At 46.6% G+C, this 277,597-nt stretch overlaps 3 protein-coding genes across 8 annotated transcripts; 1 reads left to right on the forward strand and 2 right to left on the reverse strand.

The window, feature by feature from the left end:
- Nucleotides 1-75,608: 75,608 nt before the first annotated feature.
- On the forward strand, nt 75,609-213,654 carry PAM16 (presequence translocase associated motor 16). Of its 3 annotated transcripts, XM_073648246.1 has the most exons (31): nt 75,610-76,047; nt 81,525-81,621; nt 84,397-84,471; nt 89,775-89,845; nt 90,291-90,468; nt 95,291-95,367; nt 102,911-102,961; nt 113,813-113,899; nt 118,469-118,551; nt 166,333-166,387; nt 166,713-166,770; nt 166,863-167,008; nt 169,925-170,023; nt 170,408-170,518; nt 172,416-172,512; nt 172,781-172,956; nt 173,516-173,621; nt 173,822-173,908; nt 177,003-177,145; nt 186,479-186,583; nt 186,683-186,768; nt 186,843-186,984; nt 187,576-187,665; nt 187,766-187,882; nt 187,964-188,099; nt 190,957-191,048; nt 191,510-191,596; nt 211,465-211,549; nt 211,635-211,774; nt 212,004-212,069; nt 213,403-213,654. In XM_073648246.1, exons 1-31 carry the CDS (start codon nt 75,988-75,990, stop codon nt 213,487-213,489), a joined length of 3,090 nt encoding a protein of 1,029 aa, XP_073504347.1. In that variant the 5' UTR covers nt 75,610-75,987; the 3' UTR covers nt 213,490-213,654. The 3 variants fall into 3 exon arrangements, with proteins under 3 accessions (XP_073504345.1, XP_073504347.1, XP_073504346.1); XM_073648244.1 differs by lacking the exons at nt 211,465-211,549; nt 211,635-211,774; nt 212,004-212,069; nt 213,403-213,654 and adding an exon at nt 192,753-193,508 and having other exon boundaries at nt 75,609-76,047; XM_073648245.1 differs by lacking the exons at nt 75,610-76,047; nt 81,525-81,621; nt 84,397-84,471; ... (22 more) ...; nt 190,957-191,048; nt 191,510-191,596 and adding an exon at nt 208,398-208,552.
- Nucleotides 134,674-151,603, reverse strand: VASN (vasorin). Of its 2 annotated transcripts, none has more exons than XM_073648247.1 (2): nt 151,308-151,603; nt 134,674-137,212 (listed from the first exon to the last, which is right to left on the reverse strand). In XM_073648247.1, exons 1-2 carry the CDS (start codon nt 151,343-151,345, stop codon nt 135,229-135,231), a joined length of 2,022 nt encoding a protein of 673 aa, XP_073504348.1. In that variant the 5' UTR covers nt 151,346-151,603; the 3' UTR covers nt 134,674-135,228. The 2 variants fall into 2 exon arrangements, with proteins under 2 accessions (XP_073504348.1, XP_073504349.1); XM_073648248.1 differs by having other exon boundaries at nt 134,675-137,212; nt 151,303-151,601.
- A 7,751-nt stretch (nt 213,655-221,405) lies between the features above and the next one.
- Nucleotides 221,406-260,365, reverse strand: GLIS2 (GLIS family zinc finger 2). Of its 3 annotated transcripts, none has more exons than XM_073648250.1 (7): nt 259,718-260,365; nt 233,617-233,831; nt 233,341-233,489; nt 232,894-233,067; nt 226,966-227,099; nt 226,388-226,506; nt 221,406-225,485 (listed from the first exon to the last, which is right to left on the reverse strand). In XM_073648250.1, exons 2-7 carry the CDS (start codon nt 233,792-233,794, stop codon nt 224,752-224,754), a joined length of 1,488 nt encoding a protein of 495 aa, XP_073504351.1. In that variant the 5' UTR covers nt 233,795-233,831; nt 259,718-260,365; the 3' UTR covers nt 221,406-224,751. The 3 variants fall into 3 exon arrangements, with proteins under 3 accessions (XP_073504351.1, XP_073504352.1, XP_073504350.1); XM_073648251.1 differs by lacking the exon at nt 259,718-260,365 and adding an exon at nt 234,071-234,238; XM_073648249.1 differs by lacking the exon at nt 259,718-260,365 and adding an exon at nt 233,915-233,932.
- Between the last annotated feature and the right edge of the window lie 17,232 nt (nt 260,366-277,597).

Below are 277,597 nucleotides of genomic sequence, written 5' to 3' on the forward strand. Positions count from 1 at the left end.
TCTAAGATGGCTTCCTATTTATACTCTCCCTGTCATGTGCTCCCCTAAGCTGCTCCCCTAAGCACCCACTACATAGGATCCTCCCACCAGCTAGGGACCTGGGACTGTGCTCTCCCTTAGGAGCAATCTCGCCCTAACCCCACTGCGGGTATGTGTTGGATGCAGGTGTTAGGGTCCCGAGCCATACGCCTTCCTTACCTGAGGGTGAGATACCACACCTCTGGGTGAGATGCAGTAACTCTGTGGTGACTGCACCCTCAGGGGCGCCACACACCTTTCTGCACAGTTTTGAAATGGCGACGAAGATGTTTAGTGCTGACGACGATGCCATTATCAGCATAACTATTCCGGTGATTTACATGCTGGAGCACACATTAAACAGAATTCAGAGTCAGGTGGTCGGACAAGAGGAGGTGGAGGAAGTAGAGGAGGAGTCGTATGCGGAAGGGATAACATCTCCAAGGTCCAGACGGTTGGCAGCACCAAGGAGGCAGGCATGGGAGGGTGGGGGAGAGGGATTAAACAGGGCGCATGGTAGCAGCCAAACTGTTGAGGAAGGTGCAGGAGCCGAGGAAGAAGTGGAGGATGAACTGGCGATGGGCATGGAAGACTCATCAGATGAGGGAGACCTTGATCACATTTCTGTTGTGCGAGGTTGGGGGGAGAGAGCAGAGGAAAGAAGCATGATTCTTACCTCGCTACCAACACAACAAGGACTTGGTCCTCCTGGATGCGCAAGACACATGAGTGCCTTCTTGCTGCACTACCTGCAACATGACCCTCAGATTGCAGAATTCGAAGTAATCTCGACTACTGGGTTGCCACACTCTTAGATCCCCGGTACAAAAGTAAATTTGCTGAAATAATTCCTGCCATAAAAAGGGATTGACGCATGCAGGAGTATCTGCAGACGCTGTTGCAGAATCTTACATGTGCTTTTCCACAAAACACCAGTGGTGCACGAAGTGAATCTCACAGTTCTAACTTGCCAACCGCGGGACTGTCGAGTCTTCATCACTCAAACCGTAACAGTAACACAGTATCTGCTGGTAACAGCAATTTTGTGAAATCGTTTCACCACTTTTTTAGACCATCCTTTGCAAGGCCACAGGAGACAAGAAGTCTGACACATAGTCAATGCCTAGAGAGGATGGTGCAGGAGTATCTCCAAGTGAACATCGAAGCCATGACTGTGTCACTGGACCCTTGCTCATTTTGGTATTCCAATCTGGAAAAATGGCCGGAGCTCGCCACTCACGCCTTGGAGATCTTGTCATGCCCTGCAGCCAGCGTTCTATCTGAACGTGTGTTCAGCGCTGCTGATGGTGTGCTGACAGATAAGCGCACGCGGCTGTCCACTGAGAATGTAGACAGACTCACGTTCATAAAGATGAACAAATCATGGATTCGCAAGGACTTTTCTAATCCTGTGTTATCCTTGGGAGGCTAAAAGCTTGAGGATTTGGTAATATCACCTCACCAACCGTTTTAAGCAACTGTGGGGCAATTGATGCCACTTAACCCTAGAACGCATGACCATAAAAATCTACACTTTCATATACCTGGGGCCTTTTAGGCCCGTGTGCAAATAACATTGAATAACTCAAACTCAAATGACAAACAACTATATACATGAAGAATACCTAGAGTTTCAAAATTCTAACTAAAGTAATCTTGCAGAAAATAGAAAACAATTAACAGGGCGGGACTGCGAGGCCCCAGGTATGCGTTCTAGGGTTAAGTGGTGTCTGTGCCACAATTTTGGGAAAAAATGGAAACTCTTTTTGGAGTCCCCTTGCTGTGTCTTACGTGACGTTGGCATCGTCAATTCCAGGTGGGTTGGGTCGCTCCCCCCCCCCTTTTAACTGTAAGAAACTACATACACTATGGCTTGGGGTAACACAGATGATTGAGTCTGAAGAGCTGTTTACTCAGAGGTCTGCTCCAAATCTTCAGTGTCTGCTAGTCAGCGTAGAATTTTTAACTGCATCTAGCCTAGGCAATACTTTGGGCGTAGTAGCCCAGCTGCGAAGCAAGCTGCACCGCCTGTGTATCTAATAAGAATTTTTAAATGCATCTAGCCTAGGCAGACTGTGGGGACCCCCAACCAAACTCAGACGCTCAGCCCCCCTACCGCCCCCCTTTCCTTGACAATACAATAATGTAACTCTTACAACTGGATGGGTGAGGATCGGTCACAGCTTTATTAACTCTTTATACTCATTCCATTAGAAAGACATTTTATTTCTAAAATAATTCAGCTTGTTGCAGCATGCCCTGGGTCTCCACTCCGGCAACTTGGCCAACAAGTGTAACTCTCCAACATGTCCTTTCTATTTCCAGGCCACAGAGGATCCTGCGTACTCGTATGCAGGACTCTGACCCCCACCCATCACTCTTAACGCTTGTTCCACTCCGTCCTGGAGTCCTGACAGGAATATGTCCAGTCCAATATCCATTAAGTGAACACCGTCGGGCCGTATGAGGCCTGCTTTATCTCCTTCCAGTTGTCGGTGTCGTACCACTACACTGCCTCTGTCTCTTCTAAATTTTGCCATCCGAATATTTATTACCCGCCTTGTCCGTTCGATGGCCGTGATGTCTCGCGCACCTTGCCATACCGCTATCGGCACAATCTCTGACCATACTATAGCTAGTTTTGTGAAAAATTCTCTGAAGCGCTCAGTGTCTAGTTTCATTATTGCCATTAGTTATGCGCTCTTGTGATGACCTAGGTTGTTTCCCCCGGCCTGTATAACTAAGATGACCAGACATCTTGCCTCTCTCCCTACCTTGATTACCTCTATTAGTACCTGTGGCCATAGCAGGCCTCTAATACCTCTCCAGTTGAAATATGTGTTATGAAACTCTAATTTCCTCCTGCCTGGGCGGACTTTCGCCCTTTAATCTGCCCAATATATATACGAGTGGCCTATCACCCACACTGTTGGCTTAGCGTCACCTGTAAAAGAAACAAACCACGTTAGGATAACAAGTCCGGTCTTATGTATCTTGCCAAACACGTGGATCACCATCTCTCTATCCTCTGAACTTCCGTTTCTGACAGTCCTGCTCTTGCTGCTTCTGTGGCCGCGCCTATGCGGAATGAGTGTGTCCCGTAATCTTTGGGGTGGTTCCCAGCCGATGTTATGCATTTATTAAATATAGCTTGGAACTGGTATCTTGATAATGGCGTCCCATCAATGTGTGATAGGAACAAATTACTTTGTGATCTGATGGTTAGATATGGTTTTACTATTGTTACCCGACTCAGTGTACCGTTTGTGGGTTGTAGAAGTACCCAAGTGCCCCTGCCCGCTGGAACCATTTTCGATTTGTGTATGCGTAGACGTATTGCATTATTGCCTATGACTACGTCCTGGTGTAATAAGCCTCCACTGGTGCTAATTTTGGATTGAGGGACTAATTCGCTTATGCATAGCGCCCCGAAGAAGGCGATCACAAATGCAGTAGACAGTAGTGTTGCTTCAAATTGTGAGTGTCATGTTAATGGTGTTAGGGATATGATGTGAGAAATCAGTTTTAGTGACACGGGACGGGACGTCTACACTCCTGACTTGGCTGACCCCTTTTCCACCCTTTTATGGATTGTCTGATGATGAATCTTTGTCACATCTCCCCAATTCAGTAGTTGGAAGTGAAATGCTACTCCGGTCAGACACCGCTGCGCTGACGCCCCTGATATGCCCCTCACCATTAGCTGGTGGAGAAATTCTATGGTGACTTGTGATCTGGCTTGTTCACATTGGTCAACCCGTCTGCCTGCTACTAGTCGTGTCCACTCTTCCCATGCCTTACCGTATGCTTGCCACGTCGACGGGGCAACTGACGCTCTGATTAATGGCATCAACTATTCGCCACTAGATCCCATAGGGAAGGTGGGCAACTGTTGTCCCGATGGGTGGGCATTGTGGAAGAGCTCTGTGAAAATCTGCCAATTGAATTGTTATAAAGCGTTAGCAGCAGCTTTAGACCCCTCAGCATAGTGGCTAGCGCGGACCCATACATTGTGTTTTAGGCACAGGAATGCTAGCCTGGGTAGTAGGCCTAGCACTGGGAGAGACGATGATGCCATCTTATTAATGCAGTGCGCTAAGCTGGTGTTTTTTGTTATGAAGCGTATATTTTTGTAAGCCAGGAGCGCGCCCCATATTTCTATTGCTACCACTATTGGGAAGAAAAATTATTTTCAGGGCTAGATGCAGCGAAAAATTATTATTAATTGAAAAGCTGGTGGAGCCTAATACAATGAGACCCACACACTGCTAGAAGGCCAAATATTTTTTCAGAGGTAGATGCAGAAAAAAATATATTCAGTTTGCAACCTGATGGAGGTCTGTATAGATGGATTAATAGAACAAGTCCCACACACAGCTAGAAGCCCAATATTTTTTCAGAGCTAGATGCAGAAAAAAATTATATTCAATTTGCAACCTGATGGAGGTCAGTATAGATGGACTAATAGAATAATGCTATGCCCAAAAGATTTTACTTCACTAGGTGCAGTAAAAAAATTGGTATTCTATACACAGGTGGTATATCTTGCAACACAGATAGGCTACTCCACTGACTAACACACTCTGCAATAGGCCAAAAAGGATTAGTTTTGCTAGATTCAGCCAAATGCTGTGAAAAAAACTTGCACAGCACTGGCACAGACCTGCCTGGCAAAAACTGATAGGAACTGATGTAACCTAGTCCTGAAAAGGACTCCAATTACAATTAGTCTTTACTCCCACAATCTATCTATTTAAGAGCACAGACCTGCCTGATAAAAGTCGTAGGAAATGCTGTAACCTAGTCCTTAAAAGGACTGCAATCACAACTATTCCCTACTCCCAAGCTATCTGTAGATTTGTGCGAAAATTGGCTTGAAATTAACAAGGTATAGCGCACACAGCAACAGCGGTGCCGTCTAACACGCAGCTGCAGCAGTGAGAAAATGGTGGCGACGGGGAAAATGGCTTGGTCTTATAGGGCAAGGACATGTGACATACACTGCCAATGACACATGCCCTTGCTTGTGTGAAAAAAAGCACTTCGCTCCGTGTGTGCGCTGCTGATAGGCTGACAGATTGCACCTCCCCACTGCAAATGTGGGAAAGAGAAAAAAAAATGGAGATCTTCATTGTTCCTGCAGAGATCCATCCCCTGCCCCTCCCCCCACCACGCTGTACACTCAAACTGCGTATTAACATTAATTTTCATCATTACTGAGAAAAAATCCAGTTATGATTTTGGTGCACGAACAGTTATCGAACATAACCTCGAACAGCCGAATTTTTCTCAAATTGTTCGTGTTCGCCGAACGGCTCGAACACCGCCCAAAACAGCTCGAATTTGAGATTGGCGAACAGTTCGAGTAGAACAACGCTCATCTCTACTCACCACCAGACAGTTCTACCTGCTGCCGTCTCATCAAGGCTTTTATCTCCTGGTTGAGGACTCTCTGTTGGCTGGAACTAGGATTCACCGCCACCTGTTGTAGAATTACATTTACCTCTGAAAGACAATTTTCAATCATGTTAGTACCCACAGTTATTTTAGGGTGACTTTCACGACGGTCAATGTCCACAATAATTACTCCCTGTGCCGGTAGTTCAACTTTACCAATTTTAATGGTCATCTCCTTGAACCCCATCTGCGGCACGGGCAAGCCATTACTGGCGATGATGCTCAAGTCACTGTCTGGATACCGTGTTATATCAGCATCAGTCCAATACTGCTTAAAAAGTACATAAGGGATAGTGGTTACTTGCGACCCAGTATCCAGCATGGCGCTCATGGGGATACCGTCCAGCACCACGGGTAAAACCGGGCGCCCCCCCAACGTACTTATTACGCAAATTGTAAGGTGATCTTATGCCTGGGGGTTGGCCCTCTGTCCCAGGTTGGACCCGTTTAAATTACAGTACCTGGAAATGTGTCCGAGCTGGTTGCATCGACGGCAAATGGGCTGTCCATCCTCTGTGTAGCGGTCTGTGGGCCTCCCTCGGAACGACGGGATCCTCCTCTGTCGACGCCACGGGACATCCTCCGGACTTGAAGACAGCTCGATGGGTCTTGACGGGTCCACTTGTAATGCCTGGACGGTCTTGGTCAACGCCGCGACGTTCCTGGTCAGCTCCTGGACTTGGTGATGCAGATCTTTCGACGGGGCTTGGTTCAGGGCCTGTGCGTCAGCCCCCACGGAGTCCATAGAGGAGGGCGCCGCCTCCTGGTGGTAGGTGAGAGCAGGGCGCCGGAGGTTTATAACGCCACTTGTTGCGGGTTCACGGAGCACCCTTATGGCCCTGTCCTTGAATTGGTCAAAGGTCAGGTCAGGGTTCTGGAAGAACATGAGGTGCAGCTGGGTCCTGTGGGCGCTAGACAGCAGACCTTCTATGAACTGTTCTGTTAGTAGCTTATCCGTATCCTGCACGCTGCCAGGGTCAGCTTGCTTGATGGCTCTCAAGGCTTCCTGCAAATTTAGGGCATAGTCTCTGATGCTGTCCTGTGCCCGCTGCTTACATCCATAGAACCTCATTTTAATTTCAGCGGAGGTACGGGTGTCAAAGGTACCCCGCAGCCGGGCCAGAATACCCTTCACAGTTCTTTTCTCCTCAGCGGGCCATGACTTTACCTCCCTTTGGGCTGCGCCAGTTAACTGCCCTGTCAGTATGCTAACCTTCTGCTCCTCTGTCAGGGGGTAAACTTGGAATAAACTGTACAGCCTTTCTTTAAAGTCAGTTAGGGCATGGGGCTCCCCTGAATACTTAGGCAGCCAGGCCGCTCCTGGGATGTAAGGCAGGGAAAATGGCATCACCGCTGCTGCAGCTGCGCTGGTGGTAGTGGGCGCCTCCGTGTCCGACATCTTCCTCCCCCCTAGTTAAGCGTGGCCTACCTTCCGACGATCCTCTTCTGTAGGCCGCGGCTCTGCTGGTGCTGCTCCGGACGAGGACCTTGCGTTGCGTCCTGATGACGTCAGCTTCGCTCTCTCTCCCTTCCAGGACCTTGCGCAGCGTCGGTGCGTGGGGCGGAGCTTCGGGTCTCGCGCGGTTTGGACGTCCACGCCCCTCTTCTTCCCGCGCGGCGTCCTGAAGATGGAAGATGGCGTCCGATGGCGGGAAAACAGCTGAAGATGGCGGGAACCGACAGAAGATGGCGGGAGATGGCTGAAAATGGCGGGAAAAGGCTCCGGATGGCGGGAAACCTCTTCTTCAGGTACGTGTACAGTCTTTTTCAGGCACGCAATACCCGTTTGTGGCAGGTTGGTTACAATCCTGCCGACTACGCCAAAGCTGACTCGCCCCCTTGGCCGTGGGGCACTCGGATCCGGGCAATAGGGGAACGATGGGGGTAGTAGTGGCGACCCGGTCCGTGGCTCAGGGTGGTCAGACCAGTGGTAGTCCCTTTATAAGTTTTAAGTGATGTCCGACTACGCCACCCGTGGATTGCGGTTATTAGGAACCGCCGCTGCAAGGCAGACCGCTGGGGCTGATGATGTATGCAGCTGGGATAGTGTGACTCCCCACCGGAAGAGTGCGGCCCCAGGGCAGTATAATGGAAGATGGGGGTGATGGTGTAGGGCGTCCCAGTACCTTTAGTGCTGGAGGAGCAAGGAGCACGCAGACAACAGGTTGCAGTCCAGGGTCTTTACTAGAACAGGTGAACTGACCCACAAACAGTCCCGGCTAGGAGGGGACCTGGATGTCTGAGAGCAATTGGGAAATTGGCCCTGGTCAGGGTGAGGGTGTAGGCCTACCGTGCTCTCTGCGCTCCTTCTGGCTATCTCCTCCTGATAGGGTAACAGCCCACGGTCCGAGCTCACCGTGTTTGCTCACCTGTATGCCTGCAACGTGGGTCCCTTTCTACTCCCGGCCTGGTACGGCTTTGCTGGTCCCTTCTGTTGTGGCAGAGCCTCCGGGCTTCTTAGGCCAAGGAACATACAGTCCCCTGCGGACTGGTTATCTGCTGCAGGACAAGGAATCCTCACAGCCTCAGACACCAAAGTGTGGTAAAATGGAGTTCTTTGTCTGCCAAGACAGGCTCACTTCGCCTCTTGTCTCTGGCTTGTGGCTCTTCTACTGCCACACTTCCTCTTAGGGTGCAATAAAACTGTCCCTCTCTGCTCTGGGACACGTCTCAGTCCAGAGACAGGTCGTCCAGTTCTCTCTAACCCTGCCCCCAGTTCCAGCTTTTATAGGGGCAGCCTGCTCCCCCCTACTGGCCTGAGACAGGAGGTATTGCATACTAATGTTCCCCTGACTAGAGAACCTCCCCCTTGCTCTCAGACACAGTTTTATTATATTTGTGGCATCCAGGCCAGGGTGACACAATTCCGACCGCGTTAGCCAGGAAACGGAGGCATCTTAAACAGTTCAGGGTCTTTATTAGAAAAGGTAAAACGACCCAGAAACAGGCCCGGCTAGGAGGGGGCCTGGATGTCTGAGAGCAAGTGGGAAGCTGGCCCTGGTCAAGGTGAGGGTGTCGGCCTACCGTGCTCTCTGTGCTCCTTCTGGCTATTTCCCTTCTGGTAATGTAACAGCCCACATTCCTGGGCTCACCGTGTCCTCTCGCCCGTATGGCTTGCAACTCGGGTCCCTTGCTATCGTTAGGGTTAGAGCTACCAGCTTGGTGTACAGGTAGGGTAGGCAGCCGTCTACGGGTCCTTTGGCTCACCACAGGCATGGCAGGCTCACTGTCAGCAGAGGGTTGATTCTCCTGGGCTACTGGTACCGGCTCTTCTGCCTCTGGAACTGCTTGCTCTTCTTCACCTTCCGGCTCTGGTGTAGGTTGTTGCTGAACCGGTTGCAGGAAATGCAGGACGGGTACCACTATGGCATCGTTTATTCGAGTCCAGGACTGAGGGAACTCTCCAAGAGCGGTGCTGATCATTTCTTCCTTGTCCTCTGCGGGTTCAAGGTCACTTTGATCCTCTTCTGCACTACGGAGTTGCTCGGGGCATCTTTTTAGGTCGTCTCTGGAGACGGTACTAGTGGTTTCTCCTCCATCCTTGGTGATCACGCACACCTTCGAGTTGTCGTGATCAGACTGCAGTGCGGTGTAGGGTTCCCTTTCCCACTGGTCGTCCAACTTATGTAGCCTTCTCTTTCGCTTCAGGACCTGCTCACCAGGTTCTAGGGGACCAGAAGGGGCGTGTCGGTTGAAGAGTCTTTCTTGCCTTTCTCTCACCTGGGCCAGGCTCTTCTCCACACTCTCCTGTACCTTCTTGTACTGCAGTCGCCTCTCCGTATCCCAGTCCGCATCCGGGGAGGTGTCCTCAGGTGTTAGTACTCCCATCTCCAGATCTAGGGGCAGCTTACCTGGTCAGGCTCGCATCAGGCAAGCCGGGGTGCAGTTTGTGGCGTTCACCGGGATATGGTTGTATAAGTCTATCAGGTCCGGCAGTTTTTCTGGCCACAGGCTGCGCTCCTCCAGGGGCAACGTCTTCAGGAGATCAATGACTATATTGTTCATTTTCTCACACATCCCGTTGGTTTGTGGATGGTAAGGCGTTGTCCGAATCTTCTTACAGCCATAGAGGTTGCAGAACTCTTGGAAGATTTCAGCCTCGAACGCTGGACCCTGGTCTGTCAGGACCTGTTCCGGATACCCGTGTGGACGGCAGAAGTATTGCTGGAAGGCTCTGGCCGCCGTTTGGGCTGTCAAGTCTTTTACCGGGACCACCACTAGAAAACGGGAATAGTGGTCCACGATTGTCAGGGCATAGATGTATCCTGACCGGCTTGGAGCCAATTTGATGTGGTCCAGAGCTACCAGCTCAAGAGGCTGGTGGGTGACGATGGGCTTCAAGGGTATCTTCTGGCTGGTGCGGTCTTTTCTCCTTAAGTTGCAAGGGCCACAGTGCCTGCACCACTTCTCTACAGCCCCTCTCATGCCGACACAAAAGAACCGTCCTCTTAGCAGGAACTCCAGCTTCTTCCAACCGAAGTGCCCCGCTCTGTCATTGTAAGCCCCCAGGACCATAGCTGCATCCCGCCTTGGGACCCCGACTTGCCAGGTCAGCTCGTGTGTCCGGTGGTTGACAAGTCTTCTGCACAGCTTGCCTTCATAGAGGAACAGCTTGCTCTTCTCTTTCCATAGCTGCTTGGCTTCCTCTGGAACATCCGAATCTAAGCGGGCGTCTTCCTGGGTCAGCAGATCTTTCACCAGGCGGATCGCAGGATCCCTATCTTGGGTCTCGGCCCAGCTGTGGTGAGGTAGGGGATTGATCATAACGGTTGTTAAATCTTCCTCCTTCACGCGGTGGGATTATTGAGCGGCCCTATACCGGTGAAACGTGGGGAGTTCTACCTCCTCCAGCTCTTCTGGGTCTTCGTCACCTTCAGGTAAGTGAGGCATTCTCGATAGGGCGTCAGCGTTGGCATTGGTTTTGCCTGCCTGGTACTTGATCACAAAGTCATAATTGGAGAGACGGGCCATCCACCGCTGTTCCAGGGCACCAAGTCTTGCACTGTCTAGGTGTGTTAACGGGTTGTTGTCCGTGTACACAGTGAACTTTGCGGAGGCCAGGTAATCCTTGAAGCGTTCCGTTACGGCCCACACCACCGCCAAGAATTCTAGCTTGAAGGAGCTGTAATTCTCCGGGTTCCTCTCGGTGGGCCTCAGCTTCCGGCTGGCGTACGGGATCACCCTTTCTCTGCCCTGTTGGTTTTGTGACAGTACGGCTCCCAGTCCCACATTACTGGTGTCTGTGTGGAGAATAAAAGGCTGGCCATAATCAGGGTAGGCCAGGATCTCATCCCCTGTGAGGGCCATCTTCAACTGGCGGAAGGACTCCTCTTCCGGTTTATCCCACTTGAAGGGTGGCTTTTGGCTTCTGGACTTAGACTGTCCTATCAGGAGGTCCTGCATAGGAGCTGCCATCTTAGTGAACCCGGGGATGAACCTTCGGTAGTAGCTTACCAACCCGAGGAATTGCCTCACTTCCTTGATGTTCGAAGGGCTTGGCCAGCTCTTGATTGCCGTAACCTTGTCAGGGTCGGGGGCTACTCCTTCCGCACTTACCACGTGCCCTAGGTACTGGACCTTCGGTTTCAACAGGTGACACTTTGATGGTTTCACCTTCAGGCCATAGCCTGCCAGGGCTTCGAACACCTCAGCCAGGTGCTTTAGATGGTCCTCGTAAGTCTTCGAATAGACGATCACGTCGTCCAGGTAAAGGAGGACCGTCTCGAAGTTTCGGTGCCCTAGACAGCATTCCATCAGCCTCTGGAAGGTCCCTGGTGCGTTGCAGAGCCCGAAGGGCATACAGTTGAACTCGCTCAGTCCCATCGGGGTGGTGAAGGCGGTCTTCTCCTTGTCAGCCTCTGCCACAGGAACCTGCCAGTACCCGCTAGTAAGGTCCAAAGTAGAAAAGAAGTTAGCTGATTTTAGTGCGGCTAAAGACTCTTCTATTCTAGGCAGAGGATATGCGTCTTTGTGGGTGATACGGTTGATTTGTCTATAGTCCACGCACATTCTCATGCTGCCGTCTTTTTTTTTTTACCAGAACCAGGGGGACTGCCCAGGGGCTACAGCTATCTCTAATGACCCCGGCTTCTTTCATTTCCCGCAGCATACCCTTGGCGTTCTGATAATGTGCAGGGGGTACAGGCCTGTGTCTCTCTTTTATTGGTAGGTGGCTCCCTGTGGGGATGTGGTGTTCTATCCCTTTTACTCTGCCGAAGTCCAGCAGGTGCTTACTAGAGATGAGCGTTGTTCTACTCGAACTGTTCGCCAATCTCAAATTCGAGCTGTTTTGGGCGGTGTTCGAGCCGTTCGGCGAACACGAACAATTTGAGAAAAATTCGGCTGTTCGAGGTTATGTTCGATAACTGTTCGTGCACCAAAATCATAACTGGATTTTTTCTCAGTAATGATGAAAATTAATGTTAATACGCAGTTTGAGTGTACAGCGTGGTGGGGGGAGGGGCAGGGGATGGATCTCTGCAGGAACAATGAAGATCTCCATTTTTTTTTCTCTTTCCCACATTTGCAGTGGGGAGGTGCAATCTGTCAGCCTATCAGCAGCGCACACACGGAGCGAAGTGCTTTTTTTCACACAAGCAAGGGCATGTGTCATTGGCAGTGTATGTCACATGTCCTTGCCCTATAAGACCAAGCCATTTTCCCCGTCGCCACCATTTTCTCACTGCTGCAGCTGCGTGTTAGACGGCACCGCTGTTGCTGTGTGCGCTATACCTTGTTAATTTCAAGCCAATTTTCGCACAAATCTACAGATAGCTTGGGAGTAGGGAATAGTTGTGATTGCAGTCCTTTTAAGGACTAGGTTACAGCATTTCCTACGACTTTTATCAGGCAGGTCTGTGCTCTTAAATAGATAGATTGTGGGAGTAAAGACTAATTGTAATTGGAGTCCTTTTCAGGACTAGGTTACATCAGTTCCTATCAGTTTTTGCCAGGCAGGTCTGTGCCAGTGCTGTGCAAGTTTTTTTCACAGCATTTGGCTGAATCTAGCAAAGCTAATTCTTTTTGGCCTATTGCAGAGTGTGTTAGTCAGTGGAGTAGCCTATCTGTGTTGCAAGATATACCACCTGTGTATAGAATACCAATTTTTTTACTGCACCTAGTGAAGTAAAATCTTTTGGGCATAGCATCATTCTATTAGTCCATCTATACTGACCTCCATCAGGTTGCAAATTGAATATAATTTTTTTCTGCATCTAGCTCTGAAAAAATATTGGGCTTCTAGCTGTGTGTGGGACTTGTTCTATTAATCCATCTATACAGACCTCCATCAGGTTGCAAACTGAATATATTTTTTTCTGCATCTACCTCTGAAAAAATATTGGGCTTCTAGCTGTGTGTGGGACTTGTTCTATTAATCCATCTATACAGACCTCCATCAGGTTGCAAACTGAATATATTTTTTTCTGCATCTACCTCTGAAAAAATATTTGGGCTTCTAGCTGTGTGTGGGACTTGTTCTATTAGTCCATCTATACTGACCTCCATAAGGTTGCAAACTGAATATAATTTTTTTCTGCATCTACCTCTGAAAAAATATTTGGCCTTCTAGCTGTGTGTGGGACTTGTTCTATTAGTCCATCTATACTGACCTCCATCAGGTTGCAAATTGAATATAATATTTTTCTGCATCTAGCTCTGAAAAAATGTTTGGCCTTCTAGCAGTGTGTGGGACTTGTTCTATTAGTCCATCTATACTGACCTCCATCAGGTTGCAAACTGAATATATTTTTTTCTGCATCTACCTCTGAAAAAATATTGGGCTTCTAGCTGTGTGTGGGACTTGTTCTATTAATCCATCTATACAGACCTCCATCAGGTTGCAAACTGAATATATTTTTTTCTGCATCTACCTCTGAAAAAATATTGGGCTTCTAGCTGTGTGTGGGACTTGTTCTATTAATCCATCTATACAGACCTCCATCAGGTTGCAAACTGAATATAATTTTTTTCTGCATCTACCTCTGAAAAAATATTTGGCCTTCTAGCAGTGTGTGGGTCTCATTGTATTAGGCCATCTATACCAAGCTCCACCAGCTTTTCAATTAATAATAATTTTTCGCTGCATCTAGCCCTGAAAATAATTTTTCTTCCCAATAGTGGTAGCAATAGAAATATGGGGCGCGCTCCTGGCTTACAAAAATATACGCTTCATAACAAAAAACACCAGCTTAGCGCACTGCATTAATAAGATGGCATCATCGTCTCTCCCAGTGCTAGGCCTACTACCCAGGCTAGCATTCCTGTGCCTAAAACACAATGTATGGGTCCGCGCTAGCCACTATGCTGAGGGGTCTAAAGCTGCTGCTAACGCTTTATAACAATTCAATTGGCAGATTTTCACAGAACTCTTCCACAATGCCCACCCATCGGGACAACAGTTGCCCACCTTCCCTATGGGATCTAGTGGCGAATAGTTGATGCCATTAATCAGAGCGTCAGTTGCCCCGTCGACGTGACAAGCATACGGTAAGGCATGGAAAGAGTGGACACGACTAGTAGCAGGCAGACGGGTTGACCAATGTGAACAAGCCAGATCACAAGTCACCATAGAATTTCTCCACCAGCTAATGATGAGGGGCATATCAGGGGCGTCAGCGCAGCGGTGTCTGACCGGAGTAGCATTTCACTTCCAACTACTGAATTGGGGAGATGTGACAAAGATTCATCATCAGACAATCCATAAAAGGGTGGAAAAGGGGTCAGCCAAGTCAGGAGTGTAGACGTCCCGTCCCGTGTCACTAAAACTGATTTCTCACATCATATCCCTAACACCATTAACATGACACTCACAATTTGAAGCAACACTACTGTCTACTGCATTTGTGATCGCCTTCTTCGGGGCGCTATGCATAAGCGAATTAGTCCCTCAATCCAAAATTAGCACCAGTGGAGGCTTATTACACCAGGACGTAGTCATAGGCAATAATGCAATACGTCTACGCATACACAAATCGAAAATGGTTCCAGCGGGCAGGGGCACTTGGGTACTTCTACAACCCACAAACGGTACACTGAGTCGGGTAACAATAGTAAAACCATATCTAACCATCAGATCACAAAGTAATTTGTTCCTATCACACATTGATGGGACGCCATTATCAAGATACCAGTTCCAAGCTATATTTAATAAATGCATAACATCGGCAGGGAACCACCCCAAAGATTACGGGACACACTCATTCCGCATAGGCGCGGCCACAGAAGCAGCAAGAGCAGGACTGTCAGAAACGGAAGTTCAGAGGATAGAGAGATGGTGATCCACGTGTTTGGCAAGATACATAAGACCGGACTTGTTATCCTAACGTGGTTTGTTTCTTTTACAGGTGACGCTAAGCCAACAGTGTGGGTGATAGGCCACTCGTATATATATTGGGCAGATTAAAGGGCGAAAGTCCGCCCAGGCAGGAGGAAATTAGAGTTTCATAACACATATTTCAACTGGAGAGGTATTAGAGGCCTGCTATGGCCACAGGTACTAATGGAGGTAATCAAGGTAGGGAGAGAGGCAAGATGTCTGGTCATCTTAGTTATACAGGCCGGGGGAAACAACCTAGGTCATCACAAGAGCGCATAACTAATGGCAATAATGAAACTAGACACTGAGCGCTTCAGAGAATTTTTCACAAAACTAGCTATAGTATGGTCAGAGATTGTGCCGATAGCGGTATGGCAAGGTGCGCGAGACATCACGGCCATCGAATGGACAAGGCGGGTAATAAATATTCGGATGGCAAAATTTAGAAGAGACAGAGGCAGTGTAGTGGTACGACACCGACAACTGGAAGGAGATAAAGCAGGCCTCATACGGCCCGACGGTGTTCACTTAATGGATATTGGACTGGACATATTCCTGTCAGGACTCCAGGACGGAGTGGAACAAGCGTTAAGAGTGATGGGTGGGGGTCAGAGTCCTGCATACGAGTACGCAGGATCCTCCGTGGCCTGGAAATAGAAAGGACATGTTGGAGAGTTACACTTGTTGGCCAAGTTGCCGGAGTGGAGACCCAGGGCATGCTGCAACAAGCTGAATTATTTTAGAAATAAAATGTCTTTCTAATGGAATGAGTATAAAGAGTTAATAAAGCTGTGACCGATCCTCACCCATCCAGTTGTAAGAGTTACATTATTGTATTGTCAAGGAAAGGGGGGCGGTAGGGGGGCTGAGCGTCTGGGTTTGGTTGGGGGTCCCCATAGTCTGCCTAGGCTAGATGCATTTAAAAATTCTTATTAGATACACAGGCGGTGCAGCTTGCTTCGCAGCTGGGCTACTACGCCCAAAGTATTGCCTAGGCTAGATGCAGTTAAAAATTCTACGCTGACTAGCAGACACTGAAGATTTGGAGCAGACCTCTGAGTAAACAGCTCTTCAGACTCAATCATCTGTGTTACCCCAAGCCATAGTGTATGTAGTTTCTTACAGTTAAAAGGGGGGGGGGAGCGACCCAACCAACCTGGAATTGACGATGCCAACGTCACGTAAGACACAGCAAGGGGACTCCAAAAAGAGTTTCCATTTTTTCCCAAAATTGTGGCACAGACACCACTTAACCCTAGAACGCATACCTGGGGCCTCGCAGTCCCGCCCTGTTAATTGTTTTCTATTTTCTGCAAGATTACTTTAGTTAGAATTTTGAAACTCTAGGTATTCTTCATGTATATAGTTGTTTGTCATTTGAGTTTGAGTTATTCAATGTTATTTGCACACGGGCCTAAAAGGCCCCAGGTATATGAAAGTGTAGATTTTTATGGTCATGCGTTCTAGGGTTAAGTGGCATCAATTGCCCCACAGTTGCTTAAAACGGTTGGTGAGGTGATATTACCAAATCCTCAAGCTTTTAGCCTCCCAAGGATAACACAGGATTAGAAAAGTCCTTGCGAATCCATGATTTGTTCATCTTTATGAACGTGAGTCTGTCTACATTCTCAGTGGACAGCCGCGTGCGCTTATCTGTCAGCACACCATCAGCAGCGCTGAACACACGTTCAGAGAGAACACTGGCTGCAGGGCATGACAAGATCTCCAAGGCGTGAGTGGCGAGCTCCGGCCATTTTTCCAGATTGGAATACCAAAATGAGCAAGGGTCCAGTGACACAGTCATGGCTTCGATGTTCACTTGGAGATACTCCTGCACCATCCTCTCTAGGCATTGACTATGTGTCAGACTTCTTGTCTCCTGTGGCCTTGCAAAGGATGGTCTAAAAAAGTGGTGAAACGATTTCACAAAATTGCTGTTACCAGCAGATACTGTGTTACTGTTACGGTTTGAGTGATGAAGACTCGACAGTCCCGCGGTTGGTAAGTTAGAACTGTGAGATTCACTTCGTGCACCACTGGTGTTTTGTGGAAAAGCACATGTAAGATTCTGCAACAGCGTCTGCAGATACTCCTGCATGCGTCAATCCCTTTTTATGGCAGGAATTATTTCAGCAAATTTACTTTTGTACCGGGGATCTAAGAGTGTGGCAACCCAGTAGTCGAGATTACTTCGAATTCTGCAATCTGAGGGTCATGTTGCAGGTAGTGCAGCAAGAAGGCACTCATGTGTCTTGCGCATCCAGGAGCACCAAGTCCCTGTTGTGTTGGTAGCGAGGTAAGAATCATGCTTCTTTCCTCTGCCCTCTCCCCCCAACCTCGCACAACAGAAATGTGATCAAGGTCTCCCTCATCTGATGAGTCTTCCATGCCCATCGCCAGTTCATCCTCCACTTCTTCCTCGGCTCCTGCACCTTCCTCAACAGTTTGGCTGCTACCATGCGCCCTGTTTAATCCCTCTCCCCCACCCTCCCATGCCTGCCTCCTTGGTGCTGCCAACCGTCTGGACCTTGGAGATGTTATCCCTTCCGCATACGACTCCTCCTCTACTTCCTCCACCTCCTCTTGTCCGACCACCTGACTCTGAATTCTGTTTAATGTGTGCTCCAGCATGTAAATCACCGGAATAGTTATGCTGATAATGGCATCGTCGTCAGCACTAAACATCTTCGTCGCCATTTCAAAACTGTGCAGAAAGGTGTGTGGCGCCCCTGAGGGTGCAGTCACCACAGAGTTACTGCATCTCACCCAGAGGTGTGGTATCTCACCCTCAGGTAAGGAAGGCGTATGGCTCGGGACCCTAACACCTGCATCCAACACATACCCGCAGTGGGGTTAGGGCGAGATTGCTCCTAAGGGAGAGCACAGTCCCAGGTCCCTAGCTGGTGGGAGGATCCTATGTAGTGGGTGCTTAGGGGAGCAGCTTAGGGGAGCACATGACAGGGAGAGTATAAATAGGAAGCCATCTTAGAAAGAGCAAGCCAGTCAGAGGAGGAAAAGTGACAGGAGCAGAGGCTCGGCATGAGCTCTGCTCCGGAGGCGGGCCTAGCCTGGGAGGCCCAGGACTGAAGGAGAGAAGAGAGGAGTGGGAGCAGGAAGGGTCCAGGAACCGAAGGGACCCTAGGGCTACGGGCCGTGCAGAAGGCCACCTGTACTCCCGCTGCTACCAGGATGTAGAGGGGTCAGGCCAGATAAGGGGAACCGGTCCCTCAACTAGAGGAGAAACAGCAAGGCTCAACTAGAAACCGGAGGCTGCAGCATTTCATGTACTGCAGGCAAAAGTCCACACCAGTCTCACTAAGAAGGTAGCCACATAGGACCCAGGGGACGGAACACAAGTCGCCCGCCAAGGCCCGAGGATACCGGATAGAAGTGTCACTGGGTGTGAGGTGCAGGGAGAAGGCCAGAGAAAGGACACACAGAAGGGGGTCCTGCTAAGTACTCCGGAGCTATCTGGGGGTGGACTGAGCCCCTCACTGAGTACGCACAGCACGACGGGTGAGATAGCTCTGGTACCTGTAATCTGGACTGCAACAACTGTGAGTAAAGATCTTGGGACTGCATCACACGGACTCTGTGTTCATTACTGACTCCCTGCACTACAACCACCATCATCCACCCACACTGCCCTGAAGCTACACTCTTCCTGTGGTGAGTAATAATACCATTGCAGCAAAACCACCAGCTTCAGAGGACTGTTCCGCAGCGGCGGCCCCTTTGGCCGCACTCCACAGGTGGCGTAGTCGGACATTATAAAATCCATATATACAAATTACCGTTGGATTGACCGCCCTGGGTCACGGACCGGGTCACCGCCACAGTGACTACAACCCCCATCGTCTACTGGCCCGGCTCCGGGTACCCCACGGCCCAGAGGGCGCGTCAACTTCATAGGTCCCTGATCTGAGACCACTCCTGCTGTGTGATTTGCCCCACCTCTGGATCTCGTTGGCCCAGGCTATATGTCAGAAACTATTGCACCAGGGCTTGTCGGTGCTGCCACAGTCGCTGCAACATGTGCAGAGTTGAATTCCACCGTGTCGGCACATCGCATTTCAGCCGGTGAACTGGCAGGCCCAACGACTTCTGTAGAGATGTAAGTCGCTGAGCTGCGGGATGCGAACGGCGGAAGTGAGCACACAGCGACCGTGCCCTCTGCAGAAGGCCATCTAGTCCGGGATAGTGGGCTAAAAATTTATGGACAACCAGGTTCAACACGTGAGCCATACAAGGCACGTGTGTAACATTGCCCCGGCGAAGGGCCGCACCCAGGTTTGCAGCATTGTCGCACACGGCCTTCCCTGGTTGCAGGTCCAGTGGAGACAACCATTCATGAAACTGGGTCTCCAGAGCTGACCACAAGTCCTCAGCTGTGTGACTCACATTTCCCAGACATTTCAAAGTAAACACTGATGCCGTTGAGCCCTGCTGCCAGCATAGTAAGGAGGTGCGCAGTTAGAAAGCAGGTGGCATTACCAGACAGGCTTTGGGTGCAGGTGGAGGACCGAGAGGAGGTTGAGGAGGCAGAAGCAGTGGAGAAACTTCTAGATAAAGAGGATTGACGTACAACTCGCGGGGACGGCAAGACTTGGACAGCAGCCCCTTGTCCTGCTGTCACCATAGTTACCCAGTGCCCTGTCAGCGACATGTAACGCCCCTGTCCATGCCTACTCGTCCAAGTGTCTGTGGTGAAATGCACCCTGTCACACACAGAGTTTCTCAAAGAAGCGGTGATGTTGTGTGCGACATGCTGGTGGAGCGCAGGCACACCTTTCTTTGAGAAGTAGTGCCGACTGGGCATCTGGTACTGGGGCACTGCGACGGACATAAGGTCTCAAAAATCCACTGTGTCCTCCAGGCGGAAAGGCAGCATTTCTGTAGCCAACAGCTTGCAGATGGTGAAATTCAACCTCTTAGCTTTCTCATGGCTAGGAGGAAATGGTCTTTTACTTGTCCACATCTGAGGGACCGAGGGCTGGCTGTTGTGCTTTGACGGGGTTGAGTAGGGTGTCCCTGGCAAACTGCCGGTCTGTGAGGAAGATGCAGGCGGACATGTTAGGTTGCCTTGATCCAAAGGTGGTGCTCTCGATGTCAGAGAGCTCTCAACACCAGCAGGTGTTTCCACTTCCCAATGAACTGACGACCTGCCAATCACACTGGCTGTTGCAGGTAAAGAGGTGGCAGGTCTGCGTCCAAAAACATGTGTGACTGCTGTCCCCCCAGTCACAGAGGATGAAGAGGCCGCGGATGCACAAGATGGGGCAGACGGTGGTTGGCCCAGCCTGCTAGGCCGCATTGTAGCACAGTGAGCTTCCCACTGCAACTTATGCTTCATATCCATGTGACGGTACATGCATGAAGTACTCAAACTATGGATTTTTTGGCCTCTACTTAGCTTTTGGTGACAAATATTACAGATAACACGAGTTGGGTCATCCTTATCGATCTGAATAAATGCCCAGGCTATGCAAGGCTTAGAGCCCATGCGACCTGAAGAGCCACTACGACTTGTGGTCAGAGGCGGAGTTGTGGTTGAGGATGCAGTTGTTGACGTGCTTCCAGTACTCCGTCTCTGTCCAGGAAGGCGCAACCTAACCTCGTCGTCAATAGCATCTGTGACGCCCCGCTGCGCTTGGTATCACAGATCCTAGAAGAGTGTATTGATGGAATCCTCCACAAGAGGCCCCCATAAACATTCACACATCTCCACCTTCCACCTCAGACCAGCAGAGGGAGCCCGTTAGGGATATAAATAGGGAAGGTGGAGCTAGGCAGTTCAGTTCCTCTGAAGAGTTCCTGCAGTAGAGAAGCCTAAGAGAGGTCAGTCTGCAGTGGAGCTCAGTCTAGTCTAGAGAACTCAGTTAATAGTTCAGCAGTGGAGCACGAGGCTCCTGCTAGCTAGATTCAGGGAGCCCAGATAGAGCTTAAGGTGTGCCGGCGTCATAAGATCGGTGAAGCGCGGCAAGCTGCCGTTAGTGTGTATAGCCTATTGAGGGCCCGAGTAGGCCGAAGGCGAGTGGCGAGTTAGTACATAAGGGGCAGAGGAGCTTAACCAGCTCACCCCGAAGCATTTACCGGACACCGGATCCGAGCTTACCGGGATCTCTATGACCCAGTAAGGCATAACCGGAATCCCTGGAGAACTACAAGTCCCAGGATCGCTAAGGTGCTGATACGTAACAGAGCCAGGAGACGCTTAGGCCCCGCATACTGGGAGCGTGAACTTCAAGAGAAGGCCATACCACAAGGTCAGCCAGCGCAGGACAGAGACAAAGTTAGGCCTAGCTCCAGGCAGGTCAGAAACTTACTGCGCAGAGGCAAGAAACAGGAGGCCCTACACCCGCTCATTGGGGAGGATCCTGATATGCACCCTTCACCCTACAGTGCTCCAGGATGTGCCTGAATTTCCTCCAGTAAAAGGTACTGAAGTGACTACCGTGTCCGTTTCCGTTCTTGCTCTGACCCAGCTGGGTCTCGCCTGTCCTGCATTCCCCCTGCATACGCTGCCCTGAGACCTAGCTCCACCTGTGGGGAGCTATACCATCGAGCTGCCTTATCACGGGCCTCAGTGGACTGCTGCAGCGCTGGTGCTTCTCACCAGATACCACAGGTGGTGTCACAAACTCTTATAAAATTAACAATTATCCACCCTTTTAAAGAGTGACCCCAGGGTACGGGCCAGGGAGCCGACCACCGCGACATCCCAAAGGCCAGGCAAAGGCCCGGGTGACCTCATCGACTGGCTGACTGTGGGTTGACAGTAAGTGGTATCTCCAACCTTGTCATCATCACCCTGTGTGTTATCACACCCGTCGTCCTCAAAGCCAACCTCTTCCTGCCCTGACCGAAAAGTCAAGTTGTCGCTCCAATCAGGTATTTGAGTCTCATCATCGTCTTCATCATTGTGTAGCACCCCGAGGACTCGGCTGCTACAGGGGTATTGCACCTCGAACCAGAGGTGTGGTATTCCACTCCCGGGTAAGGATGGAGTGTGGAACAGAGCTCAGATAGCTGCATGCACTACACTCATCCCATTTCCGGGGGACAGAACAACGGTACTCCCACCAGATAGATGTACAGGTACGACAGCGTCTGTCCCTGGCTGGAGTGGGAGGGGGGGAGGAACATCCCTGTAGTGTAGGAGCAGATAGGGGAGGGACTCTGGGCATAGGAAGGAGCCCATTGGTGGCTAGTCACCTGGGCTCGGGTGTCAGAGGGAGTATAAAAGGTGGGCACCATCTTAGGAGTTGAGTTCAGTCAGACAGAAAAAGAGGAGAAGAGTAGTGACAGGGAGCAGCAGCCCTGTCTGGGTGCTGCTCCTGAAGGGAGCAAGAGAGAGAAAGACAAGAGGAAAGGAACAAGGAACAAGGAAGGAATGGAACCTGGAGAAAGGCCCAGAGACATGAAGGAAGAGGGAACCCGAACACGCTAGGAGTCAGCGGGTGAAGGGTTGGCAGATCAGGGTACCGGATCCCGAACTGGTGGAGGCCACTTATCCTCAGCCAGGAACCGGAGGTCGTGGCCACGTCTTGGCGCGACCACTCACTACACTCACCACGAAGGCACGCCACATAGGGTCAGGGAAACCGGAGATAGGTTTCGCCACCAGAAGGCAAGCTGGACATGGGTGGGTCCCTAGTGGGGACGGCCAGAGAAAGGAACGGAGAAAGGAGTTCAAGGTCACACTCTGGAACTGCCTGGGGGTTGGTCGAGCCCCGTACCTGGTGGACGCAGCACGGCTCGGGTCGTCATCACCTGCAGGACTGACACTGATAACATCTGTGAGTAAAGCATTGAAAACTGCAATCAGTCTCTGTGTTCCATCGCACTACCAGCACTAAAGGTACCGGGACGCCCTTTCTATCACTCCCTTCACCCGCACCAGCTGCCCTGAGGCCATACCTCTCCCGTTGGGGGTTATACCACCATTGCTGCACACATACCACCGGCCTCAGCGGACTGTTCTGCAGCGGCGGCCTTGCGACCGCAAATCAACGGGTGGCGTAGTCGACACTTAAACAACATCTACAAAGACTGCCACACACTTAGTTTGACCACCCTGGGCACGGACCGGGTCCCCGCCACTCGGAGACTACTACCCCCATCGGATCCGGCTCCGGGTATTCCCCCGCGCACACGTGCGCCGCACTACAGCACTGGCCCAGGGGGCGCGTCAACTTTGGCGTAGTCGGCAGGATCTCGTGCCCGTAACCACCGGGTACTGCGTGCCTGAAAAAGAGACTTTTTACTTACCTGTGGTGAAGTTTCCCGCCGTCCAGAGTCGTTTCCCGCCATCCGGAGCCGATTCCCGCCATCCGACGCCATCTTCTGCCTTCTTCCCGCCATCCGTGGAGTTTTCCCGCCATTGGGCGCCATCTTGAGGACGCCGCGCGGGAAGAAGAGGGGTGTGGACTCCGAAAGCCCGCGAGAACTGAAGCCCCGCCTCACGTCCGGACGTTGCGTAAGGTCCTGGAAGGAGCCCAGTGACGCCGACGTCACAGGAGCGCGACGGAAGGTCCTCAACCCTGACGATCCACTGCGGAGCCGCGGCCTACGGAAGAGAATCATCGCAAGGTAGGCCACGGTCCACTAGGGGGGAGGAGGATGTCGGATACGGAAGAGAGCTTCACCGCCACAGCCGCCATACCAGATTGCAGAGCTGCTAGCGGTGCTCCAGAAGGAAGAACCGGAGTACGCGCAGGCCGTGCTGGAAGAGCTGAACAGGAGGATGATCTGGGCGAAACGAGACGTGCTCGCCGGGTGGAAGGAGGAGTTGACCTGGCGCACGCTGACCTGCCAACCGGAGGTGCAGCCACCATCCAGCACCGCGTCGATCCCGAGAGGCAGCAGAAGCGGACCGCAGGCCGGGGACGACGCCGCGGGGAGGCCGCAACGACAAGTAAGGGGAACGCCGTTACTCCGGGCCCTGAGGCCGCGGACCTGCCCCTACCTCCCGCCGCGGGACCCGAAGCTCTGGGTGCCGCACCGCCCACCGTACCTCCACCACCAGTAGTCAGCCCTCCAGCAGCAAGCTCTGCAGCGGAGCCTCGCCCTGAACCGTGCTCCCCAACACCGGGCACGATCAGAAAGTCACCGGCCTGGTTAAAAGGCCGAGTGCCCGCGGGCGCTGCACCCCAGCCGGGGCCCCCAGTCGTGCCATCATTGGGGAAAGACCTGTATGAGCAGCACACCTGCCCGGATGGGATACCATTCGTCTGGCCGCCTGAGTACACCAACCCCCGCTCCAGGAAGAGTCATCCCGTAGGAGCAAGGGCCCCAGATGAACCGCTAATCCCAGCTCCGGAGCCCGTGGACCTCTCTTCACCCCGCTGGAGGACGCCCAATTCGAGGGGGACCCCACTGGAGAAGACCTGATGGGGTTCACTCAGGAGACCCGGGCGGGCGCCGCCCGGCGCTATGAGACCTGCCGCCAACAACTGGCAACGTTTGAGCAGGAGCGGAGAGAGAGGAAAGTGAAGGAGGAGTGGCTCCACATTAAAAACGTGGAGCAGAAGACAAGGACCCGCCAGGACCCCCCCGTACAGCTCACGGTCCCCGAGTCACTGGGACTGTTGTTAAGTTTCACATGGCATGTGGCTGGGGCATCATCTAAGACCCGAAGACCATAAGCCAGGTGTTTGTAAACAGGAGCGACGTAGAGTCCCACCTACCGGAGGGGCACAGTGGACGGGACCTGGTGCCTGGAGATACCGTCACCTATACCAGGCATAAGGGAGTGAAGGGGTGGTACGCCCTTCATGTCCACCGGGTCAAGGAAGAAGAGGAGCAATCGTACCAGGAGGAGGAGGAGAAAGAGGGCCCGGATGGGTCTGAACCTGAGGAAGAGAAAGGAGCGTGTGGAGCACACCGTTAATCGTAAACGGTAAAAGAGGAGATGTAAATAGTTACCCGACCGGGTATAAGGACTGTTGTGGGACTGTTTCCACTAAGAGTGTGGTCCCCGTTGGGACAGAAAGAGAACTGTTGCCTATTTTTGCCCTAATCCCTAACCTGACCGAGGACTGAGAGCGGTCATCCCTTCCCTCTACCTGGCCGAAGACTGAGAGCGGCCAGATCCCAAGATCCCAAGAACCCGAGAATTCAAGAATGTTTTATTTGAGAATGCCTTAATGTGAAATTTGATATGATGCCAAAGTTTTACATAGTGGTTTTGTAAAAGAGTTCCGGTGGCATTAGCCAGCTGTTGAGAAAACCTCCCATAAAGGGATGGATGAAAGTTGATGTGTTTTATGTGTACGTACACTTTAAAAATTGTTTTTACTCTATTTCAGCCCGAGGACGTGCTGTGGTTTACCAGGGGGGAATGTAGCACCCCGAGGACTCGGCTGCTACAGGGGTATTGCACCTCGAACCAGAGGTGTGGTATTCCACTCCCGGGTAAGGATGGAGTGTGGAACAGAGCTCAGATAGCTGCATGCACTACACTCATCCCATTTCCGGGGGACAGAACAACGGTACTCCCACCAGATAGATGTGCAGGTACGACAGCGTCTGTCCCTGGCTGGAGTGGGAGGGGGGGAGGAACATCCCTGTAGTGTAGGAGCAGATAGGGGAGGGACTCTGGGCATAGGAAGGAGCCCATTGGTGGCTAGTCACCTGGGCTCGGGTGTCAGAGGGAGTATAAAAGGTGGGCACCATCTTAGGAGTTGAGTTCAGTCAGACAGAAAAAGAGGAGAAGAGTAGTGACAGGGAGCAGCAGCCCTGTCTGGGTGCTGCTCCTGAAGGGAGCAAGAGAGAGAAAGACAAGAGGAAAGGAACAAGGAACAAGGAAGGAATGGAACCTGGAGAAAGGCCCAGAGACATGAAGGAAGAGGGAACCCGAACACGCTAGGAGTCAGCGGGTGAAGGGTTGGCAGATCAGGGTACCGGATCCCGAACTGGTGGAGGCCACTTATCCTCAGCCAGGAACCGGAGGTCGTGGCCACGTCTTGGCGCGACCACTCACTACACTCACCACGAAGGCACGCCACATAGGGTCAGGGAAACCGGAGATAGGTTTCGCCACCAGAAGGCCCGAGGAAGCTGGACATGGGTGGGTCCCTAGTGGGGACGGCCAGAGAAAGGAACGGAGAAAGGAGTTCAAGGTCACACTCTGGAACTGCCTGGGGGTTGGTCGAGCCCCGTACCTGGTGGACGCAGCACGGCTCGGGTCGTCATCACCTGCAGGACTGACACTGATAACATCTGTGAGTAAAGCATTGAAAACTGCAATCAGTCTCTGTGTTCCATCGCACTACCAGCACTAAAGGTACCGGGACGCCCTTTCTATCACTCCCTTCACCCGCACCAGCTGCCCTGAGGCCATACCTCTCCCGTTGGGGGTTATACCACCATTGCTGCACACATACCACCGGCCTCAGCGGACTGTTCTGCAGCGGCGGCCTTGCGACCGCAAATCAACGGGTGGCGTAGTCGACACTTAAACAACATCTACAAAGACTGCCACACACTTAGTTTGACCACCCTGGGCACGGACCGGGTCCCCGCCACTCGGAGACTACTACCCCCATCGGATCCGGCTCCGGGTATTCCCCCGCGCACACGTGCGCCGCACTACAGCACTGGCCCAGGGGGCGCGTCAATTGTCTCCACCAACAGGAGTTACAGTTTGGGAACGAGGGTCTACATTATGCTCAGAACCTTCTTCATCTGGTCCTGGATCCGACTTATAAAGATTCTGGGCATCAGTGCAGATCATTTCCTCGTCTGGATTAACAGAAGCTCTGGAGCAGACCTCCGTTTCCCAGGCTATAGTATGAGTAAACAGCTGTGCAGACTCAACCATCTGTGTTACCCCATACTCAGACGGGAAGCTGGAGACTTGGGAGCTGTGAGGAAGCAAGTGCGATTGGGGTGACACCTCTGAGGACTGGAGTATTTGTGATGTTGAAGTTGAGGTGGAGGAGAGCCCACTTGAAGGAGCACTTGATATCCGCTGAAGCACCTGCTGTTTTTGTGCCTCATCTGGAATTTGTAGCGATGGGCGTGTCCGTAACAAAGGGATCGTATCACATTGTCCACGAAAAGAAGTCGACATGTTAGTTTGGCTGGAAGATGGTCTTTCTTCTGCAGATGTTACTCCCCCCCCACCGCGGGGGGCTCGACCCACCAGCGGACAGGCACCAGTATTAGGAGAGGGGGGCTGGCCGTCAGGGTCCACCGCGGCTCTGGCACAAACCCGGCGACACGGAGGTGGCACGCGCAGGAACGGACTGGCCGTGTCGGCTTCTCACTTTTTGGATTTTAGAAGGGCATGACATGCCTATATCTGTGTCTCCCCCTCCTTTTACTCCTCCACCTCTTTTATTTTCGCATGGCTATATGTACTTGTCACTTTTCCATGTGTTAGCTATGTCTTCTGAGCAGTTTGTCAGCTTTTGGACACCTTTGAAGGTGTTTTCTATGTGTTTCTATGTGTTTTTGTTTGCCTGCCATTGGTTTTAACGGTGTTCGAAGGTGTTCGACGAACAGTTCGACGAACAGTTCGGCGAACACACGGGTGTTCGACGAACCGAACCGAACTCGAACACTACGGGGGTGGCTCAACACTAGTGGTGAGATCGGTAGCGTAAGACTGGGTGACCCATTCCCCATTTCCATGCCTCCCAAAAGTGAAATGATGATCTGGTGTCGGACTGCAATCGGGTTGAGAGGTAGAGACTACCAAGCCATGGTAGAACCCGTGTACTCGGACAGCAGGCCCACCATTTTGACAGCCCGGGGGGTGGTTGATGTCCGTCATGGGAGGGTGCCTGTTCGCATCCTCAACATTGGGGAGAGAGAGGTACACTTACCCAGGTACGCTACACTTGCCAAACTGTTTGTTGTCGAACACAAAGCTATCAGGGTCGTGGAACCTTTGCCTTCATCTCCACAGGCAGAGGGTAATGGCTCCCAGAAACAAAAGGAGGACTGGTGCCAGAAACTCCATGTGGGTGTTGACTCCACTCCCCTGCACCAAAAACAAGGAGTGTACCGGGTGGTACAGGAGTACGAGAGAGTCTTTAGTAAGCACCCGCTAGACTTCGGCAGAGTAAAAGGGATAGAACACCATATCCCCACGGGGAGCCACCCACCAATAAAAGAGAGTCACAGGCCTGTACCCCCTGCACATTATCAGAACGCCAAGGGTATGCTGCGGTAAATGAAAGAAGCCGGGGTCATTAGAGATAGCTGTAGCCCCTGGGCAGCCCCCCTGGTTCTGGTAAAAAAGAAAGACGGCACCATGAGAATGTGCGTGGACTATAGGCAAATCAACCGTATCACCCACAAAGACGCATATCCGCTGCCTAGAATAGAGGAGTCTTTAGCCGCATTAAAATCAGCTAACTTCTTTTCTACTTTGGACCTTACTAGCGGGTACTAGCAGGTTCCTGTGGCAGAGGCTGACAAGGAGAAGACCGCCTTCACCAATTCCAATGGGACTGAGCGAGTTCAACTGTTTGCCCTTCGGGCTCTGCAGCGCACCAGGGACCTTCCAGAGGCTGATGGAATGCTGTCTAGGGCACCGAAACTTCGAGACTGTCCTCCTTTACCTGGACGACGTGATCGTCTATTCGAAGACCTACGAGGACCATCTAAAGCACCTGGCTGAGGTGTTCGAAGCCCTGGCAGGCTATGGCCTGAAGGTGAAACCATCGAAGTGTCACCTGCTGAAACCAAAGGTCCAGTACCTAGGGCACGTGGTAAGTGCGGAAGGAGTAGCCCCCGACCCTGACAAGGTCATGGCAATCAAGAGCTGGCCAAGCCCTTCGAACATCAAGGAAGTGAGGCAGTTCCTCGGGTTGGTAGGCTACTACCGAAGTTTCATCCCCAGGTTCACTAAGATGGCAGCTCCTATGCAGGACCTCCTGATAGGACAGTCTAAGTCCAGAAGCCAAAAGCCACACTTCAAGTGGGATAAACCGGAAGAGTCCTTCCGCCAGTTGAAGATGGCCCTCACAGGGGATGAGATCCTGGCCTACCCTGATTATGGCCAGCCTTTTATTCTCCACACAGACGCCAGTAATGTGGGACTGGGAGCCGTACTGTCACAAAACTAACAGGGCAGAGAAAGGGTGATCGCGTACGCAAAGCCGGAAGCTGAGGCCCACCGAGAGGAACCCGGAGAATTACAGCTCCTTCAAGCTAGAATTCTTGGCAGTGGTGTGGGCCGTAACGGAACACTTCAAGCATTACCTGGCCTCCGCAAAGTTCACCGTGTACACGGACAACAACCCGTTGACACACCTGGACAATGCAAGACTGGGTGCCCTGGAACAGCGGTGGATGGCCCGTCTCTCCAATTATGACTTCGTGATCAAGTACCGGGCAGGCAAAACCAATGCCAATGCTGACGCGCTGTCGAGAATGCCTCACTTACCTGAATGTGACGAAGACCCAGAAGAGCTGGAGGAGGTAGAACTCCCCGCGTTTCACCGGTATGGAGCCGCTCAATACTCCCACCGTGTGAAGCAGGAGGATTTAACAACCGTTATGATCAATCCCCTACCACACCACAGCTGGGCCGAGACCCAAGATAGTGACCCTGCAATCCGCCTGGTGAAAGATCTGCTGACCCAGGAAGACGCCCGCTTAGGTCCGGATGCTCCAGAGGAAGCCAAGCAGCTATGGAAAGAGAAGAGCAAGCTGTTCCTCTACGAAGGCAAGCTGTGTAGAAGGATTGTCAACCACCGGACACATGAGCTGAACTGGCAGGCGTGGTCCCAACGCGGGAAGCAGCTATGGTCCTGGGGGCTTAAAATGACAGAGCGGGGCACTTCGGTTGGAAGAAACTGGAGTTCCTGCTAAGAGGACGGTTCTTTTGGGTCGGCATGAGAGGGGCTGTAGAGAAGTGGTGCAGAGACTGTGGCCCTTGTAACCTAAGGAGGAAGGACCGCGCCAGCCAGAAGACACCCTCGAGGCCCATTGTCACCCCGCAGCCTCTTGAGCTGGTAGCTCTGGACCACGTCAAATTGGCTCCAAGCCGGTCAGGATACATCTATGCCCTGACAATCGTGGACCACTATTCCCGTTTTCTATTGGTGGTCCCGGTAAAAGACTTGACAGCCCAAACAGCGGCCAGAGCCTTCCAGCAATACTTCTGTCGTCCACACGGGTATCCAGAACAGGTCCTGACAGACCAGGGTCCAGCGTTCGAGGCTGAAATCTTCCAAGAGTTCTGCAACCTCTATGGCTGTAAGAAGATTCGGACAACGCCTTACCATCCACAAACCAACGGGATGTGTGAGAAAATGAACAATATAGTCATTGATCTCCTGAAGACGTTGCCCCTGGAGGAACGCAGTCTGTGGCCAGAAAAACTGCCGGACCTGATAGACTTATACAATCATATCCCGGTGAATGCTACAAACTGCACCCCGGCTTACCTGATGCGAGCTAGACCAGGTAAGCTGCCTGTAGACCTGGAGATGGGAGTCCTAACACCTGAGGACACCTCCCCGGATGCGGACTGGGATATGGAAAGGCAACTGCAGTACAAGAAGGTACAGGAGAGTGTGGAGAAGAGCCTGGCCCAGGTGAGAGAGAGGCAAGAAAGACTCTTCAACCAACACGCCCCTGATGATCCCCTAGAACCTGGTGAGCAGGTCCTGAAGCGGAAAAGAAGGCTACATAAGTTGGACGACCAGTGGGAAAGGGAACCCTACACCGTACTGCAGTCTGACCACGACAACCAGAAGGTGTAGGGTTCCCACTAGTACCGTCTCCAGAGACCACTTAAAAAGGTGCCCCGAGCAACTCCGTAGTGCAGAAGAGGATCAAAGTGACCTTGAACCCGCAGAGGACAAGCAAGAAATGATCAGCACCGTTCTCGGGGAGTTCCCTCAGTCCTGGTCTCGAATAAACGATGCAATAGTGGTACCCGTCCTGCATTTCCTGCAACCGGTTCCGCAACAACCTACACCGGAGCCGGAAGGCAAAGAGGAGCAAGCAGTTTCAGAGGCAGAAGAGCCTGTACCAGCAGCCCAGGAGAGTCAACCCTCTGTTGACAGTGAGCCTGCCATGCCTGCGGTAAGCCAAAGGACCCGCAGACAGCTGCCTGCCCTGCCTGTAAGTCCAGCTGGTAGCTGTACCCCTAACGCTAGTGGGGAAAGCCAGGTCGGTCCACCACCAGACAGTGGGTTAAGGAGGTCAACCAGGAGCACAAAGGGGCAGATACCCGCTCGCTGGAGAATATAGGGTGCACTAAAATTGTAAATAACCATGTTGCCAAATGTTGAAATGTTTGCCAAGTTACCTGCATGATTATTAATAGTGTATTTCAGTTTCTTGCAGTTACCGTACGGACTCAAAGGTTATGGACTTTTAATAACCGGGACTTTGTATGGACTGCGTTCGGAGGCTGACCAAGGAATGAACTAAGACTGTAAAGGACTTGGGGTAGGACAGACCCCCACCTGGTTAAGGCTCCCCGTTGTGTTGGTGATATGGACACCCAGTCACAGACCACACTGTGACCTTAAGAACTCAATCTGTGCGTCACTTTCCTGATAATGTTTTATGGTCATGCATATTGTCTTTGTTTATTGTTTAGTCCCGGAGTACTAAATTTTACTAGGGGGGAATATGTCACCCTGGCCTGGATGCCACAAATATAATAAAGCTGTGTCTGAGAGCAAGGGGGAGGTTCTCTAGTCAGGGGAACATTAGCATACAATACCTCCTGTCTCAGGCCAGTAGGGGGAGCAGGCTGCCCCTATAAAAGCTGGAACTGGGGGCAGGGTTAGAGAGAACTGGACGACCTGTCTCTGGACTGAGACGTGTCCCAGAGCAGAGAGGGACAGTTGTATTGCACCCTAAGAGGAAGTGTGGCAGTAGAAGAGCCACAAGCCAGAGACAAGAGGCGAAGTGAGCCTGTCTTGGCAGACAAAGAACTCCATTTTACCAGACTTTGGTGTCTGAGGCTGTGAGGATTCCTTGTCCTGCAGCAGATAACCAGTCCGCAGGGGACTGTATGTTCCTTGGCCTAAGAAGCCCGGAGGCTCTGCCACAACAGAAGGGACCAGCAAAGCCGTACCAGGCCGGGAGTAGAAAGGGACCCACGTTGCAGGCCATACAGGCGAGAATACACGGTGAGCTCGGACCGTGGGCTGTTACCCTATCAGGAGGAGATAGCCAGAAGGAGCGCAGAGAGCACGGTAGGCCTACACCCTCACCCTGACCAGGGCCAATTTCCCAATTGCTCTCAGACATCCAGGTCCCCTCCTAGCCGGGACTGTTTGTGGGTCAGTTCACCTGTTCTAGTAAAGACCCTGGACTGCAACCTGTTGTCTGCGTGCTCCTTGCTCCTCCAGCACTAACGGTGCTGGGACGCCCTACACCATCACCCCCATCTTCCATTATACTGCCCTGGGGCCGCACTCTTCCGGTGGGGAGTCACACTATCCCAGCTGCATACATCATCAGCCCCAGCGGTCTGCCTTGCAGCGGCGGTTCCTAATAACCGCAATCCACGGGTGGCGTAATCGGACATCACTTAAAACTTATAAAGTGACTACCACTGGTCTGACCACCCTGAGCCACGGACCGGGTCGCCACTACTACCCCCATCGCTCCCCTATTGCCCGGATCCGAGTGCCCCATGGCCCAGGGGGCGAGTCAGAATCATCCCCTCCATCATCCATCATACACTGCCCTGGGGCCCTACTCTTCCCGTGGGGAGTTGTACTATTCGGAGCTGCACATTTACATCTGCCCCAGAGGTCTGCACTGCAGCGGCGGTTAGCACTGACCGCAATCCACGGGTGGCGTAGTCGGACATTACTTAACACTTATAAAGGGCGGCCACTGGTCTGACCACCCTGAGCCACGGAGCGGGTTGCCACTACTACCCCCATCGTCTCCCTATTGCCCGGCTCCGAGTGCCCCACGGCCCAGGGGGCGAGTCAGGTGCATGGACGGATTCCTCCACAAGAGGCCCTCGTAGCATTCACACACCTCCACCTTCCACCTCAGACCAGCAGAGGGAGCCCGTTAGGGATATAAAAAGGGAAGGTGGAGCTAGGCAGCCAGTCTGGAGTCCACAGAGAGTGAAGTCTGTGTGAGGTCTGCTGCAGCCAGAGAGGTCAGTCTGCAGTGGAGCTCAGTCTAGAGAACAGTTTCCTCAGGGGACAGAGGTAGTTCCAGTCCCTCTAGAGAGAGTTCAGACTCATAGAGCTCAGACTAGTGAGCCAACGGCGTGCCGACGCCATAAGAGCGGTGAAGAGTAGCGAGGCCTACTGCCCGTGTGAAGCCTAGTAAGGGCCCCGAGCGCGGCCGAAGGCACGTGGAGTAAGCGAGCTACATAGGGGGCAGAGGAGCTTAGTCAGCTCACCCCAAGGCCATATACCGGACACCAGGTCCGCGTCTGCAGGGATCTCTACGACCAGCAGAAACAACCGGAACCCCTGGCGAACTACATGTCCCAGGAACACCAGAAGTTGACCGTTATCCCAGGGTCAGGAATCACAGAGGCCCAAGAGACCAGGAAGTGTGAACTCCAACAGAAGGCCCTACCACCAGGTCAGCAGGTGCAAGACAGAGACTAAGTTAGGCCTAGCTCCAGGCAGGTCAGAAACTTAACCAAGAAAGGCAAGAAACAGGAGGCCCCACACCCGCTCACTGGGGAGAGTCCTGATATGCACCCTTCACCCTACAGTGCCCTGGATCGTGCCTGAAACACCACCAGTAAAGGTACTGAAGTGAACTCCTGTGTGCATGCCTATTCTTCTATCCTTCCTCTGACCCGGCTGGGTCCCCTCTGTCTTGCATCCCTACACTTACGCTGCCCTGAGGCCCCGCTCCACCTGTGGGGAGTCGTACCAACTAAGCTGCCTAAACACCGGTCTCAGAGGACTGTCGCAGCGCTGGTGATCCTCACCAGACACCACGGGTGGCGTCACGAACATTCCCCTATCCCATACAACTTTCCCCCTTCCTTTTTAAGAGTGACCCCAGGGTACGGGCCCGGGAGCCGACCACCACGACATCCCCCAAGGTCTGGCAACAACAAGGCCCGGGCGCCGAGTTGTCCCCCATCCCCTGGGCGCGTCATCTCTTCCCAAGCGATTTTAGCATCACTTGGAAAGTGCTTGTCAACTTGGTTACACTATATAAATCCATGCAAACAGCATGGATTTATATAGTGTGACCCCAAAGAATGTCAAAAAATAAAAAAATAAATATTATACTTACCTTCTGATGGCCCCCGGAGTCTTGCTTCGCTCCGTCCTGGCTGCCGGCAGATCGCGGTACACTGAAGGACCTGCCGACATCAGCATTGCGTGACCCGTCACATGACTATGACGTCAGCGCAGGTCCTTCAGTCCATTGCGATCTTCCGGCATGGGAGGACGAGCACAGCAGGGGCCATCAGAAGGTAAATACAACATTTATTTTTTACTAGATGGTGGCCCGATTCTAACGCATCGGGTAATCTAGAATATGTATGCGGCAGACCGGGCGCAATCAGCAAAGCGGTGTTTAAATTTTGTGCCAAAATCGCTGATTGGTCGCGGCCGGCAACCGCGACCAATCAGCAAAGCGGTCTTGAAATTTGGCGATTATATCGCTGATTGGTCACGGCCGGCGGTCGCGACTAATCAGCAGAGCGGGGTTTAAATTTTGCGCCAATAATGCTGATTGGTCACGTTCGCTGGCCGCGACCAATCAGCATTATTGGCGCAAAATTTAAACCCCGCTCTGCTGATTAGTCGCGACCGCCGGCCGTGACCAATCAGCAGAGCGGGGTTTAAATTTTGCGCCAATAATGGTGATTGGTCACGGCCGCGACCATTCAGCAGAGCGGTGTTTAAATTTGGCGGCAATAATGCTGATTAGTCGCGGCCGGCAATTTGGCGCCAACAATGCTGATTAGTCGCGGCCGGCAACCGCGACCAATCAGCAGAGCGGGGTTTAAATTTGGCCCCAAAATCGCTGATTGGTCGCTGCTGGCCACCGCGACCAATCAGCAGAGCGGTGTTTAAATTTGGCGCAAATACTGCTGATTGGTCGCGGCCGGCAACCACGACCAATCAGCAGAGCGGGGTTTAAATTTTACGCCGATATTGCTGATTGGTCGCGGACGGCAACCGCGACCAATCAGCAGAGCGGGGTTTAAATTTGGCGCCAATACCGCTGATTGGTCGCGGACGGCGACCGCGACCAATCAGCAGAGCGGGGTTTAAATTTGGCGCCAATACTGCTGATTGGTCGCGGACGGCGACCGCGACTAATCAGCAGAGCGGTGCTTAAATTTGGCACCAATACTGCTGATTGATCTCGGTCAGCGACCGTGATCAATCAGCAGAGCGTTGTTTAAATTTGGCGCCAATCTTGCTGATTGGTCGCGTCTGGCGTCTGCGACCAATCAGCACAGCAGTGTTTAAATGTGGTGGCAAGATCGGTGATTGGTCGCGGCCGCTATTTAAATGTGGCGCCCAAATCGGTGATTGGTCGCGGCCAGCGGCCGCGACCAATCAGCAGAGCGATGTTTAACTTTAGCGCCAAGATCACTGATTGGTCGCGTGCGGAGAGCGCAACCAATCAGCGAATCGTATTGGTGAGGACCGGGGAGCGGAATCGTATTAGTGAGGACCGGGGAGTGCCGCTTCCTGTGCGGCTACTTCCGCTGCGAGAAGCCGGGAGATGAGCGACTGCTAGCAGCAGAAGTATCCCGACCCGCAGCGCCGCTCCCCGGTCCTCCCTTCACACCCTAGCCGCTGATGTCCCCACAGTATCCGCATGGTGTTACAAAGGTCCGGACATTTGTGTTAAAAATCGCTGATTGGTCGCCGACGCTGGGCGCGACCAATCACCGATTTTGGCGCCACATTTAAATAGCGTCGGTGACCAATCAGCGATTTTTAACACAAATGTCCGGACCTTTGTAACACCATGCGGATACTGTGGGGACATCAGTGGCTAGGGTGTGAAGGGAGGACTGGGAAGCGGCGCTGCGGGTCAGGATACTTCTGCTGTGAGCTCCCGCTCATGTCCCGGGTTCTCGCAGCGGAAGTAGCCGCACAGGCAGCGCCGCTGACATCCATGCGGCTAGGGTGTGGCCCGCGACCAATCACTGATCTTGCCGAAAAAGTTAAACACTACTGTGCTGATTGGTCACCGATTTGGGCGCCAAATTTAAATATCGGCCGTGACCAATCACCGATCTTGGCTCCACATTTAAACACCGCTGTGCTGATTGGTCGCGGACGCTATTTAAATGTGGCGCAGCGCTTACGCAAAATAATTGGTAGTGCTGTGTTTTTTTCTGCAGCGGAAATTTCCGCAGCATGTGCAAAGCACATGCGGATTATCATTGGGGAACATGGCAGGCCTTCTACCATGCCCTTTTTAAGCGTTTCTGCAGCGTTTTTGCTGCTGCGGAGACGCTTAAAAAACGCATCGTGGGCACACAGCTTAAACCTTCTTTCCTCCAGACGTAGAAGATGCCCCCTTGTCCCCGTCTCAGGCCTCAGAGTAAAAAGATCAGTAGAAAGGTCTTTGTACTGTCCCCTCATATACTTGTACATAGTAATAAGATCACCCCTAAGCCTTCGTTTTTCCATAGTAAATAACCCCAAGTGTAATAACCTGTCTTGGTATTGCAGACCCCCAGTCCTCTAATAACCTTGGTCGCTCTTCTCTGCACCCGCTCTAGTTCAGCTATGTCTTTCTTATACACCGGAGACCAGAACTGTACACAGTATTCTAAGTGTGGCTGCACTAGTGACTTGTATAGAGGTAAATTATGTTCTCCTCATGAGTATCTGTGCCTCTTTTAATGCATCCCATTATTTTATTTGCCTTTGCAGCAGCTGCCTGACACTGGCCACCAAACGTGAGCTTGTCGTCCACCAATACACCCAGGTCTTTTTCAGTGACCGTTTTGCCCAGTGTTTTACAATTAAGCATATAACTGCACATTTTATTTCCTCTGCCCAAGTGCATTACCTTACATTTATCCCCATTAAAGCTCATTTGCCATTTATCAGCCCAAGCTTCTAGTTTACATAGATCCTCCTGTAATATAAAATTGTCCTCCTCTGTATTGATTACCCTGCAGAGTTTAGTGTCATCTGCAAATATTGAAATACTACTCTGTATGCCCCCTACAAGGTCATTAATAAATATGTTAAAAAGAAGTGGGCCCAATACTGACCCCTGTGGTACCCCACTGTTAACTGAGACCCAGTCTGAGTGTTTTCCATTAATAACCACCTTTTGTCTCCTATCACTGAGCCAGTTCTTAACCCACTTACATATATTTTCCCCTATCCCCATTGTTCTCATTTTATGTATCAACCTTTTGTGTGGAACCGTATCAAAAGCTTTTGAAAAGTCCATATACACAACATCCACTGCATTTCCTTGGTCCAGTCCGGAACTTGCCTCCTCATAAAAACTGATCAGATTAGTCTGACAGGAACGGTCCCTCGTAAACCCATGTTGATATTGAGTCATGAGGTTATTCTTCTTCAGATACTCTAGTATAGCATCTCTTAGGAAACCCTCCAGGATTTTACCCACAGTAGAGGTTAAGCTTACTGGCCTATAATTTCCAGGTTTGGTGTTTGTCCCCTTTTTGAATATTGGCACCACATTTGCTATACGCCAGTCCTGTGGTACAGACCCTGTTATTATGGAATCTTTAAAGATTAAAAATAATGGTCTATCTATGACGTTACTTAATTCCAGCAGTACTCGCGGGTGTATCCCATCCGGAACCGGGGATTTGTCAGTTTTAGAGATTTTTAGACGTGTATTATATCGTGTAGCTTATCACACACATGCTGATACATGCTACTTCTTTCTGGATCACTTTTGGCTGCAGATTCTTTGCAAATGCATTTTATTCATTATTTAAAATTTACAGTCGGTCAAAATATGGTTCTTATGCATGATGGCGACATAATTTGGTATATGATTGCAAATATAGTGTGTGTCGCCACTATGTGATCTAGCTTGATGAATCAATTGAACAAGTGGCCTGTGTTGCCATGTGTGTAGACATACAGGTATATATCACCTTTTCAATCACTTTTAGGCTACACAGCCCCCTCGCCTGTTATACTATGGTGGTCCAGCAGCTTTAAACACTTGTGCCTTTGCTCTTTTTTGAGGTGTCCTAGTGGTTATTCCACTATAGCCTTTTGGTTTGGTGCAGACACTGCAGAAAACAAAAGATACAGTATTTAAGTGTTATTGATCCGGGTGGTGGAACCTGTGTGCTGCGGTGCAAGGAGGGACCAGAGGGGCGTGACTAAGTATGTAGTCGGCCTGACCAAGATCACACGGCGGCTCAATCGACTCCGTGAACCAGGGAGGGACCGAGCAGAGGGACCAGGTGCCACTCTGGGACCGACCTTATATGAGAGCAGGTGACTCCCACGGGTCAGATGGCAGGAACTGACCGGTACAGCAGATGAGCACGGCAGGCAGGCTGACGGGTGGTCCGGATAGACAAGCAGGCTGATTCGGCTGATAGCCAGACGGGTGCTCCGGGTAGGCAAGCTGGCGGGCACAACGGGAAACTGGCAGGTGCTTCCAGGTAAGCAGGTAAGCAGGCACGGCAGGTAACAGGCAGGTGCTTCCAGGTAAGCAGACTGGCGGGCACGGCAGGTAACAGGCAGGTGCTTCCAGGTAAGCAGGCTGGCGGGCACGGCAGGTAACAGGCAGGTGCTTCCAGGTAAGCAGGCTGGTGGGCACGGCAGGTAACAGGCAGGTGCTTCCAGGTAAGCAGGCTGCTGGGCACGGCAGGTAACAGGCAGGTGCTTCCAGGTAAGCAGGCTGGTGGGCACGGCAGGTAACAGGCAGGTGCTTCCAGGTAAGCAGGCTGGCGGGCACGCCAGGTAACAGGCAGGTGCTTCCAGGAAAGCGGGAGGGCAAAGCCCATAGACAGACTGGTGGCTGGACTGTAGGCAGACTGTCGGGCAGGATAGTAGTCAGACTGATGGACTGGACTGAAGAACAGACTGGCGGACAGAATTGACTTGCAGATTGACCTGAGCGTTGAAGGAAAGTAAAAAACACAGCGCAACAACATTGCACGGGCACCTCCATATTGGAGGAGGTGCTTTTTATAGAGAAAGTCCTCCGGCCATTGGCCGGGGACTTTTTATAACGGCGCGCACGGCCCCTTCAAGATGGAGGGAGCTCGCGCGCGTGCGCCCTAAACACAGTGGCCGGGAAGCTGCGCGCACCAGCAGCAGCAGCAGGGAGGCCGGAAGACGCCGGAGCGGGACCACGGCGGTAAGGGGGACAGCGTCTCTACCTGGCAGGGGGCAGAGACGCCAGTGCTACAGTACCTCCCCCCCTTTATGCCCCCTCTTTTTTAGGCCTGCAAGAAATTCTTTAAGAAGAAGAGGGGCATGGATATTCTCCCTGGGTTCCCAAGAACTCTCCTCCGGGCCAAACCCCTTCCAATCCACCAGAAAAAAGGTTTTTCCTCTTACCCTTTTGGTGGCCAAAATGTTCTCGACCTCATAGACGTCCTCAGAGGAGACCGGAGCTGGGGTGGTACCTGGATCGTCAGAAAAAGAATTAAGAACAACTGGTTTGAGGAGAGATACGTAGAAGTGACGCGCCCCCTGGGCCGTGGGGTACCCGGTGCTGGGCCGGTAGATGCTGGGGGATGTCACAGTGAAGGTGACCCGGTCCGTGACCCAGGGCGGTCAATGAAAAGGGCTTATTGATAGGGGGTTTATAGTGATTGTATAAAGTTCATGACGCCACCTGTGGTGTGCGGCAAAGGGAGCCGCCGCTGCGGAGCAGGTCCTCTGAAGCTGTTGTGAGTGCAGCAGGGATGGTGTGGCTCTCCACAGGTAGAGCTTAGCTCCAGGGCAGTGTAGATGTTATAGGTTATGCTGGGCGTTGTAGCGCAGGAATAATCAGTCCACAACTTAATGGCGGTTTCCTCTTATCTTTACTGGTGGTGATTAGACAAGCCGGGACTAGGGTACTGGCTAGAAGTGGAAGTCCGGGCAGCCTGGAAGCAAGTAAAGAATCCTCCTTGCCAGGTGAAGTTGGAGGCCTTCCCTTTCCACTAATCTCTTTGGCCCTGCTGCTTGTAGCTGAGCGGTGGCCCTCGTCCCTGAGTACAACGTTTCTGTGCTCACCCGTATGGCAGGCAGCTCGGGCCTTGCTGCTGCGTCGCTCCCACGTGGCGGTGCTGGGCCCTGCGGTGCTGCTGAGCCTCCGGGCGTCTGATGGGGCCAGGAGACCTGCAGTCTCCTGCCCTCCGGTTTCTGCTGCTGGGCCTTCAGTGCCCCACAGCCTCGGACTCCCGTGTCCGGTTCTTCTGTGCTGGTTCTTCTGGGGTGAACTGCCACGCAGCTCCACTCCCCAGCTCCTCTCTCTTCAGCATCCTCACTTCAACTCCTCACACTAAGACTAACTAACCCCGCCCCCAGATCCCAGTTGCCAAGGGGAGGGACTTCCCTTGCTGGTCTGGAGCCAGGACAGTGTTGCATGCTTAGTAAAACCTGATTAGGGGACCCCTGCTTGCTTCCAGGCATGGCATCACCTCTTGTGAGGGAGGCAATGCCTCTGTGGCAACCGGACCCCTGGGGTGCTGACGCGCCCCCTGTGCAGTGGGGATGCCCGGAGCCGGGCCTTGTAGATGCTGGGAGTAGTAGTCACCGTGGCGGCGACCCGGTCCGTGACCCAGGGCGGTCAAACCAGGGTAGTCTATGTGTGCTAATATCAATGTCCGACTACGCCACCTGTGGAATGCGGTTATTGGGAACCACCGCTGCAGAGCAGTCCACTGAAGCTGGTGATATGTGCAGCAAGGTAGAATAACTTCCCACAGGAAGAGTGTAGCTTCAGGGCAGCATGAGTGGATGATAGTGGTGGTAGTGCAGGGTGTCGCGGTGCAAGAAGAATCACAGAGTCCAGATGATGCAGTCCCAGATCTTTTACTGGTGGCAATTATATAGGCCTCAACGGGAGTACTTGCTAGGGATGAGGGCCTGGTCAGTCTGGGAGCAATCCTAGAATTCCCCTTGTCAGGTGGAGTTGTAGACCTGCCGTTCTAACTGTTCTCTTTGGCTATCCCGCTTATAGTCGTGTTGTAGCCCACATCCCTGAGTGCAACGTGCTGTGCTCACCCGTATGACTGGCGACTCGGATCCCGTGTATTCCTCGCTCCTCTGTGGCGGTACTGGTCCTCTCGTGTGGCTGAGCCTCCGGGCTTCTGTTGGCCAGTAGACGTACAATCTCCTGCCGTGCGGTTTCTGCTGCTGGGCTTGAAGGATCCCACAGCCTCGGACTCCGGTGTCCGGTTCTCTGAAAGTACTCCAGCTAGGACGAGCTCTGCACAGCTCCAGTCCTCAGCTCCTTGCTCCTTAGTGTCCTATCTCACTCCTGACACTAGACTGAACTCACTAACCCCGCCTCCAGACCCAGTTATAAAGGGCAGGATCCTCCCCTTTCTGGTCTGGAGCAGGAGGTGTTGCCTGTAATGTGTTCCTGACCAGGAAACTCCTGTTTTGCTCCCAGACATGGTATTACTACCCCTTGGCAACCAGACCCCCTGGGGTGCCACATTCCCCCCTAGTAAATTTCAGTACTCCGGGACTGAACATATTTTGCAAAAATACAACAGGTAACAACAATACAATAACATATTTACAATAATTAGAGTCTCTATAGGTCACGGTATCATCCGTAACCAGGTGTCCATTCCACCGAAGATGTAGCTTGAGGGACCCGTCCCAAACCCTCCACGTAGGCCCTGGGGTGGCTACAGGGCATTGATGATCCGGATGCTGGACCACGTCTTTAGCCACCTCCACGGGGTTTTGTTCTGTGGTCTGGCACAAAGGGGCACTTTCCAGGTGCAACTATTTACAGGCAAAGTTTTTGGTTATCCATTGTCCATAACCTAAAAAGTCTCTGAAACCTGTCGGTAACTGGGAAAACATGGTTAACACACACATAAACCATTTGCAGTAATTCAGTTATAGTTACATTTAGATTTTCCAGCGAGCAGGAATTTGACCTCTGGTGATCCTGGTAGACCTGCGTAACACACTGTCTAACTGTGTTCCACTCTGGTCCCCTCTTCCTACCCCTGGTGTGGTGGGCACTGTGTGACCTGCACTACTGGTATTTTGAGGTGTCACTGGTAGGTTGGGCAGCTTCCTACGGATCCTTTGGCTTACCGTGGGTACGACAGGCTTGCTACTAGCAGAGGGTAGATTCTCCTGGTCTGCTGATGAGGAATCTTCTGTCTCCGGGGCCAATGGTTCTTCCAACTCTTCCAGGACTTCTGCAGCTTCTTGAGGGGCTGGTTGGAGAAATGTAAGGACTGGCACAACTATGGCGTTATTCACTTGTGTCCATGACCGGGGAAATTCTCCAAGTACTGTGCTGACCATTTCTTCAACTTCCTCTGCGGGTTGAGGGATATCTTGGCCTTCTTCAGCGTGCTGTAGCTGCTCGGGACATTTCTTCAGGTGGTCTCTGGAAACTGTAGCTGCTGTTTCACCTCCGTCCTTACTTATGAGGCACACCTTGGCATTATCATGGTTTGATGGTAGAATGGTGTACGGCTCTTCCTCCCACTGGTCATCCAACTTGTGGAGTCGCCTCTTCCTCTTTAGGACTTGCTCTCCAGGTGACAGGGGAACAGCAGGTGCATGTTGATTGTAAGTCCTCTCTTGCCTTTCTCTTGCTTGAGACAGACTTCTTTCAACACTTTTCTGTACCTTACGGTATTGCTGTTGCCGCTCAATGTCCCAATCCGCATCCGGTGAGGCGTCCTCTGGTTTCAGGACTCCCATATCCAGATCGATGGGCAGCTTACCAGGTCTCGCTCGCATCAGGTACGCTGGTGTGCAGTTGGTGGAATTCACTGGGATATGATTGTAGAGATCAACCAGGTCTGGCAACTTTTCTGGCCACAGACTGCGTTCCTCCAGGGGCAATGTCTTCAGTAGGTCTATCACCACCTGGTTCATCTTTTCACACATCTCGTTGGTCTGGGGGTGATAAGGCGTTGTCCTGATCCTCTTGCAGCCGTACAGGTTGCAGAACTCCTGGAATACCTCCGCTTCAAAGGCTGGACCTTGGTCAGTTAGCACACGTTCTGGGTAACCATGTGGGCGGCAGAAGTGCTGCTGGAAAGCTCTGGCCGCTGTCTGAGCCGTTTGGTCCTTGACTGGCACTACTACCAGGAACAGTGGGACAGTCCCAGATGTGGATCTAAGCTCTGCAGTCAGGGCTGCCACCAGGAATTTCAGGGCCCCATACTGGCAAAATTTTCGGACTCCCTTGAGACTCCGCCCAGGCTCCTCCCCAGCTCCACCTCCTCCCCTTGAACTTTCCACTGTTAGAACTCTCCTGTTAAGTTTTTTCTATCTTGCTGGTCACATGACCTTTTTTGCCTATTTAATCCTGCTCCGCCCTCCTGGCCTTGCTGGACTTCATTGTAATTTCTACTCTTAAGTTAGCCTGGTGCTTAGTTACCTTTCTCAGTCAGTTTAGCTAGGTCTTCGGACCTTTATGTTCTATGTTGTGTGTTTGTCTTTTACTGCTACAATTTCTGCTAGGAGGTGTCCAACTTTATCCCAGTCCCTAGTTCTTGTAGGGATCCCTCCCTTGCATCTATAGGTCTTCGTACAGACTAGCCGAGGACTTTAGCGGGTCTGATCGCAGGATCAGGTTCCCCGTTACATCGTAGGGATCTAGCTTAGTTCTATTGTAGGGACAGATCTCCTATCTTTCCTTAGTGCTTGTAGCAGATCATAACAGTAAGTCCAGCCCAAAAATATCTCTAAGGAAAGACTTCCAGTTTCCATCATGGTGTCGGTTCAGGATTTGGCTCAATGCCTGCAGGGACTCTCTCTGGAGGTGGCCGAGCTCCAACAACACGTGAGTAGCTGTTCTGGAGCACATTTTGTGGAGCCAAAGGTACGTTTGCCTGATTTATTTTTTGGTGATCAAGAAGAATTTTTTTCCTTTAAAAATGCTTGTTTGTTGTATTTTCGTTTGAGACCCAGATCCTCTGGTGATGAATCACAGCGCATAGGGTTCATAGTGTCACTTTTGCGCAAAGAACCTCAAGGATGTGCCTTTTCTCTCCAACCTAGTGATCCATGCTTTAGATCAGTGGATAGTTTTTTTTCTGCTTTGGGTTTGTTGTATGATGATCCTGATCGTGTCTCATCAGCTGAGACTGAATTGAGACGTTTGAGGCAGGGATCAGGTAATGTGGAAAAATATTGTTCTCACTTCCGTCGGTGGTCTGCCCAGGTGGGGTGGAACGATTCAGCTTTGAAAAGTTTGTTTCTTGCGGGGCTAGGTGAAAGGGTTAAGGATTTGCTGATCGCTTATCCCACACCTGGAAACTTGCAGGAGGCAATGCAATTAGCTATACGGGTGGACAGGAGACTGCTTGCAAGGGTTAATGAGAGTAAATCCTCTGCCATGTCAGCTCCGAGTCTTGAGAGGGTCTGTACTGACTTTGGAGAGCCGATGGAGATTGGGGCGATGGCACCCCGCTCTCAGGAAAAAGACCGCAGATCTTCTGAAGGTTTGTGCTTTTATTGCGGGAAATCTGACCATTTTATTAAGAACTGTGTGCTTCGTATGAACAAAGAAAAAAAAAAGGTCAGTTACGCCCGTATTGCCTGTTTAAATACTAAGGGGGTATTTCTTTCTGCTACTACTGCTGCTCAGGAAGAATTAATTGAATTTCGGATATTTGTGGATTGTGGTTCTACTCTGAATGTGATTGATGGGGGATTCTTGGAAAAACTTAAATTAAAACCCAAACCTTTGTCATCCCCTATTGCTGTGGTTTCTGTCGATGGCTCCCCCTTGAAGAGTGTTACTCACAAGGTCTGTGAATTTCCCCTCACTATTAATGGTATTCACCAAGAAAATTTGGATTTGGTGGTATTAAATAATTTGCCTTCTCCAGTAATTTTGGGGTTACCCTGGTTAAAATTGCACAATCCTGTACTGGATTGGTCTACCAATGAAATTAAGTCCTGGAGCCCTAAGTGTTATGACAAGTGTTGTAACGGACGTATTGCTGCGGTGGAAAAAGGGGAATTACCTGTACCTATTCAGGATTTTTGGAGAGTTTTTTCTGAGGAGGAGTCACAAATTTTGCCTCCCCATAGAGACTATGATTGTACCATTGAATTTGTCCCTGGAGCGACTCTTCCTAAAAGTCGTTTATTTAATCTTACTATTCCTGAGAGAAAGGCTTTGGAGGAATACATACAGACAAGCTTGGCCGCCGGTCACATTAGGCCTTCCAAGTCTCCTGTGGCTGTTAGATTTTTTTTTGTTAAAAAAAAGGACGGCGGTTTACGTCCTTGTCTGGATTTTCGTGAGATTAATAAAATTACTGTACGCAATCCTTACCCACTGCCATTGATTCCTGATTTGTTTAACCAGTTAGTGGAGGCCAAGTGGTTCTCTAAAATTGATCTCCGGGGGGCATACAATTTGTTGCGCATGAAGGAGGGTGATGAATGGAAGACTGCTTTTAACACTCCTGTGGGTCATTTTGAGAACCTGGTTATGCCTTTTGGTCTTACCAATGCTCCAGCATTTTTTCAGAATCTTATTAATGACATCCTTAGACCTTTGATCGGCAAAAATGTGGTTGTGTATTTGGATGACATTTTGATTTATTCACCGGATCTGGAGTCTCATTGGCGGAGCGTACGTGAGGTATTACAGTTATTAATTGACAATTTGCTTTTTGCTAAGCTGGAAAAATGTGAGTTCGCTGTACAGAGAATTAGTTTTTTGGGCTACATTATCTCCAGCGAGGGCTTTGAGATGGACCCGGTGAAAGTTCAAGCAGTTCAGGAATGGCCTAGGCCTATTGGTTTGAAATCGATACAGAGGTTTTTGGGTTTCGCCAATTATTACAGAAAATTCATTAAAAAATTTTCTATTATTGTCAAACCACTGACCGATCTCACCAGGAAAGGTGCTAATGTTGTTCAGTGGACTACTGAGGCCATTGAAGCTTTTGTGTTTCTAAAGGAGAGGTTCAGCTCTGCTCCCATCCTTATGCAGCCTGATGTGACTAAGCTGTTTTTGGTTGAAGATGATGCTTCTTCGGTGGGGGTCGATGCGGTGTTGTCTCAGAAAAACAAGGATGGAGTACATCCCTGTGCTTTTTTTTCAAAAAAATTTTCTGAGACTGAACTTAATTACGATATTGGTAATCGGGAATTGCTGGCTATTAAACTCGCATTTGAACACTGGTGTCATCTCTTGGAAGGTGCTGAATTTCCCATTCAGGTTTTCACTGATCATAAAAATCTGATCTATCTTGATGCTGCCAAGCGCTTGAATGCCCGTCAGGCTAGGTGGGCACTTTTTTTCTCGCGGTTTAATTTTTCCGTTACTTACATCCCGGGTACCAAGAATGTTAAAGCTGATGCTTTGTCTCGCAGCTTTTCTCCCATGGTCGGTGCTGAGGAGGAGGGGAGCATTTTACAAGAAGGTGTTGTGATTGCTGCATTGGACTCCGTTTTGGAAGATGAGATTCTTAAAGAACAGGAGAATGCCCCATCTAAAACTCCTCATGGGAGGTTGTTTGTGCCTAGAACCATTAGGAGAGATTTGTTTGTTGAGTGTCATGAGTCTCGGTTGGCAGGTCATCCAGGAATTTCTGAGACCAAGAGACTTGTGGGTCGCAATTTTTGGTGGCCTGGATGGCAGAAGGAAGTCATTAAGTGGGTGCGTCAATGTACTGTGTGTGCTAGATCCAAGTCTTCGCATGCTCCTGCTGCGGGGCTGCTTTGCCCTCTGGAGGTTCCTAGTGCACCTTGGACACATCTGGCTATGGACTTTATTACTGACCTTCCTCCCTCTGAAGGTTTCACGGTCATCTGGGTGGTCGTGGACCGTTTTAGAAAGATGTGTCACTTGGTTCCTTTCATCAAACTGCCCTGCGCTAAGACACTCGCTAAGGCCTTTGTCAAGGAAATTGTCAGACTACATGGCGTTCCTACTGACATTGTTTCGGATAGGGGACCTCAGTTCGTGGCTCGTTTTTGGCGTGCTTTTTGTGACAGGTTGGGAGTTCATTTGTTGTTTTCATCCGGATATCATCCTGAGTCTAATGGCCAGACAGAAAGGAAGAATCAGGATGTTGAGCAGTTCTTGCGTTGTTTTGTGGCAGACAATCAGAAGGGGTGGTCTGAGTTTCTGCCACTTGCTGAGTTTGCTCTTAACAACCATACATCCTCTTCTGCTGGTTGTTCGCCTTTTTTTTGTTGTTCTGGGAGACATCCGTCTTTTGGGTCATTCTCCAAATTGGTATCGGCTGTGCCTGAGGAGGAGAGATTTTCCGGTGATTTGGAGAGAGTTTGGACGGATGTGCGTGGTAATCTTCAGGAGGCTAACAAAAAATCTAAGAGGTACTTTGATAGGAAACGGCAAGAGGTTTTGTTTGCTATTGGTGACATGGTTTGGTTGTCCTCTAAGAATCTGCGGTTGAGGATTCCTTCTAAAAAATTGGGTTTGTAGGGCCCTTTAAGGTGCTTCAGGTAGTTAACCAATCTGCTGTTAGGTTGGAGGTTCCTACCTCTTGGAAGATTAATCCGGTGTTTCATGTTTCTCTGTTGAAAAGAGCTTATGTGTCGGATGGAGACACCTCTGCCACTGTTCCTCCAGTGGTGGAGGACGGGGAATACGAAATTTCCCGCATCCTAAATTCTAGACGGTATAGAGGGAGTTTGCAGTATCTGGTCGCTTGGAAGGGTTTCGGACCCGAGGATAACTCATGGGTGAGGGCGGATGATGTTTCTGCTTCCTGACTTGTCAGAACGTTTCACAAGAGGTTTCCTGATAAGCCTGGGCCAAGGGTATCCGGAGGATCCTCATAGAAGAGGGGGTACTGTTAGAACTCTCCTGCGTGAGTGGATGATAGTGGTAGTAGTGCAGGGTGTCGCGGTGCAAGAAGAATCACAGAGTCCAGATGATGCAGTCCCAGATCTTTTACTGGTGGCAATTATATAGGTCTCAACGGGAGTACTTGCTAGGGATGAGGGCCTGGTCAGTCTGGGAGCAATCCTAGAATTCCCCTGGTCAGGTGGAGTTGTAGACCTGCCGTTCTGACTGTTCTCTTTGGCTATCCCGCTTATAGTCGTGTTGTAGCCCACGTCCCTGAGTGCAACGTGCTGTGCTCACCCGTATGACTGGCGACTCGGATTCCGTGTATTCCTTGCTCCTCTGTGGCGGTACTGGTCCTCTTGTGTGGCTGAGCCTCCGGGCTTCTGTTGGCCAGGAGACGTACAATCTCCTGCCGTGCGGTTTCTGCTGCTGGGCTTGAAGGATCCCACAGCCTCGGACTCCGGTGTCCGGTTCTCTGAAAGTACTCCAGCTAGGACGAGCTCTGCAGAGCTCCAGTCCTCAGCTCCTTGCTCCTTAGTGTCCTATCTCACTCCTGACACTAGACTGAACTCACTAACCCCGCCTCCAGACCCAGTTATAAAGGGCAGGATCCTCCCCTTTCTGGTCTGGAGCAGGAGGTGTTGCCTGTAATGTGTTCCTGACCAGGAAACTCCTGTTTTGCTCCCAGACATGGTATTACTACCCCTTGGCAACCAGACCCCCTGGGGTGCCACATTCCCCCCTAGTAAATTTCAGTACTCCGGGACTGAACATATTTTGCAAAAATACAACAGGTAACAACAATACAATAACATATTTACAATAATTAGAGTCTCTATAGGTCACGGTATCATCCGTAACCAGGTGTCCATTCCACCGAAGATGTAGCTTGAGGGACCCGTCCCAAACCCTCCACGTAGGCCCTGGGGTGGCTACAGGGCATTGATGATCCGGATGCTGGACCACGTCTTTAGCCACCTCCACGGGGTTTTGTTCTGTGGTCTGGCACAAAGGGGCATTTTCCAGGTGCAACTATTTACAGGCAAAGTTTTTGGTTATCCATTGTCCATAACCTAAAAAGTCTCTGAAACCTGTCGGTAACTGGGAAAACATGGTTAACACACACATAAACCATTTGCAGTAATTCAGTTATAGTTACATTTAGATTTTCCAGCGAGCAGGAATTTGACCTCTGGTGATCCTGGTAGACCTGCGTAACACACTGTCTAACTGTGTTCCACTCTGGTCCCCTCTTCCTACCCCTGGTGTGGTGGGCACTGTGTGACCTGCACTACTGGTATTTTGAGGTGTCACTGGTAGGTTGGGCAGCTTCCTACGGATCCTTTGGCTTACCATGGGTACGACAGGCTTGCTACTAGCAGAGGGTAGATTCTCCTGGTCTGCTGATGAGGAATCTTCTGTCTCCGGGGCCAATGGTTCTTCCAACTCTCCCGGGACTTCTGCAGCTTCTTGAGGGGCTGGTTGGAGAAATGTAAGGACTGGCACAACTATGGCGTTATTCACTTGTGTCCATGACCGGGGAAATTCTCCGAGTACCGTGCTGACCATTTCTTCCACTTCCTCTGCGGGTTGAGGGATATCTTGGCCTTCTTCAGCGTGCTGTAGCTGCTCGGGACATTTCTTCAGGTGGTCTCTGGAAACTGTAGCTGTTGTTTCACCTCCGTCCTTACTTATGAGGCACACCTTGGCATTATCATGGTTTGATGGTAGAATGGTGTACGGCTCTTCCTCCCGCTGGTCATCCAACTTGTGGAGTCGCCTCTTCCTCTTTAGGACTTGCTCTCCAGGTGACAGGGGAACAGCAGGTGCATGTTGATTGTAAGTCCTCTCTTGCCTTTCTCTTGCTTGAGACAGACTTCTTTCAACACTTTTCTGTACCTTACGGTATTGCTGTTGCCACTCAATGTCCCAATCCGCATCCGGTGAGGCGTCCTCTGGTTTCAGGACTCCCATATCCAGATCGATGGGCAGCTTACCAGGTCTCGCTCGCATCAGGTACGCTGGTGTGCAGTTGGTGGAATTCACTGGGATATGATTGTAGAGATCAACCAGGTCTGGCAACTTTTCTGGCCACAGACTGCGTTCCTCCAGGGGCAATGTCTTCAGTAGGTCTATCACCACCTGGTTCATCTTTTCACACATCTCGTTGGTCTGGGGGTGATAAGGCGTTGTCCTGATCCTCTTGCCGCCGTACAGGTTGCAGAACTCCTGGAATACCTCCGCTTCAAAGGCTGGACCTTGGTCAGTTAGCACACGTTCTGGGTAACCATGTGGGTGGCAGAAGTGCTGCTGGAAAGCTCTGGCCGCTGTCTGAGCCGTTTGGTCCTTGACTGGCACTACTACCAGGAACACTGGGACAGACCCAGATTTGGGTCTAAGCTCTGCAGTCAGGGCTGCCACCAGGAATTTCAGGGCCCCATACTGGCAAAATTTTCGGACCCCCTTGAGACTCCGCCCAGGCTCCTCCCCAGCTCCGCCTCCTCCCCTTGAACCTTCCACTGTTAGAACTCTCCTGTTAAGTTTTTTCTATCTTGCTGGTCACATGACCTTTTTTGCCTATTTAATCCTGCTCCGCCCTCCTGGCCTTGCTGGACTTCATTGTAATTTCTACTCTTAAGTTAGCCTGGTGCTTAGTTACCTTTCTCAGTCAGTTTAGCTAGGTCTTCGGACCTTTATGTTCTATGTTGTGTGTTTGTCTTTTACTGCTACAATTTCTGCTAGGAGGTGTCCAACTTTATCCCAGTCCCTAGTTCTTGTAGGGATCCCTCCCTTGCATCTATAGGTCTTCGTACAGACTAGCCGAGGACTTTAGCGGGTCTGATCGCAGGATCAGGTTCCCCGTTACATCGTATGGATCTAGCTTAGTTCTATTGTAGGGACAGATCTCCTGTCTTTCCTTAGTGCTTGTAGCAGATCATAACATCCACAGTCCCACCGCCCACACTTGGAAAAATTAAACTTTAGCACCACGCCCTCACCAATCACACATTAACAGTTCTCATCGAACACCATATCACACGCATAGCCATCAGCCTTTGTTTTGGCCACCACGACAAGGTAGACTCTTCTGGCCGGACCCTACTCTACTCTAACCTATTAAACATTTCTTAAAATATCCAATACTCTTTTTAGGCATATTTTTTGTTAAGGTAATGTGTCACATACATTTTTTAAAAGGACCAATAATACTACACACAAGGGACAAATACCATCACACCATTGCAGGACCACATATTATCACCACATAGAGACCGAATAATACCAGATACAAGGAACAAATACTGCTACACCATGACCAGATCACATATTACCACCACATAGTGACCGAATAATACCACATACATGGAACAAATACTGCTAAACCATGACCAGACCAAATATTACCACCATATAGTGACCGAATAATACCACATACAAGGAACAAATACTGCTACATCATGACCAGACCATATATTACTACCGAATACTACAAAACGGATCATTAATAAAAAAAACCCACAATACTAATATTACCATAAGTGCCATTATACACAGGAGCTCTGCACATAATATACAGTGTATAGTGTACAGGTAATACAGTGATCACCAGTGACATTATACACAGGAGCTCTGTATATAGTATCAGTGTACAGGTAATACAGTGATCACCAGTGTCATTATAAACAGGAGCTCTGTATATAGCATATAATGTTCAGGTAATACAGGGATCACCAGTGACATTAAACACAGGAGATCTGTATATAGTGTCAGTGTACAAGTAATAAAGGGATCACCAGTGACATTATACACAGGACCTCTGTATATAGTGTATAGTGTAAGTGTACAGGTAACACACTGACTCACCAGTGATGTCTCTAGTTGAAGTCCTTCATCTTTGTTTTTCTTCTTCATCCAGCGTAGACCACCATCACCTCTTCCAGCCAGGACTAGTCTCTGCTGAAAATAACACACAGTTATCTAGAGTACCGCTTCCAGAGCACATTCCCCAATTTTTCTCCAACTTCTACACTACGGCAGATGAAGAAAAAAGCCTCAGTGTCGCTCTGCACAGTAACAGGACCCACCCCACTGAAAACAGTATCCTCAAAAATAAAATACATCACAGCAATACTAATATCCCTTAGCCTCTACAGTAATAATTTCCCCCATCCTGGTCCCTTCCTGTAATAACGTCCGCCATCCTGGCCCCATGTGTCTCATTCCTGGTCCCCAGTGTCTCCATTTCTGGCCCCCAGTGTCTCCATTCCTGGTACCATATGGTCTCCCATCGTGACCCCAGTGCCGTCATTGCTGGCATCCAGTGTCTCCATTCCTGGCCCCCAGTGTCTCCATTCCTGGCCCCCAGTGTCTCCATTCCTGACCCCAAATGGTCTCCCATTCTGGCCCCCAGTATCTTCAATCCTGGCGTCTAGTGTCTTCATTCCTTACCCCCAGTGTCTTCAATCCTGGCCCCCCGTGCAGGGCTGCTCCAGGTTTTCGTGGGCCCTGAGTGAAAGGGTCTCAGTGGGCCCCTTTAACACATACCATGATTCATGATGCACATATACGGTGGAGAAATATAGGTTTACAACACAGAGCCCAGGCTGTCCCCTCATCCTTCACAAATGCAGACATGCACACAAGCACACACACACAGTACGCAGACATGCACACATGCACACACTCAATACGCAGACATGCACACACAGTACGCAGACATGCGCACACACACAGTATGCAGACATGCGGACAGTACGTACACATGCACGCGCACACAGTACGCAGATATGCTCGCACACAGTATGCAGACATGCACACGCACACAGTATGCAGACATGCACATGAAGAAAAAAGCCTCAGTGTCGCCCTGCACAGTAACAGGAACCACCACACTGAAAACAGTATCCTCAAAATAAAATACATCACAGAAATACTAATATCCCTTAGCCTCTACAGTAATAATTTCCCCCATCCTGGTCCCTTCCTGTAATAACGTCCTCCATCCTGGCCCCATGTGTCTCATTCCTGGCCCCCAGGAAGGGAGTTACAAATATATTGTGAGTCAGGAGTCTGTGTTAGACTTTAGTCTGTGTCCATCACCTTAAGTGTCCATTGCTTAAGTGTGAGAAATATTAATTAATTCTGAATTGAATCTGAAGTGAACTGAAGGTAACTGGATACTAAGTCACAGTAAACAATGTTTGTGTTTGTTTTCACTCTCACCCCCTTAATCCTTCACTTCTTACAACCACCCCTAATCCCTGCACAAAGTAAGGAACTCTTCATCTCTCCCTCCATTCTCCCCACCCATCTCACCTCCTCCTCAGAGCTATTCCTCAACATACAATCCTTTGCCTCCAAACACAGACAGCCACCTCATGCCCTCTCCTGCTCCCACCTACTAACGCTTTCTCTGCTCCTCCTTACTGCCGGCGACATCTCTCCAAATCCTGGCCCTCCTCCCCACATCCCCACAGTCACTTCCACCTCCTACCCACGATCTATCCCAAACTCTCGTAACCCTTCTAACCTTATACCCATCCGCCCAGCCCCCGCTTCCCCAATCCCCCTAACAGGAGCTCTATGGAACGCTCGCTCCGTCTGCAACAAACTTTCCTACATTCACGACCTCTTCATCACCAACAAGCTTTCCTTCCTCGGCATCACTGAAACCTGGCTCACCCCCTCTGACACGGCCTCTCCTGCTGCACTTTCGTATGGCGGATTCCACCTCTCCCATACCCCCCGCCCCACTGGCAAGCACGGTGGAGGAATAGGTTTCCTCCTCTCAGATAACTGCTCCTTCACCCATATCCCACTGCCACCCTCAATTACTCTCCCCTCTTTTGAAGTGCACTTCGTGCGCACCTACTTCCCCTCCAACCTCCAACTGGCTGCCATCTACCGCCCCCCAGGATCAGCCACCACTTTCTTTGACCACTTCACCACTTGGCTACTTCATTTCCTCTCCGTTGACATCCCCACTATCCTCATGGGCGACTTCAACATCCCCATTGACACTTCCCTCTCAGCCGCCTCTAAGCTTCTATCCCTCACTTCCTCCTTTGGTCTTACCCAGTGGTCTTCCACACCCACCCACAAAGATGGCCACACGCTGGACCTCATCTTCACCCGCCTCTGTTCCCTATCTAACCTCTCTAACTCACCTCTCCCTCTCTCTGACCAAAACCTACTTGCATTCTCTACCCTCTCCTCTCCAGGGCAACAATCCCCACTTCACAAACTTGCATACCCTCGCAGAAATCTCAAACACCTTGACCTACACTCACTCTCTGAATCCCTTCTCCCTCTTACAGACATTAGTTCCTTACATGATGCAGATGTTGCTGCCACTTTATACAACACCACAACAGCTGCAGCTCTCGATTCGGTCGCCCCCCCTCACACATACCAAAACTCGCACAATCAACAGACATCCCTGGCACACCAGCCTAACTAAAGAACTGCGACGGGCCTCCAGGATTGCTGAGCGTAGATGGAAAAGGTCCCACTCCAATGAGCACTTCATCGCATTCAAACAGTCCCTCACTCCCTTCAAGTCCACACTCACTGCAGCAAAACAAACATACTTCTCATCTCTCATATCCTCCCTGTCTCACAACCCCAAACAACTATTTAACACCTTCAATTCTCTCCTCCATCCCCCAGTGCCTCCTTCCTCTCCTCTTATTTCAGCCAAAGACTTTGCCTCATTCTTCAAAAAGAAGATTGACACCACAAAGCTTTTGCCTAAAGCCCCCACAGCCCCTCCCCACACCTACTCAACCCTCCTCCTCCAAAACCACATTCTCCACCATTACGGAAGATCAACTTTCCTCTTTACTCTCCAAATCACACCTCACCACCTGTAAACTTGACCCAATCCCGTCCCACCTCATCCCAAACCTTACCACTATCTTCATCCCAGCCCTAGCCCACCTCTTCAACTTGTCACTAACAACTGGTGTCTCCCCTCATGCTTCAAACATGCCTCAATCACACCCATCCTCAAAAAGCCCTCCCTTGACCCATCCTCTCTGTCTAGCTATCGCCCCATATCACTTCTCCCCTATGCCTCAAAACTACTGGAACAACACGTCCCTTCTGAGTTGTCCTCCCACCTCTCCTCCTGCTCCCTCTTCGACCGCCTACAATCTGGTTTCCGACCGCACCATTCTACTGAAACTGCACTGACCAAAGTTACCAACGGCCTACTAACCGTCAAATCTAAGCGACACTATTCTGTCCTCTTCCTCCTAGACCTGTCATCTGCCTTCGACACAGTGGACCATTCCCTCTTACTAAAAACTCGCTCATCTCTCAGCATCACAGACTTGGCCCTATTCTGGATCTCCTCATATCTAACAGACAGGACATTCAGTGTCTCTCACTCACAGACCACCTCCTCATCTCACCCCCTATCTGTCGGTGTCCCACAAGGTTCAGTTCTAGGACCCCTGCTCTTCTCCATCTACACCTTAGGCCTGGGACAGCTCATAGATTCTCATGGTTTTCATTATCACCTCTATGCTGACGACACACATATCTACCTCTCTGGACCTGATATCACCTCCTTACTAACCAAAATCCCACAATGTGTCTGCTATTTCATCCTTCTTCTCTGCTAGATTTCTAAAACTTAACATGGACAAAACAGAATTCATCATCTTTCCGCCATCTCATTCAACCCCCCCAACTGACCTATCCATCATAGTCAATGGCTGCCCACTCTCCCCAGTCCATCAAGCTCGCTGCCTTGGGGTAACCCTGGACTCTGAACTCTCCTTCAAACCACATATCCAAGCCCTTTCCACTTCATGCCGACTCCAACTCAAAAATATCTCCCGGATCCGCACATTCCTCAACCATGAATCTGCAAAAACACTAGTGCATGCCCTCATCATCTCCCGCCTTGACTACTGCAACCTCCTGCTCTGTGGCCTCCCTTCCAACACTCTCGCACCCCTCCAATCCATCCTAAACTCTGCTGCCCGACTAATCCATCTGTCCCCCCGCTATTCCCCGGCCTCTCCTCTCTGTCAATCTCTTCACTGGCTCCCCATTGCCCAGAGACTCCAGTTCAAAACCCTAACCATGACATAGAAAAGCCATTCACAACCTGTCTCCTCCATATATCTCTGACCTAGTCTCCCGCTACATACCCGCACGCAACCTCCGATCCTCACAAAATCTCCTTCTCTACTCCCCTCTAATCTCCTCCTCCCACAATCGTATACAAGATTTCTCCCGTGTTTCCCCCCTACTCTGGAACTCTGTACCCCAACACATCAGACTCTCGTCGACCGTGGAAACCTTCAAAAAGAGCCTGAAGACCCACCTCTTCTGACAAGTCTACAACCTGCAGTAACCACCACTCCACAAATAATGCTGCACGACCAGCTCTACCCTCACCTACTGTATCCTCACCCATCCCTTGTAGACTGTGCGCCCTCGCGGGCAGGGTCCTCGCTCCTCCTGTACCAGTCGCCGTCACATTGTGTTCAAGATTATTGTAATTGTTCTTGTATGTATACCCCTTCTTCACATGTAAAGTGCCATGGAATAAATGGCGCTATAATAATAAATAATAATAATAATGCACACGCACACAGTATGCAGACATGCACATGCACACAGTACGCAGATATGGACGCACACAGTATGCAGACATGCAAACAGTACGCCAACATGCATGTACACACGGTACGCAGACACGCACATGCACACAGTATGCAGACATGCACACACATACACACATGCACATGGTACACAGATATGCACGCATACAATACACAGACACGCACATACACAAGCATATACATAGATATGTACAGTACAGACCAAAAGTTTGGACACACCTTCTCAGTCAAAGATTTTTCTGTATTTTCATGACTATGAAAATTGTAAATTCACACTGAAGGCATCAAAACTATGAATTAACACATATGGTATTATATACTTAACAAAAAAGTGTGAAACAACTGAAAATATGTCTTATATTCTAGGTTCTTCAAAGTAGCCACCTTTTGCTTTGATGACTGCTTTGCACACTCTTGGCATTCTATTGATGAGCTTCAAGAGGTAGTCACCGGAAATGGTTTTCACTTCACAGGTGTGCCCTGTCAGGTTTAATAAGTGGGATTTCTTGCCTTATAAATGGGGTTGGGACCATCAGTTGTGTTGTGCAGAAGTCTGGTGGATACACAGCTGATAGTCCTACTGAATAGACTGTTAGAATTTGTATTATGGCAAGAAAAAAGCAGCTAAGTAAAGAAAAACGAGTGGTCATCATTACTTTAAGAAATGAAGGTCAGTCAGTGCGAAAAATTGGGAAAACTTTGAAAGTGTCCCCAAGTGCATTTGCAAAAACCATCAAGTGCTACAAAGAAACTGGCTCACATGAGGACCGCCCCAGGAAAGGAAGACCAAGAGTCACCTCTGCTTCTGAGGATAAGTTTATCCGAGTCACCAGCCTCAGAAATCGCAGGTTAACAGCAGCTCAGATTAGAGACCAGGTCAATGCCACACAGAGTTCTAGCAGCAGACACATTTCTTCAACAATTGTTAAGAGGAGACTTTGTGCAGCAGGCCGTCATGGTAAAATAGCTGCTAGGAAACCACTGCTAAGGACAGGCAACAAGCTGAAGGGACTTTTTTGGGGCTAAAGAACACAAGGAGTGGACATTATATCAGTGGAAATCTGTGCTTTGGTCTGATGAGTCCAAATTTGAGATCTTTGGTTCCAACCACCGTGTCTTTGTGCGACGCAGAAAAGGTGAACGGATGGACTCTACATGCCTGGTTCCCACCGTGAAGCATGGAGGAGGAGGTGTGGTGGTGTGGGGGTGCTTTGCTGGTGACACTGTTGGGGATTTATTCAAAATTGAAGGCATACTGAACCAGCGTGGCTACCACAGCATCTTGCAGCGGCATGCCATTCCATCCGGTTTGCTTTTAGTTGGACCATCATTTATTTTTCAACAGGACAATGACCCCAAACATAACTCCAGGCTGTGTAAGGGCTATTTGACCAAGAAGGAGAGTGATGGGGTGCTACGCCAGATGACCTGGCCTCCACAGTCACCAGACCTGAACCCAATCGAGATGGTTTGGGGTGAGCTGGACCGCAGAGTGAAGGCAAAAGGGCCAACAAGTACTAAGCATCTCTGGGAACTCCTTCAAGATTGTTGGAAGACCATTTCCGGTGACTACCTCTTGAAGCTCATCAAGAGAATGCCAAGAGTGTGCAAAGCAGTCATCAAAGCAAAGGGTGGCTACTTTGAAGAACCTAGAATCTAAGACATATTTTCAGTTGTTTCACACTTTTTTGTTAAGTATATAATTCCACATGTGTTAATTCATAGTTTTGATGCCTTCAGTGTGAATGTACAATTTTCATAGTCATGAAAATACAGAAAAATCTATAACTGAGAAGGTGTGTCCAAACTTTTGGTCTGTACTGTATATATATATATACATACATATACAGACATACGTACATATTTGAACACAAATTCTTAAAAACACATATAAAACATACATAAATAAATATACACAGTCATATACACTGACATACACAGATATTCACATCATACACACACACACACATTAGAAATATATTTAATATGGGGATTGGTGAAGCTCGCTCTCCTGCCCCCGGCCTGTATCCCATCCAGCTCCTCATGTGGCAGTGCAGGGCCGCCGGCGTGTGTTTGATGGCTGTCACAGACATGGCCCTGGACCATCAGGGGGGCCCACTCGCCGTCGGGGCCCAGCTGCTCCCCCAGCATCTGTGCAGGACCTCTGGCGCTGTTTGATGGGCTTCACTTTACCTGACATGGCCGCGTTCAGTGCGCTGTGCGGTTGTGTCTGCTAGTAATGATGCGGCAGGGGCGACACACGAGCAAAATTAAAGGCGCAGTGCCGACCCTGCCGTGTCATTACTGCTGGTGATACGCGGTTATGGCCTGTGATATATTGTGTAGTATTGATGGTAATATTGATAAAAATTGGAAAAGTGATTACTCGGGAAATGAATATAGGATTGAAAAAACAAGGTACGGAATTAATCTGCATTACAGCGACCTAACACAGATTAGATCAGTACTTGGGAGTAAGAAAACATCTGATTCCTGAGGAATAATTGGCACAAGCACATTAACCTTCATTCTGCAGATGCATGTGGTGGATCCGAGGCGTCACATCACTTTTTTTTTTTTTTTTTTAATATCATTTCTTGATATTATTATTCTTTTTTTTTTTGTGCAGACTACCCCTCACCTCCAATATACTACTGCACCTATACTGTATTTATAGTCCATAAAATGAGAATTTTTGAACTTAGGGAGAGAAACCTTTTTTTTAGCCATCACAAGAGAATGGACCGGCCCCTGCTAATATAATGATCCGCCCCTGCTGAACACCCTCCAGCTATAGAAAACCCAAATACAGCGAAGATTTAGGAGATTTACCCTGAAAAGACCTTGCTTCTGTCCCTTTTTCCCAGAAGCTCATTTGCATATGTCACTGATGGAACGCTGTGATTGGCTGACACAGCAGCTTAGTAGTTAGTGCAGCCCTGCCCACACAGAGCCTTATTATAGTCTTCCTCCTGCCGCCATAGGCCCGGGCTGCAGACAAGCGGTTTATAGAGTGACAGTTATTGTAACACTTTTTATTCATGATGGACGCGCTCTGCTCTAGAAATGCCCCAGACATTATCCAGCAGGGGCAGTTTAATGCCTTCATCAGGCTTCTTTCCCAACAGTAAGTGATGGATATCTGCTCAGTCCTAATAGAAAGGGGTTATCTAATAACTGATGCAAATGGAAGCAGAGCGATGCCATTGCTTAATTCCTGCATCTTGTGATTTTTTTCTGAGAGCGGTGTACGGCCCCATAGACTTACTATTAAGGCCTTACACATGTTTTGGTGCACTGCAGAGTGGTCTCGTGACCGATAGGTGTTGGAATCAGGACCTGGACCTCATTGATTGCAGCATAAACAGCCCCTATAATATATTAAAATGTTTGTAAATGATTGGGACCTTTTAAATATTTGTATTTTTGGAGTGGGAAGGATTGATATCTTTATAGTCTCCAGGAACAGCTATGAGACTATTATGAGTAAGGTGTTCTCCCTATATGATTGTTCTCTCTATTATATCGTGTAGCTTATCACACACATGCTGATACATGCTACTTCTTTCTGGATCACTTTTGGCTGCAGATTCTTTGCAAATGCATTTTATTCATTAAATTCACAGTCGGACAAAATATGGTTCTTATGCATGATGGCGACATAATTTGATATATGATTGCAAACATAGTGTGTGTCGCCACTATGTGATCTAGTTTGATTAATCAATTGAACAAGTGGCCTGTGTTGCCATGTGTGTAGACATACAGGTATATATCACCTTTTCAATCACTTTTAGGCTACACCCCCCCTCGCCTGTTATACTATGGTGGTCCAGCAGTTTTAAACACTTGTGCCTTTGCTCTTTTTTGAGGTGTCCTAGTGGTTATTCAGTATTTATGCAGTATTTATGCAATGTGTGAACACCGCCTTACAAATACAAAGAAAAGCCACATGTCATATACTGAAGCTTACATAAAAATGAACAGTTATATGCAATCTGTATAGACATATATAGACAAGCGTTTGCGTGTCTATGACTAGAAAAACCTACATGTATGACACACAAACTAAATTGCTATAAAATATAACATTTATTAATCAATAGATAATAAAAGACACATAAAGATAATAAAAATAGGGAAAGGTGACACAACAAGAAGGTCACAAGGGTAAGCAACAGCTATCACATAGTTCACATACAAGGGATAAATTCATTATAGACCAACCACAACATAGATATACTGCATGTATTTAAATAGAGTCAACAATAAAGTGCAGAGTGCTAGTTGTAAGTTCTTACAGAAGTAAATATATAATAACGCAGCATAAATAGGTAGATATGGTGTGCAACAATAGAACATGTATGATAATGACAGAGCTTATACTGACCCGAGTGACCAGATCCGACGCGCGTTTCGCCAGGGGCTTTGACGAGGATGTGACATTATGTGTCAGTATAAGCTCTGTCATTATCATACATGTTCTATTGTTGCACACCATATCTACCTATTTATGCTGCGTTATTATATATTTACTTCTGTAAGAACTTACAACTAGCACTCTGCACTTTATTGTTGACTCTATTTAAATACATGCAGTATATCTATGTTGTGGTTGGTCTATAATGAATTTATCCCTTGTATGTGAACTATGTGATAGCTGTTGCTTACCCTTGTGACCTTCTTGTTGTGTCACCTTTCCCTATTTTTATTATCTTTATGTGTCTTTTATTATCTATTGATTAATAAATGTTATATTTTATAGCAATTTAGTTTGTGTGTCATACATGTAGGTTTTTATAAAAATGAACAGGTCTGAATGCTACGACTTTCAATGAATGCACAAAAAACAAATCCATAGGTCCCAACTAGAAATGAGCAGGACCACAGAAGATGTAGCTCCAGCCCTGGCTAATCAAAAACTGTGTCGGGGTCGAAAGTAAGAGATTTGTGGCCTCCCGTTTAGCAGCCAGGTATAACTGACCTGGACCAGAATCCTGTGAATCGATCCGCTCATCTCTAGTCCCAAAATGTTCTGGATACACCGGGACAGTCCCAGATTTGGGTCTAAGCTCTACAGTCAGGGCTGCCACCAGGAATTTCAGGGCCTCATTCTGGCAAAATTTTCGGACCCCCTTGAGACTCCGCCCAGGCTCCACCCCAGCTCTGCCTCCTCCCCTTGAACCTTCCACAGTCCCACCGCCCACACTAGGAAAAATTCCACTTTAGCACCACACCCTCACCAATCACACATTAACAGTTCCCATCAAACACCACATCACACACATAGCCATCAGCCTTTGTTTTGGCCAAAAGATTTTTTTAAGTCTGCCACCACGACAACGTAGACTCTTTTGGCTGGACCCTACTCTACTCTAACCTATTAAACATTTCTTAAAATATCCAATACTCTTTTAAGGCATATTTTTTTTAAGGTAATATGTCACATACATTTTTTAAAAGGACCAATAATACCACACACAAGAGACAAATACCATCACACCATGGCAGGACCACATATTATCACCACATAGTGACCGAATAATACCACATACAAGGAACAAATACTGCTACACCATGACCAGATCACATATTACCACCACATAGTGACGAACAATACAAAACGGATCATTAATAAAAAAAAAAAACACAACACTAATATTACCATAAGTGCCATTATACACAGGAGATCTGCACATAATATACAGTGTATAGTGTAAGTGTAGAGGTAATACAGAGAACATCAGTGACATTATACACAGGAGCTCTGTATATAGTATATAATGTTCAGGTAATACTGGAATCACCAGTGACATTAAACACAGGAGCTCTGTATATAGTGTCAGTGTGCGTGTATAGGTAATACACATACTCACCAGTGACATTATACACAGGAGCTCTGTATATAGTGTACAGGTTATACAGTCATCACCAGTGACATTAAACACAGGAGCTCTGTATATAGTGTCAGTGTACAGGTAATACAGTAATCACCAGTGACATTATACACAGGACTTCTGTATATAGTGTATAGTGTAAGTGTACAGGTAACACACTGACTCACCAGTGACGTCTCTAGTTGAAGTCCTTCATCTTTGTTTTTCTTCTTCAACCAGCGTAGACCACCATCACCTCTTCCAGCCAGGACTAGTCTCTGCAGAAAATAACACACAGTTATCTAGAGTACAGCTTCCAGAGCAGATTCCCCAATTTTTCTCCAACTTCTACACTACAGCAGATGAAGAAAAAAGCCTCAGTGTCGTCCTGCACAGTAACAGGAACCACCCCACTGAAAACAGTATCCTCAAAAATAAAATACATCACAGCAATACTAATATTCCTTAGCCTCTACAGTAATAATGTCCCCCATCCTGGCCCCTTCCTGTAATAACGTTCCCCCTCCTGGCCACATGTGTCTCATTTCTGGCCCCCAGTGTCTCCATTCCTGGCCCCCAGAGTCTCCATTTCTGGCCCCCAGTGTCTCCATTTCTGGCCCCCAGTGTCTCCATTCCTGGTTCCATATGGTTTCCCTTCCTTGTCCCCAGTGCCTTCATTCCTGGCCTCCATTGTTGCCATTCCTGGCCCCCAGTGTCTCCCTTCCTGGCCCCCAGTGTCTTCATTGCTGGCTACCAGTGTCTCCATTCCTGGTCCCATATGGTTTCCCTTCCTGGCCCACAGTGTCTTCGTTCCTGGCCTCCAGTGTCTCCATTCCTGGCCCCATGTGGTTTCCTATACTGGTCCTCAGTCTCTTTATTCCTGGCCCCCAGTGCAGGGCCGGCTCCAGGTTTTCGTGGGCCCCGAGCGAAAGAGTCTCAGTGGACCCCTTTAACACATACCATGATTCATGATGTACAGATACGACGGAGAAATATAGGTATACAACACAGCGACCAGGCTATCTCTTCATCCTTCACCAATGCAGACATGTTCACACAGATACACAGTATGCAGACATTCACACAAGCCCATACAGTTAGGTCCATATATATTTGGACAGAGACAACATTTTTCTAATTTTGGTTCTAGACATTACCACAATGAATTTTAAACAAAACAATTCAGATGCAGATGAAGTTCAGACTTTCAGCTTTCATTTGAGGGTATCCACATTAAAATTGGATGAAGGGTATAGGAGTTTCAGCTCCTTAACATGTGCCACCCTGGTTTTAAAGGGACCAAAAGTAATTGGACAGATTAAATAATTGTAAATAAAATGTTCATTTCTAGTACTTGGTTGAAAACCTTTTGTTGGCAATGACTGCCTGAAGTCATGAACTCATGGACATCCCCAGACGCTGTGTTTCCTCCTTTTTGATGCTCGGCCAGGCCTTCACTGCGGTGGTTTTCAGTTGCTGTTTGTTTGTGGGCCTTTTTGTCTGAAGTTTAGTCTTTAACAAGTGAAATGCATGCTCAATTGGGTTGAGATCAGGTGACTGACTTGGCCATTCAAGAATATTCCACGTCTTTGCTTTAATAAACTCCTGGGTTGCTTTGGCTTTATGTTTTGGGTCATTGTCCATCTGTAGTATGAAACGACAACCAATCAGTTTGGCTGCATTTGGCTGGATCTGAGCACACAGTATGGCTCTGAATACATCAGAATTAATTCGGCTGCTTCTGTCCTGTGTCACATCATCAATAAACACTAGTGAGCCAGTGCCACTGGCAGCCATGCATGCCCAAGCCATCACACTGCCTCCGCCGTGTTTTACAGATGATGTGGTATGCTTTGGATCATGAGCTGTACCACGCCTTCGCCATACTTTTCTCTTTCCATCATTCTGGTAGAGGTTGATATTGGTTTCATCTGTCCAAAGAATGTTCTTCCAGAACTGTGCTGGCTTTTTTAGATGTTTTTTTAGCGAAGTCCAGTCTAGGCTTTTTATTCTTCTCTTTATGGTAGATTTGGATATTGATACGCCTACCTCCTGGAGAGTGTTGTTCACTTGGTTGGCTGTTGTGAAGGGGTTTCTCTTCACCATGGAGATTATTCTGCGATCATCCACCACTGTTGTCTTCCGTGGGCGCCCAGGTCTTTTTGCATTGATGAGCTCACCAGTGCTTTCTTTCTTTCTTTGTCAGGATGTACCAAACTGTAGATTTTGCCACTCCTAATATTGTAGCAATTTCTCGGATGGGTTTTTTCTGTTTTTGCAGCTTAAGGATGGCTTGTTTCACCTGCATGGAGAGCTCCTTTGACCGCATGTTTACTTCACAGCAAAACCTTCCAAATGCAAGCACCACAGCTCAAATCAACTCCAGGCCTTTTATCTGCTTAATTGAGAATGACATAGCGAAGGGATTGCCCACACCTGCCCATGAAATAGCCTTGTAGTCAATTGTCCAATTACTTTTGGTCCCTTTAAAAACAGGGTGGCACATGTTATGGAGCTGAATCTCCTAAACCCTTCATCCAATTTTAATGTGGATACCCTCAAATGAAAGCTGAAAGTCTGAACTTCAACTGCATCTGAATTGTTTTGTTTAAAGTTCATTGTGGTAATGTCTAGAACCAAAATTAGAAAAATGTTGTCTCTGTCCAAATATATATGGACCTAACTGTACATACAGTACGCAGACATGCACACGCACACAGTACACAGACATGCGCACACATACACACATGCACATGGTATACAGATATGCACGCATACAATACGCAGACATGCACATACACAAACATATACTTAGATACGTACATATACAGACATACATACATATTTGAACACAAATTCTTAAAAACACATATAAAACAGACATAAATATATATACACAGTCATATACACTGACATACACAGATATTCACATCATACATGCACGCGCACACACACATTAGAAATATATTTAATATGGGGATTGGTGAAGCTCGCTCTCCTGCCCCCGGCTTGTATCCCATCCAGCTCCTCATGTGGCAGTGCAGGGCCGCCGGCGTGTGTTTGATGGCTGTCACAGACATGGCCCTGGACCATCAGGGGGGCCCACTCGCCGTCGGGGCCCAGCTGCTCCCCCAGCATCTGTGCAGGACCTCTGGCGCTGTTTGATGGGCTTCACTTTACCTGACATGGCCGCGTTCTGTGCGCTGTGCGGTTGTGTCTGCTAGTAATGACGTGGCAGGGGCAACACACGAGCAAAATTAAAGGCGCAGTGCCGACCCTGCCGTGTCATTACTGCTGGTGAGATGCAGTTATGGCCTGTGATATATTGTGTAGTATTGATGGTAATATCGATAAAAATTTAAAAAGTGATTACTCGGGAAAAGATTATAAGATTGAAAAAACAAGGTACGGAATTAATCTGCATTACAGCGACCTAACACAGATTAGATCAGTACTTGGGAGTAAGAAAACATCTGATTCCTGAGGAATAATTGGCACAAGCACATTAACCTTCATTCTGCAGATGCATGTGGTGGATCCGAGGCGTCACATCACTTCTTTTTTTTTTTAATATCATTTTTAGATTTTTTTTTTTTTTTTTTTGTGCAGACTACCCCTCACCTCCAATATACTACTGCACATATACTGTATTTATAGTCCATAAAATGAGAATTTTCGCCTTAGGGAGAGAAACTTTTTTTTTAGCCATCACAAGAGAATGGAGCGGCCCCTGCTAATATAATGATCCGCCCCTGCTGAACACCCTCCAGCTATAGAAAACCCAACTACAGCGAAGATTTAGGAGATTTACCCTGAAAAGACCTTGCTTCTGTCACTTTTTCCCAGAAGTTAATTTGCATATGTCACTGATGGAGCGCTGTGATTGGCTGACACAGCAGCTTAGTAGTTAGTGCAGCCCTGCCCACACAGAGCCTTATTATAGTCTTCCTCCTGCCACCATAGGCCCGGGCTGCAGACAAGCGGTTTATAGGGCGACAGTTATTGTAACACTTGTTATTCATGATGGACGTGCTCTGCTCCAGAAATGCCCCAGACATTAAGCAGCAGGGGCAGTTTTAAGGCCTTCACAGAGGACTAAGTAAGGAAGGAGAGAATGTGTATGAAGATGTTCCATGTGTTAAGAGAAACTTTCATGACGTTATGCTCCCTTAATCTGCTGTATACAATTCCCACCAACTTATTGTTCAGTAGAAGACAGTTCCTTTTTGAGTGCTGGTCTCCCTCATTGAATTTTATAAGACCTGGTCCTGGCCTGTCGAAATCACCGGCATCATGTGGCTCCCATAGACACAGTCCACACATCCAGCCATGACCCACATTTTTATGTAGCGAGTCGGGGCGTGGAAGACGAGTACTTATCCCACGGCTACCGCCATGTCACAGTGGCGTTCATGACATGGCCAAGAGCGCAGGTACCGCTCTGTTTTTCAAATTGCCTATTAAGGATGGATTGCCCTAATGTGTTAATTTTAAGATTATTCCGGAATTAATTATTTATTATCGCGCCATTTATTCCATGGCGCTTTACTTGTGAAAGGGGGTATACATAGAAGAACAATTACAATAATCTTGAACAAAATGTGACGGCGACTGGTACAGGAGGAGCGAGGACCCTGCCCGCGAGGGCTCACAATCTACAAGGGATGGGTGAGGATACAGTAGGTGAGGGTAGAGCTGGTCCTGCCGCGATGTTGTGGACTGAGGGTTACTGCAGGTTGTAGGCTTGTCGGAAAAGGTGGGTTTTCTGGTGCCTTTTGAAGGTTTCCATGGTAGACGAGAGTCTGATGTGTTGGGGTACAGAGTTCCAGAGTAGGGGGTAAGCACGGGAGAAATCTTGTATACGATTGTGGGAAGAGGAGATAAGAGGAGAGTAGACAAGGAGATCTTGTGAGGATCGGAGGTTGCGTGCAGGTAAATACCGGGAGACTAGGTCACAGATGTATGGAGGAGACAGGCTGTGGATGGCTTTGTATGCCATGGTTAGGGTTTTGAAATGGAGTCTCTGCGCAATGGGGAGCCAGTGAAGGGATTGACAGAGAGGCGAGGCCGGGGAATAGTGGGGGGACAGGTGCATTAGTCGGGCAGCAGCGTTTAGGATACATTGGAGGGGTGCGAAAGCGTTGGGAGGCCACAGAGCAGGAGGTTGCAGTAGTCGAGGCGGGAGATGATGAGGGCGTGTGTAGCGTCGGCGTCCCTGCTTCCTGCTAGGCAGGGACGCTGTTCCCCTCACCTCTCCGCTCCGTGCCCGGCGTCTTCCTCCCGCTCTGCTGGCAGCGCGCGCTCCTTCCCGGCCACTGTGCTTAGGGCGCGCGCGCGCTCCCCCTCTCTTAAAGGGGATGCGCGCGCCGTCCTAAGGAGTCCCCGGCCAATGGCCGGAGGATCTCTCCATATATAAGGCACCTCCTCCAAAATGGAGGTGCCCGAGCAATGTTGTAGCATAGTTCATCACTCTGCTTCAGCCCTCAGGTCCCGTTTCCAGTTACCTGCCAGTTTCCTGTCTGATACCTGCCTGACTCGTGTCTATCTGCTGTTATTCCTGCAGTCCGAGAGTCTGCCTACCAGCCCTGCCAGTCTGTCTATGGATCCGGCTGCCCGCTCACCTGGGAGCGCTCACCTGCTACCTGCCTGCTAGCCTACCTGGAGGCTCTGCCGTCACGTGCTGTGACCACCTGCCTGTCCAGAGAATCTTACCCGCTCACCTGGGAGCGCTCACCTGCTACCTGCCCGCTAGCCTACCTGGAGGCTCAGCCGTCACGTGCTGTGACCACCTGCCCGTCCAGAGACTCTAGCCCGCTCACCTGGGAGCGTCCACCTGTTACCTGCCTGTTTGCCTACCTGGAGGCTCTGCCGTCACTTGCTGTGACCACCTGCTTGTCCAGAGACTCTCGCCCGCTCACCTGGGAGCGTCCAGCCGCTACCTGCCTGCTTGCCTACCTGGAGGCTCAGCCGTCACTTGCTGTGACCACCCGCTTGTCCAGAGACTCTCGCCCGCTCACCTGGGAGCGTCCACCCGCTACCTGCCTGCTTGCCTACCTGGAGGCTCAGCCGTCACTTGCTGTGACCACCCGCTTGTCCAGAGACTCTCGCCCGCTCACCTGGGAGCATCCACCCGCTACCTGCCTGCTAGCCTACCTGGAGGCTTAGCCATCACTTGCCGTGACCACCCGCCTGTCAAGATACTGCCCCCGTCACTTGCCGTGACCTCCTACCCTCTTACCCAGAGACTGTCCCCGTCACTGGCCGTGATCTCCTGCCCTCTTACCCAGAGACTGTCCCAGTCACTTGCCGTGATCTCCTGCCCTCTTACCCAGAGACTGTCCCCGTCACTAGCCGTGACTGCCTGTCCGCCTTCCCTGGGTGTCACCCGCTTCCTTACAAGGACTGCCCCTTTGTATAGTTGCTCTGTGGTTCCACCTCCCAGACCCGTTACAGTTTGCTCGGGCCATGGAACCCGGTGGCACCCAAGCTCCCTCGCTCTCGGACCTATGTCATGAACTGTCCCGTCAGAGGTCCCAACAGGAGTCCATCCTGAGTCACCTGCGGAATGTCAACTCTCGCCTGGACACTCTGACTGCTCCACCAGCAACCACAGCTAGCGTCATGACTCGCAACCCGGCAGCGCCGCTGCCCACCAATACCATGGTATCCTGCCCCGGACCCCGGCTTTCTGCACCTCCTCGCTTCGGAGGCGACCCCGCTCAAGCTCGGGGCTTCATAAACCAGTGCACCCTGCACTTTGAACTCTTGTCCCACCAGTTTATCTCCGACCGGGCCAAAGTAGCCTTCATCATGTCCCATCTCACGGGGGAGGCACTGGCGTGGCTAAATCCTCTATGGGAGAGAGGAGACCCCCTGGTGACCGACCTGCCAGCCTTTCTCACGGCTTTCCGGAAAGTCTTCGACGAACCCGGACGGAAGACCTCATCCGCATCATCTCTGCTACGCCTCCATCAAGGAAATCTCACCGTGGGACAATATGCCATACGGTTCCGTACCCTTGCTTCGGAGCTGGCCTGGGATAACAACGCCCTGGTGTCTGTCTTTTGGGAGGGTCTGTCCGGCCGTATTAAAGATGAACTCGCCGGTCGGGACATTCCTACCACTCTCGACGACTTAATAACTCTTGCCACCCGGATTGACATCCGGTTCCAGGAGCGCGCCAAAGAGGTCACCCGTGAGAGGAGGTTTCCACGTCTAGCCCCTACCTTTCAGAAACCCGTCCCTTCTCCCGCTACTCCCCAGGCGCACTCATCCGAACCTATGCAGGTCGACCAGACCAAGATGGTCAAAACCCGTCAAGAGTTACGCCGAGCTGAGGGGAGCTGCTTCTACTGTGGCAGTAAGGAGTACCGGATCCGTACCTGCCCGGAGAGGTCGGGAACCGCCTGTGTCTAGGATCACTCAGAGAGGTCGTCCTAGACAAGAATAAACCCTCTCCATCTCTGTTGCTGTCGGTCTCTATCATCTGCGGGGAGAACCGTTATTTTGAACTAGCCCAACTTGACTCTGGAGCTGCCGGAAATCTAATTTCCCAGTCCCTGGTAGAAAAATACCGCATTCCCACCAAACCTCTGGCTGTACCCTTATCTGTCGCTGCCGTGGATGGGGGCCTCTTACCACGTCCCATCCAACTCATCACCGAATCCATTACTCTGCAGGTGGGAATGCTGCACTCTGAGAGCATCTTCTTTCATGTTCTGCCTGGACTCTCTCACGCCCTCTTGCTAGGCCTACCTTGGCTTCAGAGACATGCACCCGTGCTTGATTGGAAGTCCTTCGCTGGGGACAGGACTGCCATAAGACTTGTTTAGTTCCCGTCCATCCTGTCCGTCCTTCTCCTACCCCTGCTAATCTACCTGGACTTCCGATTCCCTATTGGTCTTATGCGGACGTCTTTAATAAAAAGGAGGCAGAGACATTACCCCCTCATAGACCATACGACTGCCCAATCGACCTGTTACCCGGCGCTACTCCTCCCCGTGGGCGTATTTACCCTTTGTCCGCTGCTGAGATCAGGTCCATGTCTGAATATATTGAGGAGAATCTGGCCTGGGGATTTATCCGGAAATCTACCTCCCCGGCGGGAGCAGGCTTCTTCTTCGTTAAAAAGAAGGACGGCTCACTCCATCCCTGTATAGACTATAGAGGCCTTAACCAGATCACGGTGAAGAATAAATACCCCCTTCCGCTCATTCCGGAATTATTTGACCGTCTGAGGGGGGCTAGAATCTTCACCAAGCTGGACCTCCGTGGGGCCTATAACCTGGTCCGTATCCGTCAGGGGGATGAATAGAAGACGGCATTCAACACCCGGGACGGCCACTATGAATACCTGGTAATGCCCTTTGGTCTCTGTAACGCTCCCGCCGTCTTTCAAGAGTTGGTCAATGACATCTTCCGGGACCTTCTCTACTCCTGCGTAGTGGTGTACCTGGACGACATCTTGGTCTTCTCTCCGGATCTTCTCACTCACCGGAGGGATGTTCGTCAGGTCCTGCTCAGGCTCAGGCAGAACCACCTCTACGCTAAATATGAGAAGTGCCTCTTTGAGCAGACCTCGCTTCCATTTTTGGGCTACATAATTTCTCAGACCGGCCTACGAATGGATCCTGAGAAACTGTCTGCCATCGAGAAGTGGCCTCGACCAGAGGGGTTGAAGGCTATTCAGCGGTTCCTGGGCTTCGCCAACTACTACCGCCTCTTCATACCGCACTTCTCTTCCCGGACTGCCCCAATCTCTGCGCTCACCCGTAAGGGCACTAATCCCAGAGAATGGCCGCCCGAAGCAGAGGAAGCCTTTCTTTCCTTAAAACAGGCTTTCTCTTCCGCCCCAGTGCTGCATCGCCCGGACGGCAACAAGCAATGCTTCCTGGAAGTTGACGCCTCCTCCTCTGGAGCCGGAGCAGTACTTACCCAAAAATCGTCTTCCGGAAGAATGGTAACTTGCGGCTTCTTCTCCAAACTCTTCTCCTCTTCTGAGCGCAACTATTCTATAGGAGACCGAGAGTTATTGGCCATTAAGCTGGCATTGGAGGAGTGGCGTTACCTGCTCGAGGGGGCTCTTCACCCGGTAATAATTTACACGGACCACAAGAACTTGGCTTACCTCCAGAGTGGCCAAAGACTTAACCCGCGCCAAGCCCGGTGGTCCTTGTTTTTTGCTCGCTTTGATTTCGTTCTTCATTTTCGCCCGGCTGACAAAAACATCAAAGCTGACGCCTTGTCCCGATCCTTCCTGGTGTCTGATCTCGAGGAGGAACCTAAACACATCATCGATCCCGCCAGAGTAATGCAGGTGGCTCCTGTGAATCTAAATCGTCTCCCTCCCGGTAAGACGTTTGTAACTGTACCTGATCGGGAGAAGATCCTACACTGGGGTCACTCGTCTAAGCTAGCTGGCCACGCTGGTCAGAAAAAGACCCTCCAGCTTATTACCCGGCACTACTGGTGGCCTACCCTGCACAAGGACGTAATAGACTTTGTTTCTGCCTGTGTGTCCTGCGCCCGCAACAAGGTTCCAAGACACCTGCCAGCCGGTCGCCTTCTTCCTCTTCCAGTACCTGCTGCCCCCTGGCAGCATATAGCTATGGACTTTATTACAGATCTCCCTGTCTCTGCCGGTTGTACGGTCATTTGGGTGGTCGCTGACCGCTTTTCCAAGATGGCTCACTTCATTCCCCTGCCGGGCCTCCCGTCTGCACCCGAGCTGGCTAAAGACTTTATCCGCCACATCTTCCGTCTCCATGGCCTGCCTCTCCACATCGTGTCGGATCGTGGGGTTCAGTTCACCTCACGCTTCTGGAGAGCCACATGTAAACTGCTAGACGTCACCCTGGACTTCTCCTCCGCTTACCACCCACAGTCCAATGGTCAAGTGGAGCGGATCAATCAGATCCTGACCAGTTACCTCCGGCACTTCGTTAATGCCCACCATTCAGACTGGGTGGATCTCCTACCATGGGCCGAATTCTCTTACAATAACCACGAGAGCGAATCGTCCTCCAACTCCCCGTTTTTTGTAGTCTTCGGTCAGCATCCTCGGATCCCATTTCCCGTCTCCACCTCGGTGGACAATCCGGCTGCGGAATCCCTCGTTAGCGAATTTTCCTCCATTTGGGAGAGTACCCGATCCGCACTCCTTCAGTCGTCCGAGCGGATGAAAAAACACGCTGACAAGAGACGCCTGGATCCTCCACAATTCCATCCTGGAGATAAAGTTTGGCTCTCGTCCAAGTATGTCCGGCTCAAGGTTCCTTCCTACAAGTTAGGGCCTCGGTTCATCGGCCCACTGGAGGTTATCAAACAGATCAACCCGGTGGCCTATAAATTGAAACTCCCGGCCAACTTGCGGATCCCTAACTCCTTCCATATATCTCTCCTCAAACCCGTGGTACTTAACTTTTTTTCCAAGTCTACAGGTACGCCTCCTGCTCCGGTTTCCGCTGAAAACGAGTTTGAGGTAGAGAACATTCTGGCTACCAAAAGGGTAAGAGGAAAGACCTTTTTTCTAGTAGATTGGAAGGGGTTTGGTCCTGAGGAGAGAACGTGGGAGCCCCGGGAGAACATCCATGCCCCTTTCATCCTTGATAAATTTCTGTCTGGCCTAAAGAAGGGGGGGCCTAAAGGGGGGGGTACTGTAGCGTCGGCGTCCCTGCCTCCTGCCAGGCTGGGACGCTGTTCCCCTCACCTCTCCGCTCTGTGCCCGGCGTCTTCCTCCCGCTCTGCTGGCAGCACGCGCTCCTTCCCGACCACTGTGCTTAGGGCGCGCAGAAGAATACATAGAAGAACAATTACAATAATCTTGAACAAAATGTGACGGCGACTGGTACAGGAGGAGCGAGGACCCTGCCCGCGAGGGCTCACAATCTACAAGGGATGGGTGAGGATACAGTAGGTGAGGGTAGAGCTGGTCCTGCTGCGATGTTGTGGACTGAGGGTTACTGCAGGTTGTAGGCTTGTCGGAAAAGGTGGGTTTTCTGGTGCCTTTTGAAGGTTTCCATGGTAGACGAGAGTCTGATGTGTTGGGGTACAGAGTTCCAGAGTAGGGGGTAAGCACGGGAGAAATCTTGTATACGATTGTGCGAAGAGGAGATAAGAGGAGAGTAGACAAGGAGATCTTGTGAGGATCGGAGGTTGCGTGCAGGTAAATACCGGGAGACTAGGTCACAGATGTATGGAGGAGACAGGTTGTGGATGGCTTTGTATGCCATGGTTAGGGTTTTGAAATGGAGTCTCTGCGCAATGGGGAGCCAGTGAAGGGATTGACAGAGAGGCGAGGCCGGGGAATAGTGGGGGGACAGGTGGATTAGTCGGGCAGCAGCGTTTAGGATACATTGGAGGGGTGTGAAAGCGTTGGGAGGCCACAGAGCAGGAGGTTGCAGTAGTCGAGGCGGGAGATGATGAGGGCGTGTGTAGCGTCGGCGTCCCTGCCTCCTGCTAGGCAGGGACGCTGTTCCCCTCACCTCTCCGTGCCCGGCGTCTTCCTCCCGCTCTGCTGGCAGCGCGCGCTCCTTCCCGGCCACTGTGCTTAGGGCGCGCGCGCTCCCCCTCTCTTGAGGGGGCAGCGCGCGCCGTCCTAAGGAGTCCCCGGCCATTTCTCTCCATATATAAGGCACCTCCTCCAAAATGGAGGTGCCGAGCAATGTTGTAGCATAGTTCATCACTCTGCTTCAGCCCTCAGGTCCCGTTTCCAGTTACCTGCCAGTTTCCTGTCTGATACCTGCCTGACTCGTGTCTATCTGCTGTTATTCCTGCGGTCCGACAGTCTGCCTACCAGCCCTGCCAGTCTGTCTATGGATCCAGCTGCCCGCTCACCTGGGAGCGCTCACCTGCTACCTGCCTGCTAGCCTACCTGGAGGCTCTGCCGTCACGTGCTGTGACCACCTGCCTGTCCAGAGAATCTTACCCGCTCACCTGGGAGCGTCCAGCCGCTACCTGCCTGCTTGCCTACCTGGAGGCTCAGCCGTCACTTGCTGTGACCACCTGCTTGTCCAGAGACTCTCGCCCGCTCACCTGGGAGCGTCCACCCGCTACCTGCCTGCTTGCCTACCTGGAGGCTCAGCTGTCACTTGCTGTGACCACCCACTTGTCCAGAGACTCTCGCCCGCTCACCTGGGAGCGTCCAGCCGCTACCTGCCTGCTTGCCTACCTGGAGGCTCAGCCGTCACTTGCTGTGACCACCCGCTTGTCCAGAGACTCTCGCCCGCTCACCTGGGAGCGTCCACCCGCTACCTGCCTGCTTTCCTACCTGGAGGCTCAGCCGTCACTTGCTGTGACCACCCGCTTGTCCAGAGACTCTCGCCCGCTCACCTGGGAGCGTCCACCCGCTACCTGCCTGCTAGCCTACCTGGAGGCTTAGCCATCACTTGCCGTGACCACCATCCTGTCAAGAGACTGCCCCCGTCACTTGCCGTGACCTCCTGCCCTCTTACCCAGAGACTGTCCCCGTCATTGGCCGTGATCTCCTGCCCTCTTACCCAGAGACTGTCCCCGTCACATGCCGTGATCTCCTGCCCTCTTACCCAGAGACTGTCCCTGTCACTAGCCGTGACTGCCTGCCCGCCTTCCCTGGGTGTCACCCGCTTCCTTACAAGGACTGCCCCTTTGTATAGTTGCTCTGTGGTTCCACCTCCCAGACCCGTTACAGCGTGCACTAGTATTTTTGCAGATTCGTGCTTGAGTAATGTGCGGATCCGGGAAATAATTTTGAGTTGGAGTCGGCAGGAAGTGGAAAGGGCTTGGATATGTGGTTGAAGGAGAGATCGGAGTCTAGGGTTACCCCGAGGCAGCGAGCCTGAGGGACTGGGGACAGTGGGCAGCCATTGACTATGATGGATAGGTCAGTTGGGGGGGTTGAGTGAGACGATGGAAAGATGATGAATTCTGTTTTATCCATGTTAGGTTTTAGAAATCTGGCAGAGAAGAAGGCAGACATTGTGGGATTTTGGTTAGCAGGGAGGAGGTATCGGGTCCAGAGAGGTAGATCTGTGTGTCATCAGCATACAGGTGATACTGAAAGCCATGGGACTCTATGAGCTGTCCCAGGCCGAAGGTGTAAATGGAGAAGAGCAGGGGTCCTAGGACTGAACCTTGGGGGACACCGACAGATAGGGGGTGAGATGAGGAGGTGGTGTGTGAGTGAGAGACACTGAATGTCCTGTCTGTTAGGTATGAGGAGATCCAGGATAGGGCCAAGTCTGTGATGCTGAGAGATGTGAGAGTCTGGAGTAAGAGGGAATGGTCCACTGTGTTAAAGGAAGATGACAGGTCTAGGAGGAGGAGGACAGAATAGTGTCGCTTGGATTTTTGGTGACTTTAGTCAGGGCAGTTTCAGTGAGGTGGTGCAGTCTGAAACCAGATTGTAGGCGGTCAAAGAGGGAGCAGGAGGAGAGGTGGGAGGACAGTTCAAAGTGGACATGTTGTTCCAGTAGTTTTGAGGCGTAAGAGAGAAGTGATATGGGGCGATAGCTAGACAGAGAGGATAAGTCGAGGGAGGGCTTAAGTTGAAAAAAACTATAGAAATGGATAAAAGTAATATGGTCAGACATGACCAGAAGATGGCAGATGAGCTGTAGGACAGGAGCAGAGTGGAGCAATAGATCGCAGATCTGATCGCTGGATGCTGTCTCAGGGGCTGGGAGGGACTCCTGGGAGGTAAGAGAGTGAGAAAGGGAGAGACAGAGCGAATCTGATTGAAAAGCAGCGAGACAGCCCATCTCAGGGACTGAGAGACAGTCAAGACTGGACTGGCAGGCGGCCTCTCAGCGTCACCATGAACCGCTTTAAGACCTCTAAATACAAGAACTGCATCCCTAAGATCCCCAAGAAGGAGGTAAGACGTGAAAAGTGACAGCCTGGAATCAGAGCTGATTTTCCTGCTGTTGCGAAACTACAGCTCCAAGCATTCAAGACAGCTGTCATGGCTTTGCTGGGAGTTGTAGTTCCATAACAGAAGAAGACTTGCAGATTGCAAACCACTGGTCTTTATGACTGATATAGCTATATGCATCTTAAGGGGTTAATGCACGGGATGGGGCGCATTTGTGTAATGCATATGCATGCTGTAGTTTTGTAGATGTGGGCACACGCAGGGTTAACTCCGCATCATGTGCAGTGGGGAGGCGCGCGTGGGGTGAGGTCACGCATCGGCGGCCATATAGTGAGCACCGTCTTGTACCTGCACATAGGTCCACAGGTCACCGCTGTCTTGTAGGGTGCAGAGATTTCGGCTGTGGTCACATCACCATACTGGCGTCACATTTGTATTTTCTGCGGAACATCGATGCCCAAAACGGAGCGGTTCCATAACTAATGCAAGCGAAAGCAGAGGGGCCCCATTGATTATTATTATTGGGTCCATCTCGGCTCCGTTTGGTGTCAGTTTTTGGAATGGGGAAAATAAATTCTGCATAATAGGGGCCCCTCTGCTTTTGTCACATCCGTTATGCCAAAAAAAAAGAATCTGTTTTGGGCATCAATACATAAACGGGACGAGCGAACAGGACGCCTGAATGGTGATTGTTGTGCTGAATTTAGACCTTTGCGTTCCACAGTTCAAGTGTGAACCGTTAATTCCTTTACAGGCCATGGGTCTCCTGCCCCGGGCCATGGGTCTCCTGCCCCGGGCCATGGGTCTCCTGCCCCGGGCCATGGGTCTCCTGCCCCGGGCCATGGGTCTCCTGCCCCGGGCCATGGGTCTCCTGCCCCGGGCCATGGGTCTCCTGCCCCGGGCCATGGGTCTCCTGCCCCAGGCCATGGGTCTCCTGCCCCGGGCCATGGGTCTCCAGCATTGGGCCATGGGTGTCCTGCCTCAAACTCAACAGCCTCATTGGCATAGATGTGCGGTCAGTCCGGACATGGCGGTCTGTGTATAGTGATGTACTTGCATATCAATCCGGTCCTAGGCTATATTCACACACACATATTTCAGTCCTTGTAGTGGTCATGGAATAGAGGATAACTTGTTGATCGATGGGGGTTTCACCGCTGCAAAAAACACTGACTGACAGAACTGGAAACTTTTATCCCTGTTACAGAATGGAGCAGCAGGTCTAATGGGGGTGGTATGGTAACCTCTGGGACCTGCACCGATGGAGCGTCAGGTTTGATGTCCAACCACCGCTTCACTCATTCTTTATCTTGGTGCTGGACAAAGCCGAACTCAACGCTCAGTAGCCCCATAGGGAATGAACAGAGCGGGGGTCGGTCATGTGCGCTGCTGCTTCATACTAAGGGCGCAGTCAGATGGCCATATAAATCTGGCTACAATGCTCGGACTGGCTGGCAGCTCTCCCGACCCAATCTTGATAGCTTCATATATTTCTATGTAGTTGTCACTCTCGGGTCGGGAGAGCTGCCGGCCAGTCTGAGCATTGCGGTCCAATTTATACGGCCGTCTGACTGCGCCCTAATGGGTATAAGAAGGTTTAGATGTACTTGTGAAAAATCGTCCATGTTGGTCTGTGTGTAAAAAATGGCCTCATTCAGACCAGCATTTTTCAGATGTGTCGCCCGAGTGTCTGCCACCCACGTGTCGCCCGAGTGTCTGCCGCCCGAGTGTCTGCCACCCACGTGTCGCCCGAGTGTCTGCCACCCACATGTCGCCCGAGTGCTGCCCTCTGTTTTTTATTTTTGTATACTAGAAAAAGCCATAACTTTTTTTTATTTTTCTGTCCATATGGCTGTCTAAGGGCCTGTTTTTTTTTATGGGCCGAGTTATACTTTTGAATTACCCCATGCAATTTACTATATAATGTACTGAAAAACGGGAAGAAGAAAAATGGGATGAAATGGTGAAAAAATGAATGCAAATTCCACCAGTGGCTTTTTTTTTGTGTGTTTTTGTTTTTACTGCATTTATCCTGCGCTAATAATAATTGTCTAGGTCATTGTGATTACGTCAATACCAAATTTGCAGTGATTTTTTTTTTTCTATTTAAGTGATGAAAAAAATTAAGATTTTTATAAAAATTTTTTTTTTTTCTTTGTAGCGCCATTTTCCAAGTTCCATAACCTTTTTATTTTTCTGTTGGTGGAGCTGAGTGAGGGCTGTGTTTTTTGTATTTTTTTTTTTATACCAATTTGGGCTACATACGAGGAGCTGATCAATTCTTTTTGCACTTTTTAGGGAGGTGAGGTGATTTTAGTGTTTTGATTATTTTTCTCCTTACAGTAAGGAATAATTAATTCTATATTTTGAAAGACTTTTGTGGATGCATCAGTTACAAATAGGCTTTTTTTCCTTTTCTTGTTTTTAATGAGGGGAAAAAGGGGGGGGGGTGATTTGAATTTTTTTTTTTTTCCCCCTTAGGGGACTTGAACCTGCAATTGTTTGATCACTTGTACTATATACTTTAGTACTGTAGTTTTGCAGTTATATACTGAAAATTAAGGTCTCTTATGGAGCTCAATCTGTGGCTGAGCTTCACAGGAGTACCAAGATGGCAGACATTGGGGCCTTTAGTAGGCCCCAGATGTCATAATGGCCCATCAAGCCCCTGCGATTATGATCCTGGGGGACTGATTGGACTCAGTACGGAGGAAGCACTTGCACACGTTCCATGTAAATGCCACTGTCAGAGATCAATTGCAGCATGTAAATGGTTAACAGCCGCAGCTGGAATTGTTAGAGACAGATTATGGCTATGTATCGTAGTCGGCATCAGACATGAGTGAAGAAATCTCAGTTCCCGAGCCCCCTCCACACATGCGGACCCTTTCCCAGATCGTTAGATCGGGAAAGTGTTAAAAGGGTCTTCTGGTAATACACATTGATTTTTTTTCAGGAGCTGAACTTCCTACAACCTTTACCGATCGGCAGAACAAAATTTATATTTCTTCCATATTTTTTATATTACCCTTTCTGCGTTCTGTATACACAAGCCAAGCGCTTGCATAATTCTATTAACCCTTCGCTTGCTTTCTTGTTGTCCTTCAGCTGTTTTTTGGGATTTTTTTTTATAGCTTAGCAAAGCACGAAAAGCAGGATAATTCTGGAAAGGAGAACGAAGCTCTAAAAATATGCCGATGCCACACGGGAGCCTGGCACCGAGTCCTCCCACACTGAGCCGCGTACATGAAGACCTTCTGTTCGCACAGCTTAGTATTAGTGCCCTCGTATGGTAACATTTCCGGAGTCTTGTTAGTACGGGCATGTCGTAAGAATCTCATTTCCTCCTGCGTTTCCTGTACTAGAAGTCATCTTCTGGTAGTTACCCGGACACAACGCAGCAGTGATGGCGGGTACATACACCATAGTGTAGGATTCTTCCCTAGAATTATTGCTTCTAAGGGACTTTACCTCTGCTGTATGAAGGCACCATATGGCGGCACATCTAATATACAGTCAGTGTGTGCCGCCATATCGCCTCATGTACACAGTTATGTTTGCTACCTGGTAATGGCATTCTTACATGATCATTTCCATTGCATTTTTGTCCTTTGCAGTTTGTCAAGTGACAGAAAATACATAAACCCATGGAAAAAAATTTGTGGGGGAAAACGTTGCTGACAGATACATGTGGTTGGTTTCCTTTAGTAAACCGCTGGCGTATGTGGCATGCCGAGACCTGGTAGTCCAAAGTACAATATTTTTAGTGTTGTAAGATAGATTATATGGACAAAAGTGTTGGGATACAGTTCTTAATGATTGAATTCAGGTTTTTCATTCAGTCCAATTGTCCCTGGTGTATGACATCTGGCCCCGTTGCCCCCAGTATGTGACATCTGGCCCCGTTGCCCCCAGTATGTGACATCTGGCCCCGTTGCCCCCAGTATGTGACATCTGGCCCTATTGACCCCTTAGTATAATATCAAGCCCCTTGCCACCGGTGTACGACATCTGGCCCCATTGCCCTGTAGTGTATGACAACTGGCCCTGTTGCCCCCATGGTATAATATCTGGCTCTTCACTCCCCGATGTATAACCTCCGTCCCTCCTCATGCCATCTGCCTTTACTTACATGTGACAGAACGGCCGGTGGTGCAGAGCTCACTGATACCAGCGCGGTCCTGTAATAGGAGCCACCGGGGTAACAAGTCCATTCATGACATTTATTCCTCCTAACTCTCCCCCCATTACCTGTGAGTGATATTACTGAGCAGTGGAAGGAACCGCAGCAACTCAGGAGATCACTTAACATTACAGAGCAGGGGGCCGAGTGCTGAGGAGGAGAGGGCAGAAAAATCACCAATTCTCTGCTGACTCCATAACTGCAGAGTCCAGACCTCCTCTTGTATAACATCAGCACAAACACTGTGCCCCTGCCAGGAGCTTCATGCAGCCGTACATCACCAAGCACAGTGCTGAGCGTCGGATGCAGTGGTGTAAAGCCGCCACCACTGGACTCTGAAGGAGACGTGTTCTGTGCAGTGACGGATCGAACTTCTCGATCTGCGTCTGATGGAGGAGTCTGGGTTTGGTGATTCCAGGAGGACGTTACCCGCTGACTGCATTGTGCCCCCTGTACAGATGGTGGAGGAGGATAATGCTATGGGCTGATATCAGGGGGCGGCCTCGACCCTTTAGTGCCAGTGAAGGGAAATCTTAACTCTTCAGCACAAACCATTGTGGACAATTGTAGGAACAGTTTGGGGAACAGAAGACCCTTTTCTGTTCCCCATGACTGTGCACAAGGTCCAAAAAGACACGAAGGAGAGTTTGATGTGGAGTCCTGACCTCAACACGTATGGAATGAGGTAGACCAGAGATTGTGATCCCGGCCTCTCCCCAACATCAGTATCTGACCTCACTAATGTTCTTCTGGATGAAAAGTGACAAAAATTCCCACAAACGCCTCCAAAATCTTGTAGAAATCCTTCCCAGAAGAGCGGGAGCCGTTAGATCTGCAGAGGGGCCGACTCCATATTAATGTCTATGGATGGAGAATGGGAGGTCAGAAAATGTCCTGGAGGGTGAATGTGCAGGGGGCACATACTTTTCTCCATATAGCGTATACAACATCTGTCAGTTGGAAGTTGATATACGGGTGTCAGTAGGCAAAAATAAAAGCACCATATAGCGTCCAACCCAAAGGCCAAACTGACCCTTGGTTAAGTTGTTTATCATGAAAGACTGACGAGAGCCCAGGGCCTTAAATGTCTCAGGCCCTGGGGAAAATACCCCATTTGCCTCTACTATAGTCCATCCCTGATTACTGGTCATATAGTAGCCCTCAGTGGTAGATTAGTAGCCGTTCTGCATTCCCGATGCCTCAGAGTTGATGAGCGAGAATACCAGATTAATGACATTGTCCTATCTCCATGCATGTTATACATATTGTGATCCTATATGTCGCCGTTCATCTTTAGGGTTGGATTGCGGACATTGGCGGTGTATCTACTTCTACCAGTGGGAACAACATCAGATGTGGACACAGACGCATTGTGTACAGCACCGACAGCCCAGGTACGTGACCATCGGTGCTGCGCTTTATGGCAACCATTGGATAATACATCTGTATGGGGGGAAATCAAAAAATGACCTATTGTTTAGATCAGGATTTTATGTTAAATCTATTTATTAAGGTTTTCTCTTTTTTTTTAAACAACACTGTCCATATTAGGAGTAAAAAAACATACCATTTTCACACTGGCCACTAAGACTCCTACTTACTGTTGGGATAGGTCACTATGAATGGAGGGGGAGGAGGTGAGCTGTGGTATCACCTATTGTGAATGGTGGCTCCTGTGTTATCTACTGTATATAGAGGTATGATCAATGATTACACAGGAGGAGGAGGTGAGCTGTGACATCACTTACTGTGAATGATAGATCATATGTTGTGTGTGTGTGTGTATGTATATATATATATATATATATATATATATATATATATATATATATATATATATATATATATATATATATATATATATATATATATATATATATATATATATATATATATATATATATATATATACATACATACATACAGTGGTGACCAAAAGTATTGGCACCCCTGCAATTCTGTCAGATAATACTCAGTTTCTTCCTGAAAATGATTGCAATCACAAATTCTTTGGTATTATTCTCTTCATTTAATTTGTCTTCAATGAAAAAACACAAAAAGAATTGTCCTAAAGCCAAATTGGATATAATTCCACACCAAACCTAAAAAAGGGGGTGGACAAAAGTATTGGCACTGTTTGAAAAATCATGTGATGCTTCTCTAATTCGTGTAATTAACAGCACCTGTAACTTATCTGTGGCACCTAACAGGTGTTGGCAATAACTAAATCACACTTGCAGCCAGTTACCATGGATTAAAGTTGACTCAACCTCTGTCCTGTGTCCTTGTGTGTACCACATTGAGCATGGAGAAAAGAGAAGACCAAAGAACTGTCTGAGGACTTCAGAAACCAAATTGTGAGGAAGCATGAGCAATCTGAAGGTTACAAGTCCATCTCCAAAGACCTGAATGTTCCTGTGTCTTCCGTGCGCAGTGTCATCAAGAAGTTTGAAGCCCATGGCACTGTGGCTAACCTCCCTAGATGTGGACGGAAAAGAAAAATTGACGAGAGATTTCAACGCAAGATTGTGCGGATGGTGGATAAAGAACCTCGACTAACATCCAAACAAGTTCAAGCTGCCCTGCAGTCCGAGGGTACAACAGTGTCAACCCGTACTATCCGTCGGCGTCTGAATGAAAAGGGACTGTATGGTAGGATACCCAGGAAGACCCCACTTCTTAACCCGAGACATAAAAAAGCCAGGCTGGAGTTTGCCAAAACTTACCTGAGAAAGCCTAAAACGTTTTGGAAGAATGTTCTCTGGTCAGATGAGACAAAAGTAGATGGGAAAAAGCATCAACATAGAGTGTACAGGAAAAAAAAGAGGCATTCAAAGAAAAGAACACGGTCCCTACAGTCAAACATGGCGGAGGTTCCCTGATGTTTTGGGGTTGCTTTGCTGCCTCTGGCACTGGACTGCTTGACCGTGTGAATGGCATTATGAAGTCTGAAGACTACCAACAAATTTTGCAGCATAATGTAGGGCCCAGTGTGAGAAAGCTGGGTCTCCCTCAGAGGTCATGGGTCTTCCAGCAGGACAATGACCCAAAACACACTTCCAAAAGCACTATAAAATGGTTTGAGAGAAAGCACTGGAGACTTCTAAGGTGGCCAGCAATGAGTCCAGACCTGAATCCCATAGAACACCTGTTGAGAGATCTCAAAATGGCAGTTTGGTGAAGGCACCCTTCAAATATCAGGGACCTGGAGCAGTTTGCCAAAGAAGAATGGTCTACAATTCCAGCAGAGCATTGTAAGAAACTCATTGATGGTTACCGGAAGCGGTTGTTCGCAGTTATTTTGGCTAAAGGTTGTGCAACCAAGTATTAGGCTGAGGGTGCCAATACTTTTGTCTGGCCCATTTTTGGAGTTTTGTGTGAAATGATCAATGATTTGATTTTTGCTTCATTCTCTTTTGTGTTTTTTTCCTTGCAAGCAAATTAAATGAAGATAATAAGACCAAAGAATTTGTGATTGCAATCATTTTCAGGAAGAAACTGAGTATTATCTGACAGAATTGCAGGGGTGCCAATACTTTTGGCCACCACTGTATATATAGATGCTACCTGTAATTTTAATCCTGTCTTTGCTGATAATGACACTGCTGAAAAGTCTTCTGTATGGGACAGGAAGTGTGAGTCTAGTATTGGGCCCAGTGGCCAGTATGAAAATTGCCAAAAGTTTATGAAACATGCTGAAAAAAACCCTTAACATTAAAACCTAATTTAAATACTAAGTTATTTTCTAATAACCATTCCCTTATTTGAGAGTGAACCTTGCATTTGCTGTCCGTTTTCCGTGTTGGACCTGTTGGTTCTAGATGTCTGGATGCTGCCATGTCACAGTAGTTGTCTCTACTTTGAGTGGATCCTGATGATTGTTTGTGTTTATGATCTAGACTTTTCCTGATGCTTCTCACGGGCTGAGCACGATCCATGATGTCTGGACCGGCCACAGGTCTATTGACTCGAACTCAGTAGCCTCCTATGTGCCTAAGGGTCTGTTGAGGTTTGGTCAGGAGACCCACGACTGGTTCTGACCTAGCGATTACACGGAATGTCGGACGGATCAAATCTTCCTAATTGTATTTTTGGAGTCAGATCAAAATCGTGATCGGTCAAAACTTTTGCATCTGATTAATTAATCCCGATATGTAATTTATTGACAGGGGTGCTGGGGGTGACCTCCCTACAGGTGGGACAAGGAGAGAAGAGGACGATATCCCGGCTGCACTGTCACTCAGGTGAGTGGTAGGTAGGGATCAACTGTTTTGTCAATCCCTACAGCGGCAATCGTGGGGTGCCGATGGGTATCATGGCACTTAAATAAATATATATATATATACATATATATATATATACAGTACAGACCAAAAGTTTGGACACACCTTCTCATTTAAAGATTTTTCTGTATTTTCATGACTATGAAAATTGTACATTCACACTGAAGGCATCAAAACTATGAACTAACACATGTGGAATTATATACTTAACAAAAAAGTGTGAAACAACTGAAAATATGTCTTATATTCTAGGTTCTTCAAAGTAGCCACCTTTTGCTTTGATGACTGCTTTGCACACTCTTGGCATTCTCTTGATGAGCTTCAAGAGGTAGTCACCGGAAATGGTTTTCACTTCACAGGTGTGCCCTGTCAGGTTTAATAAGTGGGATTTCTTGCCTTATAAATGGGGTTGGGACCATCAGTTGTGTTGTGCAGAAGTCTGGTGGATTCACAGCTGATAATCCTACTGAATAGACTGTTAGAATTTGTATTATGGCAAGAAAAAAGCAGCTAAGTAAAGAAAAACAAGTGGCCATCATTACTTTAAGAAATGAAGGTCAGTCAATGCGAAAAATTGGGCAAACTTTGAAAGCGTCCCCAAGTGCAGTTGCAAAAAGCATCAAGCGCTACTAAGAAACTGGCTCACATGAGGACCGCCCCAGGAAAGGAAGACCAAGAGTCACCTCTGCTTCTGAGGATAAGTTTATCCGAGTCACCAGCCTCAGAAATCGCAGGTTAACAGCAGCTCAGATTAGAGACCAGGTCAATGCCACAAAGAGTTCTAGCAGCAGACACATCTCTTCAACAACTGTTAACAGGAGACTTTGTGCAGCAGGCCTTCATGGTAAAATAGCTGCTAGGAAACCACTGGTAAGGACAGGCAACAAGCAGAAGAGACTTGTTTGGGCTAAAGAACACAAGGAATGGACATTAGACCAGTGGAAATCTGTGCTTTGGTCTGAGGAGTCCAAATTTGAGATCTTTGGTTCCAACCACCGTGTCTTTGTGCGACGCAGAAAAGGTGAATGGATGGACTCTACATGCCTGGTTCCCACCGTGAAGCATGGAGGAGGAGGTGTGATGGTGTGGGGGGGCTTTGCTGGTGACACTGTTGGTGATTTATTCAAAATTGAAGGCATACTGAACCAGCATGGCTACCACAGCATCTTGCAGCGGCATGCTATTCCATCCGGTTTGCGTTTTGTTGGACCATCATTTATTTTTCAACAGGACAATGACCCCAAACACACCTCCAGGCTGTGTAAGGGCTATTTGACCAAGAAGGAGAGTGATGGGGTGCTACGCCAGATGACCTGGCCTCCACAGTCACCAGACCTGAACCCAATCGAGATGGTTTGGGGTGAGCTGGACCGCAGAGTGAAGGCAAAAGGGCCAACAAGTGCTAAGCATCTCTGGGAACTCCTTCAAGACTGTTGGAAGACCATTTCCGGTGACTACCTCTTGAAGCTCATCAAGAGAATGCCAAGAGTGTGCAAAGCAGTCATCAAAGCAAAAGGTGGCTACTTTGAAGAACCTAGAATATAAGACATATTTTCAGTTGTTTCACACTTTTTTGTTAAGTATATAATTCCACATGTGTTAATTCATAGTTTTGATGCCTTCAGTCTGTACTGTGTATATATATATATATATATATATATATATATACATACATACATACATACATACATACATACATACATACATACATACATACATACATACATACATACATACATACATACATACATACACACACACACACACACACACACACACACACACACACACACACACACACACACACACACACACACACACACACACACACACACACACACACTCGTGGTCAAAACTGTTGGTACCCCTCGTTTAATGAAAGGAAAACCCACAATGGTCACAGAAATAACTTGAATCTGACAAAAGTAATAAGAAATTAAAAATCTATGAAAATGATCAAATGAAAGTCAGACTTTGCTTTTCTGCTTCCACAGAATTTAAATAAAAATTAAATTCATGAAATAGGCCTGGACAGAAATGATGGTACCCCTGAAAATAATGTGACAAAAGGGACATGTTAAATCAAGTTGTGTCGACTAATTAGCATCACAGGTGTCTACAATCTTGTAATCAGTCAGTGGGCCTGTATATAGGGCTACAGATACTCACTGTGTTGTTTGATGACATGGTGTGTACCACACTCAACATGGACCAGAGGAAGCAAAGGAAAGAGTTGTCTCAGGGGATTAGAAAGAAAATTATAGACAAGCATGTTAAAGGTAAAGGTTATAAGACAATCTCCAAGCTGCTTAATGTTCCTGTGACTACAGTTGCACATATTATTCAGAAATGTAAGATCCATGGGACCCTGGATGTGGCCGCAGAAGGAAAATTGATGACAAATCAAAGAGACCTATAATACAAATGGTAACAAAAGAGCCCAGGAAAACTTCTAAAGAGATTAAAGGTGAACTTCAAGCTCAAGCAAAATTAGTGTCAGATCACACCATCCGTCGTTGTTTGATCCAAAGTGGACTTCATGGGAGACGACCAAGGAGAACACCATTGTTGAAAAAAAAATCATAAAAAAGCCAGACTGGAATTTGCCAAACTACATGTTAACAAGTCACAGAGCTTCTGGGAGAATGTCCTATGGACAGATGAGACAAAAATGGAAGTTTTTGGCAAGGCACATCAGCTCTATGTTCACAGACGAAGAAATGAAGCATATCAAGAAAAGAACACTGTCCCTACTGTGAAACATGGAGGAGGCTCTGTTATGTTCTGGGGCTGCTTTGTTGCATCTTGCACAGGGTGTCTTGAATCTGTGCAGGGTACAATGAAATCTCAAGACTATCAAGGGATTCTAGAGAGAAATGTGCTGCCCAGTGTCAGAAAGCTTGGTCTCAGTCACAGGTCATGGGTCTTGCAACAGGATAATGACCCAAATCACAGAGCTAAAAACACCCAAGAATGGCTAAGAGGAAAACACTGGACTATTCTGAAGTGGCTTCTATGAGCCCTGACCGAAATCCTATTGAGTATCTTTGGAAAGAGCTGAAACATGGAAAAGGCAACCTTCAAACACGAGACGACTGGAGCTGTTTGCTCATGAGGAGTGGGCCAAATACCTGTCGAGAGGTGTAGAAGTCTCATTGACAGTTACAGGAATCGTTTGATTGCAGTGATTGCCTCAAAAGGTTGTTCAACAAAATATTAAGTTAAGAAGAATCATAATTTCTGTCCGGGCCGATTTCATGAGGTTAATTTTTTTTTTAATTCTGTGGAAGCAGAAAAGCAATGTCTGACTTTCATGTGTTCATTTTCATAGATTTATAATTTATTATTACTTTTGTCAGATTCAAGTTTATATATATATATATATATATATATATATATATATATATATATATATATATATATATATATATATATATATATATATATATATATATATATATATATATATTATATTGCACTGCTCAAAAAAATAAAGGGAACACTGAAATAACACATCCTAGATCTGAATGAATGAAATATTCTCATTGAATACTTTGTTCTGTACAAAGCTGAATGTGCTGACAACAAAATCACACAAAAATCATCAATGGAAATCAAATTTATTAACCAATGGAGGCCTGGATTTGGAGTCACCCCCAAAATTAAAGTGGAAAAACACACTACAGGCTGATCCAACTTTGATGTAATGTCCTTAAAACAAGTCAAAATGAATCTCAGTATTGTGTGTGGCCTCCACGTGCCTGTATGACCTCCCTACACCGCCTGGGCATGCTCCTGATGAGGCTCAGTATTGTGTGTGGCCTCCTTGTGCCTGTATGACCTCCCTACACCGCCTGGGCATGCTCCTGATGAGGTTGCGGATGGTCTCCTGTGGGATCTCCTCCCAGACCTGGACTAAAGCATCCGCCAACTCCTGGACAGTCTGTGGTGCAACGTGACGTTGGTGGATGGAGCGAGACATGATGTCCCAGATGTGCTCAATCGGATTCAGGTCTGGGGAACGGGCGGGTCAGTCCATAGCTTCAATGCCTTCATCTTGCAGGAACTGCTGACACACTCCAGCCACATGAGGTCTGGCATTGTCCTGCATTAGGAGGAACCCAGGGCCAACCGCACCAGCATATGGTCTCACAAGGGGTCTGAGGATCTCATCTTGGTACCTAATGGTAGTCAGGCTACCTCTGGCAAGCACATGGAGGGCTGTGCGGCCCTCCAAAGAAATGCCACCCCACACCATTACTGACCCACTGCCAAACCGGTCATGCTGAAGGATGTTGCAGACAGCAGATCGCTCTCCACGGTGTCTCCAGACTTTGTCACGTCTGTCACATGTGCTCAATGTGAACCTGCTTTCATCTGTGAAAAGCACAGGGCGCCAGTGGCGACTTTGCCAATTCTGGTGTTCTGTGGCAAATGCCATGCGTCCTGCACTGTGGTGGGCTGTGAGCACAACCCCCATCTGTGGACGTCGGGCCCTCATACCACCCTCATGGAGTCGGTTTCTAACCATTTGTGCAGCCACATGCACATTTGTGGCCTGCTGGAGGTCATTTTGCAGGGCCCTGGCAGTGCTCCTCCTGTTCCTCCTTGCACAAAGGCGGAGGTAGTCCTTCCGCTGGGTTGTTGCCCTCCTACGGCCCCCTCCACGTCTCCTGGTGTACTGGCCTGTCTCCTGGTAGCGCCTCCAGCCTCTGAACATTACGCTGACAGACACAGCAAACCTTCTTGCCACAGCTCGCATTGATGTGCCATCCTGGATGAGCTGCACTACCTGAGCAACTTCTGTGGGTTGTAGAGTCCGTCATATGCTACCATGAGTGTGAAAGCACAACCAACATTCAAAAGTGACCAAAACATCAGCCAGAAAGCATTGGTACTGAGATGTGGTCTGTGGTCCCCACCTGCAGAACCACTCCTTTATTGAGGGTGTCTTGATAATTGCCAATAATTTCCATCTATTGTCTGTTCCATTTGCACAACAGCATGTGAAATTGATTGTCAATCAGTGTTGCTTCCTAAGTGGACAGTTTGAGTTCACAGAAGTTTGATTTACTTGGAGTTATATTCTGTGTTCCCTTTATTTTTTTGAGCAGTGTATATAAATATTTTTTTTTTACCCTCCCGATGCTGCACTTTATATGTTTACTTTGTAACCCAGTTTTCAGTTCTGGTTGTATGATGATATTTGTTGCAGATGTGCCCCATTATTTCTCCTTCTCACCTGTTTTCTATTTCTCCTGCAGACGTGGTGACAGATTTTGCCTTTTCACCATTTGATGACAATCTCCTGGCCACTGGATCTGCAGACCAGTCTGTGAGTGATGACAACATGGTTTTAGGATAGTGGCATGTCTATATTGACACCATTTTGGGGTAGATAGGACGTTTTGGTTGCTTTTTATTTCATTATTTTTGAAAGTACACGACTGAAAAATGGCAATTCTGATGTTCAGATTCTTCTTTTCGGCATTTAAGTAATTTTATATTTTGATAGATTGGACTTTTTCGGGCACAATACCAAATATGTTTATTTTTTCCTACTTATATTTTTTTTAGTCCCCTTAGGGGACTTGAACCTGCAACACGCAGAGGCAGAGCTTTTAGTATACATTACAATATACCGTAAGTTTTTCAAAATCAGGTTGTATATAATGTCTCCATTCACTGACTGCAAGCAGAGATCCTACAAACTGTAAAGCTCATTGATATCGAGGTGTATTAATAAGTGATTGAAATTTGTTTCTGTACATTTTTTGCAGGTGAAATTGTGGCGCGTGTCAGAGACTGGCGATGTGGGCGACTCTGCGGTGACTCTGACGGTGAAAGGCGGCCATGTGAAAGCTCTGCAGTTCCATCCCTGCGCCGATGCCCTGCTCGTCTCCACGGCTGGCAAATCCGGACAAGTCTGGGATCTCTCCAGGGGCACTGCCCTCGCTGGTAAGAGCAGATACATCTCCAAAACTGCTCTGAATCGACAAGTTTTTTCTTTGAATTATTTTTAATGCCTTAAATTATCAAGTTTTATGAACATAAAAATATATATATTTGTTGTTAAAATATATCATTGTTGAATAAAATATTTTATATATAAATAAATAACACTTTTATTCAACATTTATTTTAACAACTAGTATATATCTATATAGATATATATTATAGATATATATATTTTCTTTTAAATTTTATCTATATATACTTGTTAAAATATACAGTGGGTACGGAAAGTATTCAGACCCCTTTTTTCACTCTTTGTTTCATTGCAGCCATTTGGTAAATTTTAAAAAGTTCATTTTTTTTCTCATTAAAGTACACTCTGCACCCCATCTTGACTGAAAAAAAACAGAAATGTAGAAATTTTTGGAAATTTATTAAAAAAGAAAAACTGAAATATCACATGGTCATAAGTATTCAGACCCTTTGCTCAGACACTCATATTTAGGTCACATGCCGTCCATTTCCTTCTGATCCTCCTTGAGATGGTTCTACTCCTTCATTGGAGTCCAGCTGTGTTTAATTAAACTGATAGGACTTGATTTGGAAAGGCACATGCCTGTCTATATAAGACCTCACAGCTCACAGTGCATGTCAGACCAAATGAGAATCATGAGCTCAAAGGAACTGCCCAAGGAGCTCAGAGACAGAATTGTGGCAAGGCACAGATCTGGCCAAGGTTATAAAAGAATTTCTGCATTACTCAAGGTTCCTAAGAGCACAGTGGCCTCCATAATCCTTAAATGGAAGAAGTTTGGGACCACCAGAAGTCTTCCTAGACCTGGCCGTCCAGCCAAACTGAGCAATCGTGGGAGAACAGCCTTGGTGAGATAGGTAAAGAAGAACCCCAAGATCACTGTGGCTGAGCTCCAGAGATGCAGTAGGGAGATGGGAGAAAGTTCCACAAAGTCAATGATCACTGCAGCCCTCCATCAGTCGGGCCTTTATGGCAGATTGGCCCGATGGAAGCCTCTCCTCAGTGCAAGACATATGAAAGCCCGCATAGAGTTTGCTCATAAACACATCAAGGACTCTCAGACTATAATAAATAAGATTCTCTGGTCTGATGAAACGAAGATAGAACATTTTTGTCTAAATAGTATGTGTGGAGAAAACCAGGCACTGCTCACCACCTGCCCAATACTATCCCAACAGTGAAACATGGTGGTGGCAGCATCATGCTATGGGGGTGTTTTTCAGCTGCAGGGACAGGACTGCTGATTGCAATTGAAGGAAACATGAATGCAGCCAATTACAGAAATATCCTGGATGAAAACCTCTTCCAGAGTGCTCTGGACCTCAGACTTGGCCAAAGGTTCACCTTCCAACAAGACAATGACCCTAAGCACACAACTAAAACAACAAAGTAGTGGCTTCAGAATAACTCTGTGACCATTCTTGACTGGCCCAGCCAGAACCCTGACCTCAACCCAATTGAGCATCTCTGGAGAGACCTGAAAATGGCTGTCCACCAACGTTCACCATCCAACCTGATGGAACTGGAGAGGATCTGCGAGGAAGAATGGCAGAGGATCCCCCAATCCAGCTGTGAAAAACTTTTTGCATCATTCCCAAGAAGACTCATGGCTGTACTAGCTCAAAGGGGGCTTCTACTCAATACTGAGAAAAGGGTCTGAATACTTATGACCATGTGATATTTAAGTTTTTCTTTTTTAATAAATTAGCAAAAATTTCTACATTTCTGTTTTTTTCAGTCAAGATGGGGTGCAGAGTGTACTTTAATGAGAAAAAATGAACTTTTTAGAATTTAGCAAATGGCCGCAATGAAACAATACATATATATATACACAGTATATCTATCTCTAGTTAAAATATATCAATGTTGAATAAGAGAAAAAAAGATATGTTTACTTTAATCAACATTTATATATTTTAACTATATATATATTGATATATTGTAACAACAAATGTATATGTATTTTTTATTTTTCACAACGTTTGACTTTTTTTTTTTTTTTTACTGATCACGTTTCTTGTTGAAAAACCTGTGAACATAATTTAGGTTATTGTGGTTAAGTGTTTTTTTACAATTTGAGTGCAATTAATTTTTTTAATTTATTATTTTTCTTTTTTAAAACCCCCATCATTACCATCTTATATTTTATTTAATACTGCACAAGCGTTCCCCAGATTTTTAGATTGTCACCGTCAAACCCAGTAATCCTGCTTGAAGAAGGGAGACCACCTTGATTACTGTGGCAAACAGCGTCCTGAATGTCCCAGAGGTTTCTCCGATCCCACCCGTTGGAGCAGGAGCTCGGTGGTCATTGGACACTGTAGAATAAGGCTTCTAAAATGGGTTTTTCTGTCTGAATTTAAACTTCTGCAGTTGCCTAGAATTATTACTCCAGAAGTTTATATTTTTCCAATTCATGCAGAACTATTTTTTGCCCGTGAGTTGCAATACCAGACACTTCCTTGTACAGGAGTGGCGCTATTTCTGGAAAATGGAAACCGAAAAAAAAACCTTCTTTGTAAGACCTTTTATTTTTTCTGTTTTTGGATTTTTTTTTCCCCAAAGCTTCTTTCCATTAGATTTTAGAAATTGTGTGTCTATAGGGACTCAGTAATTAGTATTGGTGCCTTAACTTTCACTCGGAAACTCCATTTTTTTTTTTCTTCCCAGAATTTGCTTGTCTTCTCTCGGTGCTCAGGTTTCCTTCGCATTCCTGTGACATACTGGTTGGCTTACTGGTTTCCTATGTACGGAACGACCACTGTTTATTTTACTGCGGCTGGGGAGCTGGGTTACAAGGCCGTCATTATATGAACAGATGGGAATAAATTATTCTTTATATAAACCTGTATAATATCTTAAAGGGGTATTCCGAGCTTATAAAGTGATGGCATTTTGCCTTCCGTTCACTATCGACTTATGGGACCCCCATTCATCCTTTGAATGAAGGGGTTTCAGCGCTGGTGTGACGCATCCCAAAGCCATCCGTTTCGCTGGGAAACCCGGCGTGGCCCTAGGGATATACAATCACTTTATAAGATACTAGGTGGTGGCCCGATTCTAACGCATCGGTTATTCTAGAATATGTATGCGGCCAACCGGGCGCAATCAGCAAAGCGGTGTTAAAATTTGGCGCCTATATCGCAGATTGGTCACGGCGGGCGGTCGCGACTAATCAGCAGAGCGTTGTTTAAATTGGGCGCCAATCTCGCTGATTGGTCGCATCTGGCGTCCGTGACCAGTCAGCACAGCGGTTTAACTTTTGCGGCAAGATCAGTGATTGGTCGCGTCCGAAGATCGCGACCAATCACCGATTTGTGCGCCACATTTAAATAGCGGCCGCGACCAATCACCGATCTTGCAGAGACATTTAAGCACCGCTGTGCTGATTGGTCGCCGACGTTGCCCGCGACCAATCACCGATTTGGGCGCCACATTTAAATAGCGTCCGCGACCAATCTGCACAGCGGTGTTTAAATGTGTCTGCAAGATCGGTGATTGGTCGCAGGCGCTATTTAAATGTGGCGCCCAAATCGGTGATTGGTCGCGGGCAGCGTCCGCGACCAATCATCACAGCAGTGTTTAACTTTTGGTCCAAGATCAGTGATTGGTCGCGATCTCTCGCCGCGACCAATCATCGAATCGTATTGCTGAGGACCGGGGAGCGGAATCGTATTGGTGAAGACCGGGGAGCGCCGCTGCCTGTGCGGCTACTTCCGCTGCGAGAACCTGGGACATGAGTGGGCGTTCGCAGCAGAAGTATCCCGACCCGCAGCGCCGCTTCCCGGTCCTCCCTTGACACGCTAGCCGCATGGAGGTCAGCGCCGCTGCCTGTACGGCTACTTCCGCTGCGAGATCCCGGGACATGAGCTGGCGTTCGCAGCAGAAGTATCCCGACCTGCAGCGCCGCTCCCCGGTCTTCCCTTGACACGCTAGCCGCATGGAGGTCAGCGTCGCCGGCGGTCGGGAGATGAGCGCCTCTCGCCGGTCATCTCCCGGCTGCATCGCCACTGAGCTCTGTCCCGCAGATGAGCCGCTAAAGGCCGCCATCTTTTTTCCGAAATCCCGCGGCGCTCATTCGCCGCTGCCGGACCAATGAGCGACGCGGGATTTCCTGGACAGACAGAAAGACAGACCGACAGACAGACAGACGGGATAAGACGATTATATATATATATATATATATATATATATATATATAGATGAATACCCCTTTTTAGGTGTTTTAAATGGGTAAATTTGCAAAGTGCTTGTAAAAACAAGCAATTTTGTAATTTACCTCTTATTATAAATCCTCTCTGTTCTCAGAAGGGATGGGATTTTTAATTTTATTGTTGTCGAGGTTACCGGCCACCTCTGCAGTCTATCAGCGGTGATCGCTCGCCTAGGGAAGGAGCTCAGTGCTTACAAGCTCTTTGCTATACAGCTTGTAAGCTACACTGAAGCTTGGCTGGAGCGCTCTGTTGGCTCCCAATCCGGGCAGCTTCAGTGCCCCTGCTCGCCTCTCATGCTGCCTCTGCTTGTAACAAGGAAAGAGCACTGTTCAGGGCAAGTGGAGCTACCATGCACCTCTGGTAAGCAGGAGGCAGGGCAGGATGCGCTCCTGAAACTAGGACATGAGACATCCCCTATAAATCTAGTGGGATAAATGTGTTTCCCTTGAAATAATGAAAATAAAAGGGTGCTCTAGCATGAGCGTCTGAGCTGTGGGTACCGGACGAGCTTTATGATGTGTGATCTAGAACGGAAATGAGTCACTAAAATCTTGATTTCTCTTTCTTTTCTGTGTAGCTTTGGATGATCATGGTGACCATGTGCAGGGTCTATGCTGGAGTCAGGATGGGGTACTGATTGGGACCACTTCTAAGGTGAGCAATAGAAGGGATTAAATATTTTATTCTTTGCATAAATAATAAAAAAAATATATATTTTCCATTTTCTAACTGTTGAAAAATTGATTCAGTGAAGAATTATTATAACATTTACTTATATACTCTGGCGCCACCTGGTGTCCAAAGTGCATAACAATGTGCACGTACATCTAATGAGATGAGCAGTGGTGGTCGCACATGCTCAGTCACTCTTCCCACAGCCCGGTCTGTACACTGTGATCCCCTGCTTTCTGCCCTGGCTGGACTTCAGAAGAGAGAGCTATTTTCAATATATATTGCAATATATGTAAAAATATCACTGGTTCAATTTCTCTATGTAAGGTGGAAAAAAAGTAAAAAATAAATAAATAAAATTGCAAATCCTCACCCTTTTCCCAATAAAGAAAATAAAAACAATGATCATATTCGGTATCGCTGCATCTGTAAAAGTCTGATTTTTCAAAATCTAAAATGATTCAACTCTTATGGAAATGGCCATAAAGGAAAAAAAATTAAAATGTCAGAAATATGTTTGTTTTTGTTTTTTTTCGGGCTTCTTGCATCCCCCAAAAAACATGGGATAAAAATTGATCAAAAATTTGTATGTATCAACAAGAATGGCAAAAAAAAAAATATTTTCAGCTTCATCGACTGAAAAATTGTACAAGTTATTGGACACAAACAAACTTTTTTTTTTTTACAAAGTTCTGAACTCTTTAAACTCAGAAAAATAAAAAAATAAAGAAAGAAAAAAATAAATGAATATATATTATTATAGCGCTATCTATTCTATATATATACACACAGTACAGACCAAAAGTTTGGACACACCTTCTCATTTAAAGATTTTTCTGTATTTTCATGACTATGAAAATTGTACATTCACACTGAAGGCATCAAAACTATGAATTATCACACGTGGAATTATATACTTAACAAAAAAGTGTGAAACAACTGAAAATATGTCTTATATTCTAGGTTCTTCAGAGTAGCCACCTTTTGCTTTGATGACTGCTTTGCACACTCTTGGCATTCTCTTGATGAGCTTCAAGAGGTAGTCACCGGAAATGGTCTTCACTTCACAGGTGTGCCCTGTCAGGTTTAATAAGTGGGATTTCTTGCCTTATAAATGGGGTTGGGACCATCAGTTGTGTTGTGCAGAAGTCTGGTGGATACAGAGCTGATAGACTGTTAGCTGCTTTTTTTCTTGCCATAATACAAATTCTAAGTAAAGAAAAACGAGTGCCCATCATTACTTTAAGAAATGAAGGTCAGTCAGTCCGAAAAATTGGGCAAACTTTGAAAGTGTCCCCAAGTGCAGTTGCAAAAACCATCAAGTGCTGCAAAGAAACTGGCTCACATGAGGACCGTCCCAGGAAAGGAAGACCAAGAGTCACCTCTGCTTCTGAGGATAAGTTTATCCGAGTCACCAGCCTCAGAAATCGCAGGTTAACAGCAGCTCAGATTAGAGACCAGGTCAATGCCACACAGAGTTCTAGCAGCAGACACATCTCTTCAACAATTGTTAAGAGGAGACTTTGTGCAGCAGGCCTTCATGGTAAAATAGCTGCTAGGAAACCACTGCTAAGGACAGGCAACAAGCAGAAGAGACTTGTTTGGGCTAAAAAACACAAGGAATGGACGGACATTAGACCAGTGGAAATCTGTGCTTTGGTCTGATGAGTCCAAATTTGAGATCTTTGGTTCCAACCACCGTGTCTTTGTGCGACACAGAAAAGGTGAACGGATGGACTCTACATGCCTGGTTCCCACCGTGAAGCATGGAGGAGGAGGTGTGATGGTGTGGGGGTGCTTTGCTGGTAACACTGTTGGGGATTTATTCAAAATTGAAGGCATACTGAACCAGCATGGCTACCACAGCATCTTGCAGCGGCATGCTATTCCATCCGGTTTGCGTTTAGTTGGTCCATCATTTATTTTTCAACAGGACAATGACCCCAAACACACCTCCAGGCTGTGTAAGGGCTATTTGACCAAGAAGGAGAGTGATGGGGTGCTACGCCAGATGACCTGGCCTCCACAGTCACCAGACCTGAACCCAATCGAGATGGTTTGGGGTGAGCTGGACCGCAGAGTGACGGCAAAAGGGCCAACAAGTGCTAAGCATCTCTGGGAGCTCCTTCAAGATTGTTGGAAGACCATTTCTGGTGACTACCTCTTGAAGCTCATCAAGAGAATGCCAAGAGTGTGCAAAGCAGTCATCAAAGCAAAAGGTGGCTACTTTGAAGAATCTAGAATATAAGACATATTTTCAGTTGTTTCACACTTTTTTGTTAAGTATATAATTCCACATGTGTTAATTCATAGTTTTGATGCCTTCAGTGTGAATGTACAATTTTCATAGTCATGAAAATACAGAAAAATATTTACATGAGAAGGTGTGTCCAAACTTTTGGTCTGTACTGTGTATGTATATATGTGTATGTATTTTTAGTTGTTTTTTCATAATTTTATATATTTTTTTAATGTAAATAAATAGTATATAAAGACCCAATATAAATTTGGTACTGTTGTAATCGTACTGATTTGGAGAATCATAGTAGTAGTATTATTATTTATTATTATAGCGCCATTTATTCCATGGCACTTTACATGTGAAGAAGGGGTATACATACAAGAACAATTACAATAATCTTGAGCACAATGTGACGGCGACTGGTACAGGAGGAGCGAGGACCCGGCCCGCGAGGGCTCACAGTCTACAAGGGATGGGTGAGGATACAGTAGGTGAGGGTAGAGCTGGTCGTGCAGCATTATTTGTGGAGTGGTGGTTACTGCAGGTTGTAGGCTTGTCGGAAGAGGTGGGTCTTCAGGTTCCTTTTGAAGGTTTCCACGGTAGGCGAGAGTCTGATACGTTGGGGTAGAGAGTTCCAGAGTAGAGGGGAAGCACGGGAGAAATCTTGTATGCGATTGTGGGAGGAGGAGATTAGAGGGGAGTAGAGAAGGAGATCTTGTGAGGATCGGAGGTTGCGTGTGGGTATGTAGCGAGAGACTAGGTCAGCGATATATGGAGGAGACAGGTTGTGAATGGCTTTGTATGTCATGGTTAGGGTTTTGAACTGGAGTCTCTGAGCAATGGGGAGCCAGTGAAGAGATTGACAGAGAGGAGAGGCCGGGGAATAGCCGGGGGACAGGTTGATTAGTCGAGCAGCAGAGTTTAGGATGGATTGGAGGGGTGCGAGAGTGTTAGAAGGGAGGCCACAGAGCAGGAGGTTGCAGTAGTCGAGGCGGGAGATGATGAGGGCGTGCACTAGTGTTTTTGCAGATTCATGGTTGAGGAATGTGCAGATCCGGGAGATATTTTTGAGTTGGAGTCGGCAGGAAGTGGAAAGGGCTTGGATATGTGGTTTGAAGGAGAGTTCAGCGTCCAGGGTTACCCCAAGGCAGCGAGCTTGAAGGACTGGGGACAGTGGGCAGCCATTGACTGTGATGGATTGATCAGTTGGGGGGGTTGAATGAGATGGCGGAAAGATGATGAATTCTGTTTTGTCCATGTTAAGTTTTAGAAATCTGGCAGAGAAGAAGGATGAAATAGCAGACAGACATTGTGGGATTTTGGTTAGTAAGGAGGTGATATCGGGTCCAGAGAGGTAGATCTGTGTGTCATCAGCATAGAGGTGATAATGAAAGCCATGAGACTCTATGAGCTGTCCCAGGCCTAAGGTGTAGATGGAGAAGAGCAGGGGTCCTAGAACTGAACCTTGGGGGACACCGACAGATAGGGGGTGAGGTGAGGAGGTGGTGTGTGAGTGGGAGACACTGAATGTCCTGTCTGTTAGATATGAGGAGATCCAGGATAGGGCCAAGTCTGTGATGCCGAGAGATGAGAGAGTTTTTAGTAAGAGGGAATGGTCCACTGTGTCGAAGGCAGATGACAGGTCTAGGAGGAAGAGGACAGAATAGTGTCGCTTAGATTTGGCGGTTAGTAGGTCGCTGGTAACTTTGGTCAGTGCAGTTTCAGTAGAATGGTGCGGTCGGAAACCAGATTGTAGGCGGTCGAAGAGGGAGCAGGAGGAGAGGTGGGAGAACAGCTCAGAATGGACGTGTTGTTCCAGTAGTTTTGAGGCATAGGGGAGAAGTGATATGGGGCGATAGCTAGACAGAGAGGATGGGTCAAGGGAGGGCTTTTTGAGGATGGGTGTGATTGAGGCTGGTTTGAAGCATGAGGGAAAGACACCAGTTGTTAGTAACAAGTTGAAGAGGTGGGCTAGGGCTGGGATGAAGATAGTGGTAAGGTTTGGGATGAGGTGGGACGGGATTGGGTCAAGTTTACAGGTGGTGAGGTGTGATTTGGAGAGTAAAGAGGAAAGTTGATCTTCCGTAATGGTGGAGAATGTGGTTTTGGAGGAGGAGGGTTGAGTAGGTGTGGGGAGGGGCTGTGGGGGCTTTAGGCAAAAGCTTTGTCTGATGGTGTCAATCTTCTTTTCGAAGAATGAGGCAAAGTCTTCGGCTGAAATAAGAGGAGAGGAAGGAGGCACTGCGGGACGGAGGAGAGAATTGAAGGTGTTAAATAGTTGTTTGGGGTTGTGAGACGGGGAGGATATGAGCGATGTGAAGTATGTTTGTTTTGCTGCAGTGAGTGTGGACTTGAAGGTAGTGAGGGATTGTTTGAATGCGATGAAGTGCTCATTGGAGTGTGACCTTTTCCATCTACGCTCAGCAACCCTGGAGGCCCGTCGCAGTTCTTTAGTTCAGCTGGTGTGCCAGGGTTGCCTGTTGATTGTGCGAGCTTTGGTATGTGTGAGGGGGGCGACCGAATCGAGAGCTGCAGCTGTTGTGGTGTTGTATAAAGTGGCAGCAACATCTGCATCATGTAAGGAACTAATGTCTGTAAGAGGGAGAAGGGATTCAGAGAGTGAGTGTAGGTCAAGGTGTCTGAGATTTCTGCGAGGGTGTGCAAGTTTGTGGAGTTGGGATTGTTGACCTGGAGAGGAGAGGGTAGAGAATGTAAGTAGGTTGTGGTCAGAGAGAGGGAGAGGTGAGTTAGAGAGGTTAGATAGGGAATAGAGGCGGGTGACGATGAGGTCCAGCGTGTGGCCGTCTTTGTGGGTGGGTGTGGAAGACCACTGGGTAAGACCAAAGGAGGAAGTGAGGGATAGAAGCTTAGAGGCGGCTGAGAGGGAAGTGTCAGTGGGGATGTTAAAGTCGCCCATGAGGATAGTGGGGATGTCAACGGAAAGAAATTGAAGTAGCCAAGTGGTGAAGTGGTCAAAGAAAGTGGTGGCTGATCCTGGGGGGCGGTAGATGACCGCCAGTTGGAGGTTGGAGGGGGAGTTGATGCGCACGCAGTGCACTTCAAAAGAGGGGAGAGTAATTGAGGGTGGCAGTGGGATATGGGTGAAGGAGCAATTATCTGAGAGGAGGAAACCTATTCCTCCACCGTGCTTGCCGGTGGGGCGGGGGGTATGGGAGAGGTGGAATCCGCCATACGAAAGTGCAGCAGGAGAGGCCGTGTTGGAGGGGGTGAGCCAGGTTTCAGTGATGCCGAGGAAGGAAAGCTTGTTGTTGATGGAGAGGTTGGGAATGTAGGAAAGTTTGTTGCAGACGGAGCGAGCGTTCCATAGAGCTCCTGTTAGGGGGATTGGGGAAGCAGGGGCTGAGCGGATGGGTATAAGGTTAGAAGGGTTATGAGAGTTTGGGATAGATCGTGGGTAGGAGGTGGAAGTGATTGTAGGGATGTGGTGAGGAGGGCCAGGATTAGGAGAGATGTCGCCAGCAGTAAGGAGGAGCAGAGAAAGCGTTAGCAGGTGGGAGCAGGAGAGGGCATGAGGTGGCTGTCTGTGTTTGGAGACAAAGGATTGTATGTTGAGGAATAGCTCTGAGGAGGAGGTGAGGTGGGTAGGGAGAATGGAGGGAGAGATGAAGAGTTCCTTACTAGGTGTAGGGATTAGGGGTGGTTGTAAGAAGTGAAGGATTAAGGGGGTGAGAGTGAAAACAAAGACAAACATTGTTTACTGTGACTTATTATCCAGTTACCTTCAGTTCACTTCAGATTCAATTCAGAATTAATTCATATTTCTCACACTTAAGCAATGGACACTTAAGGTGATGGACACAGACTAAAATCTGACACAGACTCCTGACTCACAATATATTTGTAACAGAATGCATTCAGCTGTGAACCAGAGGGGAGTGGTCTGTGCTCATCTCGATCAGCTGATTAAGGCAGAGCCAGATGCTGGATACTCAAAGGTTGAGTAAACAAGGTCATAAATGAAAGTGGGGGGTAGTTGGTGTAAGTTGGGTCACGTACCATTAGTACATAGGAGCAGAGAGATATAGGGAAGGCTGCATGGAAATCAGGATGGCAAAGTTGGGTCACGTACCTGTAAGAGGAATCGATAAACAGAGATGCTGATTAGAGTGCGGTGGTGGCACTCTAATCAGCATCTTTCAGGTCATTTTTACCATACAATGAACTCTGTAACAGCAAAACCCACAAATCTATGCCAGAATTTTGTTGTATATTTTTTCACCATTTTTACCCCATTTTTAATTTTTTTCCAAATTTTCACTACATAATATAGTAAAATAAATGTTGTCTTTCAAAACTACAACTCTTCCTGCAAAAAAACAAGCCTTCAGACTGGTTTCCCTCATCATAAATGGCGTCGGATAGAGCATGTAAAAGCAAGCAATTTTGCAATTTACTGTTTGTTAAAATTTTCAGCCGTTCTTGAAATATTAACACTTTTTATTGTTTGTTTACAGCTCATTGTCTTGGAGACCGACCACCGCTGCTAGGCCACAGAACATAAACAGTGCTTACAGTCTCTTTTCTATTAACCTTGTAAAAATGGTTTTAAAGCTGTCTGGGATTGCTGGAGTCCAGTGTTACCTCCTAATGCCAGCACAGCTTCAGGGCAGCGCTTACAAGCTAGACTGCAGCGGTGGTCGGTTTTCTAGGCAATGAGCTATAAACACAAAAGAAAAGTGTTAATATCTCAAGAATGGCTTCAAATTTTAATAAGCGGCAAATTGCAAAAGTGCTAGTATTTACCAGCACTATCCAACAATACCCATCTAGAATTTATAGGGAATAACCCTTTAAATTCTAGTTTTAAGTTGGTATTTTCGGATGTGTCCTGTAGGTGGCGCTCTAAGTATACTGAACTGACTACCTTGACCTAGTTTTTTTCAATTTCTTCACATGGTTATTTACTATATTTAGGTGCCTATTATCAAACTTTCAGGTCATTAATCGGTGTACATCTTTATTAATTTACTACTTTGGATATAGCAGTTTTTTTTTTATATATATATATATATATATATATATATATATAAAAAATGTGTGTAAAAAATATAGTTAAAGTGGTTTTTAAATAATTTTTTAATCATTTAATATTTTTTTATGCACGTGATGATCTGACATTGTGTCATATGATGATGGCTTTCATTCACTGACTAATGGCATAACGCTGGCATTGGACCAAACGGCGTGATTTCGTCTTGCGTCTTAATGTTTTTTTATTGCTAGATTTCCACATCTTTATATTTTCCGGTTTCTTTCTTGCAGGATAAGAGACTTAGGATTTTTGATGTTCGGAAAAGCACAAAAGCCATTCAGGTATTGCTGCAAATTCTCATGGAGCCGATACGATGATGGGGGAGGGGAGGCTAAAGGATAAATCTGTGGGATTTCTGCATTCAGGGTTTATGGCATGTCACTACATTAAGTGCTGCAGGAATCTGTCCGCTTGTGATTACACGTTGGTACATCCCATAAACAAATGACACATAGATAAGATTCAGCCAGCGAGTCACAACAGGAGATAAGGGCCCTTGCTGCTATTTTATACCTATCCTTTGATATCTGATCTCCCTGTGTACATGTTATTGACTCTATACATCTCCCCATTGTCTGTGTACTCCCATGCCTGCAGCCTGACTAGGGACATTACAGAAGTGTAATAAAGAAATTATGGGCCGCTGTGCAAACATTATTATTCCTAATGCACACAGTGATGTCACAGTACAGGGATAATGCACACAGTGATGTCACAGTACAGGGATAATGCACACAGTGATGTCACAGTACAGGGATAATGCACACAGTGATGTCACAGTACAGGGATAATACACACAGTGATGTCACAGTACAGGGATAATGCACACAGTGATGTCACAGTACAGGGATAATACACACAGTGATGTCACAGTACAGGGATAATGCACGCAGTGATGTCACAGTACAGGGATCATGCACGCAGTGATGTCACAGTACAGGGATAATGCACACAGTGATGTCACAGTACAGGGATAATACACACAGTGATGTCACAGTACAGGGATAATGCACACAGTGATGTCACAGTACAGGGATAATACACACAGTGATGTCACAGTACAGGGATAATGCACGCAGTGATGTCACAGTACAGGGATAATGCACGCAGTGATGTCACAGTACAGGGATAATGCACGCAGTGATGTCACAGTACAGGGATAATGCACGCAGTGATGTCACAGTACAGGGATAATGCACGCAGTGATGTCACAGTACAGGGATAATGCACGCAGTGATGTCACAGTACAGGGATAATGCACGCAGTGATGTCACAGTACAGGGATAATGCACACAGTGATGTCACAGTACAGGGATAATACACACAGTGATGTCACAGTACTGGGATAATACACACAGTGATGCACAGTACAGGGATAATGCACACAGTGATGTCACAGTACAGGGATAATACACACAGTGATGTCACAGTACAGGGATAATGCACGCAGTGATGTCACAGTACAGGGATAATGCACGCAGTGATGTCACAGTACAGGGATAATGCACGCAGTGATGTCACAGTACAGGGATAATGCACGCAGTGATGTCACAGTACAGGGATAATGCACGCAGTGATGTCACAGTACAGGGATAATACACACAGTGATGTCACAGTACTGGGATAATACACACAGTGATGCACAGTACAGGGATAATGCACACAGTGATGTCACAGTACAGGGATAATACTCACAGTGATGTCACAGTACAGGGATAATACACACAGTGATGTCACAGTACATGGATTATACACACAGGGATGTCACAGTACAGGGATAATACACACAGTGATGTCACAGTACAGGGATAATACACACAGTGATGTCACAGTACAGGGATAATGCACACAGTGATGTCACAGTACAGGGATAATGCACACAGTGATGTCACAGTACAGGGATAATACACACAGTGATGTCACAGTACAGGGATAATGCACACAGTGATGTCACAGTACAGGGATAATACTCACAGTGATGTCACAGTACAGGGATAATACTCACAGTGATGTCACAGTACAGGGATAATATATAAATTGCCTCTTCAGAGAGGAAGCATATTTATATTTTCGAGGAGTATGCATGGCGTATGTCTCCTCACTCTGACATGCCAGGCCTGCTTTGTCACTCTCCACAGGGAGACACTACAATCATGATCTCGGCCTGTTGTGCATTATCTTCTGTGTTGATGTGAAGCTCTATAGAAACGGCCGCATGAATCCCTTTAATATACAATGAAGACGAGTATAATTTGGGGACACTGCGTCTGTTTTGTATTAATGACTGTATATTGGAATTCTCGGGTATTTTGTCTTTTTGTTAATGATCCATTATTGCATTGAAACTAAGCCAAGGACAGATCCAAGGCGTTCAAGTGCAAAAAACCCTGTTTCTACTATAATAATTAAAAGCAGTGCTCGTTACATACAAGCACAACATCGTCTACCTCTAAGTTACTAACTAAAAGCAGAGAACTTGCTATAAGTTTACAACCTACATATCGGGGCATCCCAGGACTTGGTTGGGGTCGGTGAATAGGAACAGCCATTGTTAGTCTCATGGTTCCTTTGTGTATGATCTGATATTTGGGCCACATGAAGGGGAAATTGCAAAGCCTCAATATTGTTTACGAATGCCCCCACCACGAAATGGTGGAGAAATGTGTATGTTAGTGGTAATATCAGGTTACAACCTCCAAATATTGCTTGGGTCATGTCTGGTTACAACCTCCAGAGGGCGCTCTTTATGTATATTTAGCACCTTTTGTTCTTCCATATATTTCTAGTACCATCATGATGTAGACTGTCTTTTCTATACAATCTAACCTTATAAACCATATATATGATCTGCTAGAAGAGGATTTTGGGCAGCAGTTTCTTTTAAAGGAAACCTATCTCCACATTTTTTATACATGGTATGGCTATGTAGGCACTTTTCTGCCAGTAAAAACTATATCTTATTTGTAGACATCCGATGTGCCAGTGATGAGAAATCGAGTGTAGAAGCCATATGCAGATGAGGCTGAAAGTTTACTGGGGGCGTGTCTTGGACTGCTTTATGACACTCCCTCGGTACACTTTCAGCCTGATTTGCATATGGCTTCTACATTAAATATCTAACGATTGGAAAATCGGATCTCTACAATAAAGGTATCGTTTTTATCGGGAGACAAGCACGAATACAGCCATACCACTACTCCCATTCCTAAAAAATGTGCTGACATTTTTAGTTTATTTCTTTCTTGATTCGGCTCAATGTCGGATAAGGGAAATGGTCAATGTGTTCCTATACTTCCTGGCATAGATTTAAGCACCACATGCAAGAAGATAAAATGGGCAGCCTCATCCCAGAGTGTGTGGGTGAGTTGGCCGCAGAAACTGCTTCCAGATGTTGCAGGGCGTCCTAGCATCCTTCATCATTCTGGGCGGGAGGAGGAGAGAAATTCTTTCCTTCAGCATCATAAAATTCCTCCTAACCTCCTCTCCCTTCTCTGTCCAAATACTCTCAATTTCCTCTTTCTTGATGGAACGTTCTGCAGGTCTGGATCCTGTGCACAGGCGAAGAGCGGGCGGAGGGGGGCGAATAGGAAGATCTTGCAGTTTATGACTGCGGTGTAAGATGTAAATGGGGGATCTTTTTTGCGCATGAAGGGAATTGTAGTTCTGCCGGCAATTAGGGGTTAATGCCACGATCTGCGTGTTGTAACCATTAGTGCAGGAATGCTCTGCAGATCTGGCTTTAAAGAAAGGGTTTAATTTCAGTATATTCTTCTGCTGGCGCAAAAATGCTTCAGCACATGTTCTCTATTAAGTATTGAAGCCAGGCTTCTCATGAGAAAACCATCAGTCCCCTACTCACAGAAGCCTGTGTGCCCCCCTTATATAAAGGCAACTGAACAAAGGCCTGCTCTGTGCCCCTAATATACAGGCTCGTGCCCACATTACCCAGGGGCACTGCTGGTATTATCCCCTATATACTGCGAGCTCTGCTAATACACAGCCATCAGGACGCGGCCCGTCCTCCTCCTAATACACAGCCGTCAGGACCCGACCCCGTCCTCCTCCTAATACACAGCCATCGGGACGCGGCCCCGTCCTCCTCCTAATACACAGCCGTCAGGACTCGACCCCGTCCTCCTCCTAATACACAGCCATCGGGACGCGGCCCGTCCTCCTCCTAATACACAGCCGTCAGGACCCGACCCCGTCCTCCTCCTAATACACAGCCATCGGGACGCGGCCCGTCCTCCTCCTAATACACAGCCGTCAGGACCCGACCCCGTCCTCCTCCTAATACACAGCCATCGGGACGCGGCCCCGTCCTCCTCCTAATACACAGCCATCAGAACGCGGCCCCGTCCTCCTCCTAATACACAGCCATCGGGACGCGGCCTCGTCCTCCTCCTAATACACAGCCATCAGAACACGGCCCCGTCCTCCTCCTAATACACAGCCATCAGGACACGGCCCCGTCCTCCTCCTAATACACAGCCATCAGGACACGGCCCCGTCCTCCTCCTAATACACAGCCATCAGGACACGGCCTCGTCCTCCTCCTAATACACAGCCATCAGGACACGGCCCCGTCCTCCTCCTAATACACAGCCATCAGGACACGGCCCCGTCCTCCTCCTAATACACAGCCATCAGGACACGGCCTCGTCCTCCTCCTAATACACAGCCATCAGGACACGGCCCCGTCCTCCTCCTAATACACAGCCATCAGGACACGGCCCCGTCCTCCTCCTAATACACAGCCATCAGGACACGGCCCCGTCCTCCTCCTAATACACAGCCATCTGGATGCGGCCCCCTCCTCCTCCTAAGGCTATGTGCCCACGTTGCGGAAATGAAGCAGAAAATTTCTGCTTAATTTCCGCATGTCCTCTCCCGGAAAAACGCATGCGGAATTCCGCACGCGCTTATCGCGCGTTTTCGACATGCGGAATTGCCTTGCGTTTTTTCATGCATTGAATAAGGCAATTCCGCATGCAGAAACGCAAAATTAATGAACATGCTGCGGATTTTTGAACGCAGCATAAACGCTGCGGAAAAATCCGCAGCATGGGCATAGAACTTGCGGATTCTCATTGGGGACCATGGGATGCGGATTAACAAGCGTTTTACAAGCGTTTACGCTGTGGAAAATCCGCATCAAAAACGCTTGTAATCCGCAACGTGGGCACGCAGCCTAATACACAGCCATCGGGACGCGGCCCCTTCCTCCTCCTAATACACAGCCATCGGGATGCGGCCTCGTCCTCCTACTAATACACAGCCATCGGGACGCGTCCCCCTCCTCCTCCTAATACACAGCCATCGGGACGCGGCCCCCTCCTCCTCCTAATACACAGCCATCGGCACGTGGCCCCGTCCTCCTCCTAATAAACAGCCATCGGCACGCGGCCCCATCCTCCTCCGAAGGCCGGTTTCACACGTCCGTATATTTCTGGTACCGGAAAAAACGGTATCGGAGATATCCATGTGCCGCATCAGGATCACATACCATACATCACGTACGGTGTTTAGGAAGTTAGCGCTGTTCCCAAGCGCCGGGTGCTGAACGCTGCCCTCATAATGATTCCCTGCCGGCGCTGCGATCAGCACCAGCAGGGGACCATGATGAGAGGAGTAGTGTCTGCTCCCCCAGTGTCCACCTGTAAATATAAGAATAAAATAAAAAATCCTTATACTCACCTGTGCTAAGTGTCCCCCGCTGGAATCCATGTGACCGATCAGCAGAGGAGCCGGGGAGAATGAGCCGCTGCAGCAAACGGGCCCTGGAGCTGAGCTCAGGAGCGGTATCCTGTCACTCACTGAACACAGCTCCTGCAGTGAACCATGAGTCGGGCAAGGTTCAGCACCCGGTGCTTGGGAACAGCGATAACTGTACACTGATTCCCAAGTGCCAGTACGTGTAACACAGATGGTTTACGTGTCACACGGATGGCATCCGTGTGCGAAACTTGTTTACACAGACCCATTGACTTGAATGGGTCCGTGTGATCTGTGCTGTCGTCCAGAAACGGACATGTCAGCGTGTGGAGCACTGTCTGTGGAAACACACTGAGATGTGCGCAGACCCATAGATTTGAATGGGTCTACGTGTGTCAGTGTCTCTTCCTCCTAGTACACAGCCCTCAGGACACGGCCCCGTCCTCCTCCTAATACACAGCCATCGTGACGCGGCCCCGTCCTCCTCCTAATACGCAGCCATCAGGACACGTCCCCCTCCTCCTCCTAATACACTGCCATCGGGACACGGCCCCGTCCTCCTCCTAATACACAGCCATCAGGACACGTCCCCCTCCTCCTCCTAATACACAGCCATCGGGACACGGCCCCGTCCTCCTCCTAATACACAGCCCTCAGGACACGGCCCCGTCCTCCTCCTAATACACAGCCATCGGGACGTGGCCCCGTCCTCCTCCTAATACACAGCCGTCAGGACACGGCCCCATCCTCCTCCTAATACACAGCCATCAGGACATGGCCCCGTCCTCCTCCTAATACACAGCCCTCAGGACACGGCCCCGTCCTCCTCCTAATACACAGCCATCAGGACGCGGCCCCGTCCTCCTCCTTATACACAGCCATCAGGACACGGCCCCATCCTCCTCCTAATACACAGCCATCAGGACACGGCCCCATCCTCCTTCCAATACACAGCCATCAGGACACGGCCCCGTCCTCCTCTTAATACATAGCCATCAGGACACGGCCGCATCCTCCTCCTTATACACAGCCATCACCACTCTTCAGCTCCCTTCTTATACAAGGTTCTTTATGTAGATCTTTATTATTTGGTATAATGTCACTTCCATGACGCCCAGCTAGGTGGGGGTATTAGAGAGCCAATGCTGTGAGGAGTCCGGCGCTCTGACCACTGCCTCTACTTTGGGAGTTACTTGTTTATAGTGAATCTAGTATCTGGTCCCTGTGGTTTCATTGCTCTGACTGATTCATCATTTTTTCGCATTCCTGGACGATGCAGAACTCTTTCACAATTGTGAACATGAGAAATCAAAACATCCAATGTCCGTCCCACACGAGTCCGTACAATCCAGACTGCGATACAGAATCCTGGACACAGCTAAGTTACAGCCGAGACGTCCTGTATTCTGTCAGTCTGTAGCATAGCAACGCGGGAACTACAACTTCCAGGATACTGACCTGTCATTCATTGTGAGAACTGCGCTATTTTAATTGTGTTCGGACGTCATGGAACAATTTAATTTCTTTTGGGTGTAGGTGGCTGTAATGATTTTCCATCATATTCTCTGTGTGAGGAATATCTGCTTTCCAAGTCAACAATTCTGTTTTTTTTTTGTTTTTTTTTTTAAAGGCGACGTAACACTTGCCATAAATACACATAATTTTTTAACTGGTGTAAAAGCCGCTTTTCTCCCGATTTCAACTTTGTTTTTCTTTTGTTCCTGCGTCTCTCCATTCCTGAGATATGGCTTCCTCTTTGTGGTATATAAATTGTCTTTTCAGCCAACTGGGTGTGGTTTTCAAAAGACTCCAGCAGAGAAGAGTTGAGAACCACGCCCACTTGCCTAACAAGACTATAATTGCATACAAGGAAGACGGGGCCATATCTCAGGAACGGAGAGGCGCAGGAAGAAAAAAAAAACGACTCCGGATTCAGGAGAACAGCAGCGTTTACATGAGGTGAAAAATAACACATTTTTATGATGACAGGTCTTTATAAAGGGTAACTCCATCTTGGAGCCAATTTTATTTATTACATTTACCACCTCCAAAGAGGGCGCTGTAAAGAGGATTTTCTTCTGAAATGCTCCTTAAGGGAAAAATAGGAGTTTTCTCACTTGCCTGCAATCCCAAATTTTGCCAAAATCTGCACCAAAAAGGGGCATTTAAAGGGGCATTTCCAATTTTTTAAACAAGTCTCAATATTTTTTAACCAGGATATATTAAAGGGGTTGTTTCATGGCAGACATTAAGGTCATGTTAGTAGAAATCTAGTCTACGCTATAGTGTAAAGGATTGTCAGTCGCTCAATATTAGTTGTACCGTTACTGGGGGGTGGTATTTGTTGTAGGGGGTTCTGTGACAGTCACAGCTGTGCCCCCAGTTAGCCATTCCCAAGGGTTGGATGTTTGCCCGGCCTTGTCTCTGCGGGGTGTCGGCCATGTCGGGTCTCTGTGGTCATGGCGACCCTTTAACAAGAGGAGAATATTTGAGTAATGGTCCCGGCCTATGTACTGAGCAGGGGTTGATCAAACAGTCACCTAATTACTCTCTATGTATTAAAGGATTTTTTGGGGGGTCCCTGGGAGCTGAGGTGATATTCGGAGGCCAGATGTTACACATATATGCCCCTATATAAATACTCCGAGCATCGTCCCCATGGTCGCTGGGACTTCTCAGTGTGACAATGGGAATCTGGGGACATTTCTGTAATATCTGTGTGTAAGTGCATCCCTAGAAGTAAGTGCCCCCCCTCTGCCGGCAGGAAGTGTGTGGGATTAGAGGATTTGGGGCCGTGGGAAGTCGGACGGAGCTGAGGTGACGGCTATAAATAGTAACCGTGACATCTTATTGCGGTTTACACCATGTGTCACTGTATGTTTGTATTAATTTGTTAGACAGATTAGCATGGTTAGGTATTTATTTAATGTATGCCGGAGCACAGACGCGTCCGGCAAGTTGTCAGCAGAGGCGCAATGTGCAAAAATGGTTATAATCGCAGTTAATATCGTCACCAGCTGCTCAGTGTCCCCGGCTTCTCTAATCTCCAGGGAAACAAAGGATTGGACATGTTGAATTCTAGCATGCCTGATCCTTGTTTCCGTAAGGCAAACGCGTAGCAATAGATGGTGGAGAAGTTGCTGTCACATTTGAACCCTTTAAGGGCACGAAGACTCCACTGCTTCATAAGAAGATGCATATGGTAGGTTGGAACCTAAAATTAATTTGGCGTGTTCCTGGTATGTAGCAGTTTTATTGGGGTGTTCCCAGTATACGGCAGGTCTTGTGGGGTGTTCCCGGTATACGGCAGGTCTTGTGGGGTGTCCCCGGTATACGGCAGGTCTTGTGGGGTGTCCCCGGTATACGGCAGGTCTTGTGGGGTGTCCCCGGTATACGGCAGGGCTTGTGGGGTGTCCCCGGTATACGGCAGGGCTTGTGGGCTGTTCCCGGTATACGGCAGGTCTTGTGGGCTGTTCCCGGTAGATGGCAGGTCTTGTGGGCTGTTCCCGGTATACGGCAGGTCTTGTGGGCTGTTCCCGGTATACGGCAGGTCTTGTGGGCTGTTCCCGGTATACTGCAGGTCTTGTGGGCTGTTCCCGGTATACGGCAGGTCTTGTGGGCTGTTCCCGGTATACGGCAGGTCTTGTGGGCTGTTCCCGGTATACGGCAGGTCTTGTGGGCTGTTCCCGGTATACGGCAGGTCTTGTGGGCTGTTCCCGGTATACGGCAGGTTTTGTGGGCTGTTCCCGGTATACGGCAGGTTTTGTGGGCTGTTCCCGGTATACGGCAGGTTTTGTGGGCTGTTCCCGGTATACGGCGGGTCTTGTGGGGTGTTCCCGGTATACGGCGGGTCTTGTGGGCTGTTCCCGGTATACGGCAGATCTTGTGGGCTGTTCCCGGTATACGGCAGATCTTGTGGGCTGTTCCCGGTATACGGCAGATCTTGTGGGCTGTTCCCGGTATACGGCAGATCTTGTGGGCTGTTCCCGGTATACGGCAGATCTTGTGGGCTGTTCCCGGTATACGGCAGATCTTGTGGGCTGTTCCCGGTATACGGCAGGTCTTGTGGAACATTTCTGATGTATGGTGGGTTTTGTGAAGTGTTTCCCGTAAGTATCTATCAGAAATGGTCCAAGGAAGGAGAACTAGTGAGCTGGCGGACAGGGTCATGGATGCCCAAGGTTTATTAGTGATTAAGGGGTGGTGAGTCAAGATAACTGAGTTCCTGTGTGTAAAAATAAGGATTAGTAAATCCAGTGCCTTCTGCAGACACATGGGAACCTATACACATGTCATGTCCTTTTCACTATGGACACATGCTATTCACACACGAGGTATAAATATTTACGTGACGCGTTTCACAGCCCGTGATCTGTATATACACAGGTTCATACAGTGTAAAGCTGCTCAGCCTGCATGCAGACATCTGACAGATGTGCCTGCTCACTACCAAGTTGTGGTGATACCAGCGCAGCCCGGTGGCACACTTATCGCCGGAGACAGCAGGCACACAGCAAACCTAATGCGTTTCAGTCACAGCGGGAGCTACGTGGCTGAACTAGATGGGTTTGGAGATCATATTACAGAAGTGGCAGCGCTACAGCTGGCTCAGTGTGGGGTCACATTGAGTGACGGAGCGATTTGTTGCCGCCTAAGGCACTGACAGGTCCTGCGCTGGCACCGCTCACGTCTACAGCTGGCAGCAGGTTACTGCGCGGTTCTTTAAAGGGACATTCAACTCTACTAACCTGTGATTTTTTTTATATGTTTTCATAAGTGGATTAATTTGCTTCAGTTTACCTGTGAAGAGTATAAATGGATCCCAGAGTCTGTAAAACTAAGTGTAAAAAAAAAATAAATAAAATGGTGAATAATAAAATAGCGGTGTTGCCTTAGTGTCGCGTATTAGTGCTGATTTTCCGATTTATTTGCAGCATTTCCGCTGCAAAATCTGCATGTGGATTTAGTTGCAGATTTTGTCACAGATTTCTCTCTACGCATTGCAAAAAAAAAAAAGGCAGACCATGAATTCCACACTAAATACTGATTCTAAAATCTGCACCGGATGTCAATTTACAACTAGAATTTTCCCACAATGTGTAGACGAGATTTTTAAAATTTCAGAAACTTAGCCGGTGCTGCAAATATTCTGCATGCAAATCCGTGCAAAAAGTTTGCATCAAATACGCACCGTGGTGAAGCCTATTCTTTTCTGTCTACAGCTCCAATGCACAACTATGTGTGTCCATGGTAACAGACTACAAACAAACCATGATTGTGGATTCTGTAGTCCTACTCTCCTCCATCTGTCCCCTACTTGTGATGAAGCTGTGCGACATATGAATATTACGATGATTTATGATCCATGCGCGTCTGGTTTTATCATTTTTGCACAGTAACGTCTTTGTTTTTTTCAGGACGCACAGGGTCACGACAACAATAAAGATTCTCGTGTGGTCTGGACCAATTCCAACCACCACCTCCTAACATCAGGATTCAACCAGGTAGCGTTCGCCCCGCGGGGCCACAAATCCTCTGTATACATTGTTTGTTTCATAGGAATGTTTTCCTGAGTTTTGGAAGGTGATACTTTTTCAATGCAAGTCATGGGTCACATAGATGCACCTTTGCTTTATAACCTTTCATTATCCGTGACCAGCCGGTGGGGCCACTTACCGTGGACCAATCTGTGACTTTATAGCTTCTATTCTCACTGTTTTTTGGGGTTTTTTTTCTGTTTTTTTCTGCAGAATTTATAAGCTACAACTTTGAGTTCTTGGGCCAGAAACTATTAGAAAAAGGTTATGTTGTACAATAGAGTCTGTGGGGGTTGTTGTAGATAGCGAGGGACACAAAAAAGCCTTGGACGCCCGCCAGTTGGCCAGTCCTCCCAAACTTTATATTGTATCTCAGGGAATAGCAGTTCTGCTGCACAACACTTGACACTTCTTTGCCTGTATCAACCATAATTTACACTGCTCAAAAAAATAAAGGGAAGACTTAAACAACAGAATATATCTCCAAGGAAATCAAACTTCTGTAAAATCAAACTGTCCACTTAGGAAGCAACACTGATTGACAATCAATTTCACATGCTGTTGTGCAAATGGAATAGACAATAGATGGAAATTATTGGCAATTATCAAGACACCCTCAAAGGAGTGGTTCTGCAGGTGGGGACCACAGACCACATCTCAGTACCAATGCTTTCTGGCTGATGTTTTGGTCACTTTTGAATGTTGGTTGTGCTTTCACACTCGTGGTAGCATGAGACGGACTCTACAACCCACAGAAGTTGCTCAGGTAGTGCAGCTCATCCAGGATGGCACATCAATGCGAGCTGTGGCAAGAAGGTTTGCTGTGTCTGTCAGCGTAGTGTCCAGAGGCTGGAGGCGCTACCAGGAGACAGGCCAGTACACCAGGAGATGTGGAGGGGGCCGTAGGAGGGCAACAACCCAGCAGCAGGACCGCTACCTCCGCCTTTGTGCAAGGAGGAACAGGAGGAGCACTGCCAGAGCCCTGCAAAATGACCTCCAGCAGGCCACAAATGTGCATGTGTCTGCACAAATGGTTAGAAACCGACTCCATGAGGGTGGTATGAGGGCCCGACGTCCACAGATGGGGGTTGTGCTCACAGCCCAACACCGTGCAGGACGCTTGGCATTTGCCACAGAACACCAGGATTGGCAAAGTTGCCACTGGCGCCCTGTGCTCTTCACAGATGAAAGCAGGGTCACACTGAGCACATGTGACAGACGTGACAGAGTCTGGAGACGCCGTGGAGAGCGATCTGCTGCCTGCAACATCCTTCAGCATGATTGGTTTGGCAGTGGGTCAGTAATGGTGTGGGGTGGCATTTCTTTGGAGGGCCGCACAGCCCTCCATGTGCTCGCCAGAGGTGGCCTGACTGCCATTAGGTACCGAGATGAGATCCTCAGACCCCTTGTGAGACCATATGCTGGTGCGGTTGGCCCTGGGTTCCTCCTAATGCAGGACAATGCCAGACCTTATGTGGCTGGAGTGTGTCAGCAGTTCCTGCAAGATGAAGGCATTGAAGCTATGGACTGGCCCGCCCGTTCCCCAGACCTGAATCCGATTGAGCACATCTGGGACATCATGTCTCGCTCCATCCACCAACGTCACGTTGCACCACAGACTGTCCTGGAGTTGGCGGATGCTTTAGTCCAGGTCTGGGAGGAGATCCCACAGGAGACCATCCGCAACCTCATCAGGAGCATGCCCAGGCGTTGTAGGGAGGTCATACAGGCACGTGGAGGCCACACACAATACTGAGCCTCATTTTGACTTGTTTTAAGGTCATTACATCAAAGTTGGATCAGCCTGTAGTGTGTTTTTCCACTTTAATTTTGGGGGTGACTCCAAATCCAGGCCTCCATTGGTTAATAAATTTGATTTCCATTGATGATTTTTGTGTGATTTTGTTGTCAGCACATTCAACTTTGTACGGAACAAAGTATTCAATGAGAATATTTCATTCATTCAGATCTAGGATGGGTTATTTCAGTGTTCCCTTTATTTTTTTGAGTAGTGTGTATATATGTATATACAGTACAGACCAAAAGTTTGGACACACCTTCTCATTTAAAGATTTTTCTGTATTTTCATGACTTTGAAAATTGTACATTCACACTGAAGGCATCAAAACTATGAATTAACACATGTGGAATTATATACTTAACAAAAAAGTGTGAAACAACTGAAAATATGTCTTATATTCTAGGTTCTTCAAAGTAGCCACCTTTTGCTTTGATGACTGCTTTGCACACTCTTGGCATTCTCTTGATGAGCTTCAAGAGGTAGTCACCGGAAATGGTCTTCACTTCACAGGTGTGGCCTGTCAGGTTTAATAAGTGGGATTTCTTGCCTTATAAATGGGGTTGGGACCATCAGTTGTGTTGTGCAGAAGTGTGGTGGATACACAGCTGATAGTCCTACTGAATAAACTGTTAGAATTTGTATTATGGCAAGAAAAAAGCAGCTAAGTAAAGAAAAACGAGTGGCCATCATTACTTTAAGAAATGAAGGTCAGTCAGTCCGAAAAATTGGGAAAACTTTGAAAGTGTCCCCAAGTGCAGTTGCAAAAACCATCAAGCGCTACAAAGAAACTGGCTCACATGAGGACCGCCCCAGAAAAGAAAGACCAAGAGTCACCTCTGCTTCTGAGGATAAGTTTATCCGAGTCACCAGCCTCAGAAATCGCAGGTTAACAGCAGCTCAGATTAGAGACCAGGTCAATGCCACACAGAGTTCTAGCAGCAGACACATCTCTACAACAACTGTTAAGAGGAGACTTTGTGCAGCAGGCCTTCATGGTAAAATAGCTGCTAGGAAACCACTGCTAAGGACAGGCAACAAGCAGAAGAGACTTGTCTGGGCTAAAGAACACAAGGAATGGACATTAGACCAGTGGAAATCTGTGCTTTGGTCTGATGAGTCCAAATTTGAGATCTTTGGTTCCAACCACCGTGTCTTTGTGCGACGCAGAAAAGGTGAACGGATGGACTCTACATGCCTGGTTCCCACCGTGAAGCATGGAGGAGGAGGTGTGATGGTGTGGGGGTGCTTTGCTGGTGACACTGTTGGGGATTTATTCAAAATTGAAGGCATACTGAACCAGCATGGCTACCTTCATCTTGCAGCGGCATGCTATTCCATCCGGTTTGCGTTTAGTTGGACCATCATTTATTTTTCAACAGGACAATGACCCCAAAAACACCTCCAGGCTGTGTAAGGGCTATTTGACCAAGAAGGAGAGTGATGGGGTGCTACGCCAGATGACCTGGCCTCCACAGTCACTAGACCTGAACCCAATCGAGATGGTGTGGGGTGAGCTGGACCGCAGAGTGAAGGCAAAATGGCCAACAAGTGCTAAGCATCTCTGGGAACTCCTTCAAGATTGTTGGAAAACCATTTCCGGTGACTACCTCTTGAAGCTCATCAAGAGAATGCCAAGAGTGTGCAAAGCAGTCATCAAAGCAAAAGATGGCTACTTTGAAGAACCTAGAATATAAGACATATTTTCAGTTGTTTCACACTTTTTTGTTAAGTATCTAATTCCACATGTGTTAATTCATAGTTTTGATGCCTTCAGTGTGAATGTACAATTTTCATAGTCATGAAAATACAGAAAAATGTTTAAATGAGAAGGTGTGTCCAAACTTTTGGTCTGTACTGTACACAGTGACTGCACCAGCAGAATAGTGAGTGCAGCTCTGGCGTATAATACAGGATGTAATTCAGGATCAGTAATGTAATGTATGTACGCAGTGACTGCACCAGCAGAATAGTGAGTGCAGCTCTGGAGTATAATACAGGATGTAACTCAGGATCACTACGGGATCAGTAATGTAATGTATGTACACAGTGACTGCACCAGCAGAATAGTGAGTGCAGCTCTGGAGTATAATACAGGAAGTAACTCAGGATCAGTACAGGATCAGTAATGTAATGTATGTACACGGTGACTGCACCAACAGAATAGTGAGTGCAGCTCTGGAGTATAATACAGGATGTAACTGAGGATCAGTACAGGATCAGTAATGTAATGTATGTACACGGTGACTGCACCAGCAGAATAGTGAGTGCAGCTGTGGCGTATAATACAGGATGTAAGGATAGTATGAAAGGCCCATTATAGATGAACCAATGATTAACAAATATACCCGATTTATCATCTGTGTAAACAATCTTGGAATCCCTCATTGAACAAGAAAAATGCTTCATCAGGTGACAGATGGTTTCTCATCGGCAGCTCATTGCCCCGTGTATAGATGGGATGTGCTGCTGACAGGTTGATGTTCTCTTGATGGCCGGTAACGAGCTGACCCGCTATCTTAGGTGTATCGGCACCTTAATATCCAATGTGGACTAAAATGTGTATGGCTGTATCAGCATAAAAAATGTTCATCAGACAATCAATCGGTCATTCAACAGTTACCCATCTTCTATGGCCTCCATAAGGCTTTGCCATGTCTTCTGATTAGTTACGTTGTAGATTGGTTGCTGTCTTTCATCTTCATGTACAATATTCTGCTTCTTACATGTTACATTAGGTCCGGGAACGAGAGCTGCTACTTTGGGATCTTCGTAGCTTCAGTCGGCCGGTGTCATCCTTCTCGCTTGATGCGTCCTCAGGGTAGGAAAACCGACGCGCATTTCTTCTTGTATTTATTTATTATTTTTATGCCTGTTGATACCTGATTCATACAATCGTTCCATTGTCACTGATTCCGCAGCAATTAGCTTTGTTTTCCTGATGAAGATTCGCCTTGGAGCCACTGTTATGAGTGTATACTAATAAGGCAATGTGTACGTATAATAGAAATGGCCTATATGGCTACTATGGGGTCCTGGGAGAGACTGGTCCCATCCCAACTTCTAAAAGTTGGGAGAGCCTGAACAAGTTGCCCCTCTAAGGAAACAACATTGTTAGCAAGTAAATGGCTAGTAAGTCATAGAAAGGGCAAAACTCGGCTCCCAGGTCCAGTTTGATTTTTGCGTGTACGTCATTTCCTATAAAAATACATGGGACTGCCACAAAACAGATGCTAATGGCAAATCCTATATCTATCATTCTTTTAGCAATCCTCTTACTTGAAAAGACAATTTGTATATTTAATTTCCCAGAGGAACATGCACTGCTTATAAGTCTCCTCACTCTGACATGCCAGGCTTGGCTTGTCACTTTCCCCAAGGAGAAACGTTTCCCCTTAGACCCCACTTTTAGGAATCCTCTAATCCATGAGATTCCAACGTTCACTAAAATGTCTGTCTGGCGGACATAAGCTGGTCAAACACATGAGATGGCTGTCGGACGAAAGTTTGTTCCGCAGGCAGCCTTCTCTCCTCATACACCTAAGCGGTATGGCTTGGCTGAGCGGTTTTCCACTGGGAGATAGGAGAAAGCCACTGCCAGACTCTTCTGGCAGAGATTCTTCGTCATTGAAATTCCATTTCCCGATCCTTATCTCTTCCAACATAAATTGGCAGGTTCAGCCAACTTTCATTTATATTTCATAAATATTGGGATCTATAGATATTGAGTATCTAAAGGCTAGTGCAGCAGGAGGCGTCACCATTAAATAATAATAATAATAATTCGGCTAATTTAAATATTACATGATCAATCGCGTCCCCTCCATGACGCCATTTTTGTGAAAGTGTATTTTTACTCTTCTTACTATGGCACAGAGGAAGGGGAGGGGAACTTGTCTTTGTGTCTTCTCCAATCGAAAATCCAGAGAAAACATTTTTTTTTCTTTCATGGTAGTTGTGTATTTCATTAAGAAAGAATGGGAACATCCTGAAATAATGGTTATCCTCATTAGGGGCTTTCATCCAAGAATTTTGACTTCCTTCAAAAGAGACAGAATGACGGAGGGCTTGTAATTGCCGTTCTTCAAGTTTGACCCTTCAGACTCACAAACGACTTGATTGTGACTACAAATATTTAAGACTGTTCCTTGTGCGCTTCTTGTTAGTCGGACCTAATTCACATGACAAGTATGATAGTGGATTAGGAGAAGGCCCTTTGGACTTATTTTCCCAAAACTGGAGCAGAGGTTCAGGTCAGTAACAATCCATACACTAAGGTTAGACCTCTCGTTTTTGGGATCAGTTGTGGTCTGAGCAGCTGGATCTACAGCAATCATATATATACCGTACAGACCAAAAGTTTGGACACACCTTCTCATTTAAAGATTTTTCTGTATTTTCATGACTTTGAAAATTGTACATTCACACTGAAGGCATCAAAACTATGAATTAACACATGTGGAATTATATACTTAACAAAAAAGTGTGAAACAACTGAAAATATGTCTTATATTCTAGGTTCTTCAAAGTAGCCACCTTTTGCTTTGATGACTGCTTTGCACACTCTTGGCATTCTCTTGATGAGCTTCAAGAGGTAGTCACCGGAAATGGTTTTCACTTCACAGGTGTGCCCTGTCAGGTTTAATAAGTGGGATTTCTTGCCTTATAAATGGGGTTGGGACCATCAGTTGTGTTGTGCAGAAGTCAGGTGGATACACAGCTGATAGTCCTACTGAATAGACTGTTAGAATTTGTATTATGGCAAGAAAAAAGCAGCTAAGTAAAGAAAAATGAGTGGCCATCATTACTTTAAGAAATGAAGGTCAGTCAGTCCGAAAAATTGGACAAACTTTGAAAGTGTCCCCAAGTGCAGTTGCAAAAACCATCAAGCGCTACAAAGAAACTGGCTCACATGAGGACCGCCCCAGGAAAGGAAGACCAAGAGTCACCTCTGCTTCTGAGGATAAGTTTATCCGAGTCACCAGCCTCAGAAATCGCAGGTTAACAGCAGCTCAGATTAGAGACCAGGTCAATGCCACACAGAGTTCTAGCAGCAGACGCATCTCTTCAACAACTGTTAAGAGGAGACTTTGTGCAGCAGGCCTTCATGGTAAAATAGCTGCTAGGAAACCACTGCTAAGGACAGGCAACAAGCAGAAGAGATTTGTTTGGGGTAAAGAACACAAGGAATGGACATTAGACCAGTGGAAATCTGTGCTTTGGTCTGATGAGTCCAAATTTGAGATCTTTGGTTCCAACCACCGTGTCTTTGTGCGACGCAGAAAAGGTGAACGGATGGACTCTACATGCCTGGTTCCCACCGTGAAGCATGGAGGAGGAGGTGTGATGGTGTGGGGGTGCTTTGCTGGTGACACTGTTGGGAATTTATTCAAGATTGAAGGCATACTGAACCAGCATGGCTACCACAGCATCTTGCAGCGGCATGCTATTCCATCCGGTTTGTGTTTAGTTGGACCATCATTTATTTTTCAACAGGACAATGACCCCAAACACACCTCCAGGCTGTGTAAGGGCTATTTGACCAAGAAGGAGAGTGATGGGGTGCTATGCCAGATGACCTGGCCTCCACAGTCACCAGACCTGAACCCAATCGAGATGGTTTGGGGTGAGCTGGACCGCAGAGTGAAGGCAAAAGGGCCAATAAGTGCTAAGCATCTCTGGGAACTCCTTCAAGATTGTTAGAAGACCATTTCTGGTGACTATCTCTTGAAGCTCATCAAGAGAATGCCAAGAGTGTGCAAAGCAGTCATCAAAGCAAAAGGTGGCTACTTTGAAGAACCTAGAATATAAGACATATTTTCAGTTGTTTCACACTTTTTTGTTAAGTATATAATTCCACATGTGTTAATTCATAGTTTTGATGCCTTCAGCGTGAATGTACAATTTTCATAGTCATGAAAATACAGAAAAATCTTTAAATGAGAAGGTGTGTCCAAACTTTTGGTCTGTACTGTATGAATAGGTGATAAATGTTTATTATGGGACAGTGCCTTTTTACGGAGGGTCCGCCATAAGACCAGGGCTACAGAGCACTTTAAAGGGGTGTTTCCACCTTTGGCATTTATGACATACAATATTCTACAATCATCACAACTTTGGTCAAAGCAAAGCAAAAGTGATCTTCTAACATGTCATCCAGGATTTCGTTGATGAAATCCATGTGTTTGGACCCCCTCCGTTTCCAGAACAATAAAGTGCACAAATCCCTTTCACACAATTATTGCACATTTCGAATCCCGGTAATTTTTTCATTTTTGGCTGGATTTGCACTTTAAGAACCAGTAAGTTTGGTCTGATCAGGTCAGCACAAACAATAACCTGAAAAAAAAATGATTGAGAACCAAAAAGTTAATGTGCCCCTGGCAAAAACCAGCAAGGAGAGGACGGTTTAGTGGAAATTGAAGTTATTCATTTTCATTTTTTACCCCCCACGTCTGGTTACTTGCAGCGAATGTTTAAGTGAGAAAAGTGAAAAAATGTGAAATATGTGACACAGGTTGTGCAAGAATATTGATGGTCTGTTCCTATAGCGCGGTCTCACGTCTCTGTGGAGGAATGAGCAATGTTTTCTACATAGATTTTGCCGCTAATTCACACTATTGTCCTGCATCTAAAATGATCGATACTTAAAGTGGTACTGTTAATAAACCAAGATCTTAATGTGGAACACAGGTATTTCCCTTTTAAGATTCTGCACCTTTAAGAATTGCCAAGCCTCCCGAACATCTTGGAGGCTTCCAAAATTAAGGAGACCTTCAGAGCCCAGCCAAAACCTTTTGGAATTGTTTCAAGAAGGTTTTTTTGTGCCTTTAATATCTCTGAAGGGTCTTGAGAGGCAGAATATTGGTGTGGAGAGGACAGAGAACAGTTGTGGTTGAGGTGTAGGTCACCCTCCACAACATTTAATTACTATCCGGTGCCAGTTTCCAAAAGTGGTCAGGGTGATTAATAGAGTCACGTAAGTATATTTCTTCTTACAAATCCCAGATAAGTCTGTTGGCGGTAGGGCAACCACCTGCAGCAGAAGCTTCTTACAATTCTTCTACCCCCTTCCCTCCGCAATTATGACTAGTTTCCAACAGTTAATCAATATGTCTTATAAAGTCACGTATTGATATTTCTTCTTATAAGCCCAAATTTAGTCTTTTCTTGGCTGTATGGAAACTATCTGCAGCAGAAGCTTCCCCCCCAGCTATCCCTTCTGTCCCTCCCACCCCCAACAATCTCTTCCCTTCTGACACTTCCCCCCATGATTATGACCAGCTTCTAAAAATTGAGCAGTATGACTAATAGTCACGTATGGATATTTCTACTTTCAAACCTCAGATTAGCCTGCTCTTTGCCGTAAGGAAACTACCTGTAGCTGAAACTCCTCCCTAGTGATTTTTCTGCTCCCACCTCTTCCCCCACGATTACGACCAGCTTCCAAACGTTGGTCCGTAAGACTTAGAAAGTCACAAGTCACATATGGATGTTTCTTCTTACAAGCCGCAGATTAGCCTGTTCTTGGCAGAAAGGAAACTACCTGCAGCAGAAACTCCGTCCCCCATGAACCCTTCTGTAACTCCACCCCACAATTATGACCAGCTTCCAAAAGTTTACCAGTATGACTATTAAATTCACGTGTGGATATTTCTTCTTACAAACCTAAGACTACCCTGTTCTTCGCTGTAAGGAAACCTGTAGCAGAAACTTCTCCCTAATGATTTTTCTGCCCCCCCCCCATGATTATGACCAGCTTCCAAACGTTGGTCCATAAAACTTATAAAGTCACGTGTGGATATTTCTTTTTACAAACCCCAAATTAGCTTGTTCTTGGCTGTAAGGCAACTAGCTGCAGCAGAAATTTCCTCCCACGTTTCTTTTGTTCAACTGTACTTCCATGATGGGTTGCATACAACACAGGAGGCAGTTTTCTGTGTTGGCGCATGACAAGTGAACTCATTTGAATAGATTAGCCAGCCCCCTTCTCCGTAATGACTCGTTTGAATAGATTAGCCAGCCCCCTTCTCCGTAATGGCTCATTTGAATAGATTAGCCAGCCCCTTCTCTGTAAAGACTCATTTGAATAGATTAGCCAGCCCCCTTCTCCGTAATGACTAATTTGAATAGATTAGCCAGCCCCCTTCTCAGTAATGACTCATTTTGAATAGATTTGCCAGTCCCCTTCAGCCAGCCTCCTTTCTGTAATGGTTTATTTAAAGGCTTAACTGAAATGAGCGCTCATCCAGCCCCCTTCATACACATTAAGGGTCATGTTGTAACACATAAAAGCTCTCTTATATGTGTAACCTAACTCCGACGTGAAACCGGCATGACCGGAGACTGGTGCTGACATTGGTGGAGCTTTGATAATGCAGTATATTAGTAGATGTATATATTTTGATTCTAAACACATATAAATTTTTTTTTCTATTTGATTGGCCCCCTTTAAATGAGGATTAGGCAACATAGGGTTTTTTTTGGGGGAGGGAAGAGGGTATGAGAGTAGAGCAAGCTGCAACCTTATTCCCAGAGAACACAAGGTTCGTCTTTTGACATGTAACATGGATAATGCTTCTTTCCTTTGATACAATTTTTCAGGGGAGATTGGGAACATAAGATAGTGGTGAAACTCCAATATATGTGTATTGGGGAGGTCACTGCCATACACCAGTGCAAAAGTTACATTAAACTACAATAGGTTCCTTGTTTCCAAAAAACTTCTGAACAAAGGAGAGACAGAAACAAAAAACACACCTACAGACGGAGATCCGACCCTGACCTTCATCAGGCCAAGATATACTATGAAGGAACAGAATGCTTTCACACAAACAAATCCTGAAATGTGACCCAGGGCAATATGCCGGGGGCCGAGTCTACTCCTCTACACATGACTATTACATTTTTTTTTTAAAAGGGTAGTAAATGAAGCCATACTTACCCGTAGAATCCATATAACATCCTCTGCTGGACTGTCGCTGACAGCAGCACGTTGAATGAGCTTTTAGTAAATGTTCAGTTTCCCTGCAGCTCCCCCACAGGAGAAATGAGGCATTACACAGCACAAATTTAAATTTGTCGATTACCTGCATAACCTCTAGAGATCTAGAGCATCCTGAACAGAGGATCCCCCCCCCCTCTACTAACTCAAAATACTACTCTATACATCTTTTTCAGGCAGATTCTGCTTTGAAAACCTCCTGAAAAAGCACTGGCTAAACACTGAAAAGAATGAACATATGGATTTCTATGTAAAAACTACTTGCTGTGCACATGTTCAGGCTCTAAAGCATCTTTTAACCACTTCTTGTTAAAACAAGTGAGCAGACCATTCATCACGCGTTTTCTGCTTTGAAGACGCTTTATACTTTATAATTGAAGTCAATGGGAAGGCTGTAAGGATGCCGGGTTGTTTTTTTGAGTGTTTTTTCCAGCGTTTTTGCTTGAAAAAACCATTAGCAGTTTTTCTTCAGTAAGTACACAAAATGTCTTTTTCAGGAGGATTTTGCCTGGAATCCACCTGAAAAAGCGCAGCGAAACCGCTGCAAAAAGTGAACGAAATGCACAGCAATGTCAGGCTTTTTTCCACTGACAACGTAAAGATACTGTGTGCACATACCCTAAAAAAACGCCTTAAAAATGCTGGAAAAATCCTCAAAAAAAAAAAAACTGCCAGCGACCAAAACAGTTGCAAAAGCCTTCAGTAAGCGCCCAAATAAAAAACGGTACAAAAGACGATTCGGGAAGAAAAAAGTCTGTGTTTCCTGAAACGTATTCCTTTCGAAAAACTTGGCTAGTCCGCCCGCCTGAAAAAGGTGTCGTGTGCACATAGCCACACATGTGGGGCATGAAAAAGGTGTAGGGAAGCTATTGTTCTCTGCTATCTACCATTGTCAAACTTGCATACTTTCCTACATATTCACCCTTTTTTTTTTAAATTTTTATTTTTTGATGGTCAACTTTATGTAGCGGTATTATTTATTGTACAAATTACAGATCAGCGCTGTTACTTTAAGCTCCTGAGACGGATCTCCATGTGTTACGGCTCATGGTGTGTGAGGTAATGGCCGTTCTGCGCCTGCACTGGGCTGAAAATGAATTTTCCCTGTTTACAGAATAGATTTTCATGTCCGCCTGGCCCCCTCTTTCCTCTGAACACCACCTCTCCCGTCCTTCCCTGGTCTCCAGGAGTTTATTTAGCAGGAGCTTAGCCTGCGGGGCCGATCTCCATAACGACCCTAAAATAAACAGGTCAGTGCCAGGCCTGAGGCCCCCCGACCAGCCGGCGCAGACGTCGCCACCTCGCCAGCCACAACAGGGTTTTGCCCATTGTGTGGCGTACACAGCTTTAAGTATATGTATATAGATTACAGAGTGGTGACCAAAAGGGGATGTTTGAGGTGAGTGCCCAATTCTGGCACTGCAGCTCCACCTCCCTCTCCCCCCCTTCTCTTCACCTCACCCTCCATCTACGTCCCACCGGGACTGAACTGACCCCATAATTATACCAGAAATAAGTTTTCTTACCTCACCCGCCGCCCTCCTCCTCCTCCCTCTAATCATAGTTCTGGCAGATTTTAATGTCAGCTCAGAAATGGCTCCCAGATGCTGAGGTTGGTCTAGTTAATGAAAGCGATAAATGAACTTGAGGCATAAAACCTTACAAAAACTTTAACTCCCGGTTTGCCAGGTTTACTTTGTGGCGGCCGTAAAGATCAGATAGCGATCGTCACCCATCTATTCATGGCGAATATTCTCATGTATTCCCTGTCCCCAAGTTTTTCAGGGTAAATATTCCTATTTTACTTTGTTTATAATTTGTGTTGGAAAACTGGGTTATTGCTGCATACAGTGGGTGCGGAAAGTATTCAGACCCTTTCAATTTTTCACTCTTTGTTTCATTGCAGCCATTTGGTAAATTCTAAAAAGTTCACACCCCCATTGCATGATGCTGCCACCACCATGTTTCACTGTTGGGATTGTATTGGGCAGGTGATGAGCAGTGCCTGGTTTTCTCCACACATACCGCTTAGAATTATCACCAGAAAGTTCTATCTTCCTCTCATCAGACCAGAGAATCTTATTTCTCATAGTTTGGGAGTCCTTCATGTGTTTTTGAGCAAACTCTATGCGGGCTTTCATATGTCTTGCACTGAGGACAGGCTTACGTCGGGCCACTCTGCCATAAAGGCCGGACTGGTGGAGGGCTGCAGTGATAGTTGACTTTGTGGAACTTTCTCCCATCTCCCTACTGCATCTCTGGAGCTCAGCCACAGTGACCTTGGGGTTCTTCTTTACCTCCTTCACCAAGGCTCTTCTCTCGCAATTGCTCAGTTTGGATGGACGGCCAGGTCTAGGAAGACTTCTGGTGGTCCCAAACTTCTTCCATTTAAGGATTATGGAGGCCACTGTGCTCTTAGGAACCTTGGGTAAATCAGAAATTCTTTTGTAACCTTGGCCAGATCTGAGCCTTGCCACAATTCTGTCTCTGAGCTCCTTGGGCAGTTCCTTTTGAGCTCATGATTCTCATTTGGTCTGACATGCACTGTGAGCTGTGAGGTCTTATATAGACAGGTGTGTGCCTTTCCAAATCAAGTCCTATCAGTTTAATTAAACACAGCTGGACTCCAATGAAGGAGTAGAACCATCTCAAGGAGGATCACAAGGAGATGGACAGCATGTCACTTAAATATGAGTGTCTGAGCAAAGGGTCTGAATACTTATGGCCATGTGATATTTCAGTTTTTCTTTTTTAATAAATTTGCAATAATTTCTACATTTCTGTTTTTTCAGTCAAGGTGGGGTGCAGAGTGCACTTTAATGAGAAAAAAATGAATTTTTTAGAATTTACCAAACGGCTGCAATGAAACAAAGAGTGAAAAATTTAAAGGGGTCTGAATACTTTCCGTACCCACTGTGTATATAAAAAAAAAACAGATTCAGGAACCTGGAAAGCTGGAAAACAGCTAATAGCTACCCGTAAAGGATTTTCACCCAGGTTTTTCACGGTAAATATTCCTGTTTAGTATTATGAAGTGACAGATTTTTTATTTGCTTTGGAAAGGTGCAGTATCACTGCATATAAAAGGGTTTATAGTCTCTTGGCTATGCCATTCACGAACCCGAGAAAGCTTGGGGTCAGTAATATGGCTCCAAAAATGATTTTCACCCAGGTTTTTCACGGTAAATATTCCTGTTTAGTATTCTGAAGTGGCAGATTTTTTATTTGCTTTGGAAAGGTGTGGTATTACTGAGTATAAAAGGGTTTATAATCACACGGCGTTGCCATTCAGGAGCTTCGAAAGCTTGGAGACAACTATCTTGGCTTCAAAAATTATTTTCACCCAGGTTTTTCAGGGTAAATATTCCTATTAAGTACTATGAAGTAACTGTTTTTATATATATATATATATATATATATATATATATATATATATATATATATATATATATATATATATATATATATATATACACAGCAATGCCACAGTTTTTCAACGCATATTAAAAAAAGTAAAAAAAAAACAGTATCACTTAGTATTGCCATTGAGCAGTCTGGGAGAGCTAGGTGACTACCAATATGACTCCAAAAAGGATTTTCACCCGGATTTTTCAGGATAAATATTATTTAGTATTATGAAGTGATAGATTTTTTTTTTCTTAATTTGCTTTGGAAAGCTACAGTATTCCTACATATGAAAGGAATGAATTACCCAGCATTGCTACCTGGTCTTGCTATTCAGGAGTTTGAGAAAGCGGAGTGACAAATAAGGCTCCGAAATGGATTTTCAGCCAGGTTTTTCAGGATAAATATTTTTGTTTAGTACTATGAAGTGGCACATTTTTTACTTTTTTTTTTCTTGAGAAAATTATTGTACTACTACACATAGAGGAAATGATAATCACACAACATTGCTGTTCAGGAGCATGGGAAAGGTGGGTGACTGACAATATGGCTCCAAAAGTGATTTTTCACCCAGGTTTTTCAGGGTAAATATTCATATTTAGTATGATAAAGTGACAGATGTAAAAATTGTATTTGCTTTGGAACGCTACGGTACTGCTACAAATAAAAGAAATGATAATCGCCTTTGCTACTTGGTATTGCCATTCAGGAGCCTGAAAAAGCTGGGTGACAACCAGAATGGCTCGGAAAAGGTATTTTCACCCAGATTTTTCAGGGTAAATATTTTTATTTTGTACTATAAAATGGCAGATATTTTACAATTTTGCTTTAGAAATCTGCAGTACTGCGGCATTTAAAAGGAACGATAACCACCTGGCTTTATTACCATGGTATTGCCATTGTGGAGCCCGGAAAGCTGGGTGTCAACCAGTGTGGCTCCGAAAAGGTATTTTCACCCAGGTTTTTCAGGGTAAATATTTTATTGTACTATAAAGTGGCAGATTTTTCACAATTTTGCTTTGGAGATCTTTTATATTGCTTCTTGTAAAAGGACTGATAACCATCCGTCATTACAACCTGGTATTTCTACTGGTGAGCCTGGGAAAGCTCGGTGACAACCAGAATGGCTCCGAAAAGGTATTTTCACCCAGGTTTTTCAGGGTAAATATTTTTATTTTTGAGCAGATTTTTCACAATTTTGCTTTGGAAATCTGTGGTACTGCTGCATGTAAAAGGAACAATAACCCCCTCCTACCCCCAGCCTTACTACCTGGGAAAGCTGGGTGGCCACCAGTATGGCTGTAAAAAGGTATTTTCACCCAGGTTTTTCATAATTAAATTTTTTGTTTTTTACAATTTTGCTTTGGAGATCTGCGTGTAAAAGGAACGCTAATCACCCGGCGGCTTTGGCGTTCGATATATAAGTGAAAGTTAATAACCTAGTAAATCTGCATGTCTCTTGCTGACAAGGGGTTAAATTACAGGCGCACACCGCAAGCTTCTGGCAATGTCCCAGCCCGCAGAGAGTTAATAACAAGGCATAAGAGAGCTTTGTGCGGGGATACAATATCCCAGCATGCTTTTCTGCAGAGTCTGGTTTTTAATTTGAGGCTAGAAGTTGGCGCAGATTTAAGGGGATTGGAAGAGAGACGCGTCCAGAGTGAAAATATTTACACAGCAGCAAATTCCAGCAGGAATCCAGGGGCCGGTGTCTGAGAGCCAAACAAAGACTTCTTTCTGAGGTTTCACTCCTCCGTATTGTGTGCTGCACTCACTTCATTGACTGCTCATCCCTATCTCTGCTGAAGGGAGTGCGTGTGGTTGGAGCATGATCGATGAACCCCTTCTAATAATTCGCAAAACCCCTAAATGAACAGATCAATTCCCCGTTGACTTTGCCTCTTCTAAACAGACTCACCTAAAACATCCAAATACACATGTCACGGATTTACTATGGATTTTCCCCTGCAGTCGAAATCTGCACCAAAATCTGCACCGAAATGCGCACATATGACGTGTTGATTTTTGCCGCTGATTTTCTTTTTCACCCAGTGCAAATGCAAAGAATGAGATCTGTAATGAAAGTATTGACAGGGTACAGCTTTCCAAATACGTTCTGTAGGTCAAAAAATTTTCACAATGTGTAGAAGAGATTTTTACAATGTTACTGTATTACGCTGTGGATTTTCTGTACCAAACACCAACTTTGTGCAGTGACTCCCCAGAATATGTTCGGAAAATCCAGAGCATATAAGGTTTTACTCCCACCATGAGATTTTGACCATTTCTGCCCCCATTAACTAAAATAGGTTACTTGCATTTATTTTTTTTAAATACGCAGCATAAAAAAATCACCAAAAACTCATCGCCTAACAGTACAGGCAAAAAAGTGGATGAGATTTTACAGAATATCGTCACATGCAATGGAAAAATCTGCAGCATAAATTGACCCGCGTTGCAAGTTTTTTTTTTTTTAAAAACGCAGCATTTCAATTTACGCAGCGGATTTTCATCGTGGATTTATTTTTTCATGGTGCAAATTCTGCAGCATTTCCTCAGTAAAATCCAAACTACATGTACACTTGACGTCAGGCAAACCCGCCGAGATTTTCAAGCAAAAGACTCTATTGAGTTTTTATTCCAGAAGCATGTTTTGTGTATTTTTCCAGTGGTTTCCTGGGCATTTTTTTTACGATTTTGGCCCACTGATTTTTCTTTTTTTTTGAAGAGTTTTCCAATGGTTTTTATCAAGTTTTTTTTCCCCACTCTGTTGAATAATGAAGAAACCGCTAGTGTATTTTTCTTTTGCAAAAACGATGGCGAAACGCTCCAAAAAGTGTCCGGGTGTCTTTTGAGCTTTCCCCTTGCTTATATTGTAAAGTACAGAGATTATTCTGAGCAGAAAATGCCAGAAGAATGGATGGGGTCACTTTATTTTAGCGTTTTTAGAAACCTGAAGTGGTTAAAAGCCATGGACCTTTACTATTTGCCATCGGAACAGACAACCCTATTAATATGCTTGTTTTCTAAGACAATCCATGATTCTTTCAATATAAGGCTCTGGAAACCCCACAAACATTAGATTATTGTCAGATCTTGCTTAAATTGGTTGAATCTGCAATCAATTATCAAATTTCTATGGCCACATTCAGAGGAAATCTCTTGGGATCTCTGCATAGAAACAATAGAAATAAGTGAGGGTCTATATACACTGTGTTTGCAAAGCACAAAAAAATACCAAAAAGGAAAAGTTGCGGAATTATAAAAATCACAGGATGATAGATATGTTACTGATCTGCAAAAAATTTCAAAACCTCTCGATTTATTCAGTATAGAGTATGAGCCTCGAGCAGAAATCCCGACACTTACAGCCTCGGCTGCCATCACTGAGGTTATTAATGGTCGTCTGAAGAAGGTTCTACTGAGCTGACTGCACTTGGAAAATCATCAAGATCCGCTGCTGGCAGATCCTGTGTAATCATCGACCAATGATGTCCTAGATGTGCTCGATGGGAGACAAGTCTGGAGACGCTGCAGAAAATGGGAACATTTTTTTGAAAACCTCTCTATTTATTCAGTATGGAGTATGAGCCTCGAGCAGAAATCCTGACACTTACAGCCTCGTCTGCTATCACTGAGGTTATTATTGGTCGTCTGAGAATGATTCTGCCGCTGAATGCACTTGGGCAAATGATCAAGATCCGTTGCTGGCAGCTCCTGTGTAATCACCGACCAATGACGTCCTAGATGTGCTTGATGGGAGACAAGTCTGGAGACGCTGCAGCCATGGGAGAACATATAGGCCATGCGGGCATGATCATCATGCGGCCTTGCATTGTCGTGTGGAATAATGGTTCCTGGGATACTTGTAGAAACGGCCTCAACATTCATCTATTCTGTATTACAAGTGAAATCAGATGTCGTATTCCAAGCCGAAGGCATCAAATGGTGTCTACATAAACCATCAGAAGACATTTGCATGACATTAGGCTACGAGCCAAACGTCCAGTTACAGGTGTCCACTGACCTCATGCCACCGCTCTATAAGGCTTCACGGTGCAGAGCAAGGGAGGCTGGAACGGAGGTCTGTACTCTTCAGCGATGAGTCCTGCTATTGTCTTGGATGCAATATTAGCCGAAGATTGGTCTGGAGACCACGTGGGCAACGCCATGAAGAGGCCTTCACGAGGGAACATCACACTGGTCCTACTCCCGGGATTATGGTATCGGGTGGCATAATGTATGGGAGCCAGACCCCTCTCGTCTTCATTCTGGGTATGCTGACAGCTCGGCGTTACTTTGATTCCAGGTTGGAACCAGTGGTGCGGCCACTTCAAAGTGTCCCAGGAGCCATGCCAGGACAACGCAAGACCTCATGTTGCTCGTGCTACTGTGAGCCGCCTACGTGGCCTAAATGTGCTACCATGGCTGCAGCGTCTCCGGACTAGTCTCCCATCGAGCACATCTAGGACGTCATTTGTTGCCAACTGTAAAGGTAGCTGCCAGCAGCAGATCTTGATGATTTGCCCAAATGCATTGAGCAGCAGAACCTTCTTCAGATAAGTATTAATAGCCTCACTGATGATTGCCAAGGCTGTAAGTGCTGGGATTTCTGCACTTGTGGCGCTCATACTCCATACTGAATAAATCGAGATGTTTTTAAAATGTTGATTCCATTTTTTCACTATTGCAAATCAGTAACATGTTTGTCCATTCTGTGATTTCTAGCGTTCTAGGACTTTAACTTCCGAGTGTTGCAATCTCAGTTAATGCTAATGAAGTGTATATAAACTTGTAATAAAGTAAAAAGCATGAAGCTCACTATGGAAACTCAAAGTGTTGTCTTTTAGGGAGACTCTGAGGGTGGCTTTGTAGTTAGGGAGTAGTTTTGAAGCGATCTGCAGTAGAAACGGTTTAATTGTGAGCATTATAAAGAGAACTCGTGACTTGCAATAAATATTTATTTTTCTACCTGCTGTAAATCTCGCTGTTCTCCTGAATCCGGCGATGTTTTTCTTTTCTTCCTGCGCCTCTCCATTCCTAAGAAATGACCCTGTATATAAAGCTGATCTTTTTTTTTTCCAACTGGGTGTGGTCCAGAAGACGACGCCCACAGAAGTCTTGAGGACCACGCTCACTTGGCTAAAAAGACTCGATTTATATACAGGGAAGAGAGGGCCATATCTCCTGAACGGAGAGGAGCAGGAAGAAAAGAAAAACATCGCCGGATTCAGGAGAAAAGCAGCTTTTACACCAGATAAAAATGACATATTTATGAAAAGTTCCCCTTTAACTGTAAATATTCATATTTGCAGACTAACGGCACTCCAATTTGCTGCATAGGACCCATTAATCCTCTCCCTGTCTGGCTTTCCTCTGCCCCAGCCATACTTTGCCCCTGCCTCTCTCCCTCACCCCACTGATATTTGGATAATATCTCTATTCCTTCACAGAGAGACCTTTCTTTCCATGTAATATAAAACATTGCCTCAGGATGCACACACCTGCCCCCACCTCCCTCCGCTCACTCCATGTACACCCGCCACAGATTAGCCGCAGACCTCCTGCCCAGTTTGGATAATGACTTCCAGACCCCTCCATCCCCCCTACCCTTTTCCCCACCTATTTTTTTTTTTTTTTTTTTGTGCTGAACTAAACTTTTGGCTCTGGAACTCCTAATCAATGTCACATAGCTGCAGGTAAAGGGTCTGCAAAACTGCAAAATATCACTGGACATCCTGAGCCATGGCTTATTTTTTTTTTTTGCACAATATTATTTTTTTTTTTTTTGCAATAATCTCAGGATTATTATTATTATTATTTTTTTTTTTTTGCACACGTATTTTGTCAGTGCACGCAGATCACCAGCAGCGGGATCGTTCAGGAGAGTCTGTCCTAACTTTTATGCAGGGTTAAGCCATTAACATGATCTGGTAAATGTTACACTCCTGCAGAAATGAGCACATGGCGGTGATAATACACAGGTCTCCAACAGGAAATAATCTGACACCGGGATACGCTACATAATCAACTGCGCCTTATAATGGATGAAAGCATTAATTCGAGAGTCCAGATCCTACCTTCTTAAAACAAAACAAATCTATCCCTGCTGGCGTCAGCCATACTTTTCTGCTAGGGTTGATGAGCATTCATAATTCTCCAGCGGGCTCATATTTTGGGCTCCCCCTCCTCCATTTACCATACGCACATGCCTTCCAGTGGAGCGGTCTGATCCTAATGGCTTCAGCAGATGAGCAGATACCTCACTTTTTCCTCTTGCTGGAAAAGCTGAAAGTGAGACCTTGGCAAAAGATTAGAGCTCAGAAATGGCCACGTACCCTGAAGTAAAAATTAAAAAAAAAAAAAAGGGGGACGGTTTAATATCTGTGGATTCTGCAAAAATTCTGATTGCGCTATGTCTGAGAGCAGAACAGAAGGCAGACATTCTGCGGCTAATGACCGAAACATAATGCAGGTTTAGCTACCCCCCATTCTCGTAGATCTGACGGTGAAGAATGAAAACCAGACGCTTAAAAAGAATCCATATTTATTACATAGCAGTCAGTTATTAACAATCGGCACCACTTTGACCAGCAATCGGCGCCTTGTACTTCGCCATCATCCAGAAATCCTTGACATTTAACACTCATGTATCAGAAAAAGATATCGACCACCCTCACAGGAATAGGGTGCATGCATTATTTCGTAACCTCATCTCCTCTAAAAACGAGGTTCTGTCCAGTCCTGTAAGTGCCATTTCATGTCAGAAGCCCCTCCGAACCCATTTATGCAGGCGCAAGCCCATCCGAGCTTTCAGTGCGTTGGGATCTCCTTGGAGTCCAGCTAAGAACATGTCTCCTTGACCCTCAGATACTGGATGATCCATAATTTCAGCGACAAGCAAGGTCCCGATTTGCTTACATGCAATTGTTCCAGTATAGTATCCCTGCGCGTCACTTTTTCCCTTCTATTTCGTCTCCTACCCGGACACCTAGACAGCACTGCTGTCTTCTGGGCAGGTCTCCTGGTACACTCAGACATGGATGAAACATATCTTGTAAGTCCATAGTTTTAGAATCCCTCCCCTGCTTAAAAGTAAGAATGAGGAAGCCGTCCGATTGGTGTATCATTATTGTTTCCCACCCTAGAAGAGTCCATGAGAGGTTCTTCTGACTCCCAACCTCTTTCGGTACCATTTGAACTTTCGGATAACTTTTTTAACTCTCTTTTCTCATCTAGACCTGTTTTTACACCTTCCAACTCTAGAGGACCTCCGTTCTCACATGCGTGTGCTTTTTCCTTACGCCTCCGTGTATAGCAGATTGCGCTTACTATGACAACCAAGAGGAGGATACCGGCAGCTACAGCTGGCACCAGCACTAAAGTTAGGCTTCCATCTCTTGTTTGTGTAATGTGGGCACTAGGCGTTGGAGATTCTCCCATGGTTTGGGTTTCCGAGCATAGTTCAGTTTCTCCACTTACATCGGTCATCGATCTAAGGCAAATTCTATATGTGCTATTAGAGTTCAGTCCCATTAAGGTATAGTGTGGGAGGGTTGGAGGTAACTGGTATCGGTCCGGCCTATTGTCTGAGCCAGAAAGGTTCTGCACCGTGAGTCTTAGTCCCAGTAGATGTTCCTTACTTTGGATAAAAGTTTGTAGATCCACTTTCAGTGAGCTACTAGTCCTTTCTAGGACTTGCAACTGTATTTCGGGAAGCTCGGTAAAATCTGCTTGTGTTAATGATAGCATCTCACAGTACATGCCATAAAATCCTGATGGACATTCACACTCCACTTCTCCAAGGACATCTAAACGGCAAAACCCACCATTCAAGCAAGTTTGAGGTGGACACAGCTGATCATATTGGGTTGGTTTGACAGGCTCCTCCGTTGGGTTATTGGGTGCAATTGTTGTTGTGGTGGTGGTGATAGTGGTCAGTGGCAATGTTGGTCTTGGATTGGTTGATGTAGGTGGTGCTGGTGTACTGGTAAGTGCCAAGGTTGTAGGCACAAAGACTGTTGTTGGTATAGGGCATCCAAAGTCAGAATTTTGCAAATTACGTAAAATCTTGCCTGCATTTTTAGGAGGGAAGTGGCAACGAGTTTCTTCTGAGCGTTGTAGAACAATTCCATTGACTCTCAGCCATTCTGTTAGCCAGCTTAATACGCACACACAGTTAAAAGGGTTTTGTGCCAGACTAATACCACGGAGGCGTGGTGTGGAATGGAAGAGACCTTTTGGCAAAGTACGAAGGCTCATTCTGCTTAAATCTAAATCTTGTAATCCACTAAGGTTGGAAAAGTCATCAGCTTGAAGCTGGGAAATTGCCACATTGCCAGCTAGATTGAGTTTGGTCAAGCCTCGTAGACCTGAAGGGACCTTAGTTAACTGATTATCTGATAGGTCCAGCTCATGGAGATTCTTGAGTTCATTCAACAGATCTGCAGGCAACTCTCTCAACCCAAGACCTGCCAACCGTAAAGTCTCTATGTTTCTTACATGGAAGACGCCAGGTTGGATGATGGGGATAGCATTATAACTAAGATCCAGGAGCAGAAGATGAGGTAAAGAGAAGGCTGGAGGGACTACCAATTGATTTTTGGTCAGTTTCAGCTCGAGTAATTTCTCGAGACCTCTGAAGGCATCTGGATGAATGCTCCGAATGTGGTTCTCACTGAGGTACAGCCTTTCTAGACGACTCAGACCTTGAAAGGTTTCGGCAGAGATCTCGGTGATTTGGTTTGACGAAAGATCCAGGTTGCTGAGATTGGTCAGCCTTTTGAAGACTCCTCCGGGGAGATTGGACAGCCTGTTATGGGATAGATCCAAGAGCTGCAGGTCCCACAAACCTGAGAAACTGCTTTCCTCTACTGAACTGATTCCATTCTCAAACAGGTATAAACTGATAGTGTTCGGAGGTATGGCACGAGGAAAGCTGGGGTTCTTGCGACTCATACAGAAGACGGTAGATGGTTGGTTGCATTGACAGCCATCTGGGCAACCTTCTGTTAGGACTGTGTATGCAGCGCAGAGGACCGTCCAAACCAACAGGAGATGCATGGTGCAAGATCTGCAAAAAAATAAACAAAAAGTATTAATAACCCTGGTAAAGTTATTGAGTTTTCACCTACAAATTAAATCAATTATGGACAATTGTGACCCTATCCAAGACTATTCTATGAGATCTGTTCAAGTTCAGACTTTTAGAAATCTTTGGAGAAGGGGTTAGGGGTTAACGTTCTCTCCTCCAAGCTGATGCCAGACTTAATTTTCATCCGCTGCATATTTTCCAGGATGTAATCTTATAAGGTTCCTCATATGATTGGCAGATTCCAATTTCTTACTTGAACCGTTACCACCAAGCATGAAATTATCTGAGAGGTTCCTGGTGAGGCTTGTGCCGACAGGAGGCTTCTGCCTCCCAGTGAATCGGTTGGTATTTGTACCCCTATCATTTAGGTTACATGAACTTTCAACTCCTGTACAAAAAAAAAAAAATAGGCTTGTGCCTGTCAGGCCATGCCCCATGTGTATAAACAGAGCCCCCACCGGTATGCAGACCCCCTTCCCTATCTGTCACTTGTAAGACATGGTGTAGATAAAGAGACTGTGTCCTAGGCCACACAACCTCGCCAGGGGGCAGCTCCTCCGGGGACCCATTTCTAGGTGTACAACCCATGATGATCTCTGTCCAGGGTGCCCTGTCCATCCAGCTCACACCCCAGTCCTCGCCCTTATCTCGGCTTCTGTTTGCTCAATGTGATTTGCTTAGACACTTGTCCTTATTTTTCTTCCGTAAAGACGACATCGTCGCCATTCACGGACACGCGTAAAGTGGCGGCAGACACGAAAACAACTCCGCCAACTGATTGATCACGGACATCTGAAAGAGTCCTTTCCGTCAGCCTTGGATATCTGCTCACTTTCAGAACACTTATCCACGTTCTAAGGGGCTAAAGATTCTAAAGATGATTATTATTTATTATTATTAAGGGGCTGTTCACACTTCCACATTTTTTCCCACAAAAAGAAAATTTTTATTTTTATTTATTTTACTCACTTATATAGCGCCATTAATTCCAAAGCCCTTCACAGACATTATCTGGGATAATGTCCATTTTTATTCCGGGTCACGGATCAAATTGTGCCATTAAAAGCAACAGGTCCGTAAATAAAAAAATAACAAAAAATCATCCATTTGTTGCAATTTTTTTTTAAAAAAGTTTTTAAGGACTTATTCACACATCAGTATTTTGCATCAGTGTTTGTGTGCCAAAACCAGGAGTGGAATTTACAGAGGAAAAACTATAATTGATTGATTCCTGGTTTTGGTCTTAAAAAATACTGATCAAAAATACTGATGTGTGAATAAAGGCTAAGAAAAATGTAAAAAAAAATTTGGCAAGAAATAAATGCCACACCGATGGCAAAAAAAAAAAAAGAATTGGACACGCAGATCGAAAATAGCTCAAAATCGGATACGGCAAAAATGGACGTCTGAATGAGACCTTACGATGACTTTTCCCACTTTTACAGCTTGGCTCTGCTGCCTCTGACAAACACAGCTCTGCTACATCCGAGAAATAGTGCTGGGGATAGGAACCCCAGGAGCAGGCGAAACCGAGCTGATATTACGTAGAAGTATATGGTAGTTATTATGTGGGAATAGTACAGTAATATTGCTTGGCCTCATAGCACATATCTGCGTGTACGGAGCATAATTTGGAAGCTGCATTTCATTACGATGCAGCATGTGAGCTGTGTAAGATATTACCTTGGCACTATATGACGGTATTATGCAAGTTAAAAAAAAAAACTACCTAAAATGACGAGCGTAGAAGCCCTAAATTGTCAATTTCATCCTTTCTGCATTTATTTTTAATGCAGCATGTGGGCTGTGTAAGTATTACCTCTTCACTATATGGCGTTATTATGCGAGCTGAAAAACTACCTAAAATGACAAACCGGGAACCCTAAATTGGCAAATTTATCCTCTCTGCATTTAATTTCAATGCAGCATGTGAACTGTGTAAGTTAATATTACCTTGACACTATAGGGCGGTATTATGTGAACTGAAAAACTACCTAAAATGACAAGCGGAGAACCCTAAATTGGCAAATTCATCCTTTCTGCATTTCATTTTGATTCTGCATGGGAGCTGAGTAAGCAAGTATTTCCTTGGCACTATATGGCGGTTTTATGTGAGCTGAAAAACTACCCCTGCATTTTTCAAATTTAGCTCCAACTTCACATCTGCAGCGTATGACACACTCAGGTCTACTCCATCTGTACAGCCATAAAGCCTCAGCTGCGCGCTCCCTCCAGCCCCACACGCAGCATGCGCAAGGAGTACTCATCCGAAAATTCATAAGATCTGAGATCCTGTAAATCCCTCTGCGGAACAATATATGGACCTTGTGTTTTACATCCGCACATGGCAGCAAGAGTTCTCCCTTCGCATGAATACATCTGAGATGAGGAGAGATAGTGTCTGGGATATCTGCGCCTGTACTGACAGAGTTAAGTAGGGGTCAGTAGGAGGCAGGTAATATTCTGAGGAATGTGCAGCTGTGAGAAGGGGGAGACAGAGGTGAGAGAAGGAATAGGCCCGAATATAAAGAAGAATAGGAGAGGAGATGTTGCAGATGGTGAAGAGAGGAGGGGCACGGTGGTAATTGCTGTCCAAGGAGGAGGAGGAGGATGGGGGCACAGCTTATGTGTCTGAAGAGAAGGTGGGGTGCGGGGTGTCATCTTGTCAGAAGTAAATGTAATACATAAAATACCCTGATAACTTTTCTTTTTTTCCCTTTATAAAAGCTTCACGGTGTTTAAAGATGGGGTATTCTGGCTCTTTGTTCGGGATCAAGTTAAAAGGCAACTTTTTTTGTAAGGGATGTATCAGTCACAATACATGGAAGGCTGCTCTCATCATGGCTCTGACTTCCCGTAATGCTCCTGGTTCCAGGAGGGGCGTTATATACTGTAATGCGAAAATAAAAGATAAAAATGTACATCCGTTATCATCCTAGAGAAAAAGCAATATCACCCAGACCCTAGAGGGTTTTTTTTGAGGGGGGGGGATGATACTTGGAGAAGTACCCTATGGTGATCAGAGTTTTGTTTAGTAAAAAGTATGCAGAGGTGCGGGGTGTCATCTTGTCCAAAGTAAATGTAATCTAGAAAATACCCTGATAACTTTTTTTTTTTTTCCCTTTATAAAAGCTTCACAGTGTTTAAAGATGGAGTATTTTGGCTCTTTGTTTAGGATCAAGTTAAAAGGAAACTTTTTTTGTAAGCAATGTATCAGTCACAATACATGGAAGGCTGCTCTCATCATGGCTCTGACTTTCCTGGTTCCAGGAGGGGCATTATATACTGTAATGCAAGCAAAAAAAAAAGATAAAAATGTACATCCGTTCTCTTCATAGAGAAAGCGCAATATCACTCAGACTCTAGAGGGTTTTTTTTGGGATGACACTTGGAGAGGTACCCTATGGTGATCCGAGTTTAGTTTAGTAAAAGTATTCAGAGTCTTGATGAAACTGACCTTTTAAAATGGTAAAAGTAGAATAAAAAGGAGTTTTGCAGCTTATTTAAAAACAAATTGGATTTTAATCACCCTTCCCGGGTCCATTGTCAAGTCTTTGGTGTCTATTATTGTCTGCCGCGCTGAAGTCATATAGACAGCGCTGCAGCCAATCAGCGAGCTTAGCAGCTCCGGCCGGGTTGATGACCTGAGCCGCAGATCAGCTGTTGTGATGAAGTCAGCGCTGCAGACAATAACAGACACCAGAGACTTGGTGCTGGACCAGGGGAGGGCGAGTAAAGCGGTTTATTTTTTCAAACTGCAACCAGAGGACAGGAGTTTTACTCCCAAAATATTGCCCAGGACTAGAAAAAGAAAAAAAGCTGTACATCTTGTGTATGGGGACATCCCAACTAAAATGTCGACGAAGCCAAGCGCCCATGTGTTTGGGGAGTCGGGAGGATAGCTGTTTGCTGAACTAACGTTTGTCCGACCTCTAGACAAACCCCTACGAAGAAACCAAAAGCGCCCTCCTACTCCAGCGCTGCGGCACACAGTAGGATCTTGTTCATTTGTATTTACCGAGCTTAATCTTATTTACAGAGCTCGCTTCCGTCACATATCCAAAAAAACAAGGTAATCCCCATGTAACAATAGTGGGCAGTGGCGTCCACATTGTTCCTTTATGCTCCGGTGGCCACATATGTTATAAAGCTTGTTTGGACGAGAGCTTTGTCCCCGTAAACATACAAGATTGGCCCAGCAAATATGTTTATGATAATAGGGTTGAACAATAGGTTTGGTCATGGCGGACCTCCCCCCCCCCCCCCCCATCTCCTTTAGGCATCATTCACATTAGTTTTTCTTGTTAAAAAAAAAAAAAGATTAAAAAACGAACAATGAACAAATTGTGCATTACTCACCTTCCCCAGATCCAGCTCTGAGTTTCTGCTGCTGCTTCTGGTGGTTGTTATTGTCTGCAGTGCTGACGTCATATCGACAGCGCTGCAGCCCATCCACAACCTCAGTCACTCGAGCCATCGATTCCATTGGCCTCCGTGCTGGACCGAGGGGGGGTGAGTAAGGAACAGTATGTTTTTTTTAAAGTAAACTGCAGCCGGGAAACAAGGATTTTCTCAAACTGGAAAATCCCTTTTAGGTCCGAGTGAGAATTGACAAACGAGGATGCAGAAAAATCGCTGGTCCCTGATTATCTACCCGGCCTGTGGATCACCCCAAACACTTGTATATAGTCGATTGGCGCTCTTTAATGGGCCAAAATCGTCCAGTCTTAATGGGCCTTAGGTTACATTTTTGGAGGCCGAGACATGGCACAATATAGTAGAGACCCCCTATATTTCCGCATTCACTAGGATTTTTTTTATTTCCCCTGAAATGGAGAAATGGCACCACCACTGTCAATAGGCAGTTTCCTAGCTCTGCCGCATTTACTTAAATAGGAATCAATTACCATACCATACACAACCCAAGGATGGTACGAGTGACGATTTCCGGATCCCCTAAATTTCCTCCAAGATAAGAAAAGCAAGCCCCTCCCCCTGGACTCCTAAGAAACAGGACTCTTACTGCAGAGGTTATGTAATTCCTTGACCCTACTCAATAGCAAAAATACCTTATAGGAGTATACCTGGCAACAGTTGGGCACAATTACTCCCTTAACAAGGTGCCCCAATGGGTCTGGCAACATTTGTGATAGTATATTACATACAATGGCAGGTGTAGAGGGATAGGGAGGACTAGGGGAATAGCAGGATATCCCTAAACTGGCCTAAACATTATTGCTCTGCCTGCCCTCGACCTGGGGACGAGCCGCACATACCACAGTCCCTTAGTAATTATGCATTAAAGCCTTCGAAATGCCAACTTAGGCATTTTTCCTGCCCTTGGGTGTTATTGGAAATGAGCATTAGTAGGATTCTGCAGGCCAGGACACGAGAAACCTTCTGGTCTGGAGTCAGACTGTCCATCTAGTTCACCAAGTCACACCTGTTCCAGTACTCCGAGTGTCTGCGCTGTCACTTTAAGACCGTATTTATATACCTGACGGACACATCTGGAGCGAGATGCTATCGATGCAGTATATTCGGGAACACGGCGTTGGATTTAGGAAGTGTCTATAAGTATGTTAGGAATTTTAGCAATTGATATGAAACGGGTGCTAGAAACTGCTGGGGAGTGAAGGGTTAATAGGAGAAAAGCATTAAGGGTCAGTGATGCTGGGAACACTTGTGAGCAGTAAGGAAAACGAACTTTAGGACAGTGACATCCATGGACGATCATTAAGCTTCCTTTTCTCATTGGTAGGCTCATAGACATGAAGCCTGCAGATGTTCGCACCAACTGTTTGGGCCAAGCAGTGGTTTATGTATACAGCCCAGCACATCACAGCTTCTCGGAGGACAGTGGTGTATGACATAGCACCGTGACCCCGTGTGTGTATCACAGCCAAGTATTAACTTGCGGGACTTTCCAGAAAGAGAGATGATGGAAACTAGCGGTTCATGTCTGAGTGATATCACCACTCCGCTTGGCTGAATGTGCATGTGTTCTGAATGGGGGGTAGGTGAGTAAATCGATGCCAGACACACTCTGGTGGCAACTTATCTTACCTGAGAACAAAAGGATCAGACGTGTTGAAATTCAGCAGCCCGATCCTTGTTCCCCCCTCCCTAGTAGAAGGAAAGTTTGGACACCCCCATACACCTGAAATGTCCATCAAGTCCTACGTAAACCCTCGATCTTGCCTCTTCTGTTAAGATGTGACCACTGTTTTTTAGCCACCCAGCTTTCCCAGAGCATTCAATACTTAAGTAGTGATACTACACATCCACTACTATATCTCTCCATAAAAAAATAAAATGTACCTTCCAGGAGTGTTAGTTATGCAGAGATATGGGATTATTAGCTATTTAAAGGGGACTTGTCACTTTTGTTAAATATGTAATTTTTTTACCTGGTGTAAATGCCGCTGTTCTCCTGAATCCGGCGATGTTTTTCTTTTGTTCCTGCGCTTCTCCGTTCCTGAGATATGACCCCCTCTCCTCTGTATTCAAATCTAGTCTTTAAAGCAAAGTGGGTGTGGTCTCCAACTCTTCTCTGTGGGAGTCTCCCATAAAGATCATTAAGAAGATGGGAAGAAGAGGCCATATCTCAGGAATGGAGAGGAGTAGGAACAAAAGAAAAACAACGCCGGATTCAGGAGAAGAGCGGCATTTACACCAGGTTAAAAAAAAAAAAAGTGACAGATCCTCTTTAAGGCTCTAGGAAGGATGACAACCAACCATTGTGGGATTGGTAAGGACAGCCATATTGGTTATCACTCAGCTTTGCAAGGAACTGATATATCTAAGACGCTGAACTGGAAATTTTTTGACAGAAGTGGACAACTCAAGTACTAGAAATAATATGTTTAACCTTAACTCCCCGCAGACCACAGTTCACATAGACCTGTTTGCTTCTGCATGAACTTGTAGGTCTGCAGAGCATCGCATGTTCAGAATTCCTACTAAGTAACCATGAACGTATTTACGGTACCTATTATATCCCCGGGCTGTATATAGATAATTACGATGTGTGATTTCCAAAGACTTTGCTATACAATAGGTATTGTGAGCGAGATCGGATACGTTCCAGCCTCCCACTCCATTGCTACCTGTGAATGCTCGGCCCTATTGTCAGCCGCACATATAGGTAGGGCGCCATTACTCTGTATGTTTTGGCTGTAAAATCACAGCAGCTTAAGATATTAAAGCTTTTCTGTCCTTTGTAACACTGGTGAGGAGACACAGCCCTTCATGTTTTATGGCAGGGATGCTCTTGTGATGCGGCAGGGTTTTATTAACACCTTGTTTGCCATATAGGATTGATCAGGAACTGTCACGGAGTAAAACAATCCCTTATGGGCTGGGGACATTTATGTGCGTTTTCACAAAATGGCCACTCTGAGATTTATCGGATTGCCATACATTAACCCTGAAAGGGACCAAGACTGGATGGACCCTCATTAGCCGTTCTCCGCTAAGGCCGAGCCCAAGAAGGGGGTTCCCATCTTCTATGGTTATTATCGTGATGAGACTACCCCTTTAACTTTCCATGTGATGGAGTAGAAATTATAGTAGATCACTGTCGACCTCCATAGATCTGTTCAATATTCTGTTTTACCTCAAGGTATACATGGATGGAGATTTCCCTCTCTAACAGAAAAGCTGGTTGCTATGGATACACAAGTTGTCAAGATGAGCTTCCCTAGCAACCAGTCTGTCCCAGAATACTCAGGTCTTTTAGGTCATACTTTTACTTAGACTTGTTGCTATGGATACACCAAGGATTTTCAATCATAGCTTCCCTAGCAACCAGTATCAGACTGTTCAGGTCTGTACATCATACTTTCACCTATACTTGTTTCTATGGTTACACATAGGGTTGAGGTAAAAGTCTAGGTAAAAGTGTGACCTAAAGACCTAAGTAATCTAAGAAACTGGTTGCTAGGGAAGGTTTGCTTGTCGACCCTATGTGTATCCATAGCAACTAATTTAGGAAAAAGATGACCAAAATACCCAAGTAGTCGAAGACGGATAGGGTTGACAAGCAATGCTTTCCTAGCAACCAGTCTGTCTTAGACTACTTCGGTCTTTAGGTCATATATTTTCCTAGACTAGTTGCTATAGATACACATTGGTTGCTAGGAAAGCTTTGCTTGTCAACCCTGTGTGTATCTATATTAACTAGTTTAGGAAAAAATATGACTTAAAGACCTAAGAAGTCTAAGACAGACTGGTTACTAGGGAAGCATTGCTTGTCAATCCTGTCTGTCTTGGACTACTTAGGTCTTTAGGTTATATTTGATCCTAGATTTGTTTCTATGGATACGCATAAGATTGACAAGCAAAGCTTCCCTAGCAATCAGTCTGTCTTAGACTACTTGGGTATTTTGGTCATATTTTTTCCTGGACTAGTAACTATAGATACACATAGGGTTGACAAGCAAAGCTTCCCTAGTAACCAAGGTGTATCTATAGATACAAGTCTAGTAAAAAATATGACCAAAATACCTAAGTAGTATAAGACAGACTGATTACTAGGGAAACATTGCTTGCCAACCCTGTCTGTCTTAGACTATTTGGGTATTTTGGTCATATTTTTTCCCTAAACCAGTTGCTATGGATACATCGGGTTGACAAGCAAAGTTTCCTAGCAACCAGTCCGTCTTAGATTACTTAGGTCTTTAGGTCACATTTTTACCTAGACTTGTTGCTATGCATACACATGGGGTTGACAAAGACCCTAGCAACCAGTCAGTCTCAGACTATTCAGGTCATACTTTTATTACTGTACTAATACTCGTTTTTGGAGAAAACTTTTTATGGCCAGGGCTCAAATAGGGACCCAGCATCACCTGCATGTTTTTGGGAAATCCCTGAATCGCTGTAATTCGTGCTGCCATTGCTGTTTGGTGTCCATCGGGCGACAGATTGGCATCACCCCATGATTCTGCTAATTACAGTCGGCACATACAAGGTGTGAACAGAACCTTAGGCCGGTTTCACTTGTCCGACATTTACTGTCCAAGTGCAGACCGCGATGTCTGGATCGCCCGCAAATCTCAATAGCCCCATTTATGCCCGTTGCCGGCCCGAGCATCGAGGTCCTGCCTTACCAGGCTCTCCAAGAAGCAGATATATAGCAGATGTATTTATTTACAGGCGGTACATTTTTTTTAGAATTTTTAAAGGGATATTCTAGTTTCAGAAAATAAAGTTGTTTCTTTGTAGACCTAAACATTTCCTACTATATTTTCTGCATTGATTCTTCAGTTTTCAAGATCTCTGCTTGCTGTCTGCCTCTAACTTTCAGCCCACTGGAGTAATATGCGCCTGATTTATTAAGACTCACAAACTTCCTAATAAATGTGTAGATTTCTGCCTCACTTTTTTGTGACGTACATTACAGTAAATTTGTAATGTGGCAGTAGGCAACAACCCCTTTTGCTGAGCCTAACCCACTTTTTTTAAATAGACCAGTGCAAAATCGTGGCCAAAATATTGCTTTTCATACATTTTTTTGGTATAGAGGAAAATATAAATTATTTATACCCCCCTAGTGGGGGTGATAATGAAGGTTGCTCTTGAATGACAACAAGCAGAGGTCTTATAAACTGAGAAATTGATGAAGAAAGTATATTGGAAAGTTTTCTAACTTTTTTTCTGATGCATAGAATAAAATGTATTTGCTAAGATAGGAATACCCCTTTAAAAGGGTAAAGGTGTCGGTGCACTTTTTGTGAGGGTATTACTGGGGTCAGTGACTGCAGGGACTTTGAATAAGCACTAACAAACGAGCAGCCATGTTTGCCTCTTCTCGTGTTTGAAGACCAGAGACATTTGGCAGAAATTGTCACATGCATTAAGACACTCGAGAAAGTACAGCCGGATCCGTGCCAGAATAAACTGTAGGGTGTGAGGAAGCACTTAATGAAAAAAAATGGGGTCACCCAGAAGTATCCAAGCTGATCTGGGCTCGGCAGCTTGTACCTTTATGGAAGTGCCAGGTTGCTTGGGAATGGAGGTAGCCAGGGGGGCAAGGAGGTAGCCAGGGGGGCATGGAGGTAGCCAGGGGGCATGCATTAAAATTCTGGAAAAATAAATTATTTTGCTTCACATCCTGCTTGTACTTGTAGTTCCACAGCTGCTATGAAGGAGCTCATGGCTATAAAAGAGATACCTGCCCTTGATGATAGACTTGTTGAATGATGGGAATTGTAGTCCTACAAGATCTGTAGGGTAGAAGGTGCAATGCAATGGAAGAAGGTACATTTTGGCATCTATGTATTTCTATATATACATTAAAAAATTAAGGGGGGCTCCAACACTCGCTATTATAGGAAACACTCCTGTCTCACCCGGCCTTTACTTTTCATCCACACCCAGTGGGTCAGCCTCAGAGACTTGGATAAAACTCATAGCTGTATTATTACACCCACCCCATGTAAAAATAAACATGGTGGGTCCTGGGGGGGGGTCGAGAAGATTTCCAGGGTCTGACCCCTTGAATGTTGGAGATTATATAGACTCGCTGCATGTGTGACCCCAATAGTGGCCCCTTAGCCTGTTTATGTGAACCCCATCCTGCAGCCTTTTGTATGTAGGAAGCTGCGCTAATCCGGCTCTGCCGCACATGGCGTTAATCTGAATGTTGACGTGAAGTCGGCGTCTGTACATGATGTGTGTCACCGCCTGACCTGTCACAGTCAGCCGCTTCCTGGCCTTGCCGCAGCCGCTGAGTAATCCTGGGTGTTGGTCCTTACAAACCTGTATCTGTCATATTAGCTGAATTGCGCTTCTTAAAGTGCTCAAACTACCCGACAAGCTCCCTCGTCACCTTACTAAGGATCCCTAGCGACTTCCTGGTCTTGGTTTTTTAAGACGTAAAAAACAAGAAAATTTTCTAGTGTTAACCGCTTTTCCAAAAACTCCCAAAAAAAGCGTTTTTCAAAGTTTTTGATTACTGGCTATGTGCACAGAGTTTTTTGGAGCAGAAACTTTCCAAATCCTCATTAAAAACTCTTCAAAAACTCAGAGGTTCTGCTCAGTTTCTGCTCCAAAAACTCTTCATAAAGACATTGTGTGCACACAGCCACTGAAGAGTTTTGGAAGAGTTTTTTTTTTTCCCTGAAGCATTTTTTGCAGCCTTCTGATTGCCTAGTTTTAGAGCAAATTCTACCTGGAGCTCCTGGAAAGAAGTGACATGTCAGTTCTTTGAAGCAGATAGTGAAGGAAACATCTCTTGTCCAGTAAAAAGGCTGCAAAAAAAAAAAGGCTTCGGGAGGAATATGAAACTCTTCCAAAACCACTTCCGGAATATAAAAATTCCCCAAAGAAGGAGAATTTTCTGAAGCCGTTTCTGCTTGAAAAAAACTTGTGGTTCTTGACCACCTCAAAAGAACTAATGGTGTCTATATACGTTAGATACTGATCCTCTGAAATGGTCGATTCCGACCATAACAAACTGCCTTTGACTGAGAGATGAAGGATGAGGGATAAATGTGACTGAGGAAGGGTGGTGGGAACGTGACATCTATGGGGGAGGACACAGAGTTGATGGGCATAGCGGATGAAACTCTGCGGTCCAGGCTCTAATTCCCATACTAATACCCAGTGTCGAAATGGATTGACAAAGGCCCACCAATAACATTGGCTCTTGAGGCCCACTGTTCAGCTACATGCAAAAATGATCTGACCCTAGTACACAAATTTACTTGCGTCTATGTAGTATTAATTTGGCTAGCTTGTTTAATAAATTATTAGATTATACCTTTTTCTGAAAACAGTGAAAAATTCAATAGCACTACTTCAAGGGGGGCCTACCGGAGGATTCTCCTCTTCCCCAGTGGGCCAGTCCAAGACGTAACACTGCTCAGTTCTATAAACTTTATAAAAAGCCAGGGCATATAAGATTCAAGAAGAAAAAAACACATCATGGCCGACACCTATGTAAATGTGTTTTATCTGAGCGTGAGCAGGAAAAAGGGGAAGAAACTGACAAGTGACGAGATGGGATGATATAACTGCAGAACTCATAAATTCCTTTGATAAGTGCGAAAAACTTGGCAGAAAACACTACGGTCCTAGAGAAGACTATATGTTCGGGTATGGTTTTTTTTGGGGACCATTTTCCCACAGGTTTCTCTATAGGAAATGAAAATCACACACAAAAAAACAAGCAAAAAAAAACATACAAGTGATACAAAATAAAAAAAAAAGTTACTAAAAACTTTTGAACTTCATGGCGTTGGTTGGTTTCAAGCATTTAAAATCTTGGAAAAAAAGTACCGTAAGTGTGATGGAGGCCTTAAAGGAACAGTCAGTTACCATCTTTTTATGTCTGCTGTGCAAAGGAATGAGATCTGTTCTCTGTTATCAGCCATGTTCAGAAATGCTTAGTGATAACAGAAGCATCTGCCCCCCACCGCCCGCAGTGCTGGCCTCCTCCATAATCACATCTATGACTGCTAACAGCCGCAGCTTTGGTTTTAGCGCCCCTTCAGGCTAGGTTCACACGTTGCGTATTTCGTGCAGATTTTCCGCATGTAAAATTGAAAACATTTTCACAGAAGCAACAAAGTAGATGAGTTTTACATTAATTACATACATATTTTGCAGTTTAGGGGGGGTTGGTTGGTGCAAAATCCTTGCAAAAATAGTGTTGTTTTGTTACGTTTTTTAAATCCTCATCGTGTCGACTCTTTGTGCAGAATCAGCGCAGATTTCAGCTTTTTACAATGGAAAAGGGAGAAATCTCTAACAAATCTGCAGCTAAAAAAGCAGCAAAATCTGCACGCAAGGCTAAGTTCCAGCGATGAGTATTGTTGATTTGCTTTGATGAGTGTTTTTATTGCTTTTTTTTTGTCTCTTTTTGGTGTATCATGTTAGAAATAAAAAACACTTTTTTTTGGAAACTTTATAGATATAGTCACGTACCGATTACATGTGTTCTTACTACGTTTCCGTTGTGGAAAAGTGCACTAAAAACACAAGCATTTTTTTGTTTTTTTTCCTGCTGATTTTCGGCCTCTCGTTCAAGTCTATGGGAAAAATCTGTAAATAGAAGGTATATTTACTGCAAGAGGGATTGACAAAAAAAGCGCCATAGGTCAATTTTTCACAACCCCAAAAACTTTGCGCCGTATTCGAATATCATCCCTATAAAGCCACGATTACGCCTGGCAAGTCCAGCACGGTTGGCTGTGACCCCCTGCATGGATGGGGTTAAAATCCCCCCCCCCCCCCAAGTGATCCCCAGCACAGATGTGCGTTATGTATTAATAGAAAGCTGCAGTCCTGTGCAAAGCCAGGCCCTGTGTGCTCTCTGTATGTGTGAGCTTTGTACAGCGTCCAGGCTGCCTCCCCTGCACGGCCCGCTTGTGCTGTGTGTGGGAAGCGCACAGAGGGGCTCTCTGTGTAGTGTGTGTAAGTATGCACCGCTGTGCAGCACTATTCCACCGCACTGCCATTGTGGTACTTTATAGATGACACTGGGTCCAGATGTAGCACAAGTGAGCTTGATATAGACCTACAGGCAGTCCTATGTAAATTGACTGACGACGCAATGCAAGATACAGTTAAAATCATAATTTAAGGTTCCCCTATATGTTTCGTCCAATATCAATAAAGTTGGGTGGTCCGTGAGTTAAGCCCCTAACTGATGGAGCAAAAGTCCCCCCATGTAAACTGGACCTACCGCCGTACACAGCACCTGCTGAAAAGTACTGTTCTCTTAATGAAGATTAGGTCCCTTTAGGATACAACAATATGTCAATCCTCTGAATTCCTGCTGCCATTGACTTCTATTGTGGAGGACAGACCAAAAAAAAATTAAAAAAAAGGAGCCTGCCCTATTGTTATGCATAAATTGGATTGACAAAAAAAAACTAATTAAAAATACCCTTCATCAGGATGCAAAAAAAAAAAAAGTGATGGCCCAAAACTGCATGAGATGAAGCCGCCACATCGGTATCTCTTGTGTGCAGACAGTATATAAATCGCACTAGCTGTATACGCTATCACATAGCGAGTATACGGGGTGGGTGGGATATAAAATGAGCATTGAGCTTTACCGTACGTCCTGGGACTGTGCAGCTCCTGACAACCAGATGACATCCAGAGGAGTAAAGTTCTGAAACTTTTCTGAAGTCGCCTTCCTCTTCTCACACCTCTGTACAAACTTCTTTGTCTTGCTCTTTTTTTTTTCCTCCTTCACAGTTTTTCTTCTTAAGTTTTCTCTCTCTTTACTTTTTCTCCGGCCCCTTTTCCTCTTTTTTTTTTTTTTCCCCCTTCCCTTTTTCCTCCAGCCTCTCCACTCTTTCTGGCAGTGGAAGTGATAGTTTAGCTATTCCTATGCTATTTGCCTGGGGCAGGGTAGGCGTTCCCAGGACAGAGGCAGGACTGAGGCTTCCCCTCCAGTGCCTCCAAAACCAACTATTGGCTAAAATTACCCCCTCCTTCCTCTGAGTCCAAATCAAAGACCGTCCCACCTCCACCTTTACACTGATCGACCCCACACCTACAGGGCTGCAAACCCCCTAGTCTTGCAGTTTGCACAGTGCGACCTGCACGCGCCCGGCTGCACAGAGACCTAGACATTGCTTCACTGTCAATATCAGGATGGTTTTATCTTATCTCCAAAAACTATCAAACAAGGGGTGAACTTTAACTAGCACCCTCCGAAACGTAATCCTGACCAATAGGCTTATGGCGGCTTTTCCCAGTTATTTTCCAGCCACGAAGACCTAAAATATAAGATTACTTTTCATCTGAGGTCATAAAAGAGACCTAAAACCTTACAAAATTGTTAAAAAAATTGCATTCTCACAGCTGAGGGTTTGCTACAATTGATTCCAGTTCAGACAAATATCTAAATGTATCGGCTAAACTCTTGTTCTATGTTGATAATTTGCTATAATGTATCAGATAGATTGGATATTTTTGTAACAAACCCTCAGCTGGGATCAGACTGGAATAGAAAGGGGTTTTCCGCAGAGATGACCCAAAATAATTGCATTACCCAGGTCCGGCGTCCAGTTGGGTTCTCTATGGCAGCCGAAATTGGGTGTTCACTTCTGTCCGGGCAATCCTGTGTCTAAAATCCTGTACCCCTGCTTATTGGGTTTGATGACATTGTGGGGTCCTAGTAAGCGGCAGGGTACCGGACAGAGGATTGCTGGCGGAGAAGAGATTTTCTATTCCAAGATTGCCCAACAAGTCTTTTTCAGGTGAATTCCACCTGGGAACCTCCTGAAAAAGCTCTGCGAAACCACAGCGAAAAATGAACATCGTACACAATGTTACTGTTCACATGGTCAGTCTTTTGCTACTTCTTTTAACCACTTCAGGGTTTGGAAACCGCAAAGAAAAAATATGCTCATTCTCTGGGCGGCTTTCGCGAAGAAGCCACTCGATAATTATAGTTTAAACCATAGAAAAAAAAATGCCGGCGGTGGAGCCGCTGCAAAATCAACGGCCAAGTCATCAGCAAAGCTGCTTCAGGAAAAAGATTGCTGCTCCGGCATCTAAAAGACATTTTGTGCACATAACCTTTAAGTTATGTGTACGTTTTTTGAGAAGTTCTATTCTTGGAGCGGATCCTTTCTAAAATCTTCCTTTTAAAATCTAAAACTCTCGGAAAACTCTTCCTATTCATTTTGCTGCTGATATGTTCAGTCTTTTTGAGCACTTTTTCCACGTCCGGTTTCACGTGGGAAAAATGTAAGTTGATGTCACTTCTTTGAAAGCGGATCCTAATGGAATCTACTCTAAACTAGCCATTGTCCAATCAAAAAAAAACTCTTCCAAAACACTTTAAAAACCTCTTCAAAATAGACAAAGTGCAGCGGGTCTCGTGTCTGACCAGAAATGTCTGGATAGAAGAAGTTACTGTCTCTTACGTTTTACTTTCACAGCTGCTTATAATTGAAAAGAAATACCCCGGACTCGATCCGCTAAAGTGAAATTACAGATTTCCTCTCTGAGTTCCGTCAAATCAGATTTCCAGTAGGTTTTGGCAGAAATCCACAGAATTTCATGGAATCTTGTTAATATATCACCTGAAGTATTGACGCGGCCTCATATTACTGGCAGTCTTGGAGAAATCTATAAAACTATCTGTTTTTCTACTTTAGTCTGAACGGTTGACCATACGCCATGGGATTTTATTTTACTTTTTTTTTTACTTTTTAAGTCGTTTTTATATTTTATTTTTTTCGTACTTTTTTTTTTTTTTTATTAAAATGGGGCTGTAATATGGTACTCTGAAACATGGCCAAGTTTTCTCCTGACCCTCTGGACCATCAGGACCAAGTCCACACCGAGGAGCCAGATTTTTTTTGAAAGATCACCTAAAAACACCCTCTCAAAAAAAAAAAAAATGGCCACAACATCAGCCGGCGTAGTCAAGACTTTAAAACGATTGCCTAAGATTAGAAAAAAAGGATCTGCTTATTTTTCCGTGTAAACAGTGCCACTCTTGTCCGTGGACTGTCTGATTTAAAGGTGGTCTATCAGCAGGTTTTCGCTATGGAATCTGATGTAGGACCAGAGACCCTGATTCCAGCAATGTGTCACTTACTGGACTGCTTGGTGCAGTTTTGATAAAATCCCTGTTTTCTCTGCTGTAAATGTAGCAGTGCTATAAATGCTGAGCTGTGTACAACCTCGCCCACACCCCTGATTGGTAGCTTCCTGTGTATACTGTCAGCAAGCTGCCAATCAGTGGTGTGGGGTGGGGTTACACAGATTAGCTGGACTGCCTGGCACGTGACACCTAGTCCTACAGTGATAATCTCCTGCTAATAAAACACTGATTGTATTGAATTTACAGCACAGAGCCTAATAAGTGACACCTCATTGGACTCAGGCTCTTTTCCTGCTCTCAGATTTGGACTTTCTATTGGTGTGGGATGGACCTGCCCGATGACAACGGTCCAAAGTCCAACCCACAGTTGAGAAAATGCATTGTTAAGACTTTTCCTACCCCTCCCTGTGCCTCTGTGGGGGCTTGGAGGGGGCCACCGAATTCACAGGGAGGCATCAGCTGCAGAATGAAGGGCGCCAGGTGTGACTATACATGGGAAATATATGGTGACATTTAGGTCTGTAGGGGCAGGCTCACTTTAAATGGGGATAAACTGCAATACTAAAAACAGCCTATAAAAAAGAGTGGCACTGTTTCTGTAAAAATAAATAAAATAATAAAAAGGACCCCTTTTATCTAATCCTGTATATTCCTTTAAAGGGTTATTTTCATCTTCATAAATGGGGTTCTTGAGATATTAACACTTTTCTTTACTTCTTGTTGCCTTGGAGACCGACCACCACTGCTAGACAGCAGAACATGTGCAGTGCTTATAAGCGCTTTTCTATTCAGCTTGTAAGCACTAATTTGAATCTTGCCAGGAACGCTGCTACCTCCTAATCCAGGCCCGTTTCAGGCCAGTGCTTACAAGCTAGACAGCAGCGGCGGTCGGTCTCCAAGGCAACAAGCTGTAAACAAAGCAAAAGTGTGAATATCTCAAGAACGGCTGCAAATTTTATTAAGCAGTAAATTGTGACAGTGCTTGTCTTTATCAGCTCTATCCGACAATAGTCATATATGAAGATGGGAATAACCCTTTAAAGTTTTTCCTGACCCAATCTACAATGTTTTTGCTTTTAGCTCATTAACCCCTTTAAGCACACGATATATACAAACATAACATAAGCCAAGCTGAAACATGTGTGAGCTAAATTTTTGTTAGCGGAGCAGTTCCTTGCCGATCGGGCATTTCATAATTAAGGTTCTGTCCCAGATCCCCTCTATGCTTTGCAATGTTCAACATTATCCCATACCAGCATGTTATGGGTTAGTAATCTTTACCCCTCCCTTCTTGCCAGATTATACTTCTGCCTTAATTGATGCAAAGTTCAGTGATTAGGACTCGCTGGTTAGGTCACTGTCTCCACCTTTGACTGCAGCCGCCTGGAAAATCTGCAGCCACTCTTGTGCTAGGTTTTTTAATTTGGCTGCTATAAAAATGATGTACTATAAAGATCTCACATACGAGATAAATGGACGGAAGAGCTTGGTCAGAGCTTGGTCAGAGCTTCTCATACGTGGAGAAAAAAAAAGTTTCTCCATTCTGACAGTACATGAAAATCAGAGCACACTCCGATGTCATCCGAGTGCAGTTCGATTTTATTCACAGACCCATAGACTTGCATTGCCGATTTTGATCTGACCCTCGGATCAAAATCAGACACGTCGCCGCGATTTACCATGGACTGGTCCTCGAAAAATCCCGGACACGTGAATGGCCTCGTAGACTATCACAGGCACGAATGCTATCCGTGAAAAACTCAGATAGCACTTGCATGTGAAAAACAGACGTCTGAATGAGGCCTTAAACGCAGATTTCGACCTAATTCAGATGTCAGTGATTTTTCTCATAAGTGAAAAAAAAATGGACCGTTTTTCATAAGTGTTTTGGATCAGAATTCCATCAGTAAATACGGACATGTGAACAGCCCCATAGATTTTAATGGGTGCATGTTCTATCCGTGAAAAATATGGATAGGAAACTAAGGTTGGAATAAGTACTAAACCTACAGATCAGCAGTAATGCTGAGATAATGGACACGATGCAATATGACATTGATGAGACTTCCAGGACTGGTTGGTTGAGGAATCCTCCTTACCGGTATTAAGGACGGGGCGGAGGCCCACTAGAAGCAAAGCTTTCCTGCAGCACTGCCTCAGATACATCTCACAGATTTATGATGTTTAAGCCAATAAAAGTGGGTGAGCCGGAGGGAGAGGCCTCTAAATCTGCGGAGTGTCAGGATGCTGAGCTCATGATCTCCATGAGTGGACGGCTGAGGAGCATCTCATTAGGTGACTGGTGTTGTCTGTGGGTGTTCAGACTGTCATCTACAGCGACTTAAGAAACCACTTTTATTTGCTTGGTAGTAAAACTGCGGATATAAATAAGGTTGGGGCTTTGATCGTGCAACATCAAGTCTCATACAAGTTGCACAAACAATTTTTGGGATTTTCGAGTTGCGATTTGGCCACGAGTCAGATGCGGCAAAGTTGACAGATCTCCAGCACGTCGTAGTTGCGATCTCCAGCAGGTACTATACCCACTGGTTTCTAATTACAGCTATGGATCCATCTATACTATGAGCGTGATCAGCTCCAACCTTCCCTGTCTCGCCTCCCTCCTTCCACGTCGCAGTTGCGTCCCAATCACATTGACAATTATCAGGCTCGGGGGGGCTACACAGTGACAGCAATTCTCGGGCAAAATTTGAGCGACCAAAAACGTTTGTTCTACTATTATAGAGCTGCAATTTTGCTGTAAAAACAAAAAACAGCCAGGTCGCAGAAAAGTTGCATGCAAGTCTGATCTCTTTGGCAACTTGCGAACAGAAATTTGGGAACATTCGTGGCTTGATGTCACATTTGCAGTAGATCGTACTTTGCATTGCCAGACCCTAGGAAATCATTAGATGCGATATGAACGCATGTATCTCTGTAGACGCATTTATTGAAGTTTGTGAGTCGTGAACAACTTGTCGTAATCACAGAAGGTCGCAACGTCTCACCGAAGGAAATCATTAGATGTGATGTTGCGCAACCGTGTCTCCGTGTAGCCCCAGTCGAAGCTGCCATCCGACATCGCAACCTCATGTTGCACAACTAATATGCCATCAAAGCCCTAAGGGCACCAGCTGACGGACTAATATGTATTGGGGTCTCCCGACTCTTCCCCCCAATATGGGGTTTAAAGGATTCGGCCGGCTTAATTTCAGTGGCTGAGTCTTTCATTCTCCGGGAAGTAAGTTGCCACCATCCGGTCTCTAGACGAGTGAAGACAAGTGCTTGGATGATCTGAACGTTTCTGGGTTGGAGTTAAAGCTAAAGTGTATAAGGGGCTTCTAGCTTTAGCGTCAAAGTGTAGTTTTGCATAGACTTCCACGAACTATGGTTCTACCCCTATAACTTGTATGTTGACACCTGGCAGCAGTCACTGTCTAGCCCTAACCACAGAATCCTCCAACCTCCGAGATATAGGTCAGTTCCCGATTGTCTACCTCCTAATTATAGAACTTCTTGTTCCACTTCAGCAGATATAAAATGAATTTCGTCAGGTGCATGCTGATTCCTGCCAAGTATCTAAGTGACATTTCTGGACCGGCAAGACCTGTTCTGTGTGCCGGGGACGGCAGGTGTAACACGTGTATGTCTGTGCGCTGACACATAGAACAGGTGTGTGCAGGTGCGGGGGGGGACTATTGCTCATCACAAAAGAAGCAGTCATCTATCTGACATCTATAGATAAAAGATCTTAACACTTCGGTCACGTCTTTAGGGTAAATACGAGATTTCTTTAGACAAATGGACTTCTGCTGGGAAAGTCAAGAAAATAAGTTAATAAGTAAAAAAATAACTTGTGCCATTCACACACAGGCTTATTTCATGTGGTTAGCGGTAGGCTGGGGGTGGCTAATATCGGACGACGTTGACTTTTGAAAAAAAGGCAACCCAGCTTTTGTCAAGAAAAAGTATATATAGAATTAAAAAACTGGGTTATAAGTTCGCTATTCCATGAAAAATAATTTAACATATTTTTGTAGTTCAAGTCTCTAAGAAAGGGGTCCAAATCTTCTGTATAAGTCAGAGTTAAGTAATAAAATGTTGGCTTTTTGCAGCCACCACTAGAGGGAGTCTGTGAGAATACTGCATACAAAGCTCAAAAAACTCATATTATCATAGGGTTGGTATATAGAAAGGTGTGGAGTCACTTACAATCCTGCCCAATAATCCAGGCAAGCAATTAGGTCACATTCAAAGGTTCAAATGAAATTTCAAGCTCTAGATTTTTACTATAATTGACGTTAATTTTTGGCTGGAAATTCTAGAGAATCTAAAATTCTCTGTTCCATCGAGTTTGTCTAGAAGCTACACAAGTTTCAATGGGGAGGGGGGAAAAAAGGGGTAAAGATCTAATGTTGTATTTTTGTGTTTTCTTCCCTGAGATGGGATCTGTCGCTCTCCTAGAGAGGGCCACCATTCTGAGTTTTGTTATGGGGGCCCTGACTGTGCAAACCTCCGAACTTTCCATGTTGCTGTATGTCAGACGATTCTTCCCTACAAAGACAAAACAGCGGTGTAATGTGAAGTCATCTGTACCGAGGAGCTAGACTAAGCTGACATTTACAAAGGAGATAGTCACTTTTCTGACATTTGTGCACAATTGGGGAGTAATATCAGTATATATACAGTCAGAAAGGTCAGACGTCAAGGTATCCCATTACCAGAGTCCATATTAGCAGCACGGATTTTACAAAATCTCATACACACACTGCTGAAAAAAAAACATAACTTGACTTGTGGGGCAGGTGAGGTTAAACCTGCAGTAAATCTGCAGCAAAATCCACACCATTTGGTGCAGATTTTTTCCCCTGGAGAATTTCTGCTGCGGAAATTGTGCAGTCGGGAGAGGGGATCAGTCACTGCCGACCCCTCTGATGTCCTGTAAAAACAAAGGGATTAGGCATGTTGAAATCCAACAGCCCAATTATTCTGATACCCCCATGCGTATTTTGGCAGGTTGAAACGACAGTACACTGAGTATGGCCACCTTTAGGGTATGTACACACTGAGTTTTTGAGGAGTTTTTTGAGCAGAAACTAAGTGGAATCTCTCCAAATCCTCAAGAACAAAAAAACTACGCAAAAACTTGGTTTCCACTCAATGGCTATGTATGATCCTGAGTTTTATTCACAAAACTGTCTTAGGAAAAAAACTCTTGTTTTTTCGTTTAGCTCTTTCCGATAACAAGCTTTTTGCTGAGTTTTTGGAGCAGTAACTGAGTGGGAACTCAACATTTTTGAGTAGTTTTGCATTTTGAAGAGGATTTGGAGAGTTTCCATTCAATCTTTGCTCCTAGACCCCCCCTAAAAAAAAACTGTGTGTATGTAAACACTGCGTCTTTATGCTGAGATTTTGGAGGGGAAATTGAGCAGAAAATCCAAAATATTGTGCCATTTTGAGGAGAATTTGAAAAGTTTTCGCTCAATTTCTGCTACGAAAATTTCTCAAAAACCTCAGTGCTCACAAACCTTCAGGGTGTGTTTTAATATAGAGGTTTTTTTTGCAATGGAAACTTCAAGTTTTTGAGGAGGTTTTTGGATAAAACAGCAAAATAAAAAAAAACCTCTGTGTGAATACACCCTAATAATTAGTGATGATTCTAGGAAAGCTGGATGGTATCCATTATGTCACAAGGTTTTTACTTTGCTTTTCCAAATATGAGTGCCGGACCATCATGCAGGCTCGGTGAGAAATGCTCTTTAACCCTTTATTATCTAGTTTTACATCTGAAATCACATACAATAGATCTCAGCATCCCGCCATGTTAATATCACATCGTTAGGCGTTTGGATTATAGGGAAATAACTATTTTTATGTCTGGGAATTCAAGGGAAAAAGGGGAAACTGAGACATATGGGAGTCCTATGTTTACCGCCATAAAGTTATATGTTCTTATAGATGTTTGCCGACGACAAGGTCTGGAATTTCTACAGAGAGACAAGTGAGCCGCCGCTTGTGTGACATGTCTTGTGTGTTGGACTCTCAGCAGAGGACAAATATACAAAACTATCGTGTACACACAGACCCTCGTCCATGAAATAAACTGCAGGCAAATATTGGGGTCGTTTCCTGTAGCAACCAATCAGATTGCTTCTATCATTTTCTAATCTACTGTGAAAAGATGTAAGCTACAGTCTGATTGGTTGCCCCATGCTCTGTTTGTAGGGGAGAAATGGAAGCTGGGATCTAATTGGTTGCTATGGGCAACTGCCCCACTTGATCTAAATTTCAGGCTGGGCAATCAGCCAATATCTATATCCCGAGTGCCCCCTTCAAATTAATTAAGCCCCCAGAGTGCCATTTTTAGAAAACATTAAGACCCCATCGGTGCCATCTTTGTTACATTACAGAAAAATAAATGTTTTTTTTTTTGTTGTTGTTTTTTTTTTTACCAACATGCAACCATAAAATTAATCACTCCTTTGGGGGCTTCCATCTAAATCCTGTTTTTTTTCCGGGTATTCTGTTTGATCTCTTTTCCAGCGTAGAAGACCACCATAGAAAAGGGGACAAACAGAGCCTAAAGTTTATATAATTTCGATTCCCGTTGCCTCATTGAAGTCAATGGGCACACTTCCGGTTTTCAAGTGGACCCTTCGTATGGTCTACATGTGATTACATCAGTGGGGGTGTGTGTATATCTATATACACTGCTCAAAAAAATAAAGGGAACACTCAAATAACACATCCTAGATCTGAATGAATGAAATATTCTCATTGAATACTTTGTTCTGTACAAAGTTGAATGTGCTGACAACAAAATCACACAAAAATCATCAATGGAAATCAAATTTATTAACCAATAGAGGCCTGGATTTGGAGTCACCCCCAAAATTAAAGTGGAAAAACACACTACAGGCTGATCCAACTTTGATGTAATGTCCTTAAAACAAGTCAAAATGAATCTCAGTATTGTGTGTGGCCTCCACGTGCCTGTATGACCTCCCTACAATGCCTGGGCATGCTCCTGATGAGGCTGAGTATTGTGTGTGGCCTCCACGTGCCTGTATGACCTCCCTACAACGCCTGGGCATGCTCCTGATGAGGTTGCGGATGGTCTCCTGTGGGATCTCCTCCCAGACCTGGACTAAAGCATCCGCCAACTCCTGGACAGTCTGTGGTGTAACGTGACGTTGGTGGATGGAGCAAGACATGATGTCCCAGATGTGCTCAATCGGATTCAGGTTTGGGGAACGGGCGGGCCAGTCCATAGCTTCAATGCCTTCATCTTGCAGGAACTGCTGACACACTCCAGCCACATGAGGTCTGGCATTGTCCTGCATTAGGAGGAACCCAGGGCCAACCGCACCAGCATATGGTCTCACAAGGGGTCTGAGGATCTCATCTCAGTACCTAATGGCAGTCAGGCCACCTCTGGCGAGCACATGGAGGGCTGTGCGGCCCTCCAAAGATATGCCACCCCACACCATTACTGACCCACTGCCAAACCGGTCATGCTGAAGGATGTTGAAGGCAGCAGATCCCTCTCCACGGCATCTCCAGACTCTGTCACGTCTGTCACATGTGCTCAGTGTGAACCTGCTTTCATCTGTGAAGAGCACAGGGCGCCAGTGGCGACTTTGCCAGTCCTGGTGTTCTGTGGCAAATGCCAAGCGTCCTGCACGGTGTTGGGCTGTGAGCACAACCCCCATCTGTGGACGTCGGGCCCTCATACCACCCTCATGGAGTCGGTTTCTAACCGTTTGTGCAGGCACATGCACATTTGTGGCCTGCTGGGAGTCATTTTGCAGGGCTCTGGCAGTGCTGCTCCTGTTCCTCCTTGCACAAAGGCGGAGGTAGCGGTCCTGCTGCTGGGTTGTTGCCCTCCTATGGCCCCCTCCACGTCTCCTGGTGTAATGGCCTGTCTCCTGGTAGCGCCTAGAGCCTCTGGACACTACGCTGACAGACACAGCAAACCTTCTTGCCACAGCTCGCATTGATGTGCCATCCTGGATGAGCTGCACTACCCGAGCAACTTCTGTGGGTTGTAGAGTCCGTCTCATGCTACCTTGAGTGTGAAAGCACAACCAACATTCAAAAGTGACCAAAACATCAGCCAGAAAGCATTGGTACTGAGATGTCGTCTGTGGTCCCCACCTGCAGAACCACTCCTTTATTGAGGATGTCTTGATATTTGCCAATAATTTCCATCTATTGTCTATTCCATTTGCACAACAGCATGTGAAATTGATTGTCAATCAGTGTCAATCAGAAGTTTGACTTACTTGGAGTTATATTCTGTTGTTTAAGTGTTCCCTTTATTTTTTTGAGCAGTGTGTATGTATGTATGTATATATACTGTGTGTGTGTGTGTGTGTGTGTGTGTGTGTGTGTGTGTGTGTGTGTGTGTGTGTGTGTTTATACACTGCTCAAAAAAATAAAGGGAACACTTAAACAACAGAATATAGCCCAAAAGTGGCATGTTAGGCAGAGTAGTTACCCATCAGGGGGAGGTTACCTTGCCGTGGTTGATGGGCACACATGAATTGGCCAATTTATGCGCTAAAAACCTTCATTGTTTGTAAGTACTTGTTGCTAAGCTAAACAGTTTAGATCTAATATTTTCATTATTTTCATTGTTAAGACGTATCTTGGCCATATGGAGTGCTGCTGCATTCTTTTGATATATATATATATATATATATATATATATATATATATATATATATATATATATATATATATAATATATATATATATACTAGATGGTGGCCCGATTCTAACGCATCGGGTATTCTAGAATATGTATGTGGCCGACCGGGCGCGACTAATCAGCGAAGCAGTGTTTAAATGGGTTGTGCACTACTTTAAATTAACCCCCCAATGTATCCCCCCGGGGCCCCTTATGAATTTTGTAATTACGTCATGTTGTCAATACTGCTTGAGACAACATCGCTGACCACGCACAGCCAGCACATAATTCCCCCGGCTGCAGCCGGCTCTTGCTTCCGCAGCGGTGTTTTAAATTTCGCGTCAATATCGCTGATTGGTCGCGGCCGCGACCAATCAGCGAACCGTGTTAATGAGGACCGGGGAGCGGCGCTGCCTGTGCGGGTACTTCCGCTGCGAGCAGCCTGGAGATGACCGGCTAGCACCGGTCAACTCCCGGCTGCATCGCCGCTGACCTCCATGTGGCTACCGTCGGGAGATCAGCGGCTAGGGCCACTGATCTCCCGACGGCAAGTGTGAAGGGAGGACAGGGGAGCGGCGCTGCCTAGACCACCGGTCGGGGTACTTCTGCTGCCAGCAGCCGGGGAAATGACCGGCTAGTGCTGGTTATCTCCTGGCTGCATCGCCGCTGACCTCCGTGCGGCAGATGAGCCGCTAACGGCCGCCATCTTGTTCTGAAATCCCGCGTCGCTGATTGGCAGCGGCCGGACCAATCAGCGACGCAGGATTTCCTGGACGGACAGACAGACGGGATAAGCTGATTATATAGTAGATACATACATGTGTGTACACAAATACAAAAACCTGAAGGTGTGCTGCCATCATTTTTTGGGATTGTTGAGAGGATTGGTCTGTGCACATATATATGTATATATAATATTTTATAGAGCAGGAAATAGTATATGTGACAACAGTTGCATAAAAAAAACAGAGGAGACCTTTTTTCTTTCTTCTTTTATTGATGTCATTCTCCTCTTCTCACAGTTTGTTTTCATCCCCCTCACGTGATTCCTCCTGCGTTATTCGCTCGGACATCCATGTTCTCGTCCCTTTTTCCTCCCCTCTCTCACGGCCCCCACTATACATGAGATATTTCCAGAGATAAATCTCTCCCCGAATGTTTGACAAGAGAGAAAGCGAGATGTGTGAGAGAATTCCTTCTGGGACCAAAAAAAAGGGGTCTCTTTAAAAAAATAAATAAATAAAAAATGGCCGACTGCCTCAGTGTCGCTTCCTATTCGCTAACAGTAGACGGATTCGCCCTCGGTTTTGACGCGCACGTTCACAGCGACACAAATGTAACCACAGGCTGCACTTTCCAGCCGCTAGGCCTCAGAATACTGCTAACCACGTCTCCATGGCGACCTGTAACGAGCCCCATACTTCTTCTGTGGGATCGGCCTATTTGTTTAATTTACATGGTGTTTGTTTATCAGCCGCTTCATCCGCATTTAGGGTTTTATAGGGATAAATGGCCTAACGTCAGCGATGGAGAATTTCGTTCAGAATTATTTTTTTTTCCTGAATACATTGCTCTTTTTTATTGCTCATCTCTCTGAGAGAAAGTCGCTTAAAGTGTTAAGGGATTTCCTGATGGGGAGGATTTTTAATCATTTCAGTCGCTGGCGAGTCGACGTAACGTGGGTGAGCAGTAGGACTGACTTCCCACGGGCCTGGATATATATTTTTTTTTTCTAGGGGAAGATTTCCCAGCCCTGGGGGGCAGAAGAAAGGAGAAAGAGGGAGGTATTTAGAGCAGAGGTAGAGGATGGGGACCTGGGAGAGAGGTCTGTACGGGATGACGTTAGGATGGAGGGGACGCCCGGCAGGAAACGGCCGGGAAGGGCTACCCCTTTCTCCTCTATAGGGGGGAAAACCATAGGATCCCCTCCTAGCGGCTGTCTGTGAGACCCCACCAGAGCGCCCTGTCCCTGCATCCCCTCCGGACTCATTGACCTCACTTCATGGCTGTAATAAGGCTCAGCTAAAATCTGATTCCCACAAAAACTGAGGCTTGTCTCCTCTACGTGACCCGACCGAGCGTCCTAAGGCTACACTCGTCACCCCTAGCTTAGCCCAATAGGTGAGAACCAAATTAGTGCACTCTATAAAATACCATTTAGGGTCTTTCTTTTGAGTTATTTTGGCATTTTTTGTTGTTGGGACGCTCCTTTAATGCATTATTCTAGTGTCGTAACGGATGCAACAATAGCAATTAGGTGCAATCAAACTTTTTTTAAACAAAATTTTACATCGTTTGATCAATTTTCTAAAGCTTCAATACTTCTGTCAGCAATGCCTAGTAGAAGTACATAGATGGCAGAACAGGGAGCCTCCCAGTGTCACATCGGCACCCCGCTTTATAGGGGTAATCATTGGGGTGGTACCTCCTACTGTAAACCACTTGGGTGCCTCTGTCTGTATTGACTGCAGAAACTTAGGGGAAAAACAGTCAGGATCCAGTGTCCCTCTGATTCTGGCTTTTTTTAGAACAGACGTCTTCTTCACCCCTCATAAGACACACCTGATAATTGCCATATTTTGATAAAAAAAAAGTTGCCACAAATATACTCTAGTTACCTTCCTTGGGGTGAATTTATATGCACCTGAAACTTTGGTGCAATTTTTGTGACATTTTAGCAGAATATGACTTTTTTTTGCTCTGAAAAAGAACTGCGAAACAGGTTAAAGACCAAAATAAAAAGCATTTTTTATTTTGCACAAAATTCATGAATGCTGTGCCCCATTTTGATAAATTTGGCGAAAGAAAGAAAGGAAAAAATTGCAGCGTGCACGATTTGCCTCCGATAATCGGATGACCCATATATGTCTATGGGTCTGTGGGAAGTATCGGACTGCACTCTGATGGCATTCGAGTGCAGTCCAATTTTCAGACTGATGGAGAAACTTTTATTTTCTCTCCACCTCCGAGAAATTCGGATCATACTCCGATCAACCTCTGATCAGTGCAGTGGATTTTCAGCAAGCAAATACACTCCATAAATGATAGAATTTTTTTTTTTTTTTTTTTTTTAGAAAAGTGGAAAGTAGTAGGATGCAAAATTGAAAAAGTTAAAAAATTACTTCCTGCAACTGTGGCTTGCACAAAACACTTGCAACTTTTTAGGCCTAATGTACAAGCATTGATCAACTTTCTTCCGTAGTGCAGGAAAAAGTTAACCAATCAAATTCCAGTTCCCCAAAAGTTTTTCAGATTGTGAAGTAAAAACGGAGATCTGATTGGTCGGCCAGGGTAGTTTGTACAAAGTCTCTTCTTCTGGATTAGATCCCGCTTAGTCATCAGCTCGTTGCCTTTTACTGCCAAAAGTAAAAGATAATGAGCTGACAGAGGAAGCAGTGTTGTAACCGCTGGCTACTTTTGTCAGATTTTGTAGTAATACTGATAACATTTCTGAGGCCTGTTTTCTATCCAATGAAAATTAAATTTGGGAGATGTTCATCCATGGCGGCAGAGATTTTTCGGAACCCTTTGCAGGATGCTATATGTAGGGAGTGCGTTACTCCCTCATCCGAAATTATCTTTGTCCACGAGCCAAAATGACATCCAGATCCATTCAAACCATATATAATTATTATTACTGCGTCCAATACTAGTCCAATACTAGTTCGGCGTATCACCTCTGCCCCCTGGTGTTTAGTTCATGTAAGTGCAAGGCTGGATTGGGGGACGATCATATTTCGGTTTAAAGGGAAGCTGAGGGGATCTACCCATGCAGGACTGAAGGGCATCACGGCCTGTGTAACCAAATGTCTTTTCTTTCCACAGACTCCTTATCCCTCTCTATGATGTAGACACCAGCCTCCTTATTCTGGCCGCACAGGTAAAAATGTCCGCCTCACCCTCAACGGCAAATAAACAAACTTCTCCTAATGTTACCACTGATCTTGATCAGGCGGATCATAGAGCGTCATACTGATGGGATCCTAATGGATCATCTGTGATCGGCAAGGGAACCTGGCTGTAGAGTGTTCAGTTTCTCTGCAGCGCCGCCACAGAAGGGGGAGAGAATTACATAATTCCAATTACATCAAAAGGTTGAGAAAAATGTCTGTTCCTCCAGAATTAAAAATCTCATGAAAATCTATAAATATATGTATATGCTTTTCCTCCACATGTTACAGCAGTCTGTCCATTACTATTTGCAGGGTGAAGGCACGGTGTACTGCATGGAGGTCGGCACAGAACCACACTCTCTTGCACAACGTAAGGAAACTTTTAATATATATCATTTTTTATTTTTTTTTTACAATTCTAGTGCAGTGCATTACTATAAGTCACCTGTCTGTATCTCGCAGTGTCACAGTGCGTCACAGAGCAGCAGTCTCGCGGCCTGGCTTTGGCTCCCAAGCTGTGCCTTGATGTCATGGGCTCTGAAGTCCTACGTCTCCTCCAGCTGACGGACAGATTCATCATTCCTATCAGTTATACAGTCCCACGCAAGGTACCGTAGAGATCTGTTACATGAGCCTCTATCGATTCACAGGCTGATTGCAGGATCCATTTCCTTCGTCAAGTATCCGACTTCTGGTCATCACTTATTCTCAAAGGCCCCCATACACATTAGACTAAAGTCAGCCGAACCCAGATCATCCTACACCTATGTAAGGTGTACGGGGGCTTTATACTGATACCCATCGTATATTGTATAATATGCCTTCACTCTGTGATTGAGAATGCGGTTGAAATCTTACACTTTGGTCACAGTTACATTGATTTCTAACAATCAAATTTGTGCATTTTGATATCAGTTGGATGTACTGATAATTATCTAGTTTAAAGTAATTGTCCACTATTTTAAAGGGACTCTGTCAGCACAAAATGACTGTTCTAACCAAGCACGGGCACTCGGTGCACCCTTGCAGTGGCCGAGCAGTTCAGTGCACCTTCCCATCTACTTGTTTTCCATCTATCTCCACACTCCTCTACCTTCACTGACAGCTCTGGCTTTACAGGAGCAAAAGAAAGGTGTAGATAGATGTAAAACAAGTAGTTGGGAAGCTACACTGATCTGTTTGGCCACACCAAGGGTGCACCGAGCGCCTGTGCTCGGTTTGAACAGTCATTCTATTCTGACAGACTCCCATGGTGGTGCAAAAGTAATAATATAAACTCTATATATATATATATATATATATATACATACATACATACATACATACATACATACATACATACATACATACAGTGAAGGAAATAATTATTTGATCCCTTGCTGTTTTTGTAAGTTTGCTCACTGACAAAGACTTGAATAGTCTATAATTTTAAGGGTAGGTTAATTTTAGCATTCAGAGATAGGATATCCAAAAAAAAATCAAGAAAATCACATTGTATAAATTAGATAAATTTATTTGCATTTTGCAGTGAGAAATAAGTATTTGATCCCCTACAAACCATTATGAGTTCTGGCTCCTACAGACCAGTTAGACGCTCCTAATCAACTCGTTACCTGCATTAAAGACAGCTGTCTTACATAGTCACCTGTATAATAGACTCCTGTCCACAGACTCAGTCAGTCAGACTCTAACCTCTACAACATGGGCAAGACCAAAGAGCTTTCTAAGGATGTCAGGGACAAGATCATAGACCTGCACAAAGCTGAAAAGGGCTACAAAACCATAAGTAAGACGCTGGGTGAGAAGGAGACAACCGTTGGTGCAATAGTAAGAAAATGGAAGAAATACAAAATGACTGTCAATCGACATCGATCTGGGGCACCATGCAAAATCTCACCTCGTGGGGTATCCTTGATCATGAGGAAGGTGAGAGATCAGCCTAAAACTACACGGGGGGAACTTGTTAATGATCTCCAGGCAGCTGGGACCACAATCACCAAGAAAACCATTGGTAACACATTACGCCTTAAAGGTTTAAAATCCTGCAGAGCCCGCAAGGTTCCCCTGCTCAAGAAGGCACATGTGCAGGCCCGTCTGAAGTTTGCCAATGAACACCTGGATGATTCTGTGAGTTATTGGGAGAAGGTGCTGTGGTCAGATGAGACAAAAATTGAGTTCTTTGGCATTAACTCAACTCGCTGTGTTTGAAGGAAGAGAAATGCCTATGACCCAAAGAACACCATCCCCACTGGCAAGCATGGAGGTGGAAACATTATGTTTTGGGGGTGTTTCTCTGCTAAAGGCACAGGACTATTTTACCGCATCAGTGGGAGAATGGATGAAGCCATGTACCGTAAAATACTGAGTGACAACCTCCTTCCCTCCGCCAGGATATTAAAAATGGGTCGTGGCTGGGTCTTCCAGCAAGACAATGACCCAAAACATACAGCCAAGGCAACAAAGGAGTGGCTCAAAAAGAAGCACAGTAAGGTCATGGAGTGGCCTAGCCAGTCTCCAGACCTTAATCCCATAGAAAACTTATGGAGGGAGTTGAAGCTCCGAATTGCCAAGCGACAGCCTCAAAATCTTAATGATTTAGAGATGATCTGCAAAGAGGAGTGGACCAAAACTCCTCCTGACATGTGCGCAAACCTCATCATCAACTACAAGAAACGTCTGGCAAACAACACTTAATACTTGGTGGCAAAACCCTTGTTGGCAAGCACAGTAGTCAGAGGGATCAAATACTTATTTCTCACTGCAAAATGCAAAAAAAATTATCTACGGTAATTTATACAATGTGTTTTTCTTGATTTTTTTTTTTTTTGGGATATTCTATCTCTCAATGTTAAAATTAACCTGTCCTTAAAATTATAGACTGTTCATGTCTTTGTGAGTGGGCAAACTTACAAAAACAGCAAGGGATCAAATAATTATTTCCTTCAAAATATATATACTCACCTACAGGACCCACACCGCTCCTCCATACTTTGCAGTATGTCTCTTGGCTTCCTTTTTCTGCTGGCGCATCCAGTACGCTCCCTGCATCCAACCAGAGACTGACAGGTTGCAGCGGTCACTTTTCGTTACGAGACTCTTTCTTCTGGCTCAGACGAGATATGACCTCTGCAGCCCATCAGACCGGCGGGAACACACTATGGAGGAACATCGCGTGTCGGGCAGATGAGTATAATTATTTTTTTAATTTTTGCATCACCTTGGACCCATTAATAATCTCTTCTTTAAAGGGGTTGTCTGGGATTACAAAACTATATCTGACTTCTTCCAGAAACATGGCCACCCTTCTCTGATGTGTCTGATGAATTTCAGCTCAGACCCAGTAAAGTGAGTAACGCAATACCAGACACAACCCATAGACAAAAGTGGTGCCATTTCTGTAACAAGGCAGCCATGTTTTTCTAATCTGATACATATTCATTAAGTGGTCCAGCAGACCATCAGCAGAAAACTATACCTCTGTTCTCTATTTTGTCCTTACGGGTTCGGATTTTGTCTCTCACCAGCAAACAGGAGCGGAGTTTCCAAGTGACCTTTTTCCCGATACAGCGGGATGCACAGCGGCGCTCTCATCCCAGAGCTGGTGGGCTGGAGAGGACAAACAGGTGTGTGACGGCTTGTTGCATCTGATATTAATGGCGGCTGGGAACACAATGATACAGATATACTAACCGGTCATATGCAAGGTGCTTATATATAGGCTGATACATTGCAGGCTGATCGGCACTCGTATACTGCAGTAATGCAGCCAGCCATCATTTATGGTAATTGCCGAAAACCGTTTCGGCTACTGCACATCCCTGCGTGCCCCAGTGCCCGCCTTGGCTGCAATGTCTGACTGATGGCTGTAGCTGCAGTGTAATAGTGCAAAATGCTAAATTCCTGACAACAATGTCTACTGCATAGACTATTTTATCAGAAACACTATTTCCTGCCAGATCCTTTAGTTTCTGTATTTATAACTATATTTATGTAATGATTGCTCTCAGGTAGGAAAGGTCTCATTAAATCCAGCGAGAAGATCCCCTCCTACTTGTCTCCCCAACAAAGAGAAAGTGACCAACCGCCCAGAACCGAGCATTGCGTCTCCTGAGCAAAGTGTGAGTATCCATCCATCTCTATCTATGTATCCATCCATCCATCTCTATCTATGCATCCATCCATCTCTATCTATGTATCCATCCATCCATCTCTATCTATGTATCCATCCATCCATCTCTATCTATGTATCCATCCATCTCTATCTATGTATCCATCCATCCATCCATCTCTATCTATGTATCCATCCATCTCTATCTATGTATCCATCCATCCATCCATCTCTATCTATGTATCCATCCATCCATCCATCTCTATCTATGTATCCATCCATCCATCCATCTCTATCTATGTATCCATCCATCCATCCATCTCTATCTATGTATCCATCCATCCATCCATCTCTATCTATGTATCCATCCATCCATCCATCTCTATCTATGTATCTATCCATCTCTATCTATGTATCCATCCTTCTCTATCTATGTATCCATCCATCTCTATCCATCCATCTCTATCTATGTATCCATCCATCCATCCATCTCTATCTATGTATCCATCCATCCATCCATCTCTATCTATGTATCCATCCATCTCTATCTATGTATCCATCCATCTCTATCCATCCATCTCTATCTATGTATCCATCCATCTCTATCCATCCATCTCTATCTATGTATCCATCCATCTATCCATCCATCCATCTATCTATCATCTCTATCCATCCATCTCTATCTATCCATCCATCTCTATCTATCCATCCATCTCTATCTATCCATCCATCTCTATCTATCCATCCATCTCTATCTATCCATCCATCTCTATCTATCCATCCATCTCTATCTATCCATCCATCTCTATCCATGTATCTATCGATGTTCTCTATCCCATATCCACCTTGCAGTGTCCCTGAGCTTCGCATGGTCTGGCCATTCGGTAAATTTGACATCCACTCCTGAGAAGATTGTCAGCTGTCTTGATTGTTTTCCCACTTGTGAATAATCTTTCTCAATGTAAAATGATGGACTCCAAATTGTTTCTAAATGGCCTTATTATAACACTTCCAAGATCGTCAGGCAGCAATAATTACTTTTCTAAGATCATTGTTGATGCCTTTCCCCCTTGGCATTGTGTTAACTCACGCCTGTATGCTCCAGACCTACAAACTGTGAAAACTTCTGCTTTTATGTTGTGGGTCACACTTGCCGATGAACAATTAATCCAGGGCATTTGATTAGCAGCAACTAATACGGTTACTACTTACCCTTTTAATTCCTTTGGAAGCAGTAAGGGTGTACTTAATTTTTTACACACTGCTTTGGATTTTTTGGCCCAGTTTTTGGTAAATAAATATTGACGCAGCGTAAACTGTCGCCTCAGTCTACTGCGCTGTTCACTACCTTTATATATTCACAGTATACCGATGTATGTTAGGTTGCCTATTAATATACTTAGCGCCAACGTCCAGACCCTTTCTGGATTTAGCCGTTCATGCCATGGGAAAAAGACTTTTTTTGAAACTTAATATCAAAATAGTAAAGGATTTGTCTAAGCTTGGGCTTCAAGTCTATGTGACTGCCGACTTGGGAATCCTCACAGTGCGCACAGTGTATACTGTCAAGATTCTCTGGTGCCGGGAGCGGACAGTCATGTAGCCACAAGTATGCGATTTGCATACTTCCAGTCACATTCTGACTAGACTTGTCCAGCCTCACTCAATTCACTTGTACTGAACGAGGCCACACACGTCTAGTTGGCAGGTGACCGCATTTATGCAAATCACATACTTGCCCTCACAAACCCGCCCTCTTCCAGCTTCGGCAACGGAGAATCCTGACAGTGTGCACTGTGTGCGATGTGAGGATTCATAAGTCTGCGCTCACACAGAGTGCAAGCTTGAAGCCCAAATCTGGACAACCCCTTAAAGCCATCGCGTGAATGCAACTTTGTTTTTCCTAGGATGGAAGTGTCCTGTCTTCTCCGTCCAGCTCCGTCACCTCCCCCTCTAGCGGGATTGTGTCCAGTGCCAGCCAGCGCTCCTTGCAGAGCATTCTGGGTAAGTTTTGCTCACTCAGTCATGGAAAGTGAGACCACATGGTGATATTGTGCTGTTCGCACATCTCTGGAGCCACGAACAAAATCAAACAGTAGAGGATTAACCACTTACTCAGTGCCATGCAGATATTTTTGGGATTCTCTGCAGTCCAGGCCTCTAGGGGATAGCACTGCCCTTAGTTTGGGCAACATGAATCTAATGAAGGTTCCCTTTAATGTGATCTAGAAATAATTATTAATTCCATCGACTCTTGGTCTGATCCTCATAGGCCCCAGCTCACGACTCCGTCATACCCAGGGCGTTGTGCTCCACCGGGACAATCACATTACCAACCTGAAAGGTGTGAGCCAGAGTACGCCAGGAGAGAGCGACGGGTTCTGCGTGAATCACCAGCGACTAGCAGTCCCGCTGGCCGTTGCTGGGGGTCAGGTGGCTGTACTGGAGGTAAATTAATGACTTTAAAAAAGAAATGCCTTGTATGTGCCGTCATTTAACACCTCATGTCTTTATCGTGCTCAGAGCTCCATTTTTTATCTAATAATAAAATTCTCTTTACCTGAAGCCACCACTAGAGGGAGCTCTCTACACACTTTTTGAGTTTAGTGTAATGACTATATGCAGTGGGCTCATAAGCTCCCCCTAGTGGTGGATGCCGGCAGTCAGAATTTTATGATTTTACTGTATGTTTTCGCAGGGGATTTGAAGCCCAAACTGAGCACCAGCACTGTAAAGATATAAAAAAAACTAATAATAAGCACAAAATGTTGGGGCCTATTTGGTTCAATAAAGGAAATGGTGTTTAAGGGTGGTCCTGCCTCCCATGCTAAGCATCTACAAGGCTACAATCCTTCTGTTCTGCAAATGTAACCCTGGTTTGGAAGCACCGTCTTTGAAACTATCCCTAGTTTCTCCTTTCCTCCACACAGCTCCATAGTGAGGACTGAGGACCATAGAGTATATATGTCGTCTGTGTGATTTTACAGATATTATATGTCTCTTACAGCTGTCTCAGACGGGACGTCTCCCCGACACTCTGCCCACTGTCCAGAACTCTGTTCCTGTCACCGATCTCACTTGGGATCCATTCAACCCTAATCGACTGGTCACCGGTAGGACAATACTATTTCCTATGGTCTCATTGACCATAAATCAAGAAATTGTGGAGAACTGCAAACTCCATAATGCCACATTTTGGGACTATAATAAATAAATTTGGGTCCTTCAAAAAAAGTAATCAGTAGTTTAGTGATTGGAAATATAATTGTAGCATTTCATTAGACTCGCATTATTTCATATCTTTACATTTCAGGTGGGGAGGATGGACGGATACGGGTGTGGGAGATTCCACCGGATGGACTCAAAGAGGTCCTGACTGAACCTCAGAATATACTTGCTGGTAAGACGTTGCATATACTGAGAAGATCCAGTCTTACAGGCAATGTTTCTTGGGAAGAAGTATTTAAATGAGCTGTCCAGCAGAAGGAAAGGGGACTCTAGTCTAGTGCTACCTATATAATTTTGAAGAAAATTTTGTATGGGCAAAACAGGGATAGTTACATAAGTGAGATGAGGCAATAGGCCAGTGTAAATAAATTCTTTTTTATGCATCGCTTAAAACTGTGGGTATTGGGAATTAATTTAATTGTCCTGGGTAGTGCATTCCAAAGAATTGGCTCAGCACGTGAGAAGTCTTGGAGACAGGAGTGGGAGGTTCGGATTATTGAGGATGTCTTGGGTCATTAGCGGAATGGAGGGCACGGGTAGGGTGATAGAGATGAGGAAGGAGATGTAGGGCGGTGCTTAACCATGGAGCGCTTTGTGGGTGAGAGAAATATGTTTCTATTGGACTTTTAGCAGATGGGTAACCAGTGCAATGACTGGCACAGGGTAGAGGCATCGTTGTAACGATTGGAAAGGAATATGGTTCTGGATGCTGCATTCAGGACGGATTGGAGAGGGGAGAGTTTGGTTAGAGGGAGACAGATTAGTAGACAGTTGCAATAGTCGAGACGAGAATGAATAAGAGCAACAGTAAGAATTTTTGCAGCGTCAAAGATAAGAAAAGGTCAAATTCTAGAGCTGTTTTTGAGGTGTAGGTGACAAGAGCGAGTGAGTGAACGGATTTAGGGAATGAAGGAAAGATCTGAATCAAGTATGACCCCAAGACAGCGGGCATTTTGCTGGGGAGTAATGGTGGAGCCACACACTGGAATGGCAATATCGGGCACAGGTAGGTTAGTGGAGGGAGGAAACACAAGGATTTGAGTTTTTGACAGATTCAGTTTCAGATAGAGGGAGAACATAGTGTTCGAGACAGGGAAAAGACAATCACTGGTACTCTGTAGTAATGCAGGGGTGATGTCAGGAGAAGAGGTGTATAATTGGGTGTCATCAGCATAGAGATGATACTGGAAACCGAATCTACTGATGGTTTGTCCAGTAGGGGCAGTATACAAGGAGAAGATGAGGGGGTCTATGACTGAGCCTTGTGGAACCCCGACAGTAAGGGGATGAGGAGAGGAGGAGAAGCCGGCAAAAGATACCGTGAAGGAGCGGTCAGATAGGTAGGAGAACCAGGAGAGAACAGAGTCCTTGAGCCTGATAGTGCGGAGCATAGTGAGGAGGAGCTGGTGATCCACAGTGTCGAATGCTGCAGAGAGATCCAGGAGAATCAGCAGGGAGTAGTGACCATTAGATTTAGTTGTTAGTAGATCATTAGAGACTTTAGTGAGGGCAGTTTCAGTGGAGTGTAAGAGCGGAAACCAGATTGTAAAGGGCCGAGAAGAGAGTTATCTGAGAGATAGCGGATTAGACGAGAGTGGACCAAGTGTTCCAGGAGTTTAGAGATGAAGGGAAGATTAGAGACAGGTCTGTAGTTAGCAGAGCAGTTCTGGTCTAGGGATGTTTTTTAAGCAATGGATGTATGCTGGAGTGTTTAAATGAGGAGGGAAAGATACCAGATGAGTGAGAGAGATTAAATATTGTAGTTAGGCGAGTCGTGACAACCGGGAAAAGGGACTGAAGGAGATGTGAGGGAATAGGGTCACTGATGCAGGTAGTAGGGTGAGAAGATGCAAGGAGCCTGGAAATCTTTTCTTTGATTGAGGAGAGAGTGAAAAGTGTCAAAGAGTTGTTTATTATTGTTCTATAGTTCTGTGATAATGACGTTGAAGTAGGTTTGTTTGGAGAGGTGAAGGGCGGAGTTGTATGTTTTAAGCATAAACTTATAATGGATGAAATCTTCGCGCAGATAGTATTTTCTCCACTGATGTTCGGCGCACCTGGAACACAGCAGGAGAAGACGTGTTTGCAGCGTGTGCCAGGGTTGTCGCCATCTGTGTCTAATCATTTTATGTGTAGGAGGTGCAGCCACATCCAGGGCGCATTGCAGTGTTTCATTATAATATTTCAGTGCAGTCAGGACATGAGAGGGAGGAGATTGGGGCTGATGATGACTGCAAATTCTTCATAAGTTTCTGGGTGTTAATGGCACGTATATTTCTATAAGTGTGGAAAGTGGGGATGTCCTGAGTGGGGTGACAGTTCTTGACAGAGGATCAATGTCTGACCCTTTAACAAGCCTCGCGACCTGACTAGGGTCATTATCATTACCCATCTGTAGACAGCTGTTTCGGGGGTAGTAGCCCCTCATCAGTACAAAGCAGGGTACTGGTTGGATGAGTGAGATGCTAATAGTATCTTCCTCATAATAGATTTATTGGGGGGGTTCTGCTGAACTCTCCAGATTAGTTCCAACTATAGTTGAGCAAAAATATTTGCAGGACCCTGGTCTAGCTGCCACGTTGGATGTTGGTAGGCCCTACTTACCTCCTACTACCAGCAGGCATCCTCTTCTGATTAGTAAGCCACCACAACATCAAGCATGTGTCGCAACGCAACTTAACAATATCACAGGTCCCACTAGTCAGAAGAGGCCTTAGGGATATCTTAGGTAGGAGGTAGTTTGCAGGGCCCTACTCTGAGGGCCACGGACCTGGTCATGCAAATCCTTTTTTCTCATCTCTTTCCAACCTTTGGATGAGACCTAATCATCATGCAAAGCCTTGTTTGGCCCAGTGGCAGTGATGTCAAACTTCTGATCACACCCCGGGACTGACATAGGAATGAGGCGATCATTCATTGTCAGCTGAAAGAATCACAGTGACTGAGGAATGCTCCCGCACCGGCACGGGCAGCCCGATCACCTGAATAGGGGGCTTACACACCTCTCAATGTCAATACGTGCAGAATAGTTTCACTATATGGACAAAACAAATGTTTATTCTCGGCATATTTCCAAAGTTAACCCTTTCGTGTTCCCAGAACATAAACGGGGACAATCAATGGCGCCCCCTGGTGTGAAGTTCTTCTTTATTACAGGACAGCAAGATGAGCAAAAGTATTATTAAATCTAACACAGACTGTAAGATAAATTAGAGGTTACAATGGGGGCCAAATATACGGTTAATTGATATATTCTTATTCCTCAGTTCATAACGAGAGAATTTATACTGTGCGGTTCCACCCGTGCGCTTCAGATATCCTCGTCTCCTCCTCGTACGACCTTACCCTGAGGATCTGGAACCTGAAGACTGGAAAAAATGTCCTGAACCTTCAAGGTCATGAGGATCAGGTGACCTGATTTTTAGGGAAAAACATGCATGTGATCCTATAAATTTGGTTTAAATATTATGGAGACCATCGCTCGTCTATATGCAATTGATAGGCTAAATGTGTTTGTATCATGCATAAATTAAGAAATTGGAGATATTACCATTAATTTAAAGTTAAAGGTAGTCCCGTAAACAAGATCTATGACTATTTGTATGATCAGTGGGGATCTGACCCTTCTGATGATGAGAACGGGGTCACAATGTGTGAATGGAGCGGTAGTCAGCATGTGCGACCACTACTGCACTCACTGTTTATTCGAATGGTGGTCGCACATGCTCAGTACCTCTCCATTCTCACCTAGCATTTCGAGACCCTCGTCATTGGAATCTTTGAAGGTGTTAGTAGTTGGACCCCAAGGAATCAATCATCTAACATGTATCCTGTGGATTGGTAGTAAATGTAATTTATGGAATATCTACTTTAACTCCTTCCCTCTCCATGATGTACTACTGTGTTTCCTCCAAAATAAGACCTACCCCAAAAATAAGACCTACCCCAAAAATAAGACCTACCCCAAAAATAAGCCCTACTCTAAAAATAAGCCCTAGTTAGTCATGACCAGCATTTGGGTGAGAGGGGGGGACTGGTCAATTCCCCAGGGTCCCCACTCTTTTAGGGGCCCTCAGCGTTTCTATTCTGAGGTTAAAACTGCTTCAGAACCTTTGGTGACATCTCGGTCATGTGACCATGATGTCACCAAAGGTCCTTTAACTGTAGGAGTCTAGAGGAGCTGAAGAGGAGACAGACTGGTATGTACCATATGTGCATTGTGTGTATGTTTACATGTGTATGTGTGTGTATATACATGTGTGTGTATCTGTGTGTATATACAGGTGTGTGTGTATATACATGTGTGTGTATATACAGGTGTATGTGCAGTGTGTGTATATACAGGTGTGTGTATACAGGTGTATGTGCAGTGTGTGTGTATGTGTGTGTATATACAGGTGTATGTGCAGTGTGTGTATGTGTGTGTATATACAGGTGTATGTGCAATGTGTGTATGTGTGCGTATATACAGGTGTATGTGCTGTGTGTGTGTATATACAGGTGTATGTGCAGTGTGTGTATGTGTGTGTATATACAGGTGTATGTGCAGTGTGTGTATGTGTGTGTGTATATACAGGTGTATGTGCAGTGTGTGTATGTGTGTGTGTATATACAAGTGTATGTGCTGTGTGTGTATATATGCACGTGTATGAGTAGTGCATGTATGTGCAGTGTGTGTGTGCATATATAAAGGTGTATGTGCAGTGGGTATGCAGTGTGTGTATGTGCAGTGTGTGTGTGTGTGTGAATATGCAGTGTGTGTATGTGCAGTGTGTGTGTGTGAATATGCAGTGTGTGTATGTGCAGTGTGTGTGTGTGAATATGCAGTGTGTGTATGTGCAGTGTGTGTGTGAATATGCAGTGTGTGTATGTGCAGTGTGTGTGTGTGTGAATATGCAGTGTGTGTATGTGCAGTGTGTGTGTGTGAATATGCAGTGTGTGTATGTGCAGTGTGTGTGTGTGAATATGCAGTGTGTGTATGTGCAGTGTGTGTGTGTGAATATGCAGTGTGTGTATGTGCAGTATGTGTGTGTATATATACAGGTGTATGTGCAGTGAATATGCAGTGTGTGTATGTGCAGTGTGTGTGTGTGAATATGCAGTGTGTGTATGTGCAGTGTGTGTGTGTGTATGTGCAGTGTGTGTGTGTGAATATGCAGTGTGTGTGTGTGAATGTGCAGTGTGTGTATATATACAGGTGTATGTGCAGTGAATATGCAGTGTGTGTATGTGCAGTGTGTGTGTGTGAATATGCAGTGTGTATGTGCAGTGTGTGTGTGTGAATATGCAGTGTGTGTATGTGCAGTGTGTGTGTGTATATATACAGGTGTATGTGCAGTGAATATGCAGTGTGTGTATGTGCAGTGTGTGTGTGTGAATATGCAGTGTGTGTATGTGCAGTGTGTATATATACAGGTGTATGTGCAGTGGGTATGCAGTGTGTGTATGTGCAGTGGGTATGCAGTGTGTGTATGTGCAGTGTGTGTGTGTGAATATGCAGTGTGTGTATGTGCAGTGTGTGTGTGTATATATACAGGTGTATGTGCAGTGGGTATGCAGTGTGTGTATGTGCAGTGGGTATGCAGTGTGTGTATGTGCAGTGTGTGTGTGTATATATACAGGTATATGTGCAGTGAATATGCAGTGTGTGTATGTGCAGTGTGTGTGTGTGAATATGCAGTGTGTGTATGTGCAGTGTGTGTGTGTATATATACAGGTGTATGTGCAGTGAATATGCAGTGTGTGTATGTGCAGTGTGTGTGTGTGAATATGCAGTGTGTGTATGTGCAGTGTGTGTGTGTATATATACAGGTGTATGTGCAGTGAATATGCAGTGTGTATGCAGTGTGTGTATGTGCAGTGTGTGTGTGTGAATATGCAGTGTGTGTATGTGCAGTGTGTGTGTGTATATATACAGGTGTATGTGCAGTGGGTATGCAGTGTGTGTATGTGCAGTGGGTATGCAGTGTGTGTATGTGCAGTGTGTGTGTGTATATATACAGGTATATGTGCAGTGAATATGCAGTGTGTGTATGTGCAGTGTGTGTGTGTGTGTGAATATGCAGTGTGTGTATGTGCAGTGTGTGTGTGTATATATACAGGTGTATGTGCAGTGAATATGCAGTGTGTGTGTGTGAATATGCAGTGTGTGTATGTGCAGTGTGTGTGTGTGAATATGCAGTGTGTGTATGTGCAGTGTGTGTGTGTATATATACAGGTGTATGTGCAGTGAATATGCAGTGTGTGTATGTGCAGAGTGTGTGTGTGTGTGTGAATATGCAGTGTGTGTGACGCGCCCCCTGGGCCATGTTGTTAGGGATACCCGGAGCCGGATCAGATGGGGGTTGTAGTCTCCGAGTGGCTGTGACCCGGTCCGTGCCTAGGGTGTCAAACTCAGTGTGTGGCAGTCCTTATAGATGTTACTAGATGTTCTTTTGTGTCGACTACGCCACCCGTTGAATTGCGGTCAATACGGCCGCCGCTGCAGCAGGGTCCACTGAGGCTGGTGATGTGTGTGCAGCTTTGGGTAGTATAACCCCCAACGGGAGGGGTATAGCCTCAGGGGGTCAGCCGTGGAGGATGGTGGTTGTGAAGGTGCAGCAAGGAGACTCAGAGGCATAAAATGCAGTTCCAGGGTTTTACTTACTGGTGTTGCTCGGGTCACTGTGTACAGCAGTGACCACCCAAGCCGTGCTGCGTCCACCAGGTCCTGGACTCGGTCAACTCCCAGGCAACTCCGGAGTGTGGTCCTGAGCTCCCTTTCTGACTTGTCCTCCTCTCCGGCCTTCCCCACCAGGGATCCACCTAAGTCCGGCTCCCTCGGGCCTCCTGTTGGTAAACCCTTGTCTCTGGGTTCCCTGACCCTATTCTTGGTCTGCCTTCCGGGTGGATTTAGTGGGTGGTCGTGGCAGATCCTGCCCACGACCTCCGGTTCCTGGCTAAGGTGTGCTGTAGCCTCTGCCAGCTTGGGATCCGGTACCCTTTTGCCGACCCTTCACCCTTTTGTCCTTATTTTGGGGTCTTGGGGTCCCCTCTGCGCCTCTGGGTCTCTCTTCCTTCTCCTCTGCTCTGCTTCTCAGGCTCTCAGACAGACTGACGTCTCACAGACTGACTGACCGACAACTGACTGACCCTGATCTAAGATGGTGCCCACCTTATATTCTCCCTCTATGTGTGAGCTCAGGTGACCAGCACCCAATGAGCTCCTAGCTTTACCCAGGCTGCTCCCCCTATCTGCCCCTACACTACTGGGATGTTCCACCCCCCTCCCACTCCAGCCAGGAACAGACACTGTCGTACCTGCACATTTCTCTAGTGGGAGTACCATCGGTCTGTTCCTCGGAAATGGGATGTGTGTGGTGCATGCAGCCTACTAGCTCAGTTCCACACTCCATCCTTACCCGGGAGTGGAATATCACACCTCTGGGTTGAGGTGCAATACCCCTGTAGCAGCCGAATCCTCAGGGTGCTACATTCCCCCCTGGTAAATCACAGCACGTCCTCGGGCTGTAAAATATAAACATCCAAAACATACAATTTTTTTTCATAAACATAAACATAGAAAACATCATATATATATATCAGCAATAAACTTTTCATCTAAATAACATTCTTGTTTCTGGTTCCTCCGGTCACGGTGCAACTTGTGACCGGGTAAAGTGCGACAGTCTCTCTTGGAAGAAAACAGTTCCCTATAAAACCGGTAGGGGGCGCTTTAGGAAGCGCAACTATATACAAGGGAAATATGGCCGCTCTCAGTCCTCGGCCAGGTATTAGGGAGGATTGACCGCTCTCAGTCCTCGGTCAGTGGGAATAGGGACACACGGGTTTCAGTTCAATCTGCTGGTCCCAACGGGGACTATATTTTAACTAGAACAGTTCTTATACCCTGACGGGTAACTATGTACAGTCTCTCTCTACCGTACTTCAACGACGGCGTCCTCCTGCTCCTTCTTTAGATTCTTCAGACCCGTCCGGGTCCTCTTGCTCCTCCTCACACCGCAGCTCCTCCTCCGTCAGGCGATGCACATGGAGGGCGTAGGGTCCTTTGGCACACTTGTGCCGGGTGAAGGTGACCTCGTCCCCTACATACAGGTCACGACCTCTGTGTCCCTCCGGCAGATGGCTTTCTACGTCTCTGCGGGTCACAAAGACGTCGCAGGGGGTATGATGGTCTCTAATGAAGCCCCACCCATGCTGCATGTTAAATTTTATCACCGTCCCGGTGGAAGGGGGACCATGAGCTGCACGGGGATTCCTCCTGGTCCGGCTCTTCTGCTCCGCGCTCCTTATCTGCGCTTGCTGTTCCCGGACCCGCCTCTCTCTCCGCTCCCTCTCGAAGACCTCGAGCTGCTGCCGGCAGCACTCTGCACGCTCCGCTGCGGCCGCCCGAGTCTCCTGAGTGAACCCCATGAGGTCTTCTCCAGTGGGGTCCCACTTGAACTGTGCCTCCTCCAGCGGGGGCGAGGTCCTCCTTGCGGGCTTCGGAACCGGAATCAGGGGTTCATCTAGGGGTCTCTCTTTCCGGAGTCGGGGATGGTGAAACTCCGGTGGCCATATGAAGGGCTGCCCATCCGGGCACGTATGCTGGGCGAACAGGTCCTCACCCAGGTGCGGTACTTTAGGTGCTATGGGCGCTGTGGTGGTAGCGGCGCCCGGGTTGACCAGGCCTTGCGACCAGGCTTGGGGCACGCTAAAGGAAAAGGGCACCGTAAGAACGGCGGCGCCCGTGGTTACTCGGCCCTGCGGCCAGGCCGGTGGCTCCGCGGAGGTAGGGGGCGCTGTTGGTATTGCGGCGCTCGGAGGTACTAGGCCTTGCGACCAGGCCGGTGGTATTTCCTGCTTGGCCACGCTCGAGGTCGAGGCGTGTGACGTCACAGGGGTCGCGGCCGCGGTTTCCGGTTGAGGCCTAGTCGGCGGCGGTGACGATGCAGCGACGGGCACGGCAGGGGGAATTTCGGGCTCTGCGACGGGGAGCTGGGGCAGGCACGCGGTTTCCCGGCTCGGGGTAGAGACGTCCCCTTTACCTGCCTCCGTCCGTTCAGCTCCCTTCTCGGCGCCGTCTCCTGCCTTCATTCCTCCTGCGCCATCCTCAGAGGCGGTCTGTCTCCTCGTCTCGGGCGGCGTGCTCTGCTGACGGGTTCCGGTCTGCTGGGCCATCTCTCGGCTCCACTCCGCCAACGTCTCCCGCTGCACCCGGGCCATCCTCCGTGCGAGGCCCTCCAGCGCGGTCTGTGCACACTCCCGGTCTCGGGGGAGCTGTGCTAGGATCTCCAGCAGGCCTTCTGGAGTGGCGACCTGCAACAGGCTCCTGACCACTGGGTCGGTGCTGCCTGACTCTCCCTCCATCTCCGGGTAGGCTTTCTCTGGACTCCTCTCCAGACTTCTTGTCTCCGGGTGCGCTCTCTCCAGACTGCTCCAGGCGACACCCATCTTTGTTCTCTTGTTCTGTCTCCGCCCACATTGAGGGTGGTCCCGGGGCAACTTCAGTTCCAGAGGCAGTTCTCTCACGCTGATGGACACTTCCAGCATCACAGTCTCTGTTGGTGGGCGCGGTTTCCGCTTTTGGCGCCATTCTTCGACCTGGCCCACGATGGGAGGTGGCCTTTTGCCACCCTCTGGCACGCCCATAATGGCGTCCGCTCCCCCAAGGCGGGAAATCCTTGGAAATGGCGGAAAAAAGCTGCAAATGGCGGACAACCGGCGGGAAACGACCTGTGATGGGGTCCGTTGGCGGGGACCCTCCGGAATTGGCGGGAGACTTCTTTTTGAGGTAAATGCGATCTTTTCTTCAGGCACGCAGTACCCGGTTGTTGCGGGCACGTGATCCTGCCGACTGCGCCAAAGTTGACGCGCCCCCTGGGCCATGTTGTTAGGGATACCCGGAGCCGGATCAGATGGGGGTTGTAGTCTCCGAGTGGCTGTGACCCGGTCCGTGCCCAGGGTGTCAAACTCAGTGTGTGGCAGTCCTTATAGATGTTACTAGATGTTCTTTTGTGTCGACTACGCCACCCGTTGAATTGCGGTCAATACGGCCGCCGCTGCAGCAGGGTCCACTGAGGCTGGTGATGTGTGTGCAGCTTTGGGTAGTATAACCCCCAACGGGAGGGGTATAGCCTCAGGGGGTCAGCCGTGGAGGATGGTGGTTGTGAAGGTGCAGCAAGGAGACTCAGAGGCATAAAATGCAGTTCCAGGGTTTTACTTACTGGTGTTGCTCGGGTCACTGTGTACAGCAGTGACCACCCAAGCCGTGCTGCGTCCACCAGGTCCTGGACTCGGTCAACTCCCAGGCAACTCCGGAGTGTGGTCCTGAGCTCCCTTTCTGACTTGTCCTCCTCTCCGGCCTTCCCCACCAGGGATCCACCTAAGTCCGGCTCCCTCGGGCCTCCTGTTGGTAAACCCTTGTCTCTGGGTTCCCTGACCCTATTCTTGGTCTGCCTTCCGGGTGGATTTAGTGGGTGGTCGTGGCAGATCCTGCCCACGACCTCCGGTTCCTGGCTAAGGTGTGCTGTAGCCTCTGCCAGCTTGGGATCCGGTACCCTTTTGCCGACCCTTCACCCTTTTGTCCTTATTTTGGGATCTTGGGGTCCCCTCTGCGCCTCTGGGTCTCTCTTCCTTCTCCTCTGCTCTGCTTCTCAGGCTCTCAGACAGACTGACGTCTCACAGACTGACTGACCGACAACTGACTGACCCTGATCTAAGATGGTGCCCACCTTATATTCTCCCTCTATGTGTGAGCTCAGGTGACCAGCACCCAATGAGCTCCTAGCTTTACCCAGGCTGCTCCCCCTATCTGCCCCTACACTACTGGGATGTTCCACCCCCCTCCCACTCCAGCCAGGAACAGACACTGTCGTACCTGCACATTTCTCTAGTGGGAGTACCATCGGTCTGTTCCTCGGAAATGGGATGTGTGTGGTGCATGCAGCCTACTAGCTCAGTTCCACACTCCATCCTTACCCGGGAGTGGAATATCACACCTCTGGGTTGAGGTGCAATACTCCTGTAGCAGCCGAATCCTCAGGGTGCTACATGTGTATGTGCAGTGTGTGTGTGTATATATACAGGTGTATGTGCAGTGAATATGCAGTGTGTGTATGTGCAGTGGGTATGCAGTGTGTGTATGTGCAGTGTGTGTGTGAATATGCAGTGTGTGTATGTGCAGTGTGTGTGTGTATATATACAGGTGTATGTGCAGTGGGTATGCAGTGTGTGTATGTGCAGTGTGTGTGTGTATATATACAGGTGTATGTGCAGTGGGTATGCAGTGTGTGTATGTGCAGTGTGTGTGTGTATATATACAGGTGTATGTGCAGTGAATATGCAGTGTGTGTATGTGCAGTGTGTGTGTGTGAATATGCAGTGTGTGTATGTGCAGTGTGTGTGTGTGAATATGCAGTGTGTGTATGTGCAGTGTGTGTGTGTATATATACAGGTGTATGTGCAGTGGGTATGCAGTGTGTGTATGTGCAGTGTGTGTGTGTGTATATATACAGGTGTATGTGCAGTGGGTATGCAGTGTGTGTATGTGCAGTGTGTGTGTGTGAATATGCAGTGTGTGTATGTGCAGTGTGTGTGTGTGAATATGCAGTGTGTGTATGTGCAGTGTGTGTGTGTATATATACAGGTGTATGTGCAGTGAATATGCAGTGTGTGTATGTGCAGTGTGTGTGTGTATATATACAGGTGTATGTGCAGTGAATATGCAGTGTGTGTATGTTGATTTTGTGGTTCAAGAATAAATATGGATTGTTCATGGAAAAAATAAGACATCCCTTTAAATAAGCCCTAACCCATCTTTGGAAGCAGAAAACAATACAAGACCCTGTCTTATTTTCGGAGAACCCTTTTTTTTTCTTCAGCCATCATTTCTCTGCGACGCAGTTGCAGGGTGTCAATTGCTAAAGGCCCATGTCGCCACCATCTTGGTCCTCCTGTGAAGCTCAGGCTGGGCTCCGTAGTAAAGCTAGTTTTTCACTATACAGTGAGTACGGAAAGTATTCAGACCTCTTTACATTTTTCACTCTTTGTTTCATTGCAGCCATTTGGTAAATTCTAAAAAGTTCATTTTTTTCTCATTAAAGTACACTCTGCACCCCATCTTCACTGAAAAAACAGAAATGTAGAAATTTTTGCAAATTTATTAAAAAAGAAAAACTGAAATATCACATGGTCATAAGTATTCAGACCCTTTGCTCAGTATTGAGTAGAAGCCCCCTTTTGAGCTAGTACAGTCATGAGTCTTCTTGGGAATGATGCAACAAGTTTTTCTCACCTGGATTTGGGGATCCTCTGCCATTCTTCCTTGCAGATCCTCTCCAGTTCTGTCAGGTTGGATGGTGAACGTTGGTGGACAGCCATTTTCAGGTCTCTCCAGAGATGATCAATTGGGTTTAGGAAACAAAGAGTGAAAAATTTAAAGGGGTCTGAATACTTTCCGTACCCAGTGTATATTGGTATCCTGAAGTATTGCAGAATATAGTTCACATCATCAAATGATCACCTGTTCCATAGTCCCCAAAAAATACAGTGGAAAGTTTAAAAAAAAGAAAAAAAAGTTTTAAAAATCTAAAAAAATGTTGAAAAATCTAAACTTGAAAAAAAAGTAAAAATAAACTTAATGAAAAAAATATATAAACATAGAGTTGGTATTTCTGCGTCTGTAAATGTCCTATCAAAATATGGTGGACTATAGGGGTATATAATGGTGGAATCCCAGAGAACATTGAGCTTTTATCTACAGATCTTCTCTCTGGCGTGGAGTCCGGATGGAAAGCACTTGGCGACCTGTTGTAAAGATCAGCATATTCGTATATATGAGCCACGCGTTTCCACCAAGGCACAGCAGGTGAGATAGAGCGTGGCGATGGAGGCACAGCGCCGCAATGTCTATATACTACTTTTTCCTGCCGTAATAATGCGGTAATGTGACTGTCGCTCCTCATAGGAGGGTCCCGGACCTGAGGGTCCCCGCGGAGCTCGTATTCTCTGGGTGTGTGATGGCAAATATCTGCTTGTGTCCGGGTTTGACAGGTGAGGGCAGCCTGATGTATAAAGACCTGGACGTGGCGCAGATAACGTGACAGTGATTATGTGATTATTCACAGTCGAAGTGAACGGCAGCTGACTTTGCACAGTGCGCAGGATTTGTTGCAAGGTCCTATCGCTACCATCAGCATCGATGTGTCGCCTGCCACGCTTATCCCGTACTACGACCCGGACACTGGGCTCCTGCTGCTTACTGGGAAGGTGAGCCCACCCGCCATTACCTACAAAGAGTCAGTATGCCAACCAGGCACACCTGGCCGTGAGCCGCTATAGGGGTCCTGGCAGAGGTGGTCAACAAGCATCTCCTATTTATGCTCCTCCTTCGATTATATAGGCCCTGACTACTGTGGGAATAGGGGTATAGGCTCCTGACTACTGTGGGAATAGGGGTATAGGCTCCTGACTACTGTGGGAATAGGAGTATAGGCTCCTGACTACTGTGGGAATAGGGGTATAGTCTCCTGACTACTGTGGGAATAGGGGGGGTATAGGCCCTGGCTACTGTGGGAATAGGGGTATATGCTCCTGACTACTGTGGGAATAGGGGTATAGGCTCCTGACTACTGTGGGAATAGGGGGGGGGTATAGGCCCTGGCTACTGTGGGAATAGGGGGGGTATAGGCCATGACTACTGTGGGAATAGGGGGGGGGGTATAGGCTCCTGACTACTGTGGGAATAGGGGTATAGGCCCTGATTACTGTGGGCCCATCTGTGCTGGCTGCAGGGAGACTCTTATGTGCAGCTCCTTTTGCTATTATTTTACTAGCCTGCTTGTGCTGCTTCTTCTCTAGGGTGACACCAGAGTGTTCCTCTACGAGGTGGTGCCGGAATCCCCCTACTTCCTGGAATGTAATACCTTCATCCCCAATGATCCACATAAGGTGGGACCACGCATCCAGTGATATATTTGGTTCCCGCAGGTGGCATCTGTGTATAATGATGATCAGAATATTATTTTTGGGTATTTTACTCTAACGCCAGGGTTTCCAGTACCTGCGGAAGGTGGATTGCTCCGTGCCGGACGTGGAGATTCTGCGCGCCATTCGCCTCTGCTACAATTCGGTTGAGCCTGTGGCTTTCCGGGTGCCACGTGTTAAGGTGGGCACTGCTTTGTATTCGGTAGGTTAGTTATACCAGTGTGAATGAAGAGTCAGCTGCAGTGTTATTTTGCCTACACAGAAAGAATTCTTCCAGGATGATGTGTTCCCACCGTCCCGTGTCACCTGGGAGCCAGCACTGACTGCGGAGGAATGGCTGAGCGGTAAAGACAAGCAACAGCCGAGCATCAGCCTCTGTCCTCAGGGCATGATTCCTGGTAAGGGCCAGTAGTAATCCACGTGTATCTGTCCGCAGAGGTGAGGCTGGACCAGCGCTAATGACCTCTCTCTCACCCTATGGGATTTATATGTGATATAACCATATATAGAACGAGCGAAGTCCCCTATGGGGACTAAAGAAAAAAATACAGTAAAAAGTAATAAAGTTTGTAATAATGCAAAAAAAAATTAGTTCTCTCCCCCCTTCCTTATTCCTGTCCAAAAATTAATTAACAAAATAAACACATTCAGTATCACTAATAGTTCAATAAATGAAAATATTTCATTATATTTAACCCATAAATTATGGATAAAAATGGAAATAATAAATATGGTGAGTTTTATGATCGCAATGCAATAAAACGATCAAATTACCATATAGTACCGATAAAACTACAGCTCTCCGTGCAAAAAAAATAAGCCGTCACTCCATTGACTGAAAATGCAAATTGGCGACAATATATATAATTATCAAGACACCCTCAATAAAGGAGTGGTTCTGCAGGTGGGGACCACAGACAACATCTCAGTACCAATGCTTTCTGGCTGATGTTTTGGTCCCTTTTGAATGTTGGTTCTGCTTTCACACTCGTGGTAGCATGAGACGGACTCTACAACCCACAGAAGTTGCTTAGGTAGTGCAGCTCATCCAGGATGGCACATCAATGCGAGCTGTTGCAAGAAGGTTTGCTTTGTCTGTCAGCGTAGTGTCTAGAGGCTGGAGGCGCTACCAGGAGACAGGCCAGTACATCAGGAGACGTGGAGGGGCCGTAGGAGAGCAACAACCCAGCAGCCGGACCGCTACCTCCACCTTTGTGCAAGGAGGAACAGGAGCAGCACTGCCAGAGCCCTGCAAAATGACCTCCAGCAGGCCACAAATGTACATGTGTCTGTACAAACGGTTAGAAACCGACTCCATGAGGGTGGTATGAAGGCCCGACTACCACAGATGGGGGTTGTGCTCACAGCCCAACACTGTGCAGGACGCTTGGCATTTGCCACAGAACACCAGGATCGGCAAAGTCGCCACTGGCGCCCTGTGCTCTTCACAGATGAAAGCAGGTTCACACTGAGCACATGTGACAGACGTGACAGAGTCTGGAGACGCCGTGGAGAGCGATCTGCTGCCTGCAACATTCTTCAGCATGACCGGTTTGGCAGTGGGTCAGTAATGGTGTGGGGTGGCATTTCTTTGGAGGGCCGCACAGCCCTACATGTGCTCGCTAGAGGTAACCTGACTGCCATTAGGTACTGAGATGAGATCCTCAGACCCCTTGTGAGACCATGTGCTGGTGCGGTTGGCCCTGGGTTCCTCCTAATGCAGGACAATGCCAGACCTCATGTGGCTGGAGTGTGTCAGCAGTTCCTGCAAGATGAAGGCATTGAAGCTATGGACTGGCCCGCCCATTCCCCAGACCTGAATCCGATTGAGCACATCTGGGACATCATGTCTCGCTCCATCCACCAACGTCACGTTGCACCACAGACTGTCCAGGAGTTGGCGGATGCTTTAGTCCAGGTCTGGGAGGAGATCCCACAGGAGACCATCCGCAACCTCATCAGGAGCATGCCCAGGCGTTGTAGGGAGGTCACACAGGGACGTGGAGGCCACACACAATACTGAGCCTCATCAGGAGCATACCCAGGCGTTGTAGGGAGGTCATACAGGCACGTGGAGGCCACACACAATACTGAGCCTCATCAGGAGCATGCCCAGGCGTTGTAGGGAGGTCATATAGGGACGTGGAGGCCACACACAATACTGAGCCTCATCAGGAGCATGCCCAGGCGTTGTAGGGAGGTCATACAGGCACGTGGAGGCCACACACAATACTGAGCCTCATCAGGAGCATGCCCAGGCGTTGTAGGGAGGTCATATAGGGACGTGGAGGCCACACACAATACTGAGCCTCATCAGGAGCATGCCCAGGCGTTGTAGGGAGGTCATACAGGCACGTGGAGGCCACACACAATACTGAGCCTCATCAGGAGCATGCCCAGGCGTTGTAGGGAGGTCATACAGGGACGTGGAGGCCACACACAATACTGAGCCTCATCAGGAGCATACCCAGGCGTTGTAGGGAGGTCATACAGGCACGTGGAGGCCACACACAATACTGAGCCTCATCAGGAGCATGCCCAGGCGTTGTAGGGAGGTCATACAGGCAGGTGGAGGCCACACACAATACTGAGCCTCATTTTGACATGTTTTAAGGTCATTACATCAAAGTTGGATCAGCCTGTAGTGTGTTTTTCCACTTTAATTTTGGGGTGACTCCAAATCCAGGCCTCCATTGGTTAATACATTTGATTTCCATTGATGATTTTTGTGTGATTTTGTTGTCAGCACATTCAACTCTGTACAGAACAAAGTATTCAATGAGAATATTTCATTCATTCAGATCTAGGAGGTGTTATTTCAGTGTTCCCTTTATTTTTTTGAGCAGTGTATATACTTGTATATATGATATACTTGTGTTTTTTTAAGATAAAAAAACAACTATGCAAGTTTGGTGTCACTGTAATTCTACTGATCTGAATAATGCTATTACCAGGTAATTTTTTTCCCACACAACAGAGGACATAAATACCATTCTCCAAAAGCAATTGCGGAATTGCATCTTTTTTGGGGGGAGGGGAGGTTCCACTTTTTCATTATAAGGTAACATGAATGGTGTCAATCAAAACTACAACTGGTCACACAAGAAAACAAGTCCTCATATGTCTATGTGGACAAAAAAATAAGTTATGCCTGTTGGAAGAAGGGAAGCAGGAAAAAAAAGGATGCAAAAATGAAAAATGGCTGTGTTTTTAAAGCGTTAAAATTGTTTTTGTTTTTTTTTCCCTTCCCTGCAGTGAGCCAAGCTCCTAAGGAAGCACCGAGCAAGAAGTTTGTGCCGGCTGCTGTGTACCTTCAAGAGAAGACAGATGAGCAGAAGAAGGAGGAGGTTAGATCTGCGGCCCGACCCTCGTTTTATGTTGTACCCCAATCACTTAATAAGAGCGGGGGGTGTAACTAGTGACCCATTTGGAGAACGAAAGGATTAAAATTCAGCTCGCCAGATCCTTTTCTCCACCGATATTAATCGGGGGGGAGTCAGGATATCAGGCTGTCAGCTGACCCTGCTGATATCCGCAGGTTTGGGCCACAGTGTATAGGGGTAGACAGTATAGAGTGGTGGAAGTACAAAACCAGTAGGGTGCTGCTTCTTTAGGCTCTGGCATACAACAGTCTGATGCTTGCCAATGCCAGGACCTTGTGTGTCGGGTACTACTTTAGGCCTTGCGTTATCCGACTGTGGCCTGTCACCAAGTTGTCAGCAGATATGGCAGCCAAGCTAAGTCTTCTAGTGCAGCGGAAAATCGCTAATGACGATTAATCCGTATACATGTTCTTTATATTTCTCAGCTTCTGAGTGCAATGGTGGCAAAACTGGGGAACCGGGACGACCCTCTGCCCCAGGACGCATTTGAAGGCGTTGACGAGGACGAGTGGGTGAGTAGCAAAGACTGTGAATATCACAGATATATCTCTGTGTTCTCGGTCTCACACAGAATGAGAAAAGTTCTGGTTGATTTGCTGGAATCCATTTCTACTCCGGGGTTCAGCCGAGGACAAGATTCATCAGATAATCCATGCTGTGGGTTTGACCGTCCTCAGAGACTCCAAAATTGTAGGTTCTCCTTTCCCTTAGCCCAGGGTGAGCCTACACGTGGATACAGAGCGCGCAGGGAGATACTTCCATCATTGGGATTACAGTCACCAGACTCTGCTTGTATTGTTTCCATGTCACAGGCAGTTGCCTCCGATCAGAACTGGGAATATTTATGTTCATTAGTACAGAACGGCATTGCACTTGCTCAACCTGCGCTCCATTCATTCTCATTGTGGCTGTGGAGCGCTTTTTCTGGCAGCCCCATAGAGAATGAATGGAGCAGTGGTCGGGCATCTGCTGGAGCCAGAGAGCTGCGGAAGTTTCTATTAAGTGTTTTATTTCACTCTTGAGCTGTAATCACAGCTACACTGCTTGGTACTGCTGTATAATGTCCTCAGCTTTCTAGTGTTTTATCTCACCCCATTGTTGGATTCACAGCTACACTGCTTGGTACTGCTGTATAATGTCCTCAGCTTTCTAGTGTTTTATCTCACCCCAGTGTTGGATTCACAGCTACACTGCTTAGTACGGCTGTATAATGTCCTCTATTGAGGTCATATAATGGCCAGAGATAGTGTTATTCCTCATGTACACACATAGGACAGCTTATTCTGAAAAGTCACTTGAAACAGAGAGGTACTTTTTAAAATCAGTTACTCCGTACTAACAGAACCCAATCTGTTACTAAGGAGCGACTGAAAAGTTGGTGTCTTTTTTTTTTAAAGGCAAAATGCTCTCCATACACATTTTTTGGGTAAAATGCTTCCAGACCATCCCCATGGAGGAGCCCTCAGTGTCTCTTGCTGCAGATGTTAAAATAATAATTATACAGAATGATTAATCAGGGGGTAATGCGTCCCGGCCATACCCTGCACACGTGCTGCACACCTGGTCGGAATATGTCCACATGTTGGCGCGTCCCTCTTCATACACACACCGGGCTCTGCACAAAACGCTCTTTGTTCTCCTTACAAGTCTGCATTTTGTCTCTTTCAGGATTAGCGGTGACCTCCGGTAACCCCAGCGGCCTGCTCACCCCTCACCTCTCTCCCATGTAACTGGAAATGTCTTGGCAAAAGTTCTGCTTCTGATACATTCCGATCCCAGGGAAAATAAACTCAGGCCAATTGTTTACACACTTCCAGCATTCCTGGCCCACCGGAAAACTGGAGCATTGCCCACCGTGGGGGCCACCACAGCATGGACACTGGGCACACTGGCATCCCCTGCCTTCTGGCACTGGGCACACTGGCATCCCTTGCCTTCTGGCACTGGGCACGCTGGCATCCCATGCCTTCTGACACTGGGCACACTGGCATCCCCTGCCTTCTGACACTGGGCACACTGGCATCCCCTGCCTTCTGGCACTGGGCACACTGGCATCCCCTGCCTTCTGGCACTGGGCACGCTGGCATCCCCTGCCTTCTGGCACTGGGCACACTGGCATCCCCTGCCTTCTGGTGCCATTTTTAGTCTACCTGCGTATTGTGTGTATGATCTGCAGTATATTGTGATGTTTACAATATGGCGGTGTATTTCTCGACTGCATGAGTTTACTCTAGTGACTTCCTTGCTTAGCCAGTATCGATCAGGGGAACTGGTCTAATGAGATGCCCGGGTCATTCCTTGTCTAATGTTTACCTGCCATGTAGAAGCCATATATTTTACTAACACAGGGACCACTTGTGGCACTGCCAAATGTGCCCTGCAGAGCGGGGTCTGCCTTATACTTCTAATAAAACTCTCAAAACATCTCGTGTCCATCTCTTGTCTCGGCTTTAAATAGATGAGATGATAAGAAATATCTGCTGCAGATGAACTTTCTGCAACGTCTGGCTTACCTGATATTCCGAGTCATGTGCCAAGGCTCATTAACAGGGTTTTTTGATTTCGGAAACCCCTGTCCACCAGCTGCAACTTCCTTTTTATAAAAAAAAAAAAAAGACCTGTATTCACCATACCCAGGTCCAACACTAGTCTCTGCCGCTGCTCCCAGAGTCTGTTATTGTCATGTATACATCATTGTGCTTAGCGGCTCTTAGTTGACACTGTGAGCCGCTGAGGTCACGGACTGGCTGCAGCGCTGTACGCATGACGTCAGCACTGCAGATAATAACAGTGGTCGAGCAGTGGCACAGGACCTAGGGAGGGTGAGTAAGGCATGTTTTTTCTTTAAACCAACTACAACCGTAGGATAGAGGTTTTCCGAAACCATCAAACCCCTCTCAGTGCTAGCTTCACAGGTTGCACTTTTTCACACATAAAATGTATATTTCTGTTGCGGAAATTCACCTTTTTCCTATGGATTTTACTCAGTCATTTTACTGGGAACTCTGAAATCTGCAGGTAAATCTGCTGCTGGCCTGCCGTTGTTTGTTGATTTTTATTTTTTTTTAGTATGTTTTCCACAACAAAAATTTCCATAAAACTCATGAATAAGTGCAGAAAAAAAGTGTGCATTTTTGTTGCAGAAACTAAATGGATTTCAGTTTAAAAATCTGCATGCAAAATCTGCAACGTGTGAACCTAGCCTAAAGTGTGGGATGCTGACTTATAGGGTAACGACCACCAGTCGGTTGCATGTGAGAACCTTTTCTTGCTGGAAGAGAGTTAATTTGCATACCTTATGTTAATTAGCTTTTATTTTGACCGTGAAGGACGCCTATGGGTGGTGGAATGGATTGAAAGCAGGTAGCTTGGAGGGTAAGTATATAGTCTGGTCTGGGGTCTGAATTTACTTAGGGGGTCTTTTATATTAGTCACACCTATGCATAGTAATATCAGTTTTGTAATAAACCCGACCCTGAGGAGCTAAGCCCACCCCATACCAGGCAGATACCCACTGTGTTATACAGCCAGTGCCTCCCTCTAACAGCAGCAACCAGAGCTAGCTCTGAACTCTGCTGTCAATCACTGACTGCGGCATGAAAATGGTCTAGTTGCCCCTGTCGCTGCCAACCACTTCTGCCTATAAAGCCTCCAGCAAGGCTTCAAAGGAGATCACAATTTCACTATATACTGCAGTATAGAATGATCGCAAGTTCTAGTCCCCATGGGGGGGCTAAAATATAAATGCAAAATTAAATAAAAAAAATATTAAAAAATATATAAAAATTTTGAATTCTCCTCTGCCTTATTAAAGCATAAAGAAATGAAAAAATAAACATATTTGGTATCGTTGCGTCCATCAAAGTCCAATCTATCAATACTCCAAATTAATTACAGACTGTATTAATTCGCGCTTAGGTAGTGAGACGAACTCAAAGTTCAAGATAAAAAGGTCGTTCTTTATTTAGGATCATAAAATTTTATAAAATGTTAAAAGGATATAAATAGTAAAAGTTCAGTACACAAGTTAGGGTGCATATATGGGGGAGATTAGCTTTGAGGGGATATAGCGGTTCAGGTCTTGATAGGAGAGGGTCGTTGATTTGTTCAGAGGTTAGGTTGTTTAGATTCTCATATGGAGAGCACCCGTCTATATAGAATTAGGATTTAATAGTTACCTGGTATGATTGGTCAGTATAGTGGATGTGGACAGAGTGTTCCGTCTTAGGATTCCTGGAGTTGGACTCTATAATACAGAGCAGAGATTAGTTTCACCCGTGGCTTGGGGGGTCTGGTAGATAGTGGTGACCTTGGTACCTGTATAATGTGGTGCGATAGGGGTCCTGGTCCAAGGTTGTTAGGTTGGTGGCAGGGGATTCACCTGCTCAGCGACCTTGCTTCAATAGTGATTGTGCCTTTGAAGGATAACAGGGTGTATACAGGTGGGAGGGTTGGATGATGTTTTACCTGTGGCGTGTCCGGGTGGAGTCTAGCTTGTTCCGTTAGAGGGGGCAGGTATCTTTGTTGTAAGAGTATCCCCAGGGGTCTTGGGTACTACTTCAGGTGTACCTGCTTGTAGAGGTATAATAAGGTTTTTTAGGGCAAATTCGGACTTTGGGAGGAACTAGTTAAATTATATAGAGGTAGTGTTACCTGTGAGTGGTCTGGTAGGGTCCTGGTGGCACAGTTTGATGTGCTACAGGGTCTTGTGGTCTGGCAGGGTGCCTGGTATAGGGAGAACACGGAGATAGGTAGCGGAGCCCTTAGGGTTTTGGCAGTCGCCCCTGATAGGTGCAGAGTCCGGAGCTAAATCACCGTTCTGGAAGTGCATATAATTGGTGGTCGGTGGGAGGTCCGGCTGTGGTGCCTCGGAGAGGTAGCACAGCGCGCGGTGTACTTACAATTGGTAGCGGTCTGATAGGGAGCCATCGGTCCAAGATATGCTTACAGTCCTGGGAGGCGAGCGGGTGATTCCTGTAGCCGGAGCGAGAGCGGAGTCCCGCCCGGTGACTGCCGCTGGTTCGCGAGTTCCGGGTAGGGTGAGTGCACGCTTCCTGCAGAAAGCGCGCGAGGACCTGTGTGACGTGATATCACGTGACACACGAGGTACGGAGGCCTGTTTGCGCTTGCTAGGCTGGGATAGGACAATTTCCAACGCGTTTCGAAAGTCACAGCTTTCTTCCTCAGGGATAGTCCTATCCAGCAGTGTGATGCCTTTATATACCCTATGGGGGTATGGTCCTACTAAGTGCTTGTCAGCCATAAACCACCCAAACCCCCCCACAACAGGGAACCCAAACCCCATTAACGACCCAAAATAGATTCGCACCACTAAGCGACACCCCTGAGGTGCTTGAGAACCCATTAACCCCTCTATCCCCAACAGGGAATAACTCCCCTTTACCTATCAGAAAAACTCCCCCCTCCCTACCACCACAAACCCCACCCGAAACTACCACACCGCGTCCCTTAGTAAGGAAACACACCAGCAATGTGAATTTTTTTCAGAGGGCCACCAGAAAAAACGCAAAAGGGGCTGCAGGGGAGGGAAACTCGCCCAAAAGAAAAAGAATAAACCAAAGGAGATGAACAATACTCAATCTATATTTAATCTAAGCCAACACAAATTAACACATAGTGAGACCACCCTACTAGCGAAAGGTTTAAAATATGCACCATCAACCAAATTAGATAAATTCCAGGCATTCATAGGTATAAAAAAATTTATGAGACAACTAGCCCTTAAAAAGTACTACGCCAAAAAGGAGGACGAAACCCGATTAGTGACAGTGGCAAACTCAACAACTAACCTGCCAACACCTCTATGTAACGGGTCTGGGAGGCGGAACCTCTGAGCTACTATACAAGGGGGCGGTCCTTGTAAGGGAGCGGGTGGCGACCAGGGAAGACGGGCAGGAGGTCACAGCAGGTGACCGGGACAGTCTCTGAGTGAACGGGCTGGAGGTCACGGCAAGTGACCGGGGCAGTCTCTGAATGAACGGGCAGATGGTCACGGCAAGTGACCGGGGCAGTCTCTGGATGAACGGGCAGATGGTCACGGCAAGTGACCGGGGCAGTCTCTGGATGAACGGGCAGATGGTCACGGCAAGTGACCGGGGCAGTCTCTAGGTAAAGGGTTGGTACGACCTGTGGCGGCTGATGATAGACGTGAGCTCCCAGGTGAGCAGGCGAGAGTCTCTGGATAATCGGGTGGTCACAGCATGTGACGGCGGAGCCTCCAGGAAGACCAACAGACAGGTAGCAGATGAGCGCTCCCAGGTGAGCGGGCAACAGTCTCTGGAATAGCAGGTGGTCACAGCACGTGACGGCGGAGCCTCCAGGTAGGCAAGCAGACAGGTAGCGGAGGAGCGCTCCCAGGTGAGCGGGCAGAAGTCTCTGGACAGGCGGGTGGTCACAGCACGTGACGGCAGAGCCTCCAGGTAGGCTAGCAGACAGGCAGCAGATGAGCGCTCCCAGGTGAGCGAGCAGGAGTCACTGGACAGGCAGGTGGTCACAGCACGTGACGGCGGAGCCTCCAGGTAGACTAGCAGGCAGGTAGCTGGTGTGTGCTCCCAGGTGAGCGGGCAAGCTGGTCCATAGACAGACTGACAGGAGTTGGAAGGCAGACCTTCGGACCTCAGGCAAGCAGGCAGGTGGCTGATGTGCGCTCCCAGGTGAGCGGGCAGGCTGGTCCTTAGACAGACTGACAGGAGTAGTAAGGCAGACCGTCGGACCTCAGACTAGCAGGCAGGTAGCAGATAATCAGGCAGGAATCTGGCAGGTAACTGGCAACGGGACCTGAGGGCTGAAGCAGAGTAGAACAGTGCAACAACATTGCTCGGGCACCTCCATTTTGGAGGAGGTGCCTTATATATGGTGAAGTCCTCCGGCCATTGGCCGGGGACTCCTTAGGATGGCGCGCGCGGCCCCTTTAAGAGGGAGGGAGAGCGCGCGCCCTAAGCACAGTGGCCGGGAAGGAGCGCGCGCTGCCAGCAGAGCGGGAGGAGGACGCCGGGCACGGAGCAGGGAGGTGAGGGGAACAGCGTCCCTGCCTGGCAGAGGGCAGGGACGCCGGCGCTACAGTACCCCCCCCTTTAGGCCCCCCCTTTTTTAGGCCAGACAGAAATTTAGCAAGGATAAGAGGGGCATGGATGTTCTCCCGGGGCTCCCACGTTCTCTCCTCAGGACCAAACCCCTTCCAATCTACTAGAAAAAAGGTCTTTCCTCTTACCCTTTTGGTGGCAAGAATGTTCTCTACCTCAAACTCGTCCTCAGCAGAAACCGGAGCAGGAGGCGTACCTGTAGACTTGGAAAAAGAGTTAAGTACCACAGGTTTGAGGAGAGATACATGGAAGGAGTTAGGGATCCGTAAGTTGGCCGGGAGTTTTAATTTATAGGCCACCGGGTTGATCTGACTGATGACCTCCAGAGGACCGATGAACCGAGGCCCTAACTTGTAAGAAGGTATCTTGAGTCGGACATATTTAGATGAGAGCCAGACTTTATCTCCAGGACGAAATTGTGGAGGATCCAGGCGTTTTTTGTCAGCGTGTCTTTTCATCCGTTCGGACGACTGAAGGAGTGCGGATCGGGTACTCTCCCAAATGGAGGAAAATTTGCTAACGAGAGATTCCGCAGCCGGGTTGTCCACAGAGGTGGAGACAGGAAAAGGAATCCGAGGATGCTGACCGAAGACTACAAAAAACGGGGATTTGGAGGAGGATTCGCTCTCGTGATTGTTATAGGAGAACTCGGCCCATGGTAGGAGATCCACCCAGTCAGAATGATGGGCATTAACGAAGTGCCGGAGGTAACTGGTCAGGTTCTGATTGATCCGCTCCACTTGACCATTGGACTGTGGGTGGTAAGCGGAAGAGAAGTCCAGGGTGACGTCTAGCAGTTTACAAGTGGCTCTCCAGAAACGTGAGGTGAACTGTACCCCACGATCCGACACGATGTGGAGGGGCAGGCCATGAAGACGGAAGATGTGGCGGATAAAGTCTTTAGCCAGCTCGGGTGCAGACGGGAGACCAGGCAGGGGAATAAAGTGAGCCATCTTGGAAAAGCGGTCAGCGACCACCCAAATGACCGTACAACCGGCAGAGACGGGGATATCAGTTATGAAGTCCATAGCAATATGCTGCCAGGGGGCAGCAGGCACAGGAAGCGGAAGAAGGCGACCGGCTGGCAGGTGTCTCGGGATTTTGTTGCGGGCGCAGGACACACAGGCAGAAACAAAGTCTATTACGTCCTTGTGCAGGGTAGGCCACCAGTAGTGCCGGGCAATAAGCTGGAGGGTCTTTTTCTGACCGGCGTGGCCAGCTAGTTTAGACGAGTGACCCCAGTGTAGGATCTTCTCCCGATCAGGTACTGATACGAACGTCTTACCGGGAGGGAGACGATTTAGGCTCACGGGAGCCACCTGCATTACTCTGGCGGGATCGATGATATGTTTAGGTTCCTCCTCGAGATCGGACACCAGAAAGGATCGGGACAAGGCATCTGCTTTGACGTTTTTGTCAGCCGGGCGAAAATGAAGAACAAAATCAAAGCGAGCAAAAAACAAGGACCACCGGGCTTGGCGCGGGTTAAGTCTCTGGGCATGCTGGAGGTAAGCCAAGTTCTTGTGGTCAGTGTAAATTATTACCGGGTGAAGAGCCCCCTCGAGTAGGTAACGCCACTCCTCCAATGCCAGTTTGATGGCCAATAACTCTCGGTCTCCTATGGAATAGTTGCGCTCAGAAGAGGAGAAGAGTTTGGAGAAGAAGCCACAAGTTACCATTCTCCCGGAAGATGATTTTTGAGTAAGTACCGCTCCGGCTCCAGAGGAGGAGGCGTCAACTTCCAGGAAGAACTGCTTGTTGCCGTCCGGGCGATGCAGCACCGGGGCGGAAGAGAAAGCCTGTTTTAGGGAAAGAAAGGCCTCCTCTGCTTCGGGCGGCCACTCTTTGGGATTAGTACCCTTACGGGTGAGCGCGGAAATTGGGGCAGTCCGGGAAGAGAAGTGTGGTATGAAGAGGCGGTAGTAGTTGGCGAAGCCCAGGAATCGCTGGATGGCCTTCAACCCCTCCGGTCGAGGCCATTTCTCGATGGCAGACAGTTTCTCTGGATCCATTCGTAGGCCGGTCTGAGAAATAATGTAGCCCAAAAACGGAAGCGAGGTCTGCTCAAAGAGGCACTTCTCGTATTTAGCGAAGAGGTGATTCTGCCTGAGCCTGAGCAGGACCTGACGAACGTCCCTCCGGTGAGTCTGGAGATCCGGAGAGAAGACCAAGAGGTCGTCCAGATACACCACTACGCAGGAGTAGAGAAGGTCCCGGAAGATGTCATTGACCAACTCTTGAAAGACGGCAGGAGCGTTACAGAGACCAAAGGGCATTACCAGATATTCATAGTGGCCGTCTCGGGTGTTGAATGCCGTCTTCCATTCATCCCCCTGACGGATACGAACCAGGTTGTACGCCCCACGGAGGTCCAGTTTGGTGAAGATTCTAGCCCCCCTCAGACGATCAAATAACTCTGGAATGAGCGGAAGGGGGTACTTATTCTTCACCGTGATCTGGTTAAGGCCTCTATAGTCTATACAGGGACGGAGAGAGCCGTCCTTCTTTTTGACGAAAAAGAAGCCTGCTCCCGCCGGGGAGGTAGATTTCCGGATGAATCCCCTGGCCAGATTCTCCTCAATATATTCGGACATCGACCGGGTCTCAGCAGCGGATAAAGGATAAATACGCCCACGGGGAGGAGTAGTACCAGGTAACAGGTCGATAGGGCAGTCGTATGGTCTATGAGGAGGTAGTGTCTCTGCTTCCTTTTTATTAAAGACATCAGCATAAGACCAATAAGGAATCGGAAGTCCAGGTAGATTAGCTGGGGTAGGAGAAGGACGGACGGGATGGACGGGAACCAGACAGGTCTTATGGCAGTCCTGTCCCCAGCGAAGGACTTCTCCGGTCTGCCAGTCAAGCACGGGTGCATGTCTCTGGAGCCAAGGTAGGCCTAGCAAGAGGGCGTGAGAGAGTCCAGGCAGAACATGAAAGGAGATACTCTCAGAATGCAGCATTCCCACCTGCAGAGTAATGGATTCGGTGATGAGTTGGATGGGGCGTGGTAAGAGGCCCCCATCCACGGCAGCAACAGACAAGGGTACAGCCAGAGGTTTGGTGGGGATGCGGTATTTCTCTACCAGGGACTGTGAAATAAGATTCCCGGCTGCTCCAGAGTCAAGTTGGGCTAGTTCGAAATAACGGTTCTCCCCGCAGACGATTGAGACTGACAGCAGCAGAGATGGAGAGGATTTATTCTTGTCTAGGTTGACCTCTCTGAGCGAACCTAGACACAGGCGTTTCCCGACCTCTCCGGGCAGGCACGGATCCGGTGCTCCTTACTGCCACAGTAGAAGCAGCTCCCCTCGGCACGGCGTAAGTCCTGACGGGTTTTGACCATCTTGGTCTGGTCGACCTGCATAGACTCAGGAGAGTGTACCTGGGTAGAGACGGAGGGAGTGACGGGTTTCTGAAAAGTAGGGCTAGACATGGTAACCTCCTCTCACGGGTGACCTCTTTGGCACGCTCCTGGAACCGTAGGTCAATCCGGGTGGCAAGAGTTATTAGGTCATCGAGAGTGGTAGGAATGTCCCGACCGGCAAGTTCATCTTTAATACGGCCGGACAGACCCTCCCAGAAGACGGATACCAGAGCGTCGTTATCCCAGGCCAGCTCCGAGGCAAGGGTACGGAACCGTATGGCATATTGGCCCACGGTGAGACTTCCCTGACGGAGGCGTAGCAGTGATGATGCGGATGAGGTCTTCCGTCCGGGTTCGTCGAAGACTTTCCGGAAAGCCGTGAGAAAAGCAGGCAAGTTGGACACCAGGGGGTCTCCTCTCTCCCATAGAGGATTTAGCCAGGCCAGGGCCTCCCCGGTGAGATGGGACATGATGAATGCAATTTTGGCCCGGTCGGAGTTAAACTGGTGGGACAATAGTTCAAAGTGCAGGGTGCACTGATTTATGAAGCCCCGAGCCTGGGCGGAGTCGCCTCCGAAGCGAGGAGGTGCAGAAAGCCGGGGTCCGGGGTAGGATACCATGGTATTAGTGGGCAGTGGAGCTGCCGGATTGCGAGACATGGCACTGGCGGAGGTTGCTGGTGGAGCAGTCAGAGTGTCCAGGCGAGTATTGACATTCCGCAGGTGACCCAGGATGGACTCCTGTTGGGACCTTTGACGGGACAGTTCATGACACAGGTCCGAGAGCGAGGGAACTTGGGTGCCACCGGGTTCCATGGCCCGAGCAAACTGTAACGGGTCTGGGAGGCGGCACCTCTGAGCTACTATACAAGGGGGCAGTCCTTGTAAGGGAGCGGGTGGCGACCAGGGAAGACGGGCAGGAGGTCACAGCAGGTGACCGGGACAGTCTCTGAGTGAACGGGCTGGAGGTCACGGCAAGTGACCGGGGCAGTCTCTGGATGAACGGGCTGATGGTCACGGCAAGTGACCGGGGCAGTCTCTGAATGAACGGGCAGATGGTCACGGCAAGTGACCGGGGCAGTCTCTGGATGAACGGGCAGATGGTCACGGCAAGTGACCGGGGCAGTCTCTGGATGAACAGGCAGATGGTCACGGCAAGTGACCGGGGCAGTCTCTGGATGAACGGGCAGATGGTCACGGCAAGTGACCGGGGCAGTCTCTAGGTAAAGGGTTGGTACGACCTGTGGCGGCTGATGATAGACGTGAGCTCCCAGGTGAGCAGGCGAGAGTCTCTGGATGAACGGGTGGTCACAGCATGTGACGGCGGAGCCTCCAGGAAGACCAACAGACAGGTAGCAGATGAGCGCTCCCAGGTGAGCGGGCAGAAGTCTCTGGACAGGCGGGTGGTCACAGCACGTGACGGCGAAGCCTCCAGGTAGGCTAGCAGACAGGCAGCAGATGAGCGCTCCCAGGTGAGCGAGCAGGAGTCACTGGACAGGCAGGTGGTCACAGCACGTGACGGCGGAGCCTCCAGGTAGACTAGCAGGCAGGTAGCTGGTGTGTGCTCCCAGGTGAGCGGGCAAGCTGGTCCATAGACAGACTGACAGGAGTTGGAAGGCAGACCGTCGGACCTCAGGCAAGCAGGCAGGTGGCTGATGTGCGCTCCCAGGTGAGCGGGCAGGCTGGTCCTTAGACAGACTGACAGGAGTAGTAAGGCAGACCGTCGGACCTCAGACTAGCAGGCAAGTAGCAGATAATCAGGCAGGAATCTGGCAGGTAACTGGCAGGTAACTGGCAACGGGACCTGAGGGCTGAAACAGAGTAGAACAGTGCAACAACATTGCTCGGGCACCTCCATTTTGGAGGAGGTGCCTTATATATGGTGAAGTCCTCCGGCCATTGGCCGGGGACTCCTTAGGACGGCGCGCGCGGCCCCTTTAAGAGGGAGGGAGAGCGCGCGCGCCCTAAGCACAGTGGCCGGGAAGGAGCGCGCGCTGCCAGCAGAGCGGGAGGAGGACGCCGGGCACGGAGCAGGGAGGTGAGGGGAACAGCGTCCCTGCCTGGCAGAGGGCAGGGACGCCGGCGCTACACTCTACATACCTCCTTAAGAAACTAATCTAATTTCCACCCCATCCAAGAACATTCAGAGGCCTTCAATACATTCGAAAAAAACGTCACTGACGACATCCGTCGACTTAATGACAAAAAATGTCTTAAATTCAGAAACAACCTTACCAAATCTGAAATAGCTGCCATGAAATGCCTACAACAAAATAATAATATCGTCATCCGCCCAGCAGACAAAGGGGGTGGTATAGTCATCTTAGACCATGAATACTACCACAAGGAGTCGCTGAGACTCCTGAGTGACCCAAGAACCTATAAAATCATCCCCCTTAACCCAACCAAAACCTACATACATGACCTAAAAACCCTAACAAAAAAAGGACTGGATGCAGGGTTCCTCAACAAAGACTAATACGATTATATTAATATTCCACATCCTAGACTAGCTGTATTCTACCACCTACCAAAAATCCACAAAGATCAAAAAAAATCCCCCGGGGAGACCAATTATCTCAGGAATACAATGCCTTACAGCAAACCTCTCCAGACTAGTGGACCACCATCTCCAGGACCTAGTACCCCTACTACCCTCCCACCTGAAGGACAGTAAACATGCCATCCAAATAAGAAACCCCGTGGCAAAACAACTACATCCTGGGAACACTAGACATAACCTCTTTATACACTAATATTCAACACAAAAAGGGATGCGAGGCCTCCCACCTTTTTTTGCAACAAAAAATGTCCATAGAGCGAAGCCTGTTCATCACAGAATGCATGGAATTCATCCTTACACACAATTATTTTTTATACGAGGGGAACTACTACTCCCAGCAATGGGGCACCGCCATGGGAACGAGGTTCGCACCCAGCTACGCTAACCTATACGTGGGAGAATGGGAGGCTCGTACCATCCACCCAGGAGGAGTCTTACACGCGAACCTTGTCCTGTGGCGGAGATTTATAGATGACATACTCTTCATATGGTCAGTGGACCAGCCCTCCCTTGCAAAATTCTTACAAGAAATAAACACTAACAACTTTTTCCTACAATTCACATCCACTACTAGCACCCAAGCAGTTAACTTCCTGGACCTAAACATTTATATTGAGGATAACCAAATCCGGACCCGTACGTACTGCAAACCCACAGATGCTAATGGATATATCCCACTGGACAGTTGCCACCTCCCAAACTGGCTACTCAACGTACCCCGTAGCCAATACATACGACTACACAGGAACTGCTCAAAAAACCCCGATTTTGAGAAAGAAGCTGACCAACTGACCAAGAAGTTCCTCGAGAAAGGGTACAATGCAAAATTCTTGAGTGAAACTGTAAACAGTGTGGCTAGAATACCACGAGAAAACCTTCTGAGCACATCCACCAATAACAAAAAATCCCTGCACGAAAAACACCACCTGAACATCCCGATCACTACACCGTACTGCTCAAATACTTACCTGTTTAGAAAAATTGTTGAGAAACACTGGCACATACTTAAGGACGATAAAACAATTGGGGAACAGATGACTGACAAACCACAATTCATATACAAAAAGGCACGAAATCTAGGGAGTATCATAGCCCCCACAACAAAAAACTTCCAAAACAACAGCCAACCACACACCCCCTTTAATCAAAAAATCAAGGGGTTCTTTCCATGCAAAAAATGTAAAATGTGCAAAACAATAACCACATGCAAACAAAGTACTGTCAGTCACGGACACGAGTCATACCCCATTATGGACTTTATAACGTGCACGACCACAGGAGTGATTTATAGCCTGATATGTCCATGCAAAAAAATGTACTTGGGGAGAACAAAACGGCCCATGAATGTCAGAATCAACGAGCATCTAAGGAACATAAAAAATAAATACACTGGACACCCGCTCTCCAAACATTTTATGGAGAAACACAATGGATCCATTAATGGAATCCAAGTTACAGGCATTCAAACTGTACCAAGACATTGGAGATCGGGCGACTTTATTAAAACAATGTCCAAAATAGAAAGTAAGTGGATCTTCCAATTAAACACCCTCAAACCGAGAGGGTTGAACAGTGAAATCGAACAGTTCACATTAAATGACTGACAGGTGCACGGATGATTGACAGGCACTTAGTAGGACCATACCCCCATAGGGTATATAAAGGCATCACACTGCTGGATAGGACTATCCCTGAGGAAGAAAGCTGTGACTTTCGAAACGCGTTGGAAATTGTCCTATCCCAGCCTAGCAAGCGCAAACAGGCCTCCGTACCTCGTGTGTCACGTGATATCACGTCACACAGGTCCTCGCCCGCTTTCTGCAGGAAGCGTGCACTCACCCTACCCGGTACTCGCGAACCAGCGGCAGTCACCGGGCGGGACTCCGCTCTCGCTCCGGCTACAGGAATCACCCACTCGCCTCCCAGGACTGTAAGCATATCTTGGACAGACGGCTCCCTATCAGACCGCTACCAATTGTAAGTACACCGCGCGCTGTGCTACCTCTCTGAGGCACCACAGCCAGACCTCCCACCGACCACCAATTATATGCACTTCCAGAACGGTGATTTAGCTCCGGACTCTGCACTTATCAGGGGCGACTGCCAAAACCCTAAGGGTTCCGCTACCTATCTCCGTGTTCTCCCTATACCAGGCACCCTGCCAGACCACAAGACCCTGTAGCACATCAAACTGTGCCACCAGGACCCTACCAGACCACTCACAGGTAACACTACCTCTATATAATTTAACTAGTTCCTCCCAAAGTCCGAATTTGCCCTAAAAAACCTTATTATACCTCTACAAGCAGGTACACCTGAAGTAGTACCCAAGACCCCTGGGGATACTCTTACAACAAAGATACCTGCCCCCTCTAACGGAACAAGCTAGACTCCACCCAGACACGCCACAGGTAAAACATCATCCAACCCTCCCACCTGTATACCCAGTTCCACTGGTATACTCAGCCTCACCTATACACCCTGTTATCCATCAAAGGCACAATCACTATTGAAGCAAGGTTGCTGAGCAGGTGAATCCCCTTTCACCAACCTAACAACCTTGGACCAGGACCCCTATCGCACCATATTATACAGGTACCAAGGTCACCACTATCTACCAGACCCCCCAAGCCACGGGTGAAACTAATCTCTGCTCTGTATTATAGAGTCCAACTCCAGAAATCCTAAGACGGAACACTCTGTCCACATCCACTATACTGACCAATCATACCAGGTAACTATTAAATCCTAATTCTATATAGACGGGTGCTCTCCATATGAGAATCTAAACAACCTAACCTCTGAACAAATCAACGACCCTCTCCTATCAAGACCTGAACCGCTATATCCCCTCAAAGCTAATCTCCCCCATATATGCACCCTAACTTGTGTACTGAACTTTTACTATTTATATCCTTTTAACATTTTATAAAATTTTATGATCCTAAATAAAGAACGACCTTTTTATCTTGAACTTTGAGTTAGTCTCACTACCTAAGCGCGAATTAATACAGTCTGTAATTTTCAACACCTACCCACTGACACTTAGTGGCTTGTGTCTCCTAATTCGCTGCTGATAGTGATCAGCCCACCAGCGCCTTCTTTTATATATTTATTTTAAATACCACCAAATTAATTAACCCGTATAACAATGAATAACCGTTGATTTAATAAATCAATAACACATATGGAAATAAGCAACGTTGCAATATCTTATCAGAGAGATCTGCTTCTTTCTCCTCTTGGATTGAACATTTCACTCTCATTTCATTGATAAAAAACGTAAAATCTGCTCTCGGTGAAGACAGATTTTCCGATTACTGAGATAGGAGATGACAGTTGGTGCTTTTAAAATTCTATGGAGGAGGGAGGAGCTAGCGGAATGCACCGACATTCTGCTGCAAGTTCGTCTGAAACGACAGTTACAGTTTAAAAAAGTTCAAAATATAACTCGTTTCAGGAGACCTTGCAGCGGAATGTCGGTGTTCCACTAGCTCCTCCCTCCTCCATAGAACGTTATGAGCACCAACTGTCGTCTCCTATCTCAGTAAAGGGAAAACCTGTCTTCACTGAAACACAATTTACAGATTTTACCCATGAAGGGAGATGAATGATCAGTCCCGGAGGAGAAAAGCAGATTTCTTTTGCCCTGACCCCGAGAATCAGTCACATGATGATCACTTTTATTGCACAATGAACGACATAAAAACTAAAACCAATGGCAGAATAATGGTTTTGTTTTTTTTTTTCACCATTTCACCGGACTTGGATTTTATATCTAGTACAAAGAGAATGGTGAAATAAAAAACTAAGACTTGTCTAACAAAAAAACCCAAAAAAACAAGCCCTCGTACTTCTATATCTAATGGGGGGGGGGAAAGGTTCTGGCTCTTGGATGAAGGGGGGGAAATAAAGGAAGTTATAAAAAAAATGGCTAAGGCAGGAAGGGGTTAATGCAAGGGCCAAATGGCATATGTCTATAACTACCAATCAGGAGACACATTTCATTTTTCAAAGTGTTTAAAAAAAATGAGAGCTGCGATCTGATTGGCTACTCCTTCTTTCCTTCACACTATGGTAACGACAGAGTCCAATCAAATCTCTGCTTTCAATTAAGTGGACAAATAAAAGCTAAACTCTCATTGGTTGCCGTGATTAACACTTTATTCTTCACTGAGTTACACACAATGGCGGCTGATAGCTGCGCTTACAAGGCGCCAGTTATGGAGTGTACTTCCTCGTTCAGGCCGCTAGGTGACGATGACGTGTTTACATCATAACTCCCATAATTCAATTCTGCCGCAAAAGTTTCCAAAATGGCGTCGTCACGTGGTGTCTCAGTTCGGTCACCTGACTATGACGTCATCAAGGTCCTTGCACCGCACGGAGAGTGGACGCCGCGGCCGCACGTGTAACCTTGACGGCAGCAGAGCAGGATGGTAAGAGACCGAGACGTGACCCAGCGAACGGCGGGTGTGGACCCTGCACTACAAATCCCAGCATGCCCCGCCGGTGTGCTGCTCGTTTGACGGCAGTGACGTGAAGGTGACATGGATGACTGTGCTCCTAGGTTTTCCTTTGATATAATTATATCTTTTTACCCAAAAGTCGATTATTATCAATAACAAATGTTATAGAATCCGTTATTTCCGTGTTACCGTAAACCAGTGCCGTGGGGGTTACTATGACCATGATGGTTACTTGACCAGGACAAGGGCTGCACCGCGTCACAAATAATCCGGCCACATAAACGTCAACATTAGTCACATATGACCACGACTCGCCCCGGGCCACCCCCGCGGGTCCCCCGAAAGCCATGACCTCACTGTTCACCCCCATAGAAGATGATGCGGCCTGTGATTGGCTGCTGCGGTCAGGTGACGTGAACACGACATCATCAGATAAACTTTTTTTTTAGCCTCCTTCCTGTCCTTTCAGGAAGAGTTTTCAGCAGTCTCATTACCATGAGAGTCAATGACAGGTAACACCTTAATACAGAAGTAATAGCACAGGATCCACCAATCACAAGCGACATCACTTATCACACGCTCATTAGATGCTTCAATACAGAAGATCAGGCCGGGCTCTGGTCATTGCAGCTAATGTTCATGTGTTTCCTGAAACAGGACTTAGACTCTTAAAAAAAAAAAAAAACCTGGGACCAATGTGGAAACTGAAGATTTCTTCTTTTTTTTTTTTTTTAATACAAATCGTGATATAGAAGAAAAAACATTGCAAAAACGTGTATAAAAAATACATTTAGCACTAAAACCTGATTTAAAGGGAACCTGTCATGTCCCCACATGTTAACCTGCAGATATAGGGTTAATAGTTTTTTTTATAATTCTGCTCGGCCGCCTTACTGAAAAATTTTACTTTATTCCTGCAAGGAGCTGTCAGTCCTAGAGGAGAGCGATAGAACGTGGTGAGCAGCGGCTGTACGCTCGCCCCGACACTTTGATTAACAGCTCGCAGTACATTGCATTTGTGCAGAGCGGTCCAGCCGGTCAGAGTGTTAGGGGGCGAGCGAGCGGGCCGGCCGGTCAGAGTGTCAGGGGGCGAGCGAGCGGGCCGGCCGGCCGGTCAGAGTGTCAGGGGGCGAGCGAGCGGGCCGGCCGGCCGGTCAGAGTGTCAGGGGGCGAGCGAGCGGGCCGGCCGGTCAGAGTGTCAGGGGGCGAGCGAGCGGGCCGGCCGGTGAGAGTGTCAGGGGGCGAGCGAGCGGGCCGGCCGGTCAGAGTGTCAGGGGGCGAGCGAGCGGGCCGGCCGGTCAGAGTGTCAGGGGGCGAGCGAGCGGGCCGGCCGGTCAGAGTGTCAGGGGGCGAGCGAGCGGGCCGGCCGGTCAGAGTGTCAGGGGGCGAGCGAGCGGGCCGGCCGGTCAGAGTGTCAGGGGGCGAGCGAGCGGGCCGGCCGGTCAGAGTGTCAGGGGGCGAGCGAGCGGGCCGGCCGGTCAGAGTGTCAGGGGGGCCGGCCGGTCAGAGTGTCAGGGGGGCCGGCCGGTCAGAGTGTCAGGGGGGCCGGCCGGTCAGAGTGTCAGGGGGGCCGGCCGGTCAGAGTGTCAGGGGGGCCGGCCGGTCAGAGTGTCAGGGGGGCCGGCCGGTCAGAGTGTCAGGGGGGCCGGCCGGTCAGAGTGTCAGGGGGGCCGGCCGGTCAGAGTGTCAGGGGGGCCGGCCGGTCAGAGTGTCAGGGGGGCCGGCCGGTCAGAGTGTCAGGGGGGCCGGCCGGTCAGAGTGTCAGGGGGGCCGGCCGGTCAGAGTGTCAGGGGGGCCGGCCGGTCAGAGTGTCAGGGGGGCCGGCCGGTCAGAGTGTCAGGGGGGCCGGCCGGTCAGAGTGTCAGGGGGCGAGCGAGCGGGCCGGCCGGTCAGAGTGTCAGGGGGCGAGCGAGCGGGCCGGCCGGTCAGAGTGTCAGGGGGCGAGCTTACAGGCGTTGCTCACAACTTTCTATCACTCTCCTCTACGACTGAAAGCCGGTGTGTCCTGGCAGGAACAAAGTTCATTTTCTCCTGCTAGTCACGCTTACAGTCAAGCGTCTGGGCAGCATTGTAATGCAATTTACCTGCACATTAACTCCATATCTGCAGGTAAATAGCGTTTGGAAACATGGCAGGTTCCTTTTAAACAAGTCATTTTCTGATGACTATTTCCCTTTAACCCCTAAGATGCTGCAGCCAATTGTGACAGCTGCATTTAAAAGGTTGGAAATGGGGTGGGGGAGTGTCCTTTGCTATGCCCATTGGCCGTCCTACAACATGATTATGGGGGCTAATGACGTTGTCATGGTAGCTAGGGGGGTACTAGCGATGTGCATCGATGTAGTCCAGTAATTTTGGGGATCCCCAGGGAGGAGGTGGACCAATAAAGAATCTGGGGGGGGGGGATATATACATATTTATATATAGAATATAGGATAAATATTATATTTTATTACTCCGGGCAGTTACACACGTGGCGATACCAGAAAGGGTAATAATTCTTTCTTTACTTTCTGGGAAAAGGTGGGGGGAGTGATGTAAACTTTTATATATTAAAAAATGTTTGTGTATGTGTATATATATGTAACTGTCCGGAGTAATAAAATATAATATTTTTCCCATATGGTGAGAACAGGAAATGATTGAAATATCAGAATTGCTGTTTTTTTTTGGTCACTAATTTAAAAAAATTTAATAAAAGAGATCAGAAAGTCATAAGGACCCCAAAATGGTAAAAAATAAAAATTGCAGCTTGAGTCGCAAAAAACAGCCCTAATCAGGCTCTATCCACCAAAAGATACATAAAGCTCCTGAAAAGAGAAGATGAAGATGAAAGCTGGAGCCGGCCCTACACTTATCCATGTGCGCTGTCTCCTCTATAGGCGAAGTACCTGGCACAGATCCTGGTGATGGGGGCGCAGGTGGTGGGCCGGGCATTTACAAGGGCCCTGCGGCAGGAGTTTGCTGGTGAGTGCTCAGTGTACAGTAGAGGTGATGGAGCTGTGTGCTGTATACTCGTCTTACATGGTCTCCCCCAAATGTCATCTCCCAGCAAGCAGAGCAGCCGCAGAGGCCAGAGGGGGCCGCGCAGGACAGGAGTCCGCAGCAGCCAGCAGCTTGTCAGGAATAAGCCTGCAGGAGGCGCAGCAGATCCTGAATGTCTCCAAACTGGAACCCGAAGAGATCCAGACGGTGAGAACGGCCCGGAGGGACCTCAGGACTCATTAGGGCTTTTTTATAGGTCACCTCATGTACATTTACTTGAAATATGGCATTTGGGAAAACTGCACAAATAGCAATTACTTAATACACTTTTTAAATTCTACCTATTCTGAAAGATGACCCACAGGGGGCACTAGACACTCCTTGCAGGTTACCATTAACACTTTACTGAGCATCTGATCTTGTCTCTCTCCTCTAGAAATACGACCATCTATTCAAAGTGAATGACAAGGCGGCGGGAGGGTCCTTCTACTTACAGTCAAAAGTGAGTTTTGTCCAGCGGCATTTATCACCTGGATGAAGCAGAGGTGCACGTGCTCCACCACTACACCCCTTGTGTATGGGATTGCCAATGAGAGCCAAGCACAACGCTCCGTTATTTCCTGCAGTCTCACAGACAATGAATGGAGCTGAGGTTGAGCATGTGAACCTCTGCTTCATCTGTACAGCGCGTTTCTCAGGATCCAAAGCCCCAATCTCAGCATCACTAGTGGTTCTTTGTTCATTGTCTCTCCTGTTTGCTGTGTGTGCCACCATGTATATTACGCTCTGTACACATGACTGTATTATGGATCCGTGCAGGAGCTGAGGCCATGGTGGGAAACCATCCCATCTTTAATTTAACCCCTTAACGACATTCGCCGTATATATACGACTGATATTCACATTGCATGTATGGAGCCGACTTACGCGCTGTGTGTGTGGAGCCGGCACCAAGGAGAAACTGCTGCTATCAAAGCTACCTGCAATCACAGCATTTTAACCTCTTAGAAGCCGCCGTCAATCGTCCATTTAAAAAAGGTTAGATATGAGAGGAGAGCGCCCACTCCCTGCGTGATGCAATTACAAGGTGGAAATAGCAGCCGAAGGCCAAAGTCCCCAAGTCATGTTTATTGCAAAGCGAAATACGTAACCCCAAAACCTACAGAATTCTTTTTTTTTTTTCAATTTCATGCTACTTTTTTTAGTACATTAAGTAGTAAAATGAATGGTGTAATCCAAAACTACAACTCATCCCACAAAATATAAACCTTCATACGGCTACGTCTGCAGAAAAATAAAAAATCTATGGCTCTTGGAAGAAGAGGAGGAGAAGATAAAAGCAACAAATGGGTGCATCTCTGAAGTTAAGATACAGCTGACTGATCAGGACCCATTGAGCCTCATTTACAAAGCCAGATGTGCATTGATAAGCTTTAACCTTGAGGGGCCCTGCAGAGACCTTGAGTGCCTTTTGTTGACCACCTCTTTTACATTTTTAGGAAGTTACACAAGGTCCAATATCTAACTGTCATTTTGGCCCGTGTGCTAAGGGGACTGTTGTCGAACCAATCTGGCCTCATCCGTTTTGCAGATAGGAAACTGTTAGTTCCAATTGCGCCAAATGTTGCGAGTCCCCTCGACATTTGCACAGAGTTGCACACAGTTGCAGTCACGCCCAAAATTTGCAGATGTGAATTCGGCCTTAGAAAGATTGTGGATATGCCCATGTTATGTATCGTGTATGTGGTGGAGCACCGACTCCTTGGCTGGTTCCTGCACAATATTCATGTGACGTCACCCTATTCTAATTTTTTTGTTATACTACTTTTTTTCAGGTCGTTCGAGCCAAAGAGAGACTGGACCAGGAATTACAGATCCAAAACAACACGACCGACTCGGGAGAGGAGTCCAAGACCACGTGACTGAGACCCTTCCAGATGCCTCCTGCCAATAGCCCCCTGCATGGCTCCAGGGGTGATTGTGACAACCTCTGTGACCACAAACAAGGTTATCCCCTCCGATAACACAAGACGGGGAAAGCCTTCATGTAATATATTGCTGAGATAATAAAGCTTTATATTTTTGTAGGTAATTGTGAGGAGTGGTGTACAGGATTGCACATGCTATGTACACAGTGGAGGCCGCCATGACAGTCCTATGTGGCTGAATGCTGTCCAGGTTCTCACTGACCAGGTAGCCGGGGTGTTGTCCCCATCCCAGCACTAATAATGTCACTAGTTACGGTCGAGCATTTTTACTGCTGATGCCCGAATGCCCAGGAAGATTACAATGGTTGAATCTGGGGCACTGGTTCCTCCCGGACGCCATGTTTTGTTCTGCCCAAGCCATGCGGGATTATTAACGGCCCTGATGATCATTTGTGCATCCAAATAAAAGAATCCCCTACCCACAGTAGTGCTTCACGGGATTTTGGTTTGTCATTAGTAGAATTTAGATTTAGAAAATAGCACCTCTCCTCTCTGTAGGCCGTATGTAGTATTGCTACCAGACAGCATAGCACATGGTTGGCCTAGGAAGCTGAGCTTTGAGATGTTGTTTGCCCTCTAGACCTGCTTTAAGTGTCTTTTTATATGGGGAATGGGCTCTAAAAATGGAACCACATTAAAAAGGAAAGATCACCCGGTTGGGAGTGTGGTTAAATAGAATGAGCATACTGACTTTAAACAGTCTCTAAACGACTCCATCATCTATTGTGAAAGTTTCCCTGTCTAATAATGCAAAGCCGACTCAAAATGTATGTTTTAGCATTATACAGCAATTTTGACAGGTATTTAAGTTACTATATTTTTCGGACCACAAGATGCACCTAGGTTTTAGAGGAGGAAAATAGAAAAAAAAATTAAGCAAAAAATGTGGTTATGATGCCCTGTTAAGGGGTGGGGGTCTGCTGCTGACACTGTTATATGGGTAATGTCCCCCAATTCTGTTAATATCCCACTTCCTGGTATATATGGCCCCCTCCTTCCTGTTATACGTGGCCCTCATCACCATCCTGGTATGCATAGCACCCCAATCCCCCATCCTGGTATGCATGGCCCCCCTCATCCCTCTTCCTGGTATGTATGGCAACCTTCATCCTGGTATGTATGGCCCCCCTTCCCTCACACCCATCCTGGTATGTATGGCACCTTCATCCCTTTTCCTGGTATGTATGGCACTCTTCATCCTTGTATGTATGGCCCCCCTCATCCTGGTATGTATGGCACCCCTCATCTTGTTATACATGCCCCCCCTCATCCTGGTATCTATGGCACCCCTTGATCCCCATCTTGGTATGCATGCCACCCCTCATCTTGGTATGCATGCCCCCCCCCCTCATCCTGGTATGCATGGCACCCCTTGATCCCCATCCTGGTGTGCTAGGCACCCCTCATCCTGGTGTGCTAGGCACCCCTCATCCTGGTGCGCATGCCCCCCCCTCATCCTGGTGCGCATGCCCCCCCTTCATCCTGGTGTGCATGCCCCCCCTTCATCCTGGTATGCATGCCCCCCCCCCCTCATCCTGTTATGCATGCCGCCCCCCCTCATCCTGGTATGCATGACACCCATAATCCCCCATCCTGATATGCATGCCCCCCCCCCGATCCCCATCCTGGTATGCATGGCACCCCCCTGATCCCCTTCCTGGTATGCTTGGCACTGCTCCATCCTGGTATGCTGGGCACCCCCCCTAATCCCCATCCTGGTATGCATGGTACCCCCCTGATCCCCATCCTGGTATGCTTGGCACCCCTCCATCCTGGTATTCTGGGCACCCCCCTGATCCCTCTTCCTGGTATGCTTGGCACCCCCTGATCCCCATCCTGGTATGCTTGGCACCCCCCTGATACCCATCCTGGTATGCTTGGCACCCCCCTGATACCCATCCTGGTATGCTTGGCACCCCCCTGATACCCATCCTGGTATGCTTGGCACCCCCCTGATACCCATCCTGGTATGCTTGGCACCCCCCTGATACCCATCCTGGTATACTTGGCAGTTGGCACCCCCCTGATCCCCATCCTGGTATGCTTGGCACCCCCCTGATCCCCATCCTGGTATGCTTGGCACCCCTCCATCCTGGTATTCTGGGCACCCCCCTAATCCCCATCCTGGTATGCTTGGCACCCCCCTGATCCCCATCCTGGTATGCTTGGCACCCCCCTGATCCCTCTTCCTGGTATGCTTGGCACCCCCTGATCCCCATCCTGGTATGCTTGGCACCCCCCTGATCCCCATCCTGGTATGCTTGGCACCCCCCTGATCCCCATCCTGGTATGCTTGGCACCCCCCTGATCCCCATCCTGGTATGCTTGGCACCCCTCCATCCTGGTATTCTGGGCACCCCCCTAATCCCCATCCTGGTATGCTTGGCACCCCCCTGATCCCCATCCTGGTATGCTTGGCACCCCCCTGATCCCTCTTCCTGGTATGCTTGGCACCCCCCTGATCCCTCTTCCTGGTATGCTTGGCACCCCCCTGATCCCCATCCTGGTATGCTTGGCACCCCCCTGATCCCCATCCTGGTATGCTTGGCACCCCCCTGATACCCATCCTGGTATACTTGGCAGTTGGCACCCCCCTGATCCCCATCCTGGTATACTTGGCACCCCCCTGATCCCCATCCTGGTATGCTTGGCACCCCCCTCATCCATCTTCCTGGTATGCTTGGCACCCCCTAATCCCCATCACGCTGCGCACACAAAAATAATTATACTCACCTTCTCTCTCCTCCAGCACTGCGTCCCGCTCGGCTGCCGACTCTCTCACTGTGTGAGCGGTGCATGGCGTCCCTGCCATGAGCCCTCACACAGTGCAAGATGCTGTACCGGAATAGTCACTGCTCCTCGCGCCAGAACTGTGTACGTGGGGAGCAGTGACCATTCATTCTCCCTAATAGCGCGCACACTGTACCCGCAGCGCGGCTCCTGCAGCAGCCGGCGGTTTGTGTTCCCGCTATTAAAGACTATGAATATTCACTACAACCCATGGGAGTGGATTGTAGTGACTATTCATGGTTTTTAATAGCGGGCATACAGACCGCAGAGCGGCAGCAGGAGCCGCACTGCGACTACAGTGTGCTGGCAATTAAGGAAAATGAATATTCATTGCTCTCTGCGCCCATGGGCGTGGGGAGCTGTGAATATTCATTTTCTTTAGCAGCGGGCTCAGCGTAGGCTGCAGCAGGCGGCTCCTTCACCGCTACTGCTCCCCCCACACCCTCACCACCCACAGGTATAGAGTACGGGGCACAGTTCAGACTATAAGACGCACCCCCCACTTTCCACCAAAAATTTTGAAGGAAAAAAGTGCGTCTTAAAGTCCAAAAAATATGGTAAGTACACCAGCCTCATCGGGTCTAAGATCTATTTGTTGTTATATGCTGTTTGTATTGTGAAATCTGGTGCCAGATCTGATTTAAACGTTTATTTGCAGTTAGTGATTTCTTTTCAGACGCTTGTTGTCAGATGCTGTGACAATAGTAAGTTATTGGGGGTTATTGTGCCCACCGTCAGGCCGTGACAGTCCTTTGCCTTATCCCACTCAGATCGGACACTCTTTAAATACACCGATCCTACATCACTAACTTAAGATTAAATATAGAAACCTTATTTTGTACGGTGAGATCTAGAGATGCCGATACAAAAACAGATGTGCGAAGTGTATACTTTTTTTAACACATTATTAAAAACAATTGATGGAAATACAAAGTCAGACACACAAAATAACAACTAGGCGAACAATGAGACCACCCTTCGTAGATATTAGTCAAAACATTAGATATTATGAGCGAATGATATATATATATGGGCATTGGAGACGGATACTTGTAGAAGAAAAGAATCGAAGAGTTCGAGGTAATCAATGCTTAGAGGCAAAAGGAAAGGCGGTCACATACAGTACAGACCAAAAGTTTGGACACACCTTCTCATTTAAAGATTTTTCTGTATTTTCATGACTATGAAAATTGTACATTCACACTGAAGGCATCAAAACTATGAATTATCACATGTGGAATTATATACTTAACAAAAAAGTGTGAAACAACTGAAAATATGTCTTATATTCTAGGTTCTTCAAAGTAGCCACCTTTTGCTTTGATGACTGCTTTGCACACTCTTGGCATTCTCTTGATGAGCTTCAAGAGGTAGTCACCGGAAATGGTCTTCCAACAATCTTGAAGGAGTTCCCAGAGATGCTTAGCACTTGTTGGCCCTTTTGCCTTCACTCTGCGGTCCAGCTCACCCCAAACCATCTCGATTGGGTTCAGGTCTGGTGACTGTGGAGGCCAGGTCATCTGGCGTAGCACCCCATCACTCTCCTTCTTGGTCAAATAGCCCTTACACAGCCTGGAGGTGTTTGGGGTCATTGTCCTGTTGAAAAATAAATGATGGTCCAACTAAACGCAAACCGGATGGAATAGCATGCCGCTGCAAGATGCTGTGGTAGCCATGCTGGTTCAGTATGCCTTCAATTTTGAATAAATCCCCAACAGTGTCACCAGCAAAGCACCATCACACCTCCTCCTCCATGCTTCACGGTGGGAACCAGGCATGTAGAGTCCATCCGTTCACCTTTTCTGCGTCGCACAAAGACACGGTGGTTGGAACCAAAGATCTCAAATTTGGACTCATCAGACCAAAGCACAGATTTCCACTGGTCTAATGTCCATTCCTTGTGTTCTTTAGCCCAAACAAGTCTCTTCTGCTTGTTGCCTGTCCTTAGCAGTGGTTTCCTAGCAGCTATTTTACCATGAAGGCCTGCTGCACAAAGTCTCCTCTTAACAGTTGTAGAGATGTGTCTGCTGCTAGAACTCTGTGTAGCATTGACCTGGTCTCTAATCTGAGCTGCTGTTAACCTGCGATTTCTGAGGCTGGTGACTCGGATAAACTTATCCTCAGAAGCAGAGGTGACTCTTGGTCTTCCTTTCTTGGGGCGGTCCTCATGTGAGCCAGTTTCTTTGCAGTGCTTGATGGTTTTTGCAACTGCACTTGGGGACACTTTCAAAGTTTTCCCAATTTTTCACACTGACTGACCTTCATTTCTTACAAATTCTAACAGTCTATTCAGTAGGACTATCAGCTGTGTATCCACCAGACTACTGCACAACACAACTGATGGTCCCAACCCCATTTATAAGGCAAGAAATCCCACTTATTAAACCTGACAGGGCACACCTGTGAAGTGAAAACCATTTCCGGTGACTACCACTTGAAGCTCATCAAGAGAATGCCAAGAGTGTGCAAAGCAGTCATCAAAGCAAAAGGTGGCTACTTTGAAGAACCTAGAATATAAGACATATTTTCAGTTGTTTCACACTTTTTTGTTAAGTATATAATTCCACATGTGTTAATTCATAGTTTTGATGCCTTCAGTGTGAATGTACAATTTTCAAAGTCATGAAAATACAGAAAAATCTTTAAATGAGGTGTGTCCAAACTTTTGGTCTGTACTGTATAATAATATACATAGAGAGCTCATCTGTTTAAAAAACAAACATGCGTTTCGCATCAAGCTTCATCAGGATGCTTGATGCCAAATGTGTGTCGGATCCTTATTTTTTCTAATAGGGGAGACTTTACCAATATTACCGTGTATGTACGTTATTATATGTGATCCCTTCTCTTTTTGCTTCTAAGCATTGATTTCTCTGCTCTTTTCTGTCTCCAATGCTGAGATGTCAGTGGTTGATACTATCTAAAGCTTTGTCTAACCTCTATGAGGGTGGTCTGGTGGATCACCTAGTTGTTGTTTTATGGTGTCTCACTTTGTATATCCATTAATTGTTTTTTTTAATCATATTCAAAAAATAAAAGTATATTTTTTTTTATTATCTTCCCCCAATTTTTAAATAGTTTATAGGAGCCACCGTAAAAAAGTCCAGAATTCACAAACTTCTTGCTCAAAAAAAATTGTGACTTTTCGATCTGTTTTATGACCAAATCCTTTTGAAAACTGATGAATCTGAGCCTATATCGTTGTTGTTACGATTAAATTTAGGCCTTATTCACACGACTATGTACGTATGTGGAGGAAAGATGGATGGTATCCGTGTGCTGTCTGTTTGCATCGTGGACCCATTCATTAGAATGGAAGAATTTGGTCTTCTAATTGGGCTAAATTCCGACACTTCCCCGGAGATGAGAACAGAACTATAGACCCGGATTCATCATTGTCTCTGTACCTTTTTTTTGAGTAATAATAGTTTTAATAGTGACTTTTATGCTTCCGTCATATTTATTATTTAATTTGTTCCTTTAGATGTGAACAATAAATCCTCTAGAAGTCAGATCTTCACATAGGTGTAGAATTGAAAGATAAAATTCAGAATCCTTGATGTCACCACTAGAGGGAGCTTGCTGTGTACTGTTCATTGGATGTAGTAATATTCTCCCCCTAGTGGTGACGAGATCAGAAAAATGGCTCCAAATCCCTTCAATTAGCGGATTGTTTGGGGGCCCCACTGATCTGATGGCCCAGCCTTAGGCCTTTAAATTCCACTATATAATAGAACTCTATATGATCTAAAAAAAAAACCAAACATGGATTTTTTTTTCATTTTTATTGTTTCTTTTAATGGTTGAATAAATGCCCCCGACTCGGGGAGGCATCTCGTTGGCAGCTTTGCTCCCATATGGAGCTCACTGGACAATCTCCGCACTCAAGGGGGCGGTCTCGTCATGTCGCAGTCACTCAGGATCTCCCACGCACACCGATGCAAGAGCTGTCTTCACTTGGACAATGAGGAGTTAAAGACATAAGGGAGGGGAGGAGGGGGATAGGGAGGTTCATAGTGATACAGAAGGCACTTTATGTGGCTGCCTGCAGATCATTACTCCTGCACCCAAGGGCCACACAGAGCATCACTCCCTTTAAGCTTGGCTTTGCTGTACTCGAGTGTCTCCAACACAGTAATCCATGTACATGGATGGTGCAAGGGCCTAGAACGGTTCATAGATAGAAACTTCCGGCTTATAATATTACCTGTGTGTGAATGAGAATTTAGAATATCCAGCACATCCAGAAGAAATTTAAGGACTGCCTCCTAAAATCACACCCTGAAAAAGCCCAACCCCCCTCTCACAGGCCTCGAAACCTGCATAGAGCCAAAAGATAAAATTCTCACTGCCTGCAGCTACCACTAGGGGGAGCTCACTGCATGCACTGAACTCAATAATAAAACTGTATGCTGAGCACCCCCTAGTGGTGGCTGCAGAAATGTATCCTGTCAAGGGACTTTTGAGGATATATGGAGATATATATATATATATATATATATATATATATATAGATAGATAGAGATTATATATATATATATATATATATATATATATATATATATATATATATAATCTCTAATATACACACGCAGCAGGATGGAAATCAGTACCGTACATCTGAGTGTCATTGTTTTGGTGAATATTTGCAAGCCGTAGTGAGATAATTAGGACAGCTTAAAAACAATTGAATATCTGATCTCTGACCGCTATAAATATATCAGAATTAATTTACAGATTGTTGAACCTTTGACAAAAGGTAGAAGTTTACTTCTTGATCTGTCGCCAGATTTCACAGTACGAACCGCGTTCTTTATTAAATAGATCGTAGACCTGCTGAGGCTGATGTGCTTACTATGAAAACCCACATGAGTGACTGTATAATCTTTTTTTTTTTTTTTTTTTAAAGGTTTTCTTACATGATATTAAAATGGGAATCATAAAATGTTCATTTTAATATCAGGGTTATACAGCCATTCTCAAAGTAAGTACACGAGCCTCATCAGGTCTTAGATAATATATATTGTGAAGTCTGGTAACAGATCTGCTTTAAAGAGGAAATAGTAAAAAAACAACTATATTTTAGTTGATGATCCATAGGTAATAACATTTTCTGAAATACGTCAGTTCACAATGGTTAAGGTCCTCAGATGTATATGTCAGGAAAAGATCCTATACATATACCCCTGAAGGAATATGTCCCTCTGTGGGCATGCAATGAGAAAAGATGGCTACAGAAAAAAAAAAAAAAAGTACACCTGTCTAGTTGTAGGTTGGGGAAGGCTTTTTCATGGATGTCATTAATGAAGACGCCGCCTAGCATAATCATAAACGCACTCCTGACAGAGACATCAATGCGAAATCATCTGCAGATCGGCCTCTCAGTGGACAAGGAAACCGGGTCGCTCATCTGAATCATATGTGCAAAGTAAATCAGAAGTTTACCATATTGTCATAGAAGATCTGGCTCCACAGTGAATCAAGGCTGCTGAAATCCTACACCCACCGCCAGCAATGGCAGAGGGCCCCTGTAACCAAGAACTCATAAACGCTACCAACGGAGCTGAGATTAGGGAAAAAAAGGGGGGTCTTTTTCCCCCGAAATAACGCCAATCCTGTCCATGGCCTGTTTCTGGTATCAACAAGAGGTGGGAGGAGAATGGACCCTCTTAAAAGGACTCTGTTAGCACAGAATGACTGTTCAAACCATGCACAGGAACAGGTGCACCCTCGGTGTGGCCAAACAGTTCAGTGCACCTGCCCACCTGCTTGCTTCCTTGGTTCCATAGAGCCAGAGCTGTCAATGAAAGAAGAGGAGGTGGAGATAGAGGTGAGCCAAGCAGGTGGGAGGGTGCACTGGACTGTTTGGCCACACCAAGGGTGCACCGTACTGTTTGGCCTCACCAAGGGTGCACTGTACTGTTTGGCCTCACCAAGGGTGCACCGTACTGTTTGGCCTCACCAAGGATGCACCTGTTCCTGTGCTAGTTTTGAACAGTCATTCTGTGTCAACAGAGTCCCTTTAAAACTGTAGCTCAATAAAACAACATTTTGCTTAATTAAAGGCATTTTCTGAGATATTGATGACCTATACTTAAAGGGCTTGGGCACTACACAGTGTACGGAGCAGTGCTCTGTATACTGTACGTCCAGTGTCGCTGGTGCCGACTGTCAAACCCCCAGCAAGGAATCAATATCTCAGACAAAAAGGGTGGAGGGGGGATTGAATTCTTAGGGAGAGGCCACTATGGCTCCTTCCCTCCAGGGCACGAGAAATTAATATACCAAATAAAAATGGGGTTGACTTTCTCACGCAGCGGCCCTACATGCGGCATTCTGCCAATTGCCCAGTGCCGCTGCGACGAGCCACATGTATCACAGATGAGTCCGGGTCGTCCATGTACAACATGAGAAGTGTAACGAGGGCCGGGGCGATGTGGAATGTGCTGCGGATGCATCTGCCCGGCTCGTACCCGGAGCCACAGACGTGTGTATGGAATGCACGGGGCCGTGCCGCTGACGCACACAGAAGCGTGATTGCTGCTCTTGGAGCCAGGAAGGTTTTCATTCCCCGCTATGACAAATTGGATTTCAGAGAGCAGAGCTTACATAAGACTTCAGCAGAGGCGCCGCTTATCACAAGTGTCCTGGGAGTAAACCTTCAAACAGCCTAGATCCGCACCATTCTCGGTACCGCAAGAGTCACTGAGTTGCAATATCAGATCAAGCCTATAGGCAAAAGGGGGCGCTCTTTCTGGGACAAAACGGCCATGTTTTCCTAATCATACGGTCCGTATGTGAACGGCAATGCCCGGACTGACCGCGCGTCTCCCGAGCCGAACTTACAGTTTCATAAATACATATGAGGCTCTGAGTTCGGCTTCCAGATGGGCCATTAGGGGTGACAATGTGAATTAATTTACAATTTTTTACCTAAATTTACCCCTTGAGGAGCCCTATCACATATTAAACGTTGGTTTAGTAAGCCGGCAGCCATTCCAATTATTAATAAAGGGACTGTACAGGATCAAAAAGTCGTCTACTTTATTCCAAAAACAGCTCCACCCTTGACCCCAGGTTATTTGTGGTATTGCAGCTCAGCCCTATTTGATAAAGCTGAGCTGCAATACCTGACACAACCTGTGCACAGGGGGTGGCGCTGATTTCAAATGAAATCAGTCATGTTTTTGTAATATTTTGACAACCTCTTAAATTTTTTCCTTAAACGATTTGTGCACAATTCCTATTTACTGCAAGGGTGCTCTAATAATAAATTGATGATGGTTTATCGCCCTGGGATCTCCAGCGATCAAGTGTTCAATTTTCTCTGCAGCGCCGCCACAGGTAAAATGAAGCATTACACAGTGCTCATTAAAATCAATGGGACATGTTAGGCCTCTATTAAGGCAGAATTTTCTAGCCTTTGGAAATCAGACGACCCTTTAGCTCTAGGACTTCAAATCGAGAATTAGGGGACCCAGAAATGTCAAGAGATTCCAGCAGAGCATCGAACTCACACATCACTCGCAGTCTATAAAATAGCTTGTTTGGCTCCGTCGATGGCGGAGCCTGCGGAGAACCACCTCTTCCTCGCTCATTGGTAAATGCCGGATATATAGGGATTTGATTGTTTTTTCTTTTTAAAAGCAAAAAAAAAATTTCTGCGCGCTCTGAAGACAAGCAAAAGAGAAGCGGCATTCATTGCGCCTGAATGCGTTGTCACGGGATATCTATGGGGACGACGACAATGGTTTGTGATAAAGAAATGGTGCGACGTGGAGAAAGTGCAGAGAGCAAGTTAGTGCATAGGTACGTGTCAAAAAAAAAAGAAGAAATGAGCGGAATGTGATACAAGAGACCGGGACGATACAAGTCCGAGAGGGGAACAGTTGTGGAATGAGGATGGAGCGTGTGAAAGGCCGTCATAGAGCCGGCGATGAGTCCCGCAGAGGATCGGAGGGTGGGTGCGAGAGCCGACGACTCCCCCACGCTCCTCTCTTGTCGTTTCGCAGAGTCAGCTCCGTTCCCGAGCATCTCCGTTATTATTGCTTTTCTCGGAAGGCGTAAAAAATAAAAACCTTCTCTCGTGAATTCTGAGAAACAAAAGTAACTTCACCTTGGCCTCTGACAAAGTGCTTCGTTCTACTCAAGTCCCCGGGGAAGTTGTCTTTACTGTTCAGTGTTTGCCGTCCTAGGGGGAGGGGGGGACAAAATGATACAGATCCAGTCGGACTTCAGCAGAGATTGACGAGGCTGAAAAATGCACGTTCTCTGTCACTGGTGCTTGTGCAAGAGGTCCGCGGGGATCACCGGGCCGGGAATGTAACTGGGTCGCGCTTTTTTCGGCCCCTGTTCTTTGTCTAGGTTCAGTGGGCACAGGTGGAAAGTTACAGGGGCATGGCCTTCTCAGTTGACCACCGCTGGTTTCAGTAACAAGGACCCCGGTGGGATGACCACCCATCCTGGCAGTAGAGAATCTGAGCCCATGCCAGGCGAGAGATCTAAGACCCCGCTGGGTAGCAGAGACAGTGCATCTCCTGAAATAGGCCTCACTTTTGATCCTTCAGTCCTTTCAACGCTCTCCGACCTTTGACTCTTAGGTCGCTTTTCATTTTCCGATTTCCCTGCTGAAATCAGAGAGACTAAAGGCAATCCGAGCCCGGCTGCAGAGTAAGCCTGGGACAGCAGGGAGCCCTTGGCCAAGTTGAGAGGAGACCCTGCAAGTGTCAACATGGGGTTTGGTAACCCCGCCAGAGCAGACGCTACACCGCTGCAAGCCAAGGAGCTCAGGTCTAAAGGTCCCGGTGCCAATGGGATCGGCAGGGTCTGACTGCCAAAGATGGCTGCTGGGTTGGGGATAATGAGTTGGGCGCCACTTGTGTAGCCGCCATCCCCCGCCGCTGGTAATTTGGGTGGCTGGTGGATCTTCAATAACTGGCGTTGCTGGTGTGAGATGAAGTGGCCGTGCGCCTTGATGTGTTTCCGAAGAGAGCTGGGGTCCGTGTAGCGTTTCTGACACCCGGGCATCTTGCAGTAGTACGGCTTGTCCACGTAGTGGGTGCGCGTGTGCTTGAAGCGGTCGCTTGAGTTGGAGTAACGCTTGTTGCAGCCCTCGTAGGGACACATGTAAGGTTTTTCACCTGTCGAAAAAAAACAAAGAAAAATGGCGTCACAAGAAAAAAAAAAAAATGATGGCAGGAAAATATCCCACAAGGTGTCAGGGTGCTCTCTAAATCAAAAGAATGATATTAAAGGGGAACTCCACCCAAAGGTTACACGGGAGTCACCCATAATCTCTAGTCCTTTTAAAGAGGATTTTCACCCATAAGTTGAGCCAACCACGTGGGTGTCAGCTGTAATGTACAGAAGGCGCCGGCCGCAACGCCCAGGACTGCAGATACCTAAAATTATGGCATCTAAGAGATTAGATAGAGGGAGCTTCCTTATCTGCCACGGAAACACATCAGGGGGCCTCAAGGAGGTGGTAAGGGCCCACCCACTGCGACTATTCCGTCCCACCAATAGGTTGCTTCATGCTGGCAGGGATAATGCACCGCAATACATAAGTAATGCAGTGTATTTTATGAGCGCTCACATGATCGCAATGGGACATAAAAAAGGTTTAAGGATATTAAGGGAAAAAATAAATAAATAAAAATCCCTTTACCCCTATTAAAACGGCTTTACCATTTAAAGCTATAAAGTGATCACGGTAGAAGCCCGAGTCTCAGAGATAGAGACCCTCCTGCGTCTGTATGGCATCCATTTTTTTTTTACACACTCATTGAGCTGAGACAAGTGCACGCTGTGATTACTTTCATGCCAGGGAAAAAAGACTGCTCATCTGAACAAGCCCGATCATTTATATTGGGCTGCGTGCTGGCCATTTCACCGTCTGAATGAGGCTCAATCTGAATTTTTCGCTTTTTGGGCGACATTCTCCTTTAAAACACATCAATGTGTATAATGATATAATATGTAATGTATTACAAGAGGGGCGGACAGAAGCGCCTCCCGGATCGGAGGCCGCTATAACACCTACCTGTGTGTGACCGGTTGTGGATCTTCAGGTTTTCCAGCCGTGAGAAACTTTTGTGACAAGTCGGGCAGCAATGCGGCCTCTCGTTAGTGTGGGTGCGGATGTGAATCAGCATCTTATACCTGCGGGTACAGGAGGCATCATATGTACAGTATATTAGTAGCAACTACAACTCCCAGCATGCCCTGACCCCCTTCACCACAGCTGGAGAGCCACAAGTTGAAATTCACAATAGTTCCTGCAGGGGGCGTTGTGGGTTCCTTGCTCCATATCTATTTCTTACTTTGCCGTCAGTGAATGCAAACATTCTGATTTACACCTAGAAGCAGCAAACTAATGGCGGCCAATGTAGACAGGCGGCCAGCTGCTGAGACCCTGAAAATGGGGGTCCTAAAAATCCCTTGGTACATGTGTAACCTCTTCTCATCTCACTTCTATCTAAACATCTCCTAATATTTAAATGAAAAATTTTCATTAATATCAAAATTTGTATATTCAGTCTAAAGTGGATTTTCAAAGTCAGTACACCAGTCTCATCAGGTCTAGCAAGTTATGCAAGTCCACCAGGCATTGGGTCTCACCTGGCATTGAATCCTCGCCCCCGGCGGGCACATCCCTCCCAGTGGCAGCAGTATCCGGCATCTTTTTCTGGCTTCACATGGAAATCATTAACGTGATCCACCAACTCTTGCAATAACTCGAAAAGGCGGTTGCACTGAAAAGTCACAGGTCAAAGGTGAAGCAAAGCCGCTGAGACATGATGTATGGTGAGCAGAGCGAGGGAGGGGGCCGGGAAACGGGGAAGTTCCCTGATATTTGCAGTATAATGGGATTTTCAGGACTAGGAACAGATCATCAATATGAGATCAGTAGGGGGTTTAAACCTTGGCACTGCCGCTGATCGGCTGATTTAAGGGGTGAGCGCATGTCCCCCTTTGTTGGTTACAGCTCCCCACATTTAGCAGTGGTTGTGTTTGGTATTGCAGTTTAGTCTATTTGACCATAAAGGGACTGAACTGCTGCAAAATATATGGAGCTGTGCCAAAGGAGTGGAGGCAGCGGTCCCTTCTATCAGCTGATCGGCGGTGGTGCTGAGACTCACCCCTCTCCCACCGGTCTGATACCGATGGCCTGTCCTAAGAGTCGGTGGTCATCAATGGGCTGGTTCTTAGAGATGAGCAAATCGATTTGTCTAGCGGCCACTTCGGTGGTCTGCGACCCCAGGATAGGAGCCCTGAAGTCCGCCTCCTACCCCACGCCTCTTCTGACTTGAAGGTCCGCCGTGATGTCATCGCTACGCCATGACACGCGCATGATGTCACCTAATAGTCAGAAGAGGAGCTGAAGGAGGTGCGTCAGTAAGGAGGACATTTGCAGGGCTCCCACCCAGCAGCCACAGACCACTGATGTGGCCACTGATCCACAAATCAACTCACTCAACCTCTATAAGATGCCTCCTGCTGGCTGGATTCTGGTACTGCAGTATATAATGAATATATATATATACAGTATGTATATATATATATATATATATATATACAGTATGTGTATATATATATATATATATATATATATATATATATATATATACCCCCCTCATCTAATATAATGATTAGTCATATTCTCACTCAAGTGTTTTCTGCTGCTCTTTCCTATAGAGAGGGACACAATAAGCAAATGTTAACTGCGCTGTATAACTATAAGAAATAGCGCCACAGCTGTCCACAAGTTGTGTCTGGTATTGCAGTACTCACTTGAGGGATTATCTAGCAGACATCCAGAGTCACTCACTTCCGCATCGGTGCCGATGACGTTCCGACCTGCGGACCTTACCACGATAGTAAAGTATCATGCACATGTTCCTGGCCATTGGGATCGGACCCGTGCACATTCCCCCGATCGTGCGCAGGTGTGAGGCTCGCAACATCATGGGCACCGCTAGCTTCCGATGTGGGAGTGAGCACCACTGGACGTCGCTGGAGACCCCTTTAAGGAGCTGAAACACCAGATAAATAGGGGTCTCCCTACTTTTCCCTGACAGATGGTGTTGGGGAAGAGAAGGATCGAGCAGTCAGAATTTAAATGCCACTTCTGCAGCTTCCGGTGACGTCATGTTGACAGCGGCTTCTTCTCTTTTGCTCTGCTCTGTTGACGGGACGTGACTGCGAGTGTCATGCTGATTGACAGACGGCTCCCTGCTGCCAAACTGCGGGGAGCCAGCTGTCAATCAGTTTGAAATCGACAGTGATGCCCCATCAACATAACAGAGCAGAAGAGGAAGAGCTGCTATGTTGACACAAGGTCAAATGAAGTAGCAGAATCACCAACAGGAATGGTCCGTGACTGCTCTGAGCCGATGCCGGGCGGAACAGGCCATTAGCCATTCCCTGCCTGTAAGTTGTTAGCCCCATATGAAAAAATAAGCACAGTCCCAGACAACCCCTTTAAATTCAGCAAAACACAAATAGAACAAATTCCCACAGGCCCGCAGTCTCTCCTTTATATCAAACGCAAGTTTTTATTCTACTCAAAGAACAGGCTCTATGAAACAGATTATTAGAAATCTCAAAATCATCGTCCATAAAACATGAGAAGCCTCGTGTGTCCTCTGCCCAACTTGAGTTTCACCTTTTTGGCTTTGTCATAGAGGAAAATTAAAATCCATACAGACATCTCCAGAGAAAGGGACATACAGTGCCTACAAGTAGTATTCAACCCCCTGCAGATTTAGCTGGTTTGATAAGATGCAAATAAGTTAGAGCCTTCAAACTGCAAACGAGAGTAGGTTTTATGAACAGAAGCATAAATCTTACAAACCAAAAAGTTATGTTGCTCAGTTGAATTTTATTAAATTTTAAACATAAAAGTGTGGGTCAATTATTATTCAACCCCTATGTTTAATATTTTGTGGAATAACCCTTGTTTGCAATTACAGCTAATAATCGTCTTTTATAAGACCTGATCAGGCCGGCACAGGTCTGTGGAGTTATCTTGGCCCACTCCTCCATGCAGATCTTCTCCAAGTTATCTAGGTTCTTTGGGTGTCTCATGTGGACTTTATTCTTGAGCTCCTTCCACAAGTTTTCAATTGGGTTAAGGTCAGGAGACTGACTAGGCCACTCCAACACCTTGACTTTTTCCCTCTTGAACCAGGCCTTGGTTTTCTTGGCTGTGTGCTTTGGGTCGTTGTCTTGTTGGAAGATGAAATTACGACCCATCTTAAGATCCTTGATGGAGGAGTGGAGGTTCTTGGCCAAAATCTCCAGGTAGGCCGTGCTATCCATCTTCCCATGGATGCGGACCAGATGGCCAGGCCCCTTGGCTGAGAAACAGCCCCACAGCATGATGCTGCCACCACCATGCTTGACTGTAGGGATGGTATTCTTGGGGTCGTATGCAGTGCCATCCAGTCTCCAAACGTCACGTGTGTGGTTGGCACCAAAGATCTCGATATTGGTCTCATCAGACCATAGAACCTTGAACCAGTCTGTCTCAGAGTCCTCCAAGTGATCATGAGCAAACTGTAGACGAGCCTTGACATGACGCTTTGAAAGTAAAGGTACCTTACGGGCTCGTCTGGAACGGAGACCATTGCGGTGGAGTACGTTACTTATGGTATTGACTGAAACCAATGTCCCCACTGCCATGAGATCTTCCCAGAGCTCCTTCCTTGTTGTCCTTGGGTTAGCCTTGACTCTTCGGACAAGCCTGGTCTCGGCACGGGAGGACACTTTCAAAGGCTGTCCTGGCCGTGGAAGGCTAACAGTAGTTCCATAAGCCTTACACTTACGGATGATGCTCCCAACAGTGGAGACAGGTAGGCTCAACTCCTTGGAAAGGGTTTTGTACCCCTTGCCAGCCTTGTGACCCTCCACGATCTTGTCTCTGATGGCCTTGGAATGCTCCTTTGTCTTTCCCATGTTGACCATGTCTGAGTGCTGTTCACAAGTTTGGGGAGGGTCTTAAATAGTCAGAAAAGGCTGGCAAAAGAGATCTTTAATCCACACATGTGAAGCTCATTATTCTTGGTGCCTGAACTACTTCTTAATACTTTAGGGGGACCAAACAGAATTCTTGTGGCTTGAGGGGTTGAATAATAAATGACACTCTGAATTAACTTTTAACGTTTTTAAAAAAAAATAAAAAAATTTGCTGCAGTGCATTTCCCACTTCCAGGCTGATCTACAGTACAAATGTCACAATACCAAGTTAATTCCGCATGTGTCAACCAGCTAAATCTGCAGGGGGTTGAATACTACTTGTAGGCACTGTATCACCCTCTCAAATTATACATAGGTGAAAGTGAGAAAAACTAATTATAACAGGGAAAGAGAGCTAACACTTCCATTTTTATTGAAGAAGTTGCCCCCGGCAGTGACCATGTAATTACAACAAGGAGATTTGCTGGGAAGAAGGCCTCATGGCTGAGATTCGTATACGCAGAAGCATAAGCTTCCTCTGATCAAAGTGACCAGGTAATTAAAACAGGAACATCGGCTCTGGGAACAAGACACCAAAATGGGGATTCCTTTACACAGAGGCATAAGCTTCCTCTCATCAAAGGGTCTCTCGCAGCTCAGCTAATGCCAGTGGTCAGTGATGGAATATTGGGGTCTGCATCGATCTAATATTTAGGGGAGATATTTTCGGCGCCTAACATAACGCATTCACTCACATCACTGTAAGTCCATTCTAACCTCTCCAACTTAATAACGGCCCGATGGATGATGCTGTCCATGCTATGTTTCTTTTTGACATGAAGGTAAAATCGTTATAAGAAACATGATGACAATATCTACCGCAAAGTTATCCTGAACGTTGTCATAAAATTCAGAAGGGCTGAGCACATCCCACAATCAGCCCTCACATGAGCTCATCAAGGAGAGGTATGTGGGCGTAGCATTGCGCTGATAAAAATGAAAATTTGCAAAGCTCTGAGCTAGTTCCCTGACATCAGGTTTAGTAATTCTCTTTCGTTATTTCTTTTTATATCATGTAATTGTACATACCGTATTGTTTTGTCCCCATTTTGTATCATCTTCTATATATTTTTATAAAAACTGCCTACCTTTCTCGATTAAATATATAAAATTGAATAGCTCCGTTCCTCTTGTTCTGTAAACCGCACCCCTGAAGCCGTGCGCTACCTGTAACAGGTGTCCAATCGGCCTGTATAAACCAATGATGGTGGCAGCTAGTAGTGGTTCCTTTTTTGTGTTACTGTGGAGCTGGCAGTGAACGTATCGGGGTATACATATATATATATATATATTCCATGCGTTGGAATCGGAAGTGTATATACCATTCGATCACTGTGAGTTCCGTCACTCGTCAGCCAATTGTGTAATTGTCCTGACGATTGGAGGCAGCGGAGTTGTGTTCCCCTGACAAACTGGTGGCAGCGGTGAGATCTGCCGGTGTCATTTGTGACAAAGTGGTAACAGTGGTGGGATCTGTGTGACCTCCTCAGCTATTGTCCTTGACAAATGGTGACAGAGGGTGGATATGCGTGACTCCCCTGGCTGTCATCCCTGACAGGCTTCTTCTGGGGCTTCTTCCACGGCCCAGAATAAGCCAAAAAGATGAAACTTGAGTTCTTCAGAGTACAGACAAGTCTAATCCTGTTTTATAGCCTGTGCTGTAAGTAGTTTGATGCAAAGGGAACTGTCACGGGTGTGTCAGGTGTAATAGACAGTCGCTCTGGATCTAGCAGTAGAAGGTCACTGCGCTTGGCATTGCAGACACCTTCTTAATCCTTCTTCCTTTAAGACTCAGCGGCCACTTCCTTCCTGCTGCTGATTGACACACCCTTGCTGGGGAGTTAAAAACCCTCAGTTTGCTCCAGGCAATCGCTGGTGATACTTCTGTGTACAGTCTTGGAGCACTAGCCGTCGGCTAGCGTCTTCTCTGGTGCCCTTGGAGGACAGCTGGCGTTACTCCTCTGGTGTCTGCTCAAGCTAAGTAAATCATCTATGTTTGTCTACCTTGTCCTCTTTAGTTTGTAGTGGGGTCTGACCAGTGCTCACCCCTCCCCCTCCCTGTCTAGGGCCAAGCTCTAGGGTCATCCAGGGTTTAGGGTCCTGTTTGGCGATTGGTGTGGAACCTATATAGGGACAGTAGGGTAGGCAGGGTGATATTAGATCTGCCTAGGGGTCTCCATCCCCCTTTCCCCAGTGTTTGGGCTTTCTCCCCCTCTTCCCTTCGTGTTGCACTTAGTCTTTCCCACACCTTTCGTGACAGGAACGAGCAGTGCTTCACTATTGGCGGCACACCTGTTCTTTGCTTTCCTGATATAGGGATCGGTGAAGAAAAGAGGAGAGTGAGGGCTTGTGTGAATTGGGACTGTATGCCTGTTTTGCTGAAGACATATTTAACATCTTATAAACTTACAACTCTGGAGAAAACTTCTATCTAGCTAAGCGCCTCATATTGTGCTGCATGTGGCGGCACTTTATGATAAATCTCTGCAATTCATTTAGTGTTATATTGTTGCATTGGGTGACTCTTACCTTTGCCCACTGACACACCAGCTGTTTTTGTTCTGTGTACTCCAGGGACAGACGTTTCTCCTTAGGTGGGGTCAGGAACATGGATGGGGGTAGCTGTAGACCAGAACTAAGGGGCAGGAAGAACTGGAACGGACTGGGAGCCATATCACCCCTGCAGCGCAGTGATGGAGTGTCCTGGGGAACAGAAGATATTTCAGATGAGAAGGAAATGGATGGAGCCGAGGGTCATTTCCAGGAGAAAGACGATAACGTAAGATCCTAACGTCAACTCTCAGGGAGTGACATCTGCAGAACAGCTCCGGCCTAGATACGTCCTTCCTCCTTATATAACATACATGGGACTACATGGACAAAGCAGGGGTCTGACTCTGCCCCCTACTGGTGGGAGCAGGTATAGCATAATATTAAAAAAGAAATCCGTGATTAGCGTTGGCAGAGAAGACTTACCAATGAAGTGTCTCCACCAGTCATCCTTTCAGGGGACAGAGATGCCCGGCTGGGGGAGTCCATACCAGAAGGGGGAGACAGGCTGAGGTCCACGATTGGTGGAGTAGAGAATGGGGGGCTGTCTCCCTCCCGAAAACGAGCCAGGAACCCTGTAAAGTAAGAAAGCGCGACATTGGCGAAGGATCAGAATGGCGGCACAATCTGGGTACAGAGGGGGCAACGGAGGTAGTAAAGCAAAAATTGAAAGGGGGTGCAATGTGATATATAAAACGATACCTGGAGGGGGTGAGGGGCAGATGGGGGTGATGACAGTCGTTCCATCATCCCGTATCATCAGCTCATGGTGCACAGAAATTTTCTTAGTGCTCCCCCCATTGCGATCTCTCTTCTCTCGTGCTGCCCGCAGCTTGGAGATACTGAGCTTCAGGTCCAGGGGCTCGTCCAGTGAGTGCATGGTCAATGGCCACAGCCAAAGCAGCCCCCCAGCCGTCCTGCGCAGAGAGGAGAAGGCGATTAGAACAATATGCATACATTCATACACTCAGGCCTGTCACTAATCTGCAGCACATCGCACCAATAACCCATCGCACGTTACAGCACAGCGTAACCCCACATGCATGCAGGGGGTTAAACACATTTTTGTGCCTGGGTGCAGTGTCAATACCAACTGCCACGTGTGGTTTCCTGACGGGTGAGGGGGTGTAGGATCCCCCTATGAGATCTAACATACCCCCTCTCCTAGGGGAATCTGGGAGAGGGAGGGTCACCCATCCAGTGCCATGTGGGGATAAAGGCGTGTCCCCCCCCCACCCTCTGCGCCACCCCCATCCTGGGCAGAGGGCCAGCCATGGCCAGACACTGAGGAATGTTGGAGGCCTGGGAGCACGGTGGAGTGGAGAGAGAATGGGAGGGTGGAGAGAGATGGTGAAGGGGAGGGCGAGAGAGGACACAGCCAATGTGAAGGGGAAGGACACTGGAGAAGAGGGGCAGAATGACAGGAGAGAAAAAGACAGTGGACGGGGAGGAGAGACAGGAACAGGCGCTAGAGAGACAGACAGAGACAGGCCAGGAAGTCATTAGGTGACAGGTAGCCGGAGGTATGATGAATAGAGATCGATGTGATCTAGAAAACAGCACATGACACGAGAGGAACCGCACAACAGTGCACATGTTTGTACACACATGCATCTCAATACACACATACCTAACAATGCTCATGTACACAAATACAGAACAATGCACATACACATACGTAACAATACACACATACAGAACAATGTCCATGTATATAAATTCTAAACAATGCATATACACATTAATTTTCAATACACACATACAGAACAATGCCTGTGTACATAAATACAGAACAATGCACATATACATACATAACAATACACACATACAGAACAATGCCTGTGTGCATACCGAACAATACACACATACCTAACAATGCTCATGTACACAAATACAGAACAATGCACATACACATACGTAACAATACACACATACAGAACAATGTCCATGTATATAAATACAAAACAATGCATATACACATTCATATCAATACACACATACAGAACAATGCCTGTGTACATAAATACAGAACAATGCACATATACATACATAACAATACACACATACAGAATAATGCCTGTGTACATACCGAACAATGCACATATACATACATAACAATACACACATACAGAACAATGCCTGTGTACATATATACATACCAATGCACATATACATACATAACAATACAAACATACAGAACAATGCCTGTGAACATAAATACAGAACAATGCAAATAGACATAACAATACACACATACAGAACAATGCATGTGAACATAAATACAGAACAATGCATATATACTGTAAATACATACATAACAATGCACAATGCATATATACATACATACATAACAATACACACATACAGAACAATGCCTGTGTAAATACAGAACAGTGCACATATACATAATACACACATACAGAACAATGCTCATGTACATAAATACAGAACAATGCACATATACATACAAGTACACACATACAGAACAATGCCTGTATGCATAAATCCAAAACAATGCACATATACATACACACATACTTAACGATGCCCATATACACACATACCTAACAATGCTCATGTACACAAATACAGAACAATGCACATACACATACGTAACAATACACATACAGAACAATGTCCATGTATATAAATTCTAAACAATGCATATACACATTAATTTTCAATACACACATACAGAACAATGCCTGTGTACATAAATACAGAACAATGCACATATACATACATAACAATACACACATACAGAACAATGCCTGTGTGCATACCGAACAATACACACATACCTAACAATGCTCATGTACACAAATACAGAACAATGCACATACACATACGTAACAATACACACATACAGAACAATGTCCATGTATATAAATACAAAACAATGCATATACACATTCATATCAATACACACATACAGAACAATGCCTGTGTACATAAATACAGAACAATGCACATATACATACATAACAATACACACATACAGAATAATGCCTGTGTACATACCGAACAATGCACATATACATAACAATACACACATACAGAACAATGCCTGTGTACATATATACATACCAATGCACATATACATACATAACAATACAAACATACAGAACAATGCCTGTGAACATAAATACAGAACAATGCAAATAGACATAACAATACACACATACAGAACAATGCATGTGAACATAAATACAGAACAATGCATATATACTGTAAATACATACATAACAATGCACAATGCATATATACATACATACATAACAATACACACATACAGAACAATGCCTGTGTAAATACAGAACAGTGCACATATACATAATACACACATACAGAACAATGCTCATGTACATAAATACAGAACAATGCACATATACATACAAGTACACACATACAGAACAATGCCTGTATGCATAAATCCAAAACAATGCACATATACATACACACATACTTAACGATGCCCATATACACATATACATAACAATGCCCATGTACATATACAGAACAATGTACATATACTTATACATACACACATAACAATACCCATACATAACAATGCCCATGTAGACATACAGAACAATGTCCATATACACATATAACAATGCCCATGTACACACATAATGCCCATATACACACATACACATAACAGTGAACATGTACACATACATAATAATGCCTACGTACAGACATACATAACAATGTACATGTACACATACACACAAGGATATACATACAATGCACATCGAGTCTTAAACATACATGTATAAATAATCACATTCATAATCTTATATGTTCAGATTCACATAAATATATAGATCTAATCTAATCCTGAACACCAGAAATATAACCACATGTCTCAGATCATCAGTGTATCTATATAATGCTATTGTGCATTTTCAGACATACATACTGCACGTACACAATATCATACATATTCATTAGTGATGAGCGAGCATGCTCGTCACTGCTCGATACTCGCCCGAGCATCAACCTGCTCGACATGCTCGTCGCTACTCGAGTATTTCCAGGATGCTCGGCGGGAGCTCGGGTCCCCTCCCCGCATGTTTGGCGCTCTTTAGAGAGCCAATGAACATGCAGGGATTGCCTGCCACTCACTGTAATGCCGCAGCCATGTTGGTTGTGGCATTACAGTGATTGGCTGGCCACATAGAGTCATCGGGTCTATATAAGACCTGGTGCCCTTATGCTCGTCACAGTCTACCCCAGAAACAGGCAATGTAGGGAGAGATGCTGCTGAGTGAGGGACAGAGTTAGTGGTTGTTTCAGTGAGGTATAGGTATTCCACAGCTATATATCCATCTAAACTAACAGTCCTGAGGACTAATTCAGCTGCATATATTACTGGTGATAGCAGGAGTTAGGCAGGGTTTGTGGCAGTGTATACAGCACAATAGGGTCCATTGCACTTTCTGTCTGCTGCTGCTGTTACAGACATCCATAGCCCTACATAACAGGGTTATTTATTTTTGCTCTTAATCCTGATTGTTTGCTTAAAAAGCAATACAGTACTTCATTTTTCTGCTCCATTTGCTTGTTAGCAGAATACAGGCAGATATTTTTTTATTTTATTCACATTGCTGTATTGTGCAAGCAGAGAAACTTTTCCATCATCACACGTGATCGCATATTACTGCGGTAATAATCGTGACATTTTTTTGAGCGTGCCAAATATTCCACTCCATTTAAAGTCAGACATCTGTGTTTTGTTGAACCTGTTCACACTTGGTCGCTGACCAATACTATACTGCAAGGCCACAGCCTAAAACCGTGGTCATCAGACGTGATCACATATTACTGCGGTAATAAAACAGACATTTTGTGTAGTGGGCCAAATATTACACACCATTTAAAATGGTAAAGGAGCGTGGCAAGGGACGGAGAAGTGGACGTGATGGTGATGGTGCAAGCAGAGGCCGAGGCCGTGGGCAAGATGAAACTGTGCTTACTGAAGGTGCACAACAAACTCCTACATCATGTCGAACTACCTTCCTGTTCCAATTACTAGAGGGGGCTGGGGAACACCACTCTTGAAGCCAGAGCAGTGTGAAAAGGTTGTTGGTTGGATAGCAGATAATGCTTCCAGTCAGTTTGCCACCACCACCACCCTGTCTTCCACACGGTCAAGTCTCAGTAGCCGTGAGTCTGGACTACATATTCCTCACCCTGATCCTCCTTCCTCCCACCATGCCGAGTACCCAGAGACAACTGATCCCACACTTGGACACTCCAAAGAGCTGTTCACGTTTCCATTTATAGATTCGGGCCTCTCGCCTGGCCTGCTTCAAGCGGGGCAAGAGGAGATCGCATGTAGCAATGCCCAAATATTTGAGCAGCCACGGTCACACAAAGGCGACGGTGGGAAACTGTCGCAAGATGATGATAACACAATTGCCACCAAGTCAGGAGGAGGCCCAAGGTGCTTGCGTGGAAGACAAGGTGGAGGACGATGAAGTCACTGACCCAACCTGGCAAGGTGACATGCAGAGCGAGAACAGCAGCACACAGGGGGAGGGAGGCGTAGCACCACAACAGGCAGGAACAAGCAGAGTGGTGGCCAAAGTTCCCTGGAATACCAACACGACAGAAGTTGCCAGTCTTTTTTAAAGACTGTCCAGATAACCCCAGAAAGGCTATTTGCAGCATCTGCCAGGCCAGCATCAGCAGGGGTAGCAAAACTAGCAGTCTGACCACCACCAGCATGCTCAAGCACATGACAGCAAAGCACCCGACTAGGTGGGCCGAACGCCAGGGTCCAGAAACAGTGACACTACTGCCTGTTCCCCTGTTTTGCGTGCACGCCAATCTTCCGTTCATGGCGCAGGCGAAGATGCCACCCGCCCTGCACCTGTCGTTGCACACTTGCAACCATCACCATCCACGTCCTTGTCCCAGCGCAGCGTTCAGTTGTCCCTACCCCAGTCCTTGGTACGCAAGCGCAAATACGTAGCCAACGCCCCACAGGCCACACTACTAAACTCACACATTTCTCGACTGCTTGCGCTTGAAATGTTGCCTTTTAGGCTCGTGGAGACGGAATCTTTCCGCAACTTGATGGCGGCGGCTGTCCTTCGGTACTCAGTCCCCAGCCGCCACTATTTCTACCGATGTGCTGTCCCCGCATTACACAAGCATGTGTCCCAGAGCATTAGCCATGCCCTCAACAATGCAGTTACTGGGAAGGTCTACCTAACCACGGACACGTGGACATGTGCTTGTGGCCAGAGATGGTACATCTCGCTGACGGCACACTGGTTTAAGATAGTGGAAGCCAAGACCCAGTCGAACGTTGGGACAGAACACGTCCTCCCAACACCGAGGATTGCGGGCCCTGGGTCAATCAGGGTTGCACCCACATTCTACAGCTCCTGCACCTCCCCCTCCTCAGCCTCCATCTCCGAAATGACCACATCAGTTGCAAGCTGGAAGCACTGCCTCGGCCAAGTGGCAACAGGCACTGCTGAAGCTAACATGCTTAGGGGACAAACCGCACACCTTTGAAGAGTTGTTGATAGCTGTAACAGAATAGGCAGATCTGTGTCTGTCACCGCTGAACCTACAGCCAGCCAGGCATGGTCGTGTGTGACAATGGCCAGAACCTGGTGGCGGCTCTGAAGCTAGGCAACCTCACACATGTACCATGCCTGGCCCATGTGCTCAACCTAGTGGTTCAGCGGTTTCTCAAAACCTACCCGGATCTGCCTGAGCTGCTTGTCAAAGTACACCGCGTGTGTCCCCACTTCAGAAAGTCAGCTACAGCTTCCGCCGCCCTTGACATGCTTCAGCAGCGTTTGCAGCTTCCAACTCACCGACTGGTGTGTGATGTCACCTCGCGTTGGGACTCAGTCTTGCAGATGTTGGAAAGGATTTGTGAGCAGCATAGGGCAGTTGTTGAGTACCATGGCTGACTTTATGTTCCGCTGCCTTTCCCGTGACCCTCGTGTTGTACGCATTTTGGCCGACAGTAATTACTGGTTGGTCACACTTCTAGACTCATGCTACAAGGAGAACTTTCTATCTCTCCTTCCCGTGGCAGAGAGGTCTAGTAAAATATTGCAGTACCAGAAGGCCCTTGTTGCGGAATTATTTAAAAAATTCCCATCTGAAAACGCTGGCGGCAGAGGTCACAGTTCCTTAGACAACCAAGGAGTACAGGCGAGGGAGACACAAATACGACGTAGCAGAAGCAGGGGAACACTGTCAAAGGTGTGGAACAGTTTTCTCAGACCCTCCCACCACCCAGGACCTGATGCGCGGGGTACTCTGACAAGGAGGGAAAAGTTTTGGAAGATGCTGAAGGACTACCTTGCTGACCGTACCAACGTCCTCTGTGATTCCTCAGTCCCTTATAATTATTGGGTATCCAAGCTGGACACGTGGCAAGAAGCGGCTCTCTACGCCTTGGAGGTCCTGGCCTGCCCTGCCCTGCTAGCGTTTTGTCAGAGCGGGTTTTTAGTACCGCCGGGCCATTATAACTGATAGGCGCATCCGCCTGTCAACTGAAAATACTGACAGGCCGACTCCTATAAAAATGAACAAGGGCTGGATTGGGCCAGACTTCTCAACACCACCGAATGATAGCAGTGGAACAAAAGTCAAATCCAGTGGCTTTTTGGGGGGGGTCTATTCCCATGCACCGCTTCATACCCAGATATGGGTATACGCTTCCTGATTTTTTCTATTTTCTGTTGTCCTCCTCCTTCTTCTCATCCTCCACCACCATATCACCAGGGTGACCGTGATGCAACACCCACATAATTTTTTCTGTAAGGGTGTTTATGATGCCAGTAGGAAAAATTTTTAGAGGCGTAACAATTATTTTAATGAGGAACTCCTTTACGTCTCGTCAAAGGGGTATTGGAGTGCGTCCAATTTTTAGCCAGCCCTTGCAGTCACTGCATGGGCATTACCAGTATAGGAGACCCACTCCTTTATAATAGTAACATTTTTTTACTGAGGCCCTCCTCTATGTCTCTTCAAAGGGGTATTTGAGTTTGTTCTAGTTTTTGGCAGCCCTTGCAGTCTCTGCATACGCAATAACAGTATAGGAGACCCACTCCTTTATAATGGGAACTTTTTTTTACTAAGGCCCTCCTCTATGTCTCTTCAAAGGGGTATTGGAGTGTGTCCTAATTTTTGGCAGCCCTTACAGGTACCACATACGCTATAACAGTATAGGAGACTCGCTCCTTAATAATGTGAACTTATTTTTTTAAAATCAGGCCCTCTATGTGTCTTCAAAGGTGTATTGGGGTTTTTCTAAATTTTGGGCAGGCCTTACAGTCATTGCATGGGCATTACCACTATAGGAGACAAGCTCCTTAATAATGGGAACAACAAAACATAGCCAGGTGATGGCCCTCCAACAATACTGAGGGCCGAACTGCTGGCCTGATGGCTCTTTAAAAATAGGCTTTGTGACTTTCAGAGTCCCTCCATAAATAAAACAGGATGTGTCTGATCATGTCTCACACACCACATGGGCAGATAAGGTAGTAAAATGTTAAAATTACATTTACTGGTGTATGTATTTTTCACCGTTGAAAGCAATGCAAAAGTGCAAAAACGCATCAAAAACGCTATGTGTGAACATAGCCCAAGGTGTGGAGGAGCATTTTTGCTTTTGAGTTTTTTTTGCCTAATATACAAGTCATTACCCAGGAAAGAATGTCCCTTGACGTTTTTTTTTCCAGGAAAATCCATTTTGGTTTTGTTTTTGTATGTTTTATTGTGAGTCCGTAAAAGTGGCGTAATACTCTGACAACGTTGTTGAAAGCAGTAATCTGGGAGTCAGAGATGCTTCCAGGGGTCTTCCCCATGCTGTTCCCATGTCATTTGAGCACTGTTCCTATCGATTAGGGCAATTTTTAGGCCCTCTGCAGACCGCCGGAGGGAGCCACCTGAAAAATGCTCGAGTTTCCCATAGACTTACATTGGGCTCGTTGCTCGGGTCGAGCACCCAAGCATTACGATTTGCTCAACCCAAGCAACGAGCACTCGAGAATTTTAGCGCTCGCTCATCACTAATATTCATCACACACAGTAACATTTTATGCACATACTGAACATTTACAATAGCTTAAAAAATATGTTAAGTTATTGATCACGAAAAGTAAAAGACAAATACCTCCAACACCATAAATCATAGCATAAATCTATCAGGATTTCATAGCCTGAGGCTCTTGTGCGCCCTCCTGCCGCTTTAACTCATCCTTCAAATGTAAAAACTGAGTCTTTCCCAAGGTGTTCCCTCATGCTGGGCCGTACCCCATGTGCGTGTCTATGGGAAATTCAGAGAAATCGCTGTGGGCCAAATGAATGCTCAGATGACAACTCTCTCATGTGTTTTGCCCATGACCAGGATGGTCCACTTTGGGAAATCACTATAAGATCCCATTAAGGCTTCCATGTCAAACTCTGGCCTGGGGAGTGGTTTTATTTGACCTGCGACACCAGAACCACTACCTTTTAGTTAGGGCCATTATACTGTATGGAGTACTATATGGGGCCCATTATTCTGTATGAGGGACTATGTGGGGCCCATTATACTGTATGGAGGACTATGTGGGGCCCATTAACTGTATGGAAGAGTATGTGGGGCCCATTATACTGTATGGAGGACTATGTGGGGCCCATTATTCTGCATGGAGGACTATGTGGGGCCCATTATTCTGTATGGAGGACTATGTGGGGCCCATTAACTGTATGGAGGACTATGTGGTGCCCATTATACTGTATGGAGGACTATGTGGGGCCAGTATTCTGTATGGGGGACTGTGTGGGGCTCATTATACTGTATGGAGGACTATGTGGGGCCCATTATTCTGTATGGAGGACTATGTGTGGCCCATTATACTGTATGGAGGACTATGTGGGGCCCATTACTCTGTATGGAGGACTATGTGGGGCCATTATTCTGTATGGAGGACTGTGTGGGGCTCATTATACTGTATGGAGGAATATGTGGGGCCCATTATTCTGTATGGAGGACTATGTGAGGCCATTATTCTGTATGGAAGACTATGTGGGGCCCATTATTCTGTATGGAGGACTGTGTGGGGCCATTATTCTGTATGGAGGACTATGTGGAGCCATTATCCTGTATGGAGGACTGTGTGGGGCTCATTATTCTGTATGGAGGACTATGTGGGGCCCATTATTCTGTATGGAGGACTATGTGGATCCATTATACTGTATGGAGCACTATGTGGGGCCCATTATACTGTATGGAGGACTATGTGGGGCCTATTAACTATATGGAGGAGTATGTGGGGCCCATTATTCTGTATGGAGGACTATGTGGGGCCCATTAACTGTATGGAGGACTATGTGGGGCCCATTAACTGTATGGAGGACTATGTGGGACCCATTATTCTGTATGGAGGACTGTATGGGGCTCATTATACTGTATGGAGTACTATGTGGGGCCCATTATTCTGTATGGAGGACTATGTGGGGCCATTATTCTGTATGGAGGACTGTGTGGGGCCCATTATACTGTATGGAGGAATATGTGGGGCCCATTATTCTGTATGGAGGACTATGTGGGGCCATTATTCTGTATGGAGGACTATGTGGGGCCATTATTCTGTATGGAGGAGTATGTGGAGCCATTATCCTGTATGGAGGACTATGTGGGGCCCATTAACTGTATGGAGGACTATGTGGGACCCATTATTCTGTATGGAGGACTGTATGGGGCTCATTATACTGTATGGAGTACTATGTGGGGCCCATTATTCTGTATGGAGGACTATGTGGGGCCATTATTCTGTATGGAGGACTGTGTGGGGCTCATTATACTGTATGGAGGAATATGTGGGGCCCATTATTCTGTATGGAGGACTATGTGGGGCCATTATTCTGTATGGAGGACTATGTGGGGTCATTATTCTGTATGGAGGACTATGTGGAGCCATTATCCTGCATGGAGGACTATGTGGGGCCCATTATTCTGTATAGCAGACTATGTGGGGGTTATTATACTGTATGGATGACTATGTGGGGCCCATTATTCTGTATGGAGGACTATGTGGTGCACATAATACTGTATGGAGGACTGTGGGGCCCATTATTCTGTATGGAGGACTATGTGGGGCCTATTATTCTGTATGGAGGACTTTGTGGGGCCCATTATATTGTATACTGGTTGGCCCACGACTTTGTCTAAGTTATTCATTTTTGCCCTCTGTGTGTTTGAGTTTGACATCCCTGCTTTAAGGGAAGCTGATCATAAAGTATTCCCCTACTGGGATCTCCAGCGATCAACTGTAATCTGTGGGGAAACCTGGCAGTAAGTGTTGAATTTCCCTGCAGTGCCCCTACTGGTGAAAATAGGCATTACACAGTGTCCATTCATATCAGTAGGTGTATAAGTAACACAGGACAGGATGGGTCCTCCAGAGCTAAAGAAGCTCTAGGTAACAGCTCAGGCCAAGAAATAGGGATCCTAAACAGAGGACCCCCCTCTTAATTCCCTAATAGGGTGCATCATTTTTTTTTTTAAATAAGGCAACCCCTTTTCTTACCAGACGTTCCATGTATGTGATATTACTATATATGTACAAAAACATGTCATGCATAATCTGAGATACTGTCTCCTGATTAGTGGACTGATGGATATTTACAGTACACCCCATAATATAAGCATATGTACAAGTAAATGGTAGACGCTGACGTGTCCTATGTACATTCTCATACACACACAGGATGAGATCAGGGCTCCGCTGGGAGATACACAAGGTGACAGCGAGCAGCCAGCTGTGACTGAGGACACAGGAAGGACTGATGGCAGCCATGGGACTAGGGGGCCCTGACAGCGTGTAACCACTGGGGAGGATATAAGTGTCAGGGAGCACAGCAATGGTGTGACTGATGAACATACACCGGGGACAATGGAGCAATGAGAACAGACAGGTGAAAGGAATTTGCTGCATGTGACACACAAGAACCATGACATCCATGATGAGACTAAATCTGTGTCCTCTTGAATACAGAACAAGCAGCTCTTAGGGCATCAATGAGACAAATTCACATTTTGGATAAAGGTTTTTTTTTTTTGCATGTTCCTAAATGGGTACGCAAAAAGGAGCAACTTTGCAATTTACCTCTTATTAAAAAAATGTAAATGTTATCGTTTTCTGCTCGCTGCCTAAAGTAGACCAGCTACCTCTGGGGTCTATCAGAGGTGTCTGGTCTTGTAGGCTAGGAGTTCAGCCATAACAGGCTATTTGCTTTGAAGCTAGCCAGATCCAGCCAGTGTACCTGAACTACAACAATACTGCAGGCAGCATGGAAGAAAGCAAAGTTCGGACCAGAAGCACACAGCCCTCCCAGCAAGCAGAAAGCCTGGTAGGAAGGGGAGCGGTGCGCTCCAGAAGACAGAACATGGAATAAACCCTTCAATCATAATAACAAAAGGAGGATCTGATTCAACACTAAAAAGCGTCCCACCATCTGATGAGTTTAGAGGTCTCCTGAATCTCCACCAACCGATTTTAGTTCATGGGGTGATAGATCGCTGTCAGAGATAACTAGCAGTGGCTTTCTGTTCTCTCCCTGTAGAAAACACGAGAGCTTGGCGTTGCACTCATGTGTATGGGGGAAACACAATGTTTTCTCATTAGAAAGAGGGGAGAGGCGATGGCTTATCTCCAAAAGAACCGGGCAAGTGAAATCCAACAAGTCTGGTCCTTATCTCTGTTGACCTCTACTGTCAGGAGGCCCCTGTACACGTTAGATGGTTGGCCATTCCAATCGAAAACCACGGGTTGGGTGAAATACATCTGATTTCTCATATCCACTCTTTGGAACTTCCAATTTTGCACAAATTCTAAAAAAATATATATTACTCCATTAGTTTTGGTAAACACTTCCAAAGTTCAGTGAATTCCTGGGTTCCAATGTGATGGGTCTATTGTTTCTTGAACACCAGCAGCTTGTTGTGTTTGATACGCCTGTCTAGAGATTCATAGCAGAGAGCTGGTACTCTCTTACCATAGAACGTTCTTCACATTGGGATGTATCTATCCCTGATACTATGTTTCTACAGCAATGCAACAACTCTACATTCCCAAACTTGCATTGATCCTCCATCAGACTTCGACCATGGTTATGGCCCTGGTACAGAGTCCTTCATGACTCTGGTGATGTGTCTTCTCACATTTTCATTCTTCCTTCTGTGAATCCTTCAGGATGGTTGACCACTTCAAATCTTTTCTGACCTGAAGATTCCTTATTCCCCCCTAGACATGTGAGCTTGGCTTGGCTGAACATTCATGTGTTTTCAACTGGGGGAAAGCAGAAAGCCGCTGCCAGACTCTTCTGATCTTTCTTGAAAACAAAAGAATTGACTGTTGAAAGTTCAACGACCCGATCATTCCTTTCACTCACACCTCGGATGGTCGGCCGATACTGCCGAAATCTATAAGTTTTGCTGTTTTCCATCCAATGTGTACGGAGGTCTAAACGTGATTGTCTTGACATAGTAAATCAGGAGCGCATGGCTCCTCTGCCTCTCGGCTTCCTTCTTGCCGGGGGTTAGTGCGCTCCTGATGATTGACAGTTCCATGGTTGAGCTTCTGGCCTAAACTGCGCGCACTCCGATACTGCTAGCAAAGGCAGCTTCAGAGAAGTGAGGGGCACCAGATCTAGAGATCCAGCTGGCTTCAGATCAGCGCTTGCAAGCTCTGTAGCAAACAACTTTGTAAGCGCTATATTCCTTGCCTAAGAGACCGGCCAATGCTAATAGATTGCAGAGGTGGCCGGTAACCTAAGCAATTAGCAGTACACAGTAAAATTAAAAATCCTTAGAAAGGGTTTTTAATAACAGGTAAATTGCAAAGTTGCTTATTTTTAAAGCGCTTTGCACTTTTCACCATTTATCATATTGATAAAACCCCTGGTGTCGATTAGGTCTCCATATCTGAATTTTTGATACTTATTTCTGCAGCTAATTTTTTCCTTTGAGAAAATATTCAATAGCATGTAAATGGGGTTGCAAATGCCCCTATGACCAGCGAAGGATGTGGATTGTTATTGGATGCGATACGAATTTCAGTGTGAAATCTGTACAAAATCAGACACGTGTGAACAAACCTTTAGGCTGTGTTCACGAACGGTCAAATTAAGATGTGATTTTTCAAAAATGACTCTTTGGAGGGTAACACAATGTCAGGGACACGCGTTGGACCACTTTCTTATGACAGATTAAGCCATAAGAAGGAACTCTTTGGTTTTAAGATTGAGGTTTAAAGTGACAGTAGGGTGTGAGACAGTAAAGAGTTTTGAACCTGTCGGAACGTTTTTACATATGCAAGTAGTGGAGCGGCTGTCTAGGCACTTGTCCCCCTATAAAAATTATACCTTTATTGTAGAGATCCGATGTGCCGGTCATGAGAAATCTAGTGTAGGAGCCATATGAAAATCAGGCTGGAAGTGCACCAGGGGTGTGTCAATGCACTTATCTGCTTCCTCATGTCACACCCCTTGTGCACTTCCAGTCTGATTTGCATATGGCTTCTACACTAGATTTCTCATGAACGGCACATCGGATCTCTACAATAAAGGCATTATTTTTATCAGAGGACAAATATCCTCTACTTCTATATGTAAAAACGTCTAGACAGGTTCCCTTTATATAGAGAAATACTTGATATTATACTTAGTATTGGATGCTTATAACACTTCAGGAGGTTGTTCAGGATTAGAAAAACATTGTTGCTTTATTCCAAGAACAGCGCCACCCATGTCCATAGGTTGTGTGTGGTATTGCAGCTTTTCGGATGGATGGAGCCAGTTTATTTCTGAACATTAGCAAGCTGGACGAGGAAATTAAAATAGTGTTATGAGGGTTAATATACCCCCTGCTATAAACCACCATTGTTACTGACTTAGAGGCTAAATCCTCACAAGTTTAAGCATGTCTGCTCCATCCATTCAAGAATTTCCTCCTGCTTTCCTCCAGACAACATCGACCGTAAGAGACCTGGAGCCGGTGAACTTGGAAACACCATAGTCCGCCATTGCACAGTTTGGTTTTCTTCTCCTTACTAACTTCATAACCACTGCCATTTCTCTCCGTCTACTGTGTGACCTGGCCTATACGTAAGACCTGGCAGCTTGCAACTTTTCCGGAGCATTGGCATAGCCTAATTCTGTCTGATTTTTCCCATTAGATAAAGATTTTGCATGCTCCGTCCCCATCCTCGTAGCCCCCTAATATTCTGCACAGACCATATCCTTCCATTTATCGGTATTTCTACAGGTAAAATAAGATCAGTGGACGCAAGCAGAGAAGAATTTCATTTAACAGAAAACTAAAAGTCTTACTTATGTGTGTATGGCAAGGTTTAATGTACGTTATTGTTTGCTGTTATCAGCCATTTTAGGCTGGCTTGTGTTTGGACTATGGTTGACTATCCCCCCAAAAAATCCTGCCTCCTTGTTCTACCATATCCCCATCATACACATTAGATCAACCTGCCCATCCCCGCGGGACCAGCCGCCCATCTTCACTCAATATATGAGGCTGGGGAAACAAGGATGGGGCATATCGAATTTTAATGTCTAATCCTTTTATTCTCAAGGAGGAAAGATAAGAAGTGGGTTTGTCAGCAAGTTACGCTTTCCAAAAGTTAGAGAAAACTTGGGCCTGGCTAATCAACTAATGTTTAAGTGGGCCTTCTGACTTTCCCCAACAGATGATGTCAGTAGGAGCAAAGAATTGGGTATGTTGAATTTCTCCTAGAAGATAGGCCTACACCACAGCTGTCTAAGCTCTGTACATTTTTTGAAAATCAATTATACAAAATACAGGAAGGAAAAAAAAATAAAGTTTGCTCCCGAAAGGATCCATATCTTTTAAGACCAATCCAGTACAATCCTTTCCCATTGGCAAGCATGCTTGGGTGGATCTTCTGCATATTTAGTTATGGGATAAGTTGCTGCCCAGATACTGCTTATAAGGCTCTGTTCACATTTGGATTGGAGGACCCGTCATCAGCCTTCATTGCAGAGTTCATTACATATGCAGAAAATGTGGGAAAAAAAATGAAATTGCAGCATTAAAAATCCCTGGATTCATTTAGGCCCAGTGGGCATTGGTATTATGGACTTAGGCCATGGATGTGGACCCTTATTATATTCACCACTTTAGACAATCCCTGTTTGGTAAAAACGTCCCAGTTGAGAAAATGATTACATCACCGATCAATCAATGGTAATGGCAGCTGATACATGTAGTGCAGTCATAAGAACAGCCGCCTCTATGATAACCGGAAATCACACCTCTGAATGTACACAATCCATCACTTAAATTCTAAAAGTGGAAACCAGAGTCAAGCAGATTAGCTGATGGATCTTATTATAATATGTCTTCCATGAATATTTGTGAATCCTAGCTTGAATATCTAATTTTTTTTGCAGTTTTCTATCACATCCCGTAAATACACAAAAATATTACTCAACTCCCTAGTAGACCCATCATATCAGGAATAAATGGTCTTACTGAAAGTTTATCTAAATACACATTGATACTCATCTTCAACATTGTGTAACTCAGTTACCCACATATCTCAAAGACATTAGTCATGTTTTACAAATATTGGCGAATATCAAATGGGACCCCAAATATATCTTGGGCAAACTGGATATAACATCCTTGTTATAGACAATCATAAGGGATGCAACAACCAGTTTTTATTAGAAAAGAAAGCGAAATATAATAGAACTCTGATCAACTATATAATAATTAAATGCATCAAATTTATTTTAACTTACAACTACTTTACCTATGGCTTTTAGTTACAAACATGGGGGACCGCAATGGGGACCAAATTCGCCCCAGCTATGCCAATGAATACATGAACAGATGGGAAAAGACCACCATCCTCGCAAGCTGCAAGTCAGCCTTGTCTTATAGTGGCGCTTCATAGCTGATATTCTATTTATAGGGGAAAGTACTCAGGATTGCTTACTGGCATTCATCAATGAGATCAACCAGAATAACTATTTACTTAAATGCACACCCGCAGTCAGTAAAATTAGTGTGAACATTTTACACCTTACTATTTTTATAGATAAAGCAATGGTAAAGAGGTGGACTCTTAACAGCTTCATTTTTAGAAACAGCTGTCATTTTCCAATTTGGTTATCTAATATTCCAAAAAGGCAATTCACTCGTATTTGTCGTAATTGCATTCATATTATATTTTGATTACCTGTCAAAAGCTGATTTTTTTGAAAGAACAGTTCATCAATAGAGGCTATTATCAATCTTCTCTTGAAAGAGCATTACAAGAAGTTAAATCCCTACTAAGGAAAGATCTTGTTCACAAAACCAAGGTGCCATGTACACCTCCCATTATTGAGGAGTAAATAGACCAAATACCAATCATTACCCAGTAGTTAAACCAATTGGACTTTAAAAAATAATAATAATTCGTAAATACTGGTCAATTCTACAGCATGAAAAAATGATTGGGAACCATCTATCAACAAATCCCAAATGTGTATTCCGAAAAGCTAGAACCTTGGTAACCTTGTAACAGCTACTATAAAAGAGCAAAAAGTCCATCAGAAAAATTGAAAACATTTCAAACAATAATCAAAACCCACATTTATTTTCTAAAAAGGGAAGATTTTATGCCTGTGGAAAAAGTTTTTCAATCAAGTTAATAAGATATCCAAACAAACACCCATCCGAGAATTATCCAATTAAGACGAATCAGAATCCTATGAGATCAGGGATAATATTACGTGCCACGCCAAAGAAGTAATCCAGCTCATATAGTGCCCATGTCTGAAATTATGTTTTCCCAACCAAAAGATGTCTCTCTGAAAGAATTAGAGAATGATTCATCCATTCTTAGAGTAACCTTTTACATATTGTCATAGAGGAAAATTAAAATCCATAAGACATCTCCAGGGAGGGGACATGTCCCCCTTACATTGAACATATGGGGAACAGGGTAACCTTCTTAGAACTGGAGAAGAGCTGACACTCCAACTTCCTTTTTGAAGTGGGATTAATTATAGCTAGGGAGAAAATAATGAAAACAACTTTTGAAGCAGAGACCTCCTGCCGTGGACAGGTGATTAAAACAGGATATCTGCTGGGGAAATAAACAACGAAGCTGAGATTTGTTTACGCATAGCAAGAGAAGTATGGTTCCCCAGGGAAGAGCTTCCTTTGATGAAAGAAAACTGAACGATTGCAGCTAGACAGCTTGTCACCGGGGTACAGAAAGGAATATTGGGGATTGCATCGATCCAATAATTATGGCAGATACATTTTCGGCATCATAGCAAAGGGACGAACAAAACGCATTCACTTACATTACCGTAGGGCCACTAGAACACCTCCAACTTAATAATGGTCCAATGGATGGTGCTATCTAAGTCATATTTCATGTCTACGTAATGACAAAATCGTGATAATGAATATGACGACAAGATCTCCTGCCTGGGACCTCCAGGGGTGAAGATATCCTGTAAGTTGTGGATCTCATAAAATTCTGAAGGGTCGAGCACATCCCACAATCAGCCCCTACATGAGGTCATAAAGGGAAGGTGTGTGGGCATAACTTAGAGCTAATAAAAAGCAGTATTTGGGTTTGGATCCTTTGTCAGTCTTTTGAGGACATAGTTTACTGTGGGGGTTCTGTCAATTTTCCCAATTGGAATGCTTCCCTCCGCTAAGCTCTGAGCCATTTCCGTGACATCAGGTTTAGTTATTCTCTTTCGTTATTCCTTTTTATGTCATGTAATTGCATTTACCGTATTGTTTGTTTTCATTTTTTATCATATTGTATGTTGTTTATAAACACTGCCTATCTTTCTGGATGATATATATAAATTTAATAGTTCCTCTTGCTCTGTAAACTGCACCCCTAGAGCAATACGCTCCCTGTAACGGGCGTCCAACGGCCTATATAAATGGATAGTGGTGGCAGCAAGTAGTAGTTACTTTTGTTATTGTGGAGCAGGCAGTGACCGTACTGGGGTATATACATATATTCTATGCATTGGAATCGGAGGTGTATATACCATACGCTCACTGTGAGTTCCCCAATTACCGGCCTAGTAGAGGAAGCAGCCGCGGTCTCGTCCATCACTCATCATTCAATTGCGTAATTCTACTGACGATTGGAGGCAGCGGAGCAGAGTTCCCTTGACAAATGGTGGCAGCAGTGGGATCCCTCTGGTGTCATCTGTGACAAAGTGGTAACAGAGGTGGGTTTAGCGCGACACCCCGGCTGTGTTTCTTTGACACATATATCTTGATAACATTATAATTTATAATCGTAGATGAAAACCATATTTTTTTCAGGAATTTTTCTAGATATATTTTTAGTATTTATTAATAAAATTATCAGTTTTTAAATTACATCAACTTACACATTCACAATCATTATGTGGAATTTCTGTGTAATCCTTCCATGTTGCTCTATCCTGAGGGAGGGTTGAATCACTATAAAAGGTCACTCAGTATAATGAAAAGTCGCACCCTGATGAAGGTCACTTTTGCGAAACGCGTTGTTATTTTTGATCCTTACTGTTCAGCTTGTGACGTCACAAGCCAGCCTTAGGATCTCAAGTAAGACGCTGGAAAACGTGACTGAGAATAATGAAAAGCCACAACCTGATGAAGGACGCTTTTGCGAAACGCGTTAGTATTTTTGGCCCATACTCTTCAGCCCGTGACGTCACATGCCAGCCTTAGAAACTCAGGTGTGTGGTTGCCAAAATACATGTTTTAATGACTGGGGCTAAAGAAGTTATTAGATTGTTAAACAGCTTATCAGACCCACAGATTAGGTAAAGATCCAGCAACAGCAACTTGGTGTCTGTTTCCACATAATAGCTGGAAAGCACAGAGGAAATAAAGTCTAGTTGGGCACCAATCGGAACGACCCTAAAGATCAGTGTGGGTCCCAGAGGAGGGCATCTAGTAACCATTTACGCCATATTCTTTGGAAGTATGGGTCTTCATCACAATCTTCGAACCCCCTCCCCCCGCCATTTCAGGTTTTGAAAAACGCTTGTTGGAAAAAAACAAAGTGCGTGTCACTGAAGGAAACCTCTCTAAACAAGGCGCTGTCCAATCAAAAGACTACAAAAAAAAAGTTCAGGATAAAAACTTTTCCAAACAACTTCCGGAAAAAGAAAAACTCCTCCAAAAAAGGAGCGTTCCCTAAAGCGGTTTACACTAGAATATTCATTTTTTTGACCGCCTGAAAAAATCCTATGTGCTGGCACCATATAGCATATCCTATTGATGGGATAAAAATCTGTAGATAGACTGTGTCAGTGAAGATTGTTATATGGACCAAATGCTGCGGCGAAAATAGGCGGCAGGGGGATATATTCTGCACGCAAGGCCAATTTCCAGCAGTGCATCAATATGAGAGGTACGGCAGGGATAAAAACATGGCCTCACACACCCACATCCATGGGACAAGGGGCCCCACACACCGAGGTGCAGAATGTAGGGGCATTCTGGAGAGCACAGGGCCTGTGTATGCTATAAGGTGGCCTAGGGGAAGCATAGCCACAGCCCTGCAAAATACGCCGTCCTCCCATAACCAACTTCCAAACACAGGGCCTCACTCGGCTCTAGAAAACAAGAGAACCTCACAGCGAGCTCCAGAATACACAGAGCCCTATACACTCGGCTCGGGGTCATGCAGAACCTCACTCTATAATACAAAGGGTCACTCTCATCTACAAAGCTGGTACCAGGGTCACAAGGCAGCGGGTCCTGACACGGGGACAATCAGAGCACACAGGACCCGGGACAGTCCAATCCCACACACAGGATTGTGCACCCTCCCACGTCTATATTCATGGCCTCATTCACACGCTGTCCGCAAATTCTCTTCTCCATATTGCCCGCTGTCCATAGTCACTTCTCTCTGTATAACAAGGCAAATGTGACCCTAACAGCTTTGACATGCTGCAAGGTGGGGGAATATGTCCATCATACAGCACTGTACATATGGTGGCACACAAAGAGCCCCGCTGACCACAGAATGCAAGCGGCGGAAGACAGATCTCAGAGGACTAGGAAAATGGAAATACAGATTCTGGCCCCTTTCCTTTAAGACCTTACCCAGGTTCTGGCATATTGCATGGTGCTCAATAGTAGCCATCCCTCCATCATAAGGATGGAAAAAAAGCAGGTTTGCACGAGGTCAATATTGATCCTAAGGCCTCATTTACACGTCATTGATTTTTTTTGTATGCAAAAAAAAAAACGGTCTGATTTCCACCGGTGTTTGTGTCTGTTTTTACCATGTTATCTGTGATTTTCGTGCATGCAAAAAAATTACAAAGCTTCTTCAACCCACTGCAATGTTAATCACAGACTGTTAATCACATCCGTGCGCCATCTGTGATTTTCACGGACGTGGGTAATTTTGATCCGTGAGCCCAATCAAAAAAGGACGTCGCCATGATTTTTTGAGTGAACACACAGTCCGTGAAAAAAACTCCTTAATTAACAGGAATCATGGCACAGACATGCACTTTCCTGCTAAGGCCCTTTTCAGATATTGCAGATGTTGGTACCATGGGAGGAGGAGGTCTGCGAGTGGTGGTGAAATCAAGAGCGCACCATGACTTTAAAGTTTCATGATGGAAAAATAAGTTGCAAGTGACTGTTGTGATGACTGCAAAACTTTCCTTACCTCCAGTGGTCACAAGACGGCTCGCAACTTTATTCTCCATAGGGAAATAAGAATACGATTTAATATTACAGTTTAGCCACAGACAGACTAACCTTGGCCATACACATAAGAAAGCAGTCGACTGAACATTCCTTCGACCTACAGCTATCTCTTCTCGCCTTCCCATAAACATGAGCATTCAGGAAAGAAGTGAAAGTCGCTGACATCTCCCCTAAAATGAGAGGATCAGGCCCACTGTCCCCCAACATCATCTGTACATTAGTGTCGGCCGATCTTGCTGAAATCTGTTGGATTGGTCAACTTTTATCTAATGTGTAAATGGGTCTTTAGTACAGGAAATGAGAACTCCCTAATATACAGACATCAGGACACGGCCCCGTCCTCCTCCTAATACACAGCCATCAGGACACGGCCCCGTCCTCCTCCTAATACACAGCCATCAGGACACGGCCCCGTCCTCCTCCTAATACACAGCCATCAGGACACGGCCCCGTCCTCCTCCTAATACACAGCCATCAGGATATGGCCCCGTCCTCCTCCTAATACACAGCCATCAGGACACGGCCCCGTCCTCCTTCTAATACACAGGGATCAGGATACGACCCCGTCCTCCTCCTAATACACAGCCATCAGGACGCGGCCCCGTCCTCCTCCTAATACACAGCCATCAGGATACGGCCCCGTCCTCCTCCTAATACACAGCCATCAGGACACGGCCCCGTCCTCCTCCTAATACCCAGCCATCAGGACACGGCCCCGTCCTCCTCCTAATACACAACCATCAGGACACAGCCCCGTCCTCCTCTTAATACACAGCCATCAGGACACGGCCCGTCCTCCTCCTAATACAAAGCCATCAGGACACGGCCCCGTCATCCTCCTAATACACAGCCATCAGGACACGGCCCCGTCCTCCTCCTAATACACAGCCATCAGGACACAGCCCCGTCCTCCTCCTAATACAAAGCCATCAGGACACGGCCCCGTCCTCCTCCTAATACACAGCCATCAGGACGTGGCCCCGTCCTCCTCCTAATATACAGCCATCAGGACGCGGCATCGTCCTCCTCCTAATACACAGCCATCAGGACGCGGCCCCGTCCTCCTCCTAATACACAGCCATCAGGACACGGCCCAGTCCTCTTCCTAGTACACAGCCATCGAGACGCGGCTCCGTCCTCCTCCTAATACACAGCCATCAGGATGCGGCCCCGTCCTCCTCCTAATACACAGCCATCAGGACGCGGCCCCGTCTTCCTCCTAATACACAGCCATCAGGACATGGTCCCGTCCTCCTCCTAATACACAGCCATCAGGACATGGCCCCCGTCCTCCTCCTAATACACAGTCATCAAGACAAGGTCCCGTCCTCTTCCTAATACACAGCCATCAGGACACGGCCCCGTCCTCCTCCTAATACACAGGGATCAGGACATGGCCCCGTCCTCCTCCTAATACACAGCTATCAGGACATGGCCCCGTCCTCTTCCTAATACACAGCCATCAGGACACGGCCCCGTCTTCCTCCTAATACACAGCCATCAGGACACGGCCCCGTCCTGCTCCTAATACACAGGGATCAGGACACGGCCCCGTCCTCCTCCTAATACACAGCCATCAGGACACGGCCCCGTCCTCTTCCTAATACACAGCCATCAGGACACAGCCCTGTCCTCCTCCTTATACACAGCCATCAGGACACGGCCCCGTCCTCCTCCTAATACACAGCCATAAGGACACGGCCCCGTCCTCCTCCTAATACACAGGGATCAGGACACGCCCCGTCCTCTTCCTAATACACAGCTATCAGGACACGGCCCTATCCTCCTCCTAATACACAGCCATCAGTACACGGCCCCGTCCTCTTCCTAATACACAGCCATCGGGACGCGGCCCCGTCCTCCTCCTAATACACAGCCATCAGGACACGGCCCGTCCTCCTCCTAATACACAGGGATCAGGACACGGCCCCATCCTCCTCCCAATACACAGCCATCAGGACACAGCCCCATCCTCCTCCTAATACGCAGCCATCAGGACACGGCCCCGTCCTCCTCCTAATAAGCAAGCCATCAGGACACGGCCCCGTCCTCCTCCTAATACACAGGGATCAGGACACAGCCCCGTCCTCCTCCTAATACACAGGGATCAGGACCCGGCCCCATCCTCCTCCTAATACACGGCCATCAGGACACAGCCCGGTCCTCCTCCTAATACACAGCCATCAGGACACAGCCCCGTCCTCCTCCTAATACACAGCCATCAGGACACGGCCCCGTCCTCTTCCTAATACACAGGGATCAGGACACGGCCCCGTCCTCTTCCTAATACACGGCCATCAGGACACAGCCCCGTCCTCCTCCTAATACACAGCCATCAGGACACGGCCCCGTCCTCTTCCTAATACACAGGGATCAGGACACGGCCCCGTCCTCCTCCTAATACACAGCCATCAGGACCCGGACCCGTCCTCCTCCTAATACACAGGCATCAGGACACGGCCCTGTCCTCCTCCTAATACACAGCCATCAGGATACGGCCCCGTCCTCCTCCTAAAACACAGCCATCAGGATACGGCCCCGTCCTCCTCCTAGTACACAGCCATCAGGACACAGCCCTGTCCTCCTCCTAATACACAGACATCAGGACACGGCCCCGTACTCCTCCTAATACACAGCCATCAGGACACGGCCCTGTCCTCCTCCTAATACACAGCTATCAGGACACGGTCCTGTCCTCCCCCTAATACACAGCCATCAGGACACGGCCCCGTCCTCTTCCTAATACACAGGGATCAGGACACGGCCCCATCCTCCTCCTAATACACAGCCACCATAACACGGCCCCATCCTCCTCCTAATACACAGCCATCAGGACACGGCCCTGTCCTCCTCCTAATACACAGCTATCAGTACACGGCCCTGTCCTCCTCCTAATACACAGCCATCAGGGCACGGCCCCGTCCTCTTCCTAATACACAGGGATCAGGACACGGCCCCATCCTCCTCCTAATACACAGCCACCATAACACGGCCCCATCCTCCTCCTAATACACAGCCATCAGGACACGGCCCCGTCCTCCTCCTAATACAAGGGGATCAGGACACGGCCCAGTCCTCTTCCTAATACACAGCCATCAGGACACGGCCCCGTCCTCCTCCTAATACACAGGGATCAGGACACGGCCCAGTCCTCTTCCTAATACACAGCCATCAGGACACGGACCCGTCCTCCTCCTAATACACAGGGATCAGGACACGGCCCCGTCCTCCTCCTAATACACAGGGATCAGGACACGGCCCCGTCCTCCTCCTAATACACAGGGATCAGGACACGGCCCAGTCCTCTTCCTAATACACAGCCATCAGGACACCGACCCGTCCTCCTCCTAATACACAGGGATCAGGACGCGGCCCCGTCCTCTTCCTAATACACAGGGATCAGGACACGGCCCCGTCCTCCTCCTAATACACAGGGATCAGGACACGGCCCAGTCCTCTTCCTAATACACAGCCATCAGGACACGGACCCATCCTCCTCCTAATACACAGGGATCAGGACACGGCCCCGTCCTCTTCCTAATACACAGCCACAAGGACACGGACCCGTCCTCTTCCTAATACACAGGGATCATGACACGGCCCCGTCCTCCTCCTAATACACAGGGATCAGGACACGGCCCAGTCCTCTTCCTAATACACAGCCATCAGGACACGGCCCCGTCCTCCTCCTAATACACAGTCATCAGGACACGGCCCCGTCCTCCTCCTAAAACACAGCCCTGTCCTCCTCCTAATACACAGCCATCAGGACATGGCCCGGTCCTCCTCCTAATACACCGCCATCAGGACATGGCCCCGTCCTCCTCCTAATACACAGCCATCAGGACACGGCCCCGTCCTCCTCCTAATACACAGCCATCAGGACACGGCCCCGTCCTCCTCCTAATACACAGCTATCAGGACACAGCCCCGTCCTCCTCCTAATACACAGACATCAGCACTCTTCCCTCGCTGTTATACAGTCACATATCAGGGTAGATTCCCCTGCTGACATAACACTTTCTATTCCCTTCTACCCATTATTTATAATGGTGACGATCTTAACGCATGCAGGTGACAAAGGGTTAATTAGATTCTGGAGATGCTGATCCCCCTATTATAAGTAGTTTCTTGTCATCAGTGGCAGAATTTCTATATTTCTGGCTTCTGGAAACCCAATAGTGCGTATTCTCTGCTAGAATCCATGCTCCTAATACAAAGACCTCTCATTTCCATAATTCTGTCTGACACACGTGCATTAATTTATACCCACACATAGCAGATAGCACCTGGCCCCGAAATTCTCTTCCGTTGCCCCCTTTATTAATATCTCACCTCATCCAACCTACAGACGAAGGGGGGGGATATGTCAATAATGGCTGAAGCCGTTCATTAATGTTCGTAGACGAGAGTTCCGAGTTCCGAAAGAAGAATTTTTCGAACATTTAAAAATTTTGGATTTCCCAAAATTGGAAATTCTCTTCCGTCTGTGGAAACGTATAGAATATCTGATTGTCGGTTTGTGCAATAATCATTGCGCCGTGTCGTCCAAGATTTGATTGGTTGTTTGCAATATGGAGGAATATGCAATAAGCTATGGGATATGTTGTTGGGAGTGGGGGGGGGTCACCCATTGGGTTTGGGCTTTTTTATTTTGGTAATGTGTTGTGACAGATGTTTCCGTTCTGTGACATATGACATGGCAGCAACCTGGCAGTAACACCGTCACACTTCCACTAGTGGGGGGGTACGTATAGAAAATCCCCTGGACTCACCTCCCCCCAAGTATAACGATGTGACAGACAACCCTCCCCCTTAGTATTTTAATGTGACAGGTTCCCCCTAAATATTGACCCATCATATTATACCAATCGCTAATATATTGACACTTTTAGAATAGTCCCATAAATATGAAGCCCCCAAAATGTATCCAATAATCTATCAATCCACATTATAAACCGTATGATCGTCTTCTACAATCCGATCTCACATCGGTCTACCCCCTCCCCCTCTAAGCGCCCCCCGCTCTCCCATTCTCACCTTTTGCAGGTTGCAATGTCTGTAGGATAAGAGGGTCCCCGTCTTCTTTGGTGCCAAGAATAATGATTAAAAAAAAAAAAAAAGAAAAAATCTATATATTAAAAAATTATATATATAAAAAAAAATCCTATTTCCTTGTCTTCATATATATATATATTTATATATATATTTTAAAAAAATCTATATATTTTCCTCCCTATGAGAAAAAAAAACACAGTCTGGATCCCCTGTCTGGAGGAGGCTTTCTTGAGTCTTCTCTTTCTAGATCCAATAGAGGTACATCGATGATCTTTAGAGGGATCCAGGAGTCATATTAGCTGAGTTGGGGGTTGTCAGTTTGGGGTGGTTGGAAATAAAGAGAAAGGGTCTTTTTTATTTTTCCCTTCTATTATCTGGCACCGAATCTCCCTAATGAAGGGGATAAAGGAATGACTAGGATATGGGGGAGCATATTAATCCCCCCCCCCAATTTTTTTTTTATAAAAGGGTTAGAATTTGGGGGGCAAAAGGGGAAGGAGGGGGGTCCTGGGTTAAGGAAAGCAAGGGAGAAGAGGCTGCAAAGTGAGAGGTGGCAAGCTGATGGGAGGAAGGAAGGAAGGAGAGAGAGTGAGAGGGAGAGAGGGAGGGAGACAGACAGAGGGAGGGAGGGGTGGGAATGTGCAGGGTGATTTATTGCAGCCCTGCAGAACTGTCTGAGAATGACCCTCCAACATGAGTTCTACTCCAGGGCTGCGCCTTATTACGCATGTGCAGGCCAGCCAGACAGGGGCTGCAGGAGAGAGGAGGGGGGCATTGCCATACAACACCCCCTCCCTTCCCAGCTCTCTCCCTCCTAGTCTCTGCCCATAGGAGGGGGACAGGCGCCTGCTGCAGAGCCCTCTCTCCCCTTCTCTCCCAGTACACAGGGGAAAGGAGTGGCTTTCAATAATATAAGGGATCTCTGAGAGCCAGATTCTCACCCCTACACAAATACCACACATACACAACTCCACCCCTGCACATATAAGACCTTACACGCAACCGATATATGGGGGCTCCGACTCCGCACCCCCAGCCACCATCGTCACCAATACTCTTACGCATTACAACTTTAAAGGGGGTCCTGTATGATTATTGAGATCCCCCCACTTCATAGTATCGGTCCCGGTAGATCGATCTGGAGGGATACAATTGTTCCGTGCATCATCGACTGGTCATTCTGCTCTCGGTGGAAGGACACAAGAAGCATTTGTATGTATTCTGTCCATAGAGAACAGACATGAGTAGTTGATAATGCCGGGATGACAAAAATCTGTACCCTTGTGCATCGATATACAGTAAAAAACTCTCCTAAGGACCGTCTCTTCAAGAAGATTTCTCATTGTGACCCTTTTATTTGAGCAGAGCACCCCCCTAAAATACCGCTATTTTGAGTGACTTACTCCAAACCGCCCAACATTGCAGTGAAAATGGTCTTCTTTTGGGGTATATAGGAAAAATATTAAAAGCAAAACCACAAAAAGAGGAAATAAAATTCCCCCAAAAATTCAAAAATTAACACAGCAAAAAAAGGGCAACGGTATATTACCTGCCCAGGTCACAGAAACTAATCAGGATGCAGCAAACCTATGTAATAAAGATGGCGGCAACATACTGATGAGACAACCACTCACAACCTTTTTTGGAGCTGAAAAAGACCAGGCAGCCATTCTTTACGACCTTTGATGACTCTAGGTGGTAGGAGAAACGCGTCAGGAGTCTTTTTGAGCCTTGGGTATTCGGTAGTATAAGGTTGACTTTGGAAAAGTGTGTCTCCTTCTGCCTCCGACCGATATCCTTATGGAAGGGTCCTTCTGGGAACATATGGAAAATATGTCACAAAAATTCTGGTCCAGATCAGATGTTCTCTCCAACCTCCTTGAGAAGCTGGGGCAGACACAGGCAGAAGACGGCCCCTGAGCAAGAACTGTAGATGGGCCATTTGCAATCCATCATAATGCATTCCTTTATGCAGCTTTGTATCTGGTAATGGCTCCCAATACATCTTGGGCTCCTGTGTGGCTGCAAATATTGCACCAATAGTATGTCCGCTCCTGTTGAGAAGACAAGTGCACTTGACAGAAATCAGGAGCTGAAGGCCGAGGAGTCATCACAATTTGTTGTCAGACTTTGGGCCTGTAACTTCAAGTGATCGCATCTCAATGTAGAAAATAATAACATTATTTTTAGATTTTAGTGTAAACTAATAGGTCATGTTCATACTGTAGATCATAAAATCAGACATTAGCGGAGCACCTGAGGGGGCAATCAGCTGATTTTGGTGGAAAAATCTGTGGTCAGCCAGGCATTGTGCAGTCAAGGACAAATGTTTTGAAACTTAACCACGTTTTGTTTTTTTGCCAAAGTTTGCTGCTTCAGTGTTTTTCCATCTTTTAGTCGGATGTTTCTATGGCCCAGGAAAATCCCTGGATTGAGAACCTGTGGCCAGTCCTCAAAAAACGGGTGGACAAAAAAAAACCACCGAAATTGTGATAAACTCCAAAGAGTTGGGCAAGAATGGTCATCAGTCAGTATTTGCCCCAGAAGATGATATCCAGCTGCCAGGGCGAAGGGCAGAAGTTTTGAAGAAGAAGAAGGGTCAACACTGGAAATATTGAATCTTTGCATAAACTTTATGTATTTGTCAATAAAAGTTTTTAAAACTTTTGAAATGCTGATAATTGTACTTCAGTAGTCATAGAAACAGTAAAAGATCCAAAAACAATGAAGCAGAAAACTTTGTATTAGTCTCAAAACTTTTGGCCACGACTGTGATATTACATGGCGAACATTTATATGTGAAGCCATTCATGTAAAGCAAGGAGGGTTTGAGTCCCCCACTAGTAGAGAGAATCCCCCCATTCTGCCTTATAGAGGTGGGGTCGCTAGTTGGGGCTCCACATCTATAATATCCGTGAGCGGCAGGACAGGTGTCGTGTTCATGAGTATAATATCTAATTTATATACTATATTATCAAATATATATATATACTTCTATCAACTATATAAGGGTGTATTCACATTGCAATGGCAGTGTCCATTTGGCAAATACACAGGAAAATCTCCCAGTGTATATACCAAACCTATCCATAGAGTCCCATTCGCCTGACGGAAGATGAAAACACTTCATTCAAAGTCATTCAGCCCAATGTACAACATGTAATATATGTTTATGGGCGATTCATGCCACTGTATGGATACATATAGGAAATCCTCCAGATATATACATTATATGGGGAAAGTATGGAGACGTGTCTTAATTATTGAATTCCACGACTGCGGTAATAAGTCCGTTCATGACATTTCTTCCCTCCTAAATCTTCCCCCATCACCCATGAGTGATATTATTGAGAAGTTGAAGGAACCACAGCAACTCAGGAGACCCGACATTGCTGATCGGGGGCTGAGTGCTGAGGAGCAGAGGGCAGAAAAGTCACCAATTCTCTGCTGACCCCATAACTGAAGAGTCCAGACCTCCTCTGGTATAACATCAACACAAACACAGCGCCCCCGCTCGGAGTATCATGGCCGAGCAGCTGCATGCAGCCATACATCACCAAGCACAATTCCGAGTGTCAGATGGAGTGGTGTAAAGCCGCCACCACTAGACTCTGGAGGAGATGTGTTCTGTGCAGTGACGGATCACACTTCTCTATCTGTGCCTGATGGAGGAGTCAGGGATTGGTGAGTCCAGGAGGACGTTACCCCCTGACTGCATTGTGCCCCTGTACAGATGGTGGAAGAGGATAATGCTATGGGCTGTTATCAGGGGTCGGACTTGGGCCCTTTAGTTCCAGTGAAGGGAAATATTAATGATTGAGCACAAGACATTGTAGATAATTGTAGCTTCCAGCTTTGTGGGAACAGTTTGGGGACAACCTTTTTCTGTTCCCCATGACTGCGCCCAGTGCACAAGGTCCATACAGAAATGGAGGGGGGAATTTGGTGGAAGAACATAACCAGCTGCACACACCTCAACCCCATTCAACACCTTTGGGATGAGATAGACCAGAGTTTGTGAGCCTGGCCTCTCCCCAACATCCGTGTCTGACCTTCTGGATGAAGGGACAAAAATTCCCACAGACGCCTCCAAAATCTTGTAGAAATACTTCCCAGAAGAGCGGGAGCCATTATATGTGCAGAGGGGCGACTCCATATTAATGTCTATGGATGTAGAATGGGAGGTCAGAAAAGCTCCTGTAGGCGTAATGTGATGACGGGGGGTACCACATTTGTCCATACAGTGTCTCTCTGATGTATATACTCAGTGTAACTAGTCCCTAATCTATCTCTGAATGATTAATACAAAATTCCATGAAACCCAAAAAAGTTTGTAAAAAGTAAAAAAAAAAAAAGTGTTGTGTAAATTGAGCTCACATAACTAAACAATATATACAAATACACTTATCACAGGCGCACTGTAAACATGTGCAAATAACACACACGTGCTGTATATAAACATATAACGTCATAAATCAGCCAGACCGAATACAAAACCTACAAGTGAGCAGTAGACGCCTCATTATGGGCTTATTTTGCATCAGTTTTTGCATGTTAAAATTCTCAAAAATAAATTAGTCTTTAGCCGTTATATAGTGGGACACCATAAAAATAATTATCGCCTCTGTAGACTGGTTCATATGTCCCAGGAGTGCCGTCCACCTTCTTGCGGAGTCTTTTTTTCCTGTTTTTTTTTTTTAAGGATTATTCACAAACAATCAATGTATCCTCTATTTATAAGATAGGAGATAACTTGCTGATCAATGGGAGGTTAACCACTGTGATCCTGAAAAATGGGGACCCCCCAGCCATGTCCTGAATGAAGTGGAGGTGTGCATGCTCGGCCTCCGCTTCATTCATTGTCTACAGGACTGAAGGAAATAGCCAAATGCTGTACTCAGCAGTCCCATAGACAATGAATGAATGCACATTTAGGACAGGGCTGCAGAGCTCCTTTCTCGTGATCCCAAAGCCCATTTCACAGGATCGCTGGAGAATGAATGAGGGATGACTTGATTTTTTGGGGAATAACCCTTTAAGGGTTCGTTCACACGTGGGACATTTGTATATTGCAAATTCAAACAACAAAATGCTCGGAAAACATTTTGTTGTGTGGATGTGCAGCGTGAAGTGCTATCGATGGTTCAGAAAGCTTAGAGTATGTTCACTTGTGGTGGATTCTCTGGTCATTTTACATCCAGATTTGCTATAGAAAAATAGTTTACCAAATCTCATCCACGCGCTGCAGAGAAATACGCAGCCAAATCCACACGTAACGCATGCAGATTATCAGCGGAAAATCGGTACATGTGAATGTCGCCTTATTGGGAATCCGACCAGGTATGAAACGTATTATATAGGTCTATGCTTTTCTTTATAAAGAAATACTCCCTCTACTGGCAACATCCTGCAAAAAGAGGATTTCTTTATGTACATGACCGGGAGATTCATGACGCCCCTCACAGCACCCAATGTAATATTTCAGGTGCCTTATTAACATGGTGGCGCACGTGCTCCATTATATGCCCCAATATGATTTTTTTTGTCATGCTAGGGCGTATTTCTCATAGAAAGCAACAAGAGAGTAAAAGTCCAGGTTATGTGTCCCGAGTAAGCCGTTCTGCGTTTGGTGCCCACATGTGACTGTCTGACCATTTACTGACATTCTTCTGCCTTAGTTAAAGTTCTGCTAACTCCGTGAAGCATGCCAGCGCTGTCGTACGAGAAGAGTATGGAGCTTGTAAGTAGAGATACGAGACGGGATCATGGTGTCGCATCTAATAATTCCCTGTAGTGTCGCATTGTGACCTGCGACCGACTGCAACGCCAAGGTTTCCAAATGTGTTTTTCTTCCATTGGTCGCAAATTATACGTGAATCAGTTGTCAAACTTCAATGCAAGTCGCATGCGACTTGTTTTTATTTTTAGGTTGGGCGATTTTGGCCACGGCACAAGTTCTACTAATGGAAGTGAATGGGGACAAACAAGACATAAAAAAATCCGACTTTTTGATACTTGCTCGTCGTCTCGATACCTTGCAGGTCGCATTGAGTCCCTTTCATCTGCAGACCTGTTTTGAACCCAATGTTGCCGAATTGCTCCAAAATAGTTGCACCACAGCAAGTTGCACAAATGTTTTTGGGTTCTTCAACTTGTCCTAGAATTGCTATTGGAGGGTTCAACCATAACTCCCATCAGCACGCCCGCTGCCTTGGGGTCATATTCGACACTAAACTTTCCTTTACTTCCCATATCCGATCAGTCACCCGCTCTTGTCACCTGCATCTTAAAAACAGCTCCAGAATCCGACCTTTTCTCACTTTTGAAACTGCTAAAACTCTTACTGTCGCTCTTATTCACTCTCGTCTGGATTATTGCAACTCTCTTCTGATCAGCCTCCCTCTTACCAAACTTTCTCCTCTCCAATCCGTCCTGAATGCGGCAGCCAGGGTCATAATTCTGTCCAGCCACTTCACCGATGCCACCACCATGTGCCAGTCATTACACTGGTTACCCATCCGCAACAGGGTCCAATATAAACTCATCGCTCTCACCCACAAAGCTCTCCACAGTTCTGCACTGCCTTATATCTCCTCCCTCATCTGTGTCTATCGCCCTACATGTGCCCTCCGTTCTACAAATGACCTAAGACTAACATCCCCCATAATCTGAATCTCGCACCTCGGTCTCCAAGACTTCTCTCGTGCTGCTCCAGTTCTCTGGAATGCTCTACCTCAAACGATCCAACTGATGTCTAGTCCCCACGTCTTCAAGCGCGCTTTAAAAACCCATCTCTTTAAACAAGTCTACCACCTTAACTCAGTAAACTAACTTTCCCTTGTCCCCTCCTTCCAAACATTATTCAGAACCTGCTCCCTACTGTGTTCATCTGTCTCAACACCCTCCATGCACAAGATAACTGCACTCAATACTTGATTATTGCACTTAAACATACTGGCTGATGACCGGATCATACAGCTTTATATGAAAATCCCTATTTATTATAATTGCCAGACCTGAAATAACAAGCACTTTTCACCTATTATGTCCCCCCATTTCCTTGTAAGCAGTGAGCAGGGACTTCACTCCTAATGTAACTGTTTAAACTGTCTTACGTTGTATTGAATTTATTGTCTGTACATGTCCCCGCTTAATTGTAAAGTGCTGCGGATTATGTTGGCGCTATATAAATAAAAAATACTATTATTATTATTATCCTGTGAGACACATTTCCAAGTAGCCCTAGATTTATAGGGCAGATACGTTCCTGAATGCTCTTTGGTGGGACCAGAGTCTGGACTTATAGGGGGGTGTTAATACAACAAGGTTCTAAAGATCAAACCAGGGATGCCGGTTTGAGGGTGACTTTGTTTACTATCATTTACCACTCGGGTGTATTTCTTATGGGTCATTCATGAGACCTTACTGATGATGGGTCCCGTGTGCAGGGAGAACAGCTAAGGTTGTCCATGCAAATGTTCTGTATATATACAGGATGGGTCCTGGTGGGCCCAAAGACCCTTAGTCCGATCCTGTATTACTATATACATGCACTAGATATTCGCCGGATAAAGTCAAAGCTTCTAGAAAGCAAAACTCACAAAATTTGGAGAAGTAACAAAAAGATTAAAAAAAATCTATTAAGTCACTCAAGTTTTATGTTTTTTATTCCTGGACTATGCAGGAGATGTTACTTCTATAGTTTACTGCTCGTTGTCTAGGTTAGCAGCCACCTCTGCAGTCTATCAGTGGTGGCTGGTCTTCTGGGCAAGGAGAACAGCGTTTACAAGCTCTTTGCTATAAAGCTTGCAGGCGCTGATCTGAAGCTGGCTGGATTGCTGGATCCGTCCAGTGCCCCTGCACAACCATGCAACTGGTCCGAACTGTCAATCATCAGGAGGGCACCGCCTAGCAGAGGCTATATATTGTCCCCTCTTGAAGAATGAAGATGGGATAGACCTTATAAATGGAGCAAATGTCAAGTACTGGAGCTGCAGCTCCATTCAAAGTCTATGGGACTGACAAAGACAGAAAAGTACAGTGTGCTATTAAGTCATATGGACTGGTATCATGTATTACATTGGCTCCGTATTTAATACCTTTTCTCGAATTGAGATCCGTAAAAGAACAATTGCATGAAAAAATTATTGGGAGAAGTATATTCATTTTTGTGTAATTTTTGGATCAACTTGAGTGTAGCAGTCAACAGCTATAGAGTTTTTCGATGAGCTTTTAGAGCAAAAAATTGAGCGGAAACTCTCCAAATTAGGGGTGGACATATCATTGGTGCAACCTGCGCAGTCGCACAGGGGCCCAAGAGGTGAAAGGGTCCAAGTCCACCTCAAAAGATGGTGGAATTGTGTATTATGATGAGCTGTTAGGCAGCAAAGGGCCCATATATTGTTCTGGCACTGGGGCCCCTTTCAGTCTCCTACTCCAGTAGGCCATATGTATACGTTCTCCTTTCACACACAAGTATTCAGGATATTACTGAGCAGCTCATTCCTCCCACTCCTGGGCCCGCAGAAGATCAGCAGATACATGGGAAGCTGAGCCTGAGATTACACCCATGTGCAGGCTTCGCTTTGCATGTGTGAGATTAAATAGGGGGCCGCCAGTGCTGTGCGGTGAGTTCAGGAGCAGGGTGTGGCGGGGAGACGGCCTGGAATTAGGAGTGGGTTATTGTCGGAGTGCACACGAGGTGCGTGGGAGGACTCTGTGGTGAATGTGGAGGAAATAAAAAGAGAAATTGTTTAGCCACTCGCAGGTCCCATGTGTTCTGTCTTCTCGTGTTCTTATATTCTCAATTATGTAAATGCAAAAAAAAAAAAGTAATTTAATACAAGAATTATTTTCTGGACCCCGCACCTTTTTCCAGTTACCTGTGCAGGTGTGACGGCGATGTTATTGCAGGAAAGCTGGCAATTTTTTTTATCTCATACAATCTCGTAAAATTCCACAATATAGAGCAAGCAGAAGGCAAAAAAAAATCAAGGACAAAAAGTACAAAAACTCATGATAATTTACTTAAAAAAAAAATCAGATATAAGAGTTATGGCTACGCTCCTGATGCAGAATATCAAGGAATATCAATTCACACAGATTACCAACACGGCCAATGGATTGGGTCCTGCAAATCGATTCGCACCAACTCTAGCCAAGATACCTGCGTTGTGTGTGTGAATCATGGACCGTGACACACAGGTGTGTGAATGCGACCTAAGACTGGGGCTAGATGTCTATATTGGGGTCGTACTGCCATGAATCGCTCTGCGCTGCTCCTGCTACATTGCACATGAATGTGGTCTCCTTGCAACCCCTAAAGTTGCGCATCCAGTACAGCGCAAAAAGTCAGAACGTTAGATTTTTTGTGACTTGCCCATCACAGTCACGTTACCCTAGGGGTTGCGATGCATCCCCATTGACCTGCATAACACTGCCACGCAGCAGCACAGAGCGATCCATGGAAATGACCTGTGCCGCTCACAAAGTCTCCGTCTAGCTCGGCCTAATATAAAACTTGTGACCAGATAAGATTTAGCTAATGATCCAAGACCATATAGAAGAGGGGAAAAGTACAGTAAATACAGCTACTTCTATTCCAAGATTAATTGGTCACTGTTCACACAACTTGATCTCATTTAATAATGTGTTAAATAGACAATCACCTTGTATAAATAAGATGTTGTCTTACCAGAGTTGGAGGGCCACCACTTGGAGAAACTTACCTTGGAGTAGAGATACCAAGACAGTCAGGAAATATGGCGCTTCTTTCAGTTCAGGCCAGGAAAGGCATTGGATAATAGCAGGTGTAATGCATGCAGGGAAATGATGAAGCTCCAGCACCTATTGTGCTGGCAAAATGCCAGTAGGGACAGTTCCTAGACATATTAGATTGGTGTCACGGGTGTGTCAGAAGTGACAGACAGACGCCCTGCAGTTGGTTGCAGGAGATCTCTACGTTTGGCATTACAGACAGCTTCTTAGAGGCTGTCTCTTTAGGACCCAGCGGCTACCTTCTTCTGGCTAATTAACACCCTGGCCTGTGTGTATAAATACCTGCTGTCTGCTAGAGGGAGGTGCCAGCAAGTGCAATACTTCATCCTCTCTGGAGCTATGAGGACGGGCGTTCATCTCTCTGAAGTCGACTGAAAGCTAAGCTATCTTCCCTTGTTTATTTCCCCTTGTTGTCTTTAGTTGTCAGAGGGGATCGAGTAGCGCTCATCCCCCTCCATTCTCTAGCCAGGGCCAAACGACAGGGAAAGACAGGGCAAGGTTCGCGTGCGGCGATTGGTGAAGAGCCAATATAGGGATGTTAGTGGAGACAGGGTGATAGTAGATCAGTCTAGGAGGTCTCCACTCCCCCTTTCCCTAGTGTCTGGGCTCCCTTTCCCTCTTCCCTTTGTGTAGCACTAAGGCTTTCCCACACCTGGCGTGACAATTGGTATATGTGCTGAAAGCAGTTTTTACCTTATTGTGGAGAATGGTTTAATATTTCATGGAGCATATTTGTCCCCGATGAGAGTACAGTGATATATGTACTAAACAGGGAACGTGGTACCCTCATACATACAATCTGGGAGGGCCTGGTAAATCATGTCTACCGGCTTGAACGACCCCGAATAAATGTGTACAATGTTAGGATCCATGGTTTAATGCTCTTCATTATCGCTCTGAGAAGAGTAGCATTTTGTATGTGAATACTGTTATTACTATATCTCTGGTTGTGTATGTATTGTTCTGCATTTAGGAGATGCTTTTAGTCAAAAAATGTTCAGCTTACCTATTTATTTCTGTGTATATTTCTCAATTTTAAAAATGCTAAATAAAAACGTAAAAACAAAAATTATGTTGTCTTAGCTTTGAAAAAAATCAATTTACGGTGTGTCCACTAGGTGTCGCCCTACTGTCTACCTTGCTGTTCACTGCCTGTTGTCCAGTGTAATCCGTCTCCATTAGCAGAGAAGCCGAGACAGACAGGTAGTGGGTGTGGGGCTTTCAGTTTACGGCAGGAAAGCCATAGGACAATAGCAGATTCACTGAACACTGGGAAAAGAGGGAAAGCAAGTTCCTGCACCTATAGTGCTTGCAGAGTGTTGATGAAAAGTAACCGCCCAATTAAAAAAAGACTAGATGGCAAGTTACAGAGCATGAAAATTGGGATAGTTCCTGGTATGTGCACTGAAAGCAGTTTTAACTTCTTGCTGGCAATGAGGGCAGAAAACTTTGCTTTTCTACAGTTTTTTTTTTTCTAAGTGTTTGGACCTGATTTCGGCTTCCTCAAGTGGATTTCACCAAGTAGGGAGAAAATCCCAAAGAGATAACAGACATGATGCATGCTCCACTGCCACGATCTCCAACTTGTGGCCCTTGTACATAAGCAGTATGAATAGGACCCATGTAAACCTGTTCTGCATCGCTATCAGCATCTGTAGATTGTCCCCCCTAACACTGAGCTTCCTGGATCATGCTGACAATATGGGACACCTGCTCCTCTCGAACCTTTGTACTGAGCAAAGACATGCTTGAAAAGAGAGCAAACAGTGATAGAAAAGCTCAATGCCTCCCACTACCTCCAGAGTGAGACTCATGCTCACTAGTGACATCATCAGCAAAAAAACAGTTCATTTACTACGAGTCATTCTAGTCATTAATTGATTACCTGAATCTGAGACGCTGGTATGTAAGACTACAGGAAGATTTAAGAACTTCATGACTGAAGTTGAAGAATAGTAAACTTTTTTTTTAACTTTCAGACATGTTAGATGAAAGTTGGCCAAACCCAACGATTTGGCAGGTCAGGACCTGCCGATTATCTGATGTGTTTGGGGGCCTCCTGAGAGATAATGGCGAGGGATAGACAGCTGAAATTTTTATAAGCTGCTTCTGGAGGTGTCTGGCAGCGACTTTTTACCCTCTTCCCTTTATGTGTATGGGAGTTCTCAGTAGAGACGGCAGTCGGTTGACCAAAAGATTGGCCAACAGGAGAGTTGGGCGAATCTCCCAAAATTTTATTTGGGAAGATATACCCAATTCGGCATGGGGGTGGCTTGATTTGCACTAAATAAATGTGGTACAAACTAAAAAAGTGGTTAAAAAGCTAACATACTCACTACTCCTCGGCCCTCTCCATACCTAGGCTATGGGAAATTCTGAAGGATTCATAAAGTTTCAAACAGTTTAGTTTGGGTCACAAGACCCACAGTCAGGAACTGTTGTTAAAATATGGACCAAAATACATATATTGTGTGAACCCTATCTTACTGTCACTCGAAAACGACCACATGGGGTGTCAGAGCCTCTGATGCAAAGAAACATGAAGGCCCTGAACAGACGCCTTTCTGTCATATGTCCGACTTCTGGACACAAATTTTGCTGATAGTCCTATATTATATAACCCTGATTCCCAAAAAAAAGATGGAACTCCGTTTAAAATATAAAGAAAACAAGATTGCAACGATCTGGAAATCTTTTATTAACCATATTTTATTCACAGAAGAACACAGATCAAAAGTTGAACATTGGACATTTTTTCATTACATTTTAAAAAATTAATTCATTTAGAAATTGACGACAGCAAAGCATTGAAAATTAGTTAGGACAGGGTTAATAAAAAAGTTGGAAGAGTAAGTGGTGCTAATGAAAAAAAGCCGGAGGGCCAATTTTCAAGTAAGTCACATGAGTGTGTATAAAAAGAGCATGTGAGAGAGGTAGAGTCTCTCAAAAGCAAAGATGGTTAGAGGTTCACCAATCTGTGAACAACTGTGTAATTTAGAAAAATGTTCCTCAACATAAAAGTGCAAAGACTTTGAATATCCCACCATCTACAGGAATATCATCAAAAGATTCAAAGATTCTGGAGAAATCCATGAGCACAAGGAACAAGGCCAATGGTCAATAATGGATGCTTAAGATTTATGGACCCTCACTCGGCGCTACACTAAAAAGAAGGATGATTCGGTTCTGCAAATCACTGAGTGGGATCAGGAATACTTCCAGAAATCATTGTCTGTGAACAAAGGATAATTCACAAATGCAAGTTACAGCTCCGTACAAAGAAGGAGCCAAATATAAACACAATCCAGAAATGATGCCGTCTTCTCTGGGCCAAAGCTCATTTATAATGGACGGAGGCAAAATAGAAAACTGTTCTGTGGTGGGATGAAGCAAAATGTGAAATTCTTTATGGAAGCCACGGACGCCGTGTCCTGAGGCCACAAGATGAGTGTTACCATCCAGCTTATCGAAGAGAGGGACCATCCACCTTATCGAGGAGAGGGACCGTCCAGCTTGTTACATAGCTACAAAAGGTTGGAAAAAGACCTACGTTCATCAAGTTCAACCTTCCCACCAATTTTACATTTTGTCACAAATTTAACTATAACCCACAATGTTATGTGTATTGAGGAAATCATAAAGCCCTTTTTTAAAAGCTGTTATAGAGTCTGCCATTAATTACTACTTCTTGTGGTAGGGCATTCCACAGTCTGACTGCTCTAACTGTAGAGAACCCTTTCCTATTTAGCTGCTGGAATCGCCTTTCTTCCACCTGTAATGAGTGCCCCCTGGTCCTTAGTTTGGTCTTTGGAAGGAATAAGTCATGTGCCAGTACTTTGTACTGACCACACATATATTTAAACATGTAAATGAAATCTCCTCTGAAACGTCTTTTTTGTAAGCTAAACAAACCCAACTTTTTCAACCTCTCATCGTATGAAAGGCCTTCCATCCCTTGTAATAATCTAGTTGCCGCCTTTGAACTGACTAACTTCTGAATATCCTTTTTAAAATGTTATCAAGGAAAGGGACCATCCAGCTTTTTATCAAGGAGATGGACCATCCAGCTTGTTATCGAGAGGGACCATCCAGCTTGTTATCGAGGAGAGGGACCGTCTGGCTTGTTATCGAGGAGAGGGACCGTACAGCTTGTTATCAAGGAGAGGTACCATCCAGCTTGTTATCGAGGAGAGGGACCATCCAGCTTGTTATCGAGGAGAGGGACCATCCAGCTTGTTATTGAGAAGAGGAACCATCCATATTGTTATCGAGAAGAGGGACCATCCAGCTTGCTATCGAGGAGAGGGACCGTCCAGCTTGTTAGTTATTGAGGAGAGGAACCGTCCAGCTTGTTATCGAGGAGAGGGACTGTCCAGCTTGTTATCGAGGAGAGGGACCATCCAGCTTGTTATCGAGGAGAGGGACCATCCAGCTTGTTATCGAGGAGAGGGATTATCCAGCTTGTTATCGAGGAGAGGGACCATCCAGCTTGTTATTGAGGAGAGGGACTATCCAGCTTGTTATCGAGGAGAGGGACCATCCAGCTTGTTATCGAGGAGAGGAACCATCCAGCTTGTTATCGAGGAGAGGGACCATCCAGCTTGTTATCGAGGAGAGGGACCATCCAGCTTGTTATCGAGGAGAGGGACCATCCAGCTTGTTATTGAGAAGAGGAACCATCCATATTGTTATCGAGAAGAGGGACCATCCAGCTTGCTATCGAGGAGAGGGACCGTCCAGCTTGTTAGTTATCGAGGAGAGGAACCATCCAGCTTGTTATCGAGGAGAGGGACTGTCCAGCTTGTTATCGAGGAGAGGGACCATCCAGCTTGTTATCGAGGAGAGGGACCATCCAGCTTATCGAGAGGGACCATCCAGCTTGTTATCGAGGAGAGGGACCATCCAGCTTGTTATCGAGGAGAGGGACTATCCAGCTTGTTATCGAGGAGAGGGACTATCCAGCTTGTTATCGAGGAGAGGGACCGTCCAGCTAGTTATCGAGAAGAACCATCCAGTTTGTTATCGAGGAGAGGGACTGTCCAGCTTGTTGAGGAGAGGGACCGTCCAGCTTGTTATTGAGGAGAGGGACCGTCCAGCTGGTTATCGAGGAGAGGGACCGTCCAGCTTGTTATCGAGGAGAGGGACCGTCCAGCTTGTTATCGAGGAGAGGAACCATCCAGCTTGTTATCGAGGAGAGGGACCATCCAGCTTGTTATCAAGGAGAGGGACTGTCCAGCTTGTTATCGAGAAGAGGGATCATTTTGCTTGTTATCGAGGAAAGGGACTGTCAAGCTTGTTATCAATGCACAGTTCTGCACCTCTGATGATATGGGGGACACTAGTGCCTATGGCAGAGGCGGCTTACACATGAAAAGCTTATTAATGCTGAGCATTATATAGAGGTTTTAGAACAACATCTGTGCAATCCAAACAATGTCTATTTAAGGGAAGGCCTGAAGACGAAGTTAAACCACATACATCTATCATAGCATCATGGCTCCGCAGAAAATGAGCTCAGGTGATGAACCGGTCGCCTGCAGTCCGGATCTTTCGCCAATTGAAACTATTTGGTGAATTATGAAATAAAATTTTTTGCAAAGACCGCGGACTGATGAGCAGCAAGAACCTTATATCAAACGAGAACGGGACAACAATCCTCTACCAAGTCTCCAGGAATTGGTCTCTTCACATCCCAGACGTTTACAGACTGTTGTAAAAATAAGAGGAGATGCTACACAACGGTAGACACGGCCCGGATCCAACTTTTTTGTGATGTGTCGCTGCCATCAATTTCCAAAAAAATTTTTACACATTTTTATTAGTTTTCCAAATGATTGTATTCTTGTTTTATTTACATCTTACACAACATAAAACTTTTTTTTTTAATTTGGGATTTACAACCAATATACAATCATGTAATATTTTATATATAGATATATAAAAATTTCAGGCTGCATATAAGACATGACTTCCAATAAATATCTCCAGGGCTGCCGTCATCCTGCGTGAATCAGAAAAGAACGGGATTCCCAATGAGGCAGACATGTGACAGCCTCAAGGTGCTGGGAAGATTCATTGCTGGGTACTTAGCAGGCTGAGAGGACTAAATGATCCCGGAGCTGAGAGCTGTGACAGCAGAGGTGACAAACATCACTTCTATCATCAGTCAATAGCACAGCAGGTGTCCGAAGGATCATGGAGACCAGAATAATAGTGCCTGGTGGTGAGCAGTCTCTGGAGGTCACTTTCTCCTTGGGATCGAAGATATTGGAAAGATAAGTCCCAAAAGGATCAACCTTGAATAATGAGGAAATTACAGCTAAGGTGTGGTTCTACGTTTTGAGTTGTTCCGATGGAGGAACTTAACTTAGGAGCTCAGAGACTATCTGAAATCTTTAATTTTTACTATATTATTACCAAAATAGGAGTATTGAATGTAGCGTACGTTCTTTGCAATACAGTGTCCTGATTGGGGGAAACTCTTCTCCCAAAAAACTCAGAATTTGCTAATAGGGGTATCTGAATAAAAGTTCTTCAACCATTTAAATAACCTCCTTGAGTCCTACACCAGTAAAGTATCTACAAGCCGAAACACTAAATGAAGCAGCACTGCCTGTCTCTCTCAGAGCGGGAAATCCCAGCACGATCTGATGAGTAGTGGTAGTCGATCAGATACTTCTAAACATTGAAACTCACTTGGAACATATTCACTCACAAAGGCCATTTTCACATGTCCGATGGATTCACATGTCCGCGTTCGGACGACAAAGTCTGGACCAGATGCAGGACTTCAGACTTCCAACAGTTTAGGTTTGGAGACCTGGGGCCGGCCTGGACGTCTCTGTCCATACTCTGACTGTGAATGTGTAAAACTAGCCTTAGATGTAAGAAGTGCCAATATTATTGAGAGGTGAACACCTCTTAACTTCTGAGCACCTTTGGCTGTTTGTGCTCCACAAACTAAAATATTCAGAAGATGCGCCAAGTTTTCTGGCTAGCTCAATATTAACACTGGCATAGAAATCGATAGTCTTAATAAATTCCCCCAAAAGCATTTATATATGGCGAAGAAGATATCGGAAGGTTCCTAGAAGTACAGAGCACTGGTACATGCACCAAATGAACTTTTGGGTATGTGGCACAAAGTTTTCTGTGGAGTTTTTAGGAACGGGTCTACTCCAAAATCACCTGAAAAATGTCTTAATAAAAGCTTGAATGGCTCTTCCTATTAATTTCTATGGGGAAAAAACAATTTGCAGTTCGTATGTTCAGTGTTTTGAGTGTATTTTAAAACTTTGAAAAAGTTTTGAAAACTTCCTGATGGGAAAAAATAAAAGTGCATGTAACTACTTTTAACTAGCTGGAAACCACTCCAAACTAAAAAAGAATGCAAAAAAAAACCTCTTCCAAAATACTTCAAAACCCCTTCACAAAGGAGCATTTACTGAAAGTTTCCGGTAGAAAAGTTATTGCTTTGGACAACCTTAAAAAAAATAATAATAATTGTGTAACCTAGGCCTCCTGGGGCAAGCTGGGTGCTAGGTATGATAAAGGATATTTTGTGCAATAAATACGAAACCTATGCTAAAGCGATGGGGTGTATTTACGGATATCGGCATACTTACACCAATGTGGAATTTCACTTATTCCTTACTACGGGACATGTTCGTAGCAGGCAATAGTTTACTGGGCTAAAGCCTTACATTTTTTGGAGATGGAAAAATACAAAAAATCTTGATAATTATGGACAAGTGCAGGGCTAGATCCTATTAATTTCTAAGCATTACTATTTTTTAAGTGCATGCTAGAGGGACTTAAAAAGAAGCAACATCTGCTTTTTCATTAAAAAAACCCCACCATCCAAAAGTTTGAATGCTTTCCCAATGCATGCAGGTTACAAGGTGCTCTGCAGCAGGCCTCCCTGGCAGTGCAGGGGTTAGAGGATGATGCAGGCACAGACCATGTGCTCAGGTCTTTTCTCCTTTTCTTCTCCTTCCTTCCCCTGCTCTCCTCTCTGCCAAGCTGTCAGCTGATGGGACTGATCACCCAAGCGTGGCGCATGCAGCCAGATCAGCTCTCATCCTC

The sequence above is a fragment of the Phyllobates terribilis genome, unplaced genomic scaffold, assembly GCF_046119375.1.
Source record: "Phyllobates terribilis strain yellow unplaced genomic scaffold, ASM4611937v1 Scaffold_9__5_contigs__length_417890890, whole genome shotgun sequence".
NCBI classification, from domain to species: Eukaryota; Metazoa; Chordata; class Amphibia; order Anura; family Dendrobatidae; genus Phyllobates; species Phyllobates terribilis.

What these genes read in the sequence shown, in the direction of transcription:
- PAM16 (XM_073648246.1), top strand. Translation starts at nt 75,988, where the DNA reads ATGAACCGCTTTAAGACCTCTAAATACAAGAACTGCATCCCTAAGATC. An exon ending in TCCTGCTGCTTACTGGGAAG is followed by an intron (nt 186,985 to 187,575) that starts GTGAGCCCACCC and finishes CTTCTTCTCTAG; the next exon opens with GGTGACACCAGAGTGTTCCT. An exon ending in AACCCGAAGAGATCCAGACG is followed by an intron (nt 211,775 to 212,003) that starts GTGAGAACGGCC and finishes TCTCTCCTCTAG; the next exon opens with AAATACGACCATCTATTCAA.
- VASN (XM_073648247.1), bottom strand. Translation starts at nt 151,345, where the DNA reads ATGTCATCTGGTTGTCAGGAGCTGCACAGTCCCAGGAC. An exon ending in GAGCTGCACAGTCCCAGGAC is followed by an intron (nt 137,213 to 151,307) that starts GTACGGTAAAGC and finishes ATTTTTTTGCAG; the next exon opens with ATCTTGCACCATGCATCTCC.
- GLIS2 (XM_073648249.1), bottom strand. An exon ending in CTGCCCCTCACCCCCTCCAG is followed by an intron (nt 233,490 to 233,616) that starts GTATCGTTTTAT and finishes CTTACTTTACAG; the next exon opens with GGTTCCTGGCTCGTTTTCGG. An exon ending in GGGCGAGGATTCAATGCCAG is followed by an intron (nt 226,507 to 226,965) that starts GTGAGACCCAAT and finishes CTGTACCCGCAG; the next exon opens with GTATAAGATGCTGATTCACA.